The 241,655-nt window shown below is 47.4% G+C and overlaps 3 protein-coding genes across 3 annotated transcripts; 1 reads left to right on the forward strand and 2 right to left on the reverse strand.

Moving 5' to 3' along the window:
- Positions 1 to 1,657: 1,657 nt before the first annotated feature.
- Positions 1,658 to 14,963, reverse strand: UBE2J2 (ubiquitin conjugating enzyme E2 J2). The gene is made up of 7 exons (XM_074975350.1): positions 14,687 to 14,963; positions 10,244 to 10,374; positions 9,944 to 9,984; positions 8,868 to 8,970; positions 8,604 to 8,742; positions 7,845 to 7,925; positions 1,658 to 5,740 (listed from the first exon to the last, which is right to left on the reverse strand). The coding sequence occupies exons 2-7, from the start codon at positions 10,372 to 10,374 to the stop codon at positions 5,456 to 5,458; spliced, it is 780 nt and encodes a 259-aa protein (XP_074831451.1). The 5' UTR covers positions 14,687 to 14,963; the 3' UTR covers positions 1,658 to 5,455.
- Positions 14,964 to 49,851: 34,888 nt separating this feature from the next.
- Positions 49,852 to 68,201, forward strand: SCNN1D (sodium channel epithelial 1 subunit delta). Its single transcript, XM_074975311.1, has 13 exons — positions 49,852 to 49,932; positions 54,057 to 54,382; positions 56,051 to 56,306; positions 57,410 to 57,603; positions 61,136 to 61,239; positions 61,454 to 61,617; positions 62,825 to 62,923; positions 63,468 to 63,585; positions 64,401 to 64,479; positions 64,956 to 65,013; positions 65,960 to 66,015; positions 66,656 to 66,731; positions 67,788 to 68,201. The coding sequence occupies exons 2-13, from the start codon at positions 54,066 to 54,068 to the stop codon at positions 68,199 to 68,201; spliced, it is 1,935 nt and encodes a 644-aa protein (XP_074831412.1). The 5' UTR covers positions 49,852 to 49,932; positions 54,057 to 54,065.
- A 14,177-nt stretch (positions 68,202 to 82,378) lies between these two features.
- Positions 82,379 to 241,229, reverse strand: ACAP3 (ArfGAP with coiled-coil, ankyrin repeat and PH domains 3). Its single transcript, XM_074933909.1, has 25 exons — positions 241,111 to 241,229; positions 172,003 to 172,060; positions 165,796 to 165,915; positions 164,623 to 164,676; positions 147,429 to 147,487; positions 140,985 to 141,168; positions 136,391 to 136,435; positions 135,085 to 135,180; positions 134,225 to 134,299; positions 130,091 to 130,102; positions 115,558 to 115,670; positions 110,010 to 110,061; positions 108,621 to 108,721; positions 107,322 to 107,433; positions 106,403 to 106,611; positions 105,011 to 105,080; positions 104,790 to 104,884; positions 103,850 to 104,064; positions 103,161 to 103,265; positions 98,663 to 98,755; positions 97,886 to 98,106; positions 97,088 to 97,197; positions 95,997 to 96,107; positions 95,809 to 95,870; positions 82,379 to 83,361 (listed from the first exon to the last, which is right to left on the reverse strand). The coding sequence occupies exons 1-25, from the start codon at positions 241,155 to 241,157 to the stop codon at positions 83,255 to 83,257; spliced, it is 2,526 nt and encodes an 841-aa protein (XP_074790010.1). The 5' UTR covers positions 241,158 to 241,229; the 3' UTR covers positions 82,379 to 83,254.
- Between the last annotated feature and the right edge of the window lie 426 nt (positions 241,230 to 241,655).

Genomic DNA, 241,655 nt, shown 5'->3' on the forward strand with positions numbered 1-241,655 from the left:
GTTTGGTTCCACAGATGCCAACAGGTGAAAGCTATTAGCAGAGATAATTGGAATGTAGAAGATGGACACACTTTTAGCCCCTCTGAAATGCAATGAAGTAGATGGATTTTCCAGTGTGACTGCACGAAACCATTATGTCTTTCTTAAAATTGAGACTGTCCTTACCAAACAGGAACAGTTCTTGGTATCTGCAACTTCCTTATCCTAACGGTTTTCTTCCTCTCTGCTGCAGGCAGGCAGGTGGAGATCAGTTTCTCACATCCTCTACTTCCTCTCTCTGACTTTCTGCAACTGAAACTTGCCATATTATGTTCTAGTTGTGTGTCACCAGTGCCCCCTACTGGCTAGATTCACATCTAAGCATTCATACAGCTGCAGCAAAAGGAACATTATTCCCCACATTTGTGGCAAGGAGGGGTAGTTTTGAAGCATGACATGAGGGGTTATCCTCCCACAAGACCCAAAATTCTGGGAGGCTACAGCAAGTGATATAGTTATGAATATGTATTTCACCTCAGAAGCAGGCCTTATGTTTGGGCCGTGGCTATTGGACTCAATGTCTCGGATGCATTAATTTATCTATTTAATTCACAAGTACTGGCAGGCTCTGGATCCTTTGTTTAGGGCAGCTGAAATGATGGGTGCTTCTGTCCTTCTAAACCACCAAGTTCAGAAGCACTCCAGTGCTAAGAGCTCTGCACACACATGTGCTGTTCCAGTCTTTATACAATTCTTTGGACAAAAGTTAGGAATGCAGATATCTTGAAGAGGAAAGAACTAGTTTAAGGAAACTGGGGAACATACAAATGGACCACAGTCTCTTACTGGTGTGAATCCAGATCAAATGTATTGACTTCCATGAATTTTCTCGAGTAATGAATGCAACATATTAGAATTAGCCCATTATTACAAACTGCTAAATTCTATAGAGTAGAATTAAAAGGTATGTGACACGATGCCATTAACCTGTTTTACCTAGCACATAACTTGAGGATGGAAATAGCCATCTACTATAGATGCAGGAGGGAATACTGGGAACATGAAATATTTTGTTTCAGACTGAGACAGTTGTGTTTTCAGAGAGACAAGGCGGGTGAGGTAGCCTCTTTTATTGGACCAACGTCTGTGGGCGAGAGACAAGCTTTCAAGTTTTATTTTTAGTCACCTAGGACCACTCTGCTCAGTATCTAAACCTACGCAACCCCTCACTCAACAGAAGGATTGCCTCAGACGGAAGACAAATTAGAACTCATTGTCCTTTTTCTTATTGCACCATTTCATTCATTTCTCAGATGAAAGACTGATGGGTATGTCTAGCTGGATGCTGTGCTCCAACCACAGAGGTGGCTGCATTGCAGTGGTGAAAGGATATTGATGTATAAAGTTTGCATAGGAATTGAGGCACCTCCAGGCATAAATGGACTAGAGGAACAAGGTATTAGCTGGACTTGGAAAATATATGGTTTATTAGAAGTTTTCATATGGAAGTGTTCGGGCTGACAGGAATTGACTAAACATGAATGAAGCACAAAGTTGAAATGCAGTTTTCTCTCCCAAAGCCAGCCTCAATAAGATATTTCTTCCTTACCTTTACCAGGCTACACACTGTTGGCATTCAGAGATGCAGATGTGACACTAGTTTGCTCAATCTTACGTTTATTTGTGGTTATTCCTCGTCAGGATTTAAACGTGCATCAGCAATATGAGCTGGCATTTCTGCATTTTAAAACCAGATTAGTTACAGTAGAGTACGAAGAACAACAAACATGAGATGCTCCACTAATGTACAGAGGAAAGCAACAATTTGAGATGCCAGCCACACACATTACTTTTGGCAGAGTAATTCACTGAACTAAAGTAGCTGCTAAACATTAATTCCCGTACTTTGTAGAGGTTAGTGCACCTGAACAGCCTATGTCAAATAAACCACCAGATTGAAGCCAAGCACCTGTCATTTCTAAATTGGTTTATTGAACATCTTTTCTTCCAAAGTCATCATTAAAAATAGTATGCCAGATGTTTTGTCATTATATTTAAGTGGGGATGTTGTCGTAAGCACCCGTTTTCTCAGTAGCAAAAAGTCAGCTGTCTTTGCCTTAGTAATAGTTTTCCTGGCCATCCAACATCTCCAGCTTTTTCTCCCAATGTTCCCTTTCCCCCCCAAAAAAAGGTCCCATAGAAAAACATGCATTTTAAACATGAGTAGTTTGGTTTTTATTATGAATGGATAACTTTACAATGCAGTCATTTCTACTCCTCAAAAACATGCTTCAAGTTTGCATCTGAGGCATCAACAATAGGTGGTGATGTAACTTCCGTGAACTGAATACTGCGGAAAAATTTAACCACACACAAGTCCAAAACCTGTAATTCTGAAAAATTTAAGAAGGCTACAGTTGAGATGTCTCGTGACCCAAGAGAGGTGCAAATCTTTCCCACCAACTGTGCACTGCAATCCTACAGCACTCTAAAGAAATGCAGCATAGAAGTGAAGGGTCAAGACACCATTTGTTCCAGTATGACGCACAAAAGGACAACTTTCAGTTTTATTATGTCATTAAGATAACATACTGCCTCAGGGCATGATATCAACATTTTTGCATGGCAAAGAATGATTAATTCCATCTACTGACTTTGGTAACAAAATCAAAGTTCGGATATGGCATACCATAGGAAATACTATTTAAGTTCACTAAAACCTACCCAGGAAGGGATAAATATTCTGCTACCAAAGGCAAGGAGCAAGGACATGTACCAAAACACTGAGAGGGTGCAGCAAGTCTGCTCGCGTTTTCACAGGTGGCCCCCCAATCACTACCAAGTCTTTTCATCCTTCTTCAGGGTGTTCAAGAAAAATCACTAACCGGAGATGAACTCCACTTTTTTAAAAGAATCAAAAATTAAACTTTCAAAAAAAAATGCAGCATATTTAGGGTTCTTTAGTAATATCAATTTTGCATTCCCAATTGAGGCACTTTAAAAAAAAAAGGACTCCACTTTCAAATACCCCGGGCTAACTGCGAGGCCAACTTACTGCCATGCAATAAAAGTGGTGGATTTTTGAACAACATCCTCCTGATGTTATTCTTTCACCTACAGTACATACATTCACACAGGGCATGAATGTACCACAGCCAAGGTCTCCTTGCCTTGATCTTCATTCCTGTGGCCCAAAGAGCCTTCATGAGAGAAAGATACACAATGCTGGGTAGCAGTCTGCTTAAACATCTACCTATAGGGAACGACAATGGTAGCAAAAGAAGGCATAACGAAAAGCTTGAAACGTATTTCAATGTTATGATGATATAAGAGGCAGCTCAATCTTTGCTACAGATCTGTATACTTTGCAAATCAGTCTTTAAAACCATAATTGCAGAAGAGACAAGACGACATTTCTTTTTCCCAAGACTGACAGAACTGAACAGTTTCTAGAAACAAAAGATACAACCGGAGCTTCTCTTTACAAGAGCAGATTAAGCACATACAAGAGGCAAATTAAAGAGCAATTATAAATAAAATTTGATCAAAAACAAAACCAATTTTTGAACAGTTTATAAATACGTTTTAAATCAAGCCCAGCACATGCTCTCCTCCCACCTCCAAATAAGGTCTGTTTTAAGATGTCTTTCGTCTGGAGCTATTCTATTAGTTCTGCTAATCCATACCTATTTCAGAGAATTGGTCACAGCACATATTTTCTGATTATCTAAGCTACATGGCTCATGGGTTTAACACTCCTCCTCCCCCGCAATCCAATAATTTCAAAATACCAAACAGAAACAGAAAAAAAAACCAAACATCAAAAACCTGCCAAAGGAAACAAAACAAACAGCCCAAATAAAACACATTCTTAAATACATGAGGTAACATTTATTGGGCTCTTTAGAACATTTTAACACAATATGAGGTTAGGCGCAGAGCTTTCCATTCTGCCAACTTCTTTTACAGTCTTTGCTAGATCATAACAGGGAATATTTCATTTGCTGGGTGACTAAAAGTCATTGCCAATTATGAAAGGCACAGTAAGACTGCCTTTATGATAAGTCACAGCATTTGGATAAAGTCATAAGGATTTTCCCTTAATTACAATTTTTAATAAAGTCTGAGCTGTAAAAGTAGCATTTCTGTCTGTAAACTACGCAAATAGTTTTAGTGCATATCCATGCTACCATAACCTCGTTACCACCCACTGGAATGTAATCATCATCCAGTGGTCATATGCCATGGCTAAGAATTAAATTGAATAGAAGCAGAGGGCTTCCATAATTCAAGCAAAATAAGAAGTCTCTAAGAATAAGGTCTTTTTGTAATGGAATTTGAAAACAGGGTCAAGTAATTTAAATTGAACCGATTGCAAATAAATGGCTTAAATTTACTGTAATTAGAGCACTTCAGAGGAATCCACTAGTCTTCTGAAAAGCTGGCTCAGTATTCAGTCTCCTTTTTCTTTCCTCATTAGGCCCTAAAGGGGCAATGTCATTTCACTCACCGAAAAACCCAGAATCCAAGGATATTTCTTCTGAAAAAATATATGACATTCTTCATTGTTCTTTGCAGATATTTTAAACAGAACAGTGGCAAACATGTTTTCTTTTTGAGCACGAGTTGTTTCACTTTTAAATCACACTAATTTCCAAAATGGAAAATTGTAATTAAGGAAACAAAACCAAAAAGTTAAAAGAAAAAATTGCTTATGAGCACCACCACTAAACCCATTTTAAATGCTTTTTGCGTGCAAATGGTTTTCAAGGGCTGGCAACTGCACTTCTTGTAACCAAAGTAAACCTTCTTAAATGTTACTGTTACAATTTAGACAAAACATATTTAACCAACACACATTGTGTTACTTTCCAATTCATCTAATCATTGTTACTGACTACATATGCAATGACATTCATTCTCTATTACAAAGTGAACTAGCTGCTTTCTGTAACATCAACGTTCACATTAACCAAGCCTTTTGGAAGTAAAGTCAGTGAGGAAACTTGCACTTTACTCATTCCAAACTTGTACCATTTGACTCTTCGCAAATGAAATTCTCAGCTGAAAATGTACGCTGAACATTTGATATGCATCTTCAAGTGTCATATTTTAAAAATTGTTCAATCTGGTAAAAAGCCTCATTTACTTAAAAGATTTTTAATTTCAGAAAACAAGGGGGTAAGTGCTATAAAAATCAAAGCATTCAAAATGCCAGTGTCACATCAATAATGCTTTGACTTGCTAGTGAACCACTTAAAACTGCAGTGAGGACAAAGGAACTGTGAGCAGAACACCTTTTTCTTCCCTAACAAATCACACCTGCTTCATTTTCCAAACTAAACCCATGAGCCAACCAATATATTACCTGCATCATGGTAGCACAAATATTTATCCCAGTGTCAAAGTCTGATGCCCAGAGTCCCACTCATTCTGCAACTACCACTAATTTGGTCTTGGACTTCTGTTATGTTCCTCATTCTTGCGCTATGCTTCTCAGTACATACTTGACTGTGTAGGCAAAGGCTGCAAAACCAACTATAACAAACAAGTTCGCCAAGGCTCCTCCTAAGAGTCCATGGTTACGATTGGCCTGCTGAAGACCTGGGTGATTGGCAGCTGCCAGTGGTACATGCCCATTAAGAAGCGGTATTCCATTTTGACCATGGTGTGCTTCCCCATCTGGGACAACATCCGGTAACGGGAGGGGTGGAGGTCTGTTATTGAGCTCTTCTTGTGCTTTCTGTTTTTGTTTGATCTCCTGGAGGAAAAAAATGAGAGGAATCATTGGAAGTGAAGTGGATTAAGCTTTCTGCCAAGTCACCTTGTGTCTTATTAAAAAGTCTATCCATCCAAAGAAGCGAAACTGATGCAGAAGATATTCCTTCTTAATGTATATCCAGGTGCAGCTCCACAGAGACAGCTTCTTGCTCATTTGTTATCCATAATGAAGTTATAAAAGTTAAGAGATGGAAGGTCATGTAGTCGTATAGGTCCCATCTAGTACTGGATTGTTCCATATACTATATTTTCCAACGCTCTGTATCACTCTAAATGTCCTAAACAATGGGGATTGCGCAATTTCTCGAGGTAACTATTTCACAGAGTAATGAACTTCACTATTAGCAACCTTTCCATAATATTCACCCTACATGTTTTTCTCTTAATATAACCCGATTATTTATTTATATCCATTTGAAGACCTAAAAAAATTCTTCATACTCTTTGGAGGTTTACACCTTCAAATATTTGCAGACAATAACTACGAGATCTTTGCGTGGTCGTCATGTAGCCAAACTATGTTTAGTTTTTAAATGTTCACTTTTAAAATTTTAAACCAGGTGTAGAAAACGTATAATTTGATTTTTTTCTGAGAATTGGGACACATTTTTTCAGAAAAAGTCTTTTAAGACCCCCTCTATATTCACCACCATGAAGACCCTTGTGTGGGAAAATGTAATTCAAGTACTTTTAAAGAGTTATGAATAACCCAACAATTCTCAAAGAACTGAAACGGAAGAAATAGGAATCCTTAGAGCATCGTCTCATGGTTAGGGCCCCAAGTAAATCTCCTGGCCCGGGAGGCTAGCCCCCGCCCCCCGGAGATACGCCACCGCACAAGCAGGGCTCTGGGCAGTGGGGCTGTGCGCTCACGCAGGGTGGCATGTCTGGCTCTGGCCGGGCAGCACAGCTGCCAGACATACTGCTCTGAGCGGCATGGTAAGGGGGCCGGGGGGGTTGGATAAGGGGCAGAGGGTCCTGAGGGGCAGTCAGGGAGCAGGTGGCAGTTGGATGGGATGGAGGTTCGGGGGGGCGGGGGGGACGCCGGTCAGGGGACAGGGAACCAGTGGGGTTTGGATAAGCGTGGGAGTCCTGGGGGGCCTGCCAGGGGGCAGGGGTGTGGACAGGGAGCGGGGCAGTCGGGGGGGTTAGATAGGTGGGTAGTTCTGAGGGGGGCAGGCTGTTTGGGGAGGCACAGCCTTCCCTACCCGGCCCTCCATACAGTTTTGCACCCCAATGCGTCCCTCAGACCAAAAGGTTTGCCCACCCCTGGTATAGATACTCATGTTCTGACAACAATATCATTACCACAATAGGGTAGCAAACTGCACATCTTAATCATTTTGGGACTATCAGGAAGAGCATTGTGAAGGACAGAGGATTTCACGTTCTCTGGTAACTGCACTAGCTAATTATAGGGAAAGCAGATTCCAATGATTCAGTCCAAGACTAATTCCGAGGGGAGGAGGAAGTGGAGATGAGACCCCAGAGCTCAGAAGGCCCCAAGGGAAAAAATGGCAACAAACTGCACTATGGAATGCACACAGATGTGTAACGGAGAACGTAGGTAATCAGACTCTGAAGTTTAGATCTATTTAATGCATTGTGTTTCAAAAGCCCTGATGGGAGGTCTGGACCTACTGACTGATTACTCTGCCCAGAAATTCCCTTTGTGCCTGTGAATGCTGCTAACAGCATTAGCCAGGCTCACTTTGTGCTTCCCCATGCTTGCATCCAAATTATGGCTGCCTCCTCTGTATGAGTCCAATGGGAGGAAGTGCTTTCTGTAGATTCTCTCCCTTCTCTAGCACATCTACATTGGACAGCTAGAATCTGTCCCTAAATGTATAACTTTTGATTCTCCAAGCAACAGATCTTAGTATCTAAATACAGAATTTTCTAGCTAGAAAACCATGTTTCTAATTTTTGTACACTGAAAAATCAGGATGCTTTAGAGGGGTCTCAAATTGGACACCTAAAAGTGACTAGTCTCTTGAAAATCTGGGCCAATTAATTCGCATAATCTGCATATTTACACAGCAATAAAACGTGAAAACCAGAAATAATCAAATGAACTTTTTTACCTCCACCACTTCAGGGAACAGCTCACAGAAGACTTTATCTTTTAAATTAAATGCTAAGCTTTGTGCAGCAAGCTGTCTTTTCTATGAAGGAAACAAGAAAGTAACATCAGTTTGAAATATACATTAAGCCTTAACACATCTGGAGGATATTTCACATAAGAAGAATGCTAAAAAGGTGCTAACCTACTACTTTATAATATTTGTAGCTACTTCACCTGTGTGAATATAGACTCTTTGGTAATGACTTTCTATAAACCCTACTCTTCAAAAGTTCTTAACTGCATTTTATTTTAATGCTTTTCCATTCTGTGTCTGCCCAATGGTGATTGGGGGAGGGGAGAAATAGTCCAATAAAGTAGCTACATTTTATGGAGAACCTTCACTTCAAATCAAAAGGTCTTGTCCAGAAGGGTGCATGAGAAGAAAAGGTTACAAAATCCCTCCCTTGGATTTGAAAGACTGACCTACTCAGCATAAAATATTCAACATAAAAAATTAGCTTTGTAGTCAGAAGCTGTGGCACTTAACAGTTACATTTCCCACCGTGATCCAAACCCTTGACTTATGCTCCTTTAAACACCCTCATCTTCTCATCTGCCCTATGACCAAACTAAAAGGCAGAGCCACGTTTAGAACCTGTGACTGCTGGATTCCAGTCTCATGCCTAACCACTGGGATGTGCTTAACGTACCCTGACCTGAACAAAAAAATAAATTATTAAATTAAAATTAAAAAGATATGATATTATTAGGAGCTTACTGTGAATTCTGAGGTTTCTATGCTGCCCAGTGTGGGGCCCTTTTCCACCATAAAACTAAGGAGGCCTGTCAAGATTGTTGAGACTGACCAAGCTGGATTCCATGTATCAGGGTGGAAATCAGTGATTGAAAGACACAACCTTCAAAAAACAAAAACAAGCAGTGCACTTTATTCCTTGCCATTAGTAAAAATGGAAAATAATGTTACATGTGATACAAGTTTCAAAACAGGTGTTAATTACAAGTATTAGAAGAAAATCCTTACCTTGTATTGCATTTAAATCTTCCATTAGGAGTTATCATATAAATACTAGGAGGTTTAAAAGGAAATTCTCTGGGGAAAATTAGTTTCCCATGATAATAGCCACCTGTATTGTATAAAAAAAGGAAAGATTTGTTCTGTACTAAGGAAATGCTTTCCTCAAATACTTACAATGTTGCAGCAAATAAGATTTAAAGGAACGTTTACTATACACACACTCCAAAATTTAAAAACTAATCAACTTAGGCCCTTCACGGATACAAATGATCGTCAGTACCTTTGGGAAAGACCCATTTTGGAGGTACTATTATTTTGTCATCTGCATAAGGCAAGCAATGTTTTCCAATTGTCAAGTCCTTATTTCATCTACATAGGTTTCTCCCTAAATGTATTTAAACACCACATCTGCACAAATGGAAGGGTCTTGCACGCTATCATCATGCTGGACATTTTAAGTCCACTGAAAAATCCAATTTCAGAAGCAGATCCTTTGGGTGAGGCCGGAATATATAGTGAATTATTATACTTGGGCAAATTAATTAGATATGATACTCAGCCTCTCCAGGGATGACATTTACAAAAAGGGAGTATGCCTCAACTCTGATAAGAGCAGAGTATGTGATAAGCCAGAAATAAGTTTTATTAGTGCTTTCAGTTTTTCTTTTTAAAGTAAAAACTGACAATAATTGATATTTTTAACATTGTTCATCTTGGCTACCAACCAACGGGGCTCCCTCTGCTTTCCAGGAGATCTGTGGCAATCACTAAAAATCAGACTTCTTTAAACAAAGAACTAAGGCTGCCACACAAAAAAGATCAGAGAGAACTGTGCTAAGACTTTGATGAACACTAAGGGATTTGCTAGAATTACATTAGAGGACAATGCTAACACTATCTCATTTCAAGAGGCTATTACACAAGTAAAAGGCAAGTATTACAGTTTTATGATTGAAGTAAATCGTTACGCTCATACACTGAAAACCACTTCTGTTACATACGACCCATTCATAGAATTATGAACTACTACCACTCAAATATAGATAGCAATATACATGCTTTTGCAACAAGCTAATGTTTACCTTCATATGGAGTCATTTCAGGTCCTCGTACAACATAGTGCCTAAAGGAACAAAGGAATTTTGTATTAGAGGGGGGAAACTTAACACCTCATGCGCATCAAATTTCCAAAGGGAACACAAATTATAAATGGGTTTATCACCTCAGCTCAGCTCAACAGCTTCATATTTGTCTCCCTTTACTACCCCTCACACCAAAAAGAGATTCCAATACAAAAATGAAAGTGTATACGAAGCTCAGACTTGACAATCCAGATGGTCTGGATCTCTATGCTTGTAAGAGCAATTCATTCGGATTCTTACCATTCAAGGATATTGGATGGGAGGGGTTCAGCACAGATATAAGGCACTGGATCTTTTTTAATTCGAAGGTAGTCCTGCTTAAGTCTCTGCGTTGCTGTTGTTGGTGCTCTCTTATTACTGTTGTTGCTCATCTAGTTTTTAAAAAAATTAGAAATAGACGCGAGCTCAGTATACTCTTACCAGTAACGTGGTTAACGAAAGAATCCCCCTCAAATAAACGGCGGTCACAACTTGTTCTTGCTGTCTCACCAACGAGACAGACTGCAGTCAACAAACCCAATTCCTGTCAACTAGCATTAGACCAGGGGTAGGCAACCAATGGCACGCGGGCCAAAGGCGGCACACAAGCGGATTTTCAGTGGCACTCACGCTGCCCGGGTCCTGGCCACCGGTCCGGGGGGCTCTGCATTTTAATTGAATTTTAAATGAAGCTTCTTAAACATTTTTAAAACCTTATTTACTTTACATACAACAATAGTTTAGTTATATATTAAAGACTTACAGAAAGAGACCTTCTAAAAACGTTAAAATGTATTACTGTCACGCGAAACCTTAGAGTGAATAAATGAAGACTTGGCACACCACTTCTGAAAGCTTGCCGACCCCTGCGCTAGACTTTCTGATCCTGAGGACTCAATGCAGTTAGTTCTGTTTAAACAGATTAATGGATACAAAGGCTGTTTGAACAATGTAACATCGTGCTTTGGCATTTCTGGTACATCAGGGTCAGACTAGCTGTTCGGTTGTATTTGATTTTATTTGATTATCTCCAGTACCAAGAAATAATTTGCTTTGTATGTTTATTTTTTCAAAGAGGGGGGCAAACACTCCTCTTAATGTTTTTGAATTCTGAGCCAAGGACTACTTTGCACAAACTAATTTTATTTTTTATTTATATTCTAGGAGCACCAAAAGGCTCCAACCCCATTGTGTTAGGCACGACACAAATATAGAATACAAAAAGCACCTAACTCAAAGACAAGACAGATAACTTGTCGAAAGTACAATACATTTTCTTCCCAGTTTTCCCTTTGCATAACAACCCTTCCCCCCCTCCACCCCAATCCTCATCGCCAGCTGCCAGTCAACCTGCCTCACAGTCCCTCATGTCCTTCTTGCATCCTCGAAGTAGGAAAACACTCACCCTAAACCTACTTCAAACCACCTTCCTTTCTGAATAGCTAGTTCTCCAGTGATTTTCCACTTCTCAGACCTAAAAGCTTTTTAAAAGAAGTTCCACTCAAACCTCTACGTATGGTGGATTCTTAAATATCAACATCACCTCACTGTATGCATAGATGGCAAATTTAGAACATCCTGTTAGCCAGCCAGTTTCCAGAGATAATGCATTCATGGCTCAGAGGTTTCTCTAAATATTAAAATCAAGCAGAGAAGACTGTTACCCGAGAGTAGCAGCTACTGTTCAGACAAACAAAAATACACTACATGAATGGCTCTGCATTATGCAAGACACCTTGAAAAATCAATCTGGTTTTGTGCCACAGCACAAACTGAACAGATTGTGATGGCTGATACTCTTGACATGCTAAGCACAAGATCCGCACAGCAGGGCCACTAGAAAGATTACTAAGGGATACTGTGCACATGAATTTTAAACACATTTTTTATACACTCAAACTCTTGCATACCTTTTTGTACTTTGATTTTTAAAATAATGTCCCCAATGGAGAGAAAAGGCAGTCATGTATTTGTAATTTGTTATCCTATAAGTTTCATAAAAACTAATTAGTGTGACAATGTATTAACATAGACCTATTTTCTCTCCACAATCAATGTTATCTAAAATTAGAAATGGAAAAACAAAACATACATTTTTACTAAACACAGTTTGTGTAAAGTTGAACCTCCAGCCATCTGGAGCAAGGTTTTTAGCAGCTAAGTTCCTCAAGAGTTGAATTAATTTCTTGATTCAATATGTGTTTAAAGCAAAATTAATTTTTATCTGTGCTGCTTTTGACTCTAAAAAACTTTGAGAAACCCATTACAAAGCATACTTACTTTTGGGTGAAAGATGCTAAAATAAGAATTATGTTGTCTGCTTTAAGACCCATTAAATCAACAAAAAAGGAGTTTTGAAACCAAACTATGTGCCCTCAGACGCATATGCAGCTCCTACTGAAATCAAACATGTCAGTAACAAAGTGAAGTGTCATGTCTTCACTTTGTTACTGGGAAGAAGGGAAGCAACACCCCTTCTCAACTAACATCTCTAGAATATAAACCAATTAAAAGACTGCCATTCAACTTTTTTCACACAATAAATCACAAAATCAAGCAAGTCACTTGGCCTTACTCTTGGAAGTTTGACAACTTTTATAAAGGTATGAGACACTGCTCATTTAATGCTGTGGTAGGCACTGAAGTAAATAAAATCCCATAGACAATTTTCAGATTTTATTAGGACCATACTATTACATGGTGTCCCTTGAAATCTGACTAGTGTACAAATGGATGTGTTCTCCCAAAAGACCACTTTTGTGTGCCTTAGGATGAAATAAAAGAAATACAGAGAAAATAACTGTGGGATGTGGTGGGTTTTGTTTGTTTGTTTCTTTTTTAAAAAGGAGAGTAAAGTTATACTACAGGTTGGACATGAAGCCCCAATTTTGGGAACTGAAATAACAAGCAGAGAAATTTACAGCTGACTGATGCTAAGGATGAACAAATCAGTACTCAAGGATATATCACTGGTAGGCTGCATTCCAAGGGTGGTTGACAAAGCTTGCTAACGTTTCTGTTCTACCTAAAACAATGTTATTGCTGGTAAGGATGTGGGCTACCACAGTTAGTTTTTACTAAGCTGCAATACCCTCTAAATGGATTTCTTTATCTGTGAATGCCAATTACAGCATTGCCCAGGGAGAAATACTGGTCAAATTAGTAAACTTCTGTTTTGGGGTTATACCTCATGTATGAAATGAGCAGTCAGATCCCAGCTTTAAAAAGAAAATTTTTCCTCCAGGTCTGAAAACATCTAATATGGATATTAATTATGTATTTTATTAATCGACAACAAGTGGTAACACCCTATTTTTGACAGGAGCTAAGGGGAGGTAAATGAAGTTCTGGGGGGAAGAAATCAAAGATGAAGAAATTAACATCTCAGACTTTAATTCAAAAATTTATTCAACATAGGTGGAAAAAAGCACCAAAGCCTCTGTTTGATCCATATTTGCTAAAAAACTGACCTTCACACTGGATTTTTGTTTTGTCTTTATTCCTGCAACTTCCTCTCTGTAAACCAAATGAGATTTCTGATCCTGCAAACTGCTCCAACTGGGCAGACCTCTGAAGCCCCAGTGTAGGTCAATGGGGGTTCACCCACACAGAGAAACTTGCATGAAGCTGGCCCAGTGAGGTATTTCATTTGTTATAATTGTACTGTGTCTGGCAGTCGCAAGTCTTTGAGAATGGTGTGCCTTACTACTTATCGGTTGCATGAAAAATACAAAAAAAATATATTGTAGCACCAAATATATTTGTATACAGTATTGTTGGCTTCCCTCACAAATAGAGACACTTATAGTTCCCTTATATTAAAAGGAAAACATTTACAAAACTGAAAAGAAACATATCTGGGATGTTTTAAAACACATTCAATGACAACAACTTTGTTTGGAATCAGACTTCCCTTTGTAGCATTTCTACATAGCTTACATAGATATTTGTGTGTCTAAGCGCCAAAAGCGGGACCCAATCCTGAAAACCCTTACTCACTTGGCTATGGGTCTGCGGGGTCTTACCTGATGAATGCAGGTAACCAAGGAGAGAGTGATGCATGCTAGCCAACAGGTCTTCAAAAGACCTTTCCTAACAAATACACTATTTAAAAAAATAATAATTTCTAACCTGACAGTTTTCCTTGACAAAAGAGCTTCCACCCCAGCCCCGTAAGAAACTCCCTGTGATAATAAACTGCTCCCCCACAAAGATTAAACAGCCAGGAGGAAATGTTCACCGGCAGGTGAGGAAACGACACCACCAGACCAGGGGGAAGTAAAGGAACGCATCCCGGTGAGGAGCATCCGCGCTGCGGCGGGCCTGACCCCTCTCCCCTTCTCCTAGCCAGAGACCGAGGGGGCCTCACCGCCCGCCCGTTCACAGGGACCGGCTCCCCGATTCCCCGCCAGGACCCAGCAGAGTCTGGGGGGGCCGCAGCCCCGCACCCCCCAGCGGCAGCCAGAGAAGGCCCCTCAAGCCCAGACACCCCCAGGGAGAGGCCCCGGGAGAACGGCCCCCCCCCAGCGGGCTCTGCCGGGGAAGGGCGCAGCTCGTCGGTGCCGGTACCTGCCCCGCCGGCCCCTGCGCCTCCCCCACCCCGCGGGGCTCCGTGCCCCCCCCGGCCGGCCCCACACTCCCGCCGAGCGCCGGGGCAGCTCCCCGACCCCGACCCGCCCTAGGCCCGGCCTGGACCCCGCGTACCTCTCGCTGCTCAGGCGGGAGCCTCGGCCGCTCCGTCCTTCGGGGAAGCGCCGGCCGGCCGCAGACGGCGGGGAGGGGGGACAAGGAGCGTCAGGCGGGACAGAGCAAGCGCCGGGATCCGGATCCGTCCGCTGCCCCCCTCCGCCGCCGCGGCTATCCAAGATGGCCGCCAGAGGGAGGCGGAGCCGGGCCAGAGCCGGCTTCCCCTTCCGGGAGGCGGGACCGAGCGCGCCTCTTGCTCCTTCCAGGGGAGACAGAGCCTCCCCACTTCCGCCACCCACTCGACTTCCGCTTCCGCTCCCTAGCGGGCTTCCGCTTCCGCTGGAACGGAGACGCTCCTTGGGGCGGGGGACAGTGGGGCGGGCTCGGCTCCGTGGCCCGGCCCGGCCTCCCTTTCCCGGCTCGTCCCATCCCATCAGCTCTGGGCTTCCTCCGCCTCACGGCACCGGGATCTGCCGCGGAGCAACGTTCCCGGTTCCCAGCCAGGCCCGCGCAGCAGGGCTGTCACTGGCAACTACCCAGTGGTGGTGGGGGGGGAATCTCTCGGTTTTTTGCCGTCGGGTTTCTGAGCCTGCAGGGCCCCCGTCTGTCATCTGCCAGCGCGAAAAACTAGGATTTTAGCCTTTTTATTATTATTATTAAAAAAGGGTGCTTATCCCACTTAACGTGACTCCAGGAGCTGGGGCTTTAAGGAAAGCTCCAGACGCGGCAAGACTTGCAAGAAAATCAGAATCCTGGCAGTGCCGCCTTTTTTTGCCAGTTGCGTGATGATGTCATCGTCACGTGCGGCATCATTTGTGCTGTGGCCTGGTGGTGTTGCATTGGGCTGGCCTTGGTACCCTGGCGTTACCAGATGCCATTGCCTCCGTGTGCATTACATACATTACATAATATTGCTCCGTGACACGATGCGGCTGTGGCAGACCAGTGTAATTTCATGTTCAGGGGCTGCGATATCTACCCATCTGTGGTGCTGTTGTACTATGATGTATTTGTATAGCTACATTTGCACATGGCCTGTACGAAACTTGATGGAAGATGAAGTATTTTACCGATCTGGGTATAGAGCAAAAGCAGTGACAATACTTGTGCAAATAGGTGACATCAATCGGGCAAAATGTAATACAAACCAAAAAGACTTCAAAAGTGTGAAACGAGTTAATGATAAAACAATAGTTTTAAGAAAATTGTGTCTGTATTTTAAGGACATAATTAACACAATCACCATTTACACACTTAGTACCTTCACAAAACTAATATACATTTCCTAAATACAGTATCTGATTTTGCTCAATTGGATCACCTCATGAGAGATGCTTCTCATGTGAAATACTCCTTCTGTTGAAATCAATATCAAAACTTCCACTGACTTCAGTAGGGCCAGTATTCAACCCATCATTTCTGCCAAGACAAGGACAGATATACATTCTTATTCTAGTTTTTTTCCATAGAGTAAAACGAATAAGCCTAACCCTGGAAATGAACCAAATACAACTTTCCCTAGGTATGCTATATTTTGTCAGGTAGCAATATGACAAAGAGACACCTCCCATGCCAATGCACCTGAACCTTGCTAGGAGCAAATATTTAATGTCACAAAGAGATCCAATATGCCTACAATCATAAAATAATAGCTTTCTTAAGGAAAAACAAATGCTTAAACTTAACCAAAGGATTAAATGTAATAGAAACCTTAAATCTACTTAACTTTAATGAGCAGTTACATTTTTTAAACATTCTTTTTATTAAGATTTTAAATATGTAAGCAGCAGCACTCCACTGTTGGAGCCTGAGATTTAAAAAAAAGCAAAGAAAGTTTGTGTCCTGTAGTGAAAATAAACAGTCTTCTTGCTCTTCAGAATAAAGTGCCTTATCTCACAACACATAACTAAGAAAAGGAGCTAAGTAACACAGTTAAAGCCACAGAATCCATTGTTAGGTAAATTCTTCAGGAGACATAAGGAATAAAATATAGTATTGTCCCACCCTCTAGAAGCCATAAAACAGAAAAACCTGGAAAGAATGGCATATGTTTGCTATCTTTTGTATTTCTCATAGTAAATACAGTTCCAATTGAAATGCAAAACCAGAGTTACATGAATACAATTGCATATTTCTGGATCCAAGAAGTACAGTTCTGCAGCTTTTTGTGTTCAGGAGAGTGAAGTGAAAAATGGAGAATAATTTATTCTTATCCCAAGCTGAGCAACTACTTAATTTGAGAGTATTTTGGTAGTTCGTTTCAGCTCTTCAGGCTAGCTATTTTTCCATTTTACTGTACACTTATTAACTTCTTGTCAAGTATCAGGGGGTAGCCGTGTTAGTCTGTATCCACAAAAACAGCAAGGAGTCTGGTGGCACTTTAAAGACTAACAGATTTATTAGGGCATAAGCTTTCATGGGTAAAACACCACTTCACCCATGGTGGTGTTTTACCCACAAAAGCTTATGCCCTAATAAATCTGTTAGTCTTTAAGGTGCCACCAAACTCCTTGTTGTTTTTATTAACTTCTTGCATCTTTACCTTTCCTTTCATCTTCCTGAGATAAGAGCAGCATGAATGATAGTTCTTTGTTACTAAACACGTGAGATTTACCAAGCCTTGAGGTATTTCAGCTCAGTATATATTACATGACATGTTTTGAATGTGTATATTTATTTCACGACTCAGTTCAATAGTCGTCTTTTATCCTTTTCATGTGACAGAATTACTCATTCTGTATTTTTAAAATAGTATATCTGTTGTGGGCCATTGTCCTTCTACCTGTTTTGAAAGCTTGAGGGTGAGGCAGGGTATCATGCTATATGTACTTGGTAGATATCCTTTTACGAACCAGTTGGAGAACACTTCAATCTCTCGGGTCACTCGATTACAGTCCTAAAAGTCGCAATATTACAACAAAAAAACTTCAAAAACAGACTCCAACGAGAGACTGCTGAATTGGAATTAATTTGCAAACTGGACACCATTTAATTAGACATGAATAAAGACTGGGAGTGGATGGGTCATTACACAAAGTAAAACTATTTCCCCATGTTTATTTTTCCCCCCTACTGTTCCTCACACATTCTTGTCAACTGCAGGAAATGGCCCGTCTTCATTATCACTACAAAAGGTTTTTTTTTTCTCCTGCTGGTACTAGCTCTCCTTAACTGATCACTCTCGTTATAGTGTGTATGGTAACTCCCATTGTTTCATGTTCTCTGTGTATATAAAATCTTCCTACTGTATTTTCCACTGAATGCATCCGATGAAGTGAACTGTAGCTCACGAAAGCTTATGCTCAAATAAATTTGTTCGTCTCTAAGGTGCCACAAATACTCCTGTTCTTTTTGCGGATACAGACTAACACGGCTGCTACTCTGAAACCTATCTTAGAGATGTCATTCAGCTTTGTGTTTTGGAAAACAGATGTGGAAATGCTACTAATCTGCCTTATCGCCTAGATGTCCAGCACTGATTCATGTAATACTCACTTTTCAAGGGTTCTACAGAAGTTGACTCGGAGATAGCTATTGTTTCATGTTAAGCATCCTTTTAGCATCTCACTTATTGTTTGGTAGATTTTATATTCGTTGGAAGTAGGTATGAAAATGCTGCTAATGTGCCTGAGGGCTCTGCAGCACTAATCTGTCTCCTTTTTCCATACACAGCTCGGCTCTGGGTTCTTTATTACTGGCATTTTGCATGGTGCATGTCAGTGACGTATCTGGGCACACCCCAAATGGCTTAGATTGCCCTAAATCGACTACTTACAGATAGGAAGCTGGTACTGTAGCTCAGCACCACAACCTTAAAAGAACAGAGACAAGGGAGACATTGACGATAGGTGAAACTGATCTGTCATAAATGGTAAAGCCTGAACATAGAGATGATTCTTAGTGTTTTCTGAGCATTGCTACATTTAGGGTTAGCTCAGTTTTTGGCAGCAAAGAATTTCAGAGAGAAGAGTTGCCTGAGACTTGTCACGGAGAACTCCCTGGCTCTAGCTGTTTGTAGCCTCACCCTTGACACAATGAGCATCTTTATGCAATTCTCTGTTCCAAAGACCTTGATTAACAGATCATGTTCATCCAAAGTTTGGTCATTTATATCTTACTAATCCTGAAATCATATAGTATATCTCACTCTGAGTAAGATAGTATTTAACTGGCATAACTGTCCTTGTCTAATTTGGTCCCTTACACACATGCCGCTGTCGTCTGACACCTTTGCTTCCTAACCTATTCCTCCTTATCTGACATTGCAGCTGATGATCATATCCCTCCTCATCTTAACAACATATGACTACTAAGTATTATTTGTATTACAGTAGCATCCTAAATGAGCGTGGTATGGTACAGACATATATGAAGACAGAGCCCCTGCTTCAAATTGCTAACAGTCTATAGAAACAAAAACATGAAGAGTTGGGGGAACAGGGAAACAACATAGAAGCTGAGTGGTCAGGGTAAAGATAGGCAAATGTCATGTTAGCTGAATGGTCACATAAGCTTGCTATCAAGTGCTTTTGCTGATTTTCTTTCAGAGAAAGGATCGAATCCTCAATGTCACCTATGTATGATACTTAATGATAGAACCATCTTCTAATAGTTGTCTTGGCCTATCATTCCTTAACCAGCACTAAATCTAACCACGCTATCATCTAATCTAGTCAATGTAGTGCCCAATTACATTCTCAAGAGGAGACAAATGAGGCCTAGGGATTTTTTGGTTTAGGTTGGGTTTTTTTTTTTTTTTTGGTTTTACTGCTCATCTCTGGAGACTTGAGTTCCAGTCCTGGTTGCGGTCTTTTAGGTAGAGTGAATCTGAGAATCTCATCCTATCTCTGATGTCACAATTTGTTAATACACAAAATCACTACACATTTAGAAGCAGCTACTCAAGAAAGGCCCCAAAATAAACTACTAATGGGGTGGGATCATTGAGAGGTTGGGATTGAATTGACAAGAACTGGCTGGACTGAAGTAACGGGTTGATGCAGTTCAGGTTTTGAGGTGTGTGAGAAGAGAAGTAAATGCCAAAACATCTGCCTACACTGTCTGGCTCACTTGCATAAGCACCAAACCTACACAAGCCTGTGGAAATAAAGACATAAAAGGTAACTTTCAAGTATTTTTGCTCATGTTCTGAGAGAGGATTAACAATTCACTGTCGCCTACGTACTGACTTACATCTCAGAGATCTAATGAGCAAACTTTTGCTAGCTGTTTTCACATGTTGTTCTTTCAAGGCACTTGAGATTTGCTACTCAAAACAGATAATGGTTTTGAAAGTGAAATCAAGGGACTCAATTTCCAACTGGATTTTTTTTAAGTGTTTGCCTCCTAATTTGCATATTCTATTGTATCTGTAGCTAGCACAGTCTTCAGCTCATAGCCACAATGGTGTATTCATTTTTGGTGATTGTTAATATGTGGCCTAGCTGCGGGAGATGTCCTCGTGCAGTCTTCTCTGCCAGAACTAATAATAAATATTCAAGGATGCAAGCCTGCTTTACCCCCTTGAACAGAATTACAAGATGGAAGCAAAAGCGAATGAGTTGCCCAAAAAGTTTGCAATGGATTCATAGCCACAGAAGACTTTGTGATCACACCAGGCACAGAACCTTGGTCTTTCTGTTCCAAAAAACACTAGCATCTTCTGAAGTAATAGTCAAAGCAGTACTTGAGCACTTTTGCAATTATATCCAACAGGGGGCAGTGGTGGCACATACAAATTATCCAGTGCATTCAGAGTTGATTGTTAGATCGCCTCATAGGAATGTATCTGAGGGTCAGCAGATTTTCCAAGACATTGTGATAAGGATAAGTTGTTTCAATAATACATTCTAAGGATACTAAACAGACTGAAATTACCCAAAGGGATTAACATGGATATCCCAGTCCCTCCTCCTTATCTTTGTGGTTAAGTAGGTACAGTATTCTACTTTGTGTCTCAGTCTTGCATTGCTGTGATCTCATCAGAATTCATATGCTAAACAAGGTCAAGCCAGACAATACCAAGATGGGAATTTCCCAGGAAAATTGAGCGATGATGTCTCAGAAGATGTCAGGAAGTGATGGAAAACCAAAGTTCTGATCACATGTGGTCATTAAAACACCATGTTGGCTTTACAAACTAGGGATTGTTAAACCCCAATGTCCTTATAAAAAGTCTAACTTGGGCATATATGTTCTGTTTCCCTGTCGTTTCAACAGGAGTAGTTATTTATCACTTCTCTCCCAAAACACTAAAGTGAGCACTGTACACTTTGTATTCTGTGTTGTAATTGAAATCAACATATTTGAAAATGTAGAAAACATCCAAATAACATTTAAATAAATGACCTTCCACTTTATGTATCCGATAAAGTGAGCTGTAGCTCACAAAAGCTTATGCTCAAATAAATTGGTTAGTCTCTAAGGTGCCACAAGTACTCCTTTTCTTTCTGGCAATACAGACTAACACGGCTGCTACTCTGAAACCATTTAAATAAATGGTATTCTAATATTATTTAACAGTGTGATTAATTGTGATTAATTTTTGTAATCACTTGACAGCTCTAGTAATTTTGAAACATTTCAACTTTGACCTTTCAAAATTGTTTCAATTATAGTTAGTTAAAATTTTGAAATGAAATGTCAGTTCAAATGGGAAAACTGGAATTTTTCATTTAGAAAATGTCAAAATGGCATGTTTCAACAATTTTTAAACTTCTGAGTCAAGAAATTCATCAAAACTATCCCTTTCCTGCAAGCATCTTTGGTGTTGACAAATTGATATTTTTTGGTGGGAAGATGGTTTGCCAAAAAATTCCTGACCAGCTGTCACAGTTCAGGGCTACTACACCTGTATTTCCACTTGTGGTCCACCAAAGGCACCCAGCTTCTCAGCCGTTACCTCCCTCAGGTGGAGACTCAGATCTTTTTCCCTCCTGACTTGGGTTTTTCCAAGTTGCACAATTTCCTGTCTACACTGTGATAGTCCCAGGAAGTCAGACTGCCTAAACAGGACAGTATCTATACTTTGCTTTCTCTTCAAAGCTATGACGAGGTAATTGTTCACAGTTGTATGTTACCACACAACTCTTTCTAAGCAAGCACATGTATTCTTAAGGTGAAAGTGCTACAGAGAAAACATATTAAAAACAATAAAAGAAATGACACATGCCAATAAGCTTACCAGAGATCACCCCCAGTCCAGCAAGGGCTCTAGTAGGAGTCAATCCTTCAGATCCAACACAGCAGTCTTTTTGTGGTTACAACTTCATAAGAGCCTTAGTTCAGAACTAACACCCCCATAAATCGGTTAGTCTTTCCTTTATGCCACTCAGGCCTTTGATCTTGCATCTCTGGGAACAGGTAAGCAGTAGACAATAGTCCTCAGGGCATAGCTTCAAAAGGCTGGGGTTTTGCACAACTGGAATTGGGAATTTGCATTCACCTTTCCTGAGAGAATCCCCTCGATCCTGTTTGTCCATAAGTCTGTTCTTGTCTGGCCCATTGTTCAGTCTAGTCCTTTGAAGGCCATAGCACTTCCCAGCGTTCACATCTCCCCAACAGAAAGCTTACATACAATCCTGGCCCTCATTAATTTGTAAATTTTGCATTTAACACAATGGACTCCAAAGATACTTAAACATAATTCAGTAAGGTTTTCCAAGGATATTGCAGGAAATTGCCATATCTGTCACACCAGCTCTGTTAGACTCCCTTATGCTCCCCAGCGCTTGAGTCCGAAATTGGCTCACAGTTTATAAAGTGCTCTAGGGTTCTTCAGGATAGAAGGAGTTTTATGATTGTAAGTTGTTATAATGCTTCAGGATGAAAGACACTGTATATATGTAAGGTGTTATTATAATGTATGGGTTTTTAACCTAGATATATCTGACTAATACATTCCCTTTGACAACTCATAATATGTACCTGGTTTTATACCTTTTAACTGGAGTGCAGCTACCTGGTACTTTTCCCACTGTACCATGTCATCTTTTTCTTATTTATCACACTGGAATTTCTCAATAAACATCTAAGTATGGAGAAGAAAGAAGAACCCTGTTGAACCAGATGAGCATGGAGAGGGTAATGAGGCACTCAGAACACCGAAGGATTGTTCTGGATATTCACATTTACCTTTTGAATATCCCTCAGGCTCAATGTATTTCATGCATATTATATATGAGCCATAGTTAACATACTGGACATATGACTGGAACCTTCTAAACACTAATGACAGTGTATTATGAGAACTGGTATCATAAATGTGTTTAAATGTTTCTTCCCAGTTGTTTTCCAAAATACAAATGAATCACACCACTATGGCATTGCTCTTAGTTTAGAAGTAATTTTGGTTTCCTGTGGTCATGACTGGACAGGTTTGGGGGAGCCCAGGACAAAATCTAAAACTGAGACACCCCCCAGCCCCAAAAATTACCACTAAGCGGAAGCTGGTGTCCGTGTGTGTTTAGAGACTCAGCCCACAGTGGCAGCTCCTCTCCTGCAAGGCTGGGCCCATGCAGGGCAATTCACTAAGGTTTTCAATTTATGTTCTTGGGGGATTAATATGGGCAAGGAGACTTTGACAAAAGCTTTGGGTGCAACCAGTAAATAGTAAGTACATGTCTCAGACAGGGAGGAATTTGGAAAGTGTCAAAGTCCTCAGCAAAAACAACGAGGAGTCCGGTGGCACCTTAAAGACTAGCAGATTTATTTGGGCATAAGCTTTCATGGGTAAAACTCCCCACTTCTTCAGATGCATGGAGTGAAAATTATAGATGCAGACATAAACATACTGACACATAAAGAGAAGGGAGTTACCTTTCAAGTGGAGAACCAGTGTTAACAAGGCCAATTCAGTCCAGGTGGATGTGGTCCACTCCAATAATTGATGAGGAGGTGTCAATACTAAGAGAGGGAAAATTGCTTTTGTAGTGAGCCAGCCACTTCCAGTCCCTTTTCAAGCCCAAACTGATTGTGTTAAGTTTGCAAATGAATTGTAGCTCAGCAGTTTCTCTTTGAAGTCTGTTTTTGAAGTTTTTTTGTTGAAGGAAGGCTACTTTTAAACCTGTTATTGAGTGTCCAGGGAGATGGAAGTGTTCTCCTACTGGCTTTTGTATGTTACCATTCCTGATGTCTGATTTGTGTTAATTTATCCTTTTACATAGAGACTGTCTGGTTTGGCCAATGTACATGGCAGAGGGGCATTGCTGGCACATGATGGCATATATCACATTAGTAGATGTCAGGTTTCAGAGTAGCAGCCGTGTTAGTCTGTATTCGCAAAAAGAAAAGGAGGACTTGTGGCACCTTAGAGACTAGCAAATTGAATGAGCCTTTGATGGTGTGGCTGGTGTGGTTGGGTCCTATGATGATGTCGCTAGGGTAGATATGGGGACAGAGAAGGCAACGGGGTTTGTTACAGGGATTGGTTCCTTGGTTAGTGTTTCTGTGGTGTGGTGTGTAGTTGCTGGTGAGTATTTGCTTCAGGCTGGGGGGCTGTCTGTAAGCGAGGATTGGCCTGCTTCCCAAGGCCTGTGAGAGTGGTGGATCGTTTTCCAGGTTAGGTTGCAGATCGTTGATGATGTGCTGGAGAGGTTTTAGCTGGGGTCTGTACGTGATGGCCAGTGGTGTTCCATTATTTTCCTTGTTGGGCCTGTCCTGTAGTAGGTGACTTATTGGACCCGTCTCGTTCTGTCAATCTGTTTCCTCACTTCCCCAGGTGGGTATTGTAGTTTTAAGAATGCTTGATAGAGATCTTGTAGGTGTTTGTCTCTGTCTGCGGGATTGCAGCAAATGCGGTTGTCCTCAGCATGGAGTGAACTGATGGAACACCCTGTGTGGCAAGATCTCATTTGTGCACATGTACGCTGTTGTTGTTATAAAGATTGGGATGCCCTGGCAAGTGATATGATCTCCTGACCTAGAGGATACTGGAGGTTAAAAGTTAGGGAAACCTCTCTTCTTTCTGTAGATGTTATGCCCTCATGATGACCGAGATGAACTTGAATCACATTAGCTGACCCTCCCTAGATGCCTGAGTCTACTGACCTTCAAGCAAGGCAGATCTTGATGGTCAAGCATTTGTTTGACCAGGGATCACTGATGTGTCTCTATTGACGTTGTGGAAATTTAAAGGAGGTGGCTGAAAACTGAAGGCTGCTGAGTTGAATGTACTGTATTGCTTGTTTTTTCAAATTTATTTTATGCATCAGGATGCCAGAACAGTGAGGGCACTAAAATTATTAAATTATGCTCATTAATTAATACAATCCCTGGATGGATATTGGCAGAGTATGGGGTGAGGATTGGACTGTTGGATGGTGGTCTGAGGTTCAGTTCTATTTAGAAGCGTCATCTGGAAGGTTCGTGTGGAACTGTGGCGCTCTGCAATCAAGGGGACCCACGGAAGGATGCATAGTGCTTGTTGAATGAATGCCTAAGTTTTACAGTGTGTCTTGTGCACTTTTATGTTGTGGGCAATAGACATCAAGTCTGGAATCCAATTTAAGGAAAATAAACGTTTAAAACTTTTTAAAAAATAATTGCACACCATGTTTTTTTACAGGGCACAGGAAGATATTTCTAATCTGTCGTGTTCTTAAAGATAATAAGATGACAGAAATATGTGGGAGCCAGCATCTTAGGTTTATTAATTTTAACTCATCGCTCCATGGTTTTAAAAACCCATTGCCGTGGCAACTGTTTGAAATTTTAGAGAACACAGACCTTTTGTATCAGTTCTGAAAGGTAGTTGTTGCTTTCTTTTTTTTTTTTTACTTTGCAAAAAGTATTCGTTAATATCTATCTATCTATCTATCTATCTAGTCCTGGCATGTGGTTAATTCTTTAGCAGTATTGCAAGTTTTCAAAGTGAATGCGAACAAATGGGAGTTTAGTTCTCCACTATATTCTTGGATGATGTTGGGCAGCACACTAACACCTTGGTTTCTCCTTTTGTAATATGGGGCGTAGCAGCAGGCCTTGCTCACAGCTACTCATTCACAGAATCCACCTACAAGGGATTATACAGAATGTGGACACCAGAATTCAAAGCCTTCTTTGTGGGTCATTGGTAAAATATTTTCTCCGGAGGAAGTGAGCTCCCCAGGCAATTGATGAAAAGGGCAAATCTTGTCTCTGTCACTGTTATCCCTAATGCCTTAGTTAATCACCAGTGACTATCTCTTGACGTGAGCCTGCACCCACATATAAACAGTGACAAAATATGACTCGATGTAAATATCCAAAAATCTCCCTTTCCCTTTCCCTCTCTTCCAAAGCTATGTCTTGATTCACCATAAGTGCCAAGTGGCTCCTTTTGCAGCTTTTGGATGCTCCTTTAAGGAGCATGTATGTAATATAACTATCTCCTTATCCTTTCTTAGCTAGTTAGTCTTGAGAGATAGGGATATTCACAGCAGTGGGGGGGGGGCAAGAACTGAATTTTAATCATGGTTCTGCCATTGATTTGTTGAGTGACCTCGGGAAAGTCACTTAAACTCTCTGGGCTTGATTCTCAATTGTCCTTCCTCTTATATAGTCACTTAACCCAGTGCAAGATGGGTGTAAAATGCTAACATGGTAGCAATTAGCATTGACGTAAATGACTACATGGTGCAGGGCAACCAGGTCCTCTCTGTCTCATATTCACCATCAGTAAAAAGAGGATAATATTATTTATCCACTTTCCCCGGATTGTGAGGATTACAACCCCTCAAGCAGTATGCTGTAAACTACGTATCTGACGGGCCATCTTCAACATAGGATAAAATAACTCTACAGAGACAGTGTACCTGGGGAAATGTTGTGAGGGTTAATTAGTCTTTGTCCATATTTGGGTGTCTCTTTCCTCAGTAGGTGTGCTGATGCTCTGGCCAGTTGGCCATCCGCCTCTCCTTAGACATCTTGATCGCAGAGAGAGAGAGAGTACCTACAGAACAAGAGCCCGGCCAGTGTGGGAGCAGCGAATGTGCAATTATGAGGATGCTGCTTAAGCATAATGTTCCTACGCCCTCCCCTTTGTTGTGTCCAGTAAGTGCTGAGAGGGAAACCACAAAGGAGCTGGTTGTGGCTTCCTAATTCTAGGGCCAGCCCCTGTACCCCACGTAAGGCTGATGTAACTTATGCCATCTCTTTGATGGCCCCAAGGGGCTAGTACGTCAACTGCATAGTCCTAATATGGTGCTCCCTCCTATGCCAGGGGCTGGGAGGGGGTGGCATAGGACCTGGTTATGCAAGCTACACCTATTCTGTGTAGTGCTCTGTCTCCTTCCAGTAGTGAGTGGGCCATGTATAGAGGTTGATGAGCCTGCTACAGCTTCAGCTAAGAAGGCTGGGTCTTTTAGCTCAGGTGGGTTCCTCGTTGCCAATGACCTTCTCAGAGGTGCAGCGATACAGTTACGTTTGCTCTATGCCACCTCGGATTCCTCCCCACTGGGGGAATCTCCAGTTTGGACAGTCACGCTGGTTTTTCTGGCCCCTTAGCTTGGCTACTAATGAGATCAAAGATTTGGCACTTTATGTTTGGTGTCAAGATCCTACAGTAATTGGCACTATATGAATGCATACATAGTGCTCTACAAAGGTAGATGCATAATGCAATGTCTGCTCCAAAGAGCATACAGCCTAAAGGCTGGAGTAGCAATAAAACCGAGCAGTACAACATTAATAAACCCAGAGTGGCATGCAATCTCTTTAGCTCAGAAGTTTCCCTGAAGAGGTGGGGCTCAGGGAGAGGCCGGTCCATGCATCAGGGATGGCACCAATTGAAATCAAGGTCAGGAGTGAGCACAAACAACAACTGGGCTTGGAAAAGAAAGAAAATGGGGTGGATCATAGGAAGTGGGAGGGGGTGTAGGAGGAGATTAAGAAAACAGTGTAGGTTGGGGCAGAGCTGTTCCAAGCCTTGGACATGATTTGGGAGAGAATGGGGAACCTGGGAAGGGGCTCAATAAATGAAGAGAAATAATCAGAGCTCCAAGAGAGGAAGGTCATCGTGATTGGCAGTATTTTCAATGAGCTGGAGGAGGAAGAGGTGAGGAGGTCACTGCCGTCAGGGCCTGGGACCAGGAGGGATGGGCAGGAAGGGACGGATCTTTGAGATGTTGTAGAAGGAATGACAAGGCATAGCAATAACCTTGATATGGGGGAAAAATTCCTATCATCATTACATGTGACACAAGATTCAGGGAGCCACAGAGCAGGTTCATCTCTTGGTGAGTGAAGAAGAGAGGTACTGGCATCATTGACTAGCATGATTATTTGTTATCGGTGTTCCCCAGTCCCTGAACATGGCATTAGGTGTCCCTAGGATGCTGCAGGAGCCATCTTTTGGTAACCTAGATCCTGACCACTTATTGGCCCTCCTTTTCTAATAGGTCTTAAAGTCAATGGGAGATCTGCTCTTCTGTCTAGATGAAGTACGTCTATGGTCTCGTCACCATGGTCTCAGAGTGCCTCACCATCTTTAATGTGTTTACCCTCCCAGCACCCCCGTGAAGTAGGGCAGTGCTATTATCCCCAGACCACATTTGGGTGACTGTGGCACAGAACATCTAAGTGACTTATCCAGGGTCACACAGGATGTTTGTGGCACAGCAAGAATTGATCCTGAATTTCCCACAGCCCAGGGTAGTGCTCTAGCCACTGGACTATCCTTCTTCTGACTTCAGTAGGGCCAGGATTTCACCTACGGTCTTGAAAAGATCTCAAGGCACGTTTTGTAAGAGTCTGGGTGTTAACCCTAATAGCCTGGCTGGATTCCAAAGCAAGTAATTACATTCTGCCTCCCTAATTTCCCCTGAAGTTTCACATGTATGTAGCAGTGTGTGTTACTTGCAAACCTGCATTATTGGGCAACGTTGTTTGCTTTTAAACAGCTTGCTGCTTTACAACCCAGAAGTGGTTGCATTTCGGCAATGAGTAAAGGGATCCCTTTCTGAACGCACAGGGTGTTGCCAAGCTTAATTAGTGTTTGTAAATCCAGGGCTGAAAGGTGCTATAGATTTGCCAGGTGAAATCTAGATCAGCTCTCTGGCAGTTTTCATCTCATTTCCCTTCCAGACTTTCTGTACGTCAAGTCCTCAGTCTCCCATTACTCTCAGTGTAGAAACAGGCAGAGTGAGAAAGGTAGGAGATCACTAGGAGACAGGAATGGGCAGAAATTTAAACTTAGGCTCCTAGGCATTTGAGGTCTCTCTGGGCACTGGCGCATTGCCACACAGGAGAATGTTTCTATAACAGATGCGTCTTGATGGTTTTCACTGACAGTTTCTTGGGCTTCCTGGAGTTGGGGGTGGTGAGGAGCATCATGCCCTCCTCATAACACATTTTTAGGTGGATTGCAGTCAATCTTTGTAGAGTTCTCAGAACCCCTTTGTTCCTCAGACAGTCGGTCCCCATGGTTTCTTTCTGGTGAGAACTGATGCTGAGACTTTTGGGTGCTGGTGAACAGCCTCAGCATTGACTATGATCTAGAGCAGGGTTTCTCAACCCGTGGGTCAGGACTCAAAATTGGCTCACTGGAATATTTCAAAGGGTCGTGCAGCAGCTCCTGTGGCTCCTGTCCCACGGGGCTGGCTGGGCTCACCTCCCTGCTCCAGACACTGCAACCTCTGGGGTCCCAGTACCACTCAGGTTTGGCCCAGCCGTCATGATGGTGGGAGTCTGGGTAGGCCAAGTTTGAGTGAGTGGCACTGCAACCCCATGAGCCAGGTCACAACTTCACTCACACAAATTTGGTCCAGTCAGGGAGGCGGGGTCAAACCTGAGCAGCACTGCCACCCCGGAGGTTGCAACGCCCAGAGCCGAGAGCCAAGCCCAGCCAATCCCACACAGCACTGGAGCTGCAGGAGTCACCACTGTGGGGTGAGTGCTGGGCAAGACCCAACCCCCCTGGGGGCAAGATCCAACCAAAATCACCCCAGGGCCTTCACCTCCAGACTATTTGCTGGGTCACGACAGGCCATAAACATTTACAAATGGGTCCTGAGCCCCAAAAGGTTGAGAATCACTGATCTAGCATTTCGAGTCACAGACCACACTCTCTTCCTGGCTCTGCCTCCAGTTCACTGTGACTTGGGGCAAATCACTTAACCTTTCTGGGCCTCTGTTTTCCCCATCTATAAAATAGGGCTAATAATGAGATTTATCTACCTCCACCAGGGGCTCGTGAGGCTTAATTAATAATTATCATGAGTTTAAATAATTTCTTCAAAGCATTTCCTTGTATATAAACATTCTGTGGGAAGGCAGGTGAGAGGTCTGTTTATACCGCCAGGAGGTGAGAGAGGGGTCTAATCCTGTTCGGTCTTACTGAGGTGTGTTTATTCCTTCAGTTCAGTTCTGGTAAACATGTCTCATTGATGTGCTGGTCTCTCATTTCCATGACTGAAAAATCACTCTTGTGGGGCTGGTCAGAGGGTTGCCACATGGAGCATGGCTGGTTTCAGTTGGGGATGGGCAGAATGATGGTTTTAAAGGCAGCAGCCTCGGCTGTAATTTCTGCTTTGAACGATAATCAAAGAGAGTGAATGCTGTCTTCTTGCCTCAGAGCTTTCATTGAAGGTGGTTGTGATGAGGCAGGGCTTTTGTGCCTGAGATCACAGCACCTAGGAATCTCAACCGTCACTACGGTGACTTGTAACATGCAGCCAGAGAAGACATTGTCTCAACCCTCTAGACACCTGGGTCTGTCATCAACATGCATGAAAGTGGCCTACCTCCCCCCTTGACCTACCTGTGTCTCAGTCATTTACTCATCTGGGGGTCCAGATAAACTGAACTTACTGGCAGGCTGGCAAAGGGAAGACTGGTGAAGCTCCCTGAATTCAGTTTCATCATGAAGACCACGCTGTTCCCATTACTCCTAGGTGTGATGGTTTTGCACAGAAACGGCTTCCCGTGGGCATGTCAGCACGTGAGGAAGGTACAGAAGTTACTTCTCCAGAACTGGGAGTGCTTAGCATGTAAAAAATCGGCTCACCTCCCAGGGCAAGTCCCATCGGCCCTCTTGAATTGAGCCCAAACATCCAGAGTGCGACAGGAAGCCCTTTTCAAATGCCTCAGAGATGGGGCACTTTGTAGAGGAGCTGGGTCATGCGCTCAGCATTTCAGTCAGCCCAGGGGAAAGGAGAGTACTGTAAATTCTCTGTGGCAGCAAGAAATACTGGAGCTAATTGGGTTTGGGGCAGGTCCTGCCCAGCCCAGACTTCCCTAGCGGCATCAGGTGGTTCTGCATCCTGTAACGCTGTAGCCACACTGTTACAGGGGGCAGTGGTAGTAGGGAATTACTGTTCGGGATTATCCCCACCATACTGTGGTGCCATGGACTCCTGCCTTAGAATAGCATGTTTTCCTCCTGTCTGACAAGATTGTACCTCAACAAACAGGCAAAAAGCAGGTCTTTTCAGTCAGACCACTGTTATATCAGGAAGCCTGAATTTAGCTGCCTGTCTAGCCTGCCTTAGTTACAGAGTACAGAACACTCTGCTTTCCTCTGGGAAGAAATCTACCTCTCAGACACTGGAGGCCAGGGGGTCACACTTCAAAACCTGGTATGACTCAAGACATTTAAACCCAAAGAAACCAGAGGCATGTAATAGAACTGAATTCTTATAGGATGGTGTTTCCTGAGCTGTCAGTGTACACACCCTTCAGCTTTTCCTCAAATCTGTCACACAGCTTGAGACCAAGCTCAGCCCACCTACATATTTCAAGCTTTCTAGAGGCAGCAAGCCTCCTAGGATCAAGACCTGTTTGTTTATTTTGCATGACTCACTTGCGCACTAGTTTCCTCCCCAAGGGACATGGTTCAAAGCAATTGTTTGGCACTTTAAAAATTAAACTGGACAAGACACTAGTTAACCATCCAGCAATGGCAGGGGGAGAGATCAGATGACCCAAAAGGTCTGTTCTCTCTTTAGAGTCTGTTATTCCTTAGCAAAGCCATAGATGGCAACAAGTGATGTTTAGCAAAGAGGTCATATTGGCTCCCCTGCAAACATCAGGGGGATCTCAGACCTGTGATATAATGAAAAATACCCTGAATTCCTTTTAAGCTTTGCTTCCCTTGATCCTAAAACCTTGTCATCACCATGACCACAGAAGACCATTCTGCTTATCCCTCATTCCATTTCCTTCCTTTGAAGGAAAGGTACAACAAGAAAGGAATGTAAACATTGTCACATCTTTGACACCGCAATGTGGACAGAAGATTTGAAATGCAGAATAGCCACAGCTGGTATGGGATTACACCCTATCACGTGATACAATACAGCCTCAAGTAGAGTGATTCAGTAAAGACAAATGAAAGGTAGTGAAGTGGCTTCTGCTGTTTCCTGTCCAAGATAAGTCTAGGTAACTCTTTCAATTCATACATGGACAATGACAACATTGGAAGAACTGGTTTCCAGTGGTGAAAGAGAGTTACTGCACTTACAATAGATAGTTGAAGATATTAGAAAATGAGAAGTCAATGGGATGCCACCTGTGATTTTAAAGTCCAGCATATCCAATGTGCTTTGCTAGGTCAGGGCTTTGGCAGGGGATGAGATGCTAAACAGGAAAGTAATTGTGAAGCTGAAAACTATGCTCCTGCAAATGTTCAGAATGAGTTCGCTTACTCAGATCCAAATCTGTTGCCTGTTCAGCAGATAGCTACGCATGCCTGATTACCAGATTTTATTTACTGCGGATGATGAGAGATTCCAAAGAGTTGAAGATTTTAGAGGGGCCTTACTTATGCAAAATTTGCAAGGATACAGTGAAAATAAATCAGTCCCTGCTCTTTTGTACCCTGTTCCACAATAAAAGAAGATGGTAGACAAGTGATGAAATTAAATGGCAGCAACCTTAAGCAACAAAAGGAAGTATGTCTTTGTTCACAGTATAGTCAGTCTGGGGAATTCACTGCTGCCGGGGGTCATCCAGACAAATACAACAGTTGTAGATAGCCACTAATATCATATGTACGGTTGTTTTGCAAGTCAAGACTATGATAAAGGTACTAATATTTCATGTTTTAAGGCCGTAAGCAGAGCACTTGCAAAACCAGGAAGGAATTTCCCCCTGTATATAGCATTGCTCAATTGTCTAGGTAACTTATGTTTCTCACTGCCTCATGGCCTAATCATCATGTATCAGCCACTGGCAGAGGCAGGGTATTGAGCTAGATCAACCAATTGCCTGATGCGATGTGGCAGTTCCTATCTACACACATTTCTCTATTCAGAGTCTATTTCTTCAAACATACCCACCAATTTACTCTCATTCACAACTGCACAGCCTAATACCCCAAACATTCATGCACAATGTGTCAAATATGCTGACTATTATGATTGCTGTTTCTATGGCATCGCCGTTATGCACGACACTTTACAGGCATGCAAGAAGATAAGGTCCCTTCCCAAAGGAGATTCCAGTGTAAGTTAGACAGAAAACACAGGGTGTAATAACAGGACATGATGAGTTGTGATGCGTTTAGGGAGACAGCACCTCAGAGAAACACCAGTAACAACAGAAGGGCAACTATTCTTGGAAGAGCGATATTTAGTTTAGATTATGCAGCTACGGCATGTTCATGCATTAACAATGAAACACATTTCATGCAATAACACTAATATCCTCCAAAGGCCACACTGGTTTTCTAGTTACTTGCTGGTGTAATTAAAGGTATTAACTAATCTATAATGCATATGTGATTAGGGTCCTAGGTATTTAAGAACCAATTTCCTATGTCCATCCAAGACTCTCTGGGTATGTCTAAACTGCAGCTGGCAGCGAGACTCCCGGCCCAGGTAGGCAGACTTGTGATAGCAGGGCTCATGCTGCTTCAGCAGTGGCCTGGGCTCTCAAGCCTACCTGGCCCCTGGGGTCTGAGCTCAGGTAACTAGGCTGAGTCTGCAACGTCCATAGTCAGTCAACATCAGCATTCAGGGGCCCCAGGTCCCCTCTTCCTGGACCTCACTTCTCTTTCCTTCCTTCCTTCCTTCCTTCTGCTCAGTTTTGCCATCTTGGTCTGCTTGGAGAGCAAACTATTAAGAGAGGACCATGCCCTTTTATAACTTCCAGTTCCTTCTGTCATGTGACATTTCTGGTCATCCTCAATGTCCCCATCAGGTGATCTGTTTCTTGAAGTTTGGCCATATTCTTTAGCATATCCATTGTGTTGCCAGTGCAAAGTTATTCATTGTTAATGACCCTTAACTGCTCCCCACTGTTTGCATTGTTTGAACACCTCTTAGAATTTCAGTCTAAGATGGAGGTAAAAAGCCAACAAAGAAGGCACAAGTACTGTCTTATGGTCAGCTGGTGCTCACACAACAAAGTGGAGTTTGTCATTTGATATAGACACATACAGACCAAAACTAAATCTTCATTACCCCCCTGATACATTGGTATCTCCCTGTATATTAAGGCCAGAGACTCATCAAGAGGGGAGACCATAGTGCATCATGGGAGATGTAGTCTGACCAGGGAGCCCAGCCTATAAAGGAGAATGAGATACCTGAACTACAACTCCCATGAGGTACGATGGTGGTATTTCTGAAGAAAAGTATTTCAGTTTTAAAATTTTTGCCACAAGTCAAATTTTTCTGTGGCGGGACCCTCCTCCCCCCATTTTCCAGCCTGCTATCTTATTAACTGATAAGTGAAGCTATATGGGAGGCACCTGAAACCCACAGATTAAAGAGCTGTTCTTGCCAGAAGTGTACATTGGTAACAGATATCATCAGTTTGTGAAACTCCTCACAGCAAGAGGTCATAGAGTTCAATACCTTGGCTAGATAATTTAATCACCACGAGTAACAGCTGTAGTTTACACATGGTGAGATAAGGTTAATCCAGCTTTATGCCCCTTGGCATTAGCTGACACCTGCCGGGATCAAGAAAGCACTGAACACAATTGGCTTGCGTTACTATGTTTTCTTTCCTCATCTTTCTCTGAATTACCAGCTTTTCACTGCAGACAGAAGAGAAGTTAAAATAGATTCTAAGGCCAGAAGCTGAGATGACTTGATAGTGTGAGGGCAGAGTGAGGGCAACCAGCTTCAGCAGTGTTACTGAGCATGCTCAGTACAAGCCACGTAGCAAATCGGGGGGGGGAGGGGCACGTGACCCCGCATACCCCCCCCACAAGTGTCGCCTTTGGCTGGAAGGGACAGCTCTGATCATCTAAGATAACGTCTTGTGTACCATAGGCCAGAGAACTTCCCTGAAATAATTCTTGTTTGAACTAGACCATATTGTTTAGAAAACCATCCAATCTTGATTGAAAAATTGCCAGTAATGGAGAACCCATCCCAACCCTGGTAAATTGCTCACTACAGAGTTCCTCAGAAGTATGGTAGCACCCTACAAAACAGGAACATAGAGTTGGTCCTACCAGATCACACACACCATTAGTCTTTGGATAATTAATAATTGGAACAATTTACCAAGACACATTCCCGTCTGCTATTTAATATTTCCATCACTGCCTCAACATGCTCGTCTTTGGTATTTAGTATTTCCATGATTACATTTCTGTGGACATCCATAGTACCGTGTGTACAGTGGTAGAACGTTATTACACTCTGCTGGCTTACCAGATAGGTGTATGCCATGCAGAGCATTATAATGTCTCTGGTTTCATTTCAGCGTAACATCTGCAAAATTAGATTATTTCTGTATAAAACTCCACAAATAATCACTTGCAAGAAAATTATTTGCATTTTGTAATGAACTTTTGTGTGTGCATCTTTTTTTCTCGAATTGCTCTGTTAAGCATTAATTTAGCACTGGTGGAAGGTGTTGGATTGACAATCCTGCTGACTTCCAGTCCTCTATTTAGACACAAAATAAATATGGTACATGTAGCTACATTGCCCCACAAATGTGTCCCAGCCCTAACCAGAGGGAACTGTCTTGAGTGGTGGAAGAGTAATTCAGTTTTCATGGCCCTTTCAGTCTCTGCTAAGATTTCAACAGTGCTAATTGAAGCACTGTTTGATTTTATGATGTGGGCACATGTTCACTAAGAACTGCACTAAGACCACTAAATTCACTTCACAAGGACCGCGGAGCAACCATCAGCTGGTCCCAACTTACAATTATTACATGCCTTGCATAGATCTGAACTGGTGAAATAAGTAGAAGGCTGTTTTATCCTATTACCAATGCCCTGAGCCACCTGGTTATTCCTACCCTCGATTTCTAGTTTTCTCTACTTCTTATATTTGTGGGGTTTTACACTGTATTGAGTGGTCGTTTTGTCCTAGAGCATTTACTTCGCTAATAACATTAGTAGAGCTGATCACATAATTTAAATAAATAAATAACCCCTGCCCAATTAATAAATAGTTTGAGAAATAAAAGCACTATGTTTGGTTAGCTCTAATTTATGGGGTCATATCTTTTTTTTATTATTTCTTATTTATATTATGATAGCATCTAAAAGCCAGGGTTGGCCCACACTGTGCTAGGCACTGTATCTATCCATCTATTGTAGAGTTGTATACTGTCAACCATCACCATAGTACCAGAGCACTGTACACACACAGAACAGGAGACAGTCCCCTATCCTGAAGAGCTTGCAATCTAAAAGACAAGACAGACACATAGATACAGACAGACAACTGAACACAATCTGCCAGAAATACAGTGGAATGCTTTAAATATTAATACATTTGTTTAATTAAAATGAGTATTAATTATTACATATTTATGGTGTATTAATGATTATTTATGATTTGTAAGTAGTCAGTCAACTGGCAGGTGGTCACAGAAATGACTGTGAATCCTGAAAATTACCATCAGTTTTGACATAATGGTTCATCCAAAAATTTGTACCTGAAGCTCATTATTATTATTCATTATTTGTATCACTGTAGCGCCGAGGGGCCCTCGTCATGGACCAGGACCCCATTGTGCTAGGTGCTGTACAAACAGAACAAACAGGCAGTTCCCATTATTTGTTATTCTTTATTTTTAATGATAAAGTAATCCAGCTAGGGGAGAAGAAACCATACCATGTGACAGAAGTGGCCAGTCACGCCATATGACTAGCAGTTAGTCAAAGCAAACAGTTTCTGAATGATTTCTAGGCTAGAAACTGTTGATTCCAAACTATTGGGAACTTACAAACAATGAACAAGTTTACAGAAATCAGGATCCCTTCCTAGAAAATTTGCTCACCAATAGAGGCTCTGGCTTCCTAATGAATTTTATTCGTACTTCTGATCATTAGCACTTGAAGCAAAACTGCTGCTGACAAGCAGTTTCAAAAGTATAATCTTTCAGTGATGAATGACTTCTTGCTTTGCTGACTTGGCACTGAGTAACGCACAGGATACACTGAGCTCTGGCTTGAGTTGTGAATCTTTCTGTGGCAGATGTGGCAATTTCCTGCAATATCTTTGGGAGATCTTACTGTATCACGTTTATGTATCATCTGGGTCAGGATTTGTCTGTGATTCCATGGGAGAGGATGACCTCAGCCCATCAGGAGCTAAGAACAATGTGAGATGATAAGTTAAATTCACTCAAGTTTTAACACCTCCAGAGAGGTATTGCCATCTGGAGAGCTCGCACATATTGGTTCACACTGGATTCTAAAGAGACCAACAAAGAAAGGATTTTTTAATTAATAGCCTTGGTTTAAACCAGTGGCTCTCAAACATTTTTACTGGTGACCCCTTTCACATAGCAAGCCTCTGAGTGCGACCCCCCGCCCTTATAAATTAAAAACACTTTTTTATATATTTAACACCATTATAAATGCTGGAGGCAAAGTGGGATTTGGGGTGGAGGTTGACAACTTGCGACTCCCCATGTAATAACCTCACGACCCCCTGAGGAGTCCTGACCCCCCAGTTTGAGAACCCCTGGTTTAAACTGACTCAGGGCCTTCTTTGTGATCCAGCAAATGGACAGAAACCTTCTGTTCCAGGGTGGGGATGGGGGACAATCCTTGGAAGGACTGAGACCTACAAGAGGCCAATGTGGAGCTGGGTTGATCCCTGGTAGGCTTATTAGCATAGGTTCTTTTATTGTTTTTAATATGTTTTCTCTGTAATGCTTTCACCTTAAGCAGAAATGGGCTTGCTTAGAAAGAGCTGTGTGGTAACTCATAACTGTGGGCAATTACAACTGTTCATAGCTGCCGAGGAGAAAGCAAAGCACAGACACAGGCCTGTTTAGGCAGTCTGGCTTGCTGGGCACTCACTGTGCAGACAGGGAACTCTGCAGCTTGGGAGAACCCCCGTCAGGAGAGAAAGAGACGTGGGTCTCTGCCCAAGAGAGATGATGGCTGAGGAGTCTGAGCCTAGTGGTACCCTTACTGGACCACAGAGAGGTGATTACAGGTGCAGTGGCCCTGAACTGTGACACCCTCCTGTTCCACTGCACTCTTTCAGCCACCGTGGTCTTTGCCGTTGCTAAGACATACAAATAAATGACTATTTAATATGGACTGAGTGCTAATAGGCTGCTTGATTTTATAGGAATATAGACGTTCACACAGTCCTTGCTTTCAAGAAGATGACGATCCAGCTTAGACATAGGCAAAACACTGCCGAGACATATAACATCCCAGATTTGTGCTGGAAATGGCCCAACTTGATTATCATACACATTGTAAGGAGAGTGATCACTTTAGAAAAGCTATTACCAACAGGAGAGTGGGTTTGTGGGGGCGGGGGGGGGGGAGAAAACCTGGATTTGTGCTGGAAATGGCCCAACTTGATTAGCATACACATTGTAAGGAGAGTGATCACTTTAGATAAGCTATTACCAACAGGAGAGTGGGGTGGGGGGAGAGAAAACCTTTTGTAGTGGTAAACACCCATTTTTTCATGCTTTGTGTGTATAAAAAGATCTTCTATACTTTCCACAGTATGCATCCGATGAAGTGAGCTGTAGCTCACGAAAGCTTATGCTCAAATAAATTGGTTAGTCTCTAAGGTGCCACAAGTACTCCTTTTCTTTTTGCGAATATAGACTAACACGGCTGTTACTCTGAAACCCCAGATGATGGCACAGGCCCTGAAAGGTGCTGAAACCTTGCAGACGTCATGGTGGGTAAGAGGGAGATTGTTTGGAGCTAGCCTATGAATAATACTTTGAACTTGTTGATGCTCACAAGGCTTCTGGGCATCTTAAAAATAAATGTATGCATTACAAATGACCAAAAATAGGCCAGTATGCCCTAAAATCTTGCCATAGACTCCAAAGAGAGACTGCTGAATTGGAATTAATTTGCAAACTGGATATAATTAACTTAGGCTTGAATAAAGACTGGGAGTGGATGGGTCATTACACAAAGTAAAACTATTTCCCCATGTTTATTTCCCCTTCCCCCGGCCCCCCGGCTGTTCCTCAGACGTTCTTGTCAACTGCTGGAAATGGCCCACCTTGATTATCACTACAAAAGGTCCCCCTCCCCCCACTCTCCTGCTGGTAATAGCTCACCTTACCCAATAAATTTGTTAGTCTCTAAGGTGCCACAAGTCCTCCTTTTCTTTTTATAATGAAAACCATGTACCAGCCTCCATCTTGCATTAAACAGATACAACAACATGTAATGAAGAGTCTGATGCCCATAGCATACGGTGGCATCTCACATAGGGAAGAGAATTCTCCTAACAGCAAAGAACCATCTGTCCCCTTCAGGACTGTTCTTTGGCATAGTGAGCGGATCCATCTGGTGTTGACCTCTTTTGTCATTGCTGGTTATAGGGCAGTGGAGAATCCCTCAAGCAGAGACGTCCCATATTATTTTCAGGAGGGGGGGTGGTTAAATGCTACTGGTACAAGATGTTTCAGAGTAACAGCCGTGTTAGTCTGTATTCACAAAAAGAAAAGGAGTACTTGTGTAGCCAGTCCAGGTCATAGTGTTATTGATCCTCACGGGCTGAGGCCCGTGTGCAGTTGGCATTGTGGCCTTATGTCAAAGACAATAATAATTAGACGATACCCATGCTTTAAGTCAGAGGCAACGTGTGCTTGGTAATTGCTTATAACTAATTGCTGCCAAAATTAACTGGAAGGCTCCGATGAGGAATACCAGGAGAGGTGCGGGGGGCGGGGGGAGACAGAGTGCTCCAAGATCCGTACAGCTGTATCGTGCCTGGCATCACCCACGTACAGTTTATCCCAAGACACTTTTCAAAATGAAAGAATACAAAATGTGGCATAAGTGACAGCACACAGCAGCGAAATGCCTTGCTGTGAGGAGGGAATTACAGCATCCTGCCAATGGCGAGGGAGCAATTAGAAGGCACAGGTAAGGCAGAAAAGACCCTTGAGTCTTATTTACACAAAGGCTCCTTTACACCCCTCTGGCAATGTAAAGGGAGGGTAAGTTACAGTTGCACCAATTTTAAGGTGTATGAGCAGAAGCACTGCAACCGGAGCCGTGTAAAAGGGCCCTCGTGTGGAATCAGGCTGAGGATCACATTGATCCTGATTTACACCAGTACAGGGACAATGACATGGGGAAAGAGGTTGAGTGTCCATGAGAGTGAGAGATTTACACCAGCTAAGGATTTGTCCCAGGGACTCTTGCAGGTGGTGGAAGAAGCCAACAGCAGTATGAAGGTGAAAGGTTTCAGTAGTGTTTAGCCAGCTGTTCGAATGTATGCAGAATTCTAAGCTCCGGGCCTTTAGCCCAGGAGTTAACAGAGATGAATTGCTGGTTATATCTTTAAAAAACAGCCTTTTATTTATTTCAATGTTTTACAGTGGCAATTATTCACACTGAAGCAATTAACCAGCAACACCAAACCAGCAATAATAACAAATACTTACATACCACCTTACATCTGCAAAGCACTGTAAATATTGACTAATTAATCTTCACAACAACACTCCTGCAAAGTAGCTGTCATTATCCTATGTTAGTGATGGAGAAAGAGAGGCAAAAAGAGGGGAAATGACTTGCCCAAGACTGCACAGGGAGTGAATCTGAGAACTGATTGGTTCTCAGGCCTTTGTTTAGGTCACTTGACCATGCTGCCATTCATGCCGCAGACTCTGCCTGTGTTCCCTTGCGTGTATCTTTCAAGTGTTTTTTCCCGCTCCTCATTGCTTCTTCTCATGCAACTCTGCCGGACAGGGAAATCCTACTGCTGTGAGGCCACACGTTACTCGTTATTGTAAATAGACTATTTCTCTCAAGTACTTACATGGCCTCCATCACCGTAGTATCTGTGCGTCTCACAATTTTTAATGTATTTATCCTCAAAACACCCGATGAGGCAGCGCAGTGCTATTATGCCCATTTTGCAGGTGGAGAACTGAGACCCAGAGAGACTAAGTGACTTGCCCAGGAAGTCCGTGGCAAAGTAAGGAATGGAAGCCAGGTCTTCCAAGCCCAAAGCCGGTGCCCTAACCACCAGACATTCCTTCCTACTCCATCTCAGATGAAGTGTTTTTTGAAACAATGCCATTTCTGCAGGGCGCCAAGATACTTTTTGGACAACAGATGCTTAGCCCTTAAATGCAGAGTTTTAGAGCACTCTAAATTTCCTGCCTTTGCTTGGTTTTGTATTGAGCTGATTGACTGAATTCGATGTGAAAACATCACCAGACCAACATAGCCCTGTTGGATTGCAAACCACTCCTAATTTTTTGGTTCGTTAGCAATCATTGACTAGGATATTAAAAAAAATTAAAGTTGCTCATGAACTGTTCACATGGAATATTCAGTGCTCCTTATTCATGGCGTGGGATTAGACAATGAAGTCACATGGTGTTGTTTTTGTTTCTTGATTGGTTGACACTTTTCAAGCATGAGAATAAAGACCAGCAAATGACTAAGAGCAAATCCTCTTGTTTAGTCATGAACACCCTACTTTACATGTGAACAAGCATTCCCCAGACATCCCTGAGAACAAACCTCATGTGTACAATCACTCATGACTAAACCAAACACCCCTTTGGGATTTTAATGAAACTTGGCGAACACTTTGTGCAGTATTCACAAAGCTCTAGTTTTGGGTCAAGCCTTATAATTTTACATATAAGGTTTTGGATTGAATTGATTGTTTTTTAAACAAAGAGATCCAGGTTACAGAATGACCTCTTCTCCGATTCAAGACATTTGCTAAACCAGGATGCTCTCTTTTGGGGATGTCCTAATTAAGAGATTTCAGAATAGCAGCCGTGTTAGTCTGTATCCGCAAAAAGGAGTACTTGTGGCACCTTAGAGACTAACAAATTTATCTGAGCATAAGCTTTTGTGAGCTACAGCTCACTTCATCAGATGCATGCAGTGGAAAATACAGTGGAGAGATTTTATATACACAGAGAACATGGAACAATGGGTGTTACCATACACACTGTAACCAGAGTGATCAGGTAAGGTGAGCTATTACCAGCAGGAGAGGGGAAAAAAAACAAAAACCTTTTGTAGTGATAATCAAGGTGGGCCATTTCCAGCAGTTGGAAATGGCACACCTTGATTATCACTACAAAAGGTCTGTCCCCCCCGGTAATTATTAGTATGCTTGAAAGGTTTGAGTGCCAATAGTGTGCTCAGCACTGTCCAAACATATAGGACAGTATGGTTCCAGACTCCAGGACTTTACAAATTATAGACTCAGATGCAAATAGGACATCTTGTGATGGGGAAGGTTCGGGGACGGTGCTGCTGGAATCTTGTAGAGGTCATTGATGAAAGTTTAATGTCCCCTTTGAACATAAACAGGTCACCCTGTGGATCAAAAGCATTAGTCTGTGGTGTCTGTGCACACAACACAGCCCTTAAATAGTTAGTCCCTTTAGTGCTTTGTTAATTACTGTGTTTTTCCCTTACACCCTTAGTGCCTAGTTTCCTCATTCCCCTCCTCCATGGTAGCTGCACTGTAGAATCTCTTCCTCTTGTTGGCATCTGCTGTAAGAACATAAGAACGGCCATAATGGGTCAGAACAAAGGTCCATCTAGCCTTGTATCCTGTCTTCTGACAGTGGCCAATGCCACCAGGTGCCCCAGAGGGAATGAACAGAATGAACAGAACAGGTAATCATTAAGTGATCCGCCCATTCCCAGCTTCTGGCAAACAAGACTAGGGACACCATCCCTGTCCATCCTGGCTAATAGTCATTGATGGCCCTCTCCTCCAAGAATTTATCTAGTTCTTTTTTGAACCCTCTTATAGTTTTGGCCTTCACAACATCCTGTGGCAAGGAGTTCCACAGGTTGACTGTGCATTGTGTGAAAAATACTTCCTTTTGTTTGTTTTAAACCTGCTGCCTATTCATTTCATTTGGTGACCCCTAGTTCATGTGTTATGAGAAGGAGTAAATAACACTTCCTTATTTGCTTTCTCCACACCAGTCATGATTTTATAGACCTCTAAAATATCCCCCCGAGTCGTCTCTTTTCCAAGCTGAAAAGTCCCAGTCTTATAAATCTCTCCTCATATGGCAGCTGTTCCATACCTCTAATAATTTTTGTTGCCCTTTTCTGAACCTTCCAATATATCTTTTTTTGAGATGGAGCGACCACATCCGCACACAGTATTCAAGATGTGGGCGTTCCATGGATTTATATAGAGGCAATATGATATTTTCTGTCTTCTTATCTATCCCTTTCTTAATGATTCCCAACATTGTGTTCACTTTTTTGACAGCCACTGCACACTGAGTGGATGTTTTCAGAGAACTATCCACAGTGACTCCAAGATCTACCTTGAGTGGTAACAGCTAATTTAGACCCCATCATATACATTTTATATGTATAGTTGGGATTATGTTTTCTAATGTATATTACTTTGCATTTATCAACACTGAATTTCATCTGCCATTTTGTTGCCCAGTCACCCAGGTTTGTGAGATCCTTTTGTAGCTCTTTGCAGTCTGCTTGGGACTTAATTATCTTGAGTAGTTTTGTACCATCTGCAAATTTTGCCACCAGTCGTTCCTAAGGAATGAGCCGGAGGTTGCTGGTATCACATGCTTGAATAATTCCAGTGATTCCTTTTTGCTTGTGGCACTCAGGTTCTGTTCCTCTCCTACATGTGTCTGACGTTTGCTCCCGCAGCTTGGACAATGCAGAGGCGGGGCAGCCACGAGGAGGGTCTTTCACTCCTGTCCCCAGCAGAGAGAGCCATAGGACATCTCGATTCCTTCCCCTGGAGGCTGGGAGAAGGTAGCTGCTGGGATAATTTGATCAGTAGGAGGGAGACAGAGTCAGTGACTGAAAGGCTGCTGGCTGGGTCTTGCGGGATGGGAGCACTGATCGGCATTCTTCTCGCTCTGCCAGACCTGGTAACATCAGCATTCCCAAAAGATTACAGTAACCATTGCAGATACTGTACTTGAGCATGGCTGGAGAGGATATCTGATTGGGGTGATGACCCAATACTTGTAATGACTGGGTGGAGGTGAGGCAGGTATAAAGGCCTGTGAGAAAGGAACACAAGGTGCAGAGAGCAGGAAGAGGGGAAATAACAGCTGTTGCTCAGAGGAATGAGAGGCGCAACTGCTGAGATCTTATTCAGACAGGTGAGTGTCTGCAGATGACTGTCAGGTGAGCTGGGGTTTGTTAAGGTTTTGCTTGTCTATGGCTGCATTTCTCCACTGGAAACTTCTGTGTGGGGGCTGAGTGAAGGGGAGGGATTGTGATCTGTTGATCATAAGGAGGTGGAGGCAAGGCAGGTTCAAACACCTTGTTGCACTCAGAGTGCCCATCCAGCGAAGGAGCAGCAAGCACTGGAGTTCCCAGAGGAAATTCTGGGAAGCAGACAGGCTGGAACCCTGAGAGATTCCAGCATGGGAGGAAGGCACATGAAAAAACACCAGCCAGGAGAGGGAATGGCTGGGGAAGGATCAAAGGCAGCCCTGTGGAAGTTGGGCAATGTCTGAAAGCTCATCAGGGCAGGGACTGTCTTTATTTTGCCTCACACCCAGCACTGAGCATGCGGTGAGCACTTCAGTAAGATGTAAGTGCGAATAAGGCTCCTCTCTCCAATGGAGGAGCAGGCGTATGAAGTGCAAATCTGTTTCCTCTCTGGGAAAAGAAGGCGGAGGGTTTCCAATGGTAGGGTTTTCACTGGGAGACAACACATCGAGCAAAGCTTAGCAGGTGACAGACAGAGTCCAAGCATGGGATAGCCAACCAGCAAGAGTAGAGAGGAAATATCCATGGAGGCTTTCATCCTAGCTGCCCAGGGAAGGTCTTCTGCTGAGGAGGAGGAACACACCGGCACAACCAGTGACCAAGAAGCCAGCGCTGTAAATGGAGTCTCTGCAAAAACAGAAGAGGCAATTTGTGCTGATTTCACTGTGAGGAAACCTGGCTCAAGACAATAGTGTTGGTATGCTGCCTTCCACAACCTAGGAGCAAAGATGTGGGGAGAAGGGTGGAGAGTAGCTCGGAGCATTCTGAGGAATAACCACTCAGTACTGTCCACCGCATGGAATTGAGTGATGTAAGTAAAGCAAGTCATGGTAAATCAAGGATTATTTCATGGGCCCACAAGCAGGAGGGAGAACGTGTAAGACCTTGATAGGTGTTTTCAATGTGACATGGCAGCAAAAAAGCCAATGAATGTCATCTTGGAAGCTGCAAGTTCAATCTGGGCTCCTCAATGCAAGAAAGATCTTGGAACTGGAGGGAGAGCAGAAAAAGGGTTACTAAAGGGGCCTAACCTATACTGAAGTCAATAGCAAAATTCCCCACCGAGCTGCAAGATTAAGTCCAAAATGCTTTGTGGGCAAGAGGGATTGATTTAGGTTGGGGGAGAAAACTAATCTAATCGACTCTGTCAGACCTACATCAACTTTATTTTCTCTGTTCTTTGTGGTATCTCTTGTTCTGGATATTTTAAAACTAGACTGGATGAAACATTAGTAAATGAGCTGTAGAGAACCCCCCAGTCTTGGCCAGAGGGATGGGCCAAATGACATCACAGATACACAGTTCTATGCTGGGTTCTCTCAGCTCCAGGCTGCTGCTGAGAGCAAACGGTTATTAGGGCTAGGCAAGCAAAATATTCAATCTGCTGACTATTGTCTGGTATTGTTTAGCTGAGTTGGAGCTAATATGGCTGAATACGAGAGTAATTTCCTCTTCGGAGGGCTGTGATGGTGGGAGGGGGGCTCCACTCACTGCTAGTCGGGCTGCACTGGGGATTATCTCATCAGGTCGATGCCCCTTCTCATGATTGCACGCGATCACTCTGTCTCTTTCTCAGCCTCTCTCTCAGTCGAGGAACCGCAGCATCCTCTTCATGACTTAGCCCTCTGGCCAGGTCCCCCCTTCCGGGGTACAGTCCTTCAATTCTCTGTCACTCCCAAGCAGTCTTCCTGTTCACTGCCAAGCCAGTCTCTTCCGCACTCTCTCTGGCTGCTAGGGGAATCCAGGCCCGGCCACTACTCCGGGTTCCGCCCACTACTCCCGAAATTCTGGGCTTTTCTCTCCCAGGCCTCACTACTCCTTCCCTCGACTGTTTCCTACCCCTCCTGATTCCCCTCCCTAGTACCAGCCCAAACCCTCTTCCTCCTCCTCCTCTTCCTCCTCCTTCCCAGGGCATGACTGCCCTTTTCCCACCAGCCCCTGTCTGTTCCCAGCTTCCTGGCTTTATAGGCCTTACCTGTTCCTGCATAGCTGAACCTGCTTGCAATCAATTCCCTGCTCCCCGACTCTCCTTTCCAGGTGCAGCTTGTGGAGTTAATAGGCCTACCCGGCCACTTTCACCCTTTCCAGTCCTGTGTGGGAGTAGACACCCCATCACAAGGATGTAGCCAATTTCCATCTGACATGCACCATCTAGAAAGGAAAGTTAGAGAATGAAAAATGATAATTTGAGGGCTGCTTTCCCTATGTGCCTGAGCCCCTTGGAAGGAGCATTGATTGCAGACGATACCAAGCAGGTGCTTTGCAAGTGCTTTGGAGAATAGAATTAAAATTCAAAATGATCTGGACAAACTGGAAAAATGGTCTGAAGTAAGGAGGATGTAATTCAATGAGGACAATGCAAAGTACTCCACTTAGGAAGGAACAATCAGTTGCACGCATACGAAATGGAAAATGACTGCCGAGGGAGGAGTACTGCGGAAAGGTATCTGGTGGTCAGAGTGAAGCACAAGCTAAATATGCATCAACAGTGTAACACTGTTGCAAAAAAAGCGAACATCATTCTGGGATGTATTAGCAGGAGTGTGGCAAGCAAGACATGAGAAGTAATTCTTCCGCTCTACTCTGCACTGAGTAGACCTCAGCTGGAGTATTATGTCCAGTTCTGGGAGCCACAGTTCAGGAAAGATGTGGACAAATTGGAGAAAGTCCAGAGAAGAGCAACAAAAATGATTAAAGGTCTAGAAAACATGACCTATGAGGGAAAGATAGAAAAAATTTGTTTAGTCTGGAGAAGAGAAGACTGAGGGCGGACATGATAACAGTTTTCAAATACATAAAAGGCTGTTACAAGGAGGAGGAAGAAAAATTCTTCTCTTTCACCTCTGAGGATAGGACAAGAAGCAATGGGCTTAAATTGCAGCAAGGGCGGTTTAGGTTGGACATTAGGGAAAACTTCCTAACTGTCAGGGTGGTTAAGCACTGGAATAAATCGCCTATGGAGCTTGTGGAATCTCCATCATTGGAGGTTTTTAAGAGCAGGTTAGACAAACACCTGTCAGGAATGGTCTAGATAATACTTATCTGCCATGAATGCAGGGGACTGGACTAGATGACCTCTCAAGGTTCCTTCCAGTCCAATGATTCTGTGATTCACTTTAACCTACATGGCCACCTGCAAGGAGCTTAGGGACCCTCAGCTTACAGTTTTAGTCTCTGTAGTCAGGCAGTGATCTTAGCACTGGACTGTGGTGTCAGTTCCAGATCTGAGTCTGCACCGATATTAACACAGATCTGTATCCAGCTCTGTGTTCTTATGGTGTAATTTTACCAAATCATTATGCTTCAGTTCACTTCCATAAGGATGAATGATGTTAATAAGCAAGCCAGTGCTGAGCCCATGCAATGCTCAAGGCTAGTGATCAGCAAAGGGCAGAGGTGGGGTATGGACAGATCCCTTCAATATTGGGTAGTGATGCAAAGGCTTGAATATTTTAGAGGCCAAAAGTCAGAGTTTCCCTTTGTTTTGCTAGTGTGCATTGTCCTGGTCAGTTAAATGTGGGATCTGTTTGCATCCAGCCAAACGGGGGGCTAAATTCTGGCCAATGGAGCACCCTGGGGAGCCTAAAGAATAGCGTCGAGGAAACATAAATGGGAGTGCCTCTGTGAGCAGTGGGCAGCAGCTCTTGCTGCATCTGTTTGGAACGTACAACATACTTTTCCCAGTACAATAGCTAGTATTCAGGGAAGATGAGGCCTTTTCCAGTCCAGTCCCTCTTGGAGGACTGAAGCGCTACCAGCAGCTCTAACGAGCCCTCCTTGATGGCACGGTCATGTGGGCTGCACGCATAATTTGTCTCCAGCGTTCGAACAGGCTGTGACCTGTTTGAACCGTCCAAGTGGTTTGGATTTCCCCGAGATGTGGCGTGCCATGTGAGCTGGGCGCAAATGGAGAGACATCACCGTCTCGCATGATGACATCTTGCTCAAGGGGCAGCATCGCTTGTGTATCCAGTTCCACTCATTTGCTTCCTACAGGAAATGTTCTTAGCCAGTTCAGAAGTTTTCGTTCTGATGTCTTGCCAGAGCCGGAGCCTCACAATGGCAAGGCCTGCAGCCAGAGTGAAGCAACCCAGCGTGTGTCTCATACATATTCCTTGTGCAATTTTTGCATCGTCCAGGATTTATTGTTGTCCTTTTCTATTGCACAATGCACGTATCATGGAGAGAGAGAGAGAGAGAGAGAGAGAGAGGGCCAGGTCATCAGATGGTTTAAATTGCCGTAATACCACTGACTTGAATGGAATTGTGCTGATTGATGCCAGGGGATCTGGCCCAGAGAGCCATGTAAATTCTAGATCTTCGTTCCTGAACAAAAGCTTCCATTTATATTTTCTATAACACTGCTACCAAGGCCCCAGCACTCAGGAACATCCTTACAAAAACAAATGCACAAATAGGATGGAATTAGATTTTATTTCATGGGAATTTAACTGTCGATCGCCTTTTGGTCCACGGCAGAATGGCTGCATTCCCGTAGTGCTGCGAGCGACTGTATGGGGTGATGCTCTGCTGGCCAAACCTGCGGCTCCTCAAGTGGATCAGTGTATTCCTCGCATCCAGAGAACCGGACCTTTTCATATGCAGGACTCTGTGCTTTAATAGGCTTCTGTGGCAATGCTTTGCAGAGCGAAGCTCCATCTAGCCTCAAGGTCTGAAACACCTCTGTGAGCGGGCCAAGGCGTGAATGCATAATCAGGATTGTGGAATCTGTTTCTGCATTATTCATCCTATAAAAGGCTCTTGATCTTGGAAAGGGAGCTAAATGAGGAGGGTCACAAAAGCAGGTGCTCTAATTGGTTGAAGGAGGCAATCCAAAGTTAGCAGGCTCACAAGCTCACCTACCATGCCCCCACTCCCCTAAAGATCTGTTCCTAAAGTTAGTAGAATTCTTGCCAAGAGAGGGTTTTTCCTCGCACAGATGAGGAACGATTCACTAGCCTTTAAGTAAATAAATGCCTCCCCTCCCCCACCCAGCCTCTCAGTACCCTAATTAGCAACTCTACAAAATCAACCCAGGGTCTTGGAGGAAAAATCCGCAGAGCACAATTTCAACCTTCCAAATTGCTATCGCGTGTGAAACTCCTCAAGCACAGCCATGGGTCTGGCCCACAAAGGCCATAATGGATTTAATAATCAGTGATAAAGCAAGCCACAGAGAATAACGGAGAGGTGAAAAGGACATGCCGGGGGTGGGACATTATTGATTGTTTAGAATTTTGTTCAGCTTTGTGGGGAGTAGGAAGGGATTTTCTAGGCTCCTATTACAAATACATCAATGACTATTTATAAAAACACGTGTTTGAAAAAAATGAGTGTTACCCTAAGAAACACGTATAGTTTTATTTAAGCCCAGTATAACCTTGGGGGTTGACTTGTTCTTCCAGTTCGTTCACTCCCTATTCCTTGAAAAATGAGTTGAATAATTTCCAACGTCCCTGCGTCCTAAGAAGTCCCAGCCCCTTTTGATGTCATCACCTTTATCTACATAGGCCAGACAGCTCCCAGTTTATGTCCAGTTATAAAGGAAAAACTGAAAGCTTTGCCTTCTGCTCAGGACAAAGCTGAAGGCAGTTTAATGTCTACTGCAAATACTGCTCTACAAAGACATAGCTATGACCAAGATACAGAAATGAAGTCTTTGCCAGTGAGTCTTAGTTTTTTAAATGTGTAAATATATCATATAATAATTGAAATACGTACAGCTATATATATTACCATGCTCTATCTATATATATGACTATATGTTTTCAAGGTATATGTTTGAACATTGAATTAATATATTTTGGCAGTCAGGACAATACATGGGTACTTATCACGGTACAATTTTTTTTTAATTTACAAGGAACATTATTTCTTCTGGGAACTGGCATCCTCTTCCCAACTTGTCACTTTTGATGATTGCTATTGCAAAGATCGACAGCTCTGCATCATCCTTGTTAAACACACTGCTAGGTCTCTGTCTAACTATAACTGCTATGTTAATAACAAGGCAAGACAGCCTGGGAATATTAAGAAAATACAACAGGCAACAGACTCTATTCTATATAGGTTCTTATACCACATTCATCACCATAGTAGCTAAGAGCGTGTGTGTATATATATATATATATATGGAATAATCCCTATATAGCTTTACATGCATTTGTGTTTTTTCATGAGCTATTTAAAAACTAATTATATGAAATCATCAGCCATTTCTCAGAAAGCAAAGTAAGAATCTTTGATAACTTGTCAGTGACAACCCTGAAATTCATTATTCTGAAGCTTCATACCTGTGTTTCATATTCATAGCTTCGTATGTGAAAGGAGTGTATTTAACACAGGGACACTCGAATGATCTCTTGTCTCTGCTGTGTGTTCTGTGTTTCTCTGTTGTATTTTAAACTCAAGTTGACTGTATAACATGCATGAGAATTTTCTGACACTTGAGCAAATAATAGACTGTTGCTTTACTGAAAGTAACCATCACGAGCAAGACTTTCTTAGACGACAATTAGTGTTTACTGAAATAATTCCATGTTATTAGCAATGTGCTATGCAGCTTCTCTTTGGGTTTCTTCCACATTCTGGAGAAACATCATGTTTAAAAATACAGGGAAATAAAGGATTGAATCTGAGAAGGGGGACCAATAAAATTAAGTGCAAAAGTTCGTTGTGTTACCAGAACAACAGGGCTACACTGATTTATTTTTCGAGTCTTGTCATGTGCAGTATTTTTGTCTTGAAAAGCATTCGAGTGTAAACAGCAACATGTAATGATTAAGCCTTCTGCAATAATGTCAATAGATAAAGCTTTGTAGCCACTAGGATTCTTTAGCTGCCCGTGCTGCAGTTGGGTCCGCTTGTATATCTGCAGAGATAACAAATATACGGTACACGCAGAACGAGGTATGTGTCAGTAGCAAATGTTGTTAAAGGTGAAATTGCAATTTTTGTGCTAATCCCTCCCACCCCTTTTTTCAGATGCTCAGACCTTTCTTTAATTAATTCCTTCCAAACTGGAACGTTCAGACTTTTGCTTGCCCTAAGTCCAGAGATGAATTTGTTTAGGAAGTTTGAGGAAAGTCATTGCAGTCATTTTTGAGTTTTGAAAACATGACAAAATTCAGGTTTCCCTTTCTGTACCAATTGAATGTTTTGCTTGTATACCTCGACAGCCAGAAATGTCAAACTTGGCTTGTGTTACTGGCTTTGTGGAGATAGGAAAAGTAATCCAAGTTGGAAAAAAAGAGACCTGGTGGTCTTTAAAGTTGTTTAATAATAGAGTGTTCAGACATGGCTCTTAGATCCATTTTTCTTTGTTTTTTCTTGCTGCCCTAAAACTAAGCCAGTTCAGAAGGTGTGTGCGCTCTGACCTGCTTGGGGTGTGTGTGTGCGCTCCTGTTCCTACTGAAATCAACTGAAGTACTTTGAGGCAGCAGTAACCCCTTCTGGCTTCTGGAGTGAAGGTCAATGTAGTTAAGACCACCTCACTTCTGAGCAACGGGCACCCCAGTTAAGGATGTGTTTCTAAGTGTATTTTGTAGTGCTTTGGTAGTGCTTGGGAGGACTGATCAACATGAAAGTGCTTCCAGCCGTTCTTTTTTAATAATAATAAAAACACCACCCTCATTTTTGTACGCTTGGTGTGTCGACGTCAAAATTGCTGTAATGTTTGTATTTATAACCTCTGTTAAATAAAGTGACATTTGTAGTATCACCTCCAGCAACCTCTTATCTTACTAGCGTAATAGATACTGATTCCGAGAGGGGATGGTGTAACGTTGGGACGCTGGCTCCTACAGAAAGTGATGCTGATGTTCATTCAGTAGATGGCACTCATTCCACTAGGTTGGTATTAGGCCAGTGCCCCAGCTTGGTGTGAAAAGTGGTGGAGGGGTGTGATGAGGCTTAACCCCCAAGGCAAGGGAAAGCACCCAACCAATCAAGCTCAGCACCTGGAGGGTGAGTAGCTAATTGTCTCCTGGCCAGAGGAGGAGGAGCTAAGCTGTATCAGTAGATGGAGGGAACTCAGCTGTAGACTGCAGAGGACGGGATAGAAGCCCTGGATTGGGGCTGAACAGGTAGGCTGCAACAAGGGAGCTTTAGTTAAGCCTGAGGGGATGGAAGGGCTTTTAATTGGAAGACCTGCGTGAATCTTTATTCAGACTTAGTCATGCTACCCCAAAAGGGGTTAGACTTTTACTTGATCGGAGGGTTAGGCCACGGATTACCCCAAAGGGAAGTCAGGAGCTGTAAAAGCCCAGAGGGGATCGGAGCAAAATCCCCTGCAATGCCATGTCTGCACAGTGGGGAGCAACCTAGAGCTGAGGATGTGTGTCCACTAAGGACACCTACAAGCAGAGATATCAGTGACGCGTTCATGAGCATGAAGCCTGATGTCCATCTATGGACACTTAAAGATTCCAGGGCATTTTTGTTATGAGCGGGTTGTTAGCCTTCGTGTTTCAGCCAAATTCCAGTTTGCACAATTGCATTTTAATGAGGGAAATTCCCTCTGTGGTGTTGTACAAGGTGCAGGTGCTTTTCTTCACTTCCTTCTCTAGACTGCGGGGTTCTGCTGAAACAGAGCCTACCGTATCCATTTTTTCTATTGCCAATCCTAAAGGGCACGGGGTTTCTTTTGGGGGAGAGGGCTTAAAATATATTTGGCAGAAAAAGAGTTATAGGCTATTGGCTGGCTTAGGGGATTGATAATGGGCTGCAAATCACAAGTTCAAATCCAGCCCTTGGTAGTAGGGATCAAAAGTTGCTTCCATTTAGTGGTGATTTGGTGGCTTGCATGGAGTAAGTTCCAATGAATGGTCAGAAGCTACTGCTGCAGCTAGCCCTGACTGGGCCCTGCGTTGGCAATCTCAGCAGCGAAACCGAGGACTGAATCAGCCCTGGAGACCAAACTTTCTCTCTTCCCACTGGGAGTGGTGTCTTCAGGTCTGGGGGGGAGCCACGCTGTCCCTGGCCTGTGTATAAACAGAGTGTGTTGTTCTCCGGGACCGTTCACCAGCATTCTATTCACTTTAAAATGTTTTTTAATAAAGAAACAGTGTGGGGGGCAGGGAAGATACCACCCAGTCCTCTGCTAACACATCCAAAGTCGTTCGCTGGGGCAGGCCTCTTCCCAGTGCTAATTCTTCAGGGGACCAGCTCAGCACCACTTCCAGAATAATACAAAGCATGAGAATTGAGCAAGATCAAGGTCATGTGTGACCTGAAACCACCCAATGCCTCAATGTTTGTATTAATTATTATTCATTTATTTATATCGCTCCATCGATGTGCATGGCATGTCAGGCTAAACTCCTGACCCTCTAATATGTATTGGGACAACGGGGATTGTCCCCACCCGTTAGTGTTAACATTGCTTAGTGTATATCGGAGGCCTGAGTTTTACTGAGAAAGAGGGAAAGTTCTCGTTTGGTTCTGTCTGCAGCACCAGACGTATTTGCACACTCCCATCCCGAGAGCTTTGCAACAGTTCCCAATGTCCTCGCGGGAATGTCAGTATCCAGCTGATACCACCTGGGTTTTTATTCATTTGCGTGGTACTCCCCAGAACACTCGACCTCTCAGCTAAGTAGTTCCCAGTGTCCAAGTTCTGGGGACAAAGAGAACTTTGGGTGTTCCTTGTGTGAGTGCCAAGCCCTTTCACCTATGTGGCAGTGGTGAAGCCCATTCTCTGCATGGTATGGAGAGAGGGGGAGCTAGCCTGCACCTGTTGGTTCTTATGGGCTGACAAGAGCCTTTTGTTTTCTTTTTGAATTAAAACAGACTTAGAGGATGGAGCAAGAGTGCGTGAATGAGGAGATGGGGAACGAAGGCCTCATTGAGTTCTACAGCTCCTTCAAGGACATGTTTGAGTTCTTCTGCAAGAACACTACCATCCACGGGACTATCCGCCTCGTGTGCTCAAGCAGCAACCGGATGAAGACGGCATTCTGGACCCTGCTCTTCCTTGCCAGCTTCGGGATGCTTTATTGGCAGTTCGCTCTTCTCTTCAGCCAATACTGGACCTATCCCGTCATCATGACCATGTCTGTGCACTCCGAGCCCAAGATGTTTCCAGCCATTACTCTCTGCAATCTGGACCCGTACAGGTAAAGCAGCATTTGGGGAGGGCTGCCATGGTCTCGTCACAGATTTGGGGTTGGACCTCGATTGAGTTAGGATGGGAAAACTTTATCAGCGCAGATGTGGGTGGGGATTGAACCCCGGATTGAATTTGGTTGCAACAACTTTATTTTCGATGTGGATTTGGAGTCAGACCTTAGTTTGTCATGAAGGGTGGTGCATAGAAACTTATTTACTTTAAGTCCAGATTCAGGAGTAGAGGAGCTGGGTCCCTGGGGCTGCTTTGACTTCGCTAATTGATTTTCTGTACCGGTAGAAGTAGTTTTGCCCTGAAATATGTAGGTACTGTAACATCCTTCATATCTAATCAACAGATCACTGCTGCTGGACACTAAGTGATATCTAATTGCTAGCTAAAACCTGCTCCTGCAAGGCCACTTATGTATGTGAGAAACTCTGGAGGATAGTCCTATTGACATCCCTGGGACTGTTCACATACCTGCCAGACTGGAGCCCAGACTTTCAGGGCCAAATATTCATTCAATTAAATTCAAATTATGTAATGTGAAATTACCTAATTTGCCTGCAGCACTTACCTAACTTGCTTGCAGAAATGCCTGTTTGTGCAGCCAAGAGCAGGATTGTTGCAAATAGAACATTCAATCTGAGGGCTAAGATTTGGAAATTCAGCCACTGGTAGCAGCATCTCTATCACAGTTCCACCTGTATTTCCCTCTCTGTGGTCCACACAGAGCACCCAGTCTAGGCTCACAGATCCTCAGCCATCACCTCTCTTGTGCAGAGACCTGCGACCCTTTCCCTCCTGATCAGGGTTTGTCCAGGCTGCACAGTTCCCGGCTTATGCTGTGATATTCCCAGCAAGCCAGACGGCTGAAACAGGCCAGTGTCCAGGCTCTGTTTTCTCTTTGAAGTCTATGAACAGCTGTAATTGCCAGCTGTTACAAATCACCATCCAGCTCTTTATAATTAAGCACCTTTATTCTTAAGGTGAAAGCATTACAGAGAAAACATACTAAAAACAATAAAAGAACACATGCAAATAAGCTTACCAGAGGTCACCTCAACTCCAGGCTTGGGCTCTGGTAGGTGTTAGCCCTTCAAAATCCACAGCTTGGTTTTCCCCATGGTTACAAGTTTACAACTGTCTCAGATTCAGAACCAGAACAGCCATGAATAGCTCAGTCTTTCGTTTATGCAGCCTGGGCCTTTGATCTTGTCCTCATGTGACAGGTGATCAGCTGACAAAGGCCTATTCTTCAGGGTGTACTTTCAAATGGCTGGGTTTTGCATAACCGGAGGTGGGGAATTTTGCATTCACCTCCCCATGGATATTTCCCAGAAAATCTGCTTCACGTGGATTGTCCCAAAAGTCTATTCTTGTCTGGCATATAGTCCTTTGACAGGTCTTACATCACCTCTTCCTCCAAGAGAAGCTATATACAATCCCAGCCCAGAATAATACATAAACTTTTCATTAAGATAATTAAGCTTAATACAGTAAGGATTTGTAAAGATATTGCAGGAAATTGCCATATCTGTCATAATGTCTGAAAATTTTGGATGTATTCTACTCACCACCATGACTGGCCTTTCCAGCAGAGATGCCAAGGACTGAAACAACGTGTGTGTGCAAATAGATAATTATACACTCCTATTATTTCTGTCTCCTATAGGTTTGACTTAGTCAGTGAGAAACTGGCCCAGTTGGACCAAATGGCAGAGGAAGCAATAGCTAATTTGTATGGCTACAAAACTTCAAGCTTTTCCTCCCATTATAAAAAGGGTATCCGCATGAAGGACTTGCGAAAGGGAGGGTCTGTCAATCTGAACAGCTCCAGCTTCCAACTGAACCCCCACATTTCACTGGTGATGCTGAAGGAACCTGATACTGGGTCCAGGAAGAAACATTTCAAAGTGGGCTTTAAATTGGTAAGTGTAACCAAGCTACTGCTGCTTGTTAAGTAATCCATCCAACCCATGCAACAAGTTAAACTGAACCTGTTCTGCGCAAAAGATTAAATACAACATAGATGCATTTAAACCATAAAGCCTAATGAAGGGTCTGAGGATATCTGGGGAGATCCCAGCCCTACCATAATCCTTTACATATTATCCTAGCTTCTGAGGCTCTTGTAGAGAGAGGGGATAATAGAGGTTCCTCAACAAAAGCCAGCATTCAAGGAATGTCAATAGATAGAGCTTGTAGAATTAGCTAGCAACTGGGTTACATGCCATGTTTTTTTGCAGCCTTTCATAGTCCGTGTTTTTGCAAGATCCTTCCAGCAATACCAGAAATGAGAGAACAAACAACTGTACATGTGTGTGTGTACAGGGAAGGGGAGAGAGAATGGGTGTGTTAAAAATGCAGTAGATGGACAGTTAGATCTGGCAGTTGGATGTGATCAACTCAACACATAGATAGAATAGATCTGTGACCTTGGAAAAGTCAGTTAATCTCACTGTGCCTCAGTTTCTTCATCTGTAACCTGGGGATAGAGTAGACATGGAATTAAAAACCAAGGAGGAAGTGAAGCTGACAAATCACGAGATGCCCAAAACAACTTTATTTTGACTTCTTTATTATCACCATGCCATATCTTGAGGTCCTTACTTAGGCGGACGTTCATTACCAACAGTGGGTGTTCCCCTGGCTAAGGACTCAGTAAGAAGTGAGAGCACTTCAGAGTTTGGCCCAAAATTCACTGGTTGTAAGAGTGACTCCACGAACTTTACCCTTTCTTCTGCCAAGGTAACTGAAGAACAACACTTCTCTTCCTTCTCCTGTTCAAGGGGTGACTCCAGCAAGATTCCTGGGGACAAGTCTAACACGGTCTTGTGTGACTGAGCTGTATTCTCACTCCCCAAACATTAGACTGCCACCACAGCTCACCTACTGCCAGGACAGAAATTCGCCTCGCACCTCACCTCCGTTGCTCTTAACGACACCATCTTGCATCTTCTATAGCCGGAGTCCCTTGGGCTGTTCCTGTACGTGGGCTTTGATTGCCTCTCTCCTTTTCTTTTCTCCCCAGTGCAATGCTACAGGTGGGAATTGTTTCTACAAGGCCTACTCATCTGGGGTAGACACCATTCAAGAGTGGTACAGGTTTCACTATATGAATATCATGTCCCAGCTACCCGTTATAATCAACATTTCTTCTCATGAAGAGCATATACAAAACTTGGTCTACTCTTGCCAGTATGACGGGGAGCCCTGCAGAAAGAGGTAAATACCTGCCAAGGGGGTAATTGTGGGTTAGCAAAGGACAAAGGGATCCGTTCTCTTCCACCTTGGAATTATGCCAGAGCTTGCGAGGAGAAAGCTGAGTGGAGGAAGTTCAGCACCTCTCATTATGGGCAGTTGGACTAAATGTGAGAGCCCTTGTTAGAGGTCAAACTAAAGAGGACGGTTTCCTCTCCTCTCCCCTCACCAACCCCACGAGAAGCAGTAGCTGCTTGTTCTCTTTGAAGTTGATTTAATGCCTTGCTGACACTTCTGCCTGGCATACCTGTTGGAATTAACTAAAGGAATCAGCTGCTTTGATGCATGTGTGATCAGCCAGCTACTATCATGAGTAAGAACCTCACTAGGGAGGAAGGATATGGAGGCTGATTTGACTAGAGACGTTTCACATAATTAAAATAAAAGGTGTAATCTTTTCTCAGGATGATAATTGGTCTATTGGTTAGAGCAGTGGACTGTCTCATAGTTTAACTGGTCTAGTGGCTGGAGCACAGGGTTGGGAGCCAGTTCCTGGCTTCTATTCCCAACTTGTCCACCACCTTGCTATGTGATCTTTGGGCAAGTCACTTAACTTCTCTGTACCTCCATTTATAGTGGGGATACCAATACACACCTGCCTTGCAGAGGGGTTTTTGAGGCAAGGGGAGTGAATGGCTAATAGACACTGGTAAGCAGTGGGAGTTGCCTCTTTGCTCTAATAATGCACGGATCTTTGGGACAGATCTTCAGATGGAGCAAACTGATACAGCTTGACTTGAACGGAGCTATGACAGTTCACCCCAGCTGAGCATCTGACCCTCCAGGTATAGTCCAGGGTTGGCTTTACTGATAATTCATAACAACCAAAATATCAACCTTGGCTTGAGTTTTCTCCCAAGTTTGGCTCATCCTGGAGTTTTCCTGGCAGAACCTTCTCTGTCACAGTTCAGAGTTTCTTCCGCCCCTGGCAAAGGCTCCCAACCCCCTTGATCAACCCAGCAGGAGCTAGTGGAATTCCACTGTACCTTCATGCATGGCTAAGGGATAGGATACCTCAACAGAAGAGCCCTGTGCAAGGGCCTCTTGTCTGCCACCCTGTAGCAAGAGCTACAGATGGAAATTCATCTTTTTGATTGGGACCTGCTTCGTGTGCATGCTGGGGGACTCCGATTTACCAGTATGTCCCCACCCCCACCCCTTGGAATCGGACAGGTCTCAGATGAATAGTTATTTGTACTGCAGTCGCTGAACAGACCACTGGAGTGGTAAATCCCAGAGCATGGAAAGTGCCAACTCTCTGGTCGGAGCTAGGGAAACAAATCCCCTTCCAGTCAGCTGCAAACAAGCACCCGAAACAAACGAGCCCCAACTCTTAGGTTATTATTATCCGGGGTTATTTCTGTAGGGCAACGAACAGCTTTGAACAAAGGCCTCTGTGGCACTGGCTGATGTCTAGTAACAATACTTTGTGCTTTACATATAGTACCATCCATTGCAAGGCTCTCAAAGTGCTTTCCAAAGGTGGGAAGGGACTCTTGTCCCTGCTTGACAGAGGGGGGAAGTGAGCACAGAGAAGTGAACTGACTTGGCCAAGATCACCTTGCAAGGTGAGGGCTGTCATGAAAAGAACCGCAGTCTCCTGAATGTCAGTTCTGGGGTGTTACCAGCAGCCCGCACTGCCTCCCTGAGAGACAGATGTCTGAACTGCAAACAGACAGCTCCTTATGAATGATCTAACCTAACTAAACTTCTCCAGTGGCCAGGGGAGTATGAGGATAATTGCCACAACATCAGGCTCGCGGATTGTTGCTCCGTTGGCTTTGCTCTGGAGAGTCCTGCCCTTCGGGGGGGAGGGATAACTCAGTGGTTTGAGCATTGGCCTGCTAAACCCAGGGTTGTGAGTTCAATCCTTGAGGGGGCCATTTAGGGATTGGGGGCAAAAACTGCGGATTGGTCCTGCTTTGAGCAGCGGGTTGGACTAGATGACCTCCTGAGGTCCCTTCCAACCCTGATAGTCTATGATTCTGTGATTCAGAAGCTGACACTTCTGCCACACCACCAAGCCAGCTCTTGTGTAGTTACACATATAGGGCAGCCTACTGTAACTGAATGAGATCAAATTGAGGAGGATATTGGTTATTGGAAACCCACCCACCAGCTCCCCGTTGACAAAGGGATGCCTCAGCAGAAGGCCTTCCACCCTTCATCCGCAGCGTGGGGTGTGCTTCGCCTGCTGGGATCATCTGGACGTATTTCCCCGAAGCAATTCCCTGCTAGGGCATTAATTAGGGCACCTTGGTCACTCTTGTTCTTTGCCTGTGGCACACAGTTTACTTAGACCAAGACATTTGAGTCCTCAGGAGACTACAGTCATTTGGCTCAGTACAGGGCTCTCTGAGTGAAATGTAGTGGCCTGTGATAGACAGGAGGTCAGACTGCAGGAGCTAATTGTCCGTTCCTGCCATAAACTCTGTGACGCTGAAGGAGCTATGCAGGGTTATCACCATGCCCTTTGCAGCTCATTGCAGCCTCTATAATTAAGTGCTGCTGAACTGGCTGTTCCCTTTGCATAGCCAAAGCTATAGATGCCAGCATATGCTTGGGTCCAGGTGTGTCCTAACAATAAAACATATTAAATGCTCCTACAAGAAAACCCAGCAAGGAAGTGTTTGCCTACGTGCTGTCAGAGAAAGTCTTGTGTACCCAATAAATCACTGGAGGTCTCAAGGGCTAAATTCAGTCTTGGAGTTAATACATTGACCTGAATTAGGTCCCAGGCAATGAGAGAGATGAAATTAACAGAGGCAGTCCACCTCCAACTTCTTTGTGTATATGAAAAATATGTCTTGTAAAGTTACAGGGTGTGAGATCTGAGTCTGACTGGCACTGGTGTTCAAGGCATTGTGTGGGGTCCCATCACCTGATGCACTATTATAGCACAAGAGAAATGAAGGAGGGAGGTTGGAGAAGCCAAATCCTTGCTTTAAATTTGAGCTAAAAATGCCTAACCTGCACCCTGGACCTTGGAGACAGTGGTTACAGCAGGGAAAAGGCAGTCAGAACTCCTGATTCTACTCCCACCTTTAACGCTCACTTGCTATTCCGTTAATCACTCCATGCCTTGGTTTTCCTGTCTGTATAATGGAGATAATGCTTTCCCAGGTTTGTGAAGATCCTCAGATGGCAAGCATTATATAAGTACAAATATATTTGATTAGTTGTTATTAGTGTAAACAACACTGAGCTAGTTAAGCATAAGATGGGGATTGACGTGTGCCTGTTACTTGGTAGCTATCTGTTGGCTAGCCGCTAATTAGTTTATTGTTTTGTTTTTTGTTGTATGAAAGTATCAGAGGAAGAGTATGTTAGGAGACTGTAGCTCTTCTTAGATTGTAAACTCTTTGGGGCAGGGCCTTTCTTTTCATACTATGTGTGTGCAATCTCTAGCACAATGGGATCCCGCTGCCACATTACAATACTAACATGGCGGGGAGGTTCATCCATAACTAATCATATTTGAACTCTTTTGTTCCAGCGACTACATTCACTTTCACCACCAGGTCTATGGAAGCTGCTACACTTTCAACAGCAAGGGGACAGACGTCTTCTGGAAAGCAACAAAACCTGGAATTTCCTATGGTATGTTATTTGGCCAGGGCCAGGGGAAGGAGACAAAGCAAATACCACAGCAGACATCCTGTTTGTAAACACCTCTAACGATGCTCGCCCCATAGTACATTACCTTCCAACACCGACAGACACACTGGGGATGTAAGAGATGACATCACTTCCTAGGACTTGCCCTACTGATTTGCAGTTTAAAGAGATGTTTTTCCTTTCCTTGTTTCTCCAGGACTGTCCCTGATCCTGAAAGTGGAGCAGAACGATCGCCTCCCGCTGTTGTCTACAGTGGCAGGCGTGCAAGTGATGATCCATAACCACAATCAGACGCCGTTCCTCGAGCACGAGTGGTTCGACATCAGACCGGGGATCGCAACTAGCATTGGAATCAGACAGGTGGGCGGGCCGGGTTCAGCCTCACCATTTCTCCTCCATGCGGTTTCCTTTTCGGCTGGTGCTGGGTGGGCCCGAGGGAAAGGACGGCCTTTCGGTTGGAGCATAGGACAGAGTGCTAGGACTCCTGGGTTCTAGGCCTGACTCTTCCGTTCATGTTTGTTAGGTGTTTTGAGAGTGTCAGGTGGAAGTTACTATGGGGAGGACAAAGTGTCAGTTTTGTAGCCAAACCTTCTGAATCAGGGTATGCGGCCATTTGCTTCCCTTTGGCAGTTCAGCCTGTGGGATGGGAGGGTCCCCCACTTGATGACATAATAAACGAGAGCCATATTAGAAATGCACATCACTGACACAAAATGTGCTAGAGGGGATGGGAAGAAGAAACCATTTTCATCCCCCCCTCGGCTGTGATGTCCTGTCAGTGGAGCCGGGGCTGCCTCTGCTTTCCCTGCTGCGACTCAGACCGAGATCGAGCTATGAGCTGTCTCTGAGCCCGCAGCCACTGGTAACCCACGGCAAAACGGCAAGGCTGAGAAGTGTGATAAGCCCATGATGTGCGCTGGCCCAGCAGAGAAAAGGAATCCTGCCACCTGGCCTCAGCGTGTAAGAGGGTAGCTCTCCACCTTCACCTTGAATGGCCGTCATGTCTCACCTACACCTCTGGTCTTATGCTCTCCTCCTCCTCCCCTCTCATGCCCTCTGCTCCACCCAGTCCTTTCTCCTTGCTGCTCCCTTTGTCTTCTGCCCTTAGCTTCACACCTGCACTTGGAACACCCCTCTGCTCTCCTTCTTCAAACTCACTCCTCCCTGGAATCCCTGGTCTACGATCACCGATCCCTCCACGCCCGGGGTAGTCAATAGGCAGACTGCGGCCCAAATCCGGATCACCAGATGCTTTTGAATGGACTGTGGAATCTTTTCATTGACTTCTTTATTATTATTTTATGTATCGGTTTTGTAGTATTTTCTCTGGAGTCTGGACCTTGACCAAGAAATTTGGACCTTGACGACAAATAATTGCTTACCCCTGCTCCACGCCCTGCTTTACCTGAACGCTTGCTTTGCTTTCTGTCTTGTGTATGTTAGGTTTGAAGCTCATCAGGGCAGGGACCGGGAGTTATTCTGCACTATTCTGTGCAAAGTGGCAGCTGCATTTGCTGCTCCGTATTAATGCTCCATAATTGTATACGCCTCTTTTCTGGGTCCACAGGACGAGGTGCAACGCTTGGGTGGGAATTATGGAAAATGCACGGTTGACGGAGAAGATGTGGATGTAAAACTCCTGTACAACAGTTCCTACACACTGCAGGTACTGTCCGAGCAGATGGTTGGACTTGTAGCACCGTTCAAACCTTGCTTGACAAAGCAATGAGTTAGAGGCTGGCAGGGCAGTAGGTTGCACGCCTTGGGACTTGACAATTTCCAGAAGTAGCTTGCACACTGTGGGACATGACAACTTCTTTTATCGAGTGGTGGAGGTCGTACCCAGGACACTGGAGTTGTCACCTCCTGGCAGCACTGCACTGGAGGCCGGATACTGAGCTAGATGGACTGCTGGTCTGTTCCACTGTGGCTATTCTTGTGCCCTCAAATAGGTGGTGTGGTTATGATGTTTGTTAAACCCCCATCCGTTGGAAGTCTGCAATATTTGTTATGGGCCCTGCACATGTCTCAAGAGCACACCCACGGGGTGAATGTATTTGAAACCCTTTCGCCCCATCCGGCCATGGTAATACGCTGGGTATTCGTGCAAGGCGAAGAGCTGCAGCTCTTCTCCAGCAATCGCACGCTGTTAGCGGGCAAAGTTGAGGACCCAAAGGCCCTCAGACTTATCCAGGGTTCTGTTCTTTCAGGCTTGTTTGCATTCCTGCTTCCAGGACAAAATGGTTGAAAGATGCGGCTGTGGATACTATTACTACCCACTGCCTCCTGGCGCCGAATACTGTAACTACAACAAGCATCCTGCATGGGGTGAGGGCGCAAGGCATGCAGTCTCAGGCCTGGCCTGGGAGGAAGAGCTCTTGCTAGAACAGGTTTTTAAATAGAGGGCTTCTCAGAGTATTGCTGGACTGCCACGTATGTGGACAGATGCTGCCTAGAATCAGCTGGTAATTGGCAGCCCAATGAGATAATTCACCGGCCTTTTGTCACAAATGTTGCTGCTTAAATTACAAATGGAGGTGGGGAAGAGTTTAGTTCTAGTCGGGGGCTTTACCTGACATTTGTCTATCTTTCAACAGGTTCTGGGGGGGGGGGAGGGGGTGGTCTCCTTCCCAAAGAGACTAAAGGGCTGTATCCTGCCACCTATTCTTGTGCCGAATCCCTGCAGGGCCCAACAGCAGCTCCAGCTGTACACGGATGGCAGGCTGTTTAAGTATCCTAATGCCATTAAGCATCGCCTTCCCCAGAGATTAGCAGCGCAAAACAAAAAAGTACAAAGCCAAACCTCAGCTAAGCTTATTACCAAGTAATAAGCATTGTCTATGACAGTTTCCATTCATAGAAGGACAATCAGTCTCTTTCTCCTTTTTCTGGTTGATGTCTGTCCAAGTAACTCGTGCAGTCATCTTCAAATTAAAGTCTAAGCCCTCAGTGGAGGGAGACCCTGGCACTCAGGCAGGAAATTAACCGAGCCATCTGCAGCCGTTCGTAAATGGGGGTAGGACAGAGCAGCGCACTCTCCCTCCTTGCCGAGAGAATGTGGGGTGCCAGACCATCCTGGAGTTGGGACAGCACATTTCCTGGAGCAGCTATCTGAGTCTGTTCCTTCCGATCTCCTCCTCCAGGTCACTGCTTCTATCAGCTGTACGACAGGCTGGCCGATCACCATCTCAGCTGCTTCGCCAAGTGTCCCAAACCCTGCTGGTGAGTCACTGCTGCAGGGGCCAAACTTGCAAGGGGGGAAGGATTCTGATGAGGGAATCGCTAGCTCAGCTTGGAGGCATGTAGACGCCGTGGCTTGTCCTGTGTACTCTGTGCTATCTCTAGAATCAGAGACTGTCACTCATGATCTGAGCCAAGTCCAGGCCTGTATCTCCTGTCAAGTGAGGGCCCCCAGCACTTACTGGCATCAGCTGGAGTTGAGAGCACGCAGCACTACACAGGATCAAGCCTTAGTACAGTAAGAGACAGGGGCCTGGCAAGCCTGCCATGAGAGATGCTGCCGATGCTGCGGGGAAACACAAGTCCCTGCATTATGGTGTACCTAAGCAAGCACTTGCTCATGTCCTGGGAGTGTCAAGTGCAAGCCACCACAGCCGCATGTGGCGAAAGAGTTAACTGTGCTTGCACACCTTCACGTTTATATCGCAGTGACTGTAATTTCCCCTGTGCCTTCCCAGGGAGTCGTGGTACAAAATGTCTGCAGGGACCGCAAAATGGCCATCGACAAAGTCTGAGGTAGAGTACAGAGTGAATATGGATACACCATGTTTGGAAATGTTTGCCATATTTACTATAAAGGTTGTTGGAGTCAAGGATATAAGTGGGTTCTGCAGATCCTTGCATCAGGACCTGGGAGATATTGAGAGCTCTGGTGGAAGGGCAAGACAAAAAGTTGGGATTGCAATAATCCAAAATGGCCAATGTGTTTGGGTAGATTGTCTTGTAGTTAGGGAACTCTACTGGGGCTCAAGAGGTCTAGATTCAATTCCAGTTCTGCTACAGACTCCTTGTGTGATCTTGGACACATCACTAAACCTCGCTGTGCCTCAGGGCCCTATAAAATGGGGTTAATGATAGTCTAACTCACAGGGTTATTGTGGCGGTAAATTCATTACTGTTTGTGAGATGCTCAGATTTTGTGATGTGTATGGATGGCGTCTTCCTATTTCTCATGATCTAACGTCAACCGGCCATTAGAGACATATCTCCTGGTGATAAGTGTATGTGAAATGGAGGCATATGTAGGTACAAATGCATTACACAATAGTTGATATACATGTGTTTTCGAAAGACTCAATTAGTTGAATGGTTGCTCTCTAAGAACGCTGTCCACACATATCTGAGATACTCCCATGTGGCTATTTCCCTGTCCTTAGAGGGGGCAATGATCTGTGATACTCCTGTGCTGTTGGCTTGTTTTTAATGGTGATCACTATATTTAAATCCCATGCCTTCAAACGTCCTGCTAGATCTCTTTTGGGATCTAACAATACTCGTGTTATCAGAGGTGAAATCTGCCTTATGTTCAGTATGCCCCAGGAGGGAAGCGCAGTGGCTACCCCAACAAGGCAGAAGGAATATGGAAAATTACTGAACCTGAAGCATAAAAATGACAACGGTGGTTACCCGGTGCCTGTTCCAAGCAGCAACATGCCAGTAATATAGCAATACTGTGTTGCAGGACTGGATCCACCAGATTCTAAGTCGGCAGAAGGGATATAATTCTACCAACAACAGGTTAGTCACCAAGAGAAGGTATGGGAGCATGATTTTTCACCCAGAGGTACCTGAACTATTTGTCCTCATGGAATTGTAGAAGTCAAAGGTGGAAAAAGACCTATGAGGATATCCCATCCCTTCTCCCCCTTTCACTACCTTTCCTTGTGTTAAATGCGCCAGGTGGTGAAGTTTCCTTCACTTCACTTCAGACAGTTCTACAGACTTACAGCATACAAAGGAAACAACTATGCCAATGTAGAGCAGACCTTGTCCCCAGAACCCGTGGGCTGCAGCCTGCCAGCCAGACCATTAGCACGACGACCTCAGTGATAGCGGGATTCACTCTGACATCTCAGTTACACAGACAAATGGTTTAGCAACAAAACATTGCACTGGCAGGCTTTCTGGACATGCTCCAAAGCCCACTGAAATTGATTGGAAAGACTCCCACTGATTTGACTGGGGTTTGAATCATGCTTTTTATCCTCCTTTTGTTTAGCCATTTAAATCTGTTGCTAGACACCCTTTGGCCCAGTTTAAAGGCCTACTTGTAGGGTTTCTCTGTTTAAAAAGAAATCAGACTTGGAAGCAAAACATAGACTTGATGGAATGCCATGTAGGGAACCTAGCTCTGACTGTCCCCCATTCTCTATTGAAGGAGAGACATCGCCAAGGTGAATATCTTCTACCAGCAATTGAGCTACCAGTCTATGGATGAATCTCCGGTGTACACAGTAAGTTGTACTGGATCAGCTCATTGCTTTAGTCTTCATTCCTGACTCTCATAATGGCCAACATCTGATGCTTCTGAGGGAAGATGCAAACAGACAGGGAGAATTTCCTTCCTGAGCCTAACATGGGATCAGATTATGCCCTGAAGCATAGGGTTAAATAAAATCACAAGATATTATCCAATACACAGTGCCACACTAACTTTGTCCCTTGCCAACGTCTACCCTGAGATTAATCTTTATAGGGAAACTCTTGTTTAATAAGGCTTTTGCTACCAAGGAATTGGTATGACACAGAGCAGATGTTGCCATGCACTCAGGCTGGGGTGGAAAAATCTGTCACACCCTGCTGTGCCCTATGCATGGACTTTCAGGATCCAGGCTGAAGGGTTTGCATTGAGGGCAGGCACAGGCATTGCAATAGGTTTAATTGTCTGGGGGAAAGAACCCTGCAGAGCGTTGGGTGTCACAACTCCCACTGCGTTTGGAAAAGTTTTGGAAAACATTAGGATTAAAAGCAAAGTGCTGCAGCGAACCAAGGTGATCAGTAATCAGGGGCGGAGTCTTCAACCTCCAGCTCACTGGTCTGAAGCTGACCTGGGCTGGTAGAGAGTGGAACCTCTTAGCGTCTGCTGGTGCTTCATCCCAGGTAACATGGGTTCGTGTTCTCCATCCAGCCCCACATCCGGGGACTCCCTCCAGAAAAAAAAATGACAGTGCAACTCGGGAAGCCTGCATCTGTGCTGACAGTGCTGTATTTGCCCTTTGGATTTCATTCCCTGGGGCTGTTGATTTGGTACCTATGTGTTTGGCATGAACTGCACGAAGCAACTAAACTTCTAATTAAAGGAAAATCAAATAATCTCTTTCTCTCTCTTCCCCCAAATTAAAGAAAACTCTCAGGAGCCAAGATTTAGAGCTAGAGAACACATGAAGTGCTGAGTTGTCCCACCCCTAGCTAATTCACCGGCTGGGGAAATGCAATAAGTTCATATTTCATGAGCTGCACCATGTATCCTGTCAATATAACCATTCAATCCTTATATGTCCCGTTCACAGGTGAATCTTCTCTTGTCCAACATGGGAAGTCAGTGGAGTTTGTGGTTTGGGTCCTCAGTGTTGTCCGTGGTTGAAATGTTTGAGTTGCTCTTGGATATAATGGTCTTGTCTCTCATATTCTGCTATCGACGGTTCAAGGCAAAGAAGACGCTGGAGATGGCCCAACCCCTTGCCATCTCCAGCGTAAGTTTGACCCTAGAGAATTATAGAGCCGTGCATGAGGACCTTGCTGCAGATTGGAATTCCACCCAGACTAGCCACAATGTTGGGGCCGTAGCCAAAACCAAGAATGGCGACCTATCTTTCCACTCGATTTGTAACAAGACCCCGACACCAGAACTGAACCCAGATGTTGTGCTTAATGGATTCTGGCATATCAAGGATCACAGTGTAGAGATGGACCTAAACAGCTAATCCTGTGTGTGCAGAACAGAGAGACATATGTAAAGATTATGGGATGTATTCCACAGACATGGCTTTAGGAGCTCACAGACACACCGCATGCAGTTGGCATTTCTGTCTGCTACTTCTCTGGTGGCATCTAGGTATCTGACCTGCACAATGGTCTCAGGAATTGTGCAATGCCCTGATGGAATTCAGAAGTGGTTTTCTCTGGACTATATTATAGTGTCCCTGGCAGTTGCCCAGTCCTCATAAAAGCCTATCATAACTTCTAGATTGAACTCTCCTGAGGAAACCAGATCTGACTGGACATCTCCTGGCTTCAGACAGGCCCATCAGCATTTCATAACTGTACTCAAGTTAAAAGTTAACCTACCCATAAATAAAACATCTCCAGTCAGCATTTTACAAGCATATGTTCTATCAGTTAACACCAGTCTGGGAGAGCAAAGGATGGGATAACACGAGGCTGCTGTAATCCTAACCTCATTTCCAAGGCAGCGCTTCTCTTCTTAGTATACTGCTGTTTCACCATGAGCATGATACACGGGAATCCCTGGTAGGGCCACAATTGTGCTGAACCTAGATTCTTTCATGCGGAGTTCAATTTTATTGAGAGGGGTTGGGACAAATGAGGGAATAACATTTTTTCTCATAACTGGTGTCTGAGTTGCTTAGAACTTTAAAATACACTGCATTTTTGCTGCAGCATGTTTATACTATCAAGAGATCTATACAATCTTAATGTTAATATTTGACAGTAATTTATGTGTCTATAAAAAGGAATAGAGAGACTTATTTTTAACGTTGATGTTTGGAAGACTATATTTCATTGAGCTCCAGTTGTTAGCCTTGATTTCTACTGAAAACGAGAATTAACAAGGAAATAATGAGTCTTGCACTGATGTGTTTTGTAACTTTTTAAATAAATAAAATGCTCTGGATTCAGACTGTGACCACCTTGTGCCTTCAATCAGTGTTTCATCTTCCCCTACCTCTGAAGTAAAACTGAAAACGCCGTGTAAATTTTCCTGGTTTCACTGACGCTTCTGTAAATGCATCTGTATCCTCCCCTGAAATGTTAGGGCCTGATCCAGGCACTTCGGACCACATTTGTAAATGTATTTAAGCCCCTATCTGCCTCTATCGGTGCCTAGATACCATTTGAAAATCTTGGTGCTCACTCCCTGCAGCACCACTCCCCGGACCTACCCCAGAAAATGGCAGGATGTTATGTTTTTCCATCAACAAGGAGCATCCACAGAGAGAGCACAGTGTGCGCATCTCCTCCGCAGCTGGTGGCATTAGGGCCCTGTCAAGGCTGATTCCCCACTCTGGCACTCTGAGTGCAGAAGGTGGGGGCCCGCAAGGATTCTAAAACTCCCAAGGTGACAGCTTTTCTCTAACCTTGAATGGGTAGATGCTGCCAGCACCCAAGAATAAAGACCCCTTTGAGAACCCAGGAAGGCACTCTTGGGAATTCCTTCCTGTGGGGTACCCTCAAGCTCTTTCACCCCTTCTCTGGGGAAGAGCTGAGAAAGAAAACAAAGGAAATCAGCTGTTGCCACCAACTAATTAAACACGTGCACAAACCTCTTAGGACACAAATCCGATCCTGTTCTTAAAAAAGGTAAATTTTATTAAAAACAAAAAGAAAGAAAATACATTTGAAAACTCAGGCTATTGCTAGATTTAAAAAACCCATTCACAAAAATTTAAGCATCAAGAATCTTGAGGTCCAGTTTAAAGGTTACAAGCAAAACAAAAGCATTTGGGGTTAGCACAGAGGAGTCCACAAGCCATAAAGAAATAAAAAGAAATAAACTGAATCACGTCTTTCTAGACATTTCCTGATCTACTGACATATCTGGGGGTTTCAAGTGAGTAGTTTCTAGGTATGAGTCAGATGATTTTTCATACCTGGCCCCAAGCTTCTTAAAGCATAGTTTCAGCCCTGTCTCTGTTTCTCCCCGAGAACAACAGACACACAAAGGGGAAGATTTTTCCCAATTTTAAAATGTTCTAGCCTTTCCATTGCCTCTTTTGGTCAGGTGCCCACTCCCTTCCTCTTACCTATGCAGGGAGACTTTTTAACCCTTTACAAGCAGAGAACAACTACAAAGAGGGATTTTATAGCTAACTGGCTGGCTGGGTGTCCATAAAAGGGAGCTACCCCTCCCTTTCATTTATCACAGGCCCAAAATGGCAGCTGCCCTCTGCAGCAGGGCAGAGGAATGCCTCGATTTGGAGGTGTAGTGACAGTTCATAACAGATACACACTGTATATACCAGCCGTAGGTATCTTCCTCTTCCTTTAGTGGCACAGATGATGGTGTTAGTAATACCTGCAGGTCCCTTGCTCCAGGAGCAGGTTTAATGCATCAAAGGAAAATCTAAGCACAAACACCTGATTGTCCTTCCTAATGACTATGACCCACAGACCTTTCTAATCCTCAGATTGATGTCCACTGGTTTCTTTTGTTCGTGCTGCAGCATACACAGTGGCGCTACTTAATACCAGTGCTAGCACTGTGCAAACAGTATCTAGTTAATCCTCCCGACACCCTGGAGAGGGCAGGGTAAAGTCATTATCTGTGTTTTACCGGTGGGGAAAGAGAGGCAGGGGGTTTAAGTGAATTGGCCGAGGCTATCCAGCAAATCAGTGTGAGATCTAGGCACAGAACCCCGGCTCCTCTCAGTCCAGTAGAGCACATCCCTCTCTCGGCTAACCAAACAGGTGGTGCATTTGGAAATCCCGCTCTATAGGGTCTGCTGAGTTTACTTGCCAGGTTGCCAAGAGCAGAGAGCACTGCAGAGGCAGCGTGCTGAGCTGGGCCTGGAGAGATGCGACTTGCACTGTTCGTGTGCAGCTGGCCCACTGAGCCAGAGAAGGGTTGCTGTGAGAGGAGAGGAAGAAAGGAGACTCCTAAGCAGAGCTACCCAATGCATCCAGAATCCGGCAAACTGCAGAGGATATTGGAATATGTGTCTGTATCGTGTATCTGCTACCATTGCCCTGGCATTATATAGCATCACATGATACTCTTATGTACCCTACCCGCTGTGGAAAACCCAGGCTGCTAAGCCCAGACTTTGATGGACCATGAGGCAGAGCAGATGCTACAGTCCTTGGGAAGCCACAGCCCGGGAGGCTCTGCAGTGAACAAGAAAGCCCTGGCTGTGACATCAGCTTCTGTGATGGGATCCTGGGGCTTTGAAATAACTAAAGATGGCCCCAAGCCACCAGGTTCAGATCCAGTCAAGGGTGTTTAGATCCCAGCCGTTAGTCGGGAGGGCCCCCTCTAATAATTAACTCGAGCACTGAAGAGCAGCATGAGCCAGTGGCTCAGCTAGAACCTAGCAATAACTTAAACGGAGGACGGGACATCGGGAACTCCGGAGTTCTGACATTCCCTCATTGGGTGGCAAGTTGCTTAATCACGCTGTGTCATCATTTCCCTCAGTCTGTAAGAATGGGGAAAATGAACCTCTAGTTGCCTCACCGGGATGCTGGGAGGATTAATTAGTTACTGTTTGTATAGAACATTGACATATAAAATCTTGTGTCAATGCCAATATTATTTACAATAGATATGGAAGTACATTACTGTCCATTAATGTGAACTCCTAATCCTGTAGAGCGAGGCTTGGCAGGATTCAGGATATTTTTTATTGGTAAATGTCGATTTCATGGTACACCCACAAGCCAACAAAAATATGTCTATTGATAATAATCAAAAGTTACAGCTAGGCAAACTAAGACAAATGCTGCTTGACAACTTCTTAGAGTTTGAATTAAGGATATTGACCTTGCACAGTTTAATATGTCGACAATTTGTGTTTTAAGGGTGAGACAGCTTTGCCTTTTTGAATCTCGTCTGTTATCCTTGAAAAAAGAAAAGGAGGACTTGTGGCACCTTAGAGACTAACAAATTTATTTGAGCATGAGCTTTTGTGAGCTACAGCTCACTTTATCGCTGCTACTCTGAAACCTGTTATCCCTGAGTTACTGTCTCATCCGCAATTGTCTGCCTCCCTCCATCATTTCCCACAACTGAGAACATTTAAATAGGTAAAAGTTGAAGAAAAAAAGCTTAAAATGCAGAATTTTGCACAACTGTTGAAATTTAACATGATAAAATTTGGGCAAAATTATATAAAAATATTGAATTCTCCCAAGCCTATGTACAGGGGTTGTGTGGGACCAGTAGGTTCACGTACTGGCTTTTCCCGTCTGGGGTCCCTGATTTGGATACTGGATTAGATTAGAAGTGAAAATTTGTTCAGTGGTTTGGTCCTAGTCCCAGTGTAAAAAATGACTGCAGAGTTTTACAAATATAATAGGCAGTAATCGGCAGTCTCTGCTCAAGGAGGAGCCAGGACTGCAATAGATAAATGCAGGTAAGGGTTGCAATGCCCTGTGTTCTGGCTCAATGCTGGAATAACAGGGAAGTTGCAAGTCAGGACAGAGACACATTAGCTTAACTCTTTGTTACATGTGTGTGTTCAAAACTGGAATAGCCAGGGGTGTTGCAGTTCAGAATGGAGGTGCCCTGGCAGAGCTGTATCTGAGTCTGAATGGAGCAGTGTGTTGCAGATCAGGAGAGAGGTATATTGGCAGTGCTAAATTGGAGGATGCGGGAATGGCGGGGTTGCTGCAGGCAGACTTGAGGGTCATTGGCAGTGTGGTGTGAGTGGAGGCCCAGGACTGGAATAGGAGGGTGGTGGTGCAGGGATACATATGGGGCAGTGTGGTAGAATTTTGTTTGGCTCTGGGCGGTGCTGTAAAGGTGAGAATTTTGATACTGACTTTCGCAAGCACCAAATTCACCCCACAGCCTTGAAGAGAATTTTAAAAAAATGTTTTAAAAACAGTGTAAACCCAAGGGTGGGTGAATGTTTGCATCACCTGTATTCCATCCAAAGAACAGCCCACAGCAGCTGTCTATAAGGTGCGACCTACCGTAGGACTAAGCAGCTGCCACTTCATTACAGAATGTTCTTTTAATCAGCTGTAGTTGAGAAATCAGTCATGTTTACACGCCTCTGATATCATCATCAGACCATCCACCTCACGCGGAGTTCCTTTGTCCATTACATGTCAGCTGGAAACAGGCTATGTGATAAATAGTGAATTTCAAGCACAGGGGGCTGTTCACCGAGTTCTCCTGAAGCATCAGGTGTTTGGCTCCTCTTGGGGTATGTCTACACTGCACACTAAGCCTGGGCTCCGACTCAGATCTGAGCCTGAACCCACCTTCTGTCCACACACAACTCTGTCCAGCTCGAGTCAGCAAGTGTAACGCTGACAGACCCCGGTGGGCAGAATCAAATCTGGGACCTCTGGCGCGAAATGCATGAGCCTCTACCGCATAAGCGAAAAGCCACGTGGCCCTTAGCTAAGGCTGTAGCAGACTCATTCATCTCTAAGGGGTCTCGGTGCCACTAGAGGGGACAGAGCACCACACCCAGAAGGTGTGTGGGTTACACAAGCACTTGGGAGCCAGGTTCTAGAGCCCTGCTGTGAGGGGGTTGGTCAGAGCCCAAGTCTCCCTGTGACTTGGGTCCAAGCCCTGCCATTTTGCAGTGTGCACTCAGGGCAAGCCACAGGCGCAAGTCAGAAAGTCTTCATGGTGCACTATGGACCCGTTAGCGTAGCTGTGGGATTTGGGTCCAGCAAATGTAAGCCCAGGTTTGCAATTCATGTGGACATTCTGACACCTCCAGCTAGGGAGCGAGGGGTTCGAACCCTGTCTGCTTTCCCTGAGCAGGCTGTGGCAGGGCAAGGGGAGCTGCGTGAAAGGGCCAGGGTCAGGAAGGGGCTCTGTCTGGCGGCGGGGGGGTCAATACTCTCGGGGGGGGGGTCACCTGCTGTTCCCTCCTCGCAGATTCTCTGCCAACGTCTCCAGCAGAGGAGAATCGCTGCTGATGGTGGCTGGTGCAGCTGCAGCAGTGCGGGGAGCAAGGCAGGCAGGGAGCCTGGTCCTGGCGGCCAAGACCACCTGCACAGAGCCCCGTCCACTTCCTCTGCCAGACAGAGCCCCCCTCCCCCGACTACAGCCTTTCAGCAAGGCCCCATGAGGCCTTCGTGCCCCCCGAAAGTTTGGGACCCTCTGCACGAGAGGTACATTGATTGAGTAAATCATGGGGCCGATTCTGCATTACTACATTGTCCGATTTTACAAACTTTCTATCATGGGAGGTGAAGGGAATAATAAACCTGGCTTTGCATCATGATAATATTTTTAATCTGTTGAAATACAGGATAAAAGGCGTCCCGGGCTGATTTGGTAACACGGGACTGTTGGCAACCCTACCTCCAACATGAGCCTGTGAAACCGGGTGTGCTGAGTCAGGACCTGATGCAGCACCCTGGCACTCCCATCCCCACCAGGATACACTAATTGGGACCAGGGCGAAAGACAGAGGGTGCCAATTAACTGAGTGGGGATCATAGCTGCCAACTTTCAAGTGGTAAATAAGCACCCTGACTTTCAGAATAAGCCAAAAAAGCTAATCCCATTTCAAAACAAGGCCAAAACAAGCCAATCCCTAAGAACTCCAACACTCTATGTGACTAGATCCCCCCAGCGTGCAGTCTGGGACTGTGGTGGGCCCGCTGTGCACCCCTGACTCTCTCCCCCCCTTGTTCCCCCTTGCTGGGAGCCAATCAAAAAAAAGAAGCAGCAAGCTACGAGCCAAACAAGAAACAAGCTGCAAACCAAAAACTAGCCAATAAGCAACTCACAAGTCAATGAAGCCAAAAACAAGCCCAATTTCTTCGTTTTTTTCATGGGTTTGGCATGTCTGGTGGGGATACAGCTGAGGGGCTAAGTGGGTGGAAGTAACCCCAGCAGCTGGGACTATATAAGCAGAAAGGAAGGCAGTGGGAGGGAGGGCAGTGGGAGCCTGAGGAAGGAAGGAATAGACGGAACAGAGGGCTGCTAGTACTGTACCCTTCCCCAGAACAAGAGGGGAAGCTGGCTAGTGACTTAACTAGTGTGTAAACCATACTCCAGGCTGAGGCCTGCTGAAGGCGGGGGAGAGCATCGCAAAGCACAGTGGTGGTTAAGAGCCCCTGGAATTGTGGGTGGTGTTACTAAGGCTGGAAAAGACTCAGGGGCCCACCCCGTGACACCTGTTCCATCACCCTTAGCCATGGAGTGGGTGGCGGGAGGGGATAGATGGTCTCCTGCTGCCTGGATGGCGGGAGCCATCCCCTCTGACCTGACAGGACACACTCACTGCTTAGAGTTACCAGGACCGGGGAGCCAGTGCTGCCAATGTGCCGCTAAGAGTCTGGACTGCTGGTGAAAGGGGGCAAAGAAAGAAGAAAGTGAATGGCTGGCGGAGAGAGGCAGGTGTGAGGGAGTGGAAATAGGAGGCAGGTTATTGCCTTTCTGCCCGTAGGGGAATGGCTGGGAGAGAAACACATTTTTAATGCTGCCCCAAGACAACAGAAGGGGTTAGAGCGTCGTTGCTCCTAACACAGGGGATCTCCAACTTCATTGCACCGGGACCCCCTTCTGACAACAAAAATTACTACATGACTCCAGGAGTGGGGACCGAAGCCTGAGTCCACCTGATTCCCACTGCTCCGGGTTGGGGATCCAGAGCCAAAGCCTGAGCCCCACTGCCCTGGGCAGGGAAGGGGTCAAAGCTGAAGTCCAAGGGCTTCAGCCCTAGCCAGGGGGCCTGTAACCTGAGTCTCAGGCTTTGGCCCAGGGTGGTGGGGCCCGAGCTTCAGCCCTGAGCCCCAGTAAGTCTAAGCCAGCCCTGACGACCCCGTTAAAATGGGGTTGCAATCCACAGTTTGAGAACTGCTGTACCTAACACCATGTCTGCATGCTGCACTTTGCTTCTGCCTATCAGTCACAGAGACAAGGTCATCCTAGGCCTCGCCGGTGCCAACGGCTAGCCCAGAACTCCTGAGGGAGCCAGCTGGGAATATTCCCAAGATGCCTCCTCCTCCCACTGGAGCTGCGGCGATTGATAGCAAGAATTATCCAATAAGTTACCCAATCACTGAAACTCCCTCTTGTCAGAGCCTTGGCAGCCCGGCCTCTTTTGTTCCCTGAGGTGCTGTCAAACCCACGCACGTTGCTTCAAAGGGCTGGTGGCCCAGGGCTGCTCCCTGTGAAGTTTATCTTCAGTAGAGGCTACATTAATTGCATTAAACAGTCATTAGGGATCTCGTTAAAGCGTAACCTCACTGGCTTGGAATCCCGAGCACCGCTGGAGCACAGGGGGCCTCTTTCCCCTTCAGGAGTCGTCTGTCATGTCTCCCATTGTAATAGGAAAGTTCATTCCTTTAATCACTGGATTCCTAAGTGAGGCTCCTTCACGTCCATAATGGTCCATGTGGGCTAAAGACCTACAGAAGAAAAGCACGTGATTGCACAACTTCCAAGCCTTAAGTCCTGACTGGCTCGAGGCTGAATGTAGGTGATTAAGCACTATGGAGCAAGAGTCCCTGAAGCAAACCGGGTTCATCTTCTCTTGTCAATTACAGTGACCAGCTATAGTAACCGTAGTTGGGCAGGAGCCTTCGACTGACATCTCATCTGAAAAGCTGCCACCGCCCAGAGCACAGATCCCCATAGCAGCATGCTTCGGGAGTAGACACAATAATGAGTCGGGGGGGTGGAGAGGGAGGATCTGACTGCTGACATAACAGCGTAAGGACTGGAGCTCCCAGACCACAAATACTGTATTGTTCACAAGTGTGTCTTTGGTGAAATTCCCTCTAAGCACATGTTCCAATAATAATAACAGCCATCCTAATCAGTACTTAACCAGCACATTGCGTCGTCAAAGCATTCATACTGAATCTTCACAATGTCCCTGGCAGGAACGGTAGTAAAGATTCTCCTCCTCCTTTTGCAGAGGTGGAAACTGACCTGCCTAGAGCCGCGCACAGCAACTCAGAGCTGGGATCAGATCTCAGACTTCTGAGCTGGACACTAGGCAGTACTGCCTCTCATTATTGCTGAAGGTTATGGGTAATCACACAGGGTAGGCCCTACTGTAATTACCTTGTAACCTGCACTTTAGATTAGGAGACAGAAATGACCATACATTGACCCTGCAGGTACACTGCGTGTTTAGTGAGTATGCTTTGCATTTCTACACCACCTTCCATCTCAGTCTTAAAGTGGTTTACAAAAACAAATGAATTAAACCTCACCACCACCTCTCTCTGCTGCAGATATTATTGTTTTTCTGATGGAAACAAGAGGTGATATGGCTTGCAAAGGACATATAGCTCTGTAAAAGGCAAGCAGCATGAGAGTATACAGAGGATGGCTTGACACCAAGATGATGGGCACGGTAGATATGATAGGCAGAAACGTGTCTAGTATATATCAGGAGTACATCACATGGCCCAATCAAAATCTCAGCTCCAAACACCCAGAACTTCAGCAGTGTTCATAATCCAGATGTGTATCTGAATGCAGCGACTAGGACCCGGTCTCTGCTTATCGGGGTTTTCCCCTGTTTCCAAATCTCAGTTATAGTTGGTCACTGTAATTGACTAGAGAAGATGAACCCATTTGCTTAAGGGACTCTTGCACCATAGTGCTTGATTACCTGCATTCACCCTCCAGCCAGTCAGGACTTTACAGCTTGGAATTTGTGTCCTTGTGGGGGCTTTTTCTTTGGGTCTCAAGCCCACAAAGGATAATGATTGCATCAGATAAATACATGGCAAGTTGCTCATTTTCCATTGTCATTTATTTACCTTCCAGACTGCGGTCACCAGTGAGACAAAATGGAATAAGAGGCAGGTGGAAGCAACCCTATCCTCAGCCTATGTATAGTCATTGTCCCACTATCCCCTCAAAACCAAAGTCACTGATAGTGTGACCTGTCATGGGGGAGAGAGAGGGAAGAGAGAGGGATATCCATTTGATGCAGGAGTTAAAAGCCTACATGGCTTTTCTTTTCTTTTCTTTAGAAGGAATTTGTGCCTTTATGCGATTCTGCTAAAGCAACAGACGGAGTGCAGGAAAGACCCATTAGAAATAGTCCTGGAGAAATGGAGAGGTCCAATAGCCAGGATCTAGATAGCCCCAAACTTCACACCTCAAGCCTCCCTCCACTTTTGAGACGCTGACTGAGATTTAAGGTCAGAAAAGAGTAAGACGTATATATGGAGTAGGATGGAGCAGGCTGTTATTATGGGGGAATTGTTTATGTTTCTGCATGTGTATCTAATAAACTGCTACATTGCGAGTGTCTCTTGGTTGCTTTAGTGCTGCTTAAATGCCACATTTGTTTCTTGCAGTGTTGTTGTAACTGTGTTGGTCTCCGTATATGAGAGAGACAAGATAGGTGAGGTAACGTCTTGATTGGACCAACTTGGTTTGGAGGAAGGGATAAGCTTTCGAGCTGAGGTCTGGAGGAACCAGGGAGTCCAAGCTAAATATGAGGCGGGGCAGATTGCTAAACAGAAGGGGCTCACACATGGAGTAAAATTTAATGGATGAAATTTAATAGTGAGAAGTGTAAGGTTATGCATTTAGGGATTAATAACAAGAATTTTAGTTATAAGCTGGGGACGCATCAATTAGAGGTAACGGAGGAGGAGAAGGACCTTGGAGTATTGGTTGATCATAGGATGACTATGAGCCACCAATGTGATGTGGCCGTGAAAAAAGCTAATGCAGTCTTGGGATGCATCAGGAGAGGTATTTCCAGTAGGGATAAGGAGGTTTTAGTACCGTTATACAAGGCACTGGTGAGACCTCACCTGGAATACTGTGTGCAGTTCTGGTCTCCCATGTTTAAGAAGGATGAATTCAAACTGGAACAGGTACAGAGAAGGGCTACTAGGATGATCCGAGGAATGGAAAACTTGTCTTATGAAAGGAGACTCAAGGAGCTTGGCTTGTTTAGCCTAACTAAAAGAAGGTTGAGGGGAGATATGATTGCTCTCTATAAATATATCAGAGGGATAAATACCAGAGAGGGAGAGGAATTATTTAAGCTCAGTACCAATGTGGACACAAGAACAAATGGATATAAACTGGTCATTGGGAAGTTTAGACTTGAAATTAGATGAAGGTTTCTAACTATCAGAGGAGTGAAGTTTTGGAATAGCCCTCCAAGGGAAGCAGTGGGGGCAACAGACCTATCTGACTTTAAGATTAAACTCGATAAGTTTATGGAGGAGATGGTATGATGGGATAACATGATTTTGGTAATTAATTGATCTTTAAATATTCATGGTAAATAGGCCCAATGGCCTGTGATGGGATGTTAGATGGGGTGGGATCTGAGTTACTACAGAAAATTCTTTCCTGGGTATCTGGCTGGTGAATCTTGCCCATATGCTCAGGGTTTAGCTGATCGCCATATTTGGGGTCGGGAAGGAATTTTCCTCCAGGGCAGATTGGAAGAGGCCCTGGAGGTTTTTCGCCTTCTTCTGTAGCATGGGGCACGGGTCACTTGCTGGAGGATTCTCTGCTCCTTGAAGTCTTTAAACCACGATTTGAGAACTTCAATAACTCAGACATTGGTGAGAGGTTTATCGCAGGAGTGGGTGGGTGAGATTCTGTGGCCTTCATTGTGCAGGAGTTCAGACTAGATGATCATAATGGTCCCTTCTGACCTTAGTATCTATGTATCTATGAATCTATCTATGAGTAGGAGACCACTTAAGATGAAAATGACCCCTTACGATTAACAATCTCTTTCATCTCGTATTTAGGCTGGACACTCTGGTGACTTTCTCCAGACCTCAGGAAAAGCTCTTCCAAACTTAAAAAAGTGTCCTTCTACCAACAGAAGTTGGTCCGCTCACAGATATTGCCTCACCCACCTTGTCTCTCTCACCCTTGTTTCTGTCATTACACTAGATAAGAGAAAATGGTACTGAATAGTTCAGCAATAGCCCAGGTCAGGAGGGACATAGAGTTGTTACCCATTTGTTGCCTGTTTGGTAACCTACATTAAATGAGCTTGTGGTCTTTGTCCAGTCGTTGATGTTATTGAAACAGCACTGAGTAGCCTCAACCGTGGACCAGGACCACATTGTGCTAGACACTGTACAAACGCAGAGCAAACGGACAGTCCCCAGAAAGTGTATAGTCTCAGTTCTTAGTAGACTATCTATCTATCTATCTATCTATCTATCTATCTATCTATCAATCTATCTATCTATCTAATCTTTTGATGTACACTCATCTTTCCCGGCCACAACGGGGGATCACAGTTGCAGAGACAAAAGAAGAAAACATTCAGGGTCATAGCTGCGGATAGGGACCTAGGAGCTCATGGTTCTCTCATGGAGTCTAGTGGTTCCCAGTCTCCAGTACTGGTACTTGAGGCTGCTACTCTATCTCCTCTTCGCCTCGCCATGGAATCTGCCCTTTTTTATTTCATGATTGAGCATGTACAATTATTTCCACCACTAACCAAGGAGACTCTGGGGAATGCCATGCGAAGTAGTGCAACAGGCCATTGGTGAAACAATCTTGAGGTGAAAGCCTGGCTCCACTGAAGTCAATGGCAAAACTCCCATTGACTTCAATGACCTGGCTAGGCTTTGCCTTAATGTGAATCAAACATGCCAGCTACCCAAAAAAGTTGGGAGCCCTGCATCTCCTCGGAGGAAAACTCATTTGCCCCCCCCCCCCGCCCCCCCGACTTCCAGCCATAAACGAGTGCCTAATAAATCTCACGTTATAAAAACCCTCTCCAACTGAAATGCTCCATTGGTTTACAGAGGCCTAGACTGGAAAGAATGAAGAAACACGCCTGGTTTTCGAAACAAAAATTCTCATATTTTACTTTCAATTAATAGGTATCACTTGTATGTGAGACTTTTCCATTCCCCCTTATTTAAAAAATACATTTCTTCTGCCTTATGATATATTACATTTCAGCATGTAAACACGGTTTATATACATCATTCTGACAATCCACTTTAATTTGTCATGGTGCCTATACCTGTATAGTCCACACATAACCCTTTTTTATAGCCATGAAATAATATTACAGGTAAAAAAATAGTAATGAAAGCCATGCCGTACAGGAAGAGTTCTGCTCTCCTAGCGTTGCGACACACAGTAGGCATGAGCTACAAAACTCTTCAAGGGGGCGAGGGCCAGGTTCTGTTTTCAGATCTGCATACACAGCTCCCATAGTATAATTATGATAATAGTACATAGGGCTTTTCACCCAAGAGTCTCAAGGCACTTAACACACGAGGCACACGCAGAAGTGAAGTGATTTGCCATAGGCCACGCAGCAGGCCAGGAACAGAATCCAGGTCTGTTAAATCCGAGTCTGGGTCTCTAGCCATTGAGCCACACAGCTAAAAGGCATGGGAAGTTGCATGTGGGTGGCGGTCAGCCTACAGTGAATTATAGTGTGGGGGCGATGGAAAACCAGCCATGCGAAGTAGTGCAACAGGCCATTGGTGCTGTGCCATTCTTAGCCAAGTGGAGCTGACTAAACTCACTTCATTTGCAAATCTGGTTCAGCAGCATAAGACATCAGCGTCTTTGGCAGCGTGTTGGCCCAGGAACGTTCAAGCTCAGTTGGAAAAGTTGTGGTTTTTCCCAGTGAGGCCCCTGCATGCTGAAGTTTTTGCTCCAGACAGGCCAGTACTGACAACCTGGATCCAAACACTGCACACACCCCTGAATATTCAAGTGTTTGAAACCAGATGCACAGCTGAATATTCCATCACAAACCCCTCTTTGGTTTCTCCTGTGCCCTGGGTTACCCCTCTATAACGGAAGGCGGAATATGCCCCAACAACACACTGACTGTGGCATTCACAAATGTTTATCTTCTCATTTGGTTTGGTACCGTGACAAATGAACCCCTTAGCCACACATGGCTACACCTTCTTTGCCGGTTGTACTTGTTACCGCCTCTCTGATAACTTGGGTTGCTGGACAGAAACATTCACACCAAAGGTAGCAATTTAACTCAAACCCTTATGGTTTTCATTGAGTCTAACACGAACTGTTCCCAAGGGGGAAGGGCTCAGAAGCTACATTCACGCCTACATCTGGCAGGAAGGAGCTCAGAGGATCTTCACACCCTATTCTCCAAGGGTAAGCCCCAAAATCCCTCTGTGCAGAAACCAAATACACAAGCAACACAGGTGAGACACTCTAGGTCCCCAAAACAGGCCCAACCTCAACAGAAAGTCATTTGTCGTGGCTTTAAACTCTTTGCGGCTGGGGTCTGCTGCCGCCTCGCAGCCGATATTCCATGTTTCCCAGGTGGTTGCCAGCCTGTGTCAACTTTGGGATGTTTTGACTTTTCTCCTTGATGAGTTATTCTGCGTCCTTTGGGTTTCTAAGCCAAAAAGGATAAAATCTGAGAATGAACCTATTCAAATACTAACCACAGCTCAGCAGGAATATCGTCCCTGGAATGCGTCCCTCCCTAACGCAGAAAGTCACTTCTCTTCTTCCAGCGTTTGCCCCGACTGACGTAAAGGACGCTGCTGCTGCCCTGGGCAAACCATTTTGCTGGTGTCTGTGTGAAAACGTCTCTCCGTTCCTGTCCCATGCTCCTGCTGTGTCAGCTTTGATATCCCAGTGGTGCAGCAAAAACCAGCTTTGCAGGGATTAACATATTGTGCAGAAACAGTGCTTGGTTCCCCCTTTGCTACCCCTTATTTTTAGTGATGGGATGTGTGGCCCCCTACCTTTTAGTCATTAACAAACCGAAGGTCAAATCTTATTGACTTGAGCAGGCGTTTGGCCCGAGGGAGGCCCGGGGCTGAGGGAGTGAACTGCAAAGAAGCAGGGATTTCTTTGCATAGTTGGTTCAGCCCTGTTTGGATACACTGGCTGGTTAGTCATGTCACCACGGTCATTGGTCTGAGATGTGGATACAAAAGCAGGCACTGGAATAAACACTGCGTGCTCCATAAGTGTATGTTTGGACAGGGACCAGATGGCTGGGTCTTCCTCCAGTAGATGAGCCCAGCGGGCCCATTCCGCCTTGGCAAACCGCTCCCCCTTCCCGCTCTCCCAGGGCTCTGGTAGCTGACAGCTGACTCTCCAGCCGAAGGCCTCGGAAGAGGAGGGGAGGGGCTATCTGCAGGAGTGGCTGAAGTGCAAGCTCCGACGGTTGAGTTTCTCAGGGTCGTTCGAGGCCATGTGGGAGAACTCCCGGAAGATGTCGAGGTACGTCGCATCTCCTGCAGGGGAAGACAAGTTAATCCCGACATTATGCTTTGCACTTCTTCGATGCCTGGAAAAGGTGCTCAGCAGCTCTGAAAACCCAGCCCTATGTGCCCCCTCCCCAAAAAGGCACCCAGGATTAGCGGACACTTGGACGTTTTGGCCTGAGTGACTTGCTCCAAGTCACCCAGGAAAGTCCCTGACAGAGACATGAATAGAGCCCAGGAGTCCTGGCCCCTAGCTAGCCCTGCACTGTTATTTAGCCACAAGGTCACCTTCTGACTTTGAACTCCTTGTACATAGGAACTGGTTTGTTTCTAAACTTTGATAGACCTACCCTTTATCACGACTCTTGCTTCTCACCCCGCTTTGGGATCATTCTCCCCCCCCCCGGCCCCATCCATCTCTGACCATTGCTTTCTCGTTAAGTATCCAGGCACATGAGCCAGTAGAGGGTTGGGTTTGTTAAGGAGCCAACCTGGCAGCCCTCTACCCCGATACTTCTCCCCAGCACAGCACAGCCAGCCATGAAAGCTTCCCCCAATGGGCCCTGCCATTGCACCTCCCTGTGACCTGCAAGGACCACGGATAAGATGGTTGTTGGCTTATAGTCCCTGACCTCTCTGCTGGCAGCCAGACGGGATGTTGGGTCGTGACGGAGGGTCGGGAGGGGGACACCTGTCCACCCATGCTGGAGGGAAACAACAACTCATTGCACATAGACCATCAAACAGCAACAACTTTCCGCGGCTGCCATGCCGGGGCTGGGTTGAAACGTCTGTCCGAGGCGCGAAGGGCGCGGTGTCCCAGCACCAAGGCCCAGAGCCGTCCCGGCTCCCTTGGCGTGTGCAAGGCTTCAGAGCAGATGCTACGCAAAGCCCCACAGGGATCACTAGACACCTGCAGCCCGTTCATAATCCCAGTGCTGGCCGAGCTGTCCCTGCCGGGACTGGGACTATTTCAATTTAGGACGAGGCCGCTAAGCTAACTTCCTCTTGTGACCACATCAGCATGCGAACCCAGAGGGAAACACACAAGGGCGGGGGGCCCCACCTCGCCGTCTCCTTCCTGGGGTGTTGGTGCCAGAGGCAGGGTGAAGGGGGCTTGGTGCGAACTGCCTGACAGGAAGCCTACTCTCACCAAGGCAGCTAGATGGAAGCATCCAGTGCGTCTTCATTGCCTCCTCCCCGCTGCAGAGACAGACCGTGGCTGGGGAAGAGGCTACAGGGGTGCATGACAGTGCTCCCTCCCCAGAGTGAAATAACACAGCGTCTGAGCCTTTCTCCCGGCCCCCGGCGAGCTCACCAGACACGGTTGCCACACCAGGGAGCTGTGTGCGCTCGGCCTGGTTTGTCACGAGCGACGTTCTCCCTGCAAGGTGCGTTAGTTGTATTGATTTAATGCCCGGCTCACTTGTGGCTTCCAGCCACTAGGCTGCACTGGGCAGCGGTGCCACGCTGCCCTCCGCTCCTCACCAGGCCAGCTCCACCGGCCAGTGGGTGGGTCGTCAGCTCCTCTCGGACCCCTGAGGGGTGCACGCACGCACCACTGCCTGCCCGAGCACTTGGGAGAGCACACAGACTGTGACTGGGCCCAGCCATTGTCCAGGGGGCACCTGGAGGGAGGCGGTGTCTTGCCTCCAGGCTGCTCCCTTGTCCACATGCACGAGTCTCTTGGGGAACAGTCTCTTGGCTTGTTTAGGTTTAAAAATGGTGCGTGTTACCGAAGCCCTGACGTGTCAAGGACCCGGGTCTGTTCCCCTCCCGGACCGTGCGAGGAGCAGCCGTCTGCTGAACTGTTCCCACTGAGTACTGGTAGGTCGGGAGTGACACCATCTGATAGCTCCAGACAGCGTTGGTCCCGGGCCGGGTCTTTCTCCCATGGATCTTTGCTCCCTGTGGCAAGGTTTCTGGCCTTTTTCAATGTAATCTGAATTGCAGAGTAGCTGTGCTCTCCCCAAGATGGCTGGAGATACGGGCATGAGCATGTGCCACGAGCCAGCAGTGAGTAAACTGAATCCTTATGTGAACAGGAAGTCCCCACTCATTACTCCACAAATGGAGTTTCTTCTTTTAACGTTATGGACTCAGAGTGTAAGCTCTCTGGGCTAGGGGGTACGTTATGCATCGGTACATTCCCCTGGAACAATGTACTCCTGCTGCTCCTGCCAATCAAATCAAATAATAAATAATAATAATAATAATAATATGGAGCTCGTTTCCAGCCAAGCCTTTGCTGGGCTTGCACTCTCACTGATTTACAGGGGTGAGTGGGAATGCCTGGATTCTTGTGCCTGGTTCCCAACCAGCCACAGGGGCTGCACTAAATGCTAAATCTCAAAACAATCTAGAGGCCAGACCCATCGCTGGCGTAACTCAGCATAGCCCCCCTTGAAGTCAGTCCAGTGCGGCCCTGGAGGTCCAGGTAACTGAGTGGGCTGTATTCTCTTTTACCCTCAACTCTCCAGGGCTACTGTCCCCAGACCCCTGCAGATTCTCCACTGTCTGCACTGGCTTGAACAGCTGGGTTTTCTACCCAATTGTGGCTAGTGCGACCCCCCAAACTGATAGCCTTTTACGTACATCCCACCCCTGGAGAAGAGTTTACTTTTGTGCCTGCCTGCTCCCTCTCTGAATGAAAGATGTCACCCTTCTTCCTTATAGACTATATAGATGAGCGAGCTGTTTTCCTACGAAGAGAAGATTAACTCTTTAGAGGCTGGAGTCCCAGTTCTCAGCACGGATGTGCTAATGCACAGTGCACAGGTGACAATAACAGGGGAGGCTTTGGATTGATTGAGCCTTTGCAGCTAAAATGGTCAGAAGCAACTTCAGGGGAATCATAACATTCACAGGCAAATCCACTTGCATTCAGAATATTCATCAGTTACTCAGAAGGGCCCAGCGCCTCAATATTATGGTGATGGTTGTGATGATTGATAGATAGATAGATAGATAGATAGATAGATAGATATGGGGGGAGAGACATCTGGCCAGATGTAATGCCTCAGGATCAGGGTATTGCCGGGGATGGGACAGGTTGCAGAGTACCACACCTTGGGCAGGACTGTATGAAGAGTTCATTCCAGAAAGGCACTGAAATCCAATTCAGGCTCCTCTCTGTCTCTCTCTCTGTCTCTCTCTGTCTCTCTCTTTTTCTAGCATTCACATTTATTCTTTATTTGTTGGATTAAGAAAAGGGCAGCATTGCAGCAAACGCACAGAGACACTGAACACAAGATTTTCAAACAAGTGAATAGCTGATACAATGAGCCAGTTTCCCAGGTCCATTCCAGCTCTTTTGCACCACCTGAGCAGTGCTAGATCTGACAAACACTAGCACCCAAGCAGCCAGATTTCACATGCTGAGAAGTCCCCTGGCGTGGGGAGTTCTCAGCTGACACAGAGCCATTGTCACTGGCTCCTTCACTACCTCGCCAAGTCCCACTCGGCACTGGCATGTGGAGAAGATATGGCTGGAATACACACTTCTCAAGCTATGCTCAGCTGGCATATAGTCCCTGAGAGACCATAGCCAGCTGGTGTAAGTTAGAACAGCTCCCAGGCTGTTCTTACCTCTTCCAGGGCTCAGAACAGTGCAGGCCCTCCCTGGGAATCATAACTATCTCACTGAAAGGCCCCCTTCTTTGCAACGTCCAGGGGTAACTGCGAATGTGAGCCAGTAATCCTACAACCCACTTGGATCCCAAAATAATCAGACTGAAATCCCCCCAAAGCAACAGTTCATTCGCAAATCCTGAGCTGGCGGAGGAGTGTCCGGTCTCCCTAACTCACATAGGGTGAGTTTCACTAGCATTCACAAGTGTGGTGTTGGGCCAGATTTTCTTCTGCCATGCACCTTTGTGGCGCACCATTTACACTCGTGCAAAGTGCGTGTAAAAACACTGCCAGATTACAAGGGTACATTTTCAAACCCATTTTGCACAGAGGTAAATGGCAACACGAGCTGCAAGGAGGGAATCAGGCCTGGTTTGCTCACTTGAAACAGACGGTGTCTCCACCTACTAATCCTGGGGTAAACCAAGGAGTGGTGACTTCATATCTTATAAAGAGAAAGTGCTGTCATTTCTAACATAGGGGTTACTGGAGGGGCTGGGATCCTGTCTCTGACAGTAGCCCAAGTTGGATTTGTCTGCAGGAGGCATGGAGCTGCCATAACACACTTGAGTTTGCAGGTTTTTACATCATCAGAGCACATTTCTTCTAGATCCCTACAAATGAATCACGCAGTGGTGATTTCCAGCACACTTAGGTATATGTCAAGGCATCCTGTCACTAAGCTCAAAGGGGCTGCCAAATTGGAAAAGACCCCCCCCCCCAGTGGTCCATCTATTCCAGTATCCTATCTCCAACAGCTAATAATGAAATGATCAGAAGAAGGTGTGAAGCTGCCATAATGCAGTTTGATATACCATGGTAGCAAATTGCACTCCATTGGTGATTAACTCATATAATCAAACAGGAAGCTTGAAAACTCATAAGTTTTGTTACTGTTAATATAAAGCCCCATTCAACTCCCAGTGAAGTCACTAGAAACACCCCTATTGACTCCAGTAGTAGCTGGATCATGTCCACAAGCACTGATGTAGTCTTATTCAGATAGATAGCTAATTATATAGTTTTGAAAATTGCTCAGTTATCTGTTTCAGTAATATCCTGAGGCATCCAGTTCCACAGATTAATTTTATCTCAGCTACCTATCTGGCCCCCATTATTGTAGAAATGTCTTAGTCATTACCTGAGTATCTCACAATCTTTAATGTATTTATCCTCACAATACCCTTGGCACAGATGGGGAACTGAGGCCAGAGAGATCACGTGATTTGCCCAAGGTCACAAAAGAAATCTGTGGCAGAGCAGGGATTTGACCACAGGTCTCCAAAGTCTAGGCTAGTGCCCCTAATCCTTCCTTTCTATATGCAATGGCCTTGCCATTTTGGGGGGAGGGGGAGACACGACCAGAGATGAGGACAGGTGAGATAACTGTAATGATCTTTCCCATATTAAACTGTTCTGACTGTCCTCATAAATCCACAAACCCAACCTGATTTAAAAAATAGATTTGTTTGTCCCACCAGAAGAAGTGGAGCTAATAATTCAGCGTAGTGTCTGCGTTTCTCTGCTGCTCTGAGAGTGATGGAAACCTTGAGGTAGGAGACATCTTCCAAAAGGCACCTGCGATTAGATTATCTGATGGTAAGCAAAGGACAACAACCTTGCGACTGAAGTGGCTTTAAAGTGCTCAGCCTGAGGGTGGGAATGTAGGATTTTAGCTGTGTTGCAAGGCCTCCTTTTCCAGGTCTGATCGTATGCTGGATAAGTTAAATAAGTACTTAAAAAAGACACAGGAGGGGATATTTTGAATCTGCCACCTTTGACCCAGTGTCCCTTTCAAGCGGTTTGAAATCACGATGTTATCACAGGATAGTGCTAGGGACGCTTAACCAGCCACTCAAAAATGCAGAATATTTATGTGCCATTCCACTCTGTTTGCTGACGCAGTTCAGCCCGTGGCTTGCAGTGGAAGAATAACAGGTCAAAAGGGGATAATATCGTAGCTACAGTTAATACAGGCAAGAGACCCTCCGTAAATAAAACGAGCCAAAGCAGAAGGAGGTAAGGAGTTTATCTAGATTTTTATTAAGAGTGTTTCAAGAGACAATAGAGGGTGGAAGGGGGGAGGAAAAAGCTGACACCATGGCAACGGTTTGAAAATTGTACAAAGATAATAACATATAGAATAGTCAGTTCCATAGTTATACTCAGTACAGATTGTAGAGGCAAAGGGGAAATAAAAAAAAAGGGTCACCAAGTTGTATGGAAAGCAGGCAAGTGAAGGAGGTTAATATGCGATAGCGTATTTACAGCAAGGGTAAGTCCCGTGTACAGCAGCCCCAGCTGTTAGTGCCTATTAAACAAACCACACCTAGCAGCTTCGACTTGGCTGAAAGATCCTCTTTCTTTCCGTGCTGTTTAGGTAGGAAGTGATGGAGTCTCGGGCCAGGCAAGAAGCCGGTTGGGCTTTGCTCCCCAATGGCTCGAAGGCCTTCATTCAGGGCTGCCAGTTAACATAACCTTGCACTGATCCAAGCTTATCCCCCTGGGATTTATCCTTCCTTGGCTCCGGCCGTGGGTCTGACCCAGAGGGGTCACACGTCACAGGACTGATACACCCTGACATTCATGTGCTGTTTGATGGACGTGATGGATGGAAGCTGAGCTGAGATGGTTTTATACAAACGGGGGTCGGTGCAGCAGGAGGCAGCAGCCCGGTTCTTCCGAAAATGCACATTAATGGAGCACATGGATGTACAAACTAAACAATTCCCTAGCTATTGGGGAGACGCTAGGAACTGAGACTCATCTAGGGAGCCCCGGGCTCCTTGCCTGGCTGACCCTTCTCTGCCATCTTACTCCTGCACTAGAAATCGATGGGTTCTGTTAGTGCCCTGCAAACTGACATTCATGACTCTGCTACGTTCAGGAACCGTGTGACAGCCCCCCACCCTTTCCCCCTCCCACACATATCTGGCCACCTGACAGCCCCATCTTCCCACCGACTCCTTGTCTTTCAGTTTAAGAGCCTTATTCCCACACTCTGGTGATGCAGCGACTGCAGACTTCAGGGCTTGGACTGTTACATCATATTCCTATGGAAACAGCACTCAGTATTTTGGTATCTTTATTTATTTTTTTCTCGTGTCCTTTCAAACTCCCATTCCCCTTCCCCTCCCGCCCTTTCATCATCACATCTCTCTGCGCGCACACACACACACACACACACGCACACGCACAAGTTTGTCATCAGCTGATCAGTTGTTTAATATAACATTTAGTCTGTTCATGCTTTTTTGCCTTTGGATGAAAGCACGGATGCCCCGGGGTTTAACAGACAGGACTGCAGCAGAATGGCACAACACAGCATTCCTGGTCGTATGGAAGGAGACAGCAACAGCTGTGTCCATTAATCTGAGGCTATTGGAGGCCTCTCAATGCATTTCTTTAGGAGTATCCATTTTTCATCGTGTGGAAATAACACTCAAATTTGCCAGTCTGAGATGTTGCAAATGTCAGAGAAATTCATGCGATGAAGTGAGCTGTAGCTCATGAAAGCTTATGCTCAAATAAATGTGTTAGTCTCTAAGGTGCCACAAGTCCTCCTTTTCTTTTTAGAGAAATTCATGCTCATCTCAGTCTCAGTTTGCCAACTCTCATGCTTTACAAGCATCAATATTTCGCCCCTTGACAGAATTATTGGAAGGAATGGCAAGGCACACAGACTCAGCTTACCATGATTAATAATATTAAAATAATGTGTGTGTGGAGTGGGGGGGGGTAGTTTCTCTGGTTTAGATGGCAATTTGCCAGTTTGTACACACGTTGAACAGAGAGTATAATCTCAATCTGCAAGTCTTTTGTACCCATCCAATCTAGAACTGACGATGTGCTTAAAATGCAAAATTCAGACCCTCCAATTCAAGTATTTGGATCCAGGATGTTGGGTTGGCCACAATATAGTTGGAACAAATATTCAAAGCTTGTCCCAGATCTCAAATACCCCAAAAGCATGAGAATCTTCAGTTTGGAGATCATCTTTTGGGCCCATCTATGTTGAGGTAATACCCTGGGTGTTGCTTTCTAGACAAAGGCAAATCTGTTCATGTTAATCACAGTTGCAATCAAGTTACTGTCATGTATGTAATGTACAAACTCTTTGAAAAGAAGAGCTATAAAGGAAGAATGACAGAAATTTTGGCATTAGAAATTTCAAATAAGATTGTACAACACTCGGAGAAATGTATCCATATTTAAAGAGAAAAAAAAATAACCCAGCGACTTTATGTCTAGACTCCCGTGTAGCCTTACTGGCTCTTTGCTTTGCCGAAAACAAACTTTATGTACAATTTCCCCAACACTCCCTCCCTCCCAAGCCCCAAAACACGCGCACGCACACATTTCTCATTCCAAAAAAAAAATAAATAAATAAACATAGAAAACATTGCAAAATGCCTCTTAGACATAGTTTTTTCCCCGGAGAAAAACATCTTGTTTTAGAAACTGCCAGATTTGTTAAGTGTCCTACCCTATCTCAAGCTGTGAGGCATCGGATGCCTTGCATTCTCTTTACAAGGAAAAAAAAACCAAAAAACCAAAAAAAAGAGGAAAAGAAAAAAAGAAAGGGAAGTGGGGAGAGGGGAAAAAAAGTCAAGTTTAAAAATACAGGCCCTAGTAACGTTACAAAAAAATCCTGACATTAAATACAGCCAAACTGTATTGAATGAAAATTGCACTAGTCCTCTGGGCGTCTCAATAATAAATTAAATACTTAACAATTTTACCGATTAAAAAAGACAGCACAAAATCCATAACAAAAGAACATAAAAAACCCAATACTGTAAGTAGGAAAAGTGCACAAAGTTGCTTTATACATTGACTCTAAATAAAGTACCGATACATTTTAAATAGATAAATTGTCTTGCCAGACATACTGCTTTTTGTGTCAGTATTTACATATTCTTTAACCACGTTTACTGGGGCAGTGAGTGATTCCAAGTTTGTAGGTTCCAAACCATACACTATTGTTCTCATGAGTCACTAATGTCCACTGTAAAATACAATGGCCTGGAGTGAACAAGCCACGCCTTCAGATCTCACTGGTTTATAGAAAGGATCAGCCAAATTTCTAACTCCTCTTCAGAGTCAGAAAACTGATTGGAGCCGATTAACAGGCACCGCATGAGGGAAAACGTTTCCAGCAACCACCAGGCTGGGTTTCGTTAACGCAGGGTAAGAGCAGGAGGTTTAATGATCAACGTGTTGCTTTTTTTCTTTGGCGTGTCCTGAAATTTTCTAGTTTTAATTCAATATTGCCTTTTTCTAGGGGAGGACATGGCTTGAAGGGAACCACATGCGGGCGAGCAAAGGTTTTGTGCAGATTAGCCTTTCTACATAAAATGGGACGGGATGGGATAATCAACAAGTCTTAATTACAGAGAAGCCGCCTCGTTCCTAAGCCAAGATAAGCAGCAGATATTCAGCTGCACATGGATTGGTTCTTGCATAGTCCTGAGCCCTCTGAGCCCAATCTAGCAAAGCACAGAAGTACAGGCTGAAGTTTAAGCACGTGAATATTCCTGTCGGAGTTAAGCATGTGGTTAACTGTGTCGCTGGTCTGAGGGCAGAGTGCTCAGCACTATGTATATATAATAGTTTCATGGTAATTTGAGGAGGGCAACGGAGTTTCACTGTTGGGCAGCTTCTTAAACCATCACAGATCTGCACAGATGGCGATACCATCAAGCAGAAAATTTCACACCAAGGAGTTGTGAGTCCAGGGTTTCTGATCTTACTCACACTGAACTCAACAGCAAACTTCCCTTTGACCTCAGTGGGAGCACGCTCAGGCTGTAACTCAATCGGAGGTGTCAGGGGAAAAGGTGATGCAATAGAAGAGGTCAGTCAGTTTTCAAGCTATTTACACCTAACGTGATTTGGACAGGTGAGAAGACAACGGTGTGGAGTGCAGAGAAATGAAAGGTTACGAGGTCAGGCACCACGAGAACAGATGGTTTATACCCTTAGTGGTTCTATGCTGAAAACTCCGAAGCTGAAGTGGATGAGGGATATGGAGAAGTGCTGGGTCAAACGCAATCGCCTTCAGCACCCCGCTTAACAGAAAACAAGAACCTTAATGGAGGGCATTGTAAGTGCTAATCAAAGGGAAACGTTCCAACCCCAGAGGAGGCCACCTCTACAATACTGTGTGCACTTCTAGCTACGTTAGACATGATAGATACTGGTGTAAATCTGGAGTCACTCCACTGACTTCAAAGGAAGTGACTCCAGATTTACACCAAAATCAGAATCTAGACACCAGGAAGTTGCCCCCTGAATTACAGGGACTAAAATATCAATGTCCATTCTCTGTACTTAAAAGGTAACAAGTGACCATTTCACTACAAAAGGCCCAACCCTGCAGGCTTTACTCATGAAGTCTGTGGGCTTTTTGCCTGAGTATGGCATTAGCAAAGACTGCAGCATTTAGCCTCTAGTAAGTACCATGATAGGTATCCTAAAGCCTTTACTCAGCATGCACTCAGAGAAGCGTTCGGAGGAAGGACTGCCTAAGTATGGATTGCATAACGGTGTCAGAACCAGACGCTGTGTGATTAAAAGGGATAGTGCAGGTGGTCCAAGGTTTACTGTGGGTCCCACCAAGTGTACAGGGCAGGAAGACAGCAGCACTATGTAAATGCTGAAGACTTACATAATCCAGCCTTGGTAATGGCATGTTATGTAAAGAGCACGGGCGTGATCTCTGTGCTTGACAGGAGGGCGTGTAAATGGAGAAGGAACAGCGAAGGGCTGGAGAGAATGGGATTTTATACTGAGGGGTGGAGGGGGGAAGCCATCCAGAGTCTGCTCTAGTGGTAATTTGGAGCAACTCCAGCAAACTCAGTAGGGTTATTCCAGATTTACAGCACATGGGTGTAACTGAGATGAGATCTTGGCGTTCGGGGAGTGGCCGTCCCACAGTTTCAAAGGGAGCAGACAGGAAAGAAGCCACGAGGGAAGATAGGAAGTGGGTGGCACACCTTCAGGACATACCCGACCCCACTGAAGCCAGTGACAACGCTTCCCTTGACTTCCAAAGGAGCAGGATCCAGCCCTTTAGCTGAGAAAGGACTTAAAGGAATTGGGTGGCGTTTCTTCACTGTTCTAGCCCTGGATGTGTGGCATAGATTTGAGTGGAACCTGCTTGCTCGTGCTGCACCTGAGGACAGAAATATGCCCACAGAGAGCAACCAGCAGATGTATAACTTACCAAGGGCAGCAGCTGGTATGCGGAGCAGGGCTTTTATTAAAGGAATTGGACAAGTATTTGATGGAAAGAAATATTACGGTGTATCACTGTTAGCTTAACTGAGGGGATAGGAAGTCTTCCTGGCCTCTTGTGTTCCTGATTAAGAATTTCAGCCTTCAGGATCCTGAGCTTCTCCTGTTAGGCACCAAGAGCCCCCAAATTCCATTGGCTTGAATGGCATTTGGGGTACTCAGCGCTCAGTGGGACTGGACTCTTAAAGGAGCACAGTGAGGCTTTCCATGGTAATACATAGTCACAGGTTGGGCTTCCAATTTTATACACGAGCTCCAAGCCCTCTGAAGAAATGACAGCGTGGTGACGGTATCTCTGCTGAGACACCGCGAGCTCATCAGAAACACAGATCAGAAAATCCAAAGTGGCTCGGAGTAAAAACAGGTTCCCCCTCCCCTCCAGCAAAAAAAGAAAAACCAAAATAGTCCTTCCAGTAAATGGAAATGGAGCAATCCGGATTCCCTGGACCTGCTGCAGAAATGCCCTGCTCGCATGCATCAGCATGAGGGACGACAGCATTTAGGGACACGCATACAAATAGAAATCCCCTTCTCAGAAAGGGGCTAAGTAGGAAATCTGACCAGGGAAAAAACCCAGCTGCTTGAGTTAGCCACTCAGGCTGTGGGTGTCTGATTTTAGTTTTCTTCCCTGGCACACAGCCCATCGCCGGCGATGAGCCTCTCCTGGCCACAAAAAATTAGCCTCACTGCTTCAGTAACACTAACCACATCGCACCCTAGTCCAGGAAGCAGCTGAGCTATGGCTTTGACCAGCTGCTACTGTTGGCTTAAAAAAGGGAGCTTTGCTGGTTTAAACCTGAGAGCATGTAAGGTGGGCGGCCATGTCTCTCCTTCCTGCCCCATGCCGTGTGCCTTTTGCAGCAGAGGATCTCTACCTGCAGCTTGCCTCCTCCAGACTTAAGAGGCCCCCGCATTAGCATTTTAAACCGGATCTGACAACTTCCAAACCTTGCAGTCACCCCATTTGCTAACGAGTCCTTCAAGTTGCTGAGCACCATTGATAAGAGAGGGCTCCAGCAACGGCACACTGTCCAAACAAACTTTGTGCATACGATAATTCGGGTGTAGGGCCGATCTATAGCGCTACAAATACACAGTGGGTTCCAAACATATCATCCAGCTGTATCGTTGGTGATTTTCTTCTGCCAATAAAGGGTTTTCTTTTCTTTTTTTACACTAAACTCGTGTGCTCCCTGCACACTCAAATCCATGAGCCATGGTCTGTGGTGTGCCCTGAATCTCCTCCTGTGTGAAATTGACCGTCTCTAGTCAAGCATGAGAATTACACACTAACACGAAAGTTCCCTCTCCTTCCTCTGTGGCTCTTGGCCTCTCTGCCGTAGGCATCAGAATCAGGCCAATCTGCAAGAAACACCAATATACACCAAAGGTGGGGCTCAGGCGGCATTCTTGAATTCAGCCCACTCAAGACAGCAAAGGAGAGGCAGGTGGGGAGTTGTCACTAACACTCATCTATATTAAGGCTGATGAACTCCTGTATACACTTCCTGTACTGGAGCTCAGTGGGGCTGTTGCTGGGATATTGACCTGGTTGTCCGAAGGGGCCCTCGGCTTCTCGCATCTCCTCGTTCATTCGAGCCAGACGCAGCCTAGAGGGAGAAAGAGGGAAAAAGGGAGAAGAGGTTTTATTATCCTTTCCTGACTAGCCTGGAGATTGCTCGCAAAGCTGGGGCCTAGCTCCAGCCGCAATATCCCCAAAGGTAGACAACACTTACAAGGTGACTATGTCTGCGTTGGCTGCCTGGACTGCAATGCTGAGGGGGTCTTGGCCATCCTCGTCCACTGCATGCTGGTTGGCGCCTCGCTTTAGGAACAAGCAGACCTGGCTGAAAATGGGAAATGAAAGACTTCAGAGCAGAAATACAGGTTCCCTGGCCGAACCACAACAGTGGCGCTGTGCTTCTCACGGCTAGCCTGCTCTCCGGACCGGGGACGAGCTCCCGCTCAGGCTATTGCACAGGAGCAAAGGGTGTCAGAGTGGAGGCCTGTGTGGGTCTCTACATGAGTGACAGTGAGTGAATGGGGAACCCAAACCCCATTGCCCCACTCAGATGGCGCTAGTGGGTAGTGACACCAGATCATATGCAGCATGGCCGCTATGCCCCGTGCTGGCCCTCGGCACAGGGGTGAATTTCACCCCAAACGGTTACGTGTCCTCAGAAGCAGGGGTGATCACACTTTTTGCCTAACTTCAAACCCACCCAATCGCTGCATGACCGAACCGAATGTTCAGCTTGAACTCTAACATTAGAGGATTCGTCCAGGACAAGCTCATAGTACACTCGGAGGAGCTGGGAAATGGGAGCAGAGAAGGGGAAAGGGGACAAATAAATCCACAGGGTGAAAAATGGAGCCGAGACTGGAGAGAATTTGGGGCAGGGACTGTCTCTGTGTTTGTACAGCACCTTGCACAACTGGAGTCCATGACTAGGGCTCCTACATGAACAATAATCATAATAAACGCAGCGAGCAGCTATGAATCAGAGCAGAAAGAGGAGAAAGAAACAGTCTAATAAAAATAAATCTATGCTGCTCTCCTTTCATTTATACTTGTGCAAATCAGAAGTAACTCCACTGAAGTCAAGACCAGATCAGAGTCAGACCTACAGCATATAGGGTTCCATTTATGCCAGCCACGGGGGAATTGGGCTCTTCTATCCCTGACACACCAAACAGGTTGTTGTCCAGTAGCTAGAAAAACGTGTGATTTTCAAATAACTGATTCACAAAAACCCAGCCGCACCAGCCCACCGGGGCTCTTCGGTACGACCCAACCCGTGGGCTCGGGAGTGAGTGAGGGACTTACCCAGTGTGCCCCAGGTACGTGGCATGGTGCAGAGGAGCCCGGCCCCGGATATCTCTTTGGTTAACGTCTGCTCCATTCTGGAGTAAGAATTCGCAGGCTATCAAGGAGCCCTGTTTAGAAGAGGGAGAGAAGTTTTGTTGAGTCCTGTTGCACTGCTGGATTGCTGATAAAAACCAAGGCTGCCCCGGGGAAGAGTCAAGCAGATCACACAGCATTCGCAATGCGAATCCCATCCCAGGGCTGCCCCAGCAATGTCAGGCATATCAAGAAACGGAAAACCCCAAAATAATCCATTACAGTTGGAGAGACAGACACGCAAGAATAAATATGCCCAAAGCAGCTCCAGAAGGGTCTCCCTCCTTGTCTTATCAGGCTAAACTCTCTGAATCCTCATCCGAACCCTTTCCCAAGAAGGGAAGGCTTCATTTTAGAGGGGGAGTTTCTAATTAGAAACAGCCAGCACTGGGGTTGGTACCTGGTGACATGCACACGGGTGATGTACAGGCCTTCCTCTGCCAATGCACCTGAACTTCTGCACCCCCTGCTATCCCAGTGCTGGCCCCCACCTGCCACTCTGCCAGTGCACCTCAGTCCTGGCCTGCAGCGCCCGCTTTGATTCCAGTCCCAGCACTAGCCGCTTTGCAGTGTGAGCAAACAGCCTCTAATGCCACCAAACTAGGCACACTTGGCATCTGAGACCGATTTAAACACAGGACTCTAGGGCATTAACCAGCTGCATTATCCGCTCTGCTGAACCAGCCCCCCAGCCTCCCCCAGGGTCTGCATAGCCCTACCTACCCCCATCACAGCTTGAATCAGAGGAGTTTTGTTTTCATCTTCGTCATTCACCCAGTTGACCTCGGCGCCATGTGCCAGGGCCTCTGCCATGACAGGTAAGTTCCTGGCCTGCGCTGCCTTGTAAATCAGCAGGCCAGGGTGCAGCTCCCGCAGGTCCTCCAGGTCCGAGGCCTCCTGCTCTATCTCCGCCTCGCCGCTGGACTCCTCCGACACTTCGCACTCTGGCGGGGAGGGGACGGAGAGAGAGGAGGGATGAGCCAATGGCACAGACCCCACGTCGAGCTTTGCCAAGGGGCTCCCCACTTTCCCATTCCTTCTGCCCCCTCCTGGCCTTGGGGCCATGTTTACTGATGGGGGCTCATGCCCCAAGGGCACAGGGTGAAGGGGTGATCTCTTCCCCTTCTGGGGACCCCGGGAAGGAATGGAGCGACTGTCCCCACCAGGGAAGAACCTGGGCAAGGCGTGGGTAACTCTTTGGAGAACCTCAGGGAGGGCTAGGGGGTGACATCTTCCCTCTCTAGAGAGCCCGGGGATAAAGGGTGGGAACTGCTCCTTGGTCTGGGGCTCAGGGCACGACACACAGGGGTCACTCCCCTTGGCAACGCTGTGGGGAGATTACCACCCCCCTGGAGAGCCGACGGCCCCTCAGGGATGGTTATGGAGGTGCGCTGCTTGGCGAACCCGTGCCCCCCCTCCCCATGTTTTGGTCAGGCGTCCCTGAGCACGATGCAGTGCGGCACGTGCCAACGAGGCGACGCCGAGGCCCATCACACTCACCTTCCTCCGTGACGCTGTCCACCACCGAGCCGAACACCAGGACATCGGTGCTTCCGTCTGTGCTGCCGCCCAGCCCGCTGTCGCTACTCAGACCTGCGGGGCCAACAGAAGACAAACCGAGACCGTGTTAATACGCGGGCAAAGCCTGCTCGTGGCGTAGCAGGGCGCCCGTCTCCCCGGGCCTTCGCGGGACCCTCCAGCCTTCCCCGCTGCATCTCCTTCTGGCCCAAGCCCCAGGAGCGGGGCCCGGAGGCCGGGTGGTGAACGGCCGGCAAGGAGCAGCCGCAGAGAGCGCTTTACAGCGGGGCGTGCGGAGTCAGAAGCTGATAATGACAATGTTCTGCTTGTATCCATAGCTGCCCTGGCTGTGCCCTCCCGAGCGCTTTCCCACCACCCTGCGGGAGTCACCGGCATGTGCTGACCCGTCACTGCCTGTGGTGGGTTCGCTTGCCCAGCTCCCTGGGCCGTTAGTTTATATTGTGCTTCACATCTGCCAGGGGCCGCCCCTCCTCTAATGAACCCTCGCAACGCCCTCTCCCCCTTGGGCTGCTAAATATCCCACGGTGGGCAAACACGTCACAGAAACTGAGGCACAAAGAGATGAAGTGACTTGACCGAGGACACACAGCACCTCCATGGCAGAGCCTTTTTGCACCCTGCCCCCGACTTCTGTGGAGGTGGCAGCTGAGAAAATGCCAAGGGGGCAACCCCCGTGGCCGGGAAGAAAGGTCTCCAAAGGGATGCTGCCCCTTCACTCACCCCTTACTGGCTCCGGGCGTGAATCGCCTCCCCGAGTTTGTAATGAAACTCACAACTCGGGGGCCTAACCCAGCTGTTTGCCTCACTAGAATGTCTACCTATCTCTCTCTGATCTTCCTAAGGTACAACCCCTGAAGGGTCACATGCCAGTCAGCCTGACCCTCCCCACTAAGTCATGCCTAATCCTTTGTGTTTACACAGGATTCAACCAGACAGTGTCCGATACTTTGCCCCTTACACACAGCCCCCAGAACAATATCCAGCAAGCCCCGCAAGGACCATGGCTAATGTACGAGGAGACACCAGCTGGCTCGGAATGCCAGGGCAGAGTAAGGCGCTCGACTTTTAAGGAGGAGAGTCCCTGCCTTCAGGCGCACTGAACTCTATGTTTGTAGTAAGCACTCTCTTCCCTCCTGGGAAGGACAGAACCTTCCGCTCCAGTTCCCACTGCAGTTACAGCTGCAGGCAAACCAAAGAAGAATCCTTCCAGGAACATAGGAGCCCACCAGACTGGATCAGATCTGAGGCCCACCTAATCCAGCAGCCAGCACCAGACATATCAGAGGAAAGTGTAAAACGGATGTGGGATAATCTGCCCCTCACATTAGGTCTCATCCTCATTGCAAATAATCCTTGAAATATGAGGTTTAATATCCCATCCAAAAATTTGTTGTCATTAATTATAACTCTGGGTATTCTTGATATCCACAAAAATGTCCCATCCCTTTGTGAATCGCTAGCAGAATGGGATGGTCCCGTAGAGATATGGGCCCAAACCAAAATCTCCAGGGTTTGGATATACCTGAATTTAGGATCCAGATCCAAATCAAGGTGCAAACTGGGCAACTTGAGCCCCTTGTGACTTCCAATGATAGGAGTCAGTTACTTCCACCGAGTTAACCCACAACCTCTCACTTCAGGATTCAGTGGTTGGAACAACTGTTTAAAGATGCAAACAGGACACAGAGACACCTGAGTGATGTCCTGCTGCTGGCTTGGCTTCCCTTTAAATGCAACTGCATTAGCAATTTTTCATTCTGAATAAAGTATTGGCCAGTTTAAAAGCAGGCTTCTGATCTTGCAATTCCCTTTCAACAGAAAATTATACTAAGACTTGGCAGTGTAACCAATAAAAAACAATTGCAAGAAACATAAAGAGAAAAATCAACCACCGTTAATTTATGAATGAAGTCATTTTGTGTTCGACATTTTGTTCCAGCTGCTGACCTATTACATCAGTGTAAAACCAATGATGTAAGTGGAATCACTCCAAACTTACACTGGGGTGACAGAACAGAATCTGGTCCAAATTTGTAAACATCAGGCACTTTATTCTTTGTCAGTGCTCTTGATATGCCATTGGAAAATTAGTAATAAATCACTTTTAGGAGTGACATAGATTTTTCATGGAGCGATGAACAATTTTTTCAAGCGTTTCTGTTTAGTATGCACAGCAGAAGGGTAAGGTTTGATTTCGTACTTGTTTAATATAAAGAACAAGTATTTACAGGGGTGCCTGATTGATTGTCAATCCACTGTCACTTTCTTGTACGCTAATGGTGGAAGGCTGTAAAAGCTGCTAAGCGCCTCCCACAGGGCACTTAGCATCTTGCAGGATCGAGTCCCAAGTTCTTTTCCTGTATAAAAAATGACGTACTCATAAAAGTGATGGTGTAATAGCATCATCCAGAGCCAGGTACATTAGGGGCAAGAAAGCTTCCTTCCTTCAGCTCGGCCAATACATTCAATCTTGCCATGACACACACACAAGGATATTCCAGTGCTGGTGCTCCCCTGAGCACAGGGTCCCAGTTAGGTTGAATAGTGCTGTACGGCAGATTTGTTATAGGGACAATGCACCCTTAGACACAAGATCAAGAACATCAAACTCATTTCATTTCTGACCTTGAAGCAGGATTTGAGTCCCAGTTGTCAGAGGTGCCCAAAGGCCTATGAACTCCTGGGCCATAACTACAGCAGGGAGGGTAATTCTTAGCATATAGTTTATTTGGTGAATTTTGCTTCTTTTCCCTTTTTTCCAAACTGTCCATGAATAGGCCCCGAGTTTCTCAAATTTCTTCATTATTCAAAATCATTTCTTAAAAAATGTCAGTGACTAATCCTTGGCCCCTGGATTGCTTTGGATTAGTTCCCTGCAGGTAATGGATATCCAAAAGACAAACTGTTTTGATTGGATTAGGCCTCCGAGGCTGTTTCTGTGCCTTTACTGGATGAGTGCAACTCTTTGGATCAAGTGTCCAGTGTAAGAATTAAAATGTCACCTTGTGTGAATATTCTGCAATGTGTCATTTTCAATGTGCTGCTTTGACAAATGTTCCTGCCAGCAAACTCCTTGCAGTGTTTTGTAGAAAGCGAATGCAAAAGAGAAGCGAATGCAGCCAACCAGGTTGGTTTGTTAAAAATGTGAACAAATATTTGAGGAAAACTGTTTACAGGATTTGCCAACTCTGGCCAATAAAGGCCCCAGTTCTGCAATCGGATACAGACCTGTGCCCGTGTGCAACCTCTTTGGCTTCAGCAGGATTCTGGATATGAGCAGGGGCAGAGGTCTGCCTCCATAGATATGAGTGGGGGATTAGGACCATGTGCACTAAGGGTTAGACTTCGTTCTCAATAACATCAATGCAAATAAAGAGCAACTCCAATGAGGACAATGGAATTACTCCAGATTTACCCCAAGGGAGTGAGCGGCCCATGGCATGTACACAGAATCTGCCAAAGCACTCAGCACTAAACTAACTCTGCTCCCATGGAAGTTAGTAGTAAAACTCCCATTGCCTTCAACGGGAGCAATGTTAGGACAACGCTGAGTGCTTTGGAAGAGTCCAGCGCTAACTATGCTGGTAGAAGGATCGTTTCAGTTTACCTAAAAATTCTGAATCCAGGAGTTCCCTGAAAATTAGCTTTTCCTGCTACTTGCTCTGGCATCTTTAGAGCCCAGACTCAGCAAAGCACTAGAGCATGGCTTTAACTGATTTCAGTGAGACTTAACATGTACTTTAAATTAAGTGTGTGCTTTGCTGAATCAGAGCCTAAAAAACTTCAGCTGTTTGCTTCACTAGAATGTCTACCTATCTCTCTCTGATCTTCCTAAGGTACCTGTCACGGTGGTATCTGAGTTCCAATGATGTGATTGCAAAAAATACATCTAAGTTTTGGTTGGAACAAGTCATATCTTTGGGGCTCTTCTGCTGCTAGCTGCTATGGCGTCACCTTACCTCCGTCCAGGAGGAACGGCATACCGCTCCCACCGGGACCAATGCCACTCCAGGGGCCAGCTGCCAGCGGGTGCTGCATAGAGATGTGGCTGGCACCTAAGAGGAAGGTGGACGGAATGTGAGGGGAGTTAATCGTCACAAACACACAAAAAAAAAAGTTAGCAGTAAGACTTGCTAAAAAATAAAAAAAAGAAACAGCTGGTGAAATGCTCAGGTTGGGGGTAAAGAGCGCGAAAAAAATCCCATTCACCAAAATACAAACGCCTGGGATTGACTAGAAAGAGATTTTAAAAAACCAGTGGAATAAAAAGGGCAGTGGGTTGGGGTTTGTGCAAGTAACTCCCCATCACTCTCTTGAAACATTTCCCCGGTGTGTGTGTGATTTGGTCACTTCTCCAGTGAGACAGATACCTTGCCGTTGGTCGGGTGCAATGCACATGCCCTAGAAGAGGTGGGAGGCAAAGACGTGCCCAGAGGAGAGCTGTGTTATTTGTACTTACTGCGTGGTCCTGAGCCGGCGCCGGTGTCAAAGTACGAGAAGAGGGAGTCCAGCTCGTCAGGGCAGAAGAGAGAGTCTCGCCGGAATTTCCTCTCCAGAGTGGCAGCTGTTTGCAAGGAGGGATTTTTAAATATGGAGGAGGAAAAAAGACAATCCCATGGTCGCATTTGTACAATCTGAGCCTGAACGTCGAGTGTGCTTCAGAAATGTGCAAATCTATGCCGATAACAAATGGGGAGCAGGGACGAGGGGGTAAAATCACCACCATCCCATGACATTTTGGGCAGTTGGTAACCCTAGGACTGTATTCTGGGCCAGCTGAGTAAAAACAGTAAAGGAGGTTTGAACCGAATGAAAGAACAGAAAGTTGTGGTATAAAGGAAGCAAAAGAAGGGACCTGCTGGTCACCTCAGTGTAATGGTCCCACCCTCTACTACTAAGAAGGCTTGTTAGGAAGATACAGCTTGTTAGGAAATTCCATGGGTGACCTGTGCAAGGGACATGCTTGGGCAGCAGTATTAGGTCTTATAGCCTCTGCAGGCTGCAGCCACTAGGGGGAGACAGGAGCACAGACGTGTTATCAGATCCAATATACCTACATTGAGGACAGCGCTACGCACACACGCACACACACACAAAGGTGGCTGTAGCCCAGTATATAGGAAAGAAAGGAGGGGAACGGGTTTCCACCTGATGAGAGCGGGGCCGGCGATGCATTTCCTGCCTCATGCCGGTACTTCCTACGAGCCGTAGGTGCTTTTGTGGTGCTGTTGTGTCGCTGGCATTTCTTCACACTCCAACGCCGGGGTTTCCTCTCGTTCTCCGCCAGGGCCTCCCCAGTAGGCAACTTCTTGAGGAACTTCTTCTCCACATACTTGACCTTGATCCAGGCTTCCTTGTCTTGCCTGAGGGCAGTGCAGAAAAAGGCATTTACCGTGCCATACGGGGCTCATTTAAACCTACCAAGAGAGCCTGGCAACTGCAGGCTCTTCTCACACCCCGAACCCTGAAAGCGCATGGGGAAGGGCTGATCTCCCATGGCGCTGGGACAATTCATGCCCCTTACGCTCAGGCCAGTGAAAAATGTATCAACAGTCTTGCTCCCTGGGGTGGGGCACAGCAGGAATGCTGCCAAGCTTGGGAGATCAGGGCAGAGCATCCTGGGCCTGGTTCCCCAGTGTCTTGGACCTTATGCAGCGGGAGTTAGTCGGATTTTACACACATTTTGTAAGTGACTACGGGAGAGGCCAGGCCAGGAAGACCCAGGCGCTAAGAGTCAGGATACCGGGGTTCTGTTCCTAGCTCTGCCACTGGCTCACTCTGTGGCCTTGGGCATGTCACTAAAGGTGGAATCCTCCAACCAAGGGGACAAAAGTCAGGCTTCTAAACAAATGGCCTGGTTTTCAGAGACGCTGAGCAGCTGCAGCTCCCAGTGACTTGCAGGTCTAGGCTGTCATCAGCAGGCCATGCTATGTAGCTGGCCGGGGTAGGGCGAAGCTGATCTCCCTTTCCATTTCCTACAACACTTCCATGCAGATATACTGACCCCCCTGCTGGCCTGCACCTCAATGACAGAGCTTGGGGGAGTCATCCCCAAACTGGACTGAGAGCTGGGTGGGCTTCGACTTACCTGGAGCTCCCTGCAGTGGGCTTCTTAAGTCCCAGCTCTTCGCACTGTGCCTCGTAAATCTGGTTCATGGTGCTGTTCCCCAGCTCGCACATTAGCTGCAATACACCAAGTGAGGGACAAAGCAATCAGGAGAGCAGCCGCCTTCCGGCTCCCCCTCAGCACCCCACCAGGGACTCCCACCCCACTTCCTCAGTCTGCTGGCACTGAAAATCAGCACTCACTTTCAGTAACTCTGGCTCCCAGGAATCCAGTGTGAGAGAGCGGACTTTGGAACAGTGAACGCCCAGACTCCTAGAGAACCAAAGGGGAGACAGAGACAGGTTACAGGCTGCAAAACAGACTCTATACAACAAAGCAGAACTGTGAGTGGATCACAGGGTGAATGAGGGCAAACCCAGGTCTTATGGATGTAGCAAAAGGGATCGATTTAGAGAGGGAGAGAATTCCACAAATACAGAACTGCCCCCTCTCCTGGCGGGGTTCCCACTGAATGCTTCAAACGAAAGAGGCACCCGGTTGAGTTATTTGTCACTGAATTCTTTTTATTTTTATTCTCCTTACTTACAGTCCGTCCAAGGAAACCTGGAATGGAACTAGGTTTCCTTACTTGGCACTTGCATTCCACTACTGCAGGTGAGTGCTGGCTTGTTATTGTAGGGTTGTCTGTGAGAGCTGGGTTGCACAGCGCACACGTGGTTTGATATCACAGAGGATGCTAATAATAATTTGCACATGTATAGCACCTTTCCCGCCACGGATCTCAAAAGCACTTTACAAAAGTGTGCAAGGATTATGCCCATGTTAGAAATGTAGACAGTAAGGCACGGACAGGGTAAGTGACTTCCCCAGGGTCACAGGGCAAGTCAGTAGCAGTTGGGAATAGAGTCTAGATCTCCTGACTCCCAGTTTTAACCACGAAGTTCTTCGTAAATTCCAGGACAGGGTAGCTGGCAGTAGAGATCATAATAGCTTCTAGAACGGCTGAAGATTTTATTAGTTAGTTTCCGTGAAATGCTCTGTAGGTGAAATATGGTAACTATTTTTACCACAGCCAAGAGATTACATTTATGCCTATGTGGTAGTAGGCCTTGTGCTGGATCCTCTACAAATATCAACGCTACATATGCTGTAGACAGAAAATAATACGTGTGTGGGTCTACAGCAGTATATAGTACCTGTAGAGTGAGTAAAAAGAAAAGGAGGACTTGTGGCACCTTAGAGACTAACAATTTATTTGAGCATAAACTTTCGTGAGCTACAGCTCACTTCATCGGATGCATCGGATGCTGTAGCTCACGAGAGCTTATGCTCAAATAAATTTGTTAATCTCTGTGGTGCCACAAGTCCTCCTTTTCTTGTTGCGAATACAGACTAACACAGCTGCTACTCTGAAAGCTGTAGAGTGAGTGTGTCACACACACACACCCTGTTCTGTCTCCCTCGCTCTTTCTCTCTCCCTCCCTTACACACACACACTCAGGAGTGTTCTATGACCTTTGAACCTGACTGTATACACATGATAGACCAGCTCCCGCCAGACATCCCGCAGCAGCAGGCAGGCAAAGCACCCAGGCCCCCAGGCTGGGCGAGCAGCGCACACACACACACAGTACCTGTGGATCCCAGAGCACTCGATGCACAGCAGAATGCCCAGGTTGATACTGGCCCATCGGGGATCCGCCTGGCCGCAGTCACAGCACTGGTCATTTCCAGGGATGCTCTGGACCCTCTGCAGGATGCTCTCCCCCTTCATACTCCGCTCCCGGGAGTCAGTGGCAGAGTCGATGCTGCTGGTGGAAGGGGAGGCGGTTCGGTCCAGTCTCTGCAGAGAGAGAAGGGGAGTCACTGTGTGCTCTGCTGGAGGACAGATGGTGGGGAGTTACATGTGTGCAGGCAGAGAGGCAGGCTGATGGGTTAGTTAGGATTTGCTCTGCCATTCCAGGGAGACACTATAGAATCATACTGGGAAGGACTGCGGAGGATGGGGGGGGGGGTTTAATGTGACTGTCACAGGTGAAAAATGTCAGCTAGACAAACCTGAGTTCGTGCCAAGGGAGGGGAGGGTTGAGGATACCCCAATCTGTTCACTCCCTTTGAATCGGAGTTGGGGATGTGGATGAAGGGAAGCATGAATCTTTCACCTGTGCTCGTGACTTCTGTCACCAGATGGTGCTACACAACACACCCCTCTCTTCCTCCCAGTAATACACACCAAGGCTAGCAGCACACAAATGATTGCATGGTATGTAAGAGACCGATGCCTTGGGCCTTGTGTTTGTCTCATCTTACCAGAGAGTGAACTCCCCTCAGTGTTCCCCAGGGGAGTATATCCTGGGGAAGGTGGGGGCTTCCGGACTGCACTCCATCACGTCCCCGACTACGCTTTGTAAGCTTGCCTTTCGTTTGCTAAACTACAGTCGCCTTTGGGCCGGCACTGTCATCATTTGAACACCGGTACATGCTAGCAAGAGCCCATGCCCAGGAGTGGCGCTGCGAGAGCTTGCGAGCGCCTGTCCCTGCCCCCGGACTCACTTCGATGTAGTAGCTGTCTGGGCTCTCTCTGTAAGCGGAGGCGATGCTGGCCTGAACCGCCTGGATCCAGGCTTGGCGCAGCTTCTCTGAGTCGGCCTGCAGCATGCAGCTCCTGGGTAGGTGAGAGGCATAAGAGACGCTGGTTGGCATGAGAACAAGGGCTTGGGGTATGGGACGTGGGAAACCACAACACAGTGAGGTGCCTGAGTTTATGACCAGCCTAGCTTCACCAAGGGGGACGATGGTATGGTTTGGAGATGCATGGTAAGGACATGAAGTTCCCAGGCATGGCTTGGGGCAAAATTTACCTCAGAGAAGCTCTCTCTCCTCACCCCACCCCAGTTCATTAAAGCAGCCCTGCTTTTGCCCCCACCATCCCCAGGTACATAGAGGGTGGGTGGAAAACAGGAATATGACAGTTCCTCTCCTCAGTGTGCGCCTCTGTTTCCCTCACACCGGCTGTCCATTGCCCACCGTGCTGCTCTCATTAGGTTTCAGAGTAAACAGCCAAATTAATCCCCTTTTCCAGCCCCGGAAGAGCAGTGAGGCTCGAGTGCTCCTCTCATCCCCACGCAGAATGAGCAATGCCCCCACCTCCTGGAGCTCAGCCCGCCCATTAAGGGGTGACGGCACCACGGCCTCCTGATAGGACACTCCCAGCTGCAGGGAAATGCATTATGGATGCCGCCAACCACACACACACACATCTCGGCGTCCCCTCACCACACACTTGCAACCCGCCCCTCACAAGTTCTCTCCCTCATCAGCCCCCCTACACCCTCCCCCACACACCACATGCTCCCTCTTCCACACATCACGTGCTCCCTCTTCCTCCTCCTCCACCCACACAGAAAATCCCTCTTTTCCTCCCAACACACGCATACACACAGGCACACTTCCCCGCACCCCCCCCCCGGCATTCCCCCACTTACACACTCCTTCCCCTCACACACCTGCTCCCTCCACTCTGATGCTTATAAGGCCATCAGCAGCCGGCTGCTTCTTGGGGAACCATGCTGGTGACTCCGCACTTTGTGAGGAAAAGCGGCCAGGCAGGCCCAGACCCTTATAAATTCCCTTCATGCATTATTCAGCAGCTCTGGCAGCTCCCACCCCGACAGGCTGTTTCCAAACACCGCTCAGCATCTGGTCGAAAAAAATCGCCAGCTGATAGGACTGCAACTCTGAGTGCAGGCCAGGAGGATGTCCCCAGGTCGGAATCTACTTGCTGGGTGTTTTACAACCCCGTACACAGTCACAGCATTGCATTCTGCAGTTTACAAGAGCCGCAAAACTTACTTGCTAGGTGAGACGACCTCAAAGCAAAATCTTCTCTCTATGTCTTCGCAGGGCTTGACGGTACAGAGCCGCAGGTCTTCCACCACCACCGTGAGGACATCCTGAAAGAAGGAGAGTGGGTGACTTTACATTCCCCTCTGAATCCCCGTATTATTCAGACCTGCCACAGATCTCTTCCCCTCCTCACCAATTCCCTTGTCCAGAGCGCTCATTCATCTGAGTGGACCTCAGAAGGCTCAGCGTTTTCGCTGACCCAGCCAACCTTCTTTGGTCTGCAAGTCTGGGCAGGCAAATCTCATGAAAATTCTCTCATGAAGTTTCTGGTAATTCCAGCTGATGGCCAGGCTGGAAATACTTTGAGAACAGGCTATCTCCTGGTATTTTAGCACATCCCAAATCAGCAGGAACCCCAAAGAGCAGGGACCTGATAACTAACAGGAGCAACAAGCTTTTCAAAACTCAGATACAATTTGTCTTGAGTTGTGGACAAAGGGTCTTGTGTGGGGGAGAGGAGGGAAATTGTGTGTGTGTGTGTGTGTGTGTGTATGTTGGTGGGGAGATCATTGTGTACCCAAGCCAGAGTGCCCATGCCTGGACCTCATTTCCTACCAAATCCAGGAGAACACAATCAACACGACGGGAGACTGATCTTCAGTAAGTGTCAGGCGACCACAGCCTATTACACTGATCAGTGTTGTCTCATTGTTTCCTGGTACTCCCCCCATCTGTCTGAGTCCATTTCTTGCCTCCTGTCTTATATTGAGATTGCAAACTCTTTGGGGCAAAGGCTGTCTTTGTGTTCTGTGTGTGTACAGTGCCTAGCACCATGGAGTGTGGTCCATCACTGGGACTCCAGGTGCTACAATTACACAAATTAATAACAATAATACCACAGCCTGGGAATTACCAGCTCAGAGGGAAGCCCCATAGACTTTGGCATTGTGCTGGATTTCAGGGTACGACAGTGCTGTCTCCTGCCCCTTTTCCTCTCAGACAGACAAAGGAGTAACCAAGCCCACTTTCTGAGCCCTGCCGATTGAGCAGACTACTTCCTGACGGGAACGGAGATTGCCCCGTGGAGCACCCACAATCCAAACGTGGCATATCAAACCGGGGCAGGAACGGAGTTACTCAGCACATCACCTCTCTGTTACTCTGCTGGGCAGCAAGACTGGGGTCATTATAAACACCAGCCGCTGTCCTTTGGTTGTCAGAGCAGCTCGGGTTCTGAGTCTAATATTATCTGAGAGGAAATTTCAGACCGGGTTTGCTGTCAGCTCTTCTTCGGATCCAATTCTTCTTTCCCCCATGGTGCCCAAGTCCCCAGAACAGCAGGACATCAGACAAGTTGGCTAATCTGCTAATGTCATCTGAAATATGCTCACTGACCTTTAGCTTCTTCTGGTAGACCAGCTGGCTGTTCTGTATGGAGAACCACCTCCTGAGGAGAGAGAGGAAAGAAAGAGGCATCAGAGCAAGTGAACAGTGCCAAAGCTGGGGGTGGGGGGAGATGCAACCTACTTTCCCCTGAAGAACAGGGCATCTCCTCTGCACTTACAACATGTGCCCCGGTTTTAGGGATTGTGGGAAAGACCAGTGTGGAAATAAGATTTATCTTCCTTCTGAGACTAAAGAAGTGCTTTGCAACGTTAATGGATTATTGTATTTGGCATTGAGACACTAGGGTGACGAGAGTCCTCGATACTTCTCCAGAAATATTGACATACAAGAAGAAAGACAGAAAGATGGGGAGGGATAACATCAGAGTTGTACACTTTGTTTCTTAAGTAGGCCAGACCTCTTACCCCCGCACTTGGGAGTTTGGGGGGGAGGGAGAAGCCTGGCTGAGAGGAGTGGGGATGACAGGGCCGCCTTGGGGAGTGGGTGCAGGCTGGGGAGCGAAGGGGCAGAAAAAGGTTTCCAGCAGCCTGATTTTGACTAAAATCAGGAACACAGCGGGCCCATTTGGTGCTGCAAGCTGAGGATGCTCTGTGATGCCTAAGCCCTAACCCCGAACTTTAACCCCTAGGCCTAAGATCACTGGCTTTCCCCTGTATCCACAGTGACTCTGCTCCCCAGCCACAGGCATCTGTGAGGTCACTGCCTCAACCACGTATCCAGAGTGACTTTGCTTGCCAGCCACTGTCCTACGTGAGAGCACTGCCCCACCCCTGTATCTAGAGCCTATCGAATCCTAACAGTTCGATTCGTGGAAATCAGGCCTTTCCAGTTTTCTGACTTTCACCAAAATCCGCAGGGGCGTTGTGAGGCCCATCCCTCCATCCCCCACTCCACAACTTTCCTATAGCACGTATCACCATAGCATTGAAGAGCGCTTTACAGCTGGAGAAACTAAGGCACACGCACACCTAAATTAAGTGCTTTGTCCGAGGCCACGAAGAGTCAGTGTCAGAGTTGGGATTATAACCCAGGTGTTCTCACTTCATTCCTGTGATTTAGCCACAAAGATCCTCTTTTGTCCCGGGGGAGCTGAGGGAATTGACAGCAATCCATATTGTTATAGCCCATGGAGGCTGTGTGGAAATATCTGGGCACACACCAGGGTGAGGGAAGAGCTCAAAGGCCTTGAATCTGGATGTTTTGGCTGCCATACTGCAGCTAGGCTATAGACAGCGGATTATTTAAAGCATCTACCACACGTTCAACATACAAAGGAATTCAGTACCCTGGGAAAATGAGGCAAGAGAGGATTCTATTTTCAGCTCCTTGCTTGAGACATTGCTCAGAGATAAAAGGTGCCGATTGTAAACGATTTGCTGTGTCTGCCAGAAAACAGAGCCACACAGGAGATTTCAGGCCATTCTGCCTGCTCGAAAGCCCCTTTTGATCAGCTCCTGAGTGCGTTTGGAGCTGCAGCAGTTTGAGCTCCGCCTGGTGACAGCCATTCTCTCCGGCAGTGGCAACGACATATTCTCAAGCGGCTTTGCTGTCACACGAAGCCAAGTGGAAAGCTCCCTTCCCAGCTGTTTGATCCTGGATGCTGCTCCTCACAGCTCTGTATCACCTCCTGTTTGGTTTCTTAGCTGGGGCATTAGGATCTGGGAATGTGCTGGACTGTGGTGCTGGATCTCATTCTGACCTCAGGGGATCTTCTTCATCCAGTATCCTTCTGCGTATGTTTCCAACAGGGACTTCTTCCCAGGGCCCTTACAATCACCATGGCATCTTCCCACCCACGGTGAGGGGGATATGCATGGCTGTGAAAAACTGGGCTGTGGGGGATACGGACAGCTGTGAACAGCTGGGCCGTGGGGGGATATGGACGGCTGTGCATAGCTGGGCCGTGGGGGGATACGGACGGCTGTGTATAGCTGGGCCGTAGGGGGGATACGGATGGCTGTGTATAGCTGGGCCATGGGGGGATACGGACGGCTGTGTATAGCTGGGCCGTGGGGGGGGATACGGACGGCTGTGAACAGCTGGGCCGTAGGGGGATACGGACGGCTGTGAACAGCTGGGCCGTAGGGGGATACGGATGGCTGTGAACAGCTGGGCCGTGGGGGGATATGGACGGCTGTGAATAGCTGGGCGGTGGGGGGGATACGGACGGCTGTGAACAGCTGGGCCGTAGGGGGATACGGACGGCTGTGAACAGCTGGGCCGTAGGGGGATACGGACGGCTGTGAACAGCTGGGCCGTGGGGGGATATGGACGGCTGTGAATAGCTGGGTGGTGGGGGGGATACGGACGGCTGTGAATAGCTGGGCGGTGAGGGGGATATGGACGGCTGTGAATAGCTGGGCCGTGGGGGGATACGGATGGCTGTGAATAGCTGGGCGGTGGGGCGGATACGGACTGCTGTGTATAGCTGGGCGGTGGGGGGGATACGGACAGCTGTGAATAGCTGGGCGGTGAGGGGGATATGGATGGCTGTGAATAGCTGGGCGGTGGGGGGGGATACGGACGGCTGTGTATAGCTGGGCCGTGGGGGGGATACAGACGGCTGTGTATAGCTGGGCCGTGGGGGGGATACGGACAGCTGTGAATAGCTGGGGTGGGGGGGATATGGATGGCTGTGAATAGCTGGGCTGTGGGGGGGTATGTATAGCTGTAAATAGCTGCCCTGGGGGGCATGAGGTACCTTGCTCAGACCTCCCATGGATCGTCAGCAGGGGTGAGATGGGGACTCACTTACAAACGTCCATCCCTGCCCCTAACATAGATATCCTGCAATGTAGGAGCTCATCATTAATCTGACACAAACCGGAATGGTGTGGTGGCCTTTTGCATCAGGAAGCACGGTGTCAAGTGGAGTGCCCCAGGGGTCGGTCCTGGGGCCGGTTTTGTTCAATATCTTCATAAATGATCTGGAGGATGGTGTGGATTGCACTCTCAGCAAATTTGCGGATGATACTAAACTGGGAGGAGTGGTAGATACGCTGGAGGGGAAGGATAGGATACAGAAGGACCTAGACAAATTGGAGGATTGGGCCAAAAGAAATCTGATGAGGTTCAATAAGGATAAGTGCAGGGTCCTGCACTTAGGATGGAAGAATCCAATGCACCGCTACAGACTAGGGACCGAATGGCTAGGCAGCAGTTCTGCAGAAAAGGATCTAGGGGTGACAGTGGACGAGAAGCTGGATATGAGTCAACAGTGTGCCCTTGTTGCCAAGAAAGCCAATGGCATTTTGGGATGTATAAGTAGGGGCATAGCGAGCAGATCGAGGGACGTGATCATTCCCCTCTATTCGACACTGGTGAGGCCTCATCTGGAGTACTGTGTCCAGTTTTGGGCCCCACACTACAAGAAGGATGTGGATAAATTGGAGAGAGTCCAGCGAAGGGCAACAAAAATGATTAGGGGTCTAGAGCACATGACTTATGAAGAGAGGCTGAGGGAGCTGGGATTGTTTAGTCTGCAGAAGAGAAGAATGAGGGGGGATTTGATAGCTGCTTTCAACTACCTGAAAGGGGGTTCCAAAGAGGATGGCTCTAGACTGTTCTCAATGGTAGCAGATGACAGAACGAGGAGTAATGGTCTCAAGTTGCAATGGGGGAGGTTTAGATTGGATATTAGGAAAAACTTTTTCACTAAGAGGGTGGTGAAACACTGGAATGCGTTACCTAGGGAGGTAGTAGAATCTCCTTCCTTAGAGGTTTTTAAGGTCAGGCTTGACAAAGCCCTGGCTGGGATGATTTAACTGGGAATTGGTCCTGCTTCGAGCAGGGGGTTGGACTAGATGACCTTCTGGGGTCCCTTCCAACCCTGATATTCTATGATTCTATGATTCTATGAAGTCTGGCTCTGCTGAGTGAAAGATTGAGAATCAAGGCAAAGCTCTGCATTGGAAATTCTGTGGGGAAAACCGTAAATTGTTCATAAATTCAGCTCAGAGGCGTGCCAAGTAGTTCACAGGTTAGCAAGCACCATATCCAAACCTCTGTAGCACTGGGCTGAAAATCTCACAAGAACAGCTGTTCTCTCCAGAATCTGGCACTTTGGCTTCTGGTGCCTCAGGAAACCTTGAAGTGCAGAGAATACACTTGACTGCCATGCAAATGGCAAGCACAGGGACTAAGAACATCAGACAAACTGGTTTGGAATGGCAAGAAAGGCGCAGCTTGAGTTGGAGGTGAAGGTTTCGGGAGGGAGGGGCTTACCCCAGCTTACCTGTCACTAGGCATAAAACCAACAGTTTCTATACAAAAATACAGGGATGTTGTGAACTGCTTGTTTGTTTCAAAGGCGCACACTTCTACCTAGCTGCAGAAATTACCCTGAACTTGGACAGACAGGTGACCTCTATGATTGCACTGCCAGGTGAGAGGGGAAAACATGAGTGGGTCAAGGGGGCATAGATCTTATGTACTAATAACAGAATCCAATGGTTTGACTTCTGCTCTCAGCTGCACCAGCGTAAATCAGGCCCGTTGACCATCACAAGGGTTACTAGACACACACAAATATTGATTGAGGAGAGAACCTGAAACCCCCTTTGCTTGCAATTCACCTAAGTCCATGGGAGCTGGGGAGCCTCCAGAGCTGTGCAGGAGGCATTTATTCAACTGCATCCCCAATGAGCCATCATCTGAAATATTTGTAAGTGACTGAGAGAAGGGGCAGTGCCCAGAGGAGCCAGGTCACAGCTGCATAGCTGACATTTCCAGGCTCCCACCTCACCCACTCCCAGGGAGGTTGGATACTGGCAGCTCTCGAAAGCCAGGCTTGTCCTGCTATGTTGGATGTTTCTCTTAAGGGTTACAAGTTTACAGCTTTCCTGGGGCAAGGCTCCAGCTGCTTTGTGTCCTGTGCTCCCTGCATGAAGCTGGTGGTTGTCCTAAGATGGAAGGTTTTTGCTGTCACGTTTGCTGGCATTTACCAAGAGGCAGCAAACTGCAGGCAGGCTGACTGCATTGGTTCACCCTTTAGGACTATACCAGTTCTTAGCAAAGAAAGAACTAGGCTAATCCCAATGCATGTACGGTCTCCCACTGTACTATTTCCATGGTGAGCTTGGGCCCTGATGGACCAGACTGCAGGTAGTTGGTAAAATAAAGAAGTAATAAAAAAAGAAAGATTCACTGATTTTCAGTGGAAGAGCTGAATGGTCCCACAAACATTTTCAGGGCCCGGAGAAGCCAGTTTGTGCTGCAGACACTCTTCACTATCTATAAAATATCCAGCTTCTTTTACTGAGCCTAAACCTTTCTCTTTAGAACATGCCAGCATCACAGGACCCTTCTTATATTAAGTGACTTCACAAGTTCAGCACACAAAGAGTTAAGTGATGCTGCACTGACAGACAACTCTGCATCAACCCAACATCACTTCTCTGTGTGGGCCTGGAGCTGACGAAGCCACTTAAGCAAAGGATAACACCTGCTGAGTTGTCGCAAAGGCAGTGTGCGCTGCCACTCCGGAGATGCATTCAGAGCCCTCATCCAGTTGTCAGTTGGGATTCACATTACTTACCGATTCCATGTTTTGAAAGCATTGCTTGCTCTCTTGAAGAGGTACCCTTCCATCACCACTCCGTTGGGGGCATCAACATTAAATTCCACCTTGGAATCATCGTAGGAGAAGTCCTGCAGGTCGAAACAGGTTGAGAAAACACATCAGGGGATGCTGGTGCTGCTCAGAGCAACAAGAACTAGGGCAAGGAGCAAAGTAAAAACACCCAGGTAAACGGGAAACTGTGACCCCAAACAGCACATCAGTGTTAGGACCATGAGGATATCCAACTGGGAAACATGTGAACACCTGTAAGAAGGTTATGTAGCTGCAGGGGTTATTTAAAGCAGCCTTTCCCTCAAGGGAGGCCTATGCTCCAATCCTTGATTAGGTTGCAAGAGAAAATAAGTTTGCTGGAGTCAGCCCTGGTTTTTAGTGGAGGCTAGTTTGCATCTTGAGAGTACTTCTTCTCTCAGAAGTAACCCTCATGATGGCCAGACTCTGGTCCAGAGGTTTAAGACACAGAGGGTGCAGTCAGGACTTGGCAGAGCAGAGTGGCGTTCCAGGACTGGCATAGCTGAGGTGATACACATCAGGCTGGAGGAATACCGGCAGATCCAGGGCAGGTAATAGGACCATAATTGCAGAAAGTGCTGGAGCTCAGGAGTGAGGTGGGGGCTGGGTTAAGAATTAACACTGGAATAGCTGAGGGGGTGCAGGACAGAAAATGTCGAGGCAGATCTCTGCCCGTGAGAAGCTTGTTCTATCTAAACATAACATAAGAATGGCCCTACTGGGTCAGACGAAAGGTCCATCTAGTCCAGTATCCTGTCTTCTGACTGTAGCCCATGCCAGGTGCCGCAGAGGGAATGAACAGAGCAGGTAATCATCCAGTGATCCATCCCCTGTCGCTCATTCCCAGCTTTTGGCAAACAGAGGCTAGGAACACCATCCCTGCCCATCCTGGCTAATAGCCATTGATGGACCGATCCTCCATGAATTTATCTAGTTTTTTTTTTAACCCTGTTGTGGTTATCTGGTTGCATTTAGTACTCCCTGTCTCTCACTGTCATGGCTATTCACAGTCCTCTCCACAATTTTGGGTTTGTCTTATTGCCTGAGAAAGTGTTCACAAATTCAGTTAGTTCGGGCATTTCCCACCCTAATGATTGTTCTCCACAGTGCCAAATTACTGCAGTTTCCTGGCTTAGGGTTTTCTCAGTCAGGTTTAGGCAAAATAAGACCTTTTTGAAGACAGTTTTAAGTAATTTTTTTTTTATAAAAAGGTCACCCACAAACCACTGCCTCCTGCTGGGCATATTTTCACACAACACCCCTGAAAAACGATGCCTGCAGAATCCTCTATCTCACATTACTGCACTAACTGGGAGCCATTAATTATTCTCACTCCAGTATCCTTAGCTGTTTCTGTTGTTAGGTGTTAGTAATGTTCCTTCCCTGCTCCTCCTCCAGTGAAAGCTGGGGCTACACTAGCAGCTAGGAAGAGAAAGTGCGGGTGGCTTGGTATCTTGATGGTTGAAAATGTCCAACCTCAAGTGCAATCTGCAATTGGCAGTGAACAGACAGTAAAGTGCTGTTCTGTGGTTATGTTATTCTGTGTAACTGGTAATTGCCCTGGATGAGCCCAGGATCAGAGCAAACATGAGCTCGTTTACCATGTAGCTGGAAACAGGGGCAATGGACGGTGTTTCCAGGAGGGAAGAAGGAAATCACCAATCCCATTTCCTGTTAATGCATTCCACACACCAGCCCCGAGCTTTACTTATTCATCTGGCAAACAGACTGCCAGTCACCTCTTCACCTATCTATCACCCTGATAGCTGACTTCCTGAGCTTGGCATTGCTGTGCCAGACAGATTCCATGGATTGTGGTAGCATGTGAGCAGGGCAAAGGGTTCCAGTAACTGTTCCCAGAAAATCCTCATGGAATTTCTGCTGCCAGCGGAGGGCAGTGTCTCCTGCCTGATGGAAACCAGGTCATGTAGCCTGAATTACTTTCCACCCTAATCTGCTGTACTAGGAAGCCAGTTCTTTCCGCTAGCTGCCTTCACCATTATATAGTACTCTGCATCCGGCTCCTGCTGGTATCACATGATCCCGAGAAAGGTACAACACAATCCAATGGCTGGAAGTTAAAGCTAGACAAATTCAGACTAGGCATAAGGCATACATTTTTAATGGTGAGAGTAATTAACCACTGGAACAATTTGCCAAGGACCATGGTGGATTCTCCATCACTGGCTATTTTTCAATCAAGATGGGACTTTTTTCGAAAAGCTCTGCTCTAGCAATTATTTTGGGGAAGTTCTCTGGCCTGTGCTCTCCAGCAGGTCAGACGAGATGATCACAACGGTCCCGTCTAGCCTTGGGATCTGTGAATTTATGCTCTTGAGCATAAATATTTCTCTCCACTGTGCTAGATTCAGAGGCCCAGCCACACCACAGCAAAAAGCAGCATCATTAACTTAAGTGCCTTTACCAGCTCAGCGCATGGAGACTCTAGTGATGCTATGTTGCTAGGCAACACGCACTTCAGTCTCATTAGGATGAGTTATTTCCATGTTCGGAGATGCCAGCTTGCCAGGGAGATATCAGAATAATAAGAATAATACTGGTAGAGAAGGAGGAGATATAATGGGAGAAGACTGAGTCATTGCTTGAAAAGACAGTGTGACGCCCAATTAGCCAGGAGAGGCTATGCTGTAAGGCTCCCACTTAAAGGGGGTCCACTTGGCCCCGAATTTACTTGCCATAAAGGGGGGTGAAGCCCATGTGGTCTCCTTTGTGGATGGTTTTTATGTAGCATTACAAAAAAAGATAGAAGGGATTCTGATCTCACTTCAATCCACAGCCAAATCTATTGGCTTCAGTGGAATTACTGCAGAAAGACACTCGCGTAAATGAGGTCAGAATCTGGCCTGTTTTAGTGTAAACACTGTGAGCCAGAAGACGATGTCTTCTTTCAAAAATGAGCGACAAGGCTAGGGCATGAGATTTCCAGTGGTCAACATTTGCCAACTGATACCATACAGCTACCACAGGTATTTCCTGTGTTAGTTAAAGGGGGTTCTGGGGGATCTCAGGTTCCACACAGTGGAAACTAATGATAAATACGCTTTAAATCTGATGACTGTGTCATACCTGACTTTCGGGAAGAGGTATAATTTGGGATCTAAATATGTTAATCAGGCTTCTTCAGCTGTCCCAAAACAAAAACACGTTGTAATAGCAAGGAGAGAATTTTGCTGACGAATGCAAGAAGGACAGATGGGCCATAGGCATCACTGGGGTAAATCCACTAAACATCAGTGGAGTGACATCAGGTGGGAATTCAGCCGTGCATGTTCGTATTTTATTACACTTTTCCCAATTTTGATTGGCTAAAGGTGGTTCATGTGATTCCCCTTCCTCCCATTATAATTTCACAGGATTGTCTGGAAAAAAGTGAAGTGACAAGTGACCTGCTTCGAGGCTTCAAAGACAAAACGGGCAACTGCACCTGGAGAATTTCCTGGCCTTTCAAAAACCTCTGTTTGGCCCATCTCATCTTTAAAAGAGAGAGTATAGGTAGATAGATAGATCAATAGTGCCTAGCACAATGGGGTTCTGGTCCATGACAGGGGTCCCTAGGTGCCGCTGCAGTACAAATAAATACTATTTCTATATACACACCCAACCTACATATATTACTAATAGGAAATTGAGGTCCACCGTGATGGGTGTTGGAAGCTAGCTCCTCCAAAAAGCACACAGCTGGAAAAAATGACATTTGGGTGCATTCCTTGAACAACACTTTCTTTTTTCTAATCCACCACCCCTCCTTGTTTGCGGGGGGGAGTCAGAAAAAGCCCCTGGACCAAACTGTGGTCTCAGTTACTCCGGTGTAATTCCCAAGTAACTCCTTTGACGTCAAAAGAATTATGCTCGGGTAATAGAGAGCAAAATCTGGGCCCTAGAGCTCTAAGCTGGATTTGTGAAGTAGGTCCAAGTATAGGAAGAGATTTGAGGGATCAAGGTCCTGTGTGTGTCTTATCCTTGGGAACGTACCCATGTGGATACTCAGAGGGGGAATGTGTTTCGTTCAGCCCCACTAGACTAGAGGGAGGTTGTTGGGGCCATTACTAGAGAATACTGGAGTATCTAAAAACAAATCAAATCAGAAAAAGGGGAGAAAAGGGAAAAATCCAGTTTCTGCTCTCCCCCCATAGAAAAATGAGATGTGTTTTTCCTTTCCCACTGAGGCAGAGAATAGGAAATGTATGGAGATGGCTTGAGGCTGAACAGCAAATAAAGCTGGATTCAAGTCAGTTTCATGTCCCTGCCATTCACAGATTGCATCCTAGAGGATTGACCGCTATGGGCCTGGGGAGAGATTAGATGCTCAGGTCCATTCAGAGAGATGCACAGAGGCAGCATTACCCTTTGTCTTAAGGAGAGACTTAACTCTTCTGGTTCCAGACTGAGAAGCGTGGCCTGGGCAATGCTGCAGCTTCTAAGCCCAGTGTGGATCCGCAGGGCCAGTTCTCTTCTCCTCACTCCTTTCTTAATAAATACTAATCACAGCATTGTTAATTGTCCAGGATGCTGTGGCTTAAATAACTGATTCCTGTGCATGTATCCCCGCATTCCCAGCCCACATAAAGATGTTTCCTCCCCTGGCACGCTGGCCACTGAAAAGAGAGGGTGCAAAGACGGGTGTTCTGGAGGGGGGACTGCTAGAATATCAGCCATCTGGCAAAATGTCATTCTCAGACTCCTGCCCTCTGATTCTTGATTCATTATAGCTGCTGGCATCGGAAGCTCGTCCAAGAATCTGAGAAAACAGTGCTGCAACCAGTGTTCAAATAACATCAGGGTGTGGCCACTGATAGAGACAGCAAATGTGCGAAAACAGTACTGCCTCACCCAACATACCTTCTCCCTTTCTGCATGTGTCTGGCTCACATCTGCTCACTTCATGGACCCAAGGACGCTCTTAATCCTGTTAGCCCTGCAGAGCCATCCAAAGAGCCCAGGGAGACTGAGCGCAATTCTGTGCCTGCCCTACACACATCCCCATCATCAGCCGAGCCATCAGTGAAGTCCCTGTGGCTGACCCTTTATTAGACAGAATGCCATGAACCCAGCTGGACTCTCCAACCGCAGGTGGAGTGAGAGAAAAAATCGCCTTTCTGCCTTGCAAGCCGAGTAACGTTCCTGGGTCTAATCACACTCGTAAAGGCTTGATGGAACAAGACAAGGGGCTCACGCTCTCTCTCAGGCTCCTGCTGTCGTGCTGTCTCTTACACGTAACTGCTCATGTTATGGACGGAGACTCGGCTTTGATTTTAATAAACTGCCTTTTGTCAGACTCTTAACATCATTGCAATGTTGGCGCAGGGCAAAACTGGTTTTGTTTTTAGTTCAGTCTAGCTCTATCAATCTACCTCATGGCCTTGTGGAGTGAACACTGGCCTAGGGCTCTGGACAGCTGGACTCTAGTCCTGGCTCTGCCACAGGCCAGCTGGGGGACCTTGGGCAAATCACTTTGCCTCTCTGTGCCTCAGTTTCCCCATATGTGAAAGGAGAATAATGATTCTGAGCTCCTTTGTAACATGCTTTGAGATCTATTGATTAAGAGCTCACTGCTATTATTAATCTAGCCATCCATGTGTTTTACACCATATTCATCACGATAGAATGGGTGCCTACCGCCATTATGAAATGACAGATGCATGCTGGAATTGTGTTCTGAATGGCATCTGGCTACAGCTGTCCACGCAACAGTGAGCTAGCCACAGCGGTGATGCGTTGGAGCACACAATGTTAAAATAAACGAGCCACCCCCTGAAACAAGAAATAAGATCTGCCAAAAGTCCGGCATTTCCTCCATCATCTGTTCTCTTTTCTTTCATGCAGTTTTGATAAATCACATCGATCCTACCCCTTTGTGCCCCTTCTCCCTGCCCCATGGCTTTGAATTTACACCCAAGGCTGCCTGGGAACGGAGGGCCTTTTAGAAATGACATCACAATGGTTTCCATGGGAACACATTGAATGCCACTGAAGCAAGACAATGAGGTAACAAATTCCAAGAGAGGGATGTGAAAAAGGCCTAGGCCTGGATACTTTCAAACTGGCGAATGGAAAGGAGGAAAAAACCAACACAGACACTATCTCGTACAAAGGGGCATTGAAAAAAAAAATGTCAAGGTTCTTTTGAGGGCTAGCCCTTTAAGAAGCCGCTTGTCTATCTCCACAAGACAGCCACGGTGAGTCTTGTCCAATTGCTTATGCAGAGCCAGCCATGCACGCAGGGAAGGAGACTGATCAAAATTAAATAAACTTCCTGATAAAGTGAACTGCTGTAACAGGAAAAGTGGAGACACGCCCCAGTCCCTGGGACCGTTGGAAGGTCTTCTTCAAAGGACAGAGCCCTGCCCACGAGCCTCTAGAAACTCTGTGCCTTGCGTAGCTGGGGACTCTTGGGTATATCCCCTTAGCATAGGTCTAACACCGTCCTGAAGGGGGCGACACACGCGAGAGTGGAGACGTGTAGGATGGAATCTTCATTAAAGCACTGCACTCTGCTACAACTACATTCCCCACGAAGGCCATGGTACCCAATCTGATCGATTCTAATAACCAACACGCTTTCACGCTGTGTATTGCACACCTGGCAGTACACCGCCATGGTTTCGTATACATCCTGTTTATTAGCAAATCCCTTCGCTTATGCTACTTCCGAGGAATAGCGATCAGGATAATAAAAAATACATGCAGGTACATGTAGAGTCTGCGCATGCATTGCCTCAGAAGGGACAAAATGGTTTTATGCAAACTTGCTTTCTCAATTAGCAAAGCATTCAGTTATTCTCTTACATCAGTTGTCACTATTTAACAATTATACAGACTGGAATGCACACACACAAACGTGTGTGTATAATATACACCATATGAAAATAAATACTATATGAGACCAGTTTGGCTATGTACTTTGTGTGTGTGTATATACAGATATAGATAGATGATAGATATAGCTATAGATAGATACACACACACACACACACAAAGTATGTATAATGTGTGTGTGGATATATGCAGATGGAATGTACACATACATATATTTTGCATATAAATGCACTCACATTTTATATATGAACAGAAGACTATAAGTATATACTCTGCTAGTGCATGTGAATATTAAAGCACTTTCTATACATGATCACTTACCTGTCTCTGTGTGTATATTGTGTATACACTGTGACCCCATATGCACACACAGGTTCTAAGGGGGAACCCCTACACACACATTCCCATTCTTTGTGCACAAACACACATCTGAAGGCTAGATCTCGAAGAATCCAATTTACAGCCCTTTTGTTTCTCTCATTGTCTTCTGATAACTGATCGCCCTGCTCTCGGCTTGCCAGGGAGAAGATGCTCAGGGACCGTTCTCCACTTTTATGTCACACCAACAGAATGCAACAAATCTGCCCTATCAAATAATAAACCAGAACTAACTTGTCTGTCACATCAGCGAGCAGGGAGACCTGGTCCTGCCCGCCCCTCTAAGTTCTCTTGCACCCAAAAGGAGAGTGCCCCCTAAACTTCCTATCCCAGCAAAGCACCCCTGTATGAAAAGCTCCTTACCAGAAGGTACTCGAGCCTGCCGAAAATCTTCATGCTGCCCGTTGCGGGGAAGGAATTCTGCTGATCTAGTCAAGTGAGCAGGGAGCTTCTGTGCGTGCCTCTCCTCTCAATGGCTCTCTAAAGCAGCATCTCGGCAAGGCGCCGTGGGATGGGAGGGAAGGCAAGATCTCCCCCCACACACACTCCTCCTCACCCCTCCCACTCCTTTTCGGGTGGTTGTGAGCACCGCCGTTCGCTCCTGTCAAAGCAGGGACACTGTGCGAAGGAAGCGTGCCAGGCTCTAGGGACCACCTGCCTGCCCGCGCCTCCTGCCTCCCATTCACCAACAATCAGCTTAGAGCAAAGGCTAATTATCATACAGCTGTCACCGTGGGACAGAGGGGCGTGGGGGCAGCCAACAAAGCCAGAGCAAAGTTGACAAGAGGATGCTCCGCCGAAGCCCCTTGACCTCAGCCGAGTGGATCTCCAAGGGTTTGGCATGCTTTTGCCAGGAGCTACTTCCTACTGAGACCGTCTCATACATGGGACCCCCTCCTAAGGAAAACAGAGCCCCCCATTGGCTGACAAAGCCACACATGCTCCGTTGGGGCTGCTGCGTGTCGGAGCCATATGGCCACCTGGTTTATTATTTATCGTTGATACTAAATCAGGCAGTCGGCGCTGCCCTGACTCTCACCATTCTTTTCCCACACACGTGCAGAAAGCCGTGCGCCAGGCCAGGAGAAGAGTCAAGGGGCTCCAAAGAAACTTCTCATTTTCTTCGATTGGCTGGTAAATTTGGGTTCAGTGGAAGGGCTCGGCAAGGCCAGGAAGTGGGAGAGAGGATGGACTAACAGTTAAAGCACATAATGAGTTAAGAGACCTGGGATCTATTCTTCACTCAGCCACAGACTCACTGTACTTCAAGCAGGTCATTCTCTGCCTCAGTTTCCCCATTGGTAAATTGGAGATGGCAATAACTCTTCCCTGCTACACATGGGGGTGGCAAGGCTGCAGGGTGGTTTGAGACCCCCATCTGGAGGGCACTAGAGAAGGGTTAGGTATTACTTAATCATTATTATTATTTATTAACTCCAGCTGCGGCCAGATATGACTTGCAACCTCCCCACAAACAGCTAAGCCAGTGCACCTTAGTCCACACCCTAGGCCTCTCCTGCGTATAGACTGCTCGTCACATCAAAGCGAGGGCCAGTGTGCCAAGCTTCTCTATTTAACAGGGGCAGTCCCTGATTATTAACTTAAATGTTACCCCTTTTCTCCTCTGTCCTTCCAGAAAGCTGTCACAGGCCCATGTATTTCAATGGTGTTTGAAGAGCCAGCCCTTTATTTTTCTCCCTTAAATGTCGTTTTCTGCACCTTTCAAATGTCAGCCAGTGTGTGTCCCCCTTCCGCGTTGTTGGGGCTAGCAGGAAACGCACAAACTCATTTCACTTGTGGCTTAAGACAAATTTGAACTCACATCTCCACAGGAGCCAGGCCACAGCAGTAACACAATGTCTCTCCGCAGTCACATTTTAAATACCGCGTAACTTTCCCCCACACTGGCTGTGCACACAGTAAATGCAGAGTGATCCAGCAGCTTCATGTTAAAATCTTATCCTCTTGCTTTTCCCAGCTGGCAGGAGAGTTTAGAAAGGTTTGCTCCAAACCATAACAATTCAGACCCCCCGCACCCCTGCGCCAATTTTATTAGCGTCCCCTCTGTTTAAGCACTACTTGTTTTCATGTAGAATGTGAGACAGAAAATGGAACTCGCCCAGCGTTGTGGAGCTAGCGGGCCAGGAGGACAAAGGGGGCAGTGGTTAAGATAACAAAGGCAGCTTGAAATGATCCCTGCACTGGGAATATGCACAAAAGGTGACAGATGCCCCTCAAGACAGCAGGGGCTGAGGGAGGGATGAGCAAAGGACACTTGAATAACAGTGTAAAGGAAAATAATCCGGCGACACTTCAAGATTTTCTCCCCTGCAGAATTTCTTCTGCTTTATTTAAAAAACAAACAAGCAAACAACCAACCCTCAATCCAAATCACAGCTCCTCCTAGCTAACGGGTTCCGAATGGCCTGCCTGCATCCCACCCCTCGCAAACCTGACAAGGGGTAATTCAATTAGCAAGGCATCATCATGAGTCACCCTCAGGGCAGGACCCACAAAGCATTATTTCAAACTGGAGTCACTCTCTCTCTGCTGTCGCCAATGCCAGTGCCATGTTGTTCGGGGAGACACTGTGATGGGGCAAAATATATTACTGCCTATCTTCTCCAAGGGAAAAGGTAGTTGTGGGTCCCTGTAACTCAGCAGGAGAGTGGGGATTAAGTGGGGTGAAATCTTTATCCTACAATGACTATGGTCCAGTGGCATTGCTGCAGTTTTCAGAGGCTGTTATGTATGAGATCATATTTCCCCTTGATTCCATGCCTAATCCCCGAATGTAGTGCTCAGTAGTATATGTTAAGACACAAAGAAGTAACAACCTCCTCTAATGGTACCAGATTGCATCCAGCGATATCAGAGCTCTTTACAAACGTGGGTATCATCGTCTCCATTTCACAGACAGAGAAACTGAGGTACGGAGATGGCCAAGTGATTTGCCCAGGATATAGCAAAGTGGGAGTAAAACCCCTTTCTCTTGAAGTCCTGGTCCCACGCTCTCTTTGCTGGGCCATGCTGTTTCCTGTTCTACTCCACAGAGATCACAGAGCACATAATACAGAGAAGGGTTAATCTCACCCAACTCTGTCATCCGGACACCCTCTATTCCCCACCCTCTCACAAAGCCAATTCAGCCTGCTTATCTGCAGCCTCCCTGCTGTCTCCAGAGAGACGCTGGCTCCTTCAGCCAGGGCACACGCTCTCCTGGCACTGCTGACTTTAAAAACAAAATTCCTGTCCGGCTATAACAAGCAATGGTCTGGGGGTCATTGGATCCAGCGCTTTGGTTTGGCCCAGTATAGAGCTCCAGGGGGCAGCTCCAGAATTCAGGGCTGTTCAGACCTGTATTTTGCTTTGTGCCCATCTCAACATAGGGCCACATCCTCAGCTGCTGTAAAGCCGCGTAGCTCTGTTGGCTTCAGGGGCACGAGGCTGATTTACACCCGTTGAGGATCTCGCCTCTAATACCCTACTGCAGCTGGAAGTGAAACGCTTCCAACCCTGCACTCGACTATGGCTCTCTAACTTTCCCAAGGCCACTGGTCATGTACATAGGGAGCCAAGGCCATGGGTAGCTCTGCTCATAAGGATCCCAGTCTGGTATAATTGCTCCTTTGCTTTCTCTGCGTCTGATCCCGAGTCATTCCTCAGCTCTTCCCGGCCAGTCTGGTTAGTAGAGCAGCTTTGTGTGAAATGGCTGGTTTTAAATGCACTGCATTAGAGAGACCCTTCCCTGCTCTCTCCGATTAAGTCATCACGCCCATTTAATCCCACCACCCCCCCCGGCCCCGGGGCCAGGAGGCTCAAATGGATTTCTTTCCCTCCCCGCAGGGCAATCAGGCTCAGGGAGCGTATGCACACACAGGAAACGCTTGTCAGTAGCCTTCCAATTCTGTTACGCTTTCATTTCATGAGGCATGACATTCCCCTGAGAGAACATTAACAAAATAAGAGCGCCTTGAAAGCACTGCTCAATTTTTCCCTGCAGAGGAACGTTGATCTGCATGAGAGCCTAGATACACGTGAACTTATCAATGAATTCTGCACCCTGCACGGCTGCTTTCTCTCTGCCTCCTGTGTTTCTTCACTTAGCTCCTGAATGGGGCGGGGAGGGAGAGCTCAGTGGTTTGAGCATTGGCCTGCTAAACCCAGGGTTGTGAGCTCAATCCTTGAGGGGGCCATTTAGGGATCTGGGGCAGAAATTGGGGATTGCTCCTGCTTTAAGCAGGGGGTTGGACTAGATGACCTCCTGAGGTCCCTTCCAACCCTGATATTCTTTGATTCTATGTCTGTTTTGTCAGTGGCTCTTGCACATCGCCTCTTATTTTCACCACAGCGCATGGGATGCTCTGACAGATGCTAAGTGGATTCCGGGTCCGACTCTAAACTGTACAATGCAGCTTGTCAGTGATTCTGGGGAGTGGCCCAGATGGGACAAATATCCCTGGCTTGTTTTTCTCATGTAGTGTTCTTTAAAAAGAAAAACAAAGCAGGGATGGACTAATGTTATACACCTCAGGCCTGGCATTCCAACACCCCAGCATTCAGGAGTGCTGCTGAGAATCAGTCTGGCTCTTTATAAAGAAAGCAAAATTGGTGTCTGGATCCAGACTTGGAATTTTGAAATCTCCTAACAGCTGGGGGAGCTCAGGATCTGGAGTTGTAGATTGGACCAATCACAATTAAAAGGCAGGCACAGCCGGATTTCATCACACAACAACATGGAATTAAAATATTTCACCCAGGCAAATCAATCTCTCTGGTGTGGATTTGTGTGGGAGTTTCACACCTTTGCAGGTCTAATTTCAGAGTCAGGTTTCAGCAGCCCCCCAAACCTGGGCTTTGCCTGGTTTCAGGTTGAAATGAGACAGAAGCCGGAGCTGCACATCTTAAATCCAGTTCCCAACTTTCCTGGGAGTTGGGGCATGTTTGGATCTGGGGTTTTGGTTCAGCCCATTATAGTGAAGGGACTCAGCTGAATACCTGGATCTGAGGGTTCTAATTTGGATGCTTCTAAATTGTATCTGTGCAAAACCTGATATTTCTCCTAGTGGTTTGTGTTACCAGTTGTCCCATCTTCTGCTGGTGCTGAAGGACTCCTGGTGGGGTGTAGCTTGTGGGGTTCTTAGCTATTGGCCTGGAGAGAATGACTAGCTCTCATAGGCCATCAGCCAACAAGCTTCCTAGTGAAAGCCTACACAATTTGGAAACCACGCAGTGGATTAAATCGAGTTCTCAGACTCGCCCTCTCTCGGGATTTTGCCTTTGCTTTGCTATTCAGCCGTTCAATTGCAGATTATCTCGCTTTGAAGCCAGTTACCTAATCTCATCAGAAAAGGGTCCTAATTCCGTGGCCTCACTGTTGTCATCTCCTGTGGGAAAGGACCTAAATGGATCAGAATAGAAAAGCTTCAATAGCTCATCTGTCTACACCCAGGAGGTAGAATGAGCTGCTGTCCAATGGACTGGACACCTCAGACTGCAGACAGCAGGACACACTCTCTGCCATGAGTGAAGCCTGAGCAACAGGAGACGCAGCGTCCGGGACCAAGCTGACTGGCAGCCTCTGCTCAGCAGTGGACTTTCACTCTCAGCTATGTACAGCGGAGGTAGGGATCCCACGGCTGAGCTGACGCGGATCTGACTGAGATGTAGCGCTTGTACCTTCATGTCCTTCCTGGCTAACAAGCTGAGGTGCGCCCCGGCAGTGCATAATCATAACCCCTATTACATATGGCCGCACATTGGTACCAAACCAAAGAGGGCCCCATCAGACATCCTCCCCAAGTACCTTAATGCTTGGTTGTAGGGAAAGGGAGCAGGTATTGAAGAACTGCTGAGCTCCAAGAAAACAGACAGCAGATTAACTAGCTCCTGTCTCCCATGCTGTCCCATCTGGCAGTTTGCAGAACAGTTCCTGACCCGTGTCAATAAAGCTAAAGTAAACAGGTTTATGCAATGGAGCTACAGTGCAGCAGCTGTGGCTAAGTGATCCGTGGAGCAGGGAGAAGGGGGAAAGACTCCGTTTATCATTCTGTCAATTCACAGTCGATTCAGCAATGGCTTCCTATCTGTTGAATTCCACGCCTGAGAGTGTTCTTCTACTCCGTGGGAATAAGATATATAGCCATGGCCGCACTGCAGTTAACAAATGCTTAGCCTCTGGTTTTCCACCCGGAAACACAGGGCAAGGTGAAAGGAACAGGAGGAAGTGTCCATGGTGCTGAGAAACAGCAACCCAAGCCCTGGTGAGCAGAGCATGGCCCAGTCGACTTGCTCCTTTATCCCATGCTCCTAACATTCCATGCTCATCAAAGCCAGGGACAGAGGCGCATTGGTTGGACCCAAGGAGAGTGTGGGTCTGCACCGGGCAAGCTTTGCCCACACAGCTCCACCCCGTACCTCAGACCTGATGAGCACCACCACCCCCCATTCCAGTCCCAAGGCCCCTTGCACCTCATTGCTCAGTTATAAAAGCCCCAGCTATTCCAGGCCCACAGCTCTGCAAATGCGTCTCATTCCTGACCCGCAGCGCTCCCTCTTCTGCGGGTCCTGGGCCCTTTCAGGGCTCTGCCAATGCATCTCATTCCTGACCCGCAGCGCTCCCTCTTCTGCGGGTCCTGGGCCCTTTCAGGGCTCTGCCAATGCACTTTTGGCCAGAATTTTGTAAAGTACTTAGGTGCCTACAGATGCAGATGGGGATAGGCACGCAGAGGGGTCTTCAAAAGCATGTAGGATTTCAATGGCAGTTAGGCACCTAGGACCTATTGAAAACCCCCCCAAGGTGCCTACTTGCATCTTCAGGCACATGAATGCTTTCCAAAATCTGGCCCATCCATCTTCAATTGCAGAATTTCTTGCTATTCTACTTCCACTGCTTGGTCAACACACTTCAGTCCCAATCCACGGAACCCCTGCAGTTCCAGAACTGGGCCTCTCTTGAGTCAAGACTGCCAGGCATCTGGGATATAGCATGGTAGTTTTGTTATGTGAAGGAAAATCTAATAGGGATTAGGATGAAACCACCAAACTCCCTTACAACTGTGTTTGGGAATTAGTTCTCCAGAGACGACAGGCTAGTGCACTAAAGGATCCATCCAGGATCCATCCCATTGCCAGTGTAGATCTAAAAGCAGGGCTCACTGGAGTTCAAGTGTAGTCAAGTGCAACTCCGTCCAATAAATTTAGCTCATAAAAGGGAAGAACCAATCTCTCAAAAGACACCACACAGCAATGTGGCTGTACTCACCTGCAGGAGGGTCTGGAGGGGGCACGTCAGTGATGGGTGATGAGAGAAAAAAGAAGAAAAAAAGGCACATTACTTAACATTTCCCTAGTGATCAAGTGCAAAATCAACCCCCAGCGAAGCTTCTCAAGGCGTAGCGACCATGTTTTCCAGATGCACCGGTAGGCCCAGAATTATCCATGCAATTTCTGTGCCCCTCCAAATCTTGTATTTCTGCACACAAGCAGTAGCTACATACCAGGGTCAGGGAGCCAAACATCTCAATGCCTGATGTGCATGGCAGATCTGACACTGTGGGCCCATGGGAATGTGTGTGTGTAGTTCTGGGTTTGCAAACTGAGAAGACAGCACTGCAGCTGCTTTCTATGAATGTCCAGCAATGTGCTTCCTGAATGTCCAGCAATAGCACAAGGGAACAGCATTTGATTTGGTCTTCCATAGCTGTACAGACTAACGAGTTAGATGCTGTCAGTGCAGCAACCGGTATATACTCGGCATCAGGCCATGTTAGAATCCGTGTTAGCAAAGGAGGGGATGTAGGGGCCAGACTCCTGGGTTTTCCCTTACGATTCACAAGCATTGCAAGGGGATCTTTAATTTCTGCCAAAGAAGACCTCAGTTTAGCATCTCATCCCTGATCATGCAGACCGACACCCTTCCCCTGCTACTGCACTGGGAGTTTGTTATCCAACTCTGGGGGTTAGATTTGAATCCACAGTTTGTGGGTCCAGAGTCAAGAACTCATCCAGCTGCAACACCCAGTGCCCCACTCTCAGCTACTGGACAGCTCCCCTGAAGCAAATAGAGGTATGCCAATGTAACCGGCTGAGGGTTTGCCCCCACCCCCATGACTCCAGGTGAGTTACTCTGGATTTGCAGTGGTGTCAGCAGAAGTGGACTGTGGCACACCTTTGTCACTAGGTGTCATGCCAAGGCAGGGTAGCCGAATGCATTGATCCAGTGGAGCAGAGTTGGGCTCTGCATCTTTTTAAATGCATGGTGCATGTGAATCCTTTCCCGTCAGTCCTGCTCTGGGACGGGCATGAGAAACGCAACATGCCTCTCTGTGCAGAGCCTGGACTTTGCTTTGGCAGCAAAACACTGGAATCCATCTCCTCCTCCCCAGCGGCCGCTGTGCAGACGACCGAACTGCCCTCTCCTCTCCCAGCCTGTCAATCCACTTCCTCGCTCATGAGGATGAAATCAATATTGGGCTTTGCCTGGGTCTCAGCTGGGCATTTCCTTTCAGACATCCACAGGACGTGCAAGCTAAGCAACCTACTTAGGCCCCAGGGAGGAGATTTAAGCAGACTCCACTGACCTCCCGCCGCAACTCAGCAAGAGTCTTAGTGTTAATATTGCATGGGAAACTGCAGCTTTGTTGTATGAAAAGATCCTAGGGTGTTTCTACAAGGATCCTGTAGCCCTGCTAGCTGGGGATGGGCCCAAACTCCATATCTGCCCTGTTTCTCATGCTCCCGGCACTGAGATACTTTTGACACAGGTGGCATAATTGTTTCTGAAGCCATGCCCCGTAGGACTGTGGTCTTAGCATATCTTAGAAGCTAAAGAAGGATCATCTGAGGTGGTTGTCCAAGGAAAACACAGGAAGTGGTGTTGGTAATTCACTCTTCCCTTTTCATCAGTACTGAACCACTTCTCCCACGGAGATCTAAGGGGATCCACACTGCGTGACATGGGCTGTTGATTCAGCCATAGGCATTCTTTCCTTTGGCTTGTTAGTAGATGAAGGGATGTCAACTTACTCATCATCGATATCGCTTTTGTTATGTGAATTTTTTTTCTTTTCCATCGGGAAAAATGGTTCATATAACTGGTTGTGCGAAAGACTGGTGGCCGTAAAATCAAGGTTCTACTGGAGCACCAAAATTTTCCCCAAAATATTCTCCTCTTACTGGTGAAGTTACCCACCCCGCAGCTGCCTTCTTGATGGAGAAGGAAAAAAATCTGGTTTGGGGCTCATTAGAGAGGAGGTTTCCTTTAAGTAATAATGGTCAAGGCACAGGGCATATTCCAGGGGTTAGTAACTGGCTGGTTTACAGAATGGGAGTGTTTAGAGCCAGAGGAATCAGGAGACTTGATAGCCTGGGAAGTATCTCTCCATTTTTCACTCAGGAGCACCACGGGCCATGGTCACTATTGCGATTATAAACCAGGCAGGAGACAATCAAGTGGAAACACTATTAACAATCTCTTTGTTACGGGCAAACAACAAGCAGACAGGGGAAAAATTATTTGTGAATAAATCATGGTGAAAAAGAAATCAGACCTCATTTATTTGATGGATATTCTCTGACCACCTAAAGAGCAGGCAAAATTTATTTATGAATAAGTGATTCGACAAGGAAGGGATAAAATTCCTCAGATAAACTCTTGGGGGCTGATTCTCAAGGCTTCTCTAACGGCCCCGAAGTTCAGATTACAGGGATGTGAACTGCTGCGCACACCAAAGGGCTACACTGTAACTCCCCTCCACCGCCGTAGATGCTGCTAGTGTGAACTAAAAGGTACCAAGTTCATGTTAACATAGGGCCAGCCCGAGTCCAGACGTATACACAGATATATTTATGGCTATAGTGCGAGCCCACGACTGGAGACCGGGGCTCTGAGACTCGCTCTGGGTTTCTGCTTGCCATGAAGATGCACCCTCAATGCTTGACCTTGGGGAAGTCACTTCACCTCTCTGTATTTCAGTTTACCTAGCTTCAGCATTGGCTGACTAGTACTGATGTATCAGAGAGGCTTTGTCAGGCATAACTGATTTATATTTGTGAAGCCGTTGGAGAGCCTCAGACGGAGGGTGCTAGGAAAGGGCAGAACATGACTCTTCAAAGAAGAAAGAGGATCCTTCCTTATATCTAATAATGTCCATGCCGAAGGGACATCCATCCATCCCCATATGTACGCCTCGGTCTGCTCATCTAACCATACCCAGACATTATCTATCTATCTATCTATCTAATCATGTAGCGAAAGGCAGTTTGGTCTCTTCACCACCTGTACCTGTCTATTGGACCTCAGTTTAAATAGCTTTGCTCTGCCGCTTTGGGGAGGGATGCAGAGATCTCTAATCAGAAAGCAGGCAGGGCCTCTTGTACCCTGGTAGCTGGGAATTCGTTCTGTGGGAGGGAAGTGAGATATGGGGAAGAGAGGTGCATTTCCCTCCTCTTCTCCCTCACAACCCATTAACCTAACTGGGGGGGGTAGGGGGATCTCCATGTGAATGAAGAAATGGCCCTTTAGCCAGCCCAGCCCCCAGGGAGCAAATGGCTCCATCCATCCCTCCATCTGCTGGCGGAGTTAAAAGGGGGCGCTGACCATCTGGTGGAGCTGGGGCAGTCAGGCGTGCTGGAGAAAGGTGGAGGGGAAGCCGGCCGGACAGATGTGAGAGCAGACAGACAAATTTCGGGAGGGATGTGCTGCCACCATGGCAGCTGCAGACGCTGGGGCTCGCCAGACGCTTTGTCCGGCTTGTGAGTGCAGGATGGGGAGAAGGGAAAAGAGAGGGAATGGATGAGACGAGGGAGGGAGAATGGGAGAGCTGCTGGGCTGCTCTAACTGCTCGCCAAGCCAAACCTGGCTTCCCAGAGCGATATCCCGGCCTTACACGACACTGTTTTTATGTGTGGACTCATGACAATAACATGCTCCAGGAATGGTTCCCTGTGCGCGAGAACCTCAAAGTGCTTCACAGACATTAACCAATTAAGCCTCACAACCACCTAGGGAGGTAGAGAAGCATCACACGCAGGGGGAAACCGAGGTAGGTGAAATATTTGCCCTGGGGTAGAGTGGGCCCAGAACCCAGGAGTCCTGACTGCTGATCACTTCAGCTCCAAACACTAGATGGCACTCCCATTCTGTAAACCAGAATAGTGCTAGCTGGGAAGGGACCCCCCTGCAGCTGCATCCAAACCCAGCTCTGGCACAGGACGGCAGAAAGGTTTAACTGCCGCATGGTGTGTAACCCAGCTGCAGGGCCATTACACTCCCATCGCTAGCTTCTCCCGCAGCAGTCCCCTTGCTGGGAGGCTGAGGTGCCACTAACCACTCAGCTCTCCGTGCTGACGGAGAGTGATGTCCTCTCATGCCAGCCTGCAGCCCCCTGGGACTCACCCTCTGCTGTATCAGTGCATGCTTGTGCTCCATCTCCCTCTTCTCCACGGCCGAGTCGATCACCAGCTGGTCTAGCTGAAGACAGGGAGGAGAAAACCGGAAGGAAAATTCAGTGAGATGGTTCCCATTACCGGGCCCCCAGCCATCTCTCCCACTTCCCCTCCTCTGGGCTCACGCCAGTCTTGCCAGTGGCCTACGTCCTGGGGAGGGACGTGAGTTTCCCCGGGTCCAGTGAGGCTGCGTTTGGGTGGGTGCTGTGGGCTGGTGCAGCAGTTAACTTTCCACCCCGGGACCTCCTCCCAGGACATGGGATTTGGGGTGATGCTCTGTCACCGCCCTGGTTACAGGGAGCTCCTTAGACCAAAGCACAAAGATTATCCTGAAGCACATCACTATGAGCTTTCACGCTCCTGTCTGCACCACCTGGGCATGCCCACCACCCTGTGAACTCCCAACTCCTTCCCCAGCATGCACTGGGCTCAGTATAAGACCAGGGCTAGAATCTGATCAGGAATCTGGAGGGAACGTCTCCAGCCCAGGCCCTAAACTTTGGCAAGAAAGATGCAATACAAAAACAAAAACAAAAACAAAAAAACAACCAGGATGCCTTGTGCCTGGGAAGGCGGCCCAGTCCCAGATGGACCATAGGGGATTTTGCTTGGTCCAGTGAGCAGGAGATGCCCAGAAAGAGCCAACTTGTCTAATTACGGCTGAGCTCCCAAATCCCCATGCCGGCCATGTTCCTGGCAAAGACAGGTTTCCGAGCATTTCCGTCTCGATGCTCAAGGCTTTCATGGTGAAGGGATCACCACAGGGAAATGGCAAACTGAACCAATCACCCCCTCGCCCCAATCCCTCACCTCGGTGGCTAGCTTCTTCATGTAGGGATCAAGTTCATGAAGGAGGCTGTAGCCCTGCTGGAAAAAGGTGTACTGGGCATGCATGAAGGACAGCATCTGGGGATGGGAAACAAGGCACACGGTCAGAACAGGAGCAGAGCCATGGGGAGGGGAGGAGAGGGGAGATTATGCAGGGCACCCTCTCGCCCCAGTAGAATATCAGCCTCAGTGCTGGTCTAGGAAAACAGCCTGAGCAGACACAATCCTCTCTAAAAGAGCTCTCTCGGAGCCCCTCCCTCTGCCAGGGCCAAACGAATCCCCCGTGTCACTCCAATGCCTTCTGTCGGGTGACACCCGGGATAACGCTAGCCTGCGGGAGCTCTCCTACATGCTGATGATGGCGAAGGAGCGACCCACCTCATAGAACTACATGGAACTACAGCTCTTGTGACTGACCAGGCCCTGGGTTGGGACTCAGGAGATCTAGGTTCTATTCCTGGCTCTGTCACCAGCTCCCTGCGTGACCCTGGACAAGTCACTTGATCTCTCTCCGCCTCTGTAAAATGGGAATAAGAATATGGCACTGCCTCTACGGGGTGCTCTGAGGCCACACGCACCATCTGTGAGGTGCTCAGACGTTATGGGGATGGTGGCCATATATGTACCAAGGTAGAGTATATCATTTCTAGACCATGCATATCTCCTTCTCAGGCTCAGCTACATCACCTCTCTCTGCAGACATCAACACATCCTCTTTTTCCACCTTCTCGCTCTTCCTCTGTGCCCTCTCTCTCTCACCATTCCTCCTCCCTCTAATCTTACTAAGCTTGCAGGTATCCCCCCCCATCCCGCCCCACATAGTGACAATGGTGCCTTTTCCACAGTGTCACTGTCACTCCTCTCTGACAGCCCTCGCCCTTCCAGAGCGCCGAGGGATTTTTTTTGTTTCTTTGTGGTGCGCTATTGTGCCAGAACCCTGCAGCCCACATCGGCCTTCCTGCCTGTGTCACACACGATCTCAGTGCCGGGGGCGCGTGTGGACGTGTATCTGCCTGGGCGAAACGGAGCGTGCAACGCTACTGAAAGAACAGGAGGACTTGTGGCACCTTAGAGACGAACAAATTTATTTGAGCATAAGCTTCCGTGATGCATTCCGATGAAGTGAGCTGTAGCCCACGAAAGCTTATGCTCAAATAAATGTGTTCGTCTCTCAGGTGCCACAAGTCCTCCTGTTCCTTTTTGCGAATACAGACTAACACGGCTGCTCCTCTGAAACAGTCTACTGAGTCACCAGGGGACAGCAGGGGAAACTGAACGGCATCCTTACCGCATCCAGTATTTCAAACTTCTTCTTGGCCTGGAGGACATTGATCTGTGAGGGAATCAAGACAAGAGACTCAGCTGCAGCAGCCCATGGGCTAGACTTAGCAAGCCGCACCCACTGCAACAACCCTAAGCAGGTAGCGGTACTTGGCGTCTGACTGGCCCACTCGGAGATGTAGAGATTTCTGGGTAAAAATTAAAGTCCCTGGGTCAAATTTTCAGACTTAGGCTCCTAAGGGACATAGGTGCATTTGAAGATGCTGCCCCCTTTGTGTTACTGCAGATCACCGGAATAGCTAGGCTGGCCCCAGGAGACTAATCAATACTTGGTGCCTGTGATGTCGATGCACATTTAACATCTGGTGGGCTACTGCTTTGCTTCCTCCTAGCTGCTAGATCGAGTGGTGTCAGTACAATCTGTGTTGGCTCAGGGCTACGCGTTCGCCATAGCTCAGCTGGCCACGTAATCCGCACCCACGGTACCTGAGCACGGGGACCTTGTTCCTAAAATAACCCATTGTCATTTACAAAGGAAACCAGTTCCATGACTTTGGCGCTCAGGAAAGGCATCAGTTGCCTGACAGCCCTGGAAACCGAAGTTATCCTCAGAGCACCGGCAGCTGCTGTGCAAACTTCCACTGCGTGGCCCCCAGTCTGCCTCTGATCTCCTGTGGTCTGTGGTCACTTCTAAGGATGAAAGAAGGGGCCTTCAGTCACACACTCAGTCCTTAGTCTAGCGCCATATTTCCGTGGTCAGAGAAGCACGACGGCACCATCTAGTGAGGCTGAAATGTACTCTGCGGCTGTCATAACACCTCTCTGCAAAACACAGTCGGTGTTGGTGCTAAAGCGCCTCCGTTCTGGTGCTCCTTCAGCAGGTGCTGAGCAGTGCGGTTCAAAAGCACGTTCCAACATCTCTCAGCCTGCTACGTGCAACTTTGACCAGGCAAATCCCAGCTTGAATCCCCATTATAAAAGACAGGGCATGATGCAGCAGATTCCTGTGCTGTCCTTTTATTTCTGGAGACCTGCCATATGTCACCAATACAGAGAGTTTGGTGGGCTCTCATCTTAACCCCTAATTAATTGAATCGCAAAATCACAGCACCTTTTGAAGCAACCAGCAGCTTTTGCCCAAGAAAGGCACAAGGACCAGAATAGTAGAGGACGCTTGGTGAATTGGCTGCCAGGTACACTGTAAGAGCCATAAATCCACCCTAGCATCTGTGTCTAGGTCCATTAGTGAGCACTAGTGGTTCATGAGATAACAGATGCCAAAATCAGGTGGGCGAGACTGCTGCAAAGCGGTTTGGTTGGTGAACCAGTGCAAACGCTCTCAGGACCAGTACATTCTTGTCAGCTCTGGTCATGGACCACAGGTCAGGAGATGAAAAATGCTTCTGAGATTTATAAAACATTAAAGGGAAATGAAAAGTAAGAGGCTGCAGAAGAGATGGTGACGCCTTAAAAATAAAAAATGAATCGTGTGCAGTTACATAATACCTTTCCCATGGATCCCATCTGGGAAGCCTTACAAGTGCTGTAATTAGCACTAGAGAGACTGTCAAATGTAGCAGAAGATTTCTATGGGGCTTCAGCTGTCGGTGTCACGAACAATATGTTACCATGACAGCTGCAAAACAGGTCCCGGTGTGTCAGTATCTCATTTATAAATGTGGCACCAATTAGCTCCAGCCATGCTCCACTTGGAGTAGCTGAGACGAGAGTGGAGCGAAAGTTACAGGCAAACGCTTTCCTGGATCAGGAACCGAGGGCTCGATTCTCGCCCATGTCTGAGCTCTGCTGGGCACGGGGGATGGAGTGTGTCTGCGTTTGGCAGAACCTGCCTCCCAATTCCTCCTCAGCCATGTCCCATCTTCTGCTACAGCTATCCAGAGGGCTTTATACCAGCGAGTATCATGTAGAGGAACTCGACTCAGACACATCCCAAGCCTGCCCCACAACCTTCCCCCTCCTCCCTTCCACAGCCAGGATGGGGATAGGGGATGGATGGGAGCCAAATCGGGGGCGGGGTGGTTCCACTCCACCAGGGGAACTCCATGGCCATTTACAATCAGAATCTGGCCTCTATGCACCACCTGAGGAATGCAAAGGTGCCAGATCACACTGGAGAACCTGGCCCTGAATTGCAATTCTCTGGGTCTGAGCCCCTTTTGGACTCATTTTTGTGTGTGCAAATATTCATAAAAGCAAAGTTCCTTCATGCAAATTTTGGGCCTGTGGCCAAAGTCTGTTTTGTGATAAATGGAAATAGTTTCGGGTGGAAGCGGGAGGGGCAGGCTTCCTGCTTTTCCCAGGCTGTTGGTCCAGGAAATGAGCGCTGTGTCTTTGCAGCTATGGTCTGGTGCTAGCAGAAGTGCCAAGCCGTAAGGATTAAGACATGTCAGTCGTGGCCTTGCTAGGACTGTTTCCTGGCATCTGCATGAGGCCAAAAGGTATCTTTTTTCCAGATCTCTTTCTCCCACCATGGAGGCTTCTGTTAATTGTTTGGTCTCATCTAGACATTCCAATAAATAAACCAAACCAGCCACTAGATGGCACGCCTAGGCCACACAAATGCATACTGGTAAAAACAAATTAATCTGGCAGTTAAAAATACCCAGTTACTTCAAGTAACTGATTCATGCAATCAATTTTGGGGGCGGGGGGGGGGGAGTGAGGGGGAGGGACTTTGGCAGATTTGCACAGTAGTTAACTAATTTAACTCCAACTTTCCTTGATCATCTCACTGACAGATATTTGGCTGCTGTGATAAATCAGAGAGCTGAGAGGCTGGAATCTGCTTTTCCCCAAGGCACATTGCATCCTTGGGCAAGGTGAGAGGCACATTAGCCAAAAAAGGCTGAGCCAGATTCTGCATTGCAGGCCAACCCCTTTACATCCTCTGAGCAGGACTCCTCTTGTTTCCGAGACCTTTGAAATAGGGAAGGGGAATTGTCGGAAGGGGACAGAGATTGGTAAAACAGCCGCACTTAGGGTGCAGATTGAAGTTATGTCAAGGGCCCCAGCATGTCCATATAAAGAAATAAAATGCTAACCCTGTCCCATCTCTAATGTTGCTGAGCCTAAAGAGATGCAAAGGGATCCTGCCCCAGTTCCTCTGTCTGTGTCTTTTGGGGCACATGGCTTTAGATCGGTCCCCCCCCCCACCCCCTGCAGGGCTAGCAGAGAAATCCCACTGGATCGGCCTATGGCATTAGTGGTGTTTTCTACCTTCGTCAGCATTGGATATTGGCCTAGAACACAGGATCTTCTTTCCCTAGTGACCTTGCCAGCAACCGCAGCTGGATTTCTCTCTAAATCCCAGAAGCCGAAGAGCTACAATCCCTCAAGGTTAGCAAATTTACAAATTAAAGGGACAGCATCCCCTTTCCACCCACTGCTGATTCTCAGCAATCAGTAGGATGCGACACCATAGACTATCTCATGATAAGACAGAAGGTGCTGGCAGATGGTCCCAATTTGGTGCTGCAGGGAATGAGGGCTAGTGGAGTGACACATGGATCAATATTTGCACTGAATTTGTTCAGTTATTAAACCCATTGCCTGGAAGGAGGAACCTGAAGTCAGCTGATCAAATCTGCAAACGATACAAAAGAAGCTTTGGCGGTGGGCAAGGGGTAATTATAGGGGCAAAAACTATGTTCCTTGAGGAGACTGTAATGCTAAAAGGAGCTTCAATCAAGGGAATTAGTTTAAGTTTTCTTTATGAAAAATGATTGTGACATTTCCCGTTTCAGCTAGGGTGCGGTTTTTCAAGCAATGTGTATACACACATGTGTGTGCATGCACAAATATATACGCAAACACGCACACATGTGCCCAGAGGTTTTCTTTAAGGAAACTCTCTGTAGGAGGAATGGGCTGTGACTCACAATCAGAACATAGGGGAGAAAAGCACTCAGAGGCATTATCTCTCTTTCTTACTTTGGCTAATTGCACAATGCCATCTTGTAAGCCCTGCTGGAGAGATCTGCAGATCAGAGAGGCAGAGACTTCTGAGAGAAACCGGCTCTCCCTTAGGCCTTGTCTATCCTGGGAATTTGCCAAGCAATCAATGCCAGTTATAGAGATAGCAGCCCCACCAATACGTGTACACCTGTGGACCTTACCCCACCTTCAAGCAGGGGTAAAGTAAGCATTTGATATGGACAGGCTGGAGTATGCCAAGTAAAGGGTGGTCAGAGCAGACTTGGGATTTAGGGCAAACTGTGGCTTTCCTGTTTATCCTTGGGGTTGCAGCAGCCCGGCTACCTCGTGGCTGAAATTGGGGCAAACTCTCAGTACAGATATGGCCTTTCATTCCAGGTCTGCTCCAAACACCTTTGACTGGGTCTCGCCAGATCATGCACTGGCTTTTAAAAACTTCCCAGGGATTCTCTTTGAGGCAGCAGGTTAAGTGCTGGATAATTTCACAATCAGATGCCTTTTAAAATCCAAATGTCAGATCCTCCTTTCTCACCTCCACCCACCCAGTGGTTCCTCTACTCTTGGCTGATGGATAATCAGCATTTATCCTGAGCTCGCCTGATTCTATGACAGGAAGACTGGATGGAGCTGGTGGGCCAGAACCTCACCTGTAACACATAGTCCAGGGCCAGGTGTCGGAAGCACTTCCTGGTGATGGTCAAAGTGCCCGTCGCTTCCTCCACCTCGTGGGGCTTGTGCCGCGGGGCCTGCGCATTCTTCACCAGAGAGATCTCCATGTCCTCGCGCACCTTGTCAAACTGTTTCTTCGTCTCCTTGAACTTCCGGACATCACTGGAACCCAAAGGGGAAGAAATGGTGGAAACCACCATTACAGGGCAGGCAGGACCACAAGGGAATCAGCATTGGAATGCAGCAGGGATCCCGGTGGTGTATGATCTCTCTCATGGCCAGACCCTGACCTCACACCGTACTCAGTGACCCCACTCAGCTCTGACAAATCTGGGGCTGGAAGGAATTTTCCCCCAGCTCAGATTGGCAGGGATCTTGGGGCAAGGGGAGGGGAGGGTTGCCTTCCTCTTTCGCATGGGGCCTGGTTTGCCTTCTAGGATTATCTGGGTATCTCTTCTAATGAATTCCTTGGCACTGCAGGGGGTCTCGGGTATTTGTGGCACCTCGGTCTCTTCTGTTCTGTGCCTGTGCCCCACAGTTTAGTCTCCTGAGGACTGAAATGTCGTGGTCTAACTAAAGTCTTTGCGCTTCATTTAGGAGTATCTGGATGAAATGTAATGGCCCGTGATAGACAGGAGGTCTCACTCATGGTCCCATCTGGCCTTAAAGTTCCATGAAACAATGAATCAGAATCAGAATCTGACCCAAAGCATCTCCCTCTGGATGCAGAGACTAACACTGCGCTGTCCCTTCAAAGCAGTTAGAGGCGTCACCAAGGTCAATACCCAGCAACCCGCACAACCCTAATGATGCTCTCCAGCTGCCTTGCAACGAGACTGGGATGTTTCATAACAGGCACTATAAGAAACAGTCAAATTATATGTCACCAAAAATACTGTACTGGAGCCATGAAAATACCACAAATCAGCCAGTTCTCATGTTTAAAATTCACTGCCCAGCCAAGTGCACTTTGCCCATATGCATGTCTCTTCTGACCTGCCTGCCAGTTGGGTTTGGTGATCTGAAGTGTTAAAATTAGAAGTTTTATTTTTCCCCCCAGACTTTTTTGAACTCTTGTAACCAGCACGTTTATTTCTTTAGTGTGCCAGATGAGAGATATTGGATCCATAAAGTGAACTTTATGAATCATTAGTAGCCTCTACAGACCTCAACTGACTCTGGGGCCCCACTGGGGCAGGTGCTGTACAAACACAGAGTAAGAGACAGACCCTTTCCTGTAAAGCTTACCAGAGAGATAAAGGGTGGAGAGGAAACAAAGTGACTCACCCAAGGTCACACAGCAAATCAGTGGCAGAGCCAGTAATTAAAACCCAGGTTTTCTAAGTTCCAGTCCAATACCCTTTGTCCTGGACCACCCTGCCTCCTGTTGGGCACAGGGCAAGCTCACTACCTTGTGTTCAAGTACTTCCGTGTTCTCACACATCTCAGGTATGGCATTACCCAGCATGGTCCACGTTGAAATGCTGGCTTTTTTACAATAATTACACCACATTAGATGCTTACACAAAATGCATTTGTGTTTCAATGCTCTGCAAACACAGGAATCACTTTACCCATCGCTGGAATGCAGACACTTCTGGGTTGGAAAACGGCTCCTGTTCCACACTGCTCAGCCGCACAACTCTTTAGGGCAGGAGGTGAAGGAAAATACTATAACCAGCGGAAACTACCCTGATATGGATTTTGATTCCTGCCAAAAATACCAAGGGGCCTTAAAAACACCTTCAACTTGAAATCTAGTCAATTAAATACAAATAGCTGCATAATAACTGCCCCTGCCCCTGCAGCCCCACCCCCACCCCAACAACCTTTATAAGCTTTTCCTAATTCTCGAAAAGTTTTCACCGCCCTGTTGCTTTAAGAAAGACAGACATAGAAACCAGGAGAAACGGACTCTGCATATACAGGGGAAACATGGGAGTCTCCTCGAGACTGGAGCTACCGTCTGAGGCAGATCAGAAGCGCCAGCAGCATAAATCTCGCAGCAGCCGCATGTCCGCTGTTAATCAAGTAACCCACAGCGGCATCTCTTGTTCAGGGCACCACAGACTGCTCAGCTGGCCTGAGCAGCCACTCACTTGTTCGCAGAAACCAAACCGACCCGTGAGGTCATGGTCCTCTTCGAACTCGAAGGACGAACAACAGGCCCTCAGCTTCACTCCTCTCTGCCCCTCACGCTGGAAGGGCTCACTATGACACCCACGCACGAACATGGCCTGCTCCCGTTCCCTCTCGCTCTGTGACCCAGAAACACACCCACACACGCTCATCTGCTGAATTTCAATTTCACAAACTTCACCGTGAAAACAATCCCTTCCTGAGCTTAAAAATGTCCCCTCGGCCTCTATTATTATCCCTGCTGGGCCCTGGCCAGTGGGCTCGGTGTGGCCAAGTGGCACGGGCTCTCACCAGCCCAACAGCTGGCGTCAGGCTTTCTACCCAGCTATTATTATGGCTGCCAACAAGCTCCCTCCTGAGCCAATGCTAAAAATGAATGGCGTGGCTTCCCCTCCCGCCAGGATGCTTAGCAAAGGAGAGAGGGAGGGGAGTATGGCTGCTGTCTCTTTACCCCACCCTCAGCCCAGCTGCACAGGTAATAAGCCACATGGACTCTAAGGTTCCAGCCACAGACTTCCAAGAGACCCGGCAGAGAGTGGAGGAGGTGGACCCATTTGACACAAGAGGCCCAGCTGTGTGGCAGCCGGAGAAGGGTTGCTGGCATTGCACGGAGCGGGGCATGGCAGGAGAGGAAGCATTTCTCGGGGCTTTCTGAGTTGGGGATGGGGAAATCAGGCGATTTTTCCTAATTTGCAGCAAGGGTGTCACCTGCCAGGCAACCCATAGCTGGCGTTGCAAAGAGCTATTGGCCCTTCAGCGTCTATGCGCATTAGAAACGGGTAGGAGTCCATGGGAGGGCATGCAGGAGGGGCAGGCTGGAGCCTACAGCCTGTAGGTAATCAAGGAAGCCTTGCCTTGCCCCACCCCACCCCAGGACTGGGCTATTTAAAGAGGAACAGGAAGCAGAGCAGCAGAAGCTCTGCAAGCTGCAATGGGCAGTGGTGTCTTGCTCAGGTTGCAGAAAACCAGCCAGAGACGTGCTTTGGTGGACTTGAAGTTGGGGAGCTCTGAACCAGGGTCCTGATGAACTGTCTATTGTCATTGCTCCTGTCCTGAAACCTTATTAAAAGGGGACATGCTCTTTGGTGAGTGTGTGTTGGCTTCTCCTTGACCCAGGCTGTTAAAGCGAATTTATTGGTGCCCCAACTGGGGGGGAATTAAGATGTGGCACACCCTCAGCACCACACCAGGCAGGCAAGGGGGTGGGTGGGGATGGCCCAAGCCTTTACAGAGAAGTGGAACTGGAGATGGTCTTTCAGCTGGAGAGCTCGCAGATGGCTGGTGTTTTTCCCTCTCATTTACCTACAAGAAACCCCTGATTCTCCTGCCAACCCTGTCTCGGGACAATATTTCTGTTCAGCTGAGGCTTCTTGCAACCCCTGACTACTTAACAGTGTGCCCCTTCCACGGCTTCCTTCCCAGCATCTGTCAGATTACGCACGAGGCTGGATCCACTCAGTTCCTGCTGGGAGGCGAGTGATGAGGAGAGAAGAGTGAAATTTCTGGCCCGCAGAGCCAAAATATTAGGTTGGGGATGGTGGAGGGCCACAGAAGGTCATTCCCTTTCCTAGTACATCACAAGGCTTCTGACAAACAAAGCTCCCACTTAGCAAGGACTCTCTGGGGGAGGTGGTGTGCAGAGAGCTGAGCCAGGCTGAGGTTTAGGTGACGGGACTGAAAGTATTTCGCCTCTCAGTATACGGCTGCACCGCAGCTGGAGCGAGCCTTCCAGCCCATGGACACGCTCTAGCTCTGCTTGAGCTAGTGTGCTAAAATTGGCAGTGTGGACATTGCAGCCTGGGCTCACCACCCAAGTATGGATCCAGGGCAGTGGGCCGGAGCATACTCACATAACACAATGTCATAGAAATCAGGGTTGGAAGGGACCTCAGGAGGTCATCTAGTCCAACCCCCTGCTCAAAGCAGGACCAATCCCCAATTTTTGCCCCAGATCCCTAAATGGCCCCCTCAAGGATTGAACTCACAACCCTGGGTTTAGCAATCCAGTGCTCACACCACTTAGCTATCCCTCCCCCCCACAGAGGGATATGTCCACACGGCTATTTTTAGCTCTGCTTGAGCTGGCCTGTGTCTGTCTACCTGGGTTAGGAGGCAGGTTCCCTGCTGCAATGTAAACATGCCCTAGGTCAGTGGTTCTCAGCCAGGGGTATGTGCACCCCTGGGGGTATGCAGAGGTCTTCCTGGGGGTGCATCAACTCATCTAGATATTTGCCTAGTTCAGTGTTTCTGAACCCAGGCGTCACGGGACAGGTTTAGGGGGGTTGCAAGGGCCAGCAGGACTGAACTCTCCTCTCATCCCAAGGGCTTGGCCCCTCCACGTGGAGACGGAGGCACATGAGTGGGGCAGGACTTGCCCTGGCACTGTGCATATTGGGCCTGACCCCGAGATAAACAGAGGCCTTCAGGCTCCATGGCTGTCAAGCCAGCACTGAGTGCAATCACACAGCAATGTCAAGGGGTGAGAAGGGCTAGCTGCAGGATGTGTTTAAAACTATACATGGCATAGCTGCTGTTGCTTCCTTTTCACAGCCAGGAAACTGCCGACGTGGTCCTGGGGGGAGGTCTTTAAAATGATCCCAACTGCAGAACCAATTTCAAATAAACAATAGCAATTTGAAGATCAAAGCGCCGAAGCCTGTGACAGTGGGGGTCTGATGGGCGCGATAAAGGGAGAATAAAACGCAAATACACTGACGCGGCGACAGCCCCAAAATGAAGGTGAAATTCCCCCTTCCGGCTGCCAGGATTTAAGCAGATTAAATCTGAGCTCATCAGAGAAATGATTAGACAGAGATGGGGGGAGTGCTTCAGGAGGGGGGTAACTGTGCGTCCCCCCACCACCCAACCATCCACAGCTGCTGATGGATTCGCACTCAATTACCCGTTCCCATGGAAACAAGCTCCCGCTTAGCTGAAGGCCGCCATTGCCTCGCTGACCTATATTCAGCTGATTTGGGATCTCACGCTGCACTTGGTACCTGCCCACAGGCTGCGCGGGCACTCAGAGGAGGGGGTGAGGACAGCCTACACGGGCAGAAGAGATGCTGTTTCCCCCACCCAAGGGAAAGAGCAGGTTGAAATAGACTTGAGCTAAGTTGCAGGCCCTCCACATCCTGATGATTCCTAGCCCTGATTCTCCTCTACTTTGCACCTGCTGTGTGGCCGAACTACAACATATCCTCTGTCACACACACACACGTGTGTGTGTTTTACATCCGCTTTGCACGGGTGTAAAGGAACGAGGCAGTCGGGCCTCTGACTGACGAGTAAGAACAGCTGGCCATGTGGCATCAGGGCAGGGGAAGGGGTTACGTTCCATTTTATAAGGACCGGGGGATGGCTGACTCCAAATCTTACCCAGCTGGGGGCTAGGAGACAGGCGTGGATTCGACGGTGCCAGTGTCCTCACGAGATTTCAGATGGTGGTGGTGCAATGATTGCATGACTGGCTGATCTCTCCCATGAGAAGCCTGCTTCCTCCGCAGGCAGATAGTGCCCGTCCCCCCTACCTGCAAAGTTTATGTGCCACAGACGTCTACAGGCTCCGTTTACTGCCTCGGACACACCAAAGGTGTCCTGGGAGGTGGGGATTGATTTTGGAGGATACGGGTCCCTGTGAGAAGCTTAGAATTTAATGAGGCAGCAGGATTCTGAAGTGAAGCCCTTGGGGGAAGTGCCTGCATGGATTTTGGCAGACAGCTGGGCACTGATCTATGCTTTAAAAGCCATATCAATGTAGATGACGGACTAAGCAAATTCTGCACCTCATCCAGTCGGGGTGGCAGCAGTGACCAAACCAGGCTTGGCTCAAAGGGCTTCCTACCAGGGGTGGTGTTGGACCCATGCTGCACAGATCTGGACTTTTGGGGGGTGTTTGAGCTGGGGGGGTCAGTGTGCCCCAGTATGGTGATAGGAGTCAGCTCGTAAAGTGTGGATCTGGAACTGAACTTTCACACAGTTTGGGGATGCTCAGATCTACGGTTTTGTTTCACGTCCAGCTTGACATTTTAAACTCAGCGGGGCCTGGCTTGCACCCAGAACTAGGAGCCTCCCCCATGACAGCACAACAGCAGCAGAGGTCACCCCATCCCACGGCACAAATTGGATTCATGGTTCCCTTCCCTTGGATGTGTCCTTCACTCCAATCAGAGCCTTGACTATATACATAGCCAGTGCATTGCAATCCTGTTTTCACCACAGGCACAAGAGGGTCCGTAGTTCATCAGGGAGCCCCAGCTGGGACCCAATCAACTAGTACTCACTCTTTCACAAAGTTGTGCAGCTGTTGCCGGACCGACCTCTGGGCTTGGTCAAAAAGGATCTAAGATAAAAGGAAAAAATAACAAGAAAAGATGAAAACGTGAAACTTTCCCCAAGGTGAGGCAGAAGTGCAGCGCTGGGAGGGTTACCTGGCCTGGCCTGACAACGTCATACTTTACAAAGCTATGGGGAAGATCTGAGCTTGACTCCTCTTGGAATCCAGGCTGAGCCCAAAGGCTTAGGGGTCTTCTCCATCCTATGGGGGAGGGGGGTTTGATTCCCAGCCCTGCTCCACTGACCCGGTGCTCCACGCAAGGGATCTGTGCACACTTCCCACCCTAAGAACAACGCAGAGGTGGCTGGCACAGGAGCGAGTGCTTTACAGCGACGGATGCTAATGTGGGATGCGAGAACACGTCCTTCCCAAAGCTGTCTGGCTGACTCCCCTGTTTATCCCCAGGTTCTGGATGTCCAGTGTAACCTTTGGGGAAGCAGGGTTGCACTCCGCAGACACACGTCTATGTCTCCATCAGACCCTGTGCTGCCGTGCCTGGGTACAGTGAGATGGGTCGGGTGGCATCCTCACCAGAAAAGACAACAGGGCTGACCATGAACATGGAAATAGATTTTAGATTAAGACAGTTATTTAACTTCCAGGGATCCGAAGGGGGTGGGGGGAGGGGGCATTACTCCCGTGGACTGGCCAAGTGCCCATTACTTGGTGCTACCACAATCAGTTCTGGTTTACATCATACTTTTTTGCCACCCATTCAGTGCTCCCGTCACCATAAAAGGCTCCTGGATGGGAGCTCCTGTGATCCACAGAGGGTCATTACAAGCTCCCAAAAGAGCGTGCCTTAGCATGCAAACACCCATGGCTCCCCGTCATTTGCAGAGAGGATGCACTTGTAACAGCATGTGCCTCACTAGCTTGTATTTCCGACTGCGCCTCTCCCGTTTGTCGAGTTCCTCGCTGTGTCAGCAGGGAGCACTGTCCCCTCAAACTGCACCCAGTGGTTTGGATTTCAGCAACGGGATATGGGTCTGTGAAGTAAGGCACATGCAGTAAGCCACATGTCACCCCTCGCTTCTTCTTTAGGCACAAGCCCACTGTGCTAGCCAGGAGAGAGCCCCTAGAAGCAGCATAGCCACAATTCTAGAAGGAGAAAGGAAGAACTTGCTCCTGTCAATCATTTAAACCTCACTTCCCCACACTGGTCCCAGGCCCCTATCCACTTTACCAGTGTCTGCTACACACCCATAATATCTCTTGTGCATCCAAAATCTCCCCTCCTTGTTCTGAAAGGCATCTGGTCTCTTTTCTCCAAGCGATACTGTCCCAGCAGGGCGAGGTCTGCCTGTCTGCTCCCCCGGCCCCATGGAAACACTGCCGTCATGATGAATAGGCCTTTGCATTTCAGACATGCCTTTCGATGATGCAGCACTTTGACTAATTGAGGCCAGATGGACAGAGGCTCCCTAGTGACACCCAGAGGCCCTGCAGATGTGGAGACGGGCAGGGCTTGCAGAGTGGAGATGGGCTCAACAGCAAATGATCCCCTGATATGGCATTGTTCATTGGTTCTTGCCAGGACCCTGGCTCTCCCCCTTCCAAACCATGCCCACTCTGGGAATCTGCACACAGAGGAAAGCTTGTTTCACTTACTGTCTGCACTACCACCCAGAGGCCTGGATCCTGACCTGGGAGAGACCCACTCTATGGCAAAGAGGGAATTCAGTATCTACGTCCCATTCAGCCCTTGGACTTTCTGCTGACCCTGCCAATTGTGGAGGTGGTTTTTATGCCAGGGACATCTGTGCCCTGGGAACTGGGCTGAGACCCACCAAACTCGTGCCATGCCATTTGCCATCAGCCCACTGATCCTGTGCCTGAGTCTTTCCAGATGTGGTTACCTATGGCCCTTCTCTATGATGTGGAGCTAACTGTAAGACACCTTGCAGAGAGCTGCCATTGAGGAGAAGTGAGGCAAGGGCCCCACTTCAAGCCTCCTGACTTCAACCTGCCTGGTGAACAGACCCAGAGCACATCAATGTCTCTTTGTTTCTTGTGATCAGCCTCTGTCTGTATCCATGTGCTGCCTTTTGCGTTATCCTTAGATTGTCAACTCTTTGGGGCAGGAGTTGTCTTTCCGTTCTGTGTTTGTACAGCGCCTAGCACGATAGGGGCCTGGTCCATGACTGGGAGCCAAGATGCTACTGCCATACTAACCATAAATGGACTGGGAACCCTCTGGTCCTATCTTTACTTTCTGCCCTAAGCTGCTGATTCACCCCCTGTTCCTGGAAGCATACGGGCCGTTCATGCTTATTTCCTTCTGAGGATGCAGTCTCCAGAAGCTGCATTTTAAATACTTTCCTTTGGCCGTGTAAGTGATTTCCAAAAGATCCAGACTGTTTTCACTGGGGGCTGATTCAGCCCCAAGAGTAAGTTCAGAGGAATGTTCTCAGCCATTGCCTATGTGAAGCTCTCACAAGGCTCTGGCAAGGCAGCTGGCTCGGGCTAATCATGTTCTTAACCCACCGCTTGTAAAAGCACCTTTTCCCGGTTTGGTTTGGTTTTCTGCCCCTTGCGGCCGCCCTGCCCACCTGGGTTTCTAACATGATGCTCCGGGGCATCATATCCTGGCCATTTCTCCCTTCCTTATCAGATGGCCTTTCACACCTTGCTGTACAAATCACCAGAAGAACTGGTAGGGCAGATGCGACGGGCTGGTCTCACTCAGGGACCCAGCTTTGAGAGGATGGAGCAGTTCTCCTAACATAGCCACATTCACACCAAACACAGATGGCACTGCAGAAGGTGGCAGCTTGGTTGGAGGACAAGATCATGGTCCTTAGGGATCTAACCGCCCACGCTGATATGCCTCCATCCCTCAGAAATGCCACTTCAAAGCCTAGCCGGGGAGCTGAGGGGGCACACTTCCATCCTTTTTAGGCAAATAAATTGAGTTCAGTACAGTTTAGTGCTTGGGAGATTTATAGATTTATAGATTTAGTGCTTGGGAGATTTATATGGGACCTTCAGAAAGCCCATGACAGGTGCCCAGATGAATACCTATGCAAATGGATAGAACTCAGGACCTATCAACCCTGAGTCACCCTGAAAGATCCCCTGAAGCTCTCTGCAAACTGTTTGGGATGAGTGATGCTACCTACATGAAAATAATAATACACAAGACAATAATACCTCCCTCTTAGCAGCTTTCAATCTGAAAGTGCTTTGCAGTGGAGGTCAGTATCATTATCCCCATATTATAGATGGGGAGACGGAGGCACAGAGAGATGATGTGACTTGCCCATGGTCACCCAGCAGCAGAGCCAGCATTTGAACCCAGGTGTCCTGAGTACCTGCCCAGTGTCCTATCTCAGAGGCTATACTGAGTCAAGTAACGGCCTGTAAAAGCTCTGCAAAGGGCCAGTTAGAGATGAAGGGAGGGTGTGTGTTTCAAAAGTGTCTACGGGGTTTAGGAACATACGGCTCTATTTTTTCCAGCAGGATTTGTGCTCCTAAGTCCCTTTGTCTGTCTGTGAAAACCAGACACAACACTGCACCAACACTGATAGGTTCGCTTAAGGGAATTGTTTTTACCATGTCAGCCCATTGAAATGAAATTTGAATTCATTACACTAAACAGTATTAGACTCACAAACCCGTATCTCCAAAGTTTTGGTTGGATACATGCAGCACAGGGACTGTGGAAGCAATAGCAGCCGTTTCCAACATCTAGCTGTCTGTCTATTTCTCTCCCTCCCTCCCTATAATACTAAGATGGGGAATGACGGCCAGGGCACTGGAGGAGACGTCCCTGACACTTTTTGACAGTGCTGTGGGACTTCCCTGGAAGCTGCCAATGACAGGTAGAGGTGATCACGGTGGAACATCTCCACGGCAGCTCAGGTGCCCATTGGGAGTGAAGTGAATTTTGCCCATGACTACGGTGTGGCCTGCTACTGTAAGGCCTAAAGCATTGCGGGTGATAGATTTCAGCAGCAGCGTTGGCTGGATCCTCAAATACATTCGTTATGCAGACGACTGCAGCCAAGGACAAAGCGAGAGGAATGTAGAGTCTAGCTGAATACAAACGGTCAAGAATGGCCTCTAAATATGAACAGATTCAAACGAGGGCGGGGGGACCCAGACCACCCAGCTCACCAATGTAAATTATTTGCTGCTTTTGGCATCGGTCTGCCCTCTTGGAACACTCTCCAAAAGCCACTGGTCTACAACTTTTTCCATGAAGCTGCTCCCCGAGTGATGTTTACAAGTTGACCATGCCTCCTTAGGCTTCTAATGCTGTCCAGGGGAAGGCAAAGAGCAACAAAGCCATCTGGTTTCCACCTGCACCCACATCTGGAGCTTTTCCATTATTGGCTTCCACCATGAGGACATGTTTGCTTAAGTCAAGGGAAGGGAAAGCCACTTCATTCGGCTGGCCACCGGCAGCCTGGAGGGACAAGGGGCTCGAGTTCCAGGACAGGGGCAGATTTGAGTGGACAGCATCAAGGATGGAGGGATGGAGCTTCTCAGACTGATGAACAGGACTAACACCTGGGCAGGGCATTAAAAGAAGCAAGCGTGTGTCTAACGAGGGTTACTCAGGGCAGATCTACACTTAAAAGTGCTGCACTGGCACAGCTGCATTGCTGTCGCACTTTAATGAAGACACTCTAAGCCAATGGGAGAGAGCTTCTCCCATCGGCATAGCTCATCCACCTCGGCAAGAGGCCGCAGCTCTCCCACCGACGCAGCGCTGTCGACACTGGCGCTCAGTCCAGTATCACTACGTTGCTCAGGGGGATGGACTATTCACACCCGAGAATGACGTATACCAAAGTAATTTTGTAGTGTAGACCAGGGCTTAGAGCTCAGGCCAACAGAATGGGAGCCTAAACTGTCCTCACCGTTTTGGTGCGGGTGTCCTGCCCCTGCGTTTAGGTGGTGACTAGGATTGCTGTGCACACTGACGCCTGGTTAGGGAGATGGCCTCTGCCACTGGGAAGAGAAATGTCCTTCTGCTGTCATGGCATCACTCCAGGATGGATTCTGGGAAATGGATGCTTGCAGTGATCACCCAAGAGAACAGCCCAGGTGTATGTGGGGAGGGGGGAGAGTGGGGGTCTTTTCTTTTTTATATATATATATAATTTTAATCCAAGATTAACACTTTTCATGGGTGGGTTTAAGTGGAAATAACGTCAGGCCGGCATAATGCAACGGGCACCCTCCAAGCACCCACACCCACCTCTGCTCAGACCTTCACTCCTGACCTGCCACCTGCCCCCTCCCACCCACTATTCCAGTCCTGAGCCCCTCACAGCCCTGCCAATGCCCCTCACTCCTGACCTGCAGCCATGCCTGATATTCCTGGCCTGAGCAGAGACTGCCAGTTGTTTCGGTGGGTTTGTGATGTGGACTGACCACTAAACCCTTTTCTAATTAAGACGGGGGTTTGCACCCTGAGCTCAGATGATGAGAAAGTCTGTGCGGAGAAAACCTCTACTTTCAACCTTCTCCGTGGGACACCTGATGATAGATGGGCATTTCAAGCCTGCCAAATCTCAGCTGAGCAACAAGAGATGCCTGCTTTGATACCAGCTCTGCTCTTTTATTAATTTTGCCAGCTGAGACCATCTGCCAGAAGCTTTCTAAATGGCTCCTCCATTTAATTTTCAAAATCAAATAAATAGATTCAATCAAAAGGGGTTTTATGAGCTTGATTTTTAAATACGGAATTGTTCCCTGCCTCGTTCCAGCTTCCCCCGGCGTGCTTGGAACGCATCCTTTGGGCTAAGATTTTCCAGACTCTGTGTCACCCGCCCTTTCTCCTAGCCACTGGGATTTCAGCCTGACTCACGTGCTCTAGTGCTGCGTGACAAGGATCAGCAAGAGAAGGGGAAGGGGAGCGAATATGTTTCTTACACTCCAGGGGTAGATCCTAAATATCACAAAATGGACTAACATAGGCAGTGTTCTTTGTATGCTACATAAATGCAAATTGTATTGAAATGAACAAGCCCCATGAACCTGGGGTGAAATCCTCCACTGGCGTCAATGGGAGTTTTGTCATTTACTTCAATGCGGCCAGGATTTCACCCTGGAAGCAGCAAGAATGGATCAGCAAACACAGAATGCATGGTTATTTGGAGGCCTACAGCCTCCATAGAGAGGGTCCCTGTTGCTAAGATATTGCCCCGCCAGTACATTAGCTGGAAGGATTGTTCTGTACCAAGAAAGGGAAACTAACACTGATTTCTAGGCAAGGCAGAAGTTAAGCAGAAATAAGTGTCTGCCAATCACTCAAGAGAATCACTCCGCTTATCCCTAAAATGCAGCCACTTCTGGGGTGGGACACTATAGCTATTTAAGAGCACATAGTAACACTGCACTACCTATATGACAGGAACTGAAAGGTACTGCATCTAACAGAAGAGACAGCGATATTTATGGAGGCACAATGCAATATCTGAGTAGGAATTTGGCCAGTGCATTGGGCTGAGCATCCCTGATCAAAGTGTCCTGGGATCTTTAGTGCCCAAAAGCGATCCAAAGTTTCGTTTTATGTTCTATCGAAAAGACGGCACCTCCTACAGCACAGCACGTCCCGGGCCTCAGCCAGCTCCCACTGGAGTCAACAGAAAGATTCAGTGGGAATTGGAATAGATGCCCTACCAATCTGGAGATTAATCCATGCTACTCTGTCAAGGTAACTGCCACATTTTCCAAAAGAATGACCCACTCTGAGATCTAAGAATTATTCCACAGGCCAGAGCTAGGACTGGAGTTAGCTCGGCGGAGGTTGTTCCTGGCATCCAAACCTCTTCCCTTCACACATGCACTGCGCGACTGCTGGCTTAGTGGTATCTGATTTCTCCACGCTGAGCAAGGGTGTGGCCGTGGAAAGAGCACGCAAATACGACTGAGGCTGTTCCAACAAAGAAACAAGTTTAGATAATTACAACATATGGGGCATCTTTCCCTGGTGTCAGACTCTTCCCGCAGTTTACTTCCTAGCTATTCAAGTTTCTGGCAATAGAACCTAACAAGCCATCTGACAGGAGGAGTCTCTCATCTGACCCAGATGGAGTTTCTGGGCTACAGTGACTCCAACCTGGTGTTTAAAGAATACTGTTCACTGGAGTGACAGGATGTACCAAGCATTCACTGCCCCTTGCCGGAGGCCCCACCACCTTGACACACCTCGCCCTAAGAAGGTGGATAGGAAGAGCAGCAAATTCAGACATCCAGAGGTCGCCTAGAGAGAGACCTCTCATGATCAACTGCAGGCAGAACCAACAAGAGTTAGTCTTCTGGCACCTAGAAGGGCCTGGAGCAGGCAGAGGCCAATGAGAGCCCAGCAGGCCAGATAAAAAGGGCTGGCTATTTTCACTAGAGCCCAGTTGTGGGGGAAGCCAGAACAGGGAGGAGGGCTCTCTTTGCCATAACCCAAGTAACCTAACCAAGTCAGGGGCCTACCCTTGACAACACCAGCCTTGTGTTCTGTTAACCCCGAAAGGGAACCAGACTGAGAGCTGACCTAGTCAGGAGGCTAGCCCATAGAAGGGGCAGACCATTGCTGAATCAGGACACAAAGGGGCACTAGAGAAGAACCCCAGTAGTGCCATGTGTTGAGAGATGGGGGCACGCTAGTAGTGAGTGCATGCTACAACCCGTGGTGGGAGAAGTGGGATGACCGAGCCTGCCTTCCTAGCAAAGGGGAGAAGGGAATAGACATCTTGCACAACAACAGCAGGCCCAGGCTGAGGCCCAGTAACTGTTCCTGGAGGGGCAACAAGAAGTTGAGCAAGCCACCTAGTGAGCTGCTTCATCTACAGTGAGTGACTGGTGGTACGCCCCATCACAATGGGAAAATCTCCCCAGCTGCTTTTCAGCAAGGTCCTTCTCATTCAAGCTGTGTTACAAGGAGGGGAAGAGACTTATTCCAGGCCAGTGAGCTAGCAGGGATTACACATAGAGTTTGGCTGAAAGAAGAACCAAGCAGATCGTACATCCAAAACGTGAAGGGCACCTAAAACTTGAAAAAGTCCAGATCAGATGCTTCAGCCCCTCACACATTATTACCACTGCGTCTGCATTTCTGGCTTCCAGCTGGCATTGCAAAGAGAAGTTCCTGTAATACTTTAAAAGCCTCTCAGGTTATTCACCCAGGAGTAGGAAGTACCTAAACACGACAAGGAAACTTGTTCTCAGCCCCAAGTGATTCAAGAAGTTCACAGAAAAAATCCAGATCTGTGGGGATATCTCTGAACCCAACCACCAACCTTTTGGTGGTTCACTACACTAATGAGAACCTGGAATTTCCCTGGGTTCTGAGCATTTGCTCTAACTGGTCGATCTAGGTCCTGATTTTGGTGGGGCTGTATCATAGCCTACAGGACATTAAATTATCCCAAAGTATTTGGGGGAGGGGAGGCTGGTGAAATGTCATTGCGAGGTGACATGATGACACCAATGTCATGATATGGTGACACTAATCCTACTGGACTCACTTTGTCAGCTGGCAATTCTGCATCCATTTAAATGTTTCCCACTAGAGCAGCCTGATGCGTCTGGCACATCACCATGTGCGGTAGGAAGCTACTCATAGCCCCACCAGCTCTGTGGGGAGCAAGCAGCTTGGAGGAATTCTCCTTTTTCATCCTTTAGATATTTCTCTCTCTTTGCCTTAAACACAACACAATCAGCCCCAAGACATCTGGCATCTGCCTCACTGACTCCTCACAGCTTGGGTGGCTTTTTCCTTGACAGCAGGAAATGCTTCTCAGCCCTTTCAGTGAAGCTACATCGTCTCTGAAGGCGGCGGCTGCTGCTAGATACCGTGACGTAGCCACAGCAGCTAGGGATGGACCGGACGGTTTAAGGCCGGATGGGGATAAGGCACAGAGTAGCACTGACTGTGCTGGTTGGAACCGTGCTGGAGAGCACCTACAATGTCACAACTTCGGAGTCTGAAAACAGCCTGGGGCTGCTAAAGGGCCATACATGGGCTTTATGGGCTCCACCCGAATAACTGTATTGCCCCCGCATTTTCACGTGCATGCTTTTTCCTTCTTATCTCAGTGATTCCTGATAGATGAGGTAGCTAGAGGGGAACATTCAGGGGGTGGATAGACGGACACATAGAGAGACATGGAGATGGATGGATGGATGGATACAAAGACAGAAAAGCGGGGGCACGCGGGGAATAAACCTCGTGGGAAATTTTCTGCATTTTGATTTTGTCAATGAAATTTCTCAACAAAAAAACCAGGATGAACTTTCCATAAAAAAATCCTTGAAACATACATCCTGTTTTTCCACCCGTTCTGATACATGGATAAATCAGATCGAGAGAGAGAGATGGATTATTTATTTTTTCATATGTATAATAGGATTTTTGGAGCACTCCGATAGATCAGCAGACCCCATTCAGCCCAGTCAGCCCTACTGTGGCACCCCCTTGATGTCTCCCTGACATTTATTTCCTCTCAGGGGTCCTGATGACATGAGTTTTGCTCTTGGGCTTTGAGTCCTGGCTGGAAATTCCCTGTGTGGATGGATAGCTCTGTATTACTAGGTCGTGTCTCTGTTACCCTTTGCGTGCCCAACAAATCTTGCAGTAAGTATCTACCCAAAGGACTGGCTGGAATTGATTACTAGCCAGGTTGACCTGTAGCTTCAAGCCTGAACAAAATTTCACCAGAGACCATACATGAGACATGGGTAGGGTTAGGGGATAGTCGCTTTAGGCTACAGATGCCTGAGTGTGGGAATGCTCCTTAGCCTTTCCACCAGAGGCACTGGGGGGGAGGGTGTCCCATCACACTTGCCCTTTCCCTAGCTGTGGGATGCTGACAGCTCTGAGCTTTCAGTGTGTCGAACACACTTTACTCTGGGCAGCCAGTCAGCTTTAAGGGGTTGCCATAAAGGACAGCCTCTGCTCTAGACATATAGGGGGAGGATTACGCTACCTCTGCAGTAGCTCTGTATTCGGAGTAGACAAGTGATCTCCACTGGGCAGAACAATGGCAGGGAGCTGGGATTCCCAATCAGCAGTTGCTGGGGACCAGTCTCCCATTCGAGGGTGTGGTTTAATGGCCATTAGCACGGGGCTACAGGAAACCTACGTGAGCTATTGCACTGCCATCATTCACACGCCATCATACTGCCTCATTACTCTCAGTCCAGCCGCCCATGAATCTGAGAGCTATTGATCCAGGACTGGCAAAGGCCTTTCTCGCCTTTAGCTATGGGCAGATCTTGTTACTCTCACATTTAATTACATTCACCAGATTCTATAAAAAGAGGCAAAAGTTGTTTTCTCATATTTAATGGCCCAGCCGATGGTTAATGGCTCTGAGCTTGTGTGTATTTTGGGGCAGGTGCTGGCAACAGAGAAAAGAAGGGGTGCTCAGTGCCTCAAGTCTAGGGAAAGCAGCCACTGATCAGCTACCTTGGCTCAGCGAGCAGACTAAGCTGAGACGCATATGGGACAAAGGAAGAGGTTGTAATGTAAGAAGCACTGACCCAGCACCCCCTACTGGGCAGCTCATGGGGCAGTACTGATGGGACAAATAGAGAAGGGTCCATGTTATTATTACTCCCTATTATGAGTAATAACAAAGACATGTTTGATGGGGGTTGGTTTTTTCAGTCCCCCCTCCCTATCATTACTCCAAACATATTTTTTCCAGTTTCTTTGTTCTGAAGCTTAATTCAATTGCACGAGCCAGGTTCAGGAGCTGGAGCAAGAGAGGCCAGTTGCGAGCTGATCCAGAAAAACTCCACCCACACTCTCCCCCCATGACACGGCAGTCGGAGGTGTGACTCCAGCACATGCAGACACACCCAAGCGGCATGTGCTTTGACCTCGCCAGCTGCAGTAACCATATCAGGGAAGCTGCAGCAGTGCAGCGGGCAGCCTGGGTGGCATAAGCCCACCCGGGACCCTGGATCATGTATTTAGGGGCTAGCCCATGCTGCGATGGCTTCACATGAACACACCTGACCGCTGCAAAAGGTGACCGAGGCAACAGTGGCCCAGTGGAACAACTCTAACTGGCTCAGGATCAGTGCTACCACGACCGAGCAGCGTCTCCGAGTGGTTTAGCCCAGTCGGGATCAAACGTACATCACAAAGAGAGGGGAGAGAGCCATGGACCCTGCCTGGGTTGCTTCTGGAGCGTGTCTGCAGAGGGGAGGCACAGTGAAGAAGGAAAACAGTGCTCAGAAGCTATGCAGCTCCCCACAGCCAGATACAATGGGAAACCTGGCCTAATTGCAAGCTGTCAGGGCGCATTGACAATACCAATGCCAACGGCCTCAAGAGGTCAGCATTGCCGCACTGGTGGGATCAGTGATATGGTCTACCATGCATTCCAGCTCCGTGTTTCAAGCCTTTAAGTGTACACTACTGAAAGGAATGTCCTGGAAAGCCTATTGTTTAAGATTTTGAAAGGCTATTTCCTCCACAGCAGCCGGTGAAATTAGTCCCATATAACCGGCATGTGACAGAAACACTTCCCCTGGGCTTCCAAGAGTAACCACTGGTCCCCGTAACATTAACCAAAACAAACAAGACCCATTGAAGAATGAGAAGTTCAAGGTATCTTGGACCTGGACCCTCTGCATCCTCCTCCTCCTCATCATCATCACAATGTCTCCTTGTCGCTCCTTCTTTTCTTTCGTGGTATAAAAATATATATATTCTCAGTAAGCTAACCACACACAGGAGCCATGCTACGTTGTCAGGGCATCTGACCTTCAGGGTGCGGGACCCCACTCCCGCCGGCCTGCACAGCATTGCGGGTCACAGCCTACCCGCCGCAGAAGCAGGTTTGGACTCAAGCAGGGCAAACGCACAATAGCATTTGCCTCTTGCTGCCTCCACTTGCAAATCAGATCACAGAGTGGCAAAAAATTAGAAATGGAAACCACCATCACCACCCAGCACCCGCACAAGCCAGAGCTAGCAGCCAGAATCAGACCAAAGCATTGCAGCCCTTCAGAGACAAAACTATCATGTGCCATTGGCAGAGAACAGGTGCGCCAATGCCCGAGGCCCCAGCCACTGGCAAGGAATTGAGTGAGTGAGATAAACCCAGATGCTCCTGGCAAGTGATCTCCACCCTATGCTACAGAAGAAAATTTAAAAACAAACAAACAAGGTCCCTGCCAATCTGACCTGGGAGGAAATTCCTTCCTGACCCCTACCATGGGGATCGGTTACACCGTGAGCACGTCATGTCATGTCCCATCTAATGAACTCTTTTAGCCAATACAAGATGACTCTCTGCACTGCATTTTCTAGTGTTCGGCTAAGCAGTCTGTTGACTGTGGTAGAGTATTTGGAATTCCTCCAGTGTGGGATTTTTCCATGGAACAATCTTGTTTTCTCACACTGTGTCTCTTTTGAATTCCAGTAGGAGCCCTGGGGCAATTGCTGTTTTCAAATGCACTAGTGCCATCCCACTGAAGTAATACCTGATTTTTAGCTCCTAGCATTCTTCATTTCGGAACTAAACCTACTGTCCTTGCCCTCACCCCTCTACTTCCCCCTCCCCAGCCTTTCACCCTTACTAGGGCAAAACATACCTAATTAAAATGTTGCTGTGGCCTTTACATGCACTAATGTAATTATCTGCACAACACTCACTCTGAGGTATGAAAGTATGGTTAATCCCATTTTATGGATATGGACACTGAGGCACAAAGAGATTAGGTGACCTGCTTGAAGTCCAAAAGGAAAGTGGTGGTGGATGGGGGTACTACCACGGCTGCCATGTCCTTGCTGCTTGCCTTAACCACAAGATCATCCTTTCTTTGCAGTGGATTTTGCTTCAAATAAGCTATTGTCTTTTCCTGCTTGTGTCTCGTGTAAAAGTTGGGGATGCATTAGCATATTAGTTTTCTCCATTCAACAATGCATTTCATATGTGGATTTTGCAGGGAATCGTCCTAGCAGGACTAGAAGTAGGGATGTTTCCCAGGCCAATGCTCCAGCAATAAAGGTAAAGAACAAGTGACTTTAACTTCCTCCAACTGAATTTTAGGGCATTCTTCCTTCTTTTTAATTTGTTCCAGCCGTACATACTGTACTGGACACATGCCTGGACGAAGCATTGGTCACCGCTTCATAGCTGACATCTTTGTGCCTGGATGAGCCAAGATGTTCACACAAACATACACAAGAGAGGAGACAGCAGAAGAACCACTAAAAATAACTTGGCTAATGGCACAGGCATCGTAGCTGGCTCAGGGATGTTACAGTCACTCCAAAGACATTTCCTGGGGATGAGCGATTGCACCCAAAAACACTCGGGAGCGAGTCTTCCGACATATGTCTTGCTTTGGGCATGCAGCGAGCAAAACATGAGATGCCATCTCTTTGAAATAGTGCAATCAGGGGTACTTGTGAACAGTGGAGAACTCCCCCAACAGGACAGGACGGAATGGGATGAGGGCAGGAGGGGTTATTCCACTGGCGGCACCGCTATGGTTTTGGCTCTGGGAACGTTGTCACTGCTTATTGGTGTTCCCAGAAGAGTCACTCTTGGAAAAGGTGGGACATACCTCCATCCCAATCAGGAAAAGGCAGGCAAGCTCTTCTGGGCTCAGCTGGTACTAAATAAGCACAGCTGCCGAACCCGGTCTGCTTGGGCGAAGTAAACTTAAAAGGAAGAGTTTGTCACAGGACGGGGAGGCAACCAGGAGGAGGGCTGCTGTGTCCCAGAGTTTGCTGACTCTTGCAACAGGCCGCTGGGCAGAAAACAGCTTGCAAAGCTCTGCTGGCCACAAGGATCCACCAGGCCAGGTATGAGCCCATTACAGCAGGGAGGGGTTGGAGATAAGTCCTCACCCAGTCCTCACCCAGGGTCTAGCCGTACTCCACCTTCATAAACAAACTAGATCGCTGTAGACTCTTTTGAAACACTCAGAGACCAAGTGCCCCCATAACTGGAAGGACTTTGGAGGGGTTGCCAAAATAGCTAATCTACTGGTAAAGGAGAGAAGGTGACTGGGCTTATTGACCCTCCGCTCGCTCCAGCTCATTAGTAGTAGTGACTAGTCATCTGGGTGCCTCAGCCTTTGGGTGCCCAGCCTGGGACACCTTCAAGGGGCCTGAATTTTCGGAGGGGGAGATGCTCAGCAGTTTCGGAGAACCAGCCTCTTGGCTGTGCCCCAAGTTGGAGAGCCAGGATCTCACCAGTCCCCTTGGAGAATCCCGGCCATCACTTCCTGCTGCTCTTGACTTTTGCTCAGGCTGGGGCTCTGGGGACCCATCACAAGGTTTCTACCATCAGTTGGGGGTGGGGGGAGTAACTCTCAGTGAAATCAGTAAGGACCTGAGGGAAAAACTAGTCCCAAGGGTTGGTGTGAGAGGCAAAAGGAGAGTGAGAGACCCGAGGCCTGGCCCATGCCGACCAAATAGGAGCTTAGCCCATGCCATCAGTCTGCTGGGATAAATGCTGCACTTGCAGCCAGCTTTGGACTTCCCCTCTCTCGCTACATCCTCCACGGTAGCAACAGTGGTTTAATTAGCCAGTCTCCTCTGATGCTGCACATTGGGCACTTCTAGTTCAGCTAACCACATGTCGTTAAACATTAATAGCATGTTGCAACCTCTGGCAGGCAGAGCCGAGGCTGGGGGTTCTCCTGGGGGCCTTCAACCAGAATGTAGGGCTCTGTCTTCTCTTCTCATGCCTTCATGCTCTCTCTCCCTCATACACCCCGTATCTCTCTGCCCTGGTCTACACGTCAGAGTTTTGCAGGCCTATCTACGTGGGTCAGGGGCGTGAAGAGGTGCGATGTCGGACTGACAGAGCTGTACCGCCAGAAGCCCCTCGTGTGGAGACAGTTCTACCAGCAACGCTTTGCTTTTACCAGTATTGCTTATTTCACACGGGGGTGGGGACGGAACAAACTATACCAGCAAAAGCTTTGCGGGTAAAGCTGTGTCTACACTAGGAGCATTTGCCTGTACAGTATACTGGTCTAGCTATACCAGCAAAGCACTCCTGGGGTAGACTGGGCATACATCCCTCTCTCTCTCACACACACACCCCCTTCTCTGACACACATTCGGTTTGGTACAGTCCTCCTGCTGTTGGGTTTCTATATCACTGGTCGACTTTGCTCTCAGACGCTAACGCGCCCAGAAAGCCTGGGTGTATTTTTACCTCTTCCCCTGTGTCATTTCCCATTAGGAAACGTGCTCTCCCTACCTGCTTCCCAGAAAACGAAATGGACTCGCTGAGGCTTTGCCTCCGATCGCCCACAGTTAGCTTGTGTTCCAAAATCACGCGTCATCCCTCATGCACAGTGACAGGGGCAATGGGGAATAAATCTGGGTCACTCCAGCACCGACACCCGAAGCCTCCTTTGGTCTGAAGCGCTCTTGTCGCCGAATGAGTCTCATACTGTACGGCTGGCTCAGAGCCACAGAGTGAGAACCACCTTTCTCCTCTGCAAGGCTCAGAAATAGAGTGTCTGGGCGTCCACCGGACAGGTTCTCCCACCCCAGGTGCTCTGGTTTCGAGACACACTGAAGTCCAGAATCAGCCTTTATCTGGCCACTTTCTTCCTTTAATCTTACTGTGGCATTCGTATACACCAGTTTGTCCTTAACCCCGAAGCTGACTATGTTCCCAGTGGATTGCTCACTCCAACGGGTCCCTGGGTTCCAATCCACCTGAGGCTCACGCCCCCTGGAATATTGCTTTGGGTTCTGGACGTACCAAGCCAATGCAAAACTCCAAAGCAGGAGCAGCAAGGTAACCTCCAAGCCACTCCTGCTGGTAGGGCAGAGATCAATGCTGACGGGCTTCCAAGAGGATCCTGGCCTCCCCCCTCCCTGGAATACATGCAGGCTATGCAAGTGAGGCATTCACGGTGAACGTGCTGAGGTTTGGACCCCAGTCTAGTCCTACCTTGTCCTCACACACAGTTCCCACCATAATCACCAAAGAAGAATGAATCATCCACAGTGTGGGTTTGCTTTTTTCATTTGAGGAATGAGCATTCTAATTCCTCTCCCTCTGACACCGGTTGCACGTCCCTGACACTTTGGCTGCCGGGAGTCCCCAGTGAAAGTAAAGATGAGAGATGCCCTGTCCTCTCCCCTCCCCAATCTGCTGCTGACTGCAAAGTCTATGGCTTTCTTTCCAGTTGGCCCAGACACCAGAAGGTCATAGCTGCCTTGAACTGTCCTCTGATTGTGTGTATCTCTCGCTGCCTAACTTTTAGATGCAGAGAAGATTCCTTTGGTGCCGATGGGCAACATGCAGCAAATTCTTCAGAGAGCGCATACTTCTTTGGAGCCTTACCCTTCCAACAGAAGAGAATGAGGATAGCAACCTTGCAGCACGTGGTACCCATAAGGGTGCTGAAAGTCCCCTCTTCACCTTGCTGGGCAGAGCATTACCCCACATTCCCATCCAGTGTCCTGAATGTTTGGTTAAAGACAGTGGGCAAATCCCACCCTCAGCTACACTCATGCAGCCTCATTAACCAATACCACTCATGCACCCTATGGATCAATGCACCCACTGCACCACCGTGGATCTATGCACTCATGCAACCGCACTGACCAATGCATCCAATGCACGACCACTGACCAATGGACCCACGTAATCTGGTGCAACCTCCCTGATCAATGCACACGTGCAAACTGGTACAAACCCATTGATCAATGCACCCATGCAGACCAGTACAAACCCATTGATTAATGCACCCATGCAGACCAGTACAAACCCATTGATCAGTGCACCCATGCAGACCAGTACAAACCCATTGATCAATGCACCCATGCAGACCAGTACAAACCCATTGAGGAATGCACCCATGCAACCCCACTGGTCACTGCACAAAGTACACTACTACTAGACATTGCACCAGAGCAACTGAGCAGAACTTGACTCATTAAAGAGAGAAGAACCTTGTACAACTGGCAGCAACATCCCCCCCCCAACCCCTTCACTCTTGTAATTGATGCCAAGTGTTCAGGGAAAGGGACTCTTAAGAGGATTCCTTCATAGACCCAGCCTTTGTCCAGTATCACACGACTGCTGCCTGATCCAGAACCAACAGATCATTAAGTAGCATCTAGAGAGGGAGGCAAGACTATTAAGAGCTGGCCGCCAGCACACAAACAAAACAAGAGGGAGGTGGCACCTTACCATGTGATAGTTAATCATTTCCTGCAGGCTGTCTCCAAATTTGTCGAGGCACTCCTGTGAAAGGAGAAGAGGAAAGGAAGTGAATGAGGGCAGCTGCCCTTCCTCCAGCGCTGGCAAGAGGGGGAAGGACAGTCTTTAAGGCACTGAGGCGCTCGCTCTGTCAGTTGGCAACTGTGCATTGACATAAATGGCTGGCACTGAAGCCAGAGGCTGCCCGTCCTTTCCGGTTTAGTACTGAAACCAGCACCGCCGGGCTGTTTCTTCTGCACGATGGTTATCCACGTTTCCCAAATAACCGATGCTCACTGACCTAGATTCCAAGGATCCTGTTTGCATTCTGGCTTCTTAAAACCATAGTGCCTCTTGCAAACAAGGATCCTATTCTTCAACCTTTTCAACATTGCATTATCTGGGATTCTTTCAGACACCAAGGTGAGATCTGCCTCTTAGTGAGACTTAAACGATGAATAGGCCTCGGGCTGGTCCTCTCTACAAGGACACATTTCACCCAAAGGGATCAATATTCTGCACATCTGTAGCACAGCTTCCATGTAAAGATTCACCAATGCACTGCACAGACTCTCAGGGATCCCTGGGAGATTCCTGTTAAAATTCTGACCCTAGCTGGAATGAGAGTTGGCATGATTTCCTTGCCTTCGATGGAGTTCACTGGATATCACTGACCCTCCCTGCCACAGCTGATAATAGCAGTATGTGTCTGCAAAGATCTCAGTGTGCTTTGTAGATATTATGCCTCACAACCATCTGCTCTCCACCCCTCCTTTGTGAGACAGGTAAACTGAACCCACTTTTCAGGAGGGTAAACTGAGTCACGCAGCGATCATGTGTCTTTCTTGTCCACTGGGGCAGTGGCAAAACTGGGCGAGGAACCCAAAGTCCTGATTCATACATATATAAGTAAAAGATACTCGCACAAAGGACCTCTGATAGGAAGTCAAAGGAAGCACCACAGAGAAAGCCAGCGCATCACTGCATATTGCAAAGCACCTACCTAGCATCACAGGTGTCTGCCTATTCCTGGGAAACATTTTTATTTGCTGAGTTTAGAGAGAATCCCCAGAAATCCTCCTCCCATATATAATGTCCCAGTCTCTTGTTGGAAAGTTTAACCCTTTCTGATGCTCACCCCCCTCCTCCCCCCAGGCAACTCACCGAAATCATTTCGTCCTTCTTGCATTGCTGCGACAGGTCTCGGACCCCGCTGACGAAGTGCTTGTTGGTGGTGATGTAGGCTTTCCCAGCCTCAATCATCCCACTACATAGCTTCACCAGCTGCAGAGAGAGGAAGAGACGTGAGTGGTGAATGTCCTATAGGGCTGGCCAAAGAGTTTTGAAAAGAAACCTGACTTGCAAATAAAATTCACCGAGTTAGTTTCAGTCTGATCTGCGGGGCTAATGCCGTGGTCTGAACTCATAACCTTCAGAGTTAAAACTCTGCATTGCTACTTGTTGGCCTAGCTTAGTAACTTCCTTACTGAATTACTCTAGTTTACTGATCGGCCACTGGCGGGCGACAGACACTCTCTCTCCGAGCGTGGGTTGCAGTCAGACAGCCACCACTTGTGAAATGCCCATGATCCCAGAGGCTTATTAGTCTGAACATGTGAAGCCAAACAGAAAGAATCAGCACAGGACAGAATCAGGAAGTGAGGTCAACGCCCCCGCTGTCATTTAAGAAAACAGTTAGAGGCCAAAGCCTGAGCTGGGGTAAATCGGTGTAGCTCTGTTGTCTTCAGTCGATGTGCGCCAGCTGAGGATCTGGCCCTTACGTTTCTAGCTCTCGTGGATGGCAAAGAAAAGCTTGGGAACGTGGCCTGGGTGTAAAGCAAGGGTGTCTGCCGACAGCCGAGGCAGGAGCAGCAGGGAATTGAGCCACCGGGCCCCACAATCATACAAGACTCTGGGAGGGGCAGGGGGAGGTGGGATCAAGGCACTGCTGCTGCCCAGGAGGGGAAGGAGAACCCTGTTGCTGCTAACACCACTATCAGGAAGGGAAGGAGCATCCACACCCAGCCTCCTCTCTGCTCCGGTGGTGGCCATGGGGCGGCCCCCAGGTAAGGGCGTGGCCAAATCACTGGATTGCCCTAAGCCAGCTGTCACAGGGGCTCAGGCCACAGCTCTCAGCTGTGCCTGGTTTGCCTCCCAGATCAGCTGATTCGAGGCTACAGCAAGACCTGCCGGGAAGGAGGGAGCCGGAGACAAAAGCTTGCTGCCAGTTAGAGTCCTGGGGGTGAGGATGGTGATGTGCTGGGGCCTGAGCTAAGGTGGGGATAGGGTGACCAGATGTCCCGATTTTATAGGGACAGTCCTGATTTTTGGAGCTTTTTCTTACATAGGCACCTATTACCCCCCCAACCCCTGTCCCGATTTTTCACACTTGCTGTCTGGTCACCCTAGGTGGGGAGCATTCCCTGCAGACAGGTGCTTGGCTCAAGAGGCCAGAGGAAGGCCTCGTCGGAAGCAGGCCTTGGAGGACGTGGCCCTGGGCAGTGGGAAAGGTGATCCATGTATTAGTGTGCCAAGGCTGCAGCTTACAGTACGTAACAGAAGGCCCCAGTATGATGCTACCTAGAGCGGTGATATGGAAACCCTGCAGCTGAGGGGAAGGACTGAATGGGAAGTCATAGCCCAGTGAAGTCTTGAACCCTGGTTGAAGCGGGGAGGAACCCCCCTGCAACCAAGAGGGATGGATTTAATCACTGCACAGACCCTAGCAGAGAGCTGTGCCCAAGGAGGGTGAAAGGATTTTGCGCTTTCATTGCTCTGGAAGGAGAGGATTTTTGGTCTGGCCAGATCACACTACCAGCCTGGGGAAGACTGTCTTTGGTAGGGAAACTGAAGCACAAATGCATGCCTAATGGTGAAGTGGTAAAATGCACCTTCACACTGGCCTGGAGCCATGGGGGGTATGAGTAGCTGAAGTGAATGGTTTGCAGCCCACTTGTGTGCTCAAAATGATTTGTTAAAACTATTCATTGGAGATTTCTGAACTCAACTGCAGGTTCGAGAGTTGTTTTGTGGGCGATTTGGTCCATATGTTCTCTCTGGATTTTCCTGGGAGGGCGGGGCGGTTAGGTGTGGGAGGAAGGAAAGCAAGGGCAGAGGCTGTGACATTTAGAAGCCTGACAAACGTTTATCTGATATAATGGATCCGAGGGCTTTGTATTTTTTTAAGCTGTGTAATACGCGTAGGGCCAAGGACCAGATCCCTGTAAAATCAGAGGAACTCTAGCTAACTCTTAAACACTGTCTCAGTCAGTCCTGCAGCCCAGGGAAACAGTACCTCTGAGTACTAAAGATCTGAAGGGAATAATGGTATTCCCCACTGAGCGGCTCGTGGTGCTAGACGGTACAGTTGTCTTCACTCCGTGGCTGTGGAAGGTCCTAGCTCTAGTGAGGGATGTATTAGCAAGAGTGCTACATGCAGGGCGTCTGATTCTCCTCTGGGTGACATTACAGACTGTTACCACACCACTGAAGTTAGTCCAAACTGCCACCAGTCTAACAGCGGAGTAAGGCCCACTCCTTTGTTTTAAAGATGGGTGCACAGCAACACAGCTGGGCGAGGCTGCTTCCCACCGCAGCCCCTCTCAGGGTCCATTAATGGACTATGATCACTAATTTAGTCAGAACCGCATGGAAAATGTCCAGAAACAAAAGACTTCCAGATACACACATGTGAGCTCCTGAGCATCCCTAGAAACAGCCTGTCAGCTGATTGCAGTGAACATTGTGAGTCAGAACTCACAATCCCTTGGTTATCTAATTTCTCCTTTTAGAAAGGATGTGGGGAGAGCAAGGACTCAAAAATCTGTCTTCTTGTTCACTATAAAACCCCTGCCCCAGGGAACCAGCACACCACCCACAGTTAAGGCCGGTTTAAAAAATACTGTCTTATCCACACACTCCAAAAGAAACACACACAAAAAATGTTTGTGTTCAAAACTTGTCACTGAACGTTTCATTTATTTTTTTGACAAAATGAAAAATGTTGGCTTTTGACAACCAAACTTTTTAGAAACTGAGTTTTTTCCAGCAATTTTTCATTGGGGGGAGAAACAAAAATCGTCCACTTTAATGACTGTAAAGCCATTTTTGATAAATGTGACTGGCCCATGGGGTGAGTCAATGGTCTCCAGCTGTGTTAGCAGAGTATTATCTGAACACAGTTCTCACACGCCTCCTTTCTCTCTTGTTCACATAATCTGGCGGAACAGAACCGGGTGGTAGAGGAACATTTGTGCTATTCCATCCCACCCCAAAGAAAGAAAACAAATCGATGTAGCTCCTGCAGCATCTGGAGCCCAGACGGACACCAGGGGCTTTGGACAGATCCTTTGGAAAGGAAATCCAGCTTATTCTGCAACGTGGCGGTTTTTAAAATACCTCCTCGCGCACACAGCCAAGGCTGTGTTCCTAGTAGCTGAGGGCCATTCAGCACGAGCGCACTCTGAAATCATGTTCCCTAGCTTCAGAAAGACTCCTGAAATATTAGAAGGCTTGGGCACCATTGGTAGGAAAGCAGCCTGCAACAGCTGGAGGCAAACTTGAGGTCAGAGTGAAGGCAGCAGCCGTATTTGCACAGTTTAGAAACAGCTGTTTCTACCTCTAACTGTAGAAAGCAATTAAAGACTGAGAAACCCACCAAACCACAGGAAGGGCAGAGAGTTGAGTCTTAAGAGACAGATCCTGACACCCTTACTTGCACTGAATAGCACCTTATTCCACTAGTATTCCCAAGGAGGAAGGATTGCCTGGTGGATAGAGCATAGGACAAGGGCTGAGAAGAACTGGGGTCAGCTCCTAGTTCAGACATAGATTTCTGGTGTTATCTTGGACAAAGTTGCTTAATTTGCCTGTGCCACTGTTCTATACAGATAAGTTGACAATAAATCCAATAAGGATAGTGAAAAACTCAAACACTCTGGTGATAAGGGCCATACAAACATTCCTATTTAATCTGAGCAAAACAAACAGAATTTTGTCCAGAATGGACCCTCAAAGCATAACTGCTTTGAATTTCAATGCGGGCCTTCAGCTTCAAATTCCTGGATCCAAACCCGCCTTTATTTGTTTCGGTTCCAGGCTGTGTGGCCCTATTTCTGATTCTGACACAGCCACAATTTCACATGAAATTTCACAGCCCTGCCAGGAGATTTTGGTGCAAGCCGGTGGAAACAATGTGAAAACGAAACCGAGCTCATGAGACCTGTCATTCAAAATGGAAGGAGCTTCAAGACCAGCCCATTGCTACCATCTGCAGAGGGCCCAAATTACCTGAGACCGTAGCTTTAAGACAGTCCCGGCCCAAAGGTGCTCTAATTAGCTCTCTTATTAAATCTATTGGAAATGTATTTATGGGGCATTCCTCTATGCAATGAAATTGTGAGTGCTGAATTATTGTTTATAGAATTCTAGAGCTAACGCAGAGTTCCAGATTGACAGGCCTGGAAACCAATGGTCTTTAGTCACAGACTAGCCACAATAATGGCACTATTGGAATCATCAGAACAAGCTTCCCCGATTCTGTACAGCCAAAGCGCCCCAGTCCGACCTCCGAGGGACCAGCTCTAAGGGCCAAAGGATAGCTCAGGGTTCTTTTCTACTTCCAATAAGGAAGCTAAGTATCTTATGCAGGCACCTGTCCGCTAGGAACTTGGCCTAACACCACCTATTTGATTCCCATAGGCCACCCATTTCTTAGGGCCTGTGGCTTCAACAAAGCCAACTTCTAAGTCTGATGCAGAAGTTCTCTCCCCTTCTAGCCACACGCAATCTCCCTGCTAAAATCCAGCAGCGGCACTGGTCCTCCACCTGTCTGCTTCAGTTCAGAAACAATTGGGCAGATGTTTCCAACATTTGGAGGGAGACAACATGACTTTCTGTCAGTAAGTCTCTTGACTTGGATCCAAGACTGTTTCAACTCTCTTCCCACCCAACCCCACTCTAAAACTGGCTATTCCAAACTATTCTGGCTGACGGAGGCTTTTGCCTCAGTAGCTGCTGATTGAGACCTCATCAAGTCATGCAGTAGCACAACCAGACGGATATTTGGAAACATTAAAGGGGCACAACTGATGTCAAAAAGCAGGAAATTTGACCTGCCTTGTTGCTTTTTCTACATCTTTTTGCAACATCCTTGGAATGTTTTGTATTTTGAATGTATTTTGTTTGTTTGTTTAGCACTTGATCCAATGCTATGTTGTCTAAAATTAGAGTCCCAGCACCCAGAAAAACATACAGTAAAAGCCAGTCAGTGGGCACTTCCCAGCCCTCAGGGGAAACCCTACACTAAACAGATCAGCCATGTTAAGCCTGGCACTTGTTCACAACCTTCCAATAACAGACAAGCATGAGCACACAATAGGAGAGAGGAAAATCAGTAAGGTAGCAGGTTTCAGATTCACACTTCCAATGGGGAAAGATGGTCTTATGATTAAGATACCATCCTGGGACTCAGGAAGTCTGGCTTCAATTCAGTTATAATTATATCCGGCAGAGGCCAGTGGTGTACACACACTCAATTTTCATTATAGTATAATAATAGTTTGCATTTCTATAGCACCTTTCATCCAAGAACTTCAAAGCACTTTAAAAACATTAATTAAACTTCAGAAAGTTGCTGTGTGGTAAGTGATATCTTTATTTTGCTGCTGGAGGAAAGGTGGTGCAGCGAAGCTATGGTTGCACAGGGATACTCTCTGGCAGAGACTGGAGTAGACCCCAGGAGTCCTGAACCTCATCTAACCAATGGGCTAGACATCCTCCCCAAAGGGGAACTATTTAAGGTGATTGTTACGATAGCAAATGGTTTTTAAGACTTTATCACAATTGAAACAGATTCGACACGATATTGTTAAAACCATTCCCAGCTGAATTCCACATACACCCTCCTCTCTGTGAACCCCAGCTGTGAGTTACAGAGCGCTCTTGTAACTAAACCAGGTTGCATACCTACAAACATCACAATCAGGGAGTGAACATTGCCTAGAGGTCTTAACTAAGGCTATGGCCACATTGTGTTAGCTGCTGGGCAGCCACCAAGTGAGAAATGTCCAAGTTGACAATACAGAGTGGAAGGAGAAACAGAGGCACAAAGAAGTGGAGCTCTGCTGACCGCTCTTCAGAAACAAGCCCCAGCTACTTGTGCTAAAAGGAGCAACCAACTCCCTCGTCTATGGCTGAGCAGCAGTGGCTGGATCCAGCCAGCACAGGAAGACATGATCATATACACTAAGCTAGCATATCAACCAATGATTTTCTGACAGTCCGGAACAGACTGGCGGGGCCATGTTCCTAAACCAAAGACTCACCCCAGCCATCTCCCCCAAAGCCGTTCTCTCAGCTTCCCCATCTTACCTTGTCAAGCTTTGCTTCTATCTCCACCACATCTGTTTCCACTTCATCTATGGTCGCCCTGTAATCAGAAGAGCAAAAAAGGGGAAATCAGCTGGTTGCCTAAACACGGATGATGGGCAGAGAAACCGAACAGTCCTTGAAAGGCAAAGGCCAGAAGAACTCCAAAAGGCAGAGGAGAGAGGCAAAAGTTTGCACCACCCAGACAGGGGTTTCCTGTGCAGAGGCTGCCGTATAAGCTGAGGATCCACATTTTGGGAGAATTCCATTCTGAGGATCCTAAATTATCTGTGATGGGTTTTGCTCCTGGGCTGATGAAAAATCTTGGAAGGAGGGGGGGAAATTCATGGCAACCCCCCGTCAGTGTCACTGGCAAGTCACTGGGCTGTATTGTGCTAGGGCAATGTACAGCAAAGCCACCACCTGTGGGGTCTTAGTCTGATCTCGTTTACGCCCATGTAAATCGGGAGTAACTCTTAAATTACACCAGCATGAATGACATGCCTGGGGTAAACGGGCACACTGGCAACCAGCATTCACTGTGCCTGCTTAAAGCCCTTGTGATGCTCAGGCTGTAACGATGCCTCAAGAACACCCACACTGTTGGCTTGCATCTTCTAAACCCCAGCAAGCCTTTAGCCCATATGTGGGCATATCTTGGTCCTGTTACCATCTCAATCTACTCACTCTCACACACCTCTGAGTGTTACCCTCAGTGCCTTGGCTGTGTCTGAAGGAGAGATCCATTGGGTCTGTTTTCTTTCCATTTCTTGGGTAGTGGTGACAGTAAGAGGCCAGTAGGATTCTGGCCTCACCCAACTATGGGAAAATTCCAACGACATCAGCCCAGCCCATTGGCAAAAGACATTTCCAGCTCAAGACCTTTGGGATAAATCCACTTTTCTCTTAGGCAAAACTCCAACTGCAAGAGCAGTAAGGCAGAAACCTTCCCATGGAGAGCAGCGTGCTGGGGTAGCCTGTCCCCAGCTGGGCAGCCATTCCCTTCAACAAGCACCTGGAAGTGTGGTAAACCTCACTGCAATTTTGTGTCCCAACGCATGCAATCCACAGTCCATTGCATGAACCCTCTCCCGCTTGTGGGTTTGCTGTGTACAGCCTGAAGTGTTAATGCTCTGCCTTTTAAAAATTCCAGCCATGGGCATGTGCCAGGTAAAAGGTCTGTGGAGGAAGGATGTGCCGGCGAAGCACCAATTCATGTGGCTTTATTACAGCCAAGGACGGGACGCACACAATCCAAAAGGAACCAGGAGAAAATCCCCAGGGCCTCGGTAGATCAGGCAACAAAATCTATTCTCTAAAGGCTCTTGTTGTTTTAAATGGATGAACACCCGCCCAGGGACACATTGCTAACAACAGGAAGGATAAATAAAAAATGATTGATAGGGCAAAGTCATAAAATTTGGATCCAGATTCGAACTTCCACCGAGTTTGGGAAGGGAGTTTCACTCTGATCATAAAGTCATAGAAACATCGGTGGAAGGTACCTTGAGAGGTCATGTGATCCAGCCCATCTCTCTCTCTCAGAGGAATTACAACTAGCAGAGCAAACTCAGTATTTCTCCACATTCACCGATCTTCCATGGGAAATAAACGAACAATACCTTCTACAGGTGAACACAGTCCCCATCTGACGCTGCTACCAGGCGGCCAACATCCTGCCGGGTAATCCAAATGGAACAGAGATCGGAGACTCCCTCCCCACAAAGGAAGTAAATCAAATAGAAGGCCAGGCGCAGATCTCGAGCATGTCAATTCTGTCCTGAACTTTTAAGGCGATTGCCAATCCAGTACACACAGGCTTCAGGAGAGAGCACCTCTCCCAACAGCTACCAGAAATCTCCCTTGGAATGCTGTGAGGCACCAGATGATTCAGACAACTTACAGGGTAGACCTAATATTCAGTGACAACACCGGCCATGTGATACAGCATGTGACTGTGTGAACTCTCCTCCCTGCACGCTATGCCTATCCCTATCACAGTCCTGTCACATTACATAACTGGGCCCAATTCTGACAGGTGCTGAGCACCCTCCAATTCTACTGAAATCCCTGGAAGGTGTGCGTATGCATGGGTCCTGTTATCCCTATTTTAGAGATAGGGGGCTGAGACACTGAGGGTACATCTACATGGCAAAGAAAACCCCCCCCAGCAGCGAGTCTCAGAGCCTGGGTCGATTGACTTCGGGTCACCATGTGGGGCTAAAAACCCTGAGCAGGTTTTGACCCACTCGGGAGCGGCTACGCTGCTAGTTTTAGCCATGCAGCCTGAGTTGGTTGGCACAGGCTCGAAGACTCAGCGCCATGTTTCTTCCTTTGCAGTGTAGATGTAGCCTTAGTGACTTGCCCAAAGTCACCCAGGAGGTCTGTGGCGGAGCAAGGAACCGAACCCAGCTTTCTCAAGTTCCTGGGGAGCACCCTTACCCCTGGACCTTCCTTCCTCTCTGTTAACCTTAAGAGGAGACTGCATGAGCCAATCGAGTTCTCTTGTGCTTGTCCCTTCCCCCGCCCCAGTTAGTTTCTATCCTTTATGACATCCCAACAAAGCAGCTTTTATTTATCTCCAAGTCTGGGCTAAGATTTTCAAGGGGGGGTGGGACTCCCATTTCCCATTGATTTTTTTAGATGGGGAATTCCCATTGATTTTTACTGGGGAATTGGGTGTCTAAATCCCTTAGGAAGCTTAAAAATCCCAACCCTATTTCTTAGCTATCCTGTAAGGTCATTGCAATCTAACCCCATCCTCCAAGCAGCAAGCAATTTAAAAAATAAATGTTACATAGAAAGTTGCTTTGAAGGAGGATTCACGCCCATTGTATGCCAACAGAGTAAGATATTTGTGGCAAGGACTGTCTTTTTTTTAATGACATGTACAGCTCTTAACACAGTGGGCCCTGATCCACAACTGGGGCCTCTGGGAGCTACTGACATATACATAAATACATAAATAATCACGATGATGTTATTGCTCAATACTGGGAGGGGCGGGGGAGGTCCCATCTGCCATTCCTGGGCTTTCAGGGTATGTGGCTGTTTTGTTGAGTTTCATAAGGGTCATGGGAAGTGGTGGGGCTGTTTCCCGGCAGGGGGGGCGGGGAAACTAGTTTATTTACTCTAATCTCCTCATAATCAATGTACCAGCGCTTTTAGAAGGGTTTGTGAAAGGTTTTTAATTGCCTTAGGGTGTCCAGCGCATGGGGAGTTCACACAGTCATGGGACATACCACCACATGACCTGTTGTGACTGAATATTAAGTGCATGTTGTCAGACGTATGAATCACCTGGTTCCTCACGTGCTGAGGGAGGCTTAGTCTGGGCTCACTCTGGACCTCACTGACTGTAGGGATTTTTCTGCGCAAGACCTCCTGTCTTACCCCCTCTTTCCTCTCTTTTTTCCCCCCATTTTTTGCCCTCCGGAGGGGGAGCTAATGAGACCCACCTGACTTGGGTGCCACATGAGTCAGCAGAATTGCTCTGCATCTCCCGGCCGCGTCCCAGCATCCAAGATCCCATCATCGCCTCACAAGGGGCTGAACCGACACCCTGGATCTGAACAGCCTGAGAGTTTGGGGCGCTGATGCCCTGGCTCTGAATACTGAGGCCCGCCCCAGCTTCCGCTGCACAAATCTACAAGCAGGAAAATATCTCTGCCTCATCTCATCTCTCCAGGAACCTAGGTCCCCATCGGCATTCTGGGAATGTCTGCCTTTCTTTTCAAGGGGTTTTGGTGCTGACAGAAGGCTCTGGAGTGACAAACTCAGATCAGAGGCGTCTATTCGTCACTAGAAGAGGAGCAGCAGGGGCCGCATCAGTGCATGCTTCCCACACCTCCCCCCTCTCCCGCCAGTCCGCCTTAGACCTGTTCTGGAAAGACCCCAGCAAGGCCTGGGAGTTCATTCTCCAGGCACTAGGAGCGCTCAGCTTGCCAGCAGGAATGGTACTTAGTGCTAGCCATGGAAGGGCATTTGTACATGTGGTTATTGTTTGTATAATGGTAGCACTTAGAGACCCCAGATGAATGGGGGGCCCCATGTGATAAGCATTGTACCGACACTTGGTAAGAGGCAATCCCTGCCTTGAAGAGTTTACAATCTAGGCAAGGAAAAAGAGAGGGAGGGGAAAGAGGGGCACAGAGAGTGGAAGTGACTTGACCAAGGTCACACTGTAGGCCAGTGGCAATACAATCCAGCTTTCCCGACTCCTGAGCAAGTGCCCTACTCACTGAGCAATACTACCTCCCGATGGAGTTGCTCAGAATGGGGCTGAGACCATCAGCATGGTCACATAGGCCACTAAAGGGCTAGCATGTGGTAATGACTTTTTCAGTCTCCTCTGACCGGGGTTGGATTTGAACTAGCATCTCAGAGGGTCCTGCTATGCTCCGTGTAAAGCTTGCTCAATACCCAGTGAGAATTCCCCTTCCCCTTCTGCTCTGAGGGGTGTCCAAATCTCACTGTTTCTTCCTTCACAACATTTCTAAGATGCAACCTTCACTCTCTGTTCTCACCTCTCATCTTCTCCCTTCATTCGTATGGGAACACTCTCCTCCCCGGGCCCCCACACCCACATTGCTCCCGCTCCAGTCACTACAAAATACAGCAGCCAAGATCATTTGCCTTGTCCGTCCTTCTGTTCACATCATCCCTTTCTTTGAATGCCTCCAGTCACTTCCCCGCTGCTATTGCATCCAACTTCTCAGGCCTTGGATCGGTCGGACCCTCCCTGCCTAGACACCTTCTCTCCCCAGCACTTGGACCATTCCAATGCAGAGAGCAAGCTGGAAAACGTTGGATTACATGACTTGAGAATTTATGGTGGAGCCAGGAAAAGAACCCAGGAGTCCTGGGGCCCACTTTTCAATTGGTGTAAATCAGCATAGCACTACTGTCTTTAAAAAAACCTCAGGGTGGAATCAATGAAGCAGCTCACACACCTAACGTCTATTTAGGCTCCAAACGTCCACTGAAATCAACAGAGCTAAGGAATCCTCTGGTTGTGCAAATTAATGCAGTTCTACCGGCTTCACCAGAGCTCTGCACCCTCTACGCCAGCTGAAATTACAGTCCTTGATTTCTAACCACCGGTTTTAACTGATAGACAACTATCCCTCCCTTAAATTAGGTCCAGTTCCTCACTCCATGGAGCTGTGCTGATTTACACTAGCCGAAGAGCTGGCCTTTATTTTCTGAGGTTTGACAACTATGGGGCAGATTGTTTATCTTTTACATAGTTGTTTTTGAACCAGATTTTTTAATCTGTTACACACAGCCCTTCCCCATCTGCCATCAATGTGGTTTTCATAAAGAAATCTTTCGCATAGCTGTGAAGCCTCAAAGAATATGCATATTTGTTTTAAGAATTAAGGAGTCTAGTTACTTAACGTCTAATAACCGTCTTGTTAAATCTAAATTAGCTGCATATTTAGGAACTGCGATGTAATGCTTGTAACCGTCCTTATCTGAGTTTATCATCCTGCTACCAAACCACATGATGTTACTTACGAGCAAGAGAAAGTCTCATATATTATCAACATCCTCTCTTTTCATGCAAAACTGTTTCTGTCTTGTGGTTTGACTGTATCCTTCCCAGCCATTTTGGACATAATGGGCCATATGCTGGCCTAGGACAAACCAGTATAAATCCATGGAAATCGAGAGCATAGCATCTTCTTGCACTAGAATTGTACTGGGCCCAGTATCTGCTTTCCCTTCCTTGTCTAGTTTCTTTTAGCAGGGCGCCTGGCATTCCTATGTGGGCCATGGTGTGCTCAGACTCCCTGCAACAGCAAGAGGTATTGAAGTCCCCTGATGCGCTGCGCAGAGAGTACTTGGTCACTGATCGCTTAGAGAAAAGGACACTCCCCAAAACAAATCTACTTCCAGACACAAGCCAAACTTCAAACCCGGAGGAGATGCCCTGAGTTATTCATCACCATTATGTACGATATAAGATGGCCTGGGATCTAGTTTTCATCCAGCAAAACTGGATAGAGAAAATGTAAGTGCCCCTAGCAGGTGAGATGCAGTTGGCTAGGTCCTGCTGGCTCCCACAATGCCAGAAGAAACATGTACTGACACAGACAAAATGGGGGATTCTACCTGGCGGGCACTTCAGATGCTACTATACCTAGCCCAGACTTCCTCCCCCCACCCCCAGCCCCAGCTTCAGAGTCTCTCCCTGCATCCTTGGAGCTAGATAGACCTCTTCCTGCCATCACAGAGAGGAACCCAAAGCTAAGTACCCCAAATTAGAGGGAGAGCTGGCAGGTTCATAACCGTTACTTGGCTTGAGATCTGGATTTCACAGCTGGCCTCCATCCCTATAATGGGCCCACCCAAGATCCTGGATCTGAACTCCCTAATTTAGAGGGGGTGGGATTTGAAATCTGGATCCAGAATTTAACGGCAGAGTCCTATGTCTAATCAAACTTGAGCAGCCTTTGTAGTAATAGGTGACCCTCAAAAGGTGCCTGGCAGATACAAAGCCAAAGGTCTGGTTGCTTCTCCAAATGCTCTTTCCATGCTCCAGACCACTTCTAGACACAGGTTCTCTCCCTGCAACTACCACTGACCTGCGATATGCCTCAACTTCCACCTCTGCATAAAAAGGGCTAATGAACCTTATCATCCTTTGCAAAGGGCTCTGCGATCTATGGCTGTAACGCACTATATAAGAGCTAAGTAAGTACTAATATCAATGTCTATATTAATGTAAATAAAAGGGATTCTGGATGTAAGATAATGTATGGTACAGAGAGACACACTGATGCCATGGTCTAGATCTGTCCACAGAACAAATCTGTGTCGCATCTGCATTGCACAGAGGTGCCTCTCTCCAAACATCCAGCCCAGCCCTGCGATGTATGAGCTCCCTCAACTCCCACCGGCTCCAATCAGAAACGGGCAGGTCCTATTCCCAGAGGAGCTTGTTAAACTCTCCCAGCTGGAGTCATTCTTTGCAGAGAGGGTCTCCTGGGACTTGACTTAGTTCTGCAGATGGAGCAATCTCCCTTGAAGGCCATTCGCCCCCAAGCAAAGCAAGGGAGTTGGCTGCCTCCAGTTTACAGGCAAGTGTAATTTTCTTTGATGCCAGCAAAGGGCCCAAGAATAGTAAATCTATTTAATTTTGTGAGAATAAAATCTCAAAACAGTGCTGTAATATCGGCCTTTGCTTCCCGCAAATACAGCTCTGCTCTGCCTGACTTGCCCAGGCTGTGTTGGAAGAGGAAAGTGAGCTGGGTCCAATTTGGAAAGTCACTAAAGAAGATTTGAATCCAGCCCACCGTTTTATTTTAACTAAACTTGTCAATTACCATGTTGGTGCCTCTTTGGAATTCTGACCACATCCACAATGACGCTGGGCTTCCTGCAACATCACTGCGGGTGTGCTGCTATTGATAGATCTGGGCCAGGGTCCTGCTAGCCAGAGAAGACCAGATACAAACCCCTCCTGCATGCCCCAGACGGCTAGCTCGAACAGCGCTGCTGCGGTGATCTGCTGAGTTTTAAAGGACGCGTTGGATGGATGGGTTACAGGCAAGAGTAAATTTAGTGCTGCTGGAGAATGAAGTTCTCTGTTTAGCCACAAAACGGATAATTCATAGCGGACAATAGTGGTGCCAGTTTCCCCATACGACTTCTTCAATGGGCCCCAATCCTCATCTCAGCCAGGACGGTGGTTTCAGACAAATGGCATCGGCTAGCCAATCTTCCTGGTCAGAGACTGGCGCCCGTAGGCTTATTGTATCTGCTCCTTTCACTATCCACAGACTTTTTCACAAGCACAAACACTTCCCATACGAATGCCTTGGGAAATGAATTAAGACAGTCCCATGTGCGATGAAAGGGAATGGGTAGATTATATTAGAATGGAGGACGGGTGAGCGCGCCTAAGTACCACATTTCACCGGGCTCTACTTTCTGCCTTCATATGGGCTGCTCTTTAACCCAAATCAAATACTGTTACATCAGTTTGCCTGGTTGTCACGGTACCAATGCATTGTCATGGAGATTTCAGTCTCCTGAGCCATGGCAACCACAGCACAGCAACGACATCAAGCAGACTTAGAGGTAAGCGCTGGGCTGTACTTTTCCAAAGCTTGTTCTCCTAACGGCTAACGTGAGCAGGCCCCCAGAAGCAGCTCTAACATCAGGATGGGAATCAAGACTCCCTTCCCCCACGATGAGTGGGCTGAAAACAAAGTCCTGGTGACTCACAATCCCAGCCCAGATTCTTCACTCCCCACAGGGTGCCACGGGGGTCTGACCATAATTGATCCGTCACCCAGGCCTTTGAAACAGCTTCCAAAAAAGAGGCTTATTTCTTCCTTTAACAATGTGGTGCCAAGCTCTTTCTGGCAGTGCATATGGAAGCCCAATAGGAATGCCAGCCTGCCAGTCTGTGCCAACGGCAAAAGCCTGTTCAAGAAACAGAAATAATTAAAGGGCGGCTCTCCGGCAGATTTTTCTGCTATTTTTATTCTCCGGACTTGGAAGTCACATGCCTTCATGCATCATCCCCTTATTGCCCATACGGATTCAATTTTTCCGTGCCGTTTCCTCTCATCTGTGAGAGATGGATAGAATAACCAGCTGAAAGAAGGGGTTTATCTCTGCAGCAAAGAAACAGCAGCAGCTGTTAAACTGCAGCCATCAACTTGAAGGATTTTAACCACATACTAGAAAGTGGGAACTTCCAAGCAGCCCTTCAGCCTTCTCCCCTTGGAATAGCTTTATCATCCTCACAGCGGTGTCACAGCCTGCTGTGCCCATATCTTGAGGGGAAACAATAGGTTTTGACTGAACATTTGTTTGGCCCCCTCCTCATGAGTAATAAAGGCCGTGGGGCAAATTCTCTGCTGATTCGACCCTCTCTGTTGATCTCAATAGAATGACAAGAGCAGAGAATCCGGCACGTTATAGATTGTAAGTGAGATTCTGATCTCAGTTATACAAATGTACCATGAGCCTGGGATAACTCTACTGAGATCAATGGTGTCACTGCAGCACGGCTGAGATCAGAATCTGGCCCTGAGCGGTTAGGAAGCGAGACAGAAAGGCAGCACGTGACATTCCTATGATCTGCTGTGCACCTATGTGCGTGCCATGCCGATGGAGTGTGCCATACTTCTGAGCACAGCCAGGTGTCCTCAGACATCAGTGGCAGCTGGCGTGTGTCAAAAAGAATGTACAGCATCCTGCACGTTCACGTGGTTGGAGGGACCTAACTAGATAGACAAGTAACCAGGACAGGAGGAGGTGAATTGTGTCACTGATACCCAAAAAGCAAGGTCCTAATTATCCAGCGGCTAAGAACTCTTCAGTCATCCCCTGACTGGGCGCCCTGCTTGCTTCCCAATGCCGTGCTCCTCCTAATGCTCTTCCAGGCCTCAGGCTATTTCCATCATGAGAGAAGAGAAAACAGCCTGTGACCTAAACTTTCAGCGGCAGCTTGCGCAGTGCGAAATGCAGCCCTCCCGAATAGAGAGAAGAGACGCGGCTTCATTCAGCAACACTAGAACTGTCCCCAACTCGGAGGGTATTCGGAATCTGGATTTTGCTTCAGGCTGAGGCCTAGGGGAAGCCAAGGAGAAGCATCCCCCGCCTCTGAGGAAGTTGTGGTCCCCACAAGCATTTTAAAATCCCAGGTGGAAGAGGGATAACATTAAACCATGTAGATCTGGGGGATGGAGTGAATGCACTGGCCTTTTCCTCTCTGAGGACTTGGTTTCACTGCAGTTAGGTGCTTTTAGCAAGGTGCTGAGTAGACACTTCTCCATGGCACAAAAGAATAAGAAACTAGAAAAGTTTGCCAGGACTGACAGGCTGCACCAGGTCAGTGTTAAGGGACTTCAGCAGCTAAACCCAAGACTAGAGCAGCAGGAGGTGCTACAGGGCCACATTGAGGTCAATCAGCAGAGTGACGTAGGTGAGCCTGAGGCTGGATTTTCAAGTGGTGTCACATGGAAGGATTAGGGGTGCACGGGCAAAGCGGGTGGAGGTAGGATTTGGGTGGCAGGGGGTGCTGTGAGTCAGCGCTGAGATGCATTGGTACAGTTGTGCGATGCTATGTCTGGCTTGTGCTGTGCCTACTAGAGCTATCCCTGAAACCCAGTAGGGATGTTGGCTTCATCCTCCCGCCCTTACTGCAGCTGGCCTGATTGCACCGGTAAGAGCAGTAAAAGAGCCAAACCGTTGCCCGGCATGGATGGGAGCACACTGGTAGGGTAACCACGTGAGTAATGACAGGTTTCAGTGTAGCAGCCGTGTTAGTCTGTATTCGCAAAAAGAAAAGGAGTACTTGTGGCACCTTAGAGACGAAAAGTTAGCAGTGATTACCTGAGCGATATGGTAGTCAGCGTGCCCCGGGATGTGTTTCAAGCACCATCCTGGGGCAGCTGACTGAGTGGGATCCCAGCCTAGGCTAAGTATTGCTCACCCTCTCACTTGCTCTGCAGCCCTTGGACTCTGGCCATTGACTGACGAGGCAGCAACTTCTGAAAGGCCACCGTAGTTTCTCTAAACTAGCATCCCAGCTCCATTATAATTACTGAGTCTCAGAAATAAACACCACAGCTTGCCATTTGTCCTGCAGCACCTCAAGGATGGGCCGATGTTACTTGACTCGGCTGCTACCCTTGGATTGCTGGGATTTCTAATCTTCTGCTGTGTTTGTATCAATTATATTTCAGGGTGCAAAGGCAAATGAGAACAATAACTACTTGTTTTGATTAAGAGAATGAATTCTGGAGGAATACCCAAGGGATGATCTATGTTGAAGAGCTCCGATGCAGAGCTGGCTTCGCAGATTCCACCCACACAAACTCTCTACCAAGGAGACCAAAGCAAGGTGGATAAAACATCCCTAATGAAATTCAAAATGCCTCTTCAAGCCAAATAATCCATTTTTTGGATCTAAACTGTCGCCTTGGCTGTAACATGCAAAATCGTGCAGTTCTGCGGGTCTTCATGACCAAATCACTTAAAAACATGACATTTCCGGGGTTGGGCGGGGGGGGTGTGTGTGTGAAAAGAGGCAAAACAAAACTGAAAACAAAATATGGGCCACAAAAGATCTGAAAATTGCTGCAGTCTTGACACTAAATTCCAGAGGTGACCTCACCCAAGCACACACTCATGGGACTGGTTAGTAAACCCAAAGGTGAGTCACCATCAGGTCGCACCAAACGCAAACTCATTAACCCTTTTGTGGACCCTCCATACATCATAGATCCTTTCTTTAATAGGAAAAGGCAAACTTTTTATGCCCACCATAACCAAATGGTTCTGAAATCAAAAGGAATTTTTTGAGTAGCAGAGTTTGGTCCTTCCCCATAGCAAGAGGTCCGTAAAGCAGATACCAGTGCTACTTCCATTGCAAATGTCATCAGGCCAAAGTCTCCAGAACCCGCCCCTGTCAGCCATTCCTGGTGAGGGAAAAGGAAACCAAAACCACTGGCTGACTAGTGTTTTGTTGGTGCGGGAAGCAGAGCTGCTGTTTGGAAATATAATTGAATGGGGTTGGCTCTTAATCTGTGTTCCTTATCTTCAGATAGTGGAATTAAACCTTTTCAAAGAACATGGGGCTAATCCTACCCCACTTGTGTTTTGTGTTAGACTGGAAACTCTTTAAGGCAAGTACTGTGTTTTTCCACATGTTAGTTAGTACAATGTCCAGCACGTTGGAGCTCAGACTGGATTGAAGCAGTGGGACAATACAAACGGAGGATGATAGGATTATACAGTGGTGATGTGAAACAACATCCAAGTTCTTTCATTATGTATCAGAAGGCATCATGACCCAACTGGACCTCGTTTAGCTAAATGCAGCGATTAGCATTAGTCACAATTTGCCTGCAACTTGTCTGAGTGTGCAGGCTGAAGTGGCAGGCTTCAAAATGTAGGGAGATGCAAGCAAGCCAGGACTAAAGAAGCTGTCATAACAATGGCAATCACCAACAATCATCTCTGAGCCTTAGCTTCCCCATTGTTAAAATGATAGACATCCACTTCACAGGAGCAGTGTGAGACTTAACTAATAAGTTAATTAACTAAATGATTCATGTTTGTAAAGTTCTTGGAGCTCCTCAGATAACAGGCACTACAGGAAAGCAAGGTATAATCAGTATTAGATGAATAAGCCGTAGCATTAAGTATTACAATATTATTAAACAGCTTAGACATGAAGGGATCAACATACATTTCCTAGAGTGCCATGTCAGCACCTCTTTAGTTCATGGTGGAGTAATGATCATAGTTTGGACTGACGTTCCCCTGTTAACTGGGTGTCTTAGACACACATACCCCACATATTGCATGAAGTGAAGAATGAAGGAAATCTGACATTGAATGGTTTATAAAAAGAAGTAAAACCATGTTTAAAAAATGCTTGGTTACCTCTGAGCCTACAAGACCTTCAAGAGCAAGAGATTTGAAATGGCATAAAATACTATACACAATTATGTTGCTTTAATAACAATCATTTTCATCTGAGGCTGTCAAAGCATTTCACAAGCAATGCTCAGTTAAACCTTGCATCCCGCTGGGACGTCTGTTTGATCATTATTCCTCATTTTACAGATGGAGAAACCAAGGTACTGAGAGACGAAGGACCAGATTTTCACACACTAGCTAGATGCACAAATGCATGAAACCTGTGTGAGTGCCCAAGCAAATGGCTAATTAAGGCACGTTTCCATGCAAAGCTATTTTATTTGCAACCACTATCTCAATAGTTGTTCACGTGCGCTGTGCAATTGTGCACCTCCTTCATCTGAAAATCTTCCCCTGAGTCTCATGCTTCCAAAAGCGGCCGCTAATTTCAGGTGTTTCTCTTTTGGATGGCCAACGCTGTATACTCAGGGACTGCTCCTGCTCATGGATGCCAGTAGGAGGCACCTAGGCCCAGATCCTCCAAGGTATGTAGGTGCTGAACTTTCACTGAGGATCTGGGCCTTAGAGCCGAATCTAGCTCCCATTAAACTCAACATAATGACTTCCATTAACTTCAGTAGGAGTGAGAGCAATTCCCTAGGGCCTGATTTTTCACTGGTGCCAATTCCAATTCCACCCGACATCGATTCACGCCTCCTGACTCCCGGTCTTGTGCACTAACCCCTGGACCATATTGCCAGGATGTTCCTCACCATCAGTTTGCATGGTTGCGTGTCAAATTTCCCCAGCTTGCACTGATGACAACTGGTTTCCCTGGAGACTCTGAATGGGGCCCCTCCTGCAATCCAGCTGTTCCCAGTTGCTTGTTGGGCCTGGACTCAGATAGACTTGTTGGGGTCTCAAGTATCTCAGCTCTCGACAAACTGCACATGAAATAGGTCCATGCTCCTAGCATCTGGAGCTGTGATTTTGCACCTCATGCTGTATGTGATCAGCATGCTGAGTGGCAGAGGAACTGCTTTGTAATTCCTGGAAAACCCACTTCTTTCTGCACCACATCAGTCACAGCGTGCACCCCATTGCTCTAATACCACCAGGCAAAAGGAGAGCCAGGCGAGCAGGAGAATTAGCCATTGCCATGTCAATACACACAAGAATATTTTTTGTGGCCAGGAAAAGAGGCTGACTGATACTTCTGATATGGTTGGAAGCAATCCAGTAGCTGCTCGGGCTTCAGCAAAGGTTATTTAACCACCCATGAGATTCACATCTCTGCATAGTGTGGGCTACATTCCCCTTTTTGATCAAAACAGAGATTCCAAAGACAGCTGACCTATACGTTTGTGAAGCTTTTCTGCCCACCTGAGAGCTCTATGACAAGCCACAGGAGAGAAGAGGGAGTAAGCGTCCCTTTAAATTTCATTTTAAGCTTAGATCAGTAAGGAGCGAAAGTTGTCTAGGTGGTTCTCAACCAGGGGTATATGTACCCCTGGGGGTACACAGGTTTTCCGGGTGGCACATCAACTCAGCTAGATATTTGCCCAGTTTTACAACAGGCTACATAAAAAGCACTAGCAAAGTCAGTACAAATTACAGTTTCATACAGAAAATGACTTTGTTATACTGGTCTATATGCAGTTCTCAAACTGTGGGCAAGTTTGTTTTAATGGGGTCACCAGGGCCAGCATTAAACTCGCTGGGGCCCAGGGCAGAAATCTGCATGTGGCTAAAGCGAAAGCCCAAGTTTTTAAGCGAGGTGAAACTTGAGGTATGCAAGACAAATCAGACTCCTGAAAGGGGTACAGTCATCTGGAAAGGTTGAGAACCACTGGTCTAGAGTACAGGACTCAGACCCAGCGCTCCCAGATTGTCTTCTTGCCTCTGTCACAGACTTGCTGTGCGACCCTGGGGGAGCCACTTATCACACGTCTCTGTGTCTCGTTCTCATTTTTAACAGTGGGAAACAAACCCCTCTCAACCTCCCAGTGGTGCTGGGAGGAGTGATTAAGCAATGCTGGTCTAGTGCTCTGAGAGCTTAGGTGGGCAAAGCGTGATGAGGACGATTATTATTTATGAAATCTGACTGTGGTTTATTGGAAATAGACTGGAACTGATCCCTGCCTTCAAAGAGCCAGCCAGGTGGAATTAGCTCCTCTCTTCCCTAGATCAAACCAGGGGAGGAAGTTTGGCACAGACATGGCTGCTTCTCACTCAGTTCCCTCCCCCTGAAACACGAACAGCCTGATCACTAGCAGCTGCCAAGCTCCCATCCAAAGGAGCAGAGACTTTCTGTGTTGAAAAAACAGCACACAGGTTCCTCAAAGGAAAGCTTTCTGCTGTCCCCGCATGCTGCTAGGGGGCGCTGTGCTGCTGGAGGAGGTGTGAAACGAAGGCGCTGACCTTCCAGGGTCACGAGAAATCCCATTGGACAGTTCTGCAAGGAACGAGGGTGCTGAGTTCATTGGCCTGGGGTGGGGGACATCGTCACCGGTGCCGTAATTCCCCTTTGTTTGCATTACCGTGAAACACCAACATTTAAACAGATTTTTAAATAAGGATCATGAGGAAAATGGAAAGTAGAGGCTGGGGAAAGCTTTGATGGAGCAATTGCTGACCTCACTAACACCTGGCTGATAAAAAAAAAAACCCAACATGGGGTTTTTTAAACCTCTTTTTTAAAAACATTATTTTGCATCTCTCTCTCTCTCTCTCTCTCTCACTATGAGCAGACACCACTATGGCAACAGCTCCATGGTGACAGTCTCCATGGCGAACAGATCCAGTAATTGCTGAGGCTTCCAGTTCAAAGCTAGGACTTGATTTGTGTGGATTTTTGCATTTCCTAGTGGAAATGGCATGGGGCCAGTGGCATGATGCTCAGGAGGCAGGAGGCGATAAGGGGCCCTGAGGAAGATTAGCGGAAGCCACGGGGTGGCGTTTGGAGATGAGAGAGCTCCCCGGGTAATGAAATTACAGCCAGCGTAATAAAATACCATCGGAACATCCTACTTTCGGGGTCAAGGAAGGTCTAGGTAAGATTGCTTCTCGAGGCCACTGCTGCAGTGAGTTTGCAGTTCTCATACAGGGGGAAAGAGAGGAACCACACCAGCATCTGTCTGTCTGTCTGCGCTATGTTACACGCGAGTATTGTGGCCATCGGAATCCCAGGCAGCAGAGCTGTCACCCACTCCGAGATCTTTACTCCTAGCCTGGGGCTGAATCCTCCAGGCTCTGCAAGCACAATGCCACCCCGGTATCCCCCGACACATCTGGTCCATTGTGGTTTAGTGACGCATGGGTTAATGATGTAATGGAGCTGCAGGGTTTTCCTTTTCCAGATCTAGCAGGGAGCTGGGGAAAGGGTTTCCCCTATTAGCTGTTGCCGGTAATAATACTTTACAATTACGCTAACACCTTTGGCCAGAGGAACTGAAAGTCCTTTAAAAAAAGAAAAGGAGGACTTGTGACTAGTCTCTAAGGTGCCACAAGTCCTCCTTTTCTTTTTGCAGATACAGACTAACAGGGCTGCTACTCTGAAACCTGAAAGTCCTTTGCAAATGGTAATGACGCCACGCGCTGCTAGGCAGGAAGCAGTGTTGTCAGCCGTGTTTCACACATGGTGATACTGAGGCACAGAAAGGGAAAATGACTCATCCAACATCACACAACAGAGCCATGAGTAAAACCCAAGAGTCCTGAGCCCCCGCTCCCAGCTCTAGTCGCTAGACATCACATCCACTCCTGTCTGAGGATTTAACCCAGAACTGGAGGGGCCTGCAGTGTGTCAACAGAACTGGGACAGGAGAAATGAGCTGCAGGATCCCACCCTCAGCGGCAGGCCCCACAGGGAGTCTAATACGCTATGTCTATTCAGGCCAGGATGATCTCTTCTATCCATCCTTAAACTGTCACCCCGGAGCCAGACACGGACACCAAGAACTCACATTTCCTAATTACACACAGCAGAGATGGGAGGCCTGGAGGCAGAGTGTTAATTTGGGATTAAGATGCACCTGAGGCTTTCCCTGCTCCCCAGCTGAGGGTCAGGGTCAATGAAGTCTGTTGCCATCTGCGCCTCGTTTGCCTTCTTCCTATTAGCTCTCCTTTCTGAATTGCCTGGACCTGGGCCAGCCACAGCCCCATTGAGCTGCTTCCTTAACAGTCAGCAAGAGCTGATGGCTTTTAAGCTCTGTGGCATAATAAACCATTTATAATCAAGACAAGGCTCTCCTGCCAACCTCTACTGCTGCCTTTCTGCACCTCCATTCATGCCTTCTTAAAGACACAGCTCTTTAAATAACTTGGGAACAATGCACAAAGGGCAGCCTGGGTAAATGGAAACTCTACACACTCCAGAGGCAGGGGAGGGGGATGATTAATTATTATTGTTATTATTAATAATAATTTGTTGCATGGATTTAGTGCTGCTGAAAGGAACCAGCTAGACTGCCCGGGAGTCTGATATCCCCAGCTGACTCACAGCACAGGGACAGCATTGGTCTCATCCATGCAAATTCTGCCCCGCTGGCTCCTCACTTCTCAATAGGGGAACCAACTCCAGTGATTTAAGTAAGTTTCCATGGCCCTTGGGGTCTGCTTCTCCTCTCGCATCACGGTAAATCAGGACAAACTCCAATGCCATCAGGGGAGTTAAACCAGAGTAAAACTAGCCTAGGTGAAAGGAGAATCAGACCGTTGGTGTCTGTAATTACATTACTAAGAAGGCTATTTAGTACCAACTAGGGCAGTGGTTTTCAACCTGTGGTCCGCGGACCCCTGGGGGACCACAGACTATGTCTAATGGGTCCGCGAAAGGTGACTATGAAAATAAAGTTTCAGATCCCAGAAGAGGCATTCCGCTTTTCTGATCAATCAAAAGTACGTGAATAGCCCCACTTACAGGCCAAAACCTGGAAGTGTAGTCGTGCCATAGAAGCCCACAGTTTAGGGTCTTTCCTCAGGCTGCGCATGCCAGGCCGAGCACATACAACATTTGTAACTGAATGCTTTTCAATCAGTTTTCAGTCTAAGACTTCTGTGTTTGGAGTCCACAGACCACAGGTTGAATTTCCAAAGGGATCCACACGTCCATTTGAAATTTTTTAGGGGTCCGCAAATGAAAAAAGGTGGAAAACCAGTGAACGAGGGTAATGGTTAAGGTCCGTTGTCCATTGGGAACTGGACAAAGACCCATCAAATTCACTCCACTCTGGCCGCTAAAGCTGATCAGAAAACAAGGGGTGGGGGAGAAATCGTGCCGTTTTCATGAACTCCTGCCCCCGTTTTTTTCATCAACATTTCAAATTTTAAAACATTTCAGCCATCTTAGTAGTTGACAGACAAATAAGAAAATAATGTCATGAAAACTCTGCACTATATCACACTTTCACCCACCAACCCACACATTTTTGTGTGTGTGTAGAAATTTTTAAAAATTTTGTTGTTGAAATATATAGAAAATTTTCGGCCAGCTCCAGGGGTCTCTGAATTGGCATCAGCCGGTAGCTCAGTCCCAGATTGACCTGACCTGGGGAAGTATTTAAATAACTCCAGTGTCCCCATTGGTAAATTCCACTTCATAGCAGCAATAAGGTGGTGGGGTGGAATTTGCCCAACTATGCGGGATTGGCCTAACTCTTCTCCCATTGAAATCAATGGTAAAACTCCCATTGCGTTCAGTGGCATCAGAGTCAAACAACTCTTGGAAAATCCCACCCGGGAAGTCGTTGTTCTGGTTTCACTCACCCAGGTGTAAATCTCCGAAATCAGTGGCACTACACTGTCAGTGAGGTCAGATCACATGGGGTAAACGAGAGGAGAATGAGGACCCATGTGTTCCAGGGAGATTACTGCCCTTCTCAGATGATTAAAGTCACTTGTGCTTCCACCTTGTTGCTTGTAATGCCACCACCGTGTCTTCTTGTCGCTAAGCATTTGCCCACGGCTGATGGCTACAGACAGACACTGCACGAGACAATCTGGGGAGATGCATCTGGGGTGTGCCAGGATCTTGATCCAAGACAGAGGGCAAATGTCACCCGTTATCATATTTCATGCTAGCCTCAAGAAGGCTTCGGGAATGGATGGCTCCTCAATGCAAAGGATGGAGGGAGCATTTCTGCATGCAAGTTAGTGGTAGCTGGAGAGTTAATGCTGGGATCGTTCCAATGGAAATGTCCCCTGATCCTTCAAATTGGGAGCAGTGCCCCTGGGGAGCATCTCAGCCCCGGCAGTGCTTAGTTAGGCCTCGGGATTTCCCTCCCCCTGCGCAAGGCACTTATCTCCTCAAATGCCCTGATACACCAGCACACTCTGAACCCTGCCAGACAGCCAGACAGCTCGCCGTGAGCTTTTGCCTGTCTGATCTAGATTTCCTCCTTGGATCCTCTCCGAAGACCATCTGTCCGCTGCAGGGAGATCAGACACAGATCCCTCCAAACTTCCCCTCTCGTCCCTCCCGCCACCTCGCTTCCACACGCACCCCTTCCTGTCTCCCAACAACACAAAGCTGCTGCCACCAGCCCATGCCAATGTATTTAGGACTTCTGTGAGACCTCAGTGAGGGAACCTCAGGAATTGTTGGGAATTCACCTTTCCCCTGGCCCTCTCTGATTGCTCCCAGCCAAATGCTAGTGCAAAGGGATGGGGTATTTCTCCAGCCACTGCCGACTGCAGCGTACACACATGCAGGAAATGTAAATGTTTATCCAACGCTCTGGCAACGTAAATGACTGCTGATCTTACAGCCCCAAAGAAGCATCTACTTTCAGCTGCAGTGATTGTGCCTTGGTAACTTTATTCCAGGAGCGGGGTCTGAAGATGCTGGAGAGAGCATTGTCTGGTGGTTTAGAGCAGGAGCCTGGGAGAGAGGACTGCTGCGTTTGGTCATCTGGCTCGCACTGTGATCCTGGGTAACTCATTTAACCCCTCCCTGCATCAGTTTCTCCATCTGTAAAATGGGGGAAATAACACCTGCTTCGCAGGGCTGTGTTGTGAGGCTTAACATCTACAGTGTTTCGAGAGCCTCAGACCAAAGGGGCTATTGAAAGACAGTTGTTATTATTTGTTACGATGACAATTGACATACTCTGGTGACAAATCAACCGTTTTCCTGAGTATCAAAGCCCCAGCTCCAAACACGGACGTGGCTTTCAAGCAGTCGTGCGTGAAACAGGTCAATATAAATCTTTTACCTTCTAGTTCTTAAGTGCATGGAATCACAGCCAAACAGCTGTTCCATGCCGTGGCTGCTCAGAACTTCCCAGCAACAACTAGAGGACTAAAGATTCTGTAGCTTCCCAAGCTCGGGCCCCTGACGTTTGAGCTAAAGCAGAATCTTTGTTAGCTGTGAACCGAAAAAAACCCTGACACACAGTGACCGGAGCTGTGACCACTGGGCAGTTGACTGCAATACATACAAACATGGGCTTCCCCATACCAGGTGACAAAGTCCCGTCTTGGGATGCTGGCATGACCTGACCTTTAAATGAAGGTAAAACTCTCATAATGGCCAATGGTGTAAGGCTGGCTGTCCATGGGGTAAGGGAGGTTCCTTCCTGGTCCCTATGATGATCAGCTGATGCCTTGAAGCATAAGACTTGCTTCCCCGGTCTTATCGCATATATGTTGGTATGTGTGTAAGGTGGTGGGTGTCTTACCACCATCCTCTTTATAACTGGTACCGCCCCTCCCATTCAAACTCCTAGCTCCACACGGGGCGCCTGATTATCATCCCAAATGAGCCTGAAGCCATGGGTTTTTTTACCCATTTCCCTCCCCTTTATTAAATAAGGATTAGAACATTTCCTACCAGCTGCTGCTAAACGCATGACACTGCAGGGGCCTGTCAATTCCTCACACTCCGGTTACAAAGGCACCAAACAGCAGACACAACAGACCAGCGGAGAGCTAATTATGGGCTCCTCTCACAGCCAAGATACACAGAGTCATAACCCTGCTCTGAATGGCCTACACACAAATAAACCATACCAAGGATCAGGCTCAAACACAACAGCATGTGGAGGTGGACTATATTTAACTGATGTAGCAGGATTGCTAGCCTCCTGCTCTTTCGAACACTGAGTGGGGATGAATCCACCGGCTTGGATAAAATAAGAGGGATTGAAACTTTAACTGGATGGAGGTCCAGGACTTGCTATATTCAGGGCTGAATCAAGTTCCGAAGAAACCCAGCTGGACCAAGGTGCCAGGGCAGCTTTCAGGGCTGAACACATGAACAATTGTTCCATTTATTCTGGGCTGGTGGTTCCCCGAGAAAACACTAGAAAGTCAAAGGCTCAGACAATATTGGCAAGTAGGTTAGGAGTAATATTTGATCACAGTTGAACACTCGTTAGATCAGTATCTGATCCTCACAGCAAAAGCAGAAAAGAATTGGTAAGAATATTTAAAGTATAACTGGGTTAAAAAAGAATTGGATAAGTGCATGGAGGATGGGTCCACCGCTGGCTATTAGCCAAGATGGGCAGGGATGCAACCCCCTGCTCTGGGTGTCCCTAAGCCTCTGACTGCCAGATGCTGGGACTGGAAGACAGGCTATGGATTATGCAATAATTTCCTTGTTCTGTTTGTTCCCTTTGAAGCACCTGGCATTGGCCACTGTCAGAAGCCAGGATACTGGGCTAGATGGACCACTGGTCTGACCCAGTGTGGCCGTTCTTATGTTCAGGCAAACAATGTCTGCCAGAGAAAAGAATCTGCAGCTTGGTGCACATAGACTCATAGAAGATGAGGGTTGGAAGGGACCTCAGGAGGTCATCTAGTCCCACCCCCTGCTCAAAGCAGGACCAGCCCCACCTACAACACATACCCATCCCTGACATGTTACTCTCTCCAGATCATGGATAATAAGCTTTCCAACCACATGGTACTAACTGAGTCATGTGATTTGCTACCCAAAAGAGGCTGTGGTTTACCTGACGATGATTTTCCTGAATGGATTAGGAGGGATTCTCAGCACCTTGTCTCAGCTGGCCTTAGACGGACCAGACACACAGGAGTGGAGATACCCGGGACCCAGTAGACAAAGAGGAAACCCAGCAAATTCAAACAAGGAGGAGGAGGAAGTGATTCCAGACATTAGACAGAGGTGATGAACCTTGCTAAATCCATTCATTGGAAGAGAGGTCTGCAGAAAACTGCATCATTATCCTGTCTTTACAAGCGGCTGAGTGGTAAATCAACCAAGACTGTTCAGGGTTGCCACCACCAACATGACTTGGAAGCCAGCATACTTCCAACACCTGCAAATCAGAAAGGTACCCTCACCGCCTCCTGTGAAATGCACGGGACTGCACAGATTTGAAAGACGCTGCACTTTCCCTCTTCCTGGTTAGCATCTGCTCACCCCACTCCTTACACTGCCTCCGTGCAGGCAGCATGCACTCTGGGATCCATCATGCTCCTCACTTGGAAAGAAGAGTCTTGGCAAATTAATTGTGGGCCCTTAACCTCGCTGACCCCGAGCGAGACAGCCCAGGGCAGCCTTTGCAAGCAGGGAGGGAATGCTATCTGCAGTGACCTCAACGGCCATCCTCGGAACTGGAAACACTAGAATCCAAGGGACGGTAGTAAATTACAAATTGATGTTTCAACAAAAGCACATCCTAAAAAAAATAACCCCATGGGGGTTGACTATGCACAGACTCACCAAAGCTTCCCATCCTGGCAGCAGTACTGCCCATGTGCATCACTAGAGCAAAGGTCAGGGGGCTGGAATGGAAAGGGTTTAGGGATGAAAGTGGCTCCCTCCAGACCAGGAAGGAATGAGAAGCCTTTCAAGAATGAACTCCTCGGAGTTTTACCACGGTTTAGTTTAACTGACTGAGGTCAGAACTCCTTTCACTGGCAAGAGCAGAGCTCTACAGCAGACTCGGCAAGGGGACAGGATTTATTCATGGTATCCCACTTACGCAGCGGTGAATGCCGTACGATGAATTGCAGAACCAGATGCTAACTGGCCACCTAAGCTTCGCTCTGCCCACTAATCGATTTCTGACCAGATCGCCCACTCCTTGGGCACGACCTGCATAAGCTCAACACTACTGAATAATCTGGCCATTCCAGACTCATGCCAATAAAACCCTTATTATGTCAGGCGGCACCACTGTGTATTCCCTCCCTTTCCACCCACCCACACACCCTTTTATCTGTTACTGTAGAAAGTGCTATACCCATGTAACATGGCCCTGCATCTGGGGCAGTGTAATCCACTGCTCAGTGTGTGCTGTGTATCTCCGATCCACACGGGATCTGGGTCTGTTACAGTCCATCCCCTGCCTGCAGAGCCTGGTTCTGTAGCTAAAGCAGCTCATGCGTTTACCTCTGGGGGTCCCCAGTTCCATTCCAGGTAAGTTTGCCAAGATGGCAGCCGTCACCTCTGTGAAATAAACCACTGAGCACTCCTGACAATAAAGGCAAATAGACAGCGCTCAAAGGGCTCGGCGGCACTGAGCAATCATATTAGGACAGAGCCTGACCTTGAGGAGTCGTGGCAATCGACGCAGTGTTGAATAGTCCGCCTAGATGGAGACTGTTTTGATTACCATGGTGTCATCTAAGCCATGACCAACTGAGGCAGTGTTGAACGTGTGACAGTCCCTGAGTGCTGAGGTGGGCTGCACGTTGTGTCAGTTACCACGTCTCCTGGGTCGACGGAGCCAGAGGCGTGAGGTGAAACACAAACCCGAGTGAGGAGACAAGCCCAAGAGCAAGTTGTGTCTGGAAGGCCCATACAGACGTGTACGGCACTGAGACATTGCGCTCAGCCTGTTTCCCAGCTGCTTTTCCACTGCTCTGCCCACCTTCCCGCTCGGTCCCTAGGGCTAGCCTCTCCAGCTGCGTTCCAGTCAGGTCACTCAAAGTCCCAAATCAGTCTGAAGCCACATAAACGTAAACTCTTCCCTTTGGGTCTGCTAGGCACCGGTCTTTCCTGCTCCCTGGTCTGAGCCTTCCCCTGCCTCACCTTCTCACCCACACAGAGCTCCACATCTGCTCTCTGTGCCTGCTCCTCTCCAATTGACAAGGGCTCTTTTTTTTAAGCCCCACCCTGGCAGCCTGCTTCCTGCTCCACATGTCTGAATTTGAGCTAACTGGGCCTTTGTAGCTCATTCACCTTTATGTGGAGACTTATGTGCCCCATCAGAGGCTGATTGGTAGAAAGAGAGAAAATATCGGCCTTTAAGGCCTGGCATGAAATGGACCTGGCTAAGGACTATGACGATGGAAATGCCCAGGGCACCGATGGTCACCCCTGGGCAAATGGCCTTAATGGTGGTGACAAATCTGCTGGAGGCAGAACCTTTCTAGATGCTCCTTCTGCCTTAGCCCAGCTCCTCTGACTGGCTTCTCCCCTGTGGGCCTGGTGCCTGGGGGAGAAAGCATGTTAGGTGCTTCCCTAAGTGCCAGCTTCATCACTGTCAAATGCCAAAGTTGCAGCGGACGGAAGGCAGCGGAAAAGGGGTTAACAGAGAAACGTTAACGCCCAAATTAAAACGAAGGTGGCGTTTTTTTAAGTAAAACTTTTTTAAAAAAAAACATAACACTTTAAGATCTGAAAATGTCTCAAATTCATTCCTCTCTGGGCCAGTTCCTCTCTGGGCCATGGGGTAAATGATTGCCGCTATAGTGGCCTCAGTGGACTTGTGCTGATGTTCAGCAGGCCTGGATCTGACCTAGGGTGGTGGGTTTATTTTCCTCAGCAGAGTTGCACCTGCTTGCATTAGCTCTGGACTTGGCTCTGTGTCCCTGAGGCCTGCCACCACCTCAATGCTTCCTGCTCTTCAGAGACAAGCAGCTGCTGTAGCCCCTTTGGTCACGGATCTCACCTCACTAGAGGGCCGAGTAGCCAAATGAAATGCAAGAGATGCTTTTTGGGTTCCGACTGGCGGCTGTGCTGGAAGTCATAGCTCTAGACAAAGAGCAGAGGGGGGTCCAAATGGGCGAGGAGCAGAGGCGAGGATTTTGGGAAACTGTCCCATACAGTACTTACAGCCGGTGAGGAATGCAGCCGGGGCCCTTTCAGTATTTACTGACTCACTTGGGGCTAATGGTTGGGTACGGTATATTCACAAGTCTAGTTAAGCGCCTGTATGGTCATGTACATTGGGGCTTTCCAATGTATAAATTAGCTACATACCAGTGTGCGCACATCAGGATGAAGGTCACCCCTGTGCAGGACGTCAGCACAAGGACCAAGCACCACGCAAGTCTTTAAAGAAGGGCTCAAACAGTGCATGGCATGACTGTCACCTACAGATATGTGCACACAGCTTTAAAACCCTAACCCCAAACTTCCACGTGTGGCTTCTGGTTATAGCAGAGGGCTTGGGAGTCAGGATCCCTGGATTTGTTGGGTGAATATGGCCAGCTCACTTATATTCTCCTGCCTGTTTTGTCCTTTCTGTGAAACAGGGATCACAATGCTTATCCAGCCCACAGTGGGACTGTGAAGGCTTCCTGAATGATTGCAAAGCTCCTTGAGATGCTCAGATGAAATACGCCAGCTACTCTCTAGGGATGCAAAACTGGGTTGCTCTCACACTTGTTAGGTCTGGAAACTAACCCACTTTTCTACGGTCATCCCATTTAGTAGATCTTTCCTTAAAGATTCCAGCCCCCGACAGATATCCTGGTGATTATAAGCCCAAAGATAGAAAGCTGGATATGCATGGAGAGAGAGCGATTTTTCATGAGTCACTGCTGCAGCCCCAGCTTGCTGCATATCTTACGTGTACTCTGTCTAACCCTAGTGCATGCTGGTTCCCGCCATAGCATCTGTGTGTGTGCATGGGACACCCAGCAAGCTGGCACTTGGTTTGTTTTGCTTGAGCACTGCAGCCTGGATTAGCCGCAAAAATAATATATTTTTAAAACACCACTTGGCTGGAATCCTTAAGGTAATGCCGTGATATGTATGAGGTCCTCGAATGAAAGAGCAAAGGGCAAAGCACAACACAGACATTAATTAGGCCTTACACCACATGGCCTCCCGTTAAGTAGAGAAAGCTTTATTGTCCCCACGCTACAGCTGGGGAAACTGAGGCAGAGAACTTAAGCAGTTTGCACATGTTCATGTAGTGAGTCAGCGACAGACATGAAAAAAAGACCCAGAACTCCTAACTCCCAGTTCCCTGCTTTCTCTTTTGATACAAGAGCTGTTCAATGAGAAAACTAACAAAGGTAGGTTAAGTGAAAGGCCTAGAAAAGGTGCCACTCGGGTGGCTTTTATGCCCTTTCATAAAGAACAGGAAAGGAAAGAGGCCCCGATTCAGCAAAGCGTTTAATTACTTGCTTAAGCCCATCTGTATTCAGCAAAGCACTTAAGCGCATACTTAGCTTTAAGAATATGCCTCGGTCACATTGAAGTCAGCAGGTTTAAGCACACACCTAACCTTAAGCACATAATTATATATTTTGCTGAGTAAAGACGGATTGCTAAGGGGCCACAGCAAAAAAATTTCCATGTGAAACCATCTGTAGCAAGAAAGAGATCCAGCGACATGTCTGAAGAGAAGCAGAGCAGGGAGTTACTGGCAGGTGCTGCTAGGCATGCACCCTGGGTGCCTAGTCATCCAGATTCTCCGATATCAGCAGGCCAAAGCACACCTGGCTAAGACGGAAGCAAGGCAGTAAAGCACTGAAAGCTTTCCACAGGCTGGCTCCATGTGCCCTGGTTAGAATTAAAGAGCAATTTGGTGCACAACGTTCAAGATGTGTGTTTGCTAACCCAACATAAAAGTCAGATACCGAGCAAGCCTGTTAATCAGAGTTGAGCATCTCAGACCAGACCTAGACAATGTGGGGAAAATGCTGATTCCTCAGCAGTGGCAGTAGGTCAAACTGCAGCTTTGCTACATTACTATTAATAGAAATATTCTCACGATTATTTTTGTTTTTAAATGTCAGTACAAATATGGGAAGGAAGGCGTGTTTGTTGGTTGGCTGGTGGGAGGGGAAGGAGATAAACAGTCCCCAGAAATTTTAGAAACCCAAATGCAACTACATTGCACCAACACCTGAGAAGTTGAATGTGAAACTGACTAGAGACAAGAGCTCTGTATTTGCCCTTGGAGCAGCAATGCCAATCCCAAACATTCAGAAATCAGGAACCAGACCACCCTGCCCGCCCCCAAAAAACAAAAAAAACCCCAAGAGATTAGTTTAAAACTCACGAGATATTTAAAAATAATAAATTTGGATTTTTTTTTTTAATTTGCCTTCTGGGTTTTGAGCCTTTTGGGTTCAAGTTTTTCTCTGAAACCACCAGGGCATGAAATTTACTTTTTTTTAAAAAAATGAAAGTTGAGATTCTCAAGTAATCTCCTACCTGTGGGAGTTGGCACTTTAAAAAAAACCACCCAATATCCCGAGACTGGCGATAAGATCTTAGAGTCAGCAACTCCTGCAGGAGTGACTCCCATCAACCTCAGTGGAGTTACGCTAAGGATGAATTTGGCCCAAGACGTGAAACTGACCAGCCTAGATTCAGTAGTCGGTTAGTAGTCCCACAGCAGACTTGTCAAAGTTAAGCACGGAAAAGGGGGGTTATTTACAGTATCCCACATATGTGGTGGGGATAGCCAAGTGATGAATTGAAAAATGGAGCATTAAGCATCCAATAATGAAGCCACACTGGGGGCGGAGCAAGATGTGAAATTGAAACTGCCCGGTCTTGATTCACTAACCTGAGTGAAATGCAAAAAGTAAAGGGTAAAAAGCAAATCAGATTTCTAAAATCTCTCTCTGTTTTCACAGTTTCAGTGCTAACAGAAGGAAGGGCATTCTTTTAACAATGGTTTTTTACCCTGACGGTGTCCCTTTAAATTTTGGGCCCCCATTTTTGGTAACAAATGTCTTGGCACAAAAATACACACTGTGGAATCTCTTCTTCTCTGCGCGACAGGGTGTAATTTCTACGGACATAACAGGAAATAAACAGCTCTGTGGGTGGAGAACAGACCCCTCTTTACCAAACAATTCCCAGCCCTCCACTCTATTATGTAACACCGCTGGCCTGTATGCTAAGTTTCAGGCAGTTTCTGTGCTAAAGACTCACCAGAGATTGTCAGAAAACTTGTCATCTTGGAAAAAAATTTCACCGTGCTGCATTAGGCAGACAGCACTAAATTCCACTCGCCTTCCATCCCGGGAAGCTGGGTTAGCTGGACTGCAGATGTATATCATATTTTGTTTAGTCTATTATGGATGTTGCTGCACAGCAAATGTTCTTTTCCTCCCAACTCCCCCTTCTTCTGTCACACACACAGTCTGGCATGACCAGCAGATTCTGCTCATTAAAAGCCCAGGACTGGAATACAAAGGAGTTTTGAGGTGCATTGCCAGAGCTGTACGGGAAAAGCCAGATCTGGAGCAGCAAGAGGAACTGCAGGTCAGGAGTGGGGTGCGTTGGCAGAGCTGTAGAGGGGGCCCCAGTTCTGGAACGGAACGGGGCGGCAGGTCAGAAGTAGGGGGAGTTGTCACCACTGTGGAGGGACCCCAGCTCTAGAATAGCGGGGGAGGACAGTGCATGAGGAGTGAGCTGCATTATCAGAGCAAGGGGCAGCTGCGCGCTTGCCTCTGCGAGCAATTTCTTCTTTCCCCCTCTGAGGGCCAGATCCTCAGCTGATGTAAATCAGCATTGACTTTAATGAAGCTGTGCCAATTTAAGATCTGGCCCTTAGGCATTCATCCCGCACCTTTTCCTTGTCATGGGAGTTTTGCCATTTACTTCACCGTGTGCAAGATGGCGCCTTTAATTTGATATCCCCCCCCCCCGTTTTCTTTCAAAACTGCAGCCTTTTGTGACACCCCCAGCCTGGTACAGAAGCTCGCCTGGCAGCTGGCGTTTTCGGCAGTGCTGGAAGAATTAGAAAGAGAGACTGTGGCGGCAACAGCCCACGCCTAGTTTCAAGGCTAGGCCGATGATAAATCTTCCAGCGGTAGCCTGCCAGAATGCCAGCCACAGGTGTAATTACAGTGATGAATGTCACCCCGTCCCCATAACCATCACAAACAAACACACTTCATTTCTTGTTCCCATTAAGGCCAGGGGAGGCAACTACACTGGCCCATTCTATGGACAATATGTACTTGCACCGATTGCTACTCGTCCCCAGCCTTGACTGTGAATTTTTAGCTCATAACTGCGTGTGGAACACTGAAGTGCTTGAGAGACCTCCAGACAATATTCCCTCTTGTGACCCCCACCACAGGAATTCAGTTGGGGGCCACAACACTCGAGCTGTGTTCTGCTCAGCTGGGCTTCCCCACTTCTCCCTGCTGTGTGAGAGTCCCTTGCCCTGAGCCCAGTCTGGCCTCGCTGGCCATGGCTGGGCAAGTGTTTTGCTTTGTACTGTTGCCAGCCTGGCTTCATTGGCGGTCACAAAGTCACAAGCGCTCACCTGCAGCTGAACCCTCATGTCATCTAGACCTGCTCTGAGCATGTTTAGAAGACAAAGGGGCAGATTTTAACATGAGCTCAGTTCCCAGTATAGGCACCTACCTAAAGATTAGATTTTCAACCATGCTTAGCAATTGGCAGCTCCTGTTGGGATGCACATGGCTAGATTTTCAAAACCGCTCAGCACCCAGCAGGCTGTGCTGCTCTTTAGAAAATCTGGCCCATGATTCTTAAAGTGCCCTTGGCCAGGCTACATGAATGCTCCCATCACCGGGGGGTTATATCACTGCTAATGAAACACTGGAAGGTCTTAAAGAGAAAATCATCACAGATGCAACCATTGAAATGGGTGGCAAAACTGAGTGACTTCATAAATTCATAGGTGTTGGGGCCAGAGGGGACCATGATGATCATCTAGTCTGACTTCCTTGTCACAGAACTTTACCAGCTGATTCCTAGATCAAGCCCATATCTTCTGACTAAGCTAGAGCAGCTAGTTTAGAAAGACATCCAAGGGGACCCATATTCAGCCAACATATTGAGCTGGTCAGAAGTTTTCCAACAGAAGGTTTTTCCAGCTGAAAATGTGGATTTATCTCAATCAAAATGTCTAGTGGGATCATACTGATTTCGACAAAACTTTCAACTAAACCAGGCAGGCTCCTGATGGATTTCTGCCTGGTTTCCTGCCATCATAATGGTGCTATAGATTTAGCCAGATTAAACCTCTCAGCAGGAAAGCAGTATGTTTCATTCATCCCAATTTGCATCTCTCCTAGAAACTATCCCAGTATCAGCTAAGATCCTCCCCACTGACTAATCTTAAACATTCACTGCTGTACAATCTGCTATAGCTTTCCTTTCTAAAGAGATTCCTCAGAGTCATAAAGAACTTATCAGGCTTAACTCTCATGCTCTGAAACGGCTTTTCCAGAGCTCTGCTCTGTTCATTAGAAGATAAATGAGTGGATGGAACCCTCCAACTTTAAGCTCTGCCGTTCGTTTTTCAAAATCCACACCTTTGGCCTCCCAAGAGGGTAGACTTCCTTAGCCAGTGTGCAGCAGGAAATCGCTTTGCAATGGGTGAAAGGTACAGACACAAAGACTCCCTGTCTGCAAGGCTGAAAAGTGTCATGCTTCAGCTCCATCTATCTAATCATCCATTGATCCACTCAACATCCTTCTACCCATCCAACCATGCGACAGCAGCTTTTCGTCCATCCATCAATCCATCCATACCCCGAAAATGTATTCCCTGCTATGTGGCCTTTCATAAGAACACAAGGAATTTTAAGAAGGTGAGAAAAAGCCCCTTATCTTAATATGCTGACCCTTTAATATTTTATTTTAATCCCAGCTTCCTATTTTGCCACCATTTTTTCCGTCTTCAGCAACATCTTGGGGTCTCCATCTCCTTAGTGCAAACGGAGTAAAATGACTCCATTTTACAAGGAGGACTGGATGGCTCAGGGTGTTAATGGGAGATGGTTTCTTTTGCTTTCAGCTCACCTGTTCAAATCCAGCCCACGTCAGAACGAGTGGTCAAAGGTTTTCAACATTTATTCTAATGGCTGTTCAGCAGCCCATGTGAAATGACTTTGGGGCTGCGTTCTAATCCTCAGTGGATCATCAAACCCATCAACACAATTGCAGATCCGTCGGCAGAGAGGTCAAGTCTTGGATGGGAGATGGAAAACGAACTCCCCTTTCCTCCTCCAGGGATGTTGATGCAGCAGCTATCACGAATGCTGGATGAGTATTTATGTTATATACAGTCTAACAATTCAGTCTGGCCTAAGTCTGTCAAGTGCCAAACGTTTCCTTGTTTGCAAGAGGAAGGAATCCGTCTCTCTTCTCAGAGCAGTCATTCTTCAGAATGGCTAGGGCCACGTCTGCCTCTGTCTGGGAACAAACCTTGGGGTCCCTGATGCCCGTGCGCTCATAACCCACCACTGTGATATCTCCTGCCCCTTTGCAGAAAAACTGAATTTCAGGCCTGCCTGAGCAAACTGAGACGGAAGTGGCACATGGAGCATTGAAGCTGGTCGTAAATCAGCCTTGACACGCATGATGGAGAGCGGACCAGGCAGCGGTGCGGCAGGTCCTAATGCAGCGGCAGTGCAGAGGTGCATGGCTCTCCCAGGCCTGGAATCACAACAGGTACTTCGGATCAGGCTTTAGGTGAACTGGCAGCGTCTGGTGCCCGAGCAAGCACGGAAACAGATGCGGGTTGTGGGTCAGAAGTGAGATGAACGGGCAGAGCCAAGAGTGGAGAGCAGGACTGGATTTCGGCTAGCTGACGGCACCTCCAGTCAAGTATCAGAGGGCATTTACCGCCCGGCTGGGGGCGGGGGGGGGGAGAAATGGAAGAGTAGCGAGGGCTGCAGTTCAGGATGGGGGGGCAGCAGTCTGGCCGCGTGGCACAGCAGCAGAAGGGTCAGAACTGAGCGTCATCAATAAAGCTGAGGGAGGGGCTCAGAACTGGAATAACTGAGGGGTGGGCGGCAGGTCAGGACCGAAAGGAGCGGCGGGCTTGATCCAAAGCCCGTTGAGGTCAGTGTAAAGATTCCCATTGGCTCTAGCCACTCACAAAAGGGAGAGGGGACCCTGAGGGAGTGCCCACATGCCTCCCAGTCCGACGCAGGCCAGAGTCATCGGTCCCCACAGTTCAATGGGCATGAAATGTCGGCGCTGGTAGCAAAGCAGAGGTCCTGCCCTCCGAACCCCACCCAGCTGCACAAAGAGAGATGTCCCATGGACAAAGCCAGTGAGGTAGTCTACCACTGTGACTGGCTAATCCCCTCATTAGCAAGGCACCCCCAATAATCCCAATGAAAGGGTTAGACAAAGCTCATTGTTTAAAATAAGCCCCGCAGCAGATAACAGGGTGATAGGCAGTAAGTCGTTCTCAGCTATCTTTGCTTCATATCCCTTGACCAGCTTCCTGTTCAATCTGCTGAGACAAGTCTAACCCCACTGTGCAATACTAATGGACCCTTGGGTTAACACATGATGGAGCCATAGAGTCAGAGGGGTTAAAGCCAGAAGGGAGCATTGGATCATCTAGTCTGATCTCCTGTATAACACGAGCCATTACATTTCACCCAGTTGTCTCTGTGTTGAGCCCAGTAACTTGTTTTTGGCTCCAGCAGCTTCCAGAAAGGCAGCCAGCCTGGGTTAGAAACATCGAGAGAGAGAGAGAGAGAATCCACCACCTCCCTTGGTAGCTTGTTCCAGTGGTTAATCACCCTCACTGCCTTATTTTTAATCTGAATTTGCCTGGCTTCAGCTTCCAGCCATTGGTTCTTCTGCTTACTCTACTACATTAAAGAGCCTTTTAGTCTCTGGTATTTTCTCCCTGCGCAGATACTTATACACTGTACTCGAGCTACATTTCCAGAGGCTCCAGTCCAATCCTGCCTTTCCTAAACTTTTTTTTAACCACTGATATGAGACTTTGTGCCCCATTTCCAGATCATGCTCAGCCTAGAGCCCCACTGACCGCCCCACTGAGATCAGCCTCCCCCACTCAGAATGATCTGACCAGGGTGAGATCTCACCATGAGTGCAAATGCACACTCCATACATACCAACAAGGCATGGTATTCCCTGGCCATGACCCAAGCTGGCACCTAAGGACGGCTCACAGCCAACACCCTTCATAGAAAAAATCACTTCTGAGTGCCAATAGCTCTGGCTCCCACAAGCAGGAGAGTCTAGCCTGGAGAGGTAGTGTGAGGAATGAGAAATTAGGTTGCAATCCCTGGGCAGGAGGTGGAGAGATGTTTTTTGCTCCCAACACTTACAGGTTGTTAAACAGAACGTACTTGGCACATCTTTAGCACTTTCTGGACCCAGTGACGCCAGTGCAGCCCAGGGGCACTGGATCTCCCAAGCACTCTGCAGACTTTAATGAACCATCCTGATGCCCCTGGGAGGCAGGAAAGTTAGTGTTGTTCTATCCCCACCTTACCCGAGGGAGGCGTATCCTCCATCCACTTACGCCGGTGCAATCCACTGAAGTCAATGCGGTTACACACGCGTAAAAGCGGCGTGAGAGGAGAATCAGGCACTGAGTGTTACACAGCCACTATCTGGTCCCTGATGGACAAAGGGTTAACCTCGTCTCATCCTCCCCCTTGCCATACACAGGCACTGAAGGGGAGTACAAGGTAGAAGGGAGCATGCGGATGGGAAGCTGGATCCTGCACCTGTAGGGTCACCGGCCTGGACTCGGGGAATTGTCTGTGACTCATTCTTTTCCTTGATGAACAGCCCACGGCTGACTGCACCTGTGTCGTCTTTCTGTTGTGTGATGCCACCAGCTCACCCTGGGACGTGGAGGGGGCAGTGACATCGCACCAGACACCAATTCAGCCTGGAGAGGTTATGGGACATGCCCAAGGCCACTCAGTGTAGTTGGTCTCTATCCCACTCCCTGCCTTCCAGCCCTGCTTGTCTCTTGTTAGCCTATCCTACCTTTCCATAGGATCAGAGGCACCGACTTTCTCATTTCCCCGGGGCTGCTTGACCCCCACTCAATCCCAGGCCCCGCCCCCACTCCACCCCTTCCCCCAAGGCCCCACCCCTACCCAGCCTCTTCCTGCCCCCGCTCAGCCCCTCCCCCAAGTTCACCCTGCCCTCGCTCCACCTCTTCCTGTCTCCGCTCCTCCCCCTCCCCCACAGTGCCTCCTGCCCGCCGCTGAACAGCTGATCACTGGTGGGTGGGAGGCGCTGGGGGAGGAGGAGGAGCTGATTGGGGGGACCACCAGTGGGTGCTGAGCACCCACTATTTTTTTCCCATGGGTGCTCCAGCCCCAGAGCACCCACAGAGTCGGCACCTATGCATAGGATTCCTTTACAGCTATTAATATCTAATGGGTTCACTGCAATCAAGCGTAATTGCAGTGACGTCTAAGGGAGGTGTGAAGGATGTCTGGCTGCCTACGGGAATGTGTTCTGTGTGACTAGTCTCTGGGGCCCCACGCGGATGGTCACAGAGCCTCATTGCCCATGGCTCTACTTGGTATCATACATCTTGGGATACCATGGAAAGTGCAATGAGTATTACCTTCTGTATGCACCAACTGTGCTTCTGGCTTAGACAGGGGAAGGCCTGTTAGTACCTGCCATGTAACCTAAAAACACAGACCGCACCAGCTCCAAGCTCCGGTGAGTCATATTCTAACTTTTGCTCCAAGAAAATAAGATTGACCAGGAGGCAGCAGGCAAATTATTTGGGTGCCATTGATCCTCAGACAAGGTACACACACACACACACACACGTACACACTAGAGCTGGGTAGGAAAATGTTTTCCTCTCCCATAAACATTTTCCTCTCCTGAAGTGGGACAAAAAGTCAAAATCTTGAAGATGTTCGCAAACCAAAAATGGGGGGGGGGGGGGGGATTCCTGTTCGGGTCAACTGAAATGTTTGGTTTCAATTGTGACCATTAAAAAAAAAAAAATTTTATTATAATTGGCCTGAATTTCTAAATGAAACATCAGCTTGAACCAGAAAACCAAAATGTTGTTTAAAAATGTCAAAATGGGATTTTTCAACATTTTCCAAACTTTTTTTCAACATTTTTTTCAAGTCAAGAAATTCATCCTGTGACGAATTTCAGTTTTGATGAATCTCCATTTTTGGATGGCAAAACTCTTTCACCGAAAACCTCCTGACCAGCTCTCATGCAAACACGCACAACCACGTACACATGTTTTAATGTTTTCGATACCAGCTCCCCAATGACAACAACCTACACTATTAAACCCAAAGCACCTGACTCAACCTGAGTGCTTGAAGCCAAAAAAGAAAAAAAAGGTTCCTTTGTGTTAAAATAACAGTTATTTTTCTTCAGAAATGTCAACAAACAAACAGTCAGCCCCTTTACTACAATTACTGAGTCGTTCTCAGAGGACGCCTGGAAAGGTTTCTTCCTCTTGCCAGGAGAAACAAATGTCTTCTCCAGGAGGGGGTTGGAGTGAGGCTGGGTTCTCAGTGTCCTCTCTCTCTCTTCCCCTCCCACTCTTACTCTTATCTGATTCACAAGGGAAAACCAGGAACTGACTCGTGACTGAATTAGATTGGTTTTTGTGAGAGAGTTCTGGTTTCCTTTCAGAACATTGACTTCCACCCCCGCCAGTCGGGCTACATTCTCTCCCTTCGTTTATACCCAACCCGAGCCCAGAGCCTTCACCAAGCGTTCACAGTATAAACACAGGCACAGACTGGCCTGGTAACTAATTACTATAGCCAAAGCCGGTGGGAGTTGCTTGTAGAGGTATATGGGCAAGTTTTCACGTTCTACTTTGAAAGCAGTTCCATTCGGTTTGTTTTACTTTTCAAACTCTAAACACACAGCGCTGTGTTGCAGGCTAAGGCTCTGATGGACACACACAGAAGCCAAGATACATTCAGTGCTTATCGATTTGTGATGTCCAAGAAGTACGTGTTTGCCTCTTGGGCCTGTCTAACTACATGCTTCCAGAGGGCAGTCATCAACACAACTAGGATACATATTCCTACAGTGTGTATTGCTTGTGTTGCAACAGATGGGTAAGATAAGTCTGGAATTTAAAGCTTTCCACATGACTTTCAGGGTTGGATAGGTTTGAGACAGGACCCTACTAGCAATTTTTGGATTCTTTCATTTAATTTTTTTTTATTAATCATAAATAATAATAATAAAGACATTCCCCTCTTCAGCATCCAGCACTTATTAAAGCCCAATATAATATAGGTCATCGAAGAGCATAGAAGAACCTAACTGGTAGCATTCTCACCCCAGTGCTGAAGAGTCATGGCTTCCACTGATGATTACCCCATTACTGACATTGTGATACAGGGTGACGGGAGGTGCTGTCCTTCAGATGAGAGATTCAGACAAGGGCCTTTGGTGTTGTCCAAGCAAAGGAGAAGGATGTGGTTAAAGATGGGCTAGGGGTTAAGTCACAGGGATGCTGGAAGTCTGGGTTCAATTCCTGGCCCTGCTACAGGCAAGCTGCTCAGGCTAAGATTTCCAAAGGTGGTCTAAGGGGGTCAGGTTTCCACAGCCCCTTGGAATTCAATAGAAGTTGGGGGCCTAACAGCCTGAGAACCATTTGTAAATCTCAGCCTTAGTCTCCCCGGGCCAGGCTCTTAAAAGTAGGTAGGGCATCTAAAGATGGAGATAGGTGGCCAGTGGGATTTTCAAAAGTGCCTAACTCCCTTTGATTTCGATGGGAGATAGGCCCTGAGGTGCTTTTGAACACCAGGCCCCCTATCTGTCTCAGTGGGCCTCTAAATACCTTTCCAAATCTGGCCCTCTATGCTAATCTCCCCAGTTGTAAAATGGGGCTAATAATTCTTCCCTACTTCCCAAGCGTTTGCGAGGAGAACTTCATGAATGTGTGTCAGGCTCAGCTCCTGCAAAGATGTGGTACCAAGACGGAAGGGCCCATGGCACCTTTTGGAAAGCATTGCGAATACCTGATGTGTCCTGACAACCCCCTGCCCCCCTTCTAGCCCTCCCCCCACACCCCGTGAAACAGGTTCCCCTGCCCAAGGCTGAGCAAGAGTGATTACACATCAAAGGCTGCTGCATTTGCCCATGCAGTCCTTGCACTGCCAACATCTCACTCGCTGCTTTGCAGCTTGCTCTGGGTTAACATTGATTTCATGAGCTTCTCTATTCAACCTAGAGCTGGTCAGGAATTTTCCGATGGAACGTTTTGCCGTCAGAAACTGTCAACTCGTCAAAAGCAAAACGCTTTGTGGAAATGGGACAATTTAAAAAAAAATTGTTTAGGAAAAAACAAACAGAACGGAGTGTTCCTTTTTGACTGCTTTGGAATGGACAATTTCTTTTTGAAATGACTTTTGATGGCATTGATGGCATGACAATTTCTTTTTTAAACTTTATATTATATAATATAACGTAACGTTTTTAAAAGGTCAAAATCAGAGCACAAGATTTTTGTGTTATCCATATGGAACATTTTGATCCACACAAAATGATTGTTTTTTCAATTGAATTTCATGGGAACTGTCCACATTTTGGGCATGTGTGTTGTTTTCATTCGGTTTCGAAAACGGAAAAATTTCAAAACTGTGGAATTCCCTTTAAAATGGAAGATCCTGTTCCCACCCAGCTGTAATTAAACGGCAGCTCTTCCTTATGAGCTGGCACTAGTTTGAAGTCCCATCTGAGCTACAGGTTAGTCAAATGTTACTGATTCCCATAATAAGAACTGGCAAGCGGAAGAGAAGGATTTCACACCCGCGCTCCCATGAATGGGGATGAAGCATTTAATTAGGAGCACTGCCTATGCGTTAATTATCTTCTTTGTGTGTGGTTATTAATATCTTTGCATGACTCATCAAGCCATGGGCTATGTTTTCCCTACACTGGTTTGAGCTGTGATTTAAGGTTTTATAATATAGCTCTCTATGTGACACACCCAGGAAAAAAAATAAGCTGGTTTCCCAAAGTTAAAGAGGAACAAAAGAAGAAAATGATTGTTGTGATTTGTATTTGGTCGCGCCTCGAGTGCTCAAAGGAGATCAGAGCCCCATTGTGCCCGGTGCTGTGCAGACACCTAGTCCTTGCCCCCAAATAATTTACATTCTAAATAGACACAGTGGGAGATAGAGGCACAGACAGAGGAAGTGATCCATTCAAGATCACCCAGCAAGTGAGTGGCAAACCTGGGAACAGAACTCAGACCGTCCAAACTCCTGGTCTGGTGCCCTATGCCCGGCTCTTCTGTAATTAGAACTCAGATCCCCTGCAATAAGTAAAGTTAATTAGCAAAGGGGAGGGGGCTATAAAATGCCCTGCCGTCGAGGCTATCGGACTATGTTGCCTTTGTTTTCTACATCCTGCATCTTTACTTTTCTAAGAACTTTCCTCATCTGGTGAGGCCAGCGGCCATTTTGTTCTTCAAGCTGCTGCAGCCTGTTTCAGAAGGGACCCAGGCACGCTGCGTTCTCTCGCCTTCTTGCTCTTGTGATTTTTCTTTCCGCTAAAATAAAAGTCACTTGAGACTGAAAAGGCGTGTGTGGAGCCGTGCGTGATGTGGCTGAGTTGGGAGGCTGCACTGCAATTATTACACGTTTCGCTGCGGCTCTGGGCCCTTCACCCAGCGCTGCAAGGTTGAAGATCCCCAGTCTGAAGCCACAGAGCAGCTCTGCTCTTTCCTAACATTTCTTGGCCAGCCTGCAAACATCTATCACAATCCAGTCTTGCTTCTGCTAATGGTACCTTTGTTTCCTTTTCTTCTCGACAAGTGACAAAGCAGGAATGCTGCTGCTGCTTTACATTCCTCCCCGTCCCACAGGAAACCATAAATCCAAATAAAATAATAACATCCAGCCAGAACTTGAAACTGATGGGCAGTGCTGTGAGTTTCATTCAGCCTAGGGCCAGGGGGAAAGGGAAGGGATCAGAGAACCTGTCAAAACTGGCCGCATTTCCACAGGGATCAGACCTGAAGAGCGTCTCCATCCAGGCTGAGAGCAGTTCTGGGGAGATGGGGCAGGGGGAAGCCAAGAGATGGATCTGTTCACAAAATCTCTCCTCCCCCAGCTCTCTAAAGGGGAGCATAAAACCCCCAGCTTGTGTTTGGCAGGGCAAGAATTAAAAAAACCTACCACAGGTGTCTACTCTCACTGCAGAGCTTGCCGGGGACCCAGCTGGGGGAGGAGTGGAATGCAAGCTGGGCTCAGCTGTAGCTAATGGCCCCATTAGGGCGGAAATCCAGGGACCATAGAAAAGGGGAGGGCCACAGCAAGCTGCTTTCTCTCATGGGGACAGACCCTGGGACCAGTGTTATCTGGAAAGAGCTGGTAGGAATAAATCTTTGAGGGGTTTGGAACTGGTTGCTTTCAGCCTACTAGTTGCCCCTGTCCCCAGCCCTGCAAATTTGGAGAGGTTTCTCCTGCACCCGACCTTGGCCCATCTGACCTGGCTAAAGGGGAAAAGCCACCTGCTACCCAGATCCTTCCCTTATAGGGCTGGTTTGCTAGCAGCTAGGGCAGTAAAGCACAAGGTGCCTTCACCATCTGAGGAACCTGCTCCTGTTGGCACACAAGGGTGGGGTGGGGGGGAACTGTGCTGGTGCAGTTGTACCTGCACCTGTGGTCTCTAGCACTGTTGAGTCAGCAATGACCCCTTCTACAATATCCCAAAGCAATGCAGTCCTTGGCATATCTAGCTAGTTTGTTGCTAGAATTTGAGCTGCCCTGGAAATTGTTTGGTTCAGCTTTGTTTTGCAAAGAGATAATTACAGCTCTGCAAACTTGATGCAATCAACCTGGTCTGCAGCCAGGTAATTGGATGTGAACTGCCTGGCTAGTAGCCCTGGCATTTTCTGATTCTAGACCTTCTTTATTTTCCTTCCATTGCCTGAGCTGGCTATGGCTTGGGTTTAAGTGCTTCCTCCAGCAATCTGAACACAGCATAGACCTGCATTGTTCAGAGATGACTCATGATTCTGGCCAATATAGGATGGGGTGATGTTTAGTTTGGCCAGGTTATAATTTACTTATAATGAAGGTCATGCTAATTCCACGCTCATCTGATCACTTCCATGCTGACTAAGAAAGGAAGTGATCAAATTTTCTTTAAACTTCCCAGGTATACTTAATCCTGCCTTAATGGGGAGGGGAGTATGGACCAGCTGACCTCTCGAGGTCCCTTCCAGCCCTATATTTCACTGATGTTATGTACAGATATCTGCCTCTCTGTTCTCAGATTGTTGCAGCTTGTTAGAGAGAGACATGGATGCTGTGCTCTCCTTTTTTTTTTTTTTTTTTTACTAAATCACATATTCTATCTCTTGGAGTCCTGCTGATCTCCTGTGGTGTATTCTTTATGGTGTATTCTCCAGCTCAAACCCAGAGCTGAGTTTTTTGTTTTTTAAATAATTGGAGAACTTGTTTAAAATAGCATGTGAAGTAACTCTTAAAGCCACAGAACATGATTCACATAACTAAAAACACTGTGCACTATTGTTCTCCTCATCTGAGGATCTCCATATGTTTTGCAAATATTAATCTCCTAACACTCTTCTGTGGCACATAACCGTTATGGCTCTTGCTCTTCATTAAAATGCAGCCACCTCTAGGGAAGCGCACCATCTGCTCAACAGAGAGTGGCAAGAGCAGTGCTGGTTGGGGTGTTTGAGTCTCCATGTCTGCTGCAGGATAAAGGAATGAGCCTTATTTCTGATCTTGGGTAAAATATCATTACAGCTCATCTTGAAGACAAGATGACGAAGCTGTGACAAGGCGAAGGCCCTGTGGTGTCGAAAGCACATGATGGAGAGCACCCTGCAGGAGTCTGTGGAGCAACTGGGCTAGGAAGGCAGATGATCATCTGCAAATGTAAGTACTGCCAGCAAACAAACCATTCTGGGTTACGTGCTCCTTCTGCCTCTTGGTTTTCCCTAGTTTGCTGTCTCAAAAGCTCCCTTGAAAGATTGATTTCTCCCCCCATCAAGATCCAACATTTACTCAAACACTTCAGCCCATCACCAGATTTTTCAGTTCTAGCTCCCTTCCCCCACCATATGCAAGTATAGGTAGCCAACAAGCTGAGCTATGTATCATGTACTGGTGTCTCCTCGGGTTGCGCAGCCAGCATCCTGCACACTTGGGTTGCTCCAAGGCAGGGTTTGGGCTCGTTTTCCCCAGGTAGGCCAGGCCACTGGAAGGAAACTTGGAAATGCTGGAGCTAAAAGCCACTGGAGGCCGCCTGCTGTCAGCTTCCAGGTGGAGTTTGGAGGCTTCTGTAATATTTCAAAAGGCTGGATGAATGTGGTGAGTGTTTTTTGGGGGCGGGGGGAGGGAATTGGTTTTAAATCAAATGTGGGAAGAACATCTAGATTGCAATATCCTGCTGGTGCCTCCTGAGTCAACTACATCAACACCTCATGCAGTCAGATATGACTAGGTAGAAGCTTGTGTATTTGGATGCAGAGAAGGACCCCAGTACATCACTCATTCCCCTCTACCTCACCACAATCCCAGTGCTCGTTAGCTAATGGCTTCCTGCACCTCAGTACAACCCTTTGTGAACAGGCCCAAGGTGTGCGGTGACTAAGTACGCTCCAGATTAGTACCAAGGTTGGAGAAATACCATCTGATGTTTAGAGCAATAGACTTGGTGTCAGATCGGGCATCTATTCCCGGCTGTGGCAAGTTGGAGGACAGGACTCCTGGGTTTTCATTCCATGTCTGCCACAAACCAGTTGCGTGGCCACAATCAAGTCATTGATCCAGTCCACCTGGGTTTCTATTTCCCCATCTGTAAAGAGGGGTTAAGAACACTGGACGGGTGAGGATGAAACTCAGCCGATGAATGCCCTGCACTTTCAGAGCCTTGGATGGAAGGTGCTGGAGATAATTAAACTTTGCACTTCTATGTGGGGCCATAAATGCACCCAGTGTCATTTCTCTAGTGCCTAGTGCTTAGATACTGGTATGTGGATTCAAATCACCCCTCAGACAGGAGTCTGTAGCTCTGAAGGGCTTCTGTAGGATGTCACCGCTCTAGGGACTTTTTAAGCCCAGGACAAGTGAAGCATGCAGCAGGCTGTCACCACTTGCCTTGCCTTGTTTGATGTAGATGTGAGTGACGCGCGTGTAAGAGTCTGTTCCTAAGATCCCTCGGAGTAGCTTGTGTGGGGGGAGAGACGGTCCATCCTTTTAGCCCTCACTTCCTATTGTGCTGCTGAGCAGGTGGTCACATCTGCATCCTGCCACCCCTATCCTCGCTGCTCGCATCCACTTCCCCACCCCCCGGTGACCCCTGTCCCCGTTCCCCCTACCACTCGCCACCATGGGCAGGGGGGAGGTTTCTTTTGAAAGGAAATGCTTGTCTAACGGTGGGATGTTCAGCATCGCTGCAGACTAGCAGCGTGAGCACCCCCTTCCCAAGCTTGGCAATCCACGGCGGAGCTCTGCCGTTCGGGAAAGATCCCGTGTGGCACAGGGTTTTATTTGCTGTAGACTCCGTCTCCAAAGTCTGACCTGATTCTGGCAAAAGCCTTCTCAAGTGTGCAGTGATCTGGCCTCGGAAGAAGCCCAACTGCTTGAGGAAAGAGAAGCTGAAGAGGCCTAGCGAGTCACAGCTGACTGCATGTGAAACACCTTTAGGAGACAATTGATGAGACGGTCATTGACTCCAGATTTGCTGGGCCCAATTCTGAGGTCCCCTTACAGCCCCTTTGTGCTGCTCTGCCAGTGTAATGGAAATGTACATCCAGTGGATCTGCTCACCAGGGAACCCCTCTCAACCCAGTGTGCCCCCGAGTAGGACGTATACCTAGAACGTGTCTCTGCTCTGGCTGTTCTTGGCTACTGGAATGACCCAACTCATCCACAAGCAGCTTGGTACGAGGCTGCTGTAATTTACAAAAGGGGCTAAACCCTTGACCAGGGCTGAATTTGAGGAGCCGCAAAAGTGGAATAAAACAGCCCTTATCCTCCTGGCTCTGCCTCCCCGATGCATGCCTGGGACCTGCTGCAAGTACAGCCCCATTGGAATAGTGAATGAGGAACTCTGACTTCTTACACTGTCCGCTCTTCAGGGCAAGGCATACGTCTACCTCCATACGGCACCTACCACAACAGTGCAACCATAATACAAGGAGCTGGTTAAAAAAACAAAAAATCCCTCTCTCCTTCCTTTGTTTTACCAAAAAATCAATTCCCCCAATTTTGAAATTTTTTTCAAAAACTAAAAAACCAGCCCCAGCATTTACTAATGGTAGCCATAGCAACCTGGTCAGTATAGGCCTCGTGGGCCATATGGGAGTACAATCTGTCAATCACCTGTTAGTAATGTGGGGTGAAACATTTTTTTTCCCCACCACACCAGTGTGGGTGGGGGGGAGGGGGACCTTAAGCGACCAAGCAACCAAAACCTCCTGCATGCTGCTTTCTGGCCTTCTAAACGGCAATCCGTCGGAAATACCTGCCCTGCTCCCTGTCCGAGACAGCTGTGTGACATCTAGGGGCAACTTTAGGCCATGGAACTGCCTCCTAATGGAAGCTCAACACTTGGAACACTTAAATTAGACTGGACAGTACCCTCATTAACAAATGGAGAAGAGAACCGAAAACTTCACCTCTAATTTTTATTCAATTTCCTGTTCCTAGAAATAATTAACGTTGAAAATGGGGCTTAGGGAGGGGAACCCTAACACACCACTACTGCCTACATGCAGCTCCAACGAATGTCCTGGTGGCAACTCTTGGAAAGGAAAAAACTATGATAATGGTGTCATTAATCCCAGTCGGCTGTGTCTCTATTACAGTAGTATCCAGTATGTGCTAGTCACGGCACAGACATATAATCTGTTTGAGGCAGGGTCGGTGTGTTACAATCTAAAAGGGCAGAGGCAGAAGGTGACTATTTTGTTTTGGATCATTACTGTAATAGGCTGTTGTATTTTAATTGGGGAAAAAATGAGCCCTCCCCCCCCCCCCACTGGAACAATATAGTCTTCTTACACTGACTGAAGCCATGGCAAAATTGATGCCACGAACCACTGCAGCATGTCAATTCCAGTGTCTCTGTATGGAGAGGTTTCAGAGTAGCAGCCATGTGGAAACTGTATGCATCCGATGAAGTGAGCTGTAGCTCACGAAAGCTTATGCTCTAATAAATTTGTTAGTCTCTAAGGTGCCACAAGTCCTTCCTTTTTCTGTATGGAGAGTTTCAGGAAGAAGCATATAACAGTACTGCTGCATATAAGAGTGGTAGAGGGCACAAGAGGTTATAGTTTTGGAGGGCGAGGGAGTCCTTTATGAAGGCTCTCCGTATTTATCCGTGGACTGTATTTATTCCCTTTTCATCAAGACTTCCTTGGCTTGTGGGTGAGAGTGATCTTCCTTTGGTGGTAGTGGACAGTTGGATGGGGACTCCAATTGGGTCATTACTCAGTATAAATCCAAATCTGCAGGTCTCAGTACCAACCATAGGCCTGACGGCCTCTCTGGGGTCACTCCAGACTCTCACTAGCGTCCATGAGATCAGAACAAGGCACTGACCTCGCATGTAGCTAGGCCATTGTCATGTGTTGTTGGGGTGGGTATGACACACCACTGCGAGGGCATGGAGGCACCTCCAAAACTATCCAGAAATGGATGGGTTAAAAGCCCTCCAGAACCTGCTGCAGAGGAAAATCCCTCAGACAGCTGTTCTCTGTGGCAGATAGGGCTTGAACCATGCATCCTGTCCCCTGAGACATTTTCCCAGCCTGCACTTAATCAGATTTGTGTCCCAGGGAATATAGGAAATTTCAAAGGGGGAGGAACCTTAATGGCAGCCAGGATGGGGGTGATTAAAAGCAAGAAGCTTAGATCAGGAGTGACCCAATCCAATTTGCTGCTAAACCCACAATCACATCTTGCTCTAATAAGGATAGAGGCACAAACTAGCCATCGCTGTCAGAGTTCAAGGTCCCCATGGCCTAGCCCATGTACCTCTCCCTGTGAAATCCACCATCTTTAGCTTCAACTTTCCCAAGAGACCTCCAATTCCACTGTAAGTATCATGCAGGCTAGGTCCATCAATGGCTATTAGCCAGGATGGGCAGAGATGGTGTCCCTAGCCTCTGTTTGCCAGAAGCGGGAAATGAGCGACTCGGGATGGATCACTTGATGATTACCTGTTCTGTTCATTTCCTCTGGGGCACCTGGCATTGGCCACTGTCGGAAGACAGGATACTGGGCTAGATGGACCTATGGTCTGACCCAGTCTGGCTGTTTTTATGTTCTAAGGATGAAGGCCAAGATTTCTAAAAAGGACTAGTGGGTTTTTTGGATTTTTTTTTTTTGAGTGCCCAAACTGAGACCCCTGGATTTCAGCCAGTGCTGAGCACCTGCCCTCTGAAATTTGAGCTTCTTTAAAAGGGACCTCCAGTTGGGCAACCAAAAATCACTAGTCACTCTTGGTCAGGGGAAGAGGGTCCTGGCAACCTTTCTTCTTCCTAAACCGCATATCCATTCCCTGATTCTAACTCCTTAGCCAGGGATGCATTTCCACTTCCTAGACGTGTGCGTGTGCATAAAATCATATGGTAATCCTAATACACAATTTACCTGTACATTCAAGAGTGTAATCATCCCTTCCCCACCCCCAACCCCACTTCACAAGAAGTAGATTTAACAAGTTCATCTAGCTTAAAGCTAGAGGGGATCAGTGTGGTCACCTAGTCTGACCTCCTGCAGTTCAGGTGGCTGAAACAGTTTAAGAGAAAGTTGCAAGTCCTCAGGATGGTGAGCACTCTGCCTTTCCCATCTATCTAGAGGCATTTTGGATGTGCCCATCAAAGTAACAGTTATCGGCTCAACCAAAGGGCTCATAGGCTTTGAACACAAATAGTTGGATTATTAAATCTTTAAATATTAATTAAATTAAAGGCAGAGCTGGGGCCTCTTCTCTTCAAAGAATTCCTAGGACCCTTAGAGTTGAGAAATCCACCTTCTTCTGAGTCACGAAACCCATCTGTGCACTGAGCTCTTCAGTTAGGGGAAAGTCAGATGTTGCTATTAGTCATTCACTGAAAAGCCACATGACTCCTTTTCCCCTCCCATGATTGAGAGAGTTGGAAGGAAAGAGCTATTGGGTGAGATCCAGGACTGAAACCACAAGATACTGAGGTGCACTGGCAGAGCTCAGTAGGAGGCATGGGACTGCAATAATAGGGTGTGCTTCAAGTCGGGGTTGAAGTGGTGCATCACTAAAGCCTTGGAGAAGTTTATCTGAAATACAGGAGGGTTTTGTTTGTACAGGTTAGGATTGAAAGAGGTCAGGGGAGGGCCTAGTACTGAAATAGAAAGAGGTGCTGCAGGTCAGGGCTAAAGGTGTATTAAAACAGATTTATGGGAAGCTTTCTCCTTAATTCTTTGGACCCTATGTATTTTGATTACTCAAGTGCGAAGTGTTAGAGGACCCCCCTCGCCCTGAGGATGGATAATAAACAGAGCTCTACAATTGCTCCTTCATGGGATGCTAGGGGTTAGCAAGCCTGGCAGAACATCCCATAAGGCAGCTGAAGATCATGGCCCAAATCTCAGTAGCCACATATTGCAGCATGTGGGAATCTGGGGAGATGAACCTCAACTGGGAGTCTAGTTTTTGTATTTACCAGCTCCTGAATGTAATAGGTGAAGTAATGAGTGGCCTATAAATTGAGTCTCAAAGGCTAGAAAGAGGTACTACCCTTGCCTCCATTCCAGCCACACGAGCCATGGCACGTTCCCCAGTTAGATTCCACACATCGGTGGAGATAAACACTGCCCAAAATCTCTGGGAATGTGGCATGAATAAGCTCTGACATAGGGCTTTTAATATTGTTTTAGGAACACTTTTGTAAAGGTTTTTTGTCTTCTGTTTTCCTGCCTTGAAATTTCACATCTGTTGTAGAAAATCTTGTGAACACAGTAACTTCCTGACTGCAATGAGCAAAGTCCTGACATTTTGCACATTTCCACACTGATACAACTCCTGTAAAGAATAGTTCAATTTTAGCCTGGAAAACAGGCCTTATTTTGATCTGGTGTGTGTGTGTGGTTTTTTTTTAAGCAAAATGCATCAGTGCTCTAGTTCTGAATTTTGCCCACCTCTGCGTACTTGGAGTTGGTATGCAGGTAAAGAATTATATGCATTCATTGGCTACATCTTGCCTGGCTGAAAGCTAACTTGGAAAGGATGAAACCCTCCCCAAATCCATTCTCCACATACACTGGACCTCTTGGAAAACCAAGAACTAGTCTTAAGACTGCGGTCTCTTCTTGGATGATTTTAACGTCCTACCCTGGACATAGAGAGGCAATGCTACATAAGAGCATAGTCAGCCATAAATCTTCATTGGTGAGGTGGATCGTTATCTATAGTTTGAAGGCAGGTCCCCTAGGCTCTCTGTTCCTGGCTCTGACAGGGATTGAACTGGAATCTAGTCTTAGCTCTGTGTGACCTTAGGCAGATCACAAACAGCCTAATTCTGCAGCCTATACTCACATTGACTAGAACACACATTGGCTCCTTGATGTCAATGATGCTACTCACGTGATGTACTACATAACAAAAGTATTGAAGAATTAGGCCCATAATCTGTTTCCTCATCTGTAAAATGGGGATAATAGTACTTCATTATCTCCCAGCATGGTGGTGTTAAGGCTAATTAGTGTCAGTAGAGTTGTCAGATCTGGGATGCAAAATGCTACAGAAGGGCAAAATACCGTTCTTGACAAGTAGCAAAGAATCTACCACCTGTGTGCTCCCTGTTCTTCCTTTCCTGTGATGCACTGATCAGACAGAAGTATTGGGACACTTGTGCCTTTTTCCCCTTAATTGCATCACTGCTTACTAGGATTCATTGCTAGTGAAATGTATCCCTCTGCCTCCTCTGGTTCTCATGTGTTCGAGCATTTTTGCTGTGCCTGGTGTTCTGTTTAGCCGCCACTTCTTTGTCAAACTGTATCTAGGTAACCAACCCCAAAACACAGGGCTGCCAGTAAATATTTCCACAGGTGAAGAAACCCGGCAGCAACCCTCTGTGCAGCTTCAGCTGGTGTGAAAATGCCCACAATGCTTTGCACATAAACAGGTTCCTTCCAGAGCAGAGACGCTTGTGTGTTTAGGGTGGGGAAAACATGGAGCATAATGGAAAACTCTTTTCTTGTGGCATGCTATTTAATATTCAGCTGACATTAAAACTGCATCTTCAGTGGTTTAAAAATGGCATCTTCCCCCAGGAACCAGCCAACCACTCGCATACGTATACATTTTCTCATATGCCCGCTCACTCATTGAACACGTGCCCTCTTATGCATTCACTCTTACACACACCCACACGACACACATGGCATGCATGCATGCACACACTCACTGCCCATTTCTCCCACATTTACACTCAGACTTGCATTCAAAGCATGGAAAGGCTTTTGCACCATTCAATAAAATACGTGAACTTGCTTCGTAGGGTTTATCCTAGCCTGGCTCCACCAGGGCTGGTAGCCCACCGGCCTCAGAATGCAACCAGCTAGTTGCATAAGGTGACACAGGAGGGTGGGAGTGGGGGAAGGAGAAGAGTCGTCCTGGCCTTGCTTCAGTCTGAATACTCTGTGTCGGTCAGAAAATTATCAAGCTTCCTTAAAAACCTAACCACGGTATTTGCCCAGAGCAATGAATTTGTGGATTACCTGTGCACACAAGCCCCTTGGGAGGCGCTCAGATGAAAGATGCCTTTCATGCCTGCCCACCTAACAGAACTGGCTCATTAGGGGCACAGTCAAAGGGGTTGGAGACGGAAGAAGAGCAGCTTGACCCTCAGCCCAAGTGTCTAGTGCAGCTGTGACTGTGGCAACTTAATCACCCAACAACACCTCAGGAGGCTTCCTCCTCCAAGCCATGTGATCCTCCCTGCTTTTGAAGGGTGAGTGCATGTCTCACTCTGAAGGCTGAGCAAGAGCAGCACTTGACTGGATAGTTTTTTTTGCAAACTACTGCATGTATAAGATAAGCAAATAGACAGGGCTAACAAGACTTTAGAGGGCTGTGGGGAGGGGAATGGCTGGTGTGCAGTGTGTCACGCCACCTGCCTCTCACCTCTGGAAACATGGACTCAAATTCTGATTATTATTTTTTAAACTCGCAAGCAAAAATTGGTTTTGTGGTTGGTCTCCCCCAATGGGCCACTCCAAAACACTTCCCTATGGCACCAGCAGGAGCCCATAGTGACTGGATCAAAGGGGGCTGCTCAAGCTAAAAATGTGGCATATTTGCAAGCTAGGGGAGGGGCAAGACCAATATCCAGGCTGCTGGGGCACGCACTGCTTCAGTCCATGCTCTGGCCAGAATCTTCCTTCTCAGAGGATTAAAAACTTGCCCACAGTGTTCTTGTTTCTTAAGACCTACCTAGTGCCGCTCCCATGCGAAAGAAGCAAGAGCTCCAGGATTGCTATCCCAAATCTAAGCCATGCAGAACCTAGGCACACACCATAAACCCAGAAACATGGCAAACACTCACATCTCTGGAGGCAAGAAGGTCTCCTCTTGCTGGGGACTGCAGACTCTTTAAATATGCCTCAAGGTCTCAGCAGTGCTTTCTCAGAGGAAAATTGCAGAGAGCTCACATAGCTTGTGAACTGTGGTGTGAGGGCTGGAGTGATTAACAGTTATTTTTAGGTATCTATTTATTGACCTGGGGGGAAAAAATCCATTGTCTGAGAGACTAGGAGGGAAGACGCTTGCCTTTGATTCCAGCACATGGGTGGGTGAGTGGAGTGGGTGTGGCCTGTTTGTGTAGCAATTCCTTCTGCTCACTAGCTGGCCTGGCAACTTCTATCCTCTCTTTCTGGCCAGGACAGGAGGAGCGGAGCAATGCTCTACTTGCAGCTAACGGGCAAGCGTTTGCTGGTCTTGAGCATTTATCAGATGTCAGTTATACAAGAAACAGCCCTCTCCCCTCCACAGCCCCTTGCAGAGTGTGCCACGGGTGTCAATCCTAATCTAAGTTCTAGTCCGCTGCCCAGCGCTTATTTCACCGCTAAAGCCCAACTGTGACAGCAGAAGGAAGAGCCTGAATTACTCTGGCTTCTGAGAGCTCCGTAGAACCAGTAGTGATGGTGGTGTTGTCATGTGGATACCCATCCCCTAGGATCTGGACTAAACCTGCCTTCTCATCTCACACAGGTCAACCAGACTGATGTCAGGTAGCAGCTGCTTTTGATCACTATCTACCTGGGCTTGATTAGAGCCAATAGCCTAGAGAGGAGACTCCTTATCCCAATGGTAACCAGACTGTTGGAATGAAGGTCACTGAATCATGTATACTCTGTTTCAAGAAACTCCTTGAACCTGTTGCTGCAGATTGAGTTAGGGTCTGGTAGAAAGGCAGGAAGCTGAAACTGGCCTAAAGTCCTAAAGGGGCCAGCAGAATAGGCTGGAGGCCTGTAAAATGTCTTGTAGTCTCAAATCAGCAACGATCATGCATGCAAATGAATCTAAGTCCCATAAAACCACCCAGCAAGTTCAGAGTACTGGGTTCTTTAGCGCCGCTCATCTGTGTGCGTTAGATGCTGCCAAGTGCCGAAAGATGCTCAGGTACCTTGAAATGGGAAGGGATGCTTTCCCCTTGAGCAGAAACCCCTGACTGGAGAGGCTCTAAAATGCAGAGGGAGCTCAATCCAACTTGAGCATCCTCTGAGTTCAACTAAGAAAGGGGCATTTGACCTGGGGAGAGGGTCACTACTGCTTGTATCCTAAAGCCAAATCTTTCACCCTGAACACCCAAGCCCTGCCCTGTGGCTTTCACCATTTCACTTGACCTCAGGGAGTAAAATAGGGATGAAAACACTCTCCTACCTACCTCACAGGGTTAGTGTGAGGGTTACTGGGCTGGTTCTGAGGGGCAATGAGCTTCTGCAATTCTCATTCTATTTAGTGGGCATTGAGGACACATTAATTGCCTTCTAAGGTTAGCCCCTAACTCACTGATGCTTTGGAAATGTAAGTGTGGAGCATTATTATGTAGATAAATCCTGGCCTGTGGCGATTCCTACTGCTACAGGTTTGAAAACACCGGTCTTTTATCTTTAGAAGCTTAAAGATGAAAGATTGATCTCTTATCTAGCATCCTGGGATGCTAACACCTGTTCTGTGGTTTTTGTTCTCTCTTCTCCCCCCCCCCCCGCCCCGCAATGCTTCATCTTTCCATCCCTACCCCCAGCCAAACTGTGGAGCTAGACTAGCATCCTTTCTAATGGCTGGGTCTCTTGCCTTCAAACCCTGACCAAGCTGCCGATCACAACAGCTACACAAAGCAAAGAGGAAACCCTGTCGAGGAGGATTCTGAGTCACTTTAGGTTTGTCCACTCGTCTTCCTGACTCTGGGGTGAAACTCGCTCCAGCTTCTGGCAAAATAAACCCCACCCATTTCCCCTTCTCCCTCTGAATATGAGCAACTTCCTCCGAAATCTTGAAAGAAAAGGAAAGAAGCTCAACCATGCCATGGTTGCTTTAATCCACCTACTACTCTGATTTCCATTAAAAAAAACAGCTTGTGTGTGGGAGAGAGTGGCCCATTTGACAACATAAACATGGGGGACGGGTTGGCTATGGGGAACTGGTAATAATAAAATGCAGGGAAGAGCTCTCTCTATGAGGTTACTGGTTCAAGTCCAGTCTGGGTTAGCAGACCTTCCAGGGGTGTCAGATGAACAGTATCCAGATGCCAATGTAAACTACTGGTGAAATCTCCATTACCATGTGCTTCTGTTGCAGAAATCCCCCTGAGTGCCTACAAGAGTTCTGCTGTTCAATTAGGGGGTGTGTGTGGGTGTGTGTACGTGTGTGTGTGTACACGCACACTCATGGCCACAGCGTTTATCCAGGTTAGCTTTGTGTGGGAGGCAGGCGCTATCCCCAGAGAAGCTTCTCTTCTCACCAACGCAGCAAGGGTGTCACTCTTCTTGTTCAACGTTGATCTTGTCCTGCCTTCAATTAACTTAGAAGTCCTCTGTCTGCTAGCCTGCTGGTGACTGATTTCTCACACTGCGCGCTTCAAAGGCCAGCTGACCGCACTGATGCTGATAAATCGGCACAGCGGCAGGTGACGTCCAGCAAGAGGAGCACTGGCTGGCACAGCAGGTTACTGAACTAACTGCTCGCTACTAGAGTTCTAGGTGCTAACTCTATTTAGGTCCCAAATGGGTTCAGAGCCAAAAAAAATCACTATCGGGATCCAAAAACTTCCAGCCCGGACCTAGCAGCCGCTGCTGCAGAGCTGCCAACTTCCATTTCTGGTAATTGCCTACAATGCTCCCTGTTGGACGCAAGAGTCTCCTGTATGTCTGTCCTAAAATCCTTGTGCGTTGCTGCAGTGCTGTGAAACAGCACAGCCTTCAACTCTCTGGTTAACCGCTAATGCTGTGCATCCCTGTTGTTAATGTGCACCAGGTCCTGTCCTCCAATCTCCTAGGAAAAGATTACAAGGCAGGCCAGCACCTGTGGAGGCTGAAATCTACAGGAGGGGGTTGTACTCACAATGGTAGCCAAGTACTTTCCAGTGCAGTTAGAATCATAGACTAGCCGGGTTGGAAGGGACCTCAGGAGGTCATCTAGTCCCACCCCCTGCTCAAAGCAGGACCAATCCCCAATTTTTGCCCCAGATCCCTAAATGGGCCCCCTCAAAGATTGAACTAAGGCAACCTGAGACAGCTGCTGCTTAGCTTAAGGATGGCCTATGCCTCTTGCCCCCAGGCACTGACCTCTGAGGATTTCTCCTTCCAGAGACCAGTCCTAAGGTGAAGCAGGTTCAGTGTGGAGAGGCAGCGGTGGCCACACCCTCCCTATGCCTCAGGAGGAGTCTGGTAGAAGCTCCCTGAAGCTGCCCGTGATGTGGAGGCAGATACAAGGATGACTTTTCCCCACCGGCAAATGTGTTTCTGGCTGTTCCTTTTTGCTCATTCAGGCCTGCCTGGGGGGGCCCCCCATAGAGCAGGAAGTGAGAGAACGAACCTAATTCAAGCCCTTGGTGCTAGCTCATCCTTCTGACAAATTCCACAGCAATGATCTCACTGGGACCAGCTGAAACATACCCACAAACAGGCACATAGATTTCCAAACAAAGCCCATCAGCATGAGTTTGTCGTAAGGCCTCTCTCTGCATTCCCCCCACCCCTGGGGCTATTTCTTTTTTCTTTACACTTCAATTTAGCTTGGAGTGTGCAACAGGACTGACCAGTCCGATTTCTCTACAGAATCTGTTTCACTCCCAGGGTCTCGCGCACGGAGGCTTGTGCTGTGGCATCTGGGACACAGGAAGTGCAGGGAACATGTGGATCCATGAAAATAGCAGACTCTATTCACGGAGCTCCAGCAGGAAATGCTCCCTGGACGTGCCTCTCCTTGGAGGAGGCTAGACAGCCCTTCTTTGAAAAGCAGAATGGATTTAACAAAAGCCTTGCACCGAGCTGCCCCAATCTCTCTGACAGCGCTGCCCGCCCAGCAGGGTCCAGACACGAACAGGGCTGGAGGGATTCCAGCTGCCTGAGCTGAGACTTTCCATAGTCAGTCGCTTAGATCAAAACTCCACCAGCAGCGATCTCATTCGGCGCTGAACGCTCCACGCTTCTTCCTTTCCTGCTCCTGGGCTTCAGCTCGGCGCTGAGGTTCCCCAGCCTCTCTGCTCCTTTTGTCTCTTTGTGAAAGGCCGGTCCTGCACCACTGCTTGCCGAGCACAGCCCCAGTCTCGCCCTCTGCGGCCGAAGTGCTGACTGACCCCCTGGGGATGACGCGCTCTCCTCACTTTGCCCTGAGCGCTGAATGTCTCTGGCTACTTCTTGCTCCTCTTCACCCCACCGCCGCAAAACCCTCCTTGCTCTCCATGCTCTAGCAACACGACAGAGTAACACACGGGGCCCTTTCCAACAGGATGCCGCTGCATATTCTGCCCGCTCTACTGATGCCACTGAAGGGAGGACGGGTGATGGCCTACTAGGTGAAACACAGATGAGCTTGTTGCAGAGGAGAGGGAGACCGTTTCATTGTGTGATATGCTTATTGCCATGGTAGCCGGACACCAACCATCTTATTTTAACTCTCTCAGGGCTACTGGGTGTGGAAGCTCGCTCCTTCCCATTTTCTCGTTCTGTGCTTTCCCCAGGTCCCCTAAGCCCTGGATCTGCTGTGATCTGACTAAGTGAGGGAAATGTAAAACAGTGCTCAGGAGTTCCTGCCCTTGTAACAAAGCCCTGGGCCTCGGACAACAGGCGAGGCACACGTTGCTTGGTGAACGTCACTCTCCAGTACAGCCAGGGAGCCAGGATTAGAACCGCGATCTTTTGGCTTCAGAAACGTGCATCGCTACCCATCCAGCTGAAGGACAGCGCTCTAGCTGGTGCCAGTGAATGATCCCTCGCCCAACCTGTGGGTCCATCCACTATCAGACAGCACCCCTCAAAGCCAGTTCGTTCCCCTCCGACTCTGAATATTTACCCCGGGCCTTGCTTGGGAAAGGGGATGGCCTGCCTTATGAAATGGGGGCAGACATGGGCTTAAAAGCTCCCAAGCCGGGCCAGACAATAAAACCATCAGGGAAATCACGGGGCAGGAAGTTTGGACAAGTGCTGGCTGACGCGAAAATGAATGGGTTTTCTATGCTCGAGGATGTGGCCCAGGCCCAGGGGAATAAAGCCGGCATTGTAGTGACAAAGTCTCAGCCTGCGAAGAGGAACTTCGTGCCTGCAGTCAAGGGTCACAACCACAGGGCTCAATCCCGAGGGGGCTGTTGATCTTCCGCCCTCTCTTGCTTCCCATTTGGTTACTGGAACTTGGCTAGTCGCCCACATTCCTCCTGAGGTGGCCATTGCCTGGGCCCTGTCGCGGAGCTGGGTTCGGAGCAGCCCCCTTAGTGGTTTGCAGGTGTGGGAGGCCTGGGAGCTGATGAACTCCAGACTCTGCTCCCTGAGCAGTGGGGAGAGGTCGGGGGGACCCTTCTCACAGGGCACTTCCTCCACTCCCATCTCCGTCAGGCCAGAGCCAGGCTGGTGTTTCACTGCTGTTTCCCCAGTTTATTTGTTTAACCCAACTTCCATTTCCTATCCCCCCTACACACACACACACTTTTCTCTCTGCCAGATTCCAGCTTGTGCTTTTCTCCTCTGGCTGGGGCAAGCGATTATAGTGCTCTGTGCTGCCCTTTTCCAGTGTCACCCTTTGGGGGGCGTTCTGTGGGCCCATGGCATGCATGTTGCGGGGAATGCCTGGGAGCAACATTCCTAGGGCAAGTGGCAGATCCTTTGTTCTGTGGGCCTTGTCTGGTCTCTCTCTCTACCTCCTCCCTTTGGGCTAATGAACATATGCTTAGTAGTAGGCAATGGTCTTGGGGGGATTGTGGGCCTGTTGCAGCCTGGAGATAACACACGAGCTCGGGTGTGTAGTTTTGTGTGCATCTTGGTGATCTAGAAGGGAAAGCTCCTGCATTCTGCAACCAGGCAGTCCAAATCCCTCTCCCTCTAACAAATAAAGGCCTGAGCCAGACCCTGCCAATCTTCCCATTGACTTGCGATCAGGTCCTAAGCTTGCTGTAGCAATGTTCCCAAAGGCTATCTGCGCAGTCGAGACCTCACACTTATGTCCATCCGTGAAATGGACGTTTTGTTATCATTCTTGTTCATAGAGTCTAAGGACACCTACATGTAAGTTATATGTACAATGATGCAGCATTTGAATTCGGCCCACTGAGTCTACATTACTATAAGGGAGTCTTACATCACCCCTGAGCCCTAGGCTTGCTCTATCAGACCTGTTTATCGCACAGAGGCAACCCCCTCCTCTTCGAATCTTAAAGCCCCCTCCACACTCCGAGCCCTCAGGCAGCACAAGGAGAACAGGGGAGCAGGGGCAAGGAGGGGGAGACCGAGGGCCTCCTGCTCTCTCAGGGCTGTCACATAGGTTGTTTCTTACATCCTCTGGCTGGGTCACAGTAAAGGGACAAACCCGTACTTCCTGCCAAAAGAGGGTTTGACAGAGAGGACAAAGAGGGGCAATGTTGGCGAACAGAGAGCAGGCTGTGGGAAAGAGCTCTGTTTCACTGGTGCTGGAAGAACTCAGACATGCTTAGATGGCTGGTTTCTGCTAAAGCAATTACACGCAGGGCGGTACTACCCCAGCAGAGCTTGGGCCGCTGAGAGGGCTTGAGTTTTAAAAAACTAGCACTCTGGAGCACATGGCTATAAAGGGGCCCCAAAGCAGGACACCAAGTGTGTGAACAGCTTAAGATTTTACCTGTGCCCCAGAGGCAAAGAAGTTTATTACAGCAGCTCTCTAGGTGCATAGAGAAATTCTACTGTGCATGTAATATAATCTTAATACTTACAAAGAACACTTGCATCTAAAATTTACACACGCAGTGAAATGTATTTTCAGCCTGATCGCCAGTTTCTGTCAGGTACTGTCCTATTATCAGTGCTGCCAATATTTCCTACTACGCCTGCCTGTTTATCAACCCACATCTCCACTCCATTGATGTTGGACACTGAAAGACACTACGGTCTGTTTGTACCACGATGGCTATAGGATGGGGCTGTGTATACTCACCCATACCTACCTACAGCTACCTTGTCTTTGTTTTCAGAGACTACACATGCAGCTTAGAAGAACGACTCTCCTGTATGCATGCACACCGAGAGCTGGGATTGCCCATTCTCCTGCACATAGGCACGGGCTGTTTCCATGAGCGATAATTGCCATATTTTTTATTAGAAACGATCAAATTGTGCACTCGCACGATGCGGCAGACCGTGTGTGTGCTGGGAGGGGATTATCTCACGCTCTGATATTTATATAATCTGTTTAGACTGTGTCACTCTATACTTATTTAGGGAATGAATGAGCATTTCACTCTGGGATGTGCCACCCGTGAATTCTGACATCACTCCTTTAATCCATTGTAATAAATATACTGTATTATCCCAGCTTTGCCTCTTAACTGTTCCTTCCTCTCATTCTACACACCATCCATTAACTATACTAGAGTGATTAGTGGGGGAGAGGGATCGGAGGGGAGGGTGTATGGGTGTGGTTTTTTTCCCCCCTTAGTAAATTAAGTGCTGGTTAAATGTGCCAGACTGACTGCTCATAGGTCCTTGCTTACCCCCAGATTAGACACAGCAGCAGAGTTTGCTTCCCTGGCTAGCATCTCTTGCAGTTAAGAGGCAGGACTCAAGTGACGCACCCTCTTGTTTTCTCTGGCGCTCTAGCTCCCGGACTGGTTTACATACTGTGCTGTCTAGTGTCAACACCCAAGCTTTTCCCTGAGTTCTGGCTTGGACTTCAGTGTCATGGCAGGAAGTAGGGATGAGATAACCCTCTAATGAGGCTCAGATTGGAGAGGAGATGACCCACCTTTGGAGCTGAGACTCCGCACCGTGTGGGCTCTCTGCTGAGAATGTCAACAAGGGTGTGGGTTGTAGTTGCAGTTCCTGGGATACAGAAACCAGCTGCATGCGCCCCTGTTGTCCAGTTTCAGCTGGAACTCCCTAGAGCACAGCCCCTTTCAATTATCTTTCCCAGGTCCTTCTCCCTGCACTTAGAAACAAACCAAAACCTCTTCCTTCCAGCATGAAATAGGAGGCTGGAGGAGACAACCAGGAACAAAGAGAGAAGGGGACTGAACAGATTTACATAAAACAAAAGCTCCCCCCCATAAGTCAGAACTTGCTACGCCAGCAGAAAGGAACATTTTGCCAGGAGGTCTGTGTAGGAACAATGATCCTGCCTCCTTTCAGGGACAGCAGCTCAGAGGCGCCATTGGTTCATGCAGCAGTGTGAGAGGTTACCACTTTGACGTCCTACAGTTTCATCTCTTTTCTGCCCTGGCAGCCACCTGCTCAGAGGCACAGGGGCCAGATCCCCTTTCACCTCAATTCTCACCCCATGTAAAACCTACACTGTGTGTAACCCTAGAACAGACCACATGCTGAGCCCACCCCTGGTAGCACAGGGACGTCGGCCTTCACGCCCCTCTTCTCATCCATCCGGACAGGAAGAGCAGCCGTGATTTCCTCTCCGTAGTAGCTCACGTTGGGTGTAGTATCTACCCGGGGGAGGGGGGAAGGGATAGCTCAGTGGTCTGAGCATGGGCCTGCTAAACCCAGGGTTGTGAGTTCAATCCTTGAGGGGGCCATTTAGGGATCTGGGGCAAAAACTGGGGATTGGTCTTGCTTTGAGCAGGGGGGTGGACTAGATGACCTCCTGAGGTCCCTTCCAACCCTGATATTCTATACCCAGGTGCTTTCCCCTCACCTGTTTGTGACCAGTGGTGATGGGTGGGGTGGCTGCTGTTGTGGACAGCCCGGTCTGGACCCAGGGCCAATCCGGCCCTCCGTTTGGATGGGACGCGCTGAGGAGTAGGGAGCCTGCCCCCACCCTCCTGGTAGACCTCAGGGACCATCACTACCCTTGTTCTGTCCATTCATGTGCCCCTAAATCACCAGAAAGGGAGTGGAGGCGAGGTGAAGGCATACCCCTATGTGGCCCACAGAGAGGGAGGCAGCCTGCATTGCCCCTTTGGCTATTGCAGCTTGAACAATCCGTCCCCAAGCTTGCCCTGTGGGGGTGCATCTTGGCTCTGTCCCTCTCCGCGGGGCTGTGGCTAAGGGTTGCAAACCAGCTCCTTGCGCTGGGTCCTGGTGCTGCCCAATCAGTCACACGTGCCTTCACCTGCCACTCCAACTCCCGGCCGTGCAATGGGGAGACCCGTTTGGAACCAGGCAAGTTGCACGATCTTCAGCAGAGCAGACCCTGCAGTGCTCCACGGTGGAGGAAGGACTGGTTAGAAGGTAGCTGGCAAGCCAAGGCCTCTGTCCATTACATTGGTGGTGGTTTATGCCCTCCCCAAAGTTGGGAAATGCAGATCACTTTGAATGTAAAGCACCAAATTCTGCTCTGTTACCGCAGGGCAACTGTACTGTGGTGAGCGAGCTAGAGTGCGGTAGCAGACAGCTGGATTTGACCATTGGAGTCTAGCAAGGAACCCCCCCACCCCCACCACCCATATTTCAAACAAGCCTTGCAAAGAGAGGAACCCAACCTCAGACACCAGGGAAACCACATTAACCGCACCAGGAAGCAACCGCAGCCGAGTATGCAACAAACCACTCAGCGACAGGGCTGCTGACAATCAGACTCTGAATATAGCACCATGGATGCAGCAAAAAAAGTCAGGGAATCAAGCACTCTGGGCCTCTCCGAGAGCTCCCTGCCTCTCCCTGAAACACACCCGTGTTGCTTTTTCTCCTCTTAGAGCTCGGTGAAGTTTTCGAGGCCTTGTTTCTTTGTCTCCGATAACCAGCCCCTTAACGTTACCCACCCAGCCACAGAATAATCACATTTCAGACCCTCAAAGGCAGCTGCAGCCTGGAGGTCTCAGCGCAGACGGCGCCTGGGAACGAGAAAACCGAGGGCTCCGCCAGCCTCCCTTCTTCATGAAAAGAATTAAACAGCTGAAATGTCATAGTGTTGCGAAGCCAGCGTTTAAAGGGACAGGAACTTTTTAGTAAACCTTGAAGGCTCCAGCAAATTGTCACTCCCTTTTCATTGGTGTGGGGGAGCAGGCAAATGTGAAGGAGAAGGAAAGACAGATGATATTTATTATTAAAGAAAACGGGTGAACACTGGGGTGTAGAAGACGGAGAGCTAGCGTTGGCTAGAGAGCCAGGCATGGCATGGGCAGACACTGCCCCTGCACAGGTCCACCGTCCTGGCCTTGTAACACCCCACTTTGCTATTTCACCTCTTGAGAGCAGGGGAGGCCGGTCATGCCGCGGGCAGCAAGCTGCGATTCGGCCGTGTGTTTAATAAAGCCAGCGGCGCCAGGACCCAATGTTCAGCTTGCAGCTCTGATGACACCTCTCAGCCTTGATGCTGTCCCTGCATCCCCAACCACCCAGCCCGCGTGCCCTGCCCCTCCTTGGAGGTTCACCAGCTACCCCATTAACACCTATCTTGAGCTCCAGCATCTGCGGCCTCGTTACAGCTCCGGAGCGTTTAATCTGCTTTCCAAGGCGGAGAGACGGGGCCACCTCAACTCGTTGCTCGTGTGGCTCTCCCTAGAACGTGGCCTGGGCTGTTGGCTCTTCGGGGTGAGTGCTGCTCGGTGGGGGTCCGAATAGCAGCCCCCGTGGGGTTTTGCCATCCCCCTGCTGGGAGCCGTGCTGTGTTCACACAGAGGAGGTAGTGCTTCGGTTCTCTGCCCTGCGATGATTCTGCCGACCCAAACTGCCCTGTCAACAGCACCAAGCTGCATAATGGCAGCTACGTGACGCGAAACACGGGTAACACTCCACAAGCTCCCATGGCAGAGGCTGGAATCAGCCTCTGGAACTCTACAAGCTTCAAGGGAATTTATTCCAGCATTACGCTGGTGTGGTTGACAGCAGCATCAGACCCACGGTACTATTTAACCCCGGGAAGCCCACTGGGCTACAGAGAGGCTCTGATTTCAGTGGGAGCAAGAACAAGCCCAAGCTACGCATGAATGATGTTCTGCAAAATGAAGTTTCATTGAACCGTTGCTCTCTGTACACACTTGGCTTTCTGCAGTCCTTTGAGGGACAAAGACTGGAACTCGGAGCCTTTGCACGGTGCCAGGATAATGTGTAAAGTGTAATTATCAAGCCACGGAGCAGCCTCTAAAGCGGGATCACTGAAACACACATGGTTTCAATAGCAGAGATAAGTTAATTTCAGAGTCTCCCAAACTCATCACCTCTGGGTCTGATTAACCTCATCAGCTCTGGTTTTCACTGTTCCTCCTCCTTCTTTTTCTCCTTCTTAGTAACCTCCATCTTCAAACTTGCAACCTGCTTATATTTCCTTGTTGCAGTTAGAAAGCTGGCTACTTGCAAACTACCCCCACCCCCCATCCTGATCTTTGCTTTCTCTGTATCTTTTGGCCATCCCATAAAACAAAGCTGACAGTTCCCAGATCTGTCACTCTCTGGAAAGCTTTCAGGGAAAGCAACCCAGCCTCACACCCTCAGCTTGCAATAGCCAAAGCTTGCGCTTTACAAAACCTCCTCCTGTGAAATCATTCAAACTGTGCAGCTCCCTCCTTGCACGTACATTACACCATCTGGTGGGACTTAGTTCCAGGGAAAACTAAGGAGAGAAGAATATCCCTGACACAAGAGACTGTCTTTGCTTGCTACATAGCCCAAGTGATCAATTAAATTCACCACATACATCCCAACCCACAGAAAGATATAACTGAGAGGGACAGCTACTAAAAACAAAACCACCCAGCTCCAGCTAACAGGCTGACCCAGAAGGCAACACCCTAGAATTAAGTCCAGTTCACACTTTAAACCTTGCTGATGTCTCCATCAATGTTTGAGCTATTGCACACAAAACTCTTACGTTAAAAGAATGTTATTAAGATTGCAAAGTCAAATGTTCCAAAGTTAGGCAACGTTAATTGTGGTATTTCCTATGTACCACACCATTAAATCCACGATCCCAGGCTCCCAGGAGAAGAAGTGAGTTACATAGTTAAAGACTTTGCATTGCAAATGCCCTGCTCCCAGTCCTGGAGAGTTTAATCTCAAGCACTGGGAACAGAAGCTCCCCATGTGGATCTGGAGTGTTGGGATGTATTAAGGGGTTCTTAGGTTATACAGGTCCTTGGGTCTAGCATGTTTGGGTGCTTAAAATTTCAGAGACCTACAGAGGAAACAGCTTACAGAGCACTTGGGGTGAATCTCCATTTATAGGGCCAAATCCAAAGCTCCCTGCTGAGTTTTCACCCAGTCCTCACTCTAATGTCAATGCGATTTTGATTGAGTAAACACTGAACAAGGACCTCAGGATCTGGCCCATGATAATGTAGACTGAAGGCCTTTGTTTTTCCGGTGCATTGCAGGATGCAAATGGAAACTCTGAGGACAGTGAACCTCAGCAGAGACAAATGCTACCCTCATGTGCCACCTTCTACGGCAGCCCAATGGTGGGGGGACATCACCTGACTGCACCAGATGAGAGTCCCAGTATGATCTATTGCAAATAAAATTCACCTGCCATGGGAACAGCTGAGCTGCAAAACAGCCTTCCTCGGAGAGGAAACCCTGAGGGTGGTGATGTTACATTTACTTTCCACACATCACATGACCAGCACGAACATTGTAGCTGCCACAGAAGGTTGCAGGTGGAGGGAGAATACACCATTTTGACTAGAGATGGGCCCAAACATTAATGGTGGATCCAGATTCCCCAGGACCCAGAACAACACTGGTAAAGGCCAGATCCAGGCCTGACTTTTACGACCCAGGTTTGTCTCTGATTCTGACTCCTTTGTAAAAGGTCTCATGGAACAACTCTCTCTATAAGGTTGCAAGTCATGAGGCTGCTGGACTGCACCTCCAAGGTGCAACAGAGCCCCAATCCACAGAAGTTACCACCCTGTGGCTTCCAATGACCCCCTGGAAACAGCAAGCATACATGCTATCTACGGTACTTATGTGGTCCCATAGTATCTGAGTCCATAACAATCTTTAATGTATTTATCTGCACGATGTCCCGGTGAGGCAGGGCAGTGCTAGTATCCCCAATCTACAGAGGGGAAACTGAGGCACAGAGAGGTTCTGTGACTTCCCCATGGTCACACAGGAAGCCTGTGTTGGGGCAGGGATCTCCCAAGTCCTACGTTAGTGCCCTAAGCACTGGACCATCCTTCATCTCATACCTAAGTAGGGCCAAATTCTATATGCCTGGCATGCACTGAACTTGTTAAGAAATAGGTGTATGTATTTTGGGGCAGAATCTATCCCATAACCTATAACGCATAGATACAGTAACATGCATTGATACATACCTAGAAGTCAGGGCTGCTGAAAGTCCAGGTATTTTCTCTTACATGGCAAAAGTACTTCAGATCCTGAAGCAGTCCCTGCAGACCCTCCATGCACATACACAATTCCCATTAGGGGAACAAGAGTCATGCCCAGGCATCAACGCGAGAACACAGGGTTCGGACGCACCACCGCTCCAGATGTGCTGCAAAACTCATTGCCTTGACAGGAGTCTCTCAAGGTTTGCAGCAATTGCTTGAGGTTGTGGAGTACTTTTGTCCTACACGACACCATAAACGTCAAAGACTGTGCGGAAACGTCAGCAAGTGCGGGATGCCCCTGCCCAGCCTCCTTCGCGGGGCTTCCCATAGGGGGTACACTCTGCCTGTGTCCCAGCCACTGCACCAGCTCCCAGTTATTTTAGTAATGACGTTTCAAGGTGCTGGCTTTAAGTTACATGGTTTGGGTTCATGGTTTGGCTACCAGAGACCCACCTCTCTGTACCTTATCCCAGCAGTTGAGATCAGCTGGGGCACTCAAGTTACAATCCTTGGATTTGAAATGCGTGCCGCTCTCCAAGGATTCTGGAATTTGGTCCGACAGAGCTAGCATTTATTGACTGATTGGCCATGCTCTTTACATCGGCTTTCTGGCCTGATGGGTGGAAAGGGGAAAGTTGGGAGGAAGGAGAATTTCTGTAGCTGATATTGTGACATTTTAGATTTTAATCATTTCTGCTGGGAGTTCAGTACCTGCAGCAGCCATAGGATCAGACCTTTCATAGAACCATAGAATCATAGAAAATCGGGGTTGGAAGGGACCTCAGGAGGTCATCTAGTCCAATCCCCTGCTCAAAGCAGGACCAATCCCCAACTAAATCACCTTTGCTTTGCCTTTGTCCATTTACATGCTAAGGGGATCACTGCTTTAGAAATGCAATGATAGCCAGATGGAAGAGAGAGGAGTTTAGATAGCCTCATGCTGCTTGTGTGAGGAAATCTCCTTCCTGAAAATATGCCAGCCAATAATGAAAACTTTATGAATTACACCCTGATTCTGGGTTGAGCTCTGTGCGGTTGGATCTCTTTGCAAGCATGAGCTCGTTGTACAATTGGCGGGCTTGTCTGTATATGAAACCTTGCACTGGCGTAACTCAATTAATTTAGAGTCAATGTAGGTCTTGTCTACACACACATTTGAACTGCTTTTAGTTAAGCCAGTTTCAAACCCGCTTTGTGGCCCCTCATCTTTTTAAGTCAATTTAAACGAATCCAGAATAAACCTAGTTTAAACTGAAATAAGAGCATCCATGCAGTTTTTGGCGACGGTTTAACTAAACCAGGTGAAAATCATATCTTGAGGGAAATGGCTGCACCATTTATACCAGTGCAAACTCCTAACATGGGCACACTTAAATCGATTTAAACTACACTTATCCCAGTTACTCAAAACTGGTTTAATTTAGTAAATTACAACAGTAAGCGAGATCAGTGTAAGTGCAGTTTAAACCAATGTGCTCTGGTACAAAAAGACCCAGGTGTAGACCAGCCATTAATCTGCAATAGCTTGCTACAGCAGGAGCTGACAATGATCAGTGCACTTGGGCAAGACTCTGAGATATCTGACCGCATATTTGATTGATTGATTTTAACTCTCCTTTGTTTGGATACTTTTCGATACTTTTTGCAATAACGGTGGTGTTTCTCCTGCATTTGCATGGAGTTGGATGATTCCCTTTTTTCTAAAGAGATCAGCAATAACACCTAGCCATGGCTGTAGACCACCAAAGGAAACCCCTTAGCTTGTGCCCCAGTGCCACTGCCTGATGGCGCCGCTACTCTGGAGAATGCGCTGGTTTAGGAGCCTTAGCTTCAAAGCCTGCCAATGGATTGCAAAGCTTCAGGGAGGCGGAGAATGGCGTTCCTCAGAGCTGTGTGCATGGCATGGCAGATGTGGGTATCACGTATCCTGTCCTGAAAGAGAGCGCTGTGGCCTTCGTGGAATTTTTTTCCCCTTTCTCCCCAGTGCGGGTCCAGGGATTGGGTGGGTTTGGGGCGGAGTGGGTGGCCAGGGCCGAGGGAGATTGCCTCTTCCCTGTGGGTGAGATCCCCTTTTTAGGGGGTCTCTGGGGTAACTCCAGTGTGTACCGTGTGAGCACCCACTGTCCAGAGCTGCTGAGGAAGCACACCTCCAGCACATTCTCACAGTACCACAGCCTAGTCTACAAGGGGGAAACCCTGACCCCCTGGCTAGAAACTAGAGGGAACCTCCATCAGGGAGCCTTAGATGCCTTGTGGGTCTTTCCTTCCCTGAACCCTCATGGGTTTTGCCCCAGGAAGGAGCAATCCTTCCCCTTGGTTCTTCTGTGGGCCTCCCAAAATTAAGGCCATAATTTGACACCTTTATTCACACTGAGTAGCACCTGGCTCAGCAAGTAGCCCCATTGACCTCGGTGGGATTGTTCCCAAAGCAAGGTATTACTCAGCATGAGTAAGAGTGGCAGAATCTGGCCCTTAATACTCCAGCAGGAGTCCTGCCTCAGCAAGGACTGAATAAAGACCTGGTATGAGCCTCAAGATTTGGCAATAGATCTGTAGGTATCAATCCTAAAAAAAAGCCGGATCTGCCCCTTAGATGTGAACCCGCAGACTCACAGCAAGCACAGAACTGGTCAGAGATGGTTACTTTATAAACCAGCACGGATGAGGGCGGTAATGGGGGCCTTCATTCATATAATCTCGACCCAGGCCCCATTTCCTCTTGAGGTTCCACTATTGACAGTAACGAGTCAGAAATCTCTTCCTGTATTTCACAGGCTACCGTATTAGTTAAGCAATAAAAGGCTCTGCATGCCAGATAGATGAAAGCGTTAGCACCTATTGGGGATTGCATGCAAATGCACTAAAAACTGGTCTTTCAAGGTAATTATGTTTGTTTACTGGAACTTGAGACTGTGCATGTCTCCACAAGATGCATAACAGGAACAAGGTTTACCCACCAATCTATAGCTCTGTACATATTTCACTGGGGGGAAAGCAGCAGCAGCAGCAAAAAGAAAAGAAAAGAAAAGAAAAGTTTTTCCTCCCAGCAGATGGTCCCTATCAAGCATGAGGTGCCGGCCGAATGTTGCATTGAGTTGGTGGTGTGGAGCATTGTGAAGTATAATTGGATTTGATTGCCAAAGGAGGCTGGAAGCAGTTAGAAGCCTTATTATAGGATGCCTCATGATGTGGGTCTGTTCCGTGTACGTAGAGCTTCCAAGCAGCTGTTGTTTCTTCCCCTCATGTATGACAGTGAAAAAGATTTGCAGTGATTTAGGGGTCAGTGTTGAGGGCCATAAACCAGGTATAAAATAGAGCGTAATTGTCAACAGAACTGGGGAGCAGAAACGTGCTTATGGGGTTAACACTCGGATACTATGGTGATGGTGTCCAGTAGGAACAGAACGATGGTCATTTGGTTCAGATGCTGGAGTGGGAGACAGGAAATCTATGTTAAATTCCTCTCTCTGCCACAGAGCCCATGTGTGACCTTGGGCAAGTCACTTAATCTCTCAGTTGCCCTCTCTGTAAAATGGGGATAATAAGCCTAGTTTTCGCCCACCCCTCATCTATTTGGACTGTAAGCTCTTTGGCACAGGAGCTGTTTCTTAGAATGTGTTGGTGCAGCACATAGCACAATGGGGCCCTGATCCTCATTGTATTGTAATACAAATAACGCATACTAGTAATCTAAGGACCTGGTTAGAGAAATGGAAGGAGGAGGAAACGTGTCAAGCAGGGACTGTAGTCTAAACCCTAACCGGGTTTGGGGAGGGTTTGTTTCTTTTTACCCCAAGCTTGAGTATGTCACTGTCCTTTTTATTTACTGAGGGTGACTAGAAGTTTACATCCATCAGTTATTCCCTTCTGGAACTGCAACAGCTCCCTTCCCTCTCCAAACATCTCTCTCTCTCTCACCCTCTCACTGCAACAAGCAGATTGTGTCCAGCCATGTGGGAAAAGACTTCGTAATTCCATGCTTAAACAACTGGCTCTCGATAAAGGTCCAGCAGGGTAGTCTGAGAGCCATTTTGTTTTTACAGACAGAGGGGAGCGGGCAGCAAGGATGCTGCCTGCATACTAAGAAACCTGGCCGAAAGCCCACCCACGCTAAACGCTAAATAAATAAATAAACACATCAATCAGGCTTGACGTCACGCTGGAAAGGGTCACTGCCATGTGGAACAAGACATCTGGCCCATGAAGTCACTGCCCTGGAAAGATGCCACGGAACCATTCACAGGCTCTGCAGCACAATGGGACCCAATGAAAGCCGGAGGGAAAGTCCGCTGGGGTTGATTATTTGATGCTAGGTACATTCAGGTGAGAGGAACAAGTCTCCCACGCACACTGCAAAACCTTTCCGTGCTTCTAGCCACACGAAAAACTCCTGAGAGTCGAATGCAAAGCAGGGGAGGGAACAGCACTGCCCCGTCATCTCACATTGGCTCAGGCTATTGCACCGTATGACTTGAGATTGCACGTTAGTAATAGGGTTTGGAACAACCGAGAACAGGGCCTAAACTTTCAGCTACATTTAAACTGTATTGGGGGAAAGAAACCTCTTTGTAAAATCCCCTTGAACACAAGCACTCCACAGACACAGGGAAATTCACACACACACACCCCTATATCCATTTCCACACAGAAACACAGGCATTCTGAGCATCCACACCAATGGATTATTGCAGCCATTCTAATGAACCGCACATTCCACTGGGTTTTTTTTAAATGCATTTAAAGGGCAACACTCATTTTCATAAACGAAAAGCCCTTGCACAATGGGATAACTGAGAATCAGCTCCAGTGACTGTCCATCCTAACCCCTTGAGAACCTTGCTGTTTGCAGGCTTATTTCTGCACTAGCGTCCCACCCACCACATATTTGCCATCTATTGTCTTTCCAGGCTTCTGTCAGCACCGAAGTACAGTTTGAGAAGCAGCAGGAGGTTATTAGCCTTGGAGGGTCTGATCTTTCTATTACAGCATCTATCCAGGATAGCAAGCTTCTGGTGCAATAGGGCATCAGTATCCATAACCCTGGAACCCTTTCCCCAGCCTGTACAATAGCCTGATTTCATTACAGTAGGACGAGGATGGAGTCTTTTGTTTTGAGAGCCTGGGATTCCTTGTAAGAATCCCCAAAGAGAATGAATTTGATCGGATAGAAAATTATTCCCTGTCTTTGGGATAGCTCCTCAGCAGAGAGAAATCTGCATTGTTCCACGGACACCAGTTTACACCAGCTGCGGCTGGGAGCCTTTCTTTGAATGATACATGCAGGAGGGAGCTAAAGCTTTTTAACAGCACGGGGAAGCAAAACGAACAGGGCAGAATGTACAGAACAAAAATCACCGCCATGGAATTCAGAGCCTAACCCTGCCGTGACAATAGCATTTGGCCATTTATCACCCAGACCTGGGGGCAACGCTTATAACTAATTGAAAAATCTCATCCATCAGCCCAGCCATTGCCTGATTCAATGGGGCTCCCTACTGCAGATCATTCGGTTGGATTCTGTTAGTATAAATACTGCAGCTTATTTTCACCCTCTTTCAGAACCTTGGGGAGAAGGGCTGACTTCTTTTTTTTCTCTTTTGATTGACAGAATCGTTTAGAAATTGTGAACTGGCTGGACCAAAGCCCAGAATAGGGTTATAGTAATTGAATCCTTTATGTGCCTTCTCTTTGTAAACCGTCCCCACCCCCCCACCCCCAGCAGACGACCTTGACAGTAAAAAAAAAAAACATTAAGAAAAAAATGAACGGAAAGGTTTTTGGTTTTGGTTCTGAACTCTGGTTAATTACCTCCCATTGGAGTTACAAGGCTAACCATGCGAGCTGTTCTTTGTCTGACAAAACTGGATTTCCATTGCCCAAGACTTCTATCCAGCCTCGGTTAGGGTCTCTGCCTGGATTTAGCCTGTGGTCAATCACAGAACTTGTCTGTATCGTTGGTGGGTGGACGATCAAAAGGCAACATCTAGCCACAAGGAATCAGAGCCCTGCTTTGCCTTTGATCACAAGGCAGCTGGAGAGCTGACACTGATGCATCCCCAGATACAGGGCATGAGGAGGGGACCGTGGTCCCGAGGCACGCGTGCATCCCTTAGGGCTTTCTCATCAGCAGCCCCCAGCCATAGGTGCTGGAACTAGGGGTGCTGAAGGTGCGGCAGCACCCCCTGGTTTGAAGTGGTTTCCATTATTTACAGGGTTTACAGTTTGGCTCTCAGCACCCTCACTGTACAAATTGTTCCAGCGCCTATGCCCCCAACCCCCCTGATCTAACCCAGAAGACACCATCCTCACAATAAAGCCAACAATCTGCCTCGCGCTCGAGTCTTGCCCCTTCTCCCCCTCCATGTGCAGATACCCAGACACGCACACTCTCCCCGGATTACACAGGCCACTTTCACCCCCTCTCCTCCTAATGCGATTAGCTTTGCAGCGCCCCTCTGGCAGTCTTTCCGCGTCTCATCCCCCCTCTCCCTCCGCCGGCTGCTCATTTGCAGGGGCTGTGCCAAGGCAGAATGCAGTCGGAGGGAAACACATGGTCCTTGTCAGGGTGGAAAAGGGGAGTGGGGCTATGAATGACAGGACCCTATTACCTCCCACCCCATCCTCTTTGCAGCGTTTCTGCTGGAGCGCTGGGGAGTCTACGGATGATCCAATGGGTTCTTTCCCCATCTCTCATTTTCTGCCCTTCCATGATGGCTTGGCTTGGCAAGGCAGGGCAGCATGCATCGCATGTGTGTGCCTGGCATCTGCACGCACCTAGCGCTGGAGATGGAGCCCGGCAGGGTCGAGGGCTGCTCCTCTCCCCTCCATCCATCACCTTCCCCCCCCCTCCACCCCCACACACACACTGGGGCGCGGGGGGGAGATCCCTTACCGGAATCGGGGCGAATCCTTGATGCACTCCTCGAATTCCACCGTCATTTTCGCAGCTCAGCTCCGGGCACTTTTAATTGAGAAAGTTCATCTCCCGCAAGGAAAAACAACCCCCCCCCCCACGCCACACACACACACTGGATCCACTCTTCCAGCCGCTGCCCCCCCCCCCCCCGGCTTCCTTCCCCCTGCGCGGCAGGGGCCCCCGGTTTCCTCCCGTCCGCTGCAGTCCAGTGGCTGAGTGGAGCCGGGAACAGGCACATGCAGGCTCCTTCCTCTGGACTCGCCTGTCACTGGCTGTGGAAGGAGGGAGCTCGGCAGCTCCAGCCCTGCTGGCCTGTCACTGCTCAGGGAGCGTTGCCAAACTGCGCAGCTGCAACCAGGCTCCTTCCTCCCCCAGCCTCCGCACAGGGTCGCCAGTTTTGGTTGGACCTGTTCCTGGAGGTTTCATCACATGACATAATCTTTACTTAAAGATGAATCGTTCCTTCCTGGAGACGCCGGGACAATCCTGGAGGGCTGGCAACCCTACCTGCGTATTGCTCC

Source organism: Natator depressus, chromosome 18, assembly GCF_965152275.1.
Source record: "Natator depressus isolate rNatDep1 chromosome 18, rNatDep2.hap1, whole genome shotgun sequence".
NCBI classification, from domain to species: domain Eukaryota; kingdom Metazoa; phylum Chordata; order Testudines; family Cheloniidae; genus Natator; species Natator depressus.

What these genes read in the sequence shown, in the direction of transcription:
- SCNN1D (XM_074975311.1), top strand. Translation starts at nt 54,066, where the DNA reads ATGGAGCAAGAGTGCGTGAATGAGGAGATGGGGAACGAAGGCCTCATT. An exon ending in TCAAAGTGGGCTTTAAATTG is followed by an intron (nt 56,307 to 57,409) that starts GTAAGTGTAACC and finishes TTTTCTCCCCAG; the next exon opens with TGCAATGCTACAGGTGGGAA. An exon ending in TATAATTCTACCAACAACAG is followed by an intron (nt 66,016 to 66,655) that starts GTTAGTCACCAA and finishes TCTCTATTGAAG; the next exon opens with GAGAGACATCGCCAAGGTGA.
- ACAP3 (XM_074933909.1), bottom strand. Translation starts at nt 241,157, where the DNA reads ATGACGGTGGAATTCGAGGAGTGCATCAAGGATTCGCCCCGATTCCG. An exon ending in AGTTTGAAATACTGGATGCG is followed by an intron (nt 135,181 to 136,390) that starts GTAAGGATGCCG and finishes TCCCATCCCCAG; the next exon opens with ATGCTGTCCTTCATGCATGC. An exon ending in GCTTTCAAAACATGGAATCG is followed by an intron (nt 110,062 to 115,557) that starts GTAAGTAATGTG and finishes CTCTCTCCTCAG; the next exon opens with GAGGTGGTTCTCCATACAGA.
- UBE2J2 (XM_074975350.1), bottom strand. Translation starts at nt 10,374, where the DNA reads ATGAGCAACAACAGTAATAAGAGAGCACCAACAACAGCAACGCAGAGA. An exon ending in TGAAATGACTCCATATGAAG is followed by an intron (nt 8,971 to 9,943) that starts GTAAACATTAGC and finishes TATACAATACAG; the next exon opens with GTGGCTATTATCATGGGAAA. An exon ending in AGATTTAAATGCAATACAAG is followed by an intron (nt 8,743 to 8,867) that starts GTAAGGATTTTC and finishes TGTTTTTTGAAG; the next exon opens with GTTGTGTCTTTCAATCACTG.